The 288,358-nt window shown below is 40.1% G+C and overlaps 1 protein-coding gene and 1 long non-coding RNA gene across 7 annotated transcripts; one reads left to right on the top strand and one right to left on the bottom strand.

Annotated features, from left to right (window-relative positions):
• Nucleotides 1–49,703: 49,703 nt before the first annotated feature.
• On the bottom strand, nucleotides 49,704–182,796 carry NABP1 (nucleic acid binding protein 1). 6 transcript variants are annotated; one of them, XR_006058801.1, is made up of 8 exons: nucleotides 81,740–82,313; nucleotides 81,306–81,444; nucleotides 78,385–78,456; nucleotides 76,708–76,783; nucleotides 75,798–75,870; nucleotides 74,140–74,584; nucleotides 54,181–54,328; nucleotides 49,704–51,549 (listed from the first exon to the last, which is right to left on the bottom strand). XR_006058801.1 is itself a non-coding variant. In XM_060410147.1 (8 exons), the coding sequence occupies exons 5-8, from the start codon at nucleotides 78,444–78,446 to the stop codon at nucleotides 74,415–74,417; spliced, it is 381 nt and encodes a 126-aa protein (XP_060266130.1). In that variant the 5' UTR covers nucleotides 78,447–78,456; nucleotides 81,306–81,444; nucleotides 120,014–120,645; nucleotides 177,833–177,913; nucleotides 182,548–182,796; the 3' UTR covers nucleotides 73,231–74,414. The 6 variants fall into 6 exon arrangements, 2 of the variants coding, with proteins under 2 accessions (XP_060266130.1, XP_027820849.1); XM_060410147.1 differs by lacking the exons at nucleotides 49,704–51,549; nucleotides 54,181–54,328; nucleotides 81,740–82,313 and adding exons at nucleotides 120,014–120,645; nucleotides 177,833–177,913; nucleotides 182,548–182,796 and having other exon boundaries at nucleotides 73,231–74,584; XR_006058800.1 differs by lacking the exons at nucleotides 49,704–51,549; nucleotides 54,181–54,328 and adding an exon at nucleotides 70,318–72,228.
• LOC114112881 (uncharacterized) lies at nucleotides 82,598–87,713 on the top strand. Its single transcript, XR_003588030.3, has 2 exons — nucleotides 82,598–82,726; nucleotides 84,421–87,713. It is a non-coding gene; the product is annotated as an uncharacterized LOC114112881 (long non-coding RNA).
• Nucleotides 182,797–288,358: the final 105,562 nt, after the last annotated feature.

Here is a 288,358-nt window from a genome sequence, read left to right as displayed (position 1 = left end):
TAATAGCCCAAACTTTTTAAATAGTAGCAAGCCTTTCATGTTTCCTTCCAAGAATTCTGTCATTTGAAAATAAAGTTCCAACAAGCACAGTTTTTGAGGAAATATATTTTCATGTCACAAATCAGCTAGGATTTCTTAGGGCCCATTACATATACTACATTTCCATCATATCCATTAGAAAGAAAACATCTTTTTGTTTTCTTACTATAGCCTTCTAAAGAACTTTATTTTCAACCTAGTGCTACTTTTGGAGAAAATCTTTTCTCAGTTATGACACATAAGGGGGAAAAGCATGTTCTCAAGTCTCAGGTGACTAAGCCATGTAGACCCCAGAAAAAGGCAGGGAGAATAAATGACTCTGGCAAGGGAACCAAATGGTTTGGTGATGACAAAAATAATAAATACTATTCTATGGCAGCAAACACAATGAAGCAAATGGTTGCTGCTATAGAGCTTTCTCATCATTCATTTCCACTACAACTTTCTATCTTTCAGATATAATGAGCAACCCAGAATTTTTCATTTATGAATGCAGAAAATCTCTTTCTAGGGCACTGGAATGTGAAAGGCATGAATAAAGATGAAGAAATGGGCATTTTCATTTTGACTGGAGCTAAGTAGTTTAAAAAATGATAATAGGATTGAAAATGTATTTAATAAAAAATTATGCTGTGAATAATAAATCAGGTATTGTAATTCTGACAGTAAATCATTTTCTAAAATATCTCACTTTTTCACTAGAATATGCATTCAAAACTAAGAACTAGAAAATACTTTAGACATTTTTCTATCCTGAATGACATTTTTTTTCTTCTTCATAGAAAAAAATAAAAGACAAAACCATGCCCTAAATTGATATTTGTGGATAATATGTTACATGGTTTTAAAATTAAATGCATTGTGAAATATTTTACAAATATTAAATCATTAATCATTACTAAATCCCTTTGTAAATTATAGCAAAAGTGCTATTAAAAGAGGCCATACCCTATCCTGTCTTCCAAATGGCTTTTCCTGTACTGGGCTCTATGCTGCTGCTGCTGTTGCTGCTGAGTCACTTCAGTCATGTCCGACTCTGTGCGACCCCATAGACGGTAGCCCACCAGGCTCTATAATGAAAGACTATTTATTTCATGATTATTCAAGTTCCTAGGAAGAATTTGGTATTTTCCTGACTAACAATATCATTTGTTCCAAACATGATTTCCAAGCTACAGAATAAATGATTCACCGTATGGATTTATTCTAACATAACTTGCTCTCAAAACACATTTGCTGACAACTCATTGAAGTCTAACAATGTGGAAAGTTACTCATGTTACATTATTAAATAAAATAGCAATTTATCAAATAACTACATGGTACCAGAACATAAAAATATATACCTACAGCTACAGCTGTCAATATGTCTGAAAAGAATTATAGTTGCTTCATAGTTGTTTCCACAATGAATATGGCTTCCTAGTATAATTTAAATGTATTTACAGCATATATATATATATATATATATATGTGTGTGTGTGTGTATATATATATGAGATGTATATCTGTTGATATAAAAGATAAAGAAGGTAGCAGTCAAGATTATCACACTTAATTGTATTTAAACAAATTCTTAAATAAACGAAATATCAAAACCACAAAACTGGAGTTAGTTTTGTCATCAGAATTCCCAAGACCCTGATTAACTCTTTTCCTCTTCATTCACTCAGCACCAAGGCTTCTTCATCTCACAAACATTCCAGACCACCCAGGGCCCTCTGAATGTGTGCTAGTGTGCTGGATACCTGGGAATGCCCAAGGTTTACCACCTTTCTCACAACATGGGCAAAGCAAACTGGGATCCCAGCCTCAAGGGTTTGAGAAAAGAGAAGCAAAATAACAACTAGAGAAACAAAACAGGATAAGTTCTTTAAAGAGAATAAAACCATGGTGGTTTGAAACTTTAACATCTTCTGCCTGTGATTCCACTGCCCACCCCATCCCCCTTGAATTATTTTCACTCTCTTCTTTCTACCTTCAGTTTCTGTCAACTTCTGACCTCAACTGAGACACTCTGTCTAGTTATGTTTCACTTTTTCTCTCCTCTTTCTCGTCAACAAATATCTGTCTGTGCTTTCTCAAAATAAGCGAGCATTGTCTTTTCCTCTTTTTTACACCTAGTGACTAGAATACTAACACAAGAACCAGATAATGCTGCCTGGGGATTGTTTTCTTTATAGGGTTTTACACTCACTCACTCCCACCAACATCTAACTACTCTGAGAGTAACTTCAGAAATAAAACTCAATCATTGCTAAACCCAGGCTTCCCTTGTGGCTCAGCTAGTAAAGAATCCACCTACAATGCAGCAGACCTGGGTTTGATCCTTTGGTTGGGAAGATCCCCAGGAGAAGGGAAAGGCTACCCACTCCAGTATTCTGGTCTGGAGAATTCCACGGACTTTATAGTTCATGAGGTCACAAAGAGCTAGATGGGACTGAGTGACTTTCATTTTCACATCTTAACTGACCAGAATGTAGTCTTGTGATGTTTATATTCACAGACTCAAAATAATGAAAAACTCTGAGTCCTCTTTGCTGGGCAAGAGGTGAAGAAGAGAAATGGGAGAGGGCTAAGTAATGTTTTAAGAGAATAATATAAACTGACTGCTGTAAAAATACTGCGCCATGAAATTGTCCATTATGTAAGATTAATACATAAGGTTCTATTTGTTTTTGTATTTTACCATAAAAAACCTATAAAGAAATGAGTTTTTAATGGACATGATTTTGAGCAAGGTCCAGGAAATGGTGAAGGACAGGGAAGCCTGGCTTGCTGCAGTCCACCAGGTCACAGAGTCGGACACAACTGAGTCACTGAACAACAAAAGGAATGATCAGTGTTTAGATGAAGGGTCACAGGAAGAAAAGCATTAGAAGTTGAGATATAAAGAAGGAAAAAAAAAAAAGAATCAACATCAAGTAATTAGAAAAATAAAACATTGCAGCATTTCCACATTCATTTTTAATTAAAAAAAAAACTTTTATTTTTATTTTGTTAAAGTTTCAGAAGGCAGCAAAGGGTGAGTCTGGATTCAGCAGTTGTCCACTGGATGCCTTCTAGGTAATGGAAACAGAGGAGAGTTTATTATTTATAATTCATTATTATTTTGCTAGAAAAATCACTGAAAAGGTCAGATACACAGCTCTTGACCAATTCCCTGAATAACACTGCTGAACTAGACCACTAATGTAGCTTCTGATTCTGTGATGTTTTGGCTGCAACAGAATTCAAGAGAGAGAAGACATACATATATTTATGACTAATTCACGTTGTTGTACGGCAGAAACCAACACAATATTGTAAAGCAATTATCCTCCAATTAAAAATAAATGTTAAAATGGAAAAAAAAAAAAAAAAGGAAGAAAGAAATCCGTTTCCAGCAGGGCTTGGGTTTGCCCTCACAAATAAAGGCATCTCTACAGAGCTGTAGTCAACAGTATCCTCCTAGGCCCAGCCCCGTATCCCAGAGTCAAGGTAAGCCTCCTCCCTTTGAAGAGTCAGGGCCCTGCCTCCTGAATAAACACCGGCTCTTCTCTTTCCTTTACCCCACAGAAATTGCTTATAGCAAAGTATACAGAACAGGAGATATTGAGCAGAAAGTGGGAGGAAGTTACAGAGGTTGGTAAGATTGGAAACAACCAGTATTTCCCATGCAAGGTCTGAGTTCTAAATTCTTATTAGAATATGTCTATTTGATGGAGCTAAATGGACATGAGTTTGGGTAAACTCCGGGGGTTGGGGATGCACAGGGAGGCCTGGTGTGCAGTCCATGGGGTCACAAAGAGTCGAACATGACTGAGCAACTGAACTGAACTGAAATATATTGTGTTCACCACCTTTCTTGCTCTGCCAATTTCAGAAGATGACAATTGCTTCTTACTGCCAGGGCCTTCTTCATGTTGATATGGGATATTCGTTGAAGAGGAAACACCAAGAGGGCAGACAGCTGCAGGCCAAGGAACTGAATCCATCTGGAAAGCTGCAGGAGACAGTACAGGAAGGGCAAAGGACCTGGCAACCTTGGAGAAGGTTGAGTTCTGACTGTTCAGGAGAGCGAATAGAGAGTTGGGAGGGGAAGGTAATGCTGTAACCCGTGAATACTGGGAATGTTTGCCAGGTGCCCTACAATGTGGTCATCCCAGTTTGCTGTCTCTTCAAAATACTTCAGTAAATGCATCCAAAAACATTATGATTTATGTGGATTTCTTTCAGATTTGACAGAAACAGAGCTAGATCGAATTCAGGTTCTGGTACATGTGCCATTTCAGGGTTAGTGAGGGATGTGAGGAAGGAGAGTAGGCAAAAGAGAAAGATACAGAGAAACTAATGGTTTCAGTAAGACCCAACAGAATCCAGTCCTGTAATCTTCCAAGCTTTGAGAATACCCTATTTGGGAAACAGTCCCCTATATTTGCTAGACATTTATTGCTGCCAATTTTTCCCCACTAACAAGAAATGTTCTACAATGTCCCGCTAATCTATTTAAAAACCAGAGAACCATGAAAATTCTGCACAGGAATCCCAAACCCATGACGAAACAAACAGAAATGTGTGTGCTGCTGTATCTACAACCTTTAAAAGCTGTCAATGTCTATTATAAAATATTAAATGACTCAGTAAATATTAGCACATATTCTATGTGGCTTTTTTTTTTTTCCCCCAGTGGAGTTAGGGACTAAAGGGGCAGCAGAAATTGTTTCACTGCTATGAATGGCTCATTCTGTCCTAAGTACACACCTATGTAAGTTTAATATACTACTCTGTGTCATCTGTTTAGGGGAAAAACTTTTAATAAGCCACAAATCTGAAGTCTAAAAATTAATGTATAATTTTAAAATTATCATACTAAAAAAATGCATTCTGGGATTAAGAAATTATTAAAATTGAAATAAACCCAAGAAAGAGAAACAATTTTTTAGATATATACCATGAATCTTGATTCATTTTACTCACCAGAGAATTTTGTCCTACTGAATTTTACCTTGATCAGAGGCACTAGAGTTTGACTCAGGTGCAACTTATACTGTATCATCAGTCAGTAATAATACCCAGTGTTAATAGGACACATCATATATACATGCAGGTGAACTTTGCCTTTCTCTGATTCATTAAACTCATTTGTTACAAGATTTTAATTTCTTAAATCCAGAACTTTCAGTATCTCTTGCCAAAAGAATTCACATGGATCCCAATCTGTCCAGCACTTTCTCTGCAGGGTACATCTGCATAATACCCTCTGTTCACTGGAAAGTTTTATTCTGCTGGAAGTTGAAGATCTTCTGAATCATTATGAAGATATTTCTGCTGAACAACCTCTCCCTTAGGGATTTCTAGAAAAACTTCATAATGGCCCATCATTTCCAAAGGGGTGAGCCAAGGGAGTATGTACACACACACTGAGCGTCCTGAGGTTTTAACATTATAGTCCTAATCACTGCACCTAAATTCCTTCTATTCAGCTGGCTTTGATTCCTCCAACAATCATCTCCATCAGTCTTTCACTATAATTTCTAATCCTCTACTAATCCTAGGAAATGGAGAAATATGGTCAGGCCATATGTTTCTTTACTGGAAAAAAAATGTTTGATGAACTCAGCCTATATTCATTCTACTTAGTACAGTTGGAAAAAAATCATGATTGTATTATTTATTTTATTTTCACATATCCTGTTTAGCCTTGAAAAGACGAATATGAGAACTTCTTCCAAATTTTACCTATTCAGCCACTCACTTTCCAGGATCTTTCATCAGGAAATTGTAATGGGTAAAAGATTGGAATCAATGCTAGAAAAAGTAAAAGGCAAAATGAGGGCATAGATAAATAAACAGTCCTAGACAAGATAATCAGGGAGCTAGAGGAGGTGATTAGAGATGAAAAGCAGTTCAAAGCTAAAAAGTTTTGGGTACACAGACACCATACAATGTTCCAAAGCCAAGTGAATGTGATATAACCCATTAAGTTTCCTTCTTGCTTGGTTGTCCAGAAGCTGAGACTTATGTATTTATTGTTGACTCACCATAAACACCTTTGTATACTCTCCCTTCCCAGGTGGACAGGGTGTGTGGTGATAGCCATTGGTGGAAATTGTTGTGGGTCTGGGAGGCCTGAACTTATACTGGGATATGAAACTTCATGCTCATAATTGTAATTCAGGAAGCAATGAGGCAAAGGCAGCAATGTCTAGAGTTGTGATCTGAGTACTAGAAACTGAAATGTGAATGTTTATAAATACAGAACTAAAAAGGCCTCCTATATTGAGCAGGGCACAGCAGGCAGAAGAAATGTGAGTCCTCAAGAATTATATACGATGCCAGTAGCCTCTAGTCTGAGCATTCGTGAAGCAATTAAAGATGTTAATATGATAAAACCTCAGTTCTGAGATAGTAATAATTTTCCCCTATCTTACATGGGATTTTTGATCATCTCTGCTGTGCTCTGCTAGAAACCAAGGGGAACTTCCATGCAACACCACTGAAAACTTCCATGCACACAGTTGGCAACTGGCAGCACCTGGCATCTCCTGATGGCTCTTACACGGTGCTCCTGCAGATCTTTGCTCAGCTATTGTCGAAACAGTTCTTCCCTCCTAGTTAAGCTTCCTGAAAGTTCCAATATCTCCATTTTTCCTTTGTTTTTAAAACATTATTCAAATTACTTAATTTTTTTTTCTTTCAGGTTTCAGATATAATTAATGTGCAACACTATATAAGTTTAAGGTATACAGTGTAACATTTTGACTGACATACATCATGAAATGGTTGCCATGGTGAGTTTAGTGAATATCCATCATCTCATATATATACAAAATAAAAGAAAAAGAAAAAAAAGTTTCTTGTGAAGAAAGCTCAGGATTTACTCTAACTTTCATATATACAGAAGTGTTAATAATCATTTTGTACATTACATCTAATACTTATTTGTCTTATACCTGGAATTGTGTACCTTTTGATCACCTGCATACAATTCCCCCTGCCCCTACTCTCTTGCCTCTTTCCATAACTTTTTAAAACCTTTGATTATGAATCTTACCTAAAAGTCAATATTTTCACATTAATAGAAGACTTGGCTCTCCCCAGATGTCTTAACACTTTTCCTCTCCCCCACTTGTTTATGGATATCTATAGAAATGTATTTATAATTACTTTTAAGCTAAAGTCAGATGACTACTCTTGGGCTCTAGAATAAATCTTTACAGCTGATGAGGTTATGGGATGCTTCTAAATCCAGAACTTGCAGACTATGAAGCCATGACCTGGGCAGCACTATTCTGCACTGAATAAGGTTATAAATTAATAATTCAATAATAACAGCAAATATCTGTATGATGTTTTATATTTTATGAAATACTTTTATAATATTCAGTATGTCAAGTAAACCACAGAACTTACTAAAGTAGCAGAGCAGAAATTCTTATTTCCTCTTTACAGATGGGGAAACTGAGACTCTGGGAGATTATATGACTTGCTCAGGTAATTGTTTCAACAAGCTTTAATTGTCAGAGCAGTGACTCTGAACCAGGACATATGACTCCAAGCCAAGTATTCATTCCGCCTTTATACACTGGTGATCTCTTCCTGCCATGAGCCTACATCAGAATTAAAGTCACAAACAACAAGGCCCTAACCATTTTCTAGCCTAACTGAGCAGCTGAATGTCACTGTTGGTGCTTTCAGTCTTACATCTTTATAGTTGTTTCACAACTACCTAGTCTTCACATCTCCTACATGTTTTTCATATACAATAAATGTCAGAGACAGTGGCTGGCCATGGTCATTTCACTTCTTAGTGATTTGATGGAGAATGTATAAGTGGCCTGAGTATACTTGATTTAGAATTCAGCTTGACACAGTGAGTCACTACAAAAATAAGCATTTAGCCTTTATATTCATTCATTTTAGGCAAGGATGCTACTTTATCCTTTACCCTTTCTTCTTTGGAGCTGATAAAGTAATGGAAGACTCTTCTAACTACTAATCATCATGAAAGATGGAGATATTATTGCTTTTTACAGTAATCAGAGCTATGGTTATGTTGGCAGGAATGCAGATAAACTATCTACCCCAGAATCCCCAAACAGGTCACCAGGACTGTCTCCTTTTATGTTTGTTTAAGTTAAGAATGATGTTGGGTCACCCTTTGAGAAGGGCAGAATGCAAATCCTTTGTTTAACATCAACCTTGTGTGCTTAGAGCTCATATTAACTCCAGCTTTTTCCAGCGTAAGACAAAATGGAATATATTAAGTATATACTGAATAGTCCTCCACTGGTTCCCCTACTTTGATGCATGTCCTTCCCTCCTCCAGAACATCTTTTTCCAGACTAGATGAGATATAGTATCATTCTTTTAAAACATAATGACACCTTTTCAACATTAAAAATAAGTCCAGATGCAAATAAAATAATCTTAATTTTGTTATCTACTGAACAAGAAAATACAAAAGGCTTCAGTGAATTCAATAATAGGTTTAAAAACAAAACTTTATTTGCCACTATATTATGTATACATTTTTAAAAGTAGTATATATATATATATATATATACACACACACATATATGCAAGACATATTTATGTTTCATCACCACGCATGCTCCCACTCAGGCATCCCTTCCACAACTGACCTAGAATTTTTGTTCTTCAGGTTGTTCCATCATCTAAGCTATCTCCATACCTCAACTTCTCCAGGTAGAGAGATCAATCTTTATGCAAGAGCAAGGAGCATCTGTGTGGATCACAAAAAACTGTGGAATTCTTAAAGAGATGGGAATATCAGACCACCTTATCTGCCTCCTGAGAAATCTGTATGCAAGTCAAGAAACAACAGTTAGAACCAGACATGGAACAACAGACTGATTCCAAATTGGGCAATGAGTATGTCAAGGCTGTATATTGTTACCCTGCTTATTTAACTTATATGCAGAGTACATCATGTAAAATGCCAGGCTGGATGAAGCACAAGCTGGAATCAAGATTGCTGGGAGAAATATCAATAACCTCAGATATGCAGATGACACCATCATTATGGCACAAAGTGAAGAAGAACTAAAGAGTCTCTTGATGAAAGTGAGAGAGTTAAAAAACTGGCTTAAAACTCAACATTCAAAAAACAAAGATCATGGCCTCTGGTCCCATCATTTCATGGCAAAAAGATGGGGAAACAATGGAAACAGTGACAGATGTCGTTTTCTTGGGCTCCAAAATCACTGCAGATGGTGACTGCAGCCATGAAATTAAAAAGATGCTTGTTCCTTGGGAGAAAAGCTATGAGCAACGTAGACAGCACATTAAAAGGTAGAGACATTTTGTCAACAAAGGTCTGTCTAGTCAAAGCTATAGTTTTTCCAGTAGTCATGTATACATGTGAGAGCTGGACCATAAAGAAAGCTGACTGCCAAAGAATTGATGCTTTTGAACTGTGATGTTGGAGAAGACTCTTAGAGAGTCCCTTGGACTGCAAGGAGATCCAACCAGTCAATCCGAAAGGAAGTCAGTCCTGACTATTCATTGGAATAGTGAGCTTCATGCTGAAGCTGAAACTCCAATACTTTGGCCACCTGATGTGAAGAACTGACTCACTGGAAAAAACCCTGATGCAGTGAAAGATTGAAGACGGGAGAAGAGGACAACAGAGGATGAGATGGTTGGATGGCATCACTGATTCGATGGACATGAGTTTGAGCAAGCTCCGGGAGTTGGTGATGGACAGGGAAGCCTGGCATGCTGCAGTCCAAGGAATCACAAGTAGTCAGACATGACTGGGTGACTGGAATTCATTCATCCCTGCAGTAAATACTTCCTCTCTGAGTACCTCCTTTCTGAGTGCTGCTAAAGCTAGGTTGGTGTAAATTCTGGGGACCTTCCAACCCACTGATATCTGAAATTGAGCTAGTTAGAACAGCATTCCTTTCCTTTCAAGCTTTGATTTCTCAGTATTCAACTTTTCTTGAGAAAGATATATTTTTAAGTTGGTTGCTTCTCAATCCTAGCTACACAGTAAACCACCTAAGGGACTTTTTTTTTTTTTTTAATTTAAACTGCCAATGTCTGGGTCCAACCCCAATCCAGTTCAACTAAATCATATTGGGGAGAAGAACCCAGACCCGGTTTTTTGTTGCGTTTTTTAAATTATTTTGTTAAGTTTCCAGATGATAGAAAATATTACCAGGTAAGAACTACTGGTTTCTTAATGTTCCTAAAATGCCGAGAGGAAAAGAACAGATACAGTGATGATGAGATGAAACATCTCTGAATGTGAACCTACCCTGGAGTCTGGATCAGCAGGCAGGGTAGACAAGGATCCAGTACTGATGACAAATTTCTTCAACCTCATAACTCTGCCCTCAACCTGTCTTGACCATTTCCAGTGGAAAAGGTCAGTTTACATTCCAATCCCAAAGAAAGGCAATGCCAAAGAATGCTCAAACTACCACACAATTGCACTCATCTCACATGCTAGTAAAGTGATGCTCAAAATTCTCCAAGCCAGGCTTCACCAATACATGAACCATGAACTCCCAGATGTTCAAGCTGGTTTTAGAAAAGGCAGAAGAACCAGAGATCAAATTGCCAACATCTGCTGGATCATCAAAAAAGCAAGAGAGTTCCAGAAAAAAACCTATTTCTTTATTGACTATGCCAAAGCCTTTGTGTAGATCACAATAAACTCTGGAAAACGTGAAAGAGATGGGAATACCAGACCTCCTGACCTGCCTCTTGAGAAATCTGTATGCAGGTCAGGAAGCAACAGTTAGAACTGGACATGGAACAACAGACTGGTTCCAAATAGGAAAAGGAGTACGTCAAGGCTATATATTGTCACCCTGCTTGCTTAACTTATATGCAGAGTACATCATGAGAAATGCTGGGCTGGAGGAAGCACAGGCTGGAATCAAGATTGCTGGGAGAAATATCAATAACCTCAGATATGTAGATGACACCACCCTTATGGCACAAAGTGAAGAAAAACTAAAGAGCCTCTTGATGAAAGTGAAAGAGGAGAGTAAAAAAGTTGGCTTAAAACTCAGTATTCAGAAAACGAAGATCATGGCATCTGGTCCCATCACTTCATGGCAAATAGATGGAGAAACAATGGAAACAGAGGCTGACTGTATTTTTTTGGGCTCCAAAATCACTGCAGATGGTGACTGCAGCCATGAAATTAAAAGACGCTTGCTCCTTGGAAGGAAGGTTATGACCAACTTAGCATATTAAAAAGCAGAGACATTACTTTGCCAACAAAGTTCTGTCTAGTCAAGGCTATGGTTTTTCCAGTGGTCATGTATGGATGTGAGAGTTGGAATGAAGAAAACTGAGTGCAGAAGAACTGATGCTTTTGAACTGTGGTGTTGGAGAAGACTCTTGAGAGCCCCTTGGACTGCAAGGAGATCCAACCAGTCCATTCTGAAGGAGATCAGCCCTGGGTGTTCTTTGGAGGGAATGATGCTAAAGCTGAAACTCCAGTACTTTGGCCACCTGATGCAAAGAGCTGACTCATTGAAAAGACCCTGATGCTGGGAAAGATTGAGGGCAGGAGGAGAAGGGGACGACAGAGGATGAGATGGCTGGATGGCATCACTGACTCGATGGACGTGAGTCTGAGTGAACTCCGGGAGTTGGTGATGGACAGGGAGGCCTGGCGTGCTGCAGTTCATGGGGTCGCAAAGAGTGGGACACAACTGAGTGACTGAACTAAACTGTCTTGACCACCCTCTTATCCTGAGCATGTTACTTAGGATGTTTTCATTGAAAAAATTTTTCCTTTGGGTGAGCCCTATATCTTCATTTTTTTAACATATACTAAGATTTATTGAGCACCTGGTGAGTGCCAGACACAAAGCAAAGTTCTACCCTTGTAGAATTTGCATTCTAACTGGGGAGAAAAATAGAGCAATGAATTTAGCATTCATTTTATACCCCTAGTTCTTATCTCTCTTCTTCTGTTTTCTGGTATCTTGGATTCTTTACTGCTGGGCCACCAGGGAATACAGTTAACATGGATCCATAGGAAGTACTCACATTAGACCAGTGGCCAAGAGTGAACTGTCCCTGGGACCAAGATCACCTTTCATGAAAGGTGAAGATAGATCTCCAGAAACTTCCTCTTTCTTCACCACCAAACACATGTTCTCACCACCATTATCTGTCTTCACAATGATCTCATTTTTTTAATTTATCCTGATTTATGTCAGCCACCACAAACCCTCCCAGACTCCCTCTTATCTCCACACTCTAATCCTTTTAAAACTCTTTACAAAAAGAGATTCACAGACTTAGAAAACAAATTCATGGTTGCCAGGGTGAAGGGATAGTTAAGGACTTTGGGAAGATCATGTACACCCTGCTATATTTAAAATGGATAGCCAACAAAAACCTATTGTATAGCACATAGAACTCTGCTCAATGTTATGTGCCAGCCTGAATGGAGGGGGGTTTGGAGAGAATGGATACATGTTTATGTCTGTCTGAGTTCCTTCACTGTTCACCTGAAACTGTCACAATGCTGTTAATTGGCTGTGAAAGTGAAAGTTGTTTAGTCCTTTCCAACTCTTGGAGACCCCATGGTCTACACAGTCCATGGAATTCTCCAGGCCAGAATGCTGGAGTGGGTAGCAGTTCCCTTCTCCAGGGGATCTTCCCAACCCAGGGTTTGAACCCAGGTCTGCGGTATTACAGGAAGATTCTTAACCAGCTAAGCCACCAGGGAAGCCCATACAAAATGTTTCTGGTGTTAAAATGTTTCTAGGGTTAAAAAATAAATTAAAATAGAATTTAAAAAATAAAAATAAACTCTTTGCATACCCTATTCTTTCACCTCCTCTCTCCCTTCCACCAATCCTGAAACCTATCCACTGTGCTTTCTGAAATTCAGTACCACTATTTGAAAAATACACTTATGTTAATTATAAATAGATTTGCTGCATAGTAAATAACTTCAAAAATTAGTGACTTAAAATAAAAATAATCATTTACTATACAGCAGAGTTTTTGCAGATTAAAAGTTGGGTGATGTCTTGGTTAGACACTTTTAGCTTGGCATCTCTCGCAAGGCTGCAGTCATCTGAAAGTTTGAATGAAAAGATTTGCCTTTAATTGCTTTCAATGTAGCTCACTTGCATACTGGCAAGTTCGTGGTAGTTGTTGGGGGAAACCTCTCTTCCTCTCCACAAGGGCCTCTGGACAGGGCTTCCTGAGTGTCCTCATGGTCTGGTGGCTGGATTCACTAAGAACCAGGTATCTGAAAGAGCAAACAAAAGCTACAGTGCCTTCTATTACATGTCATCATTTCTGCAGTATTCTATGGTCACAGAGGGCAGCTGATTAAATAAGGGAAGGAACTGAAAAAAAGGCTTAAATACCAGGCAGTAAGGATCACTGGGTATCATCTTGATGGCTGGATGCCGCACCTCTATTTTCACAAACATGCTTTGAACACCCCTTCACCTTCTTACTTACATCAAAACCTGGCTTTCCTGAGAATACCCTATCAACCTTCCAATTGGAGACTGCTTTTTCTTTCGTAGCCTTCAGGTCTTCAAGCCTGGAGAGGAGTAGATGTCACCCTTGCTCCTCATGACTTACAGACACTGCTCCCTCTCTCTCCCCTGGAAGTGCCAGCTTGAATCTAACATCATCATATATCACTCATCGGTTAATGACTCTGCTTTCTTTTCATTTCTCTCAATTCTAGTTTCTGATTCATAGTTGTACCCTCCAGAGCTACTCCTGCCTTAATTCTTGAACCTATGAACACACAAGTAGATCATCATGCCCACACCCTGGCCTTTCAGTTCCTTGTACTTTTCTCTTCTCTTCTCCATTGATCATGTTGGCCATTCTACCACATCTGCCACAGCCTCTAATCACGATTATTGCCTTAAAACCACGTCATTACAAATAAATGCATCTCTTCCTAATGTCAAAGTCATGCATTCCACCCTCTGACCACCACCTCCAATCTTCCCAGATCACTGCCTGTACTATCCCATTCCCAATCATCATTCCAATTCACTGGGATCTCCAATCCACTGACCTACCACCATTCCACTACTGCTTATCATTCCCCTACTTGCCAAGCTTAAATTTCAAGACCAAACTTTATAACTGCTCCCTTATGTATACCCTTGACTCTTTTGCCTGTTTTCAGATTGATCATACTTACTTGGACAACTAGAATCTTGGTTAAAAAGTAACTCTCTGCCAATCCCAAACCTCCACCCTCCACTAACAGTAGCTGGAGAAAGATATAGAGTTATGCTGAATGGTCTCACTTCAAGCTTATGAATAGTTCCTCAAATATGTTCTTAATACTACTTACAGAAGTAAGTAAATCACAAGAAGTATTGTGCTTAGTTGTTCAGTTATGTCCAACTCTTTGAGACCCATCGACTTTTGTCTGCCAGGCTCCTCAGTCCATGGGATTTTTCAGGTGAGAATACTAGAGAGGGTTGCCATTTCCTCCTCCACGGGAATCTTCCTGATCCAGGGATCAAACCTGCATCTTCTGTGTCTCCTGCATTGCAGATGGATTATTTGCCCTGTAAGCCATAGGGGAAGCCCATAACAACAAGTGCATCACAACTTAGTTTCCCAAGATCATTCAGTTTCCCACTCTTCTAGACAATCATTTTCACTCTTCTCAAGTACTCAAACCTCCTTCCTATTTTCATTATCAATTGTCACTGAGAAAATTAAAGCAATCAGAAGAGAACTTCCACAGACTTCTATCTGCTGTATTTACCCACCTACCAGTATAGGTATCACATCTCTGTCTCTCTGCCTGCTACTATCCATAATCTTACCGAAAGTCCACACCTCTTCTTAGTCACTAAATCCCATCCTCTACAGCCCACTCAAAGATATCACTCTAGGACACACTGCTGGATCATTTACATTCAAATGCAAATAAGATGCTGATGTCATTCCTGTCTTTAAAAAACATTTTTAAAAATAATAAAACAATCACTTCTCTGTATTCCGCTTAACTCACTTGCTATTGGCTCATTTATTCCCTTTCTTTAAAGGAAAAGGAAGCGACGGAGGTGTTTGTTTTTATTTCTTGCCATTCTCCATTAAAACCAATTTAGTCAGATTTTTGCCTCCAGTGAAACTTCTCTTAACTGTTCACTCTAAATATGAACATCTACCATGTTGCTAAATCCAGCAGCCGAGTCCTTCACTTGCCTATCAGCAGCATTTGGCACAGTTGATTACTCCCTCTTTTTTCATAACACTTTTTCACTTAGCTTGCTGGACACCACATTCTCTGTTTTTTCTCCTATCTCACTGGCTGCTCCTTCTTAATCTCCTTGGTTGGTTCTTCCTCTTTTTCTCAGATCCTTGAATGTCGCAATGCCCCAGGGCTCAGTTTTTTCTCTCACTACATAACACTGATTCCCTTGGTAAAAAAAGCAGTATTATGGCTTTAAGTATCAGTGATATCCTGCTGACCTTCAAATGAATATCTCCAATTCAGACCACATTCATAGGCTCCAGATTTGTAAGTTATTGGACATAAAATAAACATCTAAAACACAACATGCCCAAAATCTGATCTGATCTTACTTCCAAAACCCTGTTCTACCCTCAGCCTTTTCTCAGTTAATAGCAACCACACCTTCCTTTTCAGCAGATGAAAAACCCTGGAGTCCTCTTTGACTTCTCTTTCTCTCACAGCTCATATCCATTCCAACCACAAATCTTACTTGCTGTACTTTCAAAATATATTCAGAATCTGAATGCTTGTCTCTACCTTCTCGGCTACCACCTGCTCTAAGTCATCATCTCTCATCTAGCTGTTGCTATAGCCTCGTAACAGTTCACCCACTTCCATCCTTGTCCCTTTACAAGACTCCTTGACATGGCAGTTAGTCATTCTTGTAACGATAACCCTGTATTCGAGACACAAAAGAGACACAGATGTAGAGAACAGTCTTTTGGACTCTGTGGGAGATGTATAATGGCATGGTGTCCAGGGTCATGCAGGGTTGGCATGATACTGGATGCTTGGGGCTGGTGCACTGGGACGACCCAGAGCGATGTTATGGGGAGGGAGGAGGGAGGGGGGTTCAGGATGGGGAACGCGTATATACCTGTGGCAGATTCATGTTGATGTATGGCAAAACCAATACAATATTGTAAAGTAATTAACCTCCAATTAAAATAAATAAATTTATATTTTTTAAAAAATACTCTTGTATCAATCTACTGCTCAGAATCCCCAACTGTGCCCTGAACTGGCACAGAGGAAGATGATGGCTTGTTAGATCTGACAGGATTGAAACCACTGTTACGCTTGGTAACCACCGTTACTCTTTTCCTGCATTGCTCAAATGCCACCACATCGTGGAGGTTTACCTTCACCATCTTATTACTGCAATGACACACACACTGCCACTTGCCACTAACCCTCTCCCATTTCTAAAATATTTTCTATGTTATTTGTCATTAAAGTGCAAGTTGCTCAGTTGTGTCCAACTCTTTGTGACCCCACGGACTATAACCTTCTAGGCTCCTCTGTCCATGGGATTTCCCTGGCCAGAATACTGGAGTGGGTTGCTGTTCGCTTTTCCAGGGGATCTTCCCAACCCAGGGATGGAACCCAGGTCTCCCACATTGCTGCCGGATTCTTTACCTTCTGAGCCACCAGGGAAGTTATTTGTCATATTCTAAGGTATTTGGTTATTTATTTTCTTCCCACTGTGTTTCTCCTCTCTCTTCCTTTCCCTTCTACAATGCAAAATGAAAGCTCTTTGAGGGCAGAGATCTTTATAATAGTCACTAATCTATCCCAAACTTAGAACTTCATGTAACCTAGTCAATAAATCAATAAAGCAAGGTCTTCCTAGAATTTATGACCAAGAGATTTTAGATATAGGTTCTACAGCTAATTAATAGAAGAACTACAACTTGAACTCAGGCATTAAGAATACAAGTTCACTGACTTTCTGCTGTCTTGCTCTACCTTCCAGATGAGAACAACCCTCTCTCAAACACTTGAAATACTAATATAATTTCATAAATTTTGACAGCTTGATGAGAGTAAAATATATTATTTTAAGGAAGTAGTAGATTATTAGGACAAACATTTTTCATGCTTTTTGCTGAATTAATCAAACTGATGGTGTATTTGGCACAGCCAAAACTGCTTTGTGCCCAAGAATGACTACTTTTTTAGACTTTTTTACTTTCTCTTTACTACTATCACAAACACTAGCAGATGATTTTCTTTTATAGCTGATTTTACACAAAGAAGTTAAGTTTTTATCATTTTAGGAGAGTTAGTGTGCATGCTGATGAGAAAGAACACAGCCAAGATGAAATTCAGAGGCTGTGGTGGATGCCTCCCTATTTTTGTGTCATTCCACCACATCAGTATTGCAAAGTTTACAACCAAAATCCATTCCTCAGCAAAACTGCAAATCCCTATATGTTATGTGGCTTGAAAATAGTCAAATGCACAAATTTTTAAAATTCAAATGCCAATGATGTGCTGTAATTGGATTCAATCATTACAACAGACACTATGAAGTAAGGGGTCACACACGGATAAGAAAGGATAAAGGACGGGAATCTAAACAGCTCCTATTATTTAGAATTGGAAATTTTTCGGCTTTGGGTAACCCTCTGCTCCTCCAGGTGGTGGCAGCAGGAAGGTAGCAAAAGCAACAACAAACTGTCAAAGTAAAAATATTTTCATGTTAACAACTCTGACTCATAAATATTAAGTATGTCAAAATTTATATAACCCATTAATGGGGAAACCAGCAGGATGATAAAGCTGGTTCAAAGAGCATTTGGAGAACTGAGTAGTTACAGAAACAGAAGGAAGAATGTTGGAATTGATTGCTAGGTTCCATGCAAAACTAGTTGATATTCTACAAAGCAATAAAGTCATCATCTTGAAAGTGAAAGCTCAGTCGTGTCTGACTCTTTGCGACCCCATGGACTGTAGCTTACCAGGCTCCTCCCTCCATGGGATTCTCCAGGCAAGAGTACTGGAGTGGGTTGCCATATCCTTCTCCAGGGGATCTTCCTGACCCAGGGATCGAACCCTGGTCTCCTGCATTCCAGGCAGACACTTTAACCTCTGAGCCACCAGGGAAGTCACATTTTATACTAGATAGAAATTATTTGTATATCTACCAGATAAAACTTTATTCATTAAGAGGTAATATCACAGAAAATGAATCCTAATCAATTAAAAAAAAAATGTCTAGCAAAAGGATATTCCCCCAAAAGAATTAAGTAATTCTTGGATGGGCCTGTGAGACAATGTTACAATATAATGCTGAAAAGACACATAGCCTTTCCCTTAGTTGCCAATTTTTTTAATGATTTTAAAACAATTTTTCTATTTTTTAAACAATTTCTAATTTTTAAATAATTTTGAAAAACAGAACTGAAGTAGAAGAGCATTCTCTTGGAGAAACACTCTGTTCTCCTACACTAGAAATGTGTCTGATCAGTTATAACCCAATACAAAATAAAAAGTTTCAAGTTTGGGGAAGGAAAAAAATGTGTCTGGTCTGTTTTCAAAGAGAAATCCTTCCTGCTTCCAAACTCTAAAAAGATCCCTTCAGACCACAGCTTGTCTTAGTAATAGAGCATTTTGAATATAATGTATTTGAATATAATATAATGTATTTCTCTTCTAAACCAGAATATAAGCTATTAGCTAATGACTGGATGAATCCCATATTTCAGTTTGACTTGTAAGTGCTCTGTATTCAGAGAATTTCAATTGTATTTCAGAAATGGGTAGCACCTTAACGAAGAGTCTTAGAGTAAAATGATGTCCAGAAAGGTTAAGCAATTTGTGCAAGGTCACCCTGTAAATCAGGAACTTAGCTCATAGAGAAACTTAAAGCAGAAAAACACTTGGGGTTATAACAGCTGTAAAAATTCCAGCTACCGTGGTTGGTCTCTTGATAACCATGATCTTTAACCCTGAAGTCTTGCTGCTAGGCCAGAAAACAGGTTTTATAGCAAGGAGCTCATGTTTAAGGACTGTGAGGACTTTTTGACTATTAGTGATTTTCTCCAGTGAGATACAGAGAAAGAAATAGGTTAACGCAACTGCAAAAAAAAGAAAAGATTAAAGCTTAGACACAGCATCATTTAAATTGGCTAGTCACATCATTTCATCTTTAACAACTTGATTTTCTTTTTCTATTTTTTTTTTCCAGAGAGAAACCTACCTCCCTGACAGACACTTTTGTTTTAGTAAATAAAGCCATATTTCTGAAATAATCAGGTTTTAGAAAGGATAGAGTATGTGATGAAACCGAAAAAGCAAGGGAATTTAACTAGTGAATAACCTTGATGGCAGATTGGAATGCACACTATTTCTCATCTTCTTTTTAATTCTCCTTATCTACAAATTGAATTTCGAATATAGGATGTACTGGTAGTGTTGAGAGTGAGTTTTATTACTTACTTTCAAGTATTTATATCAGTCATGATAATTAAGCTTAAGCAATAACAGTCTTTCATCACGAATTTGTGGAATACTGATTCTTCTCCTACCAAAATTATTCACTTAAAATCAAGGATTAGGTATTCCAAGATGAAGCTCAATGAGTGCTCAGAATTAGTTGCTAGTTGCTGCCTTGATTCTATGATACCTAATTCCTTTGAACAATAGACTTCATACAGCTTAAAGTTAATTCCAATCTACATTAGTTTAAAATACACGTGCATACCACATGGCACTTTAACATTTATGGAAACAGAGAAAACTAGTTGGATAACCAAAGAGGATAGCATAACCAAAATGGAATGTAAAAATTCCGTAAAGTTTAAGAATAGTTGTAATATCAAAAATACACCTTTTTAGTTATATTTCAAGTTTTAACTCCATATTATCTCATAATTATCTTAAATCCTAAGAGGAGACTTAGTACTTACTACCCAACCTAGACTATTTTATTAAATTCCTCCAAATAAACTATCCAAATGACTGAATAAAAATCTTTTAAAATGGAATCTGATGATTCTTATTCAGCTCTCTCAAGTGTGTTAGTAAATACTGGCCTTTTAAAATAAATGAATATATCCTACTTAGAACAAATGTTTCAAGAAAATGTGGATAGCTTAAGCTGCCCAAACTAGAATCTCCTAATAATGTTCTTGGTACGTTCAAATGATTTCATTGTCTCCTACTCAGACTAAAATGTGTACTAAAAAGAGGGTTTCCCGGGTGGTGCAGTGGTAAAGGAGAAGGCAATGGCACCCCTCTCCAGTACTCTTGCCTGGAAAATCCCATGGACAGAGCAGCCTGGAAGGCTGAAGTCCATGGGGTCACTGAGGGTCTGACACGACTGAGCAACTTCACTTTCACTTTTCACTTTCATGCATTGGAGAAAGAAATGGCAACCCACTCCAGTATTCTTGCCTGGAGAATCCCAGGGATGGGGAGCCTATTGTGCTGCCGTCTATGGGGTCGCACAGAGTCGGACACGACTGAAGTGACTTATCAGCAGCAGCAGTGGTAAAGAATCTGCCTGCCAATACAGGAGATGAAGGAGATACAGATTCCATCCCTGGGTCAGGAAGATCCCTTGGAGGAGGAAATAGCAACCCATTCCAGTATTCTTGGCTGAGAAATTCCATGGACAGAGGAGCCTGGTGGGCTACAGTCCAGTGAACCAGTGAAGTTGCTCAGTCGTGTTTGACTCTTTGCAATCCCATGGACTGTAGCTTACCAGGCTCCTCCATCCATGGAATTTTCCAGGCAAGAGTACTGGAGTGGGTTGCCATTTCCTTCTCCAGGGGATCTTCCTGACCGGGGGACTGAATCCAGGTCTCCTGCATTGCAGGCAGACGCTTTACCGTCTGAGCTACCAGGGAAGCCAAAGGTCTCAAAGAGTCAAACACCACTGACTGAGCACACACACACATTTACTAAAGAGAAGTGATATTAGTTTGTTGCAAGTGAGTGACCAGAATGGGGAGTTTCGATGGCAACAACCCCATGGTCTGATGTGACAAACAGGAGCCCTCAAAGGGCAGAGATCCTTTATGATTGAGAAATCAGCCCCTGAAGACTGGGGAAACTTTAGTATCTCCATTCTGCCAGAAAGAACACAAGTTTCTAATTGTTCTTTAAAATACGACATAAGGATAATTCTGGGGTTTTGTTTTGGGGTTTTTTGTTTGTTTTAGTATTTGAATTAAATGTATGTATAGGGGTATACCTTGAAGAAGCAAGTGGGCCTTAGGAAGCATAACTACAAAAAAGCTAGTGGAGGTGATGGATTTCCAGTTGAGCTATTTCAAATCCTAAAAGATGATGCTGTCAAAGTGCTACACTCAATATGCCAGCAAATTTGGAAAGCTCAGCAGGGATCACAGGAGTGGAGAAGGTCAGTTTTCATTCCAATCCCAAAGAAAGGCAAAGTCAAAGAATGTTCAAACTACCACACAATTGCACTCATCTCACACACTAGCAAAATAATACTCAAAATTCTCCAGGCCAGGCTTCAAGAGTTCATGAACCATGAACTTCCAGATGCTCAAGCTAGATTTTGAAAAGGCAGAGGAACCAGAGATCAAATTGCCAACGTCTGTTGGATCATCAAAAAAGCACAAGAGTTTCAGAAAACTATCTACTTCTGCTTTATTTACTACGCCAAAGCCTTTGACTGTGTAGATTACAACAAGCTGTGGAAAATTCTTAAAGAAATGGGAATATCAGACTACTTACCTGCCTCCTGAGAAATCTGTATGCAGGTCAAGAAGCAACAGTTAGAACTGGCCATGGAACAACAGACTGGTTCTAAATCACGAAAGGAGTACATCAAGGCTGTATATTGTCACCCTGCTTGTTTAACTTACATGCAGAGTACATCATGAGAAATGCTGGACTGCATGAAGCACAAGCTGGAATCAAGATTGCCGGGAGAAATATCAATAACCTCAGATATGCAGATGACACCACCCTTATTGCAGAAAGTAAAGAACTAAAGAGCCTCTTGATGAAAGTAAAAGAGGAAAATGAAAAAGTTGGCTTAAAACTCCGCATACAGAAAACTAAGATCATGGCATCCAGCCCCATCACTTCATGGCAAATAGATGGAGAAACAATGGTAACAGAGATTTTATTTGGGGAGAGGTGGCTCCAAAATCACCACAGATGGCGACTGCAGCCATGAAATTAAAAGACGCTTACTCCTTGGAAGAAAAGCTATGACCAACGTAGACAGCATATTAAAAGGCAGAGACATTACTTTGCCAACAAAGGTCTGTCTAGTCAAAGTTATGGTTTTTTCAGTAGTCATGTATGGATGTGAGAGTTGGACCATAAAGAAGGCTGAGTGCCCAAGAATTGATGCTTTTGAACTGTGATGTTGGAGAAGACTCTTGAGAGTCCCTTGGACTGCAAGGAGATCAACCCAGTCAATCTGAAAGGAAATCAGTCCTGAATATTCATGGGAAGGACTGATGCTGAAGCTGAAAGCCCAATACGTTGGTCATCTGATGTGAGGAACTGACTCATTGGCAAGGACCCTTATGTTGGGCAAAATTGAAGGCAGAAGGAGAAGGGACAACAGAAGATGAGATGGTTGGATGGCATCATCAGTTCAATGGACATGAATCTGAGCAAGCTCCAGGAGCTGAGGACAGACAGGGAAACCTGGGGAGCTGCAGCCCATGGAGCCGCAACGAATCGGACATGACTAAGCAACTGAACTGAACTGATGCTTTGGAGAAGGAAATAGCAACCTATTCCAGTATTCTTGCCTGGAAAATGTCACGGACAGAGGAGCCTGATGGGCTACAGTCCATGAGGTCTCAAGGGTAAGATACAACTTAGCGACTAAATCCATAGGGGTATGCCCAGGGGAAAGAGGAAATTCTCAGGTCCTAAAATCTATAAACTTAAGTAAAAGTCAGATTCAAAAATGTCCTTCGATCATTGAATCATGTTTGTATTCCAGCTGACCTTCCTTCCCCCTCTCCCTTTAGACCTCTTTAAAGTCACTAGAAATGAATATCTTGAGGGATACATAGATTTTAAAAACAAAATTTCTTACTTGAACTCAGATACAAAGTCAGTAAGTTCACAATTTTACTTATTCTAGGGAATTAATTGGGGATGATTTCAACATACTGCTTCCCTCTCATACTCCCTGAGTTTCCTATAGCAGGTGAGTATTCACACAGGTTGAAATGTGAAGGGAGTGGGAATTAACAATGATTTCTCTGCCTATGGCATGAAAGATGCTAGCAAAATGCTCTCTTAAAAGGTTTTGTCCCATATGTAAAATATATAGCCAACAGGAATTTGTTGTATGGCTCAGGAAACTCAAACAGGGGCTCTGTATCAACCTAGAGGGGTGGGATGGGGAGGGAGATGGAGGGAGGTTCAAAAGGGAAGGGATATATGTATACCTATGGCTGATTCATGTTGAGGTTTGACAGAAAACAACAAAATTCTATAAAGCAATTATCCTTCAATAAAAAAGTAAATTTTAAAAAAGGTTTTGTCTGTCCACCAGCTTCATGGGTGATCCATAAAAGTGTTTTTAAAAAAATTTTTGATAGATAAAGAGAAAAAGCCCCAAACTAGAATTGTCAACAATAATCTAAGCCAAAGGAGACATTCTAAGGTCTGTGGTGACATCATTGCTTTTCACCTGTCAACAGACACTGCATGTTTTTAAATGGAATTATTATGAAAGTATGCTTATGGAATTCTAAAAGAATGAAATATTGCTTTCTCAGGTGATAACATTTTCCCATGGTATACATGCCCTTAGGGATTTTAGATTAGAACAGAACAGAATATGTGCCTTCTATATCTGAGCAACGTAAAAAAAAATTGTGATTGAGCAAAAGCACATGACATGCCCTAAAGTTATCATGTATAATGAAAACAGAAATAATCTGAAAATAAAGACTTTGAAGAAATAAGAGAAATAAATTCACAATCATGTAAATGGTCAATGATGAAACCAGAAATTGAATTCACGAACATATGCTCCGCCCTCTTAGTAATATGTTTCAGAAGTCCCTAGTTTCCATCTTTTTGTTGTTGCTTTTAATTGTTGTTTTAATGAATGGAAACACTTTATATGTAAAAATAAATAAGTAAAAACTACTAGAACAATATTGGTAGCACATATACAAGATATATACATCCCTGGTAGCTCAGACGGTAAAGCGTCTGCCTACAATGTGGGAGACCCCGGTTCAATCCCTGGGTCAGGAAGATCCCCTGGAGAAGGAAATGGCAACCCACTCCAGTATTCTTGCCTGGAAAAATCCCATGAACTGAGGACACTGGTAGGCTACAGTCCATGAGGTCGCAAAGAGTCGGACATGACTAAGCGACTTCACTCACTCACTCATACAAGATGTAAAATAAATCCTTTAAAACATAATTAAATTAGTCAAATCCTAGTTCTGAAAAAATGGGCCAACGTCAAGGAAAGCACATAATCAAGCCAGGTATATGGAAATCAGTAGTAACTAACCTTAGCCAGCCATATGGATCTCCTTCTTCCCTTCCTAATCACCCAGGCTCAGCAGGCCTATCTACTGTAGTATTCCCTGGGAAGGACTGATGTTTTCCTTTTTATAGTTCACAGGTAACAAGGTCAAGCTTGAATCCACTTGACTTTTTCTCTTTGTAAGCAGGGAGTCTCCTGTAACCAAGGCAACTGATATTGGCTCTGGTTACCTATTCCATACTGTTGTGCTGTTCAGGGTTATTTTTGTAGCCATAATGAATCTCTTTGATAACTTTAGAGCTCCAGGTAATATAGACAATCTTGGGAGGGCTGTTTCTAAATGAGAGGAGATACTTGCATTCTCCTAGATACAGAGTCTACCCCTCACCCCGTCATTAATATCTTATACTACCATAATACATTTGCCAAAGCTAAACAAAAACAAACACCTCAGTACATTAACCTCCTAGGTTTCTTTGGATTTCCTCAGTTTTTCTATTAATATCCTTTTTCTACTCCAGGATCTAAGGGTACCACACTTCACTTACATGTCATACCTCCATAGTCTCCTCCAGTTTATCACAGTTTCCCAGTATTTCCTGAAACAACTTTCCAGTATTTTCTAGGTTCTTCTACTATAAAGCTACTATTTCTCTCTTCTTATAGACTTTTTCTTTTAAATTAAGTCACTAAATCTAGCCCACCCTCAAAGCAGAGAGGGATTCACCTCCTGAAGAGAATTTCAAAATATGTGCATGCTGTACATCCAAGTCGCTTCAGTTGTGTCCAGCTGTTTGTGATCCTATAGTCTAGCTCTTTGTGATCCTATAGTCTGTAGCCTCTGGGGCTCCTCTGTCCATGGGATTCTCCAGGCAAGAATACTGGAGTGTGTTGCCATGCCCTCCTCCAGGGGATATTCCCCACCCAGGGATCAAACCAGTGTCACATACATCTCCTGCATTGGCAGGTGGGTTCTTTATTACCAGCACCACCTGGGAAGCCCATATCAACATATGCAAAACAGAATTCTTTTTTAAGGAAGATTTGTATCTTCTCCAAACTCCATATGTGTCCTATCTCAGTATACACACACACACTCACGGTGTTACTCTCTAAGTTTTTCTCCTAACAGTCTCCCTTCTATACACGCTGCTGGCTGCACTGGTTTCTATGCTGTTTATCAACCCATCAGCCATGTCCCAGCCTTAGGGAGTTTGCACTCATTCTGCCTGAAATGCTTTTTCCCCACTTATTCACATAGCTCATTCCTTTACTCCCTTCAAGTCTTTATTCAAAAGTTATACTCGTAGTAGGAACTTTCTTGGCAACACTACTCAAAGTTATAATCTCTCCTCTGAATCGCTGCCTGTACCTTCCCACTCAACACTACTTATTCCATCTCCTTGATTTAATATTTTGGATAACATGTGCTCAAACAGGCTTTGTATTTTGTTTATTTATCTTTTGTTGTCTAGGCTCCCCCTTGAAAATACCAGCTCCTAAAAGCAAAGTTGTTATCTCCTGTGGTGACCACTGTTTCCTCAGTCCCTGAAACTATCTCTGCCCCTTTGTAGAAACTCAAAAATGCATGCTGAATGAAGTCATTTTTTTTTCAGGATCTTAGTCATGTCAAGCTTCCAGTCCACCCTGCTTTTCCTTGGGGGCAGTATCTTTGTACTTGGGCACATGTAGAGTCATAGCAGAAAGGGGAATGCCCCTGGCCCATCATTGTCAAAGATGATAGTAAATAAGGCAAGGAGAAGTAAATGACACGAAATCTGCATAATCATCAAGATTTCCAATTGCTGGTCCATGAATTCTGTATTCTCCGCACTTCCCCTGTGATGTCCATTCAGGTCCTCTCACCCTTCTGCCTAAACTAAAATCTGCTCAGAGATCAGGAATGTCCTGCTGTCTGACACCTATAAAGCTCCCTCCAGCCCTTCTGTCTATGCCCACCCTACCGACTGATTCACGATGCCAGCACCAAGCAAGCTAGTGGGTTCTTGGAGAAGCTGACAGTCTCTTTGGGCTACATCCTTATTAAAACAAGTCACAGATATTTTCCATCAGTTCAGTTCATTTCAGTCACTCAGTCGTGTCTGACTTTTTGCAACCCCATGAATCGCGGCACACCAGGCCTCCCTGTCCATCACCAACTCCCGGAGTTCACTCAGACTCACGTCCATCGAGTCAGTGATGCCATCCAGCCATCTCATCCTCAGTCATCCCCTGCTCCTCCTGACCCCAAATCCCTCCCAGCATCAAAGTCTTTTCCAATGAGTCAACTCTTCGCATGAGGTGGCCAAAGTACTGGAGTTTCAGCTTTAGCATCATTCCTTCCAAAGAAATCCCAGGGCTGAACTCCTTCAGAATGGACTGGTTGGCTCTTCTTGCAGTCCAAGGGACTCACAAGAGTCTTTTCCAACACCACAGTTCAAAAGCTTCAGTTCTTCGGCGCTCAGCTTTCTTCACAGTCCAACTCTCACATCCATTCATGACCACTGGAAAAACCATAGCCTTGCCTAGATGGAACTTTGTTGGCAAAGTAATGTCTCTGCTTTTGAATACCCTATCTAAGTTGGTCATAACTTTCCTTCCAAGGAGTACGTCTTTTAATTTTATGGCTGCAGTCACCATCTGCAGTGATTTTGGAGCCCCCCAAAATAAAGTCTGACACTGTTTCCACTGTTTCCCCATCTATTTGCCATGAAGTGATGGGACCAGATGCCATGATCTTCGTTTTCTGAATGTTGAGCTTTAGGCCAACTTTTCACTCTCCTCTTTCACTTTCATCAAGAGGCTTTTTAGTCCCTCTGCACTTTCTGCCATAAGGGTGGTGTCATCTGCATATCTGAGGTTATTGACATTTCTCCCAGCAATCTTGATTCCAGCTTGTGTTTCTTCCAGTCCAGCGTTTCTCATGATGTACTCTGCATAGAAGTTAAATAAGCAGGGTGACAATATACAGCCTTGATATACTCCTTTTCCTATTTGGAAACAGTCTGTTGTTCCATGTCCAGTTCAAACTGTTGCTTCCTGACCTGCATACAGATTTTTCAAGAGGCAGGTCCAGTGGTCTGCTATTCCCATCTCTTTCAGAATTCTTTACAGTTTATTGTGATCCACACAGTCAAAGGCTTTGGCATAATCAATAAAGCAGAAATAGATGTTTTTTCTGGAACTTTCTTGCTTTTTCCATGATCCAGCGGATGTTGGCAATTTGATCTCTGGTTCCTCTGCCTTTTCTAAAACCAGACTGAACATCTGGAAGTTCACGGTTCATGTATTGATGAAGCCTGGCTTGGAGAATTTTGAGCATCACTTTTCTAGCTTGTGAGATGAATGCAATTGTACAGTAGTTTGAACATTCTTTGGCATTGCCTTTCTTTGGGATTGGAATCAAAACTGACCTTTTCCAGTCCTGTGGCCACCGCTGAGTTTTCCCAATTTGCTGGCATATTGAGTGCAGCACTTTCACAGCATCATCTTTCAGGATTTCAAAGAGCTCAACTGGAATTCCATCACCTCCACTAGCTTTGTTCGTACTGATGCTTTCTAAGGCCCACTTGACTTCGCATTCCAAGATGTCTGGCTCTAGGTGAGTGATCACACCATCGTGATTATCTTGGTCATGAAGACCTTTTTTGTACAGTTCTTCTGTGTATTCTTGCCACATCTTCTTAATATCTTCTGCTTCTGTTAGGTCCATATCATTTCTGTCCTTTATCGAGCCCATCTTTGCATGAAATGTTCCCTTAGTGTCTCTAATTATCTTGAGAGATCTCTAGTCTTTCCCATTCTGTTGTTTTCCTCTATTTCTTTGCATTGATTGCTGAGGAAGGCTTTCTTATCTCTCCTTGCTATTCTTTGGAACTCTGCATTCAGATGCTTGTATCTTTCCTTTTCTCCTTTGCTTTTCACTTCTCTTCTTTTCATGCTATTTGTAAGGCCTCCCCAGATCGCCATTTTGCTTTTTTTCATTTCTTTTCCATGGGGATAGTCTTAATCCCTGTCTCTTGTAGTGTCATGAACCTCCGTCCATAGTTCATCAGGCACTTTATCTATCAGATCTAGTCCCTTAATTCTATTTTTCACTTCCACTGTATAATCATAACGGATTTGATTTAGGTCATACCTAAATGGTCTAGTGGTTTTCCCTACTTTCTTCAATTTGAGACTGAATTTGGCAATAAGGAGTTCATGATCTGAGCCACAGTCGGCTCCCAGTCTTGTTTTTGTTGTCTGTATAGAGCTTCTCCATCTTTGGCTGCAAAGAATATAATCAATCTGATGTCGGTGTTGACCATCTGGTGATGTCCATGGGTAGAGTCTTCTCTTGTGTTGTTGGAAGAGGGTGTTTGCTATGACAGTGCATTTTCTTGGCAAAACTCTATGAGTCTTTGCCCTGCTTCATCCCACATTCCAAGGCCAAATTTGCTGTTACTCCAGGTGTTTCTTGACTTCCTACTTTTGCATTCCAGCCCACTATAATGAAAAGGACATCTTTTATGGGTCTTAGTTCTAAAAGGTCTTGTAGGTCTTCATAGAACTATTCAACTTCAGCTTCTTCAGTGTTACTGGTTGGGGCATAGACTTGGATTACTGTGATATTGAATGGTTTACCTTGGAAACGAACAGAGATCATTCTGTCATTTTTGAGACTGCATCCAAGTACTGCATTTTGGACTCTTTTGTTGACCATGCTGGCTACTCCATTTCTTCTGAGGGATTCCTGCCCGCAGTAGTAGATATAATGGTCATCTGAGTTAAATTCACCATTCCAGTCCATTTTAGTTTGCTGATTCCTAGAATGTTGACATCCACTCTTGCCATCTCCTGTTTGACCACTTCCAATTTGCATTGATTCATGGACCTGACATTGCGGGTTCCTATGCAATATTGCTCTTTACAGCATCGGATCTTGCTTCTATCACCAGTCACATCCACAACTGGGTATTGTTTTTGCTTTGGCTCCATCCCTTCATTCTTTCTGGAATTGTTTCTCCACTGATCTCCAGTAGCATATTGGGCACCTACTGACCTGGGGAGTTCCTCTTTCAGTATCCTATCATTTTGCTTTTTCATACTGTTTATACTGATGTTTTCCATAGCATCTGCCAAACTTAATGTGGGGTTGCAGTCACCCTCTCTATCTTGGTGGATGGAAATGTTGAGGAAATAATTACCCCTTGAAAATTCTTGTCTTCATCTTCAGTGCAGAAAAGGTTTTAATATTGCTTCTCTGTATGTTGGAGGAGTAAGTAGAGGTGGTGGCACAATTCTCTCTTAACACTTAACAGTTAATGGATAAACTTTACATACAAATAAGTATTTGTTTAAAAAAACAGCAAAAAAAAAACCTTCTGCTCTGGTTTGCAGTAGCAGTCTCCAAAGAGAGGGAGTACAGTCCAAGAGTTCTATAAAAATTATTAGGACTATTATTTCTATTTTATCTAAAGAAAAATAATAAAGTAGTTAAGCTTTCCTGTTATATATCAGTTGACCCTGGCACCTTGTCTAGTGCTGGTTAAGTGGTCATGTACATGTGAAATTCCTAAACTGTCTTGAGGCAAGAGTGGGAGTTTTATGATGTTGACAGTGACACCCGCTCTTGTGCATCTGTCTTCAAAATATTATATAATTATACAGTAGTTAACCTGGGCCTGGTAGCGCAGCCATACTTATCTGAAACTAAATTTGGTGATATGGCCTTTCAATAAGGGAATTAGCTCCTGGAGTAATTCAGCATCACAAACAAGTTGTTAGAGAAAGCAAGTTAAAGTCTCAACAAACAGAAAGACTCTAATATTTTACTGGACTAGCACTGTGACCACTTCCAGCTCTATTATATTGTTCTTGTTTTAGCTAAATGAACCTTCACATTTTGGGACAGTAACTAAAAGAAGTTGCTATAATATTTGTTGTTCAGTCGCTAAGTCCTGTCAGACTCTTTTCTGACCCTATGAACTGTAGCCCACCAAGCTCATCTGTCCACAGGATTCTCCAGGCAAAAATACTGGAATGGATTGCCATTTCCTTCTCCAGGTTTCTTTCCCACCCAGGGATTGAACCCATTTCTCTTGCATCTCCTGCACTGCAGACAGATTCTTTACCACTGAGCCACCTGGGAAGCCCAAGGGGTTGTTAAGAGGCCTAAATGACATCATGCATGTCAAAGTTAGCATTCAGCTAAAGGATAGTATCTAACCACATGCTGCATACAGACAGAAACAAGGAGAGTTTAATCCAGAGCCTCCCAAACATTCTCTATTTCTAATGTCTTGATGTCTCAGTAGTTTTTTTCTTGGTACATGCGTGGGTGTGTGCTAAGTTGCTTCAGTAGTGTCTGACTCTTTGCTACCCCATGGACTGTACCCTGACAGGCTCCTCTGTCCATTGGATTCTCCAGGCAAGAATACTGGAGTGGGTTGCCATGCCCTCCTCCAGGGGAATTTTTTGGCCCTGGGATTAAACCTCTTATGTCTCCTGTATTGCCAGGCTGGTTCTTTACCACTAGCACCACCTAGAAGCCCTAGATTTTTTTTTTTAAGTTTAAAAATTCAATAATTTCATTCATTAAGTAGCTGTGTGTGTGCATGCTGAGTCATGTCTGATTCTTTGTGACCCCATGGACTGTAGCCTACCAGGCTCCTCTGTCTATGGGATTTTCCAGGCAAGAATACTGGTGGGTTGCCTTTTCCTACTCTGAGGCATCTTCCTGACCCAAGGACCAAACCCATGTCTCCTGATTCTCCTGTATTGGCAGGCAAATTCTTTACCATTGGGAATTATTAAGTAGTTAGGACCAAAGAATTTATTTATTTCCTAACAACTTAGTAGTCATTTGAAACAAAGTAATACACATAAATTGAAAAAAGAATTTATTTCTCTCTTTAACAGTGAAGATTACTAATAGGACTGATGCACCTGTTAGGGTCTGCACAGTATCTCAAACCTTGGAATCAGATTGGACACACCACTCTCATTTCCTGTTCCACACTGATTGTCAGAGCTCTTTCCTAGAACTGCAAATATAATATGCCATCGTTGAAAATATTGCAGCACAACATAATATTGAAAATGGAATCTTCCTGGTACTAGTAGTTCACATCCTATCCAAAAGATGTTGATTTTTGCTAAGCTTAAAGTTTAAGATATTCTGGTACATCTCTATGCAAAACCCTTGGGGAAAAAAGCCTGAGTTCAAGACTGAGGCAGAAGTATACAAGATAAGTCTAGAATATTTTCTCGTATTCAGAAGGGGAAGGAAAAAAAAACTCTTAAAAACTACTAGAGTTATTTCAGAAAGACTCTGGAGCCAGCTTAAACAGGAATTCATTAGTCAAAGACAGGATAATTTAAGCATGTTAAGAATATCTTTAATAGACTGAAACATATTATTTTGTTTAAATCTGTTTTAATAATGATGATAAAAAATCCTTGTAGATATATATTGTCATTATTTTGAAAACTGGTAAATAAATAGAAGTACTCTAGCATTTTTCCTTCTTTTTTTTTTTCTGTTTGCTTTATCTGATTACAATATTTTTAGTGTTTTTTGGTTTTTTTTAGGTAATTTATATTCAGTATCTGGTTTTCCAGGTGGCTAGTGCTAAAGATACTGCCTGCCAGTGCAGGAGATGGAAGAGATGCAGACTTGATCCCTGGGTTGGGATGATCCCCTGGAGGAGGACATGGCACCCATTCCAGTATTCTTGCCTGGAGAATCCCATGGACAAAGGAGCCTGGCGGGCTATATAGTCCATGGGGTTGCAAGGAGTTGGACATGACAGAACCAACTCCCACAGCACAGCAGACGCGTATACAATGTTATATTAGTTTCAGTTGTACAACATTGTGGTTCAACATTAATATACACTACTGATTGATCAGCATAAATCTAGTTACTATTTCCAAAGTTATTACAATATTATTGACAGTATTCCTTATGCTGTACATTACATCCTTATGACATTCATTTTATAACTGGAAGTTTGTACCTCTCAGTCTTCTGTACCTGTTTCATCCAACTCCCTCAGCCCTCTTTCTTCTGGCAACCACCAGTTTGCTCTCAGGATCTATGAATATGTTTTGGTTTCACTTTATTTGATTGGCAGTTTGTTTTTTAGAGTCCACATTTAACTGAAATCACATTGTATTTGTCTTTTTCTATATGACTTTTTTCACTTAGCATAATACCCCCAGGTTCATCCATTTTGTCACAAACAGCAAGATTTCATCATTTTTATGGCTGAGTAATATTCCGTTGTATAAATAAAATATACCACATCTTCTGTATTCATGCACTTGTCAATGGACACTAAGGTATCTTCCATGTCTTGACCACTGTGACTATGCTGCCATGAACACTGGGGTACATATGTCTTTTTGGATTAGTGTTTTCCTTTTTCAGTAGCGGAACTAATGGATTGTATGGTAGTTCTATTTTCAATTTTTTGAGAAATCTTCATACTTTTTATCCTACTGGCTCTACCAATATACATTCTTACCAATGGATAGGAAGGCTCGCTTTTCTCCACATCCTCACCAACATTTGTTATTTGTTGTCTTTTTGATAACAGGCATTCTGAAAGGTCCAAAGTGATGTCTCATGTTTTTGGTTTGCATTTCCCTGTTGATCAGTGATTTGAGCAATTTATCATGGTTTTTCTTTTTTCCCGTCTGTATGTCTTCCTTGGAAAAAGTTTACTCAGGTCTCTGCCCGTCTTTTTAATCAAATTATTTTTTATTTTGATATTGAGTTGTGTGAGTTCTTTATACATTTGGGATACGTAACCCTTTATTGGACATATAATTTACAAATATCTTCTCCCATTCAGTAGATTGCCTTTCTGTTGTGTTGATAATTTCCTCCACTGTGTAAAAACTTTTTACCTCGTTTTTCCTTTTTTTTTGTATTTGTTTACTTTTGCTTTTGTTACCCTTACCTTGGGAAATAGATTGGAAAAAAAAATATTGCTACAATGTCAAAGAATGTGGTTTCAAGTTCTACATTTAAGTCTTTATTTCTACTTTATTTTTGCAAATGGTATAAGAAAGAGATGCGGTTTCATTCTTTTGCATGCAGCTGCCCAGTTTTCCCAACACTGTTTATAGAAGAGACTGTCTTTCCCCCCACTATATATTCTGTCTTTCTCCCCACTATATATTCTGTCTTTCTTTCCAGCAGATTCATCAGCCAATTAAGCACTGGTTTATTTCTGGCCTCTCTAATCTATTCCATTGATATGTGGGTCTGCTTCTGTGCCAGTACCATAATTTTGATTACTATATATTTGTAATATAACTTAAAATCAGGAAGTGTGATATCTCCAACTTTGTTTTTCTTTCTCGAGTTTGTTCTGGCTATTTGGGATCTTTTTGGGCTCCTACACATTTTAAGATTATTTGTTCTAGTTCTATAAAAAATACCATTGGTATTTTGATAGGGATTGCATTGATTCTGTAGACTGCTTTTGATAATATGAATATTGTAATAATATTAATTTCCAATCTATGAACATGATATACTTTTCCATTTGTTTGTGTCATCTTCAATTTCTTTTATCAGTGCCTTATAGCTTTCAGAGGATAGGCCTTTTACTTCCTTAGTTAAATTTTTTCCTGGGTATTTTATTCTTTTTGACACAATTATAAATTGTATTGTTTTCCTAATTTCTCTTTCTTATTTTCTATTTCATTTCTGATTTTATTTAGTTGAACTTTCGTTTTTTTTCATGAATCCAGCTAAAGGCTTACAAACTTTACCTTTTCAAAGAACCAACTGTTAGTTTCAACTGTTGCTCTTTTCTATTGTTTTTCTGGTTTGCCTTTTTTTTTTTTTTTTTTTTGGTCTCTGTATCATTTATTTTCACTCTGAACTTTATTGTTTCCCTCTACTAACTTGGACTCTTCTCTTCTTCTTATCCTAGTTCTTTCAGATGTAAGATTAGATTGTTTGAGGTTTTTCTTGATTTCTCTCTTTCTTATATAAACCAAATCATTGGGTAACCCAATAATAGATGGATGTTTCTCTTTTGCAGCTAGCTAGTAAATAAAACAGGGATAAAACAGTAATAGAATATTACCATTTTGCAACATCTAATAAATTATAAAACTTAGAAATCAATTATAAATGGTTAGTGCCATCAGAGAAGAGTCGAGAGAAAGAGAGAGAGGCACCCAAACACTTGATAAATTTGACAACACATAAATTTTAAACTTTAAAACACCACAAAAGATGTCAAAATATAAACAAGAAGCTGGAAAAATTTTGTACAATATGTACTAAAAATAAGATAATTTCTGTAACACTCAAAGAACTCAAAAATCAGTTTGAACAAATAAAAATGCCAACAAAAAAACAGATGAAAACATGAAGCAACAGTTCCCAGAAAAATAAATACAAGGACATTTATTTCAGCTTTGATAGTAATAGATAAGTCTTGGAAATACATGTTCATCAGTGATAAAAAATAAAAAGATGTAGAGGAATGTATAAAATAAAATTAAAAGACATATCAACTAATCACAATATGTGGACATTATTCAAATGGTGACTCAAGTGAAAATCTTTTTAAAAGGGATGACATTTATGAAGTAATTGGAAATTTAAAAATGACTGAATATTTGACAAGGAATTAGTGTTAATTTTTTTTCCTGATAATGTTTATGTTTTTAAAAGTCCTTATCTTTTAGAGACTAAAATATTTATGGATTAAACGATATGACATCTGAAATTTCCTTCAAAGTAATTAAGGGAAAGAGAGGTGTAGATGAGCTATAAGTTTATAGATGGTGGAGTTGGGTACTGACTACATGTAGGTTCAGGAGAGTATTCTACTTTATTTTATATTCAAATTCTCATAATAAAATTAAGTTTTTAATTTTGTTTCAAAAAAAAAAAGAGAGAGAGAGAGCCAAAGAAGAGATAGTATAGTTTGATTTTTAAGAGCACAGTTTTCAGAGTCCACTGCATAAATTCAAATTTTAGCTCCATGGCACTCTCTCAGCTTTCTGATCTATAAACTGGAAGTAATAATAATACCCACCTCACCAGATTGTCCTAAATATGATCTTGAGATAACATCTTAAAACTGGTAAACAGAATATGTCTGACTTTGAGTTCAGAAAATCATGACATAGATTTTAATTCTTTCTAGTATGTACACTAGTTCTAAATTGTTCCCATAGCATCCTTATCAGTGTAAGTAATCAGAATCCCACAGTAAGAAAAATTTCACACCGAGACTATTATTCTTGCTACAGGGGGTCATGATTGTGCAGGCCATCACTCAAGTAGTTTCTTGGACAAGAAGCCAAGAAACTAGACAAGAAGCCAACAGCCAGTATCAACTTGCCAATCAGGTGAGTGAGCCAACCTGATTGGAGCATCTTGATTGCTCCAAGATTGGAGCCAGCTGCATCTTCCAGCCTCAGTTAGGTCTTCACATGGTTGCTACCCAGTTAACAACGGACTCAACTTCATTAGAATCCCTGAGCCAGAACCATCCAGCTGAAACACTTCTGAATTCCTGACTGGCAAAAATAACAAATGCTATGAGTGATAATAAATGTCATTTAAAGCCACTAAGGTCTAGAGTAATTTGTTATACAGTAATGGATAAATAATAGGCATATAAAGACATGTGAACATTATGATTCACTGGTAAATACAAATTCAGCTATAAATTTCTAGTTTGCATAATTCTCAAGGAAAAAAATGTTCTGGAGTACATAACAGAGAAGTTCCTTTACAAAATCAGCAGTCGTCATGATTAGTATGTGGACCAATTAACAGCAGATTAATTGTTGGCTCAAAAAAATTGTCGTCTTGGGACATATTACCTACTTGTTTTTACAAAGTAAATATTTGATTAAAACTTATCTAATGTAAAGCACAAGATGTAATATAGATTGTCAGCAACAAACTGCTCCTCATGGCATGTGTAATTTGGGTTTGTGGTCAATTTCGTTTTTTCTCAAGTGATCTTAGTATTCTTGTTGGGACCATCTGGCAATACTATTTCCAAACATGCATTAGAAGTTCCAGTATGGAACTTTGCATGGAGCTATGCAAATAAGGTCAGCGATAGTTAGAACTATAAACTATAATTGACAAAGACTTTGGTTGAACAGAAGGTCTTCTGTTTGCCAAGCATTTTGTTAGATGCTTGAGACAGAAAATTCAGTCAAGTGTGAATTTTTTTAAACTCAGAGTCTGAGAATTCTTCAGTAATAAAGTTACTGATACAAGGGACTAATCAGTTCAAATGGGAGAACCAAAATAAAAATCAGGGGCCACAAAGAGCTAAGAAGACAGGGGCCTGTCAAGAGTTATGTGACTTCCTTGCTGAAGAGAGATTAGAGGTTCAGTTAACACCATCATGATGTCTGTTTTAGACTTTTCTCTAATATAATTACAATATTCATTTTGAGTAACCTCTACTTTCAATTAATTCTCATTCCATGGGGTGGGTTCTATTATTCTTAGTATTTCCAATAACTATAGAAATTGTAATTGTAAAACATTTATACAGAAATATGTATGTCAAACTATTTTAGTTGCTTGAAGTGAAAGTGAAGTCTCTCAGTCATGCCCGGCTCTTAGCGACCCCATGGGCTGCAGCCTACCAGGCTCCTCCGTCCATGGGATTTTCCAGGCAAGAGCACTGGAGTGCGGTGCCATTGCCTTCTCTTTAGTTGCTTAGTTGTGTCCAACTCTGTAGCCCCACGAACTGTAGCCTGCCAGGCTCCTCTATCCACGAAATTCTCCAGGCAAGAACACTGGAGTGGGTACCCATTCCCTTCTCCAGGGGATCTTCCCAACCCAGGGATTGAACACGGGTCTCCTACATTACAGGCAGATTCTTTACCATCTGAGCCACCAGGGAAGCCCACTATAGTTAATTTTTTAAACCTTTAGAACTAAAAAAAAAAAAAATTTTAAGAACTAATTTAGTAAATGTGCATGCCCTGAACCTACTAATCTCTCTCCTAAGGAGATATCTTAAAGGAAGACTTTCCACATATGCACAAGAAGAAAATATATTTGGCTGTGTTGTTTATAATAGGCAATACTCGAAAGTTTAATGGGGTATTAAAGTATAATTTCTTTCATTGCTTTTCATTTTAGAGTTTGCCTAGTTGTTCTCACTTGTTTATTTTTCAAATTATCTTTAGATTCTATTTGTTTAGCTCTAGGGGAAAAGTTCATTGGCATCTTTATTTGGTTTTGCCTTAAATGTATATACTAACTTGAGAGAGCTGACATTTCTACGAGGTTAAGCTATTCCAGCCAAGAGCAAAGAATATCTTTCCATTTGTTTAAGTTATCTGGGTTTTTTTCTTTCATATAGTTTGTAGAGGCATCCCTCTCTTACTCTTAGATCATTGGCGTGGGTGGCATCAAGCCTAATCAGACTGAGGACACAGAGTGGGCACACGGCCCAAGTTCTATCCACCAGAGCAAATGTCAGGTTCAGGACCAGATATATGACCCGACCTGGACCCAAGAGCATCATCAACTGGAGAACTGTTTCTGTATCTGTAAGGAAAAAGAGACTCTGCTAGGTTTGCTGAGGTGATAGAATGTAAAGCTCCAGTTGTTTGGAAAGAGCCTAAGAACAAAGTCAAAACCAAGGAAAAAACAAGACAAGGGATGGAATGAATCAGGTGGCTGACAACAATCCTTGCACACCAGGATCCGTGTATCTTGGAGTCAATACATTTATTTTTCTTTAAAACAATTCAACTTTAATTTTTATTCCATGTAACTGAAAGAGACATCATGACTAATATAAGACATTTAAAAATTTTATTTTGGAAGTAAATGTAGAGCATGATTCCATTGTTATCAAATCATGTCTGTTTTCTCCCTTCTTCACCCTCATTTAACTTTATCTGGATCAAAGTCTTGAGGTAGGAGAAAGACATAGAGGGAGATGACCAAGCCCCTTTCTCCTTCGAGAGAGCTCAGATGAGCAGTCCACCCACATCATTTTCTCTGCAAACTCTTTTGTCTCTACAGCTGGACAAGAAAGTCTTTGCTTGTGTGTGTGTTCAGGCACTCAGTCATGTCTGACTCTTTGTGACCCCATGGACTGTAGCCCACCAGGGTCCTCTGCTCATAGAATTTTCTAGGCAAGAATACTGGAGTGGGTTGCCTTACCCTCCTCCAGGGGATCTTCCTGACCCAGAGATTAAACCCATGTCTCCTGCATTGCAGGCGGATTCTTTAACACTGAGCCACTGGGAAGCCCCTCTTTGCTTAGAGATATGTAGTTAAACTTGCAGTAAAGATTTCAGCTCTGGAAGAAACAGCCCGATCCTTTACAGCTATGGGACACTGTCACACACATAAGACACCTGATAACAATGTCTGCCACATCTTTTTTTTTTTTCTGAACATAAAAATCACTCTTCTGGTTATCATTTTATAAAGCAAAGATATGCTTTGTATTAAACACATACAAAGGACAGAAGGTATGAACCTGGAGCTACTGTGTCTAAGTAGTTTAAATGCATGCAACCCAAAGCTACAAGAGACCTTTAATATAACTGTCCTCGTTTCACATATTCTGCTGCTTCTGACTAATACCACAAAACACAAAAGAGCCCAGCAACATAAGAAATCCAGCAAATGTGCAGACAGCATTTCCCAGCAGGGGCCTCAGCCTCTCACAGCATGGGGCTCTGCCTCTCATTGATGTGGAAAGCCTGTCACAGACTAACTTTCCAGCTGATGCTGCAGCCTTCTTACATTCTGAATAAGCACTTTCAATACTCTTATTTTCTCACATGAATTTCACAAGCGGTTCATATGAATCTGGCATAACCTGAAATTTTCAAAGAAATAACATTTCTATCTCTGGAAATATGAAGTAAATGTGTAGATGTATTTGAGGATTTTGCCTTAAATATTATGCTACATATTCCAGTTACATTGTATCTTGTCAATCATAACCTTGTTTCTCTTTATAACTTCTAGATTATATAACATGTACTCTGAAAAATATTTAACTTATATGCAGAGTAAATCATGAGAAACACTGGGCTGGAAGAAGCACAAGCTGGAATCAAGATTGCTGGGAGAAATATCAATAACCTTATGCAGATGACACCACCCTTATGGCAGAAAGTGAAGAGGAACTAAAAAGCCTCCTGATGAAAGTGAAAGAGGAGAGTGAAAAAGTTGGCTAAAAGCTCAACATTCAGAAAATGAAGATCATGGCATCTGGTCTCATCACTTCATGAGAAATAGATGGGGAAACAGGGAAACAGTGTCAGACTATATTTTTGGGGGGCTCCAAAATCACTGCAGATGGTGACTGCAGCCATGAAATTAAAAGACGCTTACTCCATAGAAGGAAAGTTATGACCAACCTAGATAGCATATTAAAAAGCAGAGACATTACTTTTCCAACAAAGGTCCATCTAGTCAAGGCTATGGTTTTTCCAGTGGTCATGTATGGATGTTGGATTGTGAAGAAAGCTGAGCACCAAAGAATTGATGCTTTTGAACTGTGGTGTTGGAGAAGACTCTTGAGAGTCCCTTGGACTGCAAGAAGATCCAACCAGTCCATTCTAAAGGAGATTAGTCCTGGGTGTTCATTGGAAGGAATGATGCTAAAGCTAAAACTCCAATACTTTGGCCACCTCATGCGAAGAGCTGACTCATTGGAAAAGACTCTGATGCTGGGAGGGATTAGGGGCAGGAGAAGAAGGGGGCGACAGAGGATGAGATGGCTGGATGGCATCATCGACTCAATGGACGTGAGTCTGAGTGAACTCCGGGAGTTGGTGATGGACAGGGAGGCCGGGCGTGCTGCAATTCATGGGGTTGCAAAGAGTCAGACATGACTGAGTGACCGAATTGAACTGAACTCTAAAAAATGTATCAGAATCATTAAAATTTGCTTCCATCCATTCCTATTTTAAATTATTAAGGATTTATGATGTACTCAATTTCTTGAATCTGCACTAGAACTATCTGTATTCCATTCTTCCTTTTTTTTTTTCCTCCTCTTTGATTTTCCTCCCATTTTTATCCCCTCCATCTAGTAGTCCTTCCTTCTCATTATGCAAGTTCCTTCACTAGGCCCTGGATTACTGTTCCATATATGTGAGTGTGTGTGTGTGTGTGTGTATGTATGTACTTGTGTGTGTGTGTGTGTGTGTAGGTGATAGAGTTTAATCAATTTATCAAAGGTACATAATCTGTTTTATCAACCTACCCTAAGGTAGGTTTGCTTACTCAGAGATTTAGGGTGTCTTCATACATCTGGAGGGATTGTGGAATAGGCAAATCAGGAGTCTATTTGCAGCAGGAAAAAAAAAAAGAATTTGTTTAAGAAAAAACTCATTCTAAGGGGAGAGTAGCAGTAGCAGTGAAGTCGCTCAGTTGTGTCTGACTCTTTGCGACCCCGTGGACTGTAGCCCACCAGGCTCCTCTGTCCATGGGATTCTCCAGGCAAGAATACTGGAATGGGTTGCCATTTTAGTGGTAGGGGTGAGGGTGATGAGTCCTAGAAAAAAAAAAGGCTACAAGAAAAGAGTGAGAAAGCAGGTGAAGTCACCATCACAGTTGAGTAGGAGACTCAAGTTTCCACCCTCCCCCCAACAAAGATCAACAATTAAACAATGATCTATGAACAAAAATAGCCCTGGGGGAGCTTGGAAGTCCACTGAAGAAACTCCAGCAACACAGTGGGACAAAATATCTTCTGAGAACAACCACACACACAAGAGGAAGAAAGAATAGCTTCATTTTCCCTGTATCATCCCATTCTCTGGGCCTACACTTCAGAGTACCAAGAGGGAACTCCCTGGTTCAAAAGAGTGCCTCCCACCAGGAAAGCAGGAACAAGGTGAGTAACCAGCTTCTGCAGACTTCCCTCTTTTGTAAGAGGGTCATACAAGACCCTCTTAGGTCTCGCTTCAGCTAGAGCCTAACAAAGCTAAGATATCTAGAAAGTGAAAGTGAAAGTTACTCAGTCATGTCTGACTCTTTTGCAACTTCATGGACTATATAGTCCATGGAATTCTCCAGGCCAGAATACTGGAGTGGGTAGTGTTCTCTTCTCTGAGGGATCTTCCCGACCCAGGGATCAAACCCAGGTCTCCTACACTGCAGCCAGATTCTTTACCAGCTGAGCCACCAGGGAAGCCCAAGAATACTGGAGTGGATAGCCTATCCCTTCTCCAGTGGATCTTCCTGACCCAGGAATCACCCCAGGGTCTCCTGCATTGCAGCCGGATTCTTTACCAACTGAGCTCCTAGGGAAGACTGAGACAGCTAGGGACAGCTAGAAATAAGGAAGAAGAGCAGAGGCTAACAGAACCAGACATGCAGTAGCATCCATGAAGAAGGGGGCAACCATGCAGAGCAGGTTTCCAGCAGCTGGTTCTGCAGAAAACCCCAGCAGCTTTCACTGCTGAAGAAACCAGGGCCTTAAGACTGCACAGGCCCCCTACATATGTCATCACTGAGGTTCCCCAACAGGTTTTTCCACTTGCAGACACCAGCTTTTTCCCGGCTCCCTCCCCAGTCCTTCCCTCTCCCTTCCCCAACAGAGCTGGGACCTGTACAGGTGGCCACACTGGTCTCTGCTGCTGTGTGAGTGTGAGACACCAGCCTAGACACCAGCCATTGCCCCCTACTACAGGATTGCTTTGGGACTACCCTCCCCCGCCCCACTACAAGCTGTGCACCTGCAAGAGCCTGGTCCAACTCCTGTCACCAGTCTCCAGTGCCATACACATGCCCCTAGGAGACACCAAAGCCACAGGAGTTTACACACTGACCGCCAGGGCCCCCAACTCTGATTGTGGGCCCAGATCTGGCCACAGTCTCCTGTCGCTGGCCTGCACTGCTGGCTCACCTGTAGCTAACCCCTCCAGCTGTGCACCTGCATGCCCCGGCCCAACTCCCATCACAGGCCTTCACTACTGTATGCATACCCATGGGGATACCTACAGCCATATGGCCACCAGGGCCCTCACAGCTACTAGAATACCCACAGTTAGCACCAGTACTTACTATTGGCCCTGGCCCTGATTACTATGTATATGTCTGCATCCAGCCCCTACCACTATATGGGCTGAAATGAGCCCGCATGGTCAAATATATGCATACCACCAGCGCTGACCACCACTGATGCCCTGCCCTGATAACTGGAGGCCCTGCTAAAGACCCCAATGGGCCTTATAGCCACTGTAGAACTCCTGCAATGCTTGCCAGGGACCAAACAGTTGTCAATGCCATGGACCCCAGCATACTAAGCCAACAAGACATGATAGCCCCCACTGACCCAGAATCACCGCAAGCACCCACATGTGGTGATCTGTACCACGAGGCCCCGGTTTACAGCATGCTCCAGCATGCACCCACCCTGAGGTGAAGTTCTTTCCATACCAAAGTTAGTCTATAAAGTCCTAAAGAGATGACTGCTTCTTCAAATGTGCAAATACCTATGCAAGCCCTTGGGATCATGAAGAACTAGGTAAACATGGCCCCACCAAAGGAACCCAGCAAACTTCCGGTAACTGACCCCTCCCCCAGTGGAGATACATTAGTTTCCTGACAAAAGATTTTTTAAAAATGGCTGTAAAGATACTCAGAGACCTATAAATGAACAGAGGTAAACAATTTAACAATTGTCCATTTCAAATTATCATTTGAAAGTTGCCAGTCAGATGAGGCAAGAGGAAAAAGAGTCAAAAGAAATGAAAAAGTATATGGGACCTATGGAACACAATAAAAAGAAATAATCCATGCATTACAGGCATGTCTGTGGAAAAAGAGAGAGAAAGGACAGAAAGCTATTTTAAAAAATAATGGCTGAGAATTTCCCAAAACTGGGGTAAGATCTGGACATACAAGTTCATAAAGCTCATAAATTGTCCCAAAACGTAAACCCCAAATGATTTCCTCCAAGAAACATTATAATAAAACTGTCTAAAATAAAAGACAAAGAGAGAACTTTGAAACCAGCAAGAGAAAAGAAACTTGTCACTTATAAGAGAACCCCCATAAGTCTATGAACAAATTTCTCAGCAGAAACTTACAGGTCTGGAAAGAGTGAAATGATATATTTAAAGTGCTAGAAGAAAATAATTCCAACTAAGAACACTTTACCCAGCAGGCACTGTCCTTCAGAATGAGAGATAAAGCTTCCAAACAAAAGCTGAGGGAATTCATTACATTAGACTTGCCTTACAAGAAATGTTGAAAGGAGTTCTTCAAGTTGTAATGAAAGGATGCTGATTAGTAACATGAAAACATACGAACATATAAAACACACTGGTAATGGTAAATATATAGAATACTTTAGTATTGTAATATGGTGGTATGCTAATCACTTAACTCTAATATAGAGGACAGAAGTATTAAAAATAGCTTTAATGACAATAATTTCTCAATAGGTACACAACATAAGAACACATAAATTGTGACATCAAAAACATTAAACAGACTATCATACTTGTAAGATGTAAACCTCAGAGTAACCACAAAACAAAACCCTATAGTTGATACAAAGAAGATAAAGAGAAGGGAACCATAGTATACCACTCTGGAAAATATTCAATTCACATTGGAGACAGAAGGATAGGAAGAAAGGAACAGAGAAATTAAAAACGGTCAAAAAAAATTAACAAGATGTCATAAGCAACTCCTTACTTATCAAAAACTTAAAAGTAAACTAAAGTATCGAATCAAAAGGCATAGTGTGGCTATATGAATTAAAAACAAACTGCTGCCTACAAGAGGCTCAAGTCAGAACTTCGGCTTTAAGGACACACACAGGCTCAAAGTAAAGGGATGGAAAAAGATTTTCCATGCAAATAGAAACCAAAAGAGAGTGAATATAGCAAAAGCTATACTTAGATAAAACAGACTTTAAGTCAAAGACTGTAACAACAGAAGAGAGAGTTATTATTTATTGATAAGGGGTAATTTTATCAAAATGTATTATAATAAACTATATAAATGGTATGGACCTACAGGAGAAGATATTAAGAAGAAGTGGCAAGAATACACAGAAGAACTGTACAAAAAAGATCTCCATGACCCAGAAAATCACAGTGGTATGATCACTCACCTAGAGCTAGACATTCTGGAATGTGAACTCAAATGGGCCTTAGAAAAAATCACTATAAACAAAGCTAGTGGAGGTGATGGAATTCTAGTTGAGCTATTTGAAATCCTGAAAGATGATGCTGTGGAAGTGCTGCATTCAATATGCCAGCAAATTTAGAAAACTCAGCAGTGGCCACAGGACTGGGAAAGGTCAGTTTTCATTCCAATTCCAAAGAAAGGCAATGCCAAAGAATGCTCAAACTACCACACAATTGCACTCATCTCACAAGCTAGTAAAGTAATGCTCAAAATTCTCCAAGCCAGGCTTCATCAATACATGAACCGTGAACTTCCAGATGTTCAAGCTGGTTTTAGAAAAGGCAGAGGAACCAGAGATCAAATTGCCAACATCCTCTGGATCATGGAAAAAGCAAGAGAGTTCCAGAAAAACATCTATTTCTGCTTTATTGACTATGCCAAATCCTTTGACTGTGTGCATCACAATAAACTGTGGAAAATTCTGAAAGAGATGGGAATACAGACCACCTGACCTGCCTCTTGAGAAACCTATATGCATGTCAGGAAGCAACAGTTAGAACTGGACATGGAACAACAGACTGGTTCCAAATAGGAAAAGGAGTACATCAAGGCTGTATATTGTCACCCTGCTTATTTAACTTCTATGCAGAGTACATCATGAGAAATGCTGGGCAGGAAGAAGCACAGGCTGGAATCAAGATTGCTGGGAGAAATATCAATAACCTCAGATATGCAGATGACACCACCCTTATGGCAGAAAGTGAAGAGGAACTAAAAAGCCTCTTGATGAAAGTGAAAGAGAAGAATGAAAAAGTTGGCTTAAAGCTCAACATTCAGAAAACGAAGATCATGGCATCTGGTCCCATCACTTCATGGCAAATAGATGGGGATACAATGGAAACAGTGTCAGACTGTATTTTGGGGGGCTCCAAAATCACTGCAGATGGTGATTGAAGCCATGAAATTAAAAGATGCTTACTCCTTGAAAGGAAAGTTATGACCAACCTAGACAGCATATTGAAAAGCAGAGACATTACTTTGCCAGCAAAAGTCCATCTAGTCAAGGCTATGGTTTTTCCTGTGGTCATGTATGGATATGAGAGTTGGACTGTGAAGAAAGCTGAGCACCAAAGAATTGATGCATTTGAACTGTGGTGCTGGAGAAGACTCTTGAGCATCCCTTGGACTGCAAGGAGATCCAACCAGTCCATTCTGAAGGAGATCAGTCCTGGGTATTCTTTGGAAGGACTGATGCTAAAGCTGAAACTCCAATACTTTGGCCACCTTAGGTGAAGAGTTGACTCATTGGAAAAGACTCTGATGCTGGGAGGGATTGGGGGCAGGAGGAGAAGGGGACAACAGAGGATGAGATGGCTAGATGGCATCACTGACTCAATGGACATGAGTCTGAGTTAAATTCGGGAGTTGGTGATGGACAGGGAGGCCTGGCGTGCTGTGATTCATGGGGTCGCAAAGAGTCAGACACGACTGAGCAACTGATCTGAACTGAACTGAACTGATAGAAATATATATGTAACCAATGTCAGTTCAGTCAGTCAGTTCAGTCGCTCAATCATGTCCGACTCTTTGTGACCTCGTGAATCGCAGCACACCAGGCATCCCTGTCCCTGTCAGATTACCTAAATATATTGAGCAAATATCTAACATATCTAAAGGGAGTAATGGAAAACAATACAGTAAGAGTAGGGGACTCCCCTACCTCATTTTTAACTATGGATACATCATCCAGACAGAAAATCAGTAAGTAAATATTGCACATGAACTGTACTTTAAACCAAATGAACCTAACAGACAGGTACAGAACTTTCCATCCAACAGTATCAGAATACACACTCTTCTCAACCACACACTGAACATTCTCCATGACAGATCATATATTAGGATACTAAACAAACCTTAGCAAACTTACAAAGACTATCCTCATGCTGAGTATATTTTCTGACCACAATGATATGAAACTAAAAATCAATAATAAAAGAATTACTGAAAATTTTCAGAAATATGTAGAAATTAAACAGCATACCCCTAAACAACCAAGGTGTCAAAGAGAAAATTAAACAGATCTTGAAACAAAAGAAAATGGAAACATACATATCAGAACTTAAGGGACACAGCAAAAGCAGTTTTAGGTAGAACTCGTCAGAAGCTGAGAAAGGCCAAAGAGTGCCTGTATTATTATCCCAACATCCAACACAATACCTGACACATAGTAGGGGTACATTGAACATTTATGGAATGAATGAGTGAATAAATGGATGAGAAATGAATAAATGAACAAACTAGAAAATATCAAAGTCACTGAATACACATTTTCAACTATGGAATAAACTTCAAAGGCTGTCTTTAAAAATGTATGAAGGGAATGTTTGTGAACATTTAAAATGCCAATCAAGGTGAGAGAACAGTCTCAAGGAGGCAGAATTGGCATTTGATTGTAAGTAGAATTCTAATTAAGTATATCAGGCTCATGTTTGAAAGAAAACCACATGAATAGAAGTTGATCAACCACATGAGCAGGGGGAAAAAACAGGATCCCAGAGGAAGAAACATAGAGGAAAAGGAATTCTGACTGAACACTACAATTCTGAATTTCTGGCAACATCATCCCCAGTGTACCTCAATCTGTTCCAGCTGCGGTACATTTCTTGAACCAAATCACTCCTAATATTTTCAGTCCTTGCTCACCAATCTTCTGCCAATCCAGGCATTGTTTCTTGACAGTTACAATGCTTCCTAAAATTTGACAAATTCATGCATAGGAGACAAGATTCTCAGAGCCAGGTTAATGGCACTGTCTCAGGGTGCTGGCAAAATGAGATTTCTGAGCCCCAGGGTTGAGGAGCAGCAACACCCTGATAGTAGTGAAACCCACAGAGTGAACGCCACAAGCTGTGGAAAGTGGTTGGTGGTAGGCTAATCTTCTAGAAGTGTCTTCTCTTCCCTGCTAGTGCATTTGCCAATATCATCTGTCCCCTTAGAGAGCCAGAAGAGCACAAGAGGAAAATGGTGAACATTTAGCAACCAGTTGTTTGTAATAAACACACAAAAAACACCCTGGGGTCCCTTAGAAATGTACAAAGAATTAAATCTCTGGATTTTTCTTAAAAGAAAATAGACATAGAACCAAAGAAAATCCATTTTGTATCTATTCCTACGATATGACTCTATACTTTGTTGGGCCCGTGTCTCTGGGGAATTTTGTTTACACCATACTTAGCCCAAATCTAATAAAATTCAAAGTCACTTACTATTTGTTTCAGTGCATCTCACCAAGTCACCAATTACCTCCAAATCACCAAGGTCACCTTGCCCATTGATTATCTTGCTATCTCTGAAACATTTGACATTGTAGATTACCAGCTCTTCACGGCAATTTTTTTCTCATTAAGCGCAATGATAGGACAACATGCTGTCTCTCTCCCTAGCTCTTCAGGGGCTCTTTCACTAATTCCAGTTTTTCCTCCTTGTGCTCAGTGGAATTTGAGTCTTCCAGACCTCTACTCTATCTTTACTTCTGCTGAGCCCTGACCCATTCTGACTTACTCCACCACATTCAACCAATATCAAGCTATTGAGCAGTCCCTATGTGGTATGCTATCTTCTTCCTCACTGTGACTCAAGCTTCACCCTGACTGTCTGAAACATTAGATGCATGCCCTTAAACAGAATTTCTTGACCTTTCTGTGTCAATGGCCTACCTTCACCTCCAACAAGGCACAGTAGTGAATATGCAAATCAAAATAACTTAAATATAAATGAATAGCATTTGTTCAAGCCCAGGTGTAGAATGAATTTCAGAATTCTGGCTTCTCTTCTCTCTCTGCCTCAATTCTGGCTTGTATCATAGGCTACATTAATACTCAGACAGGCTATTGGCCTTACCACCCTCTTCTTTTAGAAACCTCCACACCATGAGAGCCAAGTGGAAGAAGCAAATGTGCAGGCTGAAGCCCAAAGGGGGAAAAAAAAAGATGAGTCAGAGGTCCCAGTAAATCACTATCTTGTACACCCATTGGGACTACAAGAGCAGAAATATTGAAGGCAGGAGGCTGGGCAAACTGGCACAAGCTGTGAGACCCCACGCTATGGCCTGAATCTTATTTCAGTGGATCTAGAACTTCCATAGCCATTCTGTTGTCAGCCACACTGACAGCCCCACTTGCTCATACCAAAACAGGCTCTCTTGGTCCTGTGATGTTCTGCACTAGCCCTGTTCTCAGTTGTGGCTGAGTGTATCACATGTACAACAAATCATCCCTCTTGCTGGAAAATCCTCAGGTGGACTTTCTCATGGTAACAAATGGTTGCAGCAGTCCCAGGACTCAAGTGTACATCTCAGATTACGGGAGAAGATAACCTCTCTTCCACAGCCACTAAACAGAAGTAAGGGCTTTATCCTGACTGAAGAACAGGGTCAGCATCTACCTCTGAATGGTCACTGTGGCCAGAGAAATGCTTTGGCTGTTGGTTAGGCCATAGCTCTAGGCTCCTTCCTGAATCAGTTAGTGGGGCAAAGGGAAGTGATTATCATGATTCTGTTCAGTTCAGCTAAGTCGCTCCATCATGTCTGACTCTGCGACCCCATGGAATGGAGCATGCCAGGCTTCCCTGTCCATCACCAACTCCCGGAGCCTGCGCAAACTCATGTCCATCAAGTCAGTGATGCCATCCAGCCATCTCATCCTCTGTTGTCCCCTTCTCCTCCTGCCTTCAATCTTTCCCAGCATCAGGGTTTTTTCTGATGATTATCATGATTAGCTTAGGTGAAGCAGAGCCTTTCTCTGAAGCAAGCAGTAAGTCAGTCCCTCCAAGAGAATGGCTGCCAACTGATGGGAGAAGGGTAGAATGGATGCCAGAGACCAGTCAAGAGTTTTAGCTACATCTTGTCTATCTGGAACCCATAGAAAAAGAAGAATTCCGTATAGTCACGTTTCCAGACAGCTACAGGTTTACTGTATGCCTTATACATATTAACTGACTTGAATGACATAGTTCAAAAGTATATTCTTTATATTTGCTACTATTAACAGAAGTATACTGAACATAAATTAACCATTTGATGATGATTTGAGGTACTGATGTTGAAAATTTATTGTTGTACCAATTACATACAGGGACTGATCCCAGGAATTATTGAACTGTGCATTACAGTCCATGAAATGATCCAGAGCACTACACACTTGAATAAGCTATATCTGCTTTTTACGACTTTTCTTTCTCTTCCTTTTCTTTCAATTGCTGCTTCTAATCTATAGTGGAATTGGGAACCACATAATGAAGGTTTTAAAATTGCATATAATTTAAAGTAAAAAGAAATCGCCCAGGTAGAACTGTGCCAGAATGCAAACCATGGTTGCCTGTGGGTAGGGGCATTAACTTGTTTTATGCATCTTTGTTTCCTCATTTTTTCCATAATGATTAAGCATGACTTTTATGATCTCTCTCTGTCACACACACACACAAACGCACATACCACATACACACCCCATACACAAGCAAAGCTAAAAGTAAATAGGATATAGATGTTGCCTTAAAATTCCCCAAGTGGAAAAATGTCCCAGCTACTAATTCTTCCAGCCTGTGACAGATCATCTAGTAGATTTCAGGCCTTGTTGTTGATTTTCTGTTGCCTGGTGTGTTCTGGGTCAGGGAATATATACGCTTGAGAAGAAGAGATTATAGAAATGTCAAAACATACCAAGGGGAAGGTCAGCTACCTACCCACTGTGAGGCTTTGACCCAGCAGCTCACCACCAGGCAGAGACTGGCCCTCAGCCTCAAAGACGGGGAAAACCAGTTTTCCCTGTGCCTCGGGGTTGCACAGTTCAAGAGGGTGATGACTCAACACTGTGGAGACTCATAATTGACATGTGTGCTTCTTGCCCAGAATATCAATTTAATGACAGACAATGAAAAAAGATCTGCTACTCAAAAGGAATTTTTCTCCTGGCATAGAAACCATATGGGGAGCCAAAGTATATTTAGAAAATTGATTTGGTGAGCATAAAATTAGAACAAATTATGAAGTGCCATAAGGTTAAAAAAGGCTGGTACATCCATCCACCAACAGGCTGGGATCACAGCTGCCAATCACACCAGACTGTCTAAGGCCTCAGACCATTCCAAACAATGCTTTTGGGACACTGCCAAATTTTGTCTTCATGGCTCACCATTTTATTTATTTCATTACCAAATAACCCCCTTTCTAATGAGCCATTCTTTCTTTAGATGAGCTAATAGAGTCACAAGCTATGGACAAAGATTATTGTTCTTAAAGTTACTCTTCATACTTCCCTCTAAATATAGCTCTGAGAGTAGTTTTCAACTTCCAGGGCTACCTCATAGTTATCCCCCACTCTACATACTACATTCAGCTTCTCAGAGAACTGAAATCCAAATCAAAAAGAATTCAAATAAACATAAAACCAAACTTACTGTCTTACCCATAGCTCCTCCACCAAACCAAATCAGTTCTCAAAACTAACTTATCTTTTTAAAAAATAAAAGCTCTTCTTTGACTCTTCTTTCCCCGTTACCCCTTATTCTTGAGGTGACAAGTCTTGTTTACTCCTCCTTCTCAATGTTTCCCCTGTCCATTGCTTATTACCATTCCCATCACCCCACTTTTTTTGAAAAAAAAAAAAACAAAAAAAACTCAACCTGAATTACTGGCAACAGTCCAGTAATTCCTTTCCTTGCTTCCTGTTTCCTCTCTTTTCCTCTCATCTGCATATTATCACCCTATTAATCTTCCAGAAACTGTCTCAAAATATTTAAGGGCTCTTCATGACACAAAGAATGAAGTGCAAATGCTCTGGACTGGTGGTCAAAGTTCTCCCAAGTTTGGTCTTTATGTTCTGTTTGGCTTCGCTTTCAAGAAGGGTTTCCATTTCAGCCTTTGTACACTCACTGTGGACAAATGAAAAAGTCAGATACACACAGTGCTTATGTTTTACAAGGCAAACCTATAGCAAAGAAGTCTTAGAAATAAACACCAGTAGATACGGTTTGCAGATTTTCATTTTAGCAACTTATTCAATTTTTTAAAAATATTTCCTGTGTTTATGTTCACAGACACATACACACTTTCATAGAACCATGGCAAGTTACCAGGTGATCAACGAGTGTCCATAGCTGCAGTCATGCTTTTGAAGGAAACCTAAACTTGTCCAGTGTAGGCCTTAATACAATGACAACTTCAGGCAAGAATTGCTTAACTCGTATTGTCTTGTGACCTACCATCATTCAGAAATATTGTGGAATGTAACTATTTCAGACATTTCACATGATAGAAATTCTGCTTATTTCTAATGTAGATGTGACCTTGAGGGACATGATACGATCTGTCAGGTTTGATCACCTTTCAATAAGAACCCAATACAAAGTAATTTGAGCAATAAAGGGGATATTTTGACTCATGTAACTCAAAACATGGCAGGGTTATACCCAAGTATTCCAATATGAACACAGCTCAACTCTGCATTTCTTCGTGCTTTATTCCCCCGTAGATCCTTTCCAGATAGAAGGAAAGATAGTCACCAGCAGCTCCAGCCTTCGCAACCCCAGCAAAAAGATGGTGTCACTTTCCCAACAGTGTCAATAAACATGCTAGGGTGGGTTCTTATCAGGCCAGCCTGTGTCCATTAATGAACCAGGCACTGTGGCAGGGGGATACATTGTCTTGATTACCCAGGACTGTCTCCCATACTTCCGCTTCCTGCTGAAGACACAGGCTAGAGTCAGCCCCACTGTACTACGTGGATTGAAAACAGAGGAAATGTGGTTCTCCCAAGGAAAATCAAGACGCTGTTGTCAGAAGAAGTGAGAACAGATATGAAACACACAGGTGAATACTAGGAGTAGATTCTTGCATTCATGGGCATGCTTATTATCTGCTACTATCATATATTCATTAATGAGTCCTGAAACCTTATAATCAGATTTTAAGATTAACTTTAGCAATTTGCATCAACATTTTTAATATACATACCCTTAATCTGGCAATTCTATTTCTAGGAATAATAGCTATGCTCGGAAGTGTTTTCCTACATGCCCTCCACTGGCCTGTATATATTACAAATGTTATTTCGTTTATTAATACAGAACTCTAAGATGGAGTGGTATTATCTCTGTCTTCGAGCTGAAGAAATTGGGCTGTTAAGGGACTTACACAAAGTTGCACAGCTAATAAGAGATAAAGCCAGAAGTCTGCCTTCAAATTCTTTACCACTATTAGTTATTTCTCAGCAGTCTCTGTGGCATATAGTCTCATGAATTTATTCTAAACAAAAATATGACAGGTGAGAAAAGATGACTATCCCAGGAGATTATTTATAAATATTTGTCCACAGAACTCAAATGTGAAATAAAGTTTCAATAAATTATATCAACCTACATGTGTCCCCTCATTATCTGTAAATATATACTAAGTTTCTACTCTATAAAATGATAAAAGATTGATGACTTTTGGGGGGATGGCTGTGAAATGACAATTTTGTTCAAACTAGCTATCTAAGCCATGGCAGCACTCACAGTCAAGGTTAATCAAACACAATAAGGCCTTATGCACTGTTCATATCTATCACCGTGTCAGTTTACCATTTAGGAAGAAGTTGGATACTTAATCTCTACAACAACTCAAAATATATCTTTATATATTATAGCTGTCTACTGTCAGGCCACAGAGAGTTTTAGGCTAAATTATTTAACCTTGATGACACTCAACACTGGAACGTTCCATCACATGGGAAAGTGAGTGGCTTGGAAACCCACAGAGCTACTGGTTTTATCTCTTGCACCAAAGAATGAGAAGCTTCTGTTAGCAGTCAGAAATGTTCACTCTGCCCTAGTCCTCAAATCAGGGCAAAAGATAGGGCAGGACAGCAATGACCCTGAAGCTCACAAAGAGCCTAGACCACTCTAAGGATGGCTGGAAATGTAGCCACACTGATCGAGGTTTCTGACAGCTGCCTGGACTAGCTGGCATGAGGGAGGAAACTGAATACTTAGAACTCTGTAACACACAGAAATTTCTGATGATCAATTAGCTTATAATGCCCCCTCTTCTTTTTACCGTGCCTCTTATTTCTCATTATCCTCAGGAATATATCCTCGGTAAATACAGCCCTAAAACACTCCGGAAAAGCACATGAAGGAGAAGCTCATTTGCACAAGAGTAATGATTTAGTCCTGTGAACTTTTAATTTGCATAATCCCCTTTCCTCCCCTCTTCCACCCTTTGTAAAGTTCTTTGATATTTTTTCCTCCAAATGATGTGGGTTGGGGAAAAGAATTAAGCAAGCATCAAAGTTCTCGCTCCCGTGTTCCCAGCTATTACATTAATCTTTAAGATTTTTCTCTCTCATTTATTAAAAATCAGTGACTCATCCAACTTTACACATAAATCCACATCAAAGTTAATTAGAATCTTGGTAAGGCTAATGTTTGTCTCTTCCTTTATTAATTCCTAGAAGCTTGAATCAAGGCTCTGTGTGTGACTGCGGAAGAAATGAAAAGAGAAGCCAGTGGAAGCAGACTGACCTGCCAGTGCTTCACAGGCAGTGTTCGCGTGGCTGAATTCAGAGTTGGGCCCAAGGTCACTTGCTGTGAAGGAGCACCAGGCCTCCACGTAGCCCAGCTGATGATCAGGCCAGCCTCCTCTGGAACTTGGGTGAGCTCTGAAACTAATCTGAAAGAGGGAAGATGGCGGTAAGAATTAAACAATGGAGGATAGAGCGTTGCCTGTTGATGAATTTTTCTCTCCCTCCTCTGTGATTAGGAAAAGCAGCCAATCATTCTTGTACATTGACCGTCTCTTCTTCCTTCCTATAAAGTTAAAATTATGTATATATATATCATGCAACTTTACAGAACTTCTACAGGAAGCAGGGGGAATAATTGCAAGAGGTAGGAGGGGTACAAGAGGAAAACTATTATACAGCAAGATATTTCCACATTTGGAAATGCATACCAAAAGCATTTCCATACCTGGAAACAGAATATAGGGAGAGGTACATGAGCAGGACAAGGGACTCAATCTAACATACTTATTAGTGAGAAACTGACAGTACCTGCTCTAGGATTTTTTTGCATATGGATTTTGCTTTTAGGAGGTTTGTATGAAAATCACATAAAACAAACTGAGAACACAAACTTTCTTCCCAAACCATTCTTGAAAATCTTCCAAAGCATTTTTTTATTTTAAAAACTTAGTTGCTTTATGTATTAACATTCCAAAGTCTAAAGAATATACAACAGGAAAGTTAAAATCTCATACTAGTGCCCCATAATAAGAGGCTTGAATCATCCACAGATAAGTTTGTGTTTTCAATCACTAAGTCATGTCCATCTCTGTGTGACCCTATGAACTGCAGCACACCAGGCTTCCCTGTCCTTCACTATCTTCTGGAGTTTGCCCAGATTCATGTCCATTGAGTTGGTGATGCTATCTAACCATCTTATCCTCCACTACCCCCTTCTCCTTTTGCCTCCAATCTTTCCCAACATCAGGGTTTTGTTTTGTTTTGTTTTGTTTTTTTCCCAATGAGTCAGCTAAAGTTTAGAGCATAATAAACTTATTTCACATTAATACATTTGGAACTACTCTTTATAAAGCCATATAATTCCATGCTATATGTAAAGAGATAATTTGAAGTCCTAGAAAAACTTATAAGCCAAAGAGTTAATATTGAGTTTAACCCCTCACTGGAAGGCTGATGCAGGCACTCCAGCTCCCATCTGAGAGTTCCAACAAACTCCATCCCCAACCCAGGGGCCACCACTTCTCTGGGTGTGCACCTGCTCACCCTCTAACCCCTGAGCCCAGCAATGAACACCCTACCAGTTGGCAGCCCCCTGAATCGTCAGGTGATTACTGAGGATAAAAAACTTCTCTGTCTTTTGGCCTGAGGACAGGCTAGAGGAATCTGTTTGACCCCTCGCTAGAGGAATCTGAGCAGTGCCTGGTGGTGATAACAATTTAGTGCAGCAGCAATTCCCCTTATCTCCTCAGCTCTCTCCTTCCCCAGGAACCTGCCAGCACTGAAGGCCACTTTCTGAGAACAATCATGGCACTGTACTCAGAGCTTCCTACCTTAACTCTGATGACTAAGACTTTCTTCCAGGTCACATTCCACGTGCTCAGATTCTTTCCTCCCAGGAAGTTTCTGACCCTTTTCCATCACCTTCCTCTCCCCTTCAAAACACAAGTGTCAGGCAGTCTCACCAGCTTGTCCAGAGCCGATGCTTCTGAGCCCCACTTAAGCTTACTTCCCAGGAGGCTCTTCTGCCTCCAATAAACAAGAAATCCAGGCAAGCTGAAACCCCAGAAGAACTGATAGTTCCATGGAAGAGTCCAGGAAGAGGACAGGGAAGGTAAGAAGAAGAATCAAGAGCACTTTCAGTCCTACAGAGAGACAGCCGCAAGATTGATTTGGATCAATGGGCACTGGGAAAAATTGAAGGCGGGAGAAGAAGGGGGCGACAAGAGGATGAGATGGTTGGACTGTATCACCGACTCAATGGACATGAGTTTGATTAGGCTCCGAGAGTTGGTGATGGACAGGGAAACCTGGCGTGCTGCAGTTCATGGGGTCGCAAAGAGTCAGACATGACTGACTGAAATGAACTGAATGGGTGCTTCACTCCATTACACAGTACGGCTAAAATGTAGGGCTGGGGGTGAGTACAAAAGGCTCACATATGATAAGTTTGTAATATTCACATTGTCACATAAGACAAGGTAAATCAGACTTGGGTTTGGAAATTTACATAGCCAAATTCAAGTCCTTGTGGCAATTCTGCCACTTTTCTGCTTGTGACTGTTTAGTCTCTTTGAGATACAAAAAGGTTGTTTTCTAGCATCCCTTGGGCCTTCCTTCCCTAGATGCTACATTTAAACTTCCTCTTCACTTTCCAATGCTGAACCCACCTGGTCTTAAGGATCTACTGTTGTTTTATATGAAACAAAATGATAAACATTAAATTTTGACACACCCTCTGTGCAACACTAATTCAACACCTACAAAATGAGACATTTGTTGTGATTCAATATATGTAATAGAAATCATCGAGAGGAGCCAAGTTTTATACAGGGGTAGGATCTGAAGAATTGATGCTTTTGAACTGTGGTGTTGGAGAAGACTCTTGAGAGTCCCTTGGACTGCAAGAAGATCCAACCAATCCATTCTGAAGGAGATCAGCCCTGGGATTTCTTTGGAAGGAATGATGCTAAAGCTGAAACTGCAGTACTTTGGCCACCTCATGCGAAGAGTTGACTCATTGGAAAAGACTCTGATGCTGGGAGGGATTGGGGGCAGGAGGAGAAGGGGACGACCGAGGATGAGATGGCTGGATGGCATCACTGACTCGATGCACGTGAGTCTGAGTGAACTCCAGGAGATGGTGATGGACAGGGAGGCCTGGCGTGCTGTGATTCATGGGGTTGCAAAGAGTCGGACACAACTGAGCGACTGAACTGAACTGAGGATCTAAAGTCAGCATGTAAAATCAAACCATGTAGCAGCTAAATTTGTTAACCCCTTAATTTCAAGTGCATAATGTTGTGTATACTTGCCCTACTTGGTAATATATATCACTTTCAAATGATTCCATTTAATATAAGTGACATGAAGAACATAATTTTCAATATTGTTTGATTTTGTAAGAAAAGAGAGTGAGAAGTTAGTATTCTTCATTGAGTTCTGAATGAGGCAGCTGGTTTGCATTTAGAGTACATGTTCTATTAAAAAACAAACAAAAAACGAAACCATGTCTTTAAGGGCTAGAATCCCACAGAGCAACAAGATGCTGCTCTCTGAGAATCACACAAGAGCTGAGACAGTGCAGGGGAGCAGCAGTTGGTGGTGTCATGGTAGATGCACTATTAAAATGAATACTTTTGTCTTTAGCTCACTTTTATCTTGTTTTTACTATTGTCGAGGCTGTTGGTTTGCTAAGCCAAGCACTTTTAGATAAATTCCAATAAATTTAATGTATATGTGTATGTGTATGAAATGCAACCCCACTGTAGAGGAAAAAACATATATCAGGTTGATTACCCAGTAGAGTTTACTTATTTGCCTATTTAATCGAAATATGAAGTTTGACTCATTTTTACTGGGCAACTAAACCTCCTATTGCCACTGCTGCATGCAAAAAGATGTCCATATATACACACGAACACATAGCATACTGCCACCACTGAGGGGGCAGACTATGAAACATCTCCATCCAAAATCTCAAGTTTTTATCAAATTTGTCCCGCTAGTCATCAAATGCCCTGGCATCTACAACCCTCATCCCACCCTTGCCATGTGGCCAGATGTCTCATCTACTTCCTGGAGCGCGTGAGATACTTACACGGTGCCGACGATGGCCCTGTGTGCACTGCACTCCTCTGGGGCCCCACCATCAGCCGGCCTGGCGCCTGGCCCTGCTCTGTGCCACAGTTGCTGCTGCCCTCACCATGACCAGCGCTATGGCCATCATCACCTTTCCGCCCCCAGCACTGTGCTCGTCTCAACTGCTGCTGCATTGCTGAGATAACAGTTCTGCTGGCTGCCTCTCCCCACAAAAAGCAAGAAACAGAGGAAAACAAAACCATTTTTGGCTACCAGTCAGCTCTCTCCTTCAAGAGTTCAAGGTCTGAATTCCTGGGTTATAAGGAATCAAAGACACCACCTCAGGAGCGAAGGAGGGACCTTGTCAGCAGAGGGCATATTTCAGGTTGGTTGATGATGAGAAAATCATTAACATGAGAAAATCATTGAGAAAATCAATGAGAAAATCAATAACACAAACACACTCATAGCACTTAGAACACTCTAGGCATTAAGTGCTTGACACACATGAACTCATTTCAAACAATTATTTTGGTCTCTTTCAATGCTAAGAACATGTTGGCACCTGTAATTTGGCCTCCTCACACACACAGAAGTTGCTCAGTCTTGACTGACTCTTTGTGACCCCATGGATTGTAGCCCACCAGGCTCCTCGGTCCATGGGATTTTCCAGGCATGAATACTGGAGTGGGTTGCCGTTTCCTTCTCCAGGGGATCTTCCTGACCCAGGGATCGAACCCGGTCTCCTGCATTGGAGGCAGACGCTTTACCGTCTGAGCTACCAGGGACGCCCATGAAAAACACAGAAGAGTAGTAGTAAGCTTCAAAAGGATGTCAGTTGAGATCTTTTATAGATGAAATCTACTTCCTAGAAGTCAACTCGCCAATTATATGCACAGCTGGAGACAAGAGGCTGCAAAAAAAGGTTCAACTGGAAAATATCCCGGGTACCCAATTGGATCCAGTTATTCTGCGTCTGTGGATTTAAAATGATCATCATCCATGGTGGAATAGATGTGTCCCTTGTTGCTTAGAAAATCCACAGCTAGCTTGACTGAGGCTATGGACATGTGTTGGAGTTGGTTCTTGAGATCCTGAAAGTTCAATCCTTCAGGTCTTGGGCAAGACTTGATCAAATTCAGCACCTGTTTCTGGGCCACAGTGAGGCCATTTGAACTTTCCAGTAGGAGGGAAAGCCCTGTCTCTGTAATCATCAGCAAGAGTGACAGTTCTGTCTCCACAGTCAGGGAACACCCAGACTGCAATAATCTTCATAGCTGGCTTCTCCCAAATTCTGAACAGCACTAGCAGTCCTAGATGGCTAGATTACAAAATAAAGTGTAGACTTCCCAGGGACAGATCATATGTTCACAGTCACCTTTTTAAACGTCTTTGATAATGAAAATGAGTAGGGAACATTTATACATACACACATACACGTATTTGTATTTATATGTCTATCTCATATACATGAGATATACATAAGAAAACAAATGTATCATATATATAAAAAACATATATAAAAAGTAGATAGACCTTTTATACACGTTTTTCTCATATATGTGTATATATAAAGCAGAAAACCATGTATAAAAAGTATTATTGTTGTTCAGTTGCTCAGTCGTGTCCGACTCTTTACGACCCCATGGACTGCAGCACGCCAGGCCTCCCTGTTCCTCACCATCTTCGGGAGTTTGCCCAAGTTCATATAAAAAATAAAATGAACACTCATATACCTGTCCTAACTTCAATAATTATCAACATGTGAATGATATTGTTTCATCTATACCTACAGGACTATTTTGAAGCAAATTGCACACATTATTATATCATCTATAAAAACCGCAGTATGTGCGCTAGTTATCAACTTAACACTGTGCAGCTCCAAACCCACCCTTCCTTGTTCCAGGATGTGATCCTAAAGATAGACCCTAGAAATATTTCTCTTTTTGCAAGATGTTAAGCTTTGTCATTAGAGGACATCAGAGAGACACTGGAAGAGGAAGGGGCATCTCTTCCAGCTTCTACTGTGCTCTCCGCTGCTTGTCTGTGGTCGAGGGCAACCAAGCTCAGGAGCTTCACAGGGGCACTCACCTCCCATTGAGTTTCAGCAGCACCCGAATGGGTGGCTTCCTGATGAGTTCTGCTGGCATATTGGCCAGCCTCCAGTGAGTCTCACAGGTGCCCAGCTGTGAGATCAAATATTCTCATGATTTCATGTGTGTGTGTGTGTGTGTATATACTACATATAAAACATTTCCATAATTCTAAAATTATAATCACAAAACAAAATATATTAGTGAAGTCTCATTTGTGTCCCCTTCCTTTTTCTTTAGCAAGTAATTTTTTATTGTCATTTCTTCAGTTTAAAAAAATAAAAGCAAAAATATTCACATTCCCCTTCCTTAAAAAAGTAGCACATATATGGACTATTTTGTACTTTGCTTTTTTTCCCACTCAAGAACATATCCTGAAAGTCACTTCATAAATGCAGAGATACTTCTAGTACAGTTGCTTTGTATCCCCTGAGTGAACACACTGTACTGTATCCAACCATCCGTGAACTGGTGGACATCTGAGTTGTCCCCAGTCTTTTGCTATTACAGGCAATGCTTCAGTGAACATGTCTTTTGGTTTGTCAGAGTATCTTTAGAATAGTATCGGTTAGCTTTTGCTATCTATAGCACATTACCTCAAAACTTGGTGGTGTAAAGCAACAATCTCATATATTAGCTCAGCATTCTGTAGGTCAGCAATTTTGGCAGCTTTCAACATGTGACTGACAGCTGACTTCAGTCCCATGTTCCCACTCATGTGACTCAAGTCAGCTGTCATCTCAGTTGGAACTGGATAATCCAAGGTAGAGCCATTCTCATGTCAGCAGGTTGGTTGGCTGTCAACCAAGACGCCATGTGTGGCCTCTTACCACCCAGTAGGCTAGCTAGGACTCGTTTATGCCTTCTTGTGTCAATCTCAGGGTTCCAAGCACATCAAGAGAAAACAAGCCCCAGTGCACAAGTACTTCTCAATCTTCTGCTTCCATTAACTTTGCTACCATCCCAGGGTACTCAGACAAACCCACTGTTTGGGGAAGAGGGTGACCACCCAAAGACATGCGTACAGGCAGAGGTATTCTAGAAGTCATTTACAATCCACCACAAGGATAGATTCCCCAGGGACTAGGATGTTGGGCCACAGGGCAAATTCCAATGTAAAACTTCCAATTCTCCCTACCCCTAACCCTAGGGATTAGGCCATTTGTATTCCCTCCCACTAGGAACACAAGTGCCTGTTTCTCAGTGTCACTAATAGAGTATATTTTCAAACTTTTATATGTTTTGATCTAAAAGCAAGTGATGAGTCTCAGTGACAATTTAATTTAATTTAATCTCCCAATATGAATGAGATTGAGCATTCTCCTCATATGCTTAAGAACCATTTGATTTTTTTGTGAACTGCCTATATTTCTTGTCCATTTCTTTCATAGTAATTGGTCTTCTCTACTTTTATAAGCTTTTTTATATTAGGACTTTAGCCCTTTATCAGTGATATAAATTACAAATATTATTTCTATTTTGTCATCATGGTTTTTTAAAAAAAAAAAAAAAAACATGTTTCTGGATGTTGAGCCATTGTTGGAATAACTTTTCTCCATTTCCAAACAATGAGGGAATTCACCCATGTTGTTCTATATCTGTGTGTTGAGAGGAGGGGATCTAATTATTCGTTTCCCTATCAAGATACCACCTTTGTTGTAGACTAAATTTCTTTAACTAATTGGGTGTGTATTCAGTTGACATTTAAAGTATGACTAATTCCAAGTGAAAATATGACTTATTCAAATTCTGTATTCTTGTTCTCCATCTCTGCCTCTATCTATAGCTGAATTTACACTCCCTTTTAAAACTAACTCAAACCCCAGCTCCTGTCCACACTGCCCAGTGAGTCAGCAGGAGCCTCCCAGTTTCCATATTACTGGGGCAGTTGAAAGTATAAATTCCTGATTGTGTGATCTCAGGCAATTTTATCTTTAATCTGTGAGGATAAGAAAACCTTCTTCACAGGGTCATTTAATAGGATCAATGAGATAATGTAGGGAAGTCATAAGTACAGTGCTGGACCATAGTAAGGGCTCAATAAATCATGGGTACCCATTAAAGAAGTGGAGAGACCAAGTAATAAAAAAAAAAAAAAAAAGGCAAGTACCTAAGACTGAGAAATGTGGGCTTAATGCAGAAAAAATTTTGTTGACAGTGATTAATATGTGTGTATACCTGTGTACATAAATTGGGAAAGCACACACAATAGTGTTTTCTTCAGTGTGTTTCATTTGAGGATGCTTCCCTATAGATTGAGAGTGGCAGGCCTCTGCTTGGCAAGGAACTTTCACACTCCTTGAGTATGCCAGCTTTGAAGCCAACTGATGGGAAGAAAAGGCAAAACCATAAGAAGCAGAAGACACTTCTGGTCAGCTCATGCCTTAAGAAATCAGTTTTAGACTCAAGATCTGCTAAACAGCTGAGCATCTGACCTGCAAACACTGAAGTTCCAGTGTGGCTCTTCTATTCCTGACACTCCATCCCAGAGGACTTCATATCATATCCTGCCAGAGGCTCCCCCTCTAATCCCTGACTCAGAGCTGCTCTTGGCAGTGGTGTGTTCCAGGTAACCAACTCCTTCCAGTCACATTCATAGGACTGCAATTCCTATTGCTCAGCTGGTCTTCATTCCAGCAGTTTCTGCCCCAAGAGTCTAGAGTGTCAGATGTAAATCTTGAGGGGGAAAAAAATAGATTTTAGTAAGGCCAGAGCTAAACAGAAACAAGGAGAGAGACTTAAAAATACCAAAGTCATGGAATTACACTTGTGAGGTGTGTGAGGGTGCTGGGCTTGGTTATATTCTGGCATGGTTGAAACTGGAATTATGTAACTCAGTAAGGCAATCTAGAGCTGACCTTGGTACATGGGACTGTTGGCTGTAAGCTGAGTGGTTTTTAAAATATCAGAAAAGTGACTGCCACTGGGTCTGTGGGGATGAGGAATTCACTTGGGAAGCTACATGAGAGAACATTCTGGAATAATGACAATGTTCCGTATCTCCACAGGGGTTGGAGTTACCCAGGTGGCACAGGCATTCATTAAAGCTCACAAATGTACACCTGAGATTTGTGCATTTCTTTGTAAATTTTACACTAAAAACCCACCTTAAACTCCATAATGAACAGGTATGCCAAAATAGCGAAATATTCAGTTCACTGATATCCGCAGTTAGTTGAAATGTATTTAACAGACTAATGAATAGAATAGGATGAATAGATGGATGGAATAAAAACAAGCAGAGTCAGATGGTAATATCTCACTGGCGAGTACACATGTCTACAATTCTTTCAACACGTTTGAAATTTTTCATAATAGAATGTTAGGGAGAGTTACCTAATGCTTTATCAGAAGCAAACCAGCAAACTCTGGGTATACAACAACACTGAGGGTGTCACTGGAAATACAGAATCCCTTCCAGTACCCTCTGTTTTCCCCTTGGCCACTGGCTTTCTCCCGGACACAAACCCTGGCCCACACATTCTTCTTCTTCCCCTGCACTTTCATAGTCATGCCTTCACCCTCTGGGAAAGGATGAATGGAAAAAAACAGTGCAAGGTACTCAGCTATTGGACAGATTTTGTGATGAAGACTCAACCCAACAACTGTCATGGTAAATTCTCAGCATAGTACTTTTCTGCATCCAGAAGACTCTAAAAGCTTTTTTTTTTTTAAGTAACCTAATTGCAATTATATAAACTGCTTAATATTCCAGATTTTATAGAAAAGGTTGTCTCCTAATAATGGCATGGAGAAATGACCAGTATTTGCCTCTTATTTCCATTCCTCATGGGGGAAAAAAAATAACACTTGTTGAGCTCAACATATGGAACACATGTTTTGCATACATTGGCTCACAGAGTTCTCATCGCTCTGCCAGTATGTAGATAGCCCCTGATTCCTCTTTTTAAAATGAAGCTCATGATCATAGAGCCAGTAAATAGATCTAGGTCTCAAACCAAGATCTCCTCAGCTCAAAATCATGTTCTTTTCACCAAAGCACATTGTCTCTGGCAATTAAAATAGGTTATGTTCTGCAAAGCTAACATAACTCCAGGAACAGCAGTCACTTGGCCAGGATTTGACAAAATATCACTAGTAAAGGAATAAAATTTATAAGAGCAGTTTCACGTTCTACTTCCAACTGTTTTTACCAAACCACTGCCTACCCAAAGGTATTTTTAACAATTTACACTTCCCACCAGTATTATTGAAATATATAACAAGAGTATAAAACTTGGCAACAATTTCCATATTTTCTGACCCTTCAGGGAGCTGTGCATGGTTTATTTAATAAAGCTGCTTAACTGAAAGGAATCTACTTTTAATGTCATTTCTGCTTGTTCATCAGTTATAAACATATAGCTCAACTCCTTATTGACCTTCCACACATGCTTAAACATCAAAAAAAATTCCCATCTGATGGAATAATGGCAACTTTTCCCCACATTAAACCAGATTCCTAAATTACTGAAACGATTTAGTAACCATCCAGTTCAGTTCAGTTCCGTTCAGTCGCTCAGTCATGTTCGACTCTGCGACCCCATGAATCCCAGCATGCCAGGCCTCCCTGCACTAATCATGCTGACTACAAGCAAAATGGCTGTCTGGGGAGGCCTGACAAATAGCTGTGAAAAGAAGAGAAGCGAAAAGCAAAGGAGAAAAGGAAAGATATAACATCTGAATGCAGAGATCCAAAGAATACCAAGAAGAGATAAGAAAGCCTTCCTCAGCGATCAATGCAAAGAAATAGAGATAAACAACAGAATGGGAAAGACTAGAGATCTCTTCAAGAAAATTAGAGATACCAAGGGAACATTTCTTTCAGGATTTGAAACAGCTCAACTGGTATTCCATCACCTCCACTAGCTTTGTTCGTACTGATGCTTTCTAAGGTCCATTTGACTTCACATTCCAAGATGTCTGGCTCTAGATTAGTGATCACATCATCATGATTATCTGGGTCGTGAAGACCTTTTTTGTACAGTTCTTCCGTGTATTCTTGCCACCTCTTCTTAATATCTTCTGCTTCTGTTAGGTCCATATCATTTCTGTCCTTTATTGAGCCCATCTTTGCATGAAATATTCCCTTGGTATCTCTAATTTTCTTGAAGAGATCTCTAGTCTTTCCCATTCTGTTGTTTTCCTCTATTTCTTTGCACTGATCGCTGAAGAAGGCTTTCTTATCTCTTCTTGCTATTCTTTGGAACTCTGCATTCAGATGCTTATATCTTTCCTTTTCTCTTTGCTTTTCGCCTCTCTTATTTTCACAGCTATTTGTAAGGCCTCCCCAGACAGCCATTTTGCTTTTTTGCATTTCTTTTCCATGGGGATGGTCTTGATCCCTGTCTCCTGTACAATGTCACGAACCTCATTCCATAGTTCATCAGGCACTGTATCTATCTGATCTAGACCCTTAAATATATTTCTCACTTCCACTGTATAATCATAAGGGATTTGATTTAGGTCATACCTGAATGATCTAGCGGTTTTCCCTACTTTCTTCAATTTGAGTCTGAATTTGGCAGTAAGGAGTTTATGATCTGAGCCACAATCAGCTCCCAGTCTTGTTTTTGTTGTCAGTATAGAGCTTCTCCATCTTTGGCTGATAAGAATAGAATCAATCTGATGTCGGTGTTGACCATCTGGTGATGTCCATGGGTAGAGTCTTCTCTTTTGTTGTTGGAAGAGGGTGTTTGCTATGACCAGTGCATTTTCTTGGCAAAACTCTATGAGTCTTTGCCCTGCTTCATCCCACATTCCAAGGCCAAATTTACCTGTTACTCCAGGTGTTTCTTGACTTTCTACTTTTGCATTCCAGTCCCCTATAATGAAAAGGACATCTTTTTTGGGTCTTAGTTCTAAAAGATCTTGCAGGTCTTCATAAAACCATTCAACTTCAGCTTCTTCAGCGTTACTGGTTGGGGCATAGACTTGGATAACTGTGATATTGAATGGTTTGCCTTGGAGACGAACAGAGATCATTCTGTCATTTTGAGACTGCATCCAAGTACTGCATTTTGGACTCTTTTGTTGACCATGATGGCTAGTCCATTTCTTCTGAGGGATTCCTGCCTGCAGTAGTAGATGTAATGGTCATCTGAGTTAAATTCACCTATTCCAGTCCATTTTAGTTTGCTGATTCCTAGAATGTCGACATTCACCCTTGCCATCTTTTGTTTGATCACTTCCAATTTGCATTGATTCATGGACCTAACATTCCAGGTTCCTATGCAATATTGCTCTTTACAGCATCGGATCTTCCTCCTATCAGTACGAACAAAGCTAGTGGAGGTGATGGAATTCCAGTGGAGCTATTTCAAATCCTGAAAGATGATGCTGTGAAAGTGCTGCACTCAATATGCTAGCAAGTTTGGAAAACTCAGCAGTGGCCACAGGACTGGAAAAGGTCAGTTTTCATTCCAATTCCAAAGAAAGGCAATGCCAAAGAATGCTCAAACTACCACACAATTGCACTCATCTCACATGCTAGTAAAGTGATGCTCAAAATTCTCCAAGCCAGAATTCAGGAATACATGAATCGTGAACTCCCTGATGTTCAAGCTGGTTTTAGAAGAGGCTGAGGAACCACAGATCAAATTGCCAACATCCACTGGATCATGGAAAAAGCAAGAGAGTTCCAGAAAAACATCTATTTCTGCTTTATTGACTATGCAAAGCCTTTGACTGTGTGGATAACAATAAACTGTGGAACATTCTGAAAGAGATGGGAATACCAGACCACCTGACCTGCCTCTTGAGAAATCTGTATGCAGGTAGGAAGCAACAGTTAGAACTGGACATGGAACAACAGACTGGTTCCAAATAGGAAAAGGAGTACGTCAAGGCTGTATATTGTCATCCTGCTTATTTAACTTATATGCAGAGTACATCATGAGAAACGCTGGACTGGAAGAAACACAAGTTGGAGTCAGGATTGCCAGGAGAAATATCAATAACCTCAGATATGTGGATGACAGCACCCTTATGGCAGAAAGGGAAGAGGAGCTAAAAAGCCTCTTGATGAAAGTGAAAGAGAGCAAAAAAGTTGGCTAAAAGCTCAACATTCAGAAAATGAAGAACATGGCATCTGGTCCCATCACTTCATGGGAAATAGATGGGGAACCAGTAGAAACAGTGTCAGACTTCATTTTGGGGGGCTCCAAAATCACTACAGATGGTGACTGCAGCCATGAAATTAAAAGACGCTTACTCCTTGGAAGAAAAGTTATGACCAACCTAGATAGTATATTCAAAAGCAGAGACATTACTTTGCTGACTAAGGCCAGTCTAGTCAAGGCTACGGTTTTTCCTATGGTCATGTATGGATGTGAGAGTTGGACTGTGAAGAAGGCTGAGCGCTGAAGAATGGATGTTTTTGAACTGCGGTGTTGGAGAAGACTCTTGAGGGTCCCTTGGACTGCAAGAAGATCCAACCAGTCCATTCTGAAGGAGATCAACCCTGGGATTTCTTTGGAAGGAATGATGCTGAAGCTGAAACTCCAGTACTTTGGCCACCTCATGCAAAGAGTTGACTCATTGGAAAAGACTCTGATGCTGGGATGGACTGGGGGCAGGAGAAGGGGATGACAGAGGATGAGATGGCTGGATGGTATCACTGACTCAATGGACGTGAGTCTGAGTGAACTCCAGGAGATGGTGATGGACAGGGAGGCCTGGCGTGCTGCGATTCATGGGGTCACAAAGAGTCAGACACGACTGAGCAACTGAACTGAACTGAACCGAAGGGACCATTTCATGCAAAGATGGGCTCAATAAAGGACAGAAATGGTATGGACCTAACAGAAAGAAGCAGAAGATAGTAAGAGGTGGCAAGAATACACATAAGAACTGTACAAAAAGATCTTCATGACCAAGATAACCATGATGGTGTGATCACTCATTTAGAGCCAGACATCCTGGAATGTAAAGTCAAGTGGGGCTTAGAAAGCATCATTATGTACAAAGCTACTGGAGGTGATGGAATTCCAGTCGAACTATTTCAAATCCTGATAGCTGATGCTGTGAAAGTGCTGCACTCAATATGCCAGCAAGTTTGGAAAACTCAGCAGTGGCCACAAGACTGGAAAAGGTCCGTTTTCATCCCAATCCCAAAGGAAGGCAATGCTAAAGAATGCTCAAACTACCACACAATTGCACTCATCTCACACGCTAGTAATAATCAAAATTCTCCAAGCCAGGCTTCAGCAATACATGAACCATGAAATTCCAGATGTTCAAGCTGGTTTTAGAAAATGCAGAGGAACCAGAGATCAAATTGCCAACATACGCTGGATCATGGAAAAAGCGAGAGTTCCAGGAAAACATCTATTTCTGCTCTACTGACTATGCCAAAGCCTTTGACTGTGTGGATAACAATAAACTGTGGAAAATTCTGAAAGAGATGGGAATACAGGACCACCTAACCTGCCTCTTGAAAAATCTGTATGCAGGTCAGGAAGCAACAGAACTGGACATGGAACAACAGACTGGCTCCAAATAGGAAAAGGAGTACGTCAACACTGTATATTGACACCCTGCTTATTTAACTTATATACAGAGTACATCATGAGAAACGCTGGGCTGGAAGAAGCACAGCTGGAATCAAGATTGCCGGGAGAAATATCAATAACCTCAGATATGCAGATGACACCACCCTTACGGCAGAAAGTGAAGAGGAACTAAAAAGCCTCTTGATGAAAGTGAGAGAGTGAAAAAGTTGGCTTAAAGTTCAACATTCAGAAAACGAAGATAATGGCATCTGGTCCCATCGCTTCATGTCAATAAACGGGGAAACAGTGGAAACAGTGGCTGACTGTATTTTTTTGGGCTCCAAAATCACTGCAGATGGTGATTGCAGCCATGAAATTAAGACGCTTACTCCTTGGAAGGAAAGTTATGACCAACCTAGATAGCATATTTAAAAGCAGAGACATTACTTTGCCAACTAAGGTCCGTCTAGTCAAGGCTATGGTTTTTCCAGTAGTCATGTTTGGATCTGAGTTGGACTGTGAAGAAAGCTGAGCGCTGAAGAATTGATGCTTTTTAACTGTGGTGTTGGAGAAGACTCTTGAGAGTCCCTTGGACTGCAAGGGGATCCAACCTGTCCATTCTAAAAATCAGACCTGGGTGTTCATTGGAAGGACTGATGCTGAAGCTGAAACTCCAATACTTTGGCCACCTCATGCAGAGTTGACTCACTGAAGACTCTGATGCTGGGAGAGATTGAGGGAAGAAGGGGACGACAGAGGATGATGGCTGGATGTCATAACCGATTTGATGGACATGAGTTTGAGTAAACTCTGGGAGTCAGTGATGGACAGGGAGCCTGGCGTGCTGCGATTCACAGGGTCACAGAGTCGGACACGACTGAGGCACTGAACTGAACTGACCATTTTCATTGGTTTTCTATCTTAGTCTTAGGTCAGATGTCTTACTCAGCTTCCTACTAGGCTTATAACTATTTGAATCAAGACTAGCCTCACCTGGCAGGCAAACTATGCCTTATTACTCATCTATGTAAAATATTTATGATACCTGCCCCTCTGAAGAACAGGATTGGTCAATGAGGTTAGGTTTGGAGGTATTCTCAGCAATGTTTATCAGGCCTCCAATTCCACTAATTTTCTATTTGGCCAGCCTCTCCACACAATAAAGGGAATTGAGGAATGCTTTGGGAGACAGAAAGGCAGATGCTGCTGCAAACAGGCTTGCTGAAATAAACAATGTTAAAATCTATTTTAATTCTTTTAAACAGAAAACTAGGGTTTGAAAAGGCATATTTTCACTTTGATCAATATAAGTGAAAGTGAAGTCACTCAGTCACGTCCAACTCTTTCTGACCCTGTGGACTGTAGCCCGCCAGGTTCCTCTGTCCATGGGATTCTCCAGGCAAGAATACTGGAGTGGGTTGCCATTTCCTTCTCCAGGGGATCTTCCCAACCCAGGGATCGAACCTGGGTCTCCCGCATTGCAGGTAGATGCTTTATCCTCTGAGCCACCAGGGAATCCCTTGATCAATATAGGTCCAGAGGAATCCAGGCAATTCCACTATGGATAACCTAAGATATTCTATTTGAACCTAGTTCAAAACTCGAGTGCTGACAGGCAGTACTCAAACTCTATCCTGCCTGGAATTACACTGCTTTACTCATTATGACTTTTGGAGGAGTATATGTGTAAGTACTATTTTTCATAATCTAGAACCTTGTACATTCTAACCTTACAAAAATAAACTGGTATGTGCATGTGTACATTTATTTCAAGATAAAGTTATTTCTGCATTAATATCAAGGACAGGAGACAAAAATCTTCAGGGACTTTAAGTACAGCTCTCTCCAACCTACACTTACACATTCTTCTGGTGGAGCACAGAAATTATCCATACACCTAACAAGTTCCTGGGGAAAATCTTATAGGTTTATAAACCATCCTTTGAGAGTTTTATTCAGTACCAGTATGTGGACAAAGAAACTGGACTCGCCATGTCCAGAAGTATAAATTTTGTTGGCATGAAACAAAAATGTACTCAAATTTTGGTTAAAGATCTGATTTTTAAAGACATGTATTACTTACCAAGGCCTTGAAAAAGATAAATGGAATGTCTACTAGTCAAAACTTGTTTAAATGCTCATTTTCATCATACTGATTATCTCAATGGTAAACAGGTCTTAGGAGTATCTTTGGACCTAATGTTCTTAATGAGGAAACACTACATGAATGGCTTGTCAGATGGTCTGGACTTGATTCTCTCATCTGTGATTAGTGCTTTAAGAAACATCATTATACACTTTTAGCTCAGAAACCTGGAGTACTGTGATCACAGCATTGGAACAAATTCTGGTGCATCCCTTATGAAGTAAACCTGAAGAGACCTGGAAAAAACTTGAACACACCTGGAAAGTTTTTCTAGTTTCTCCCCCTCAAGTCCTAACAACATACCATTCAGGTTAGTGCTGTTTTCCCAAGGTCACAATTAGATTTCCTCAAAAGCGTATCTCAACTGTTAGTCATTATGACTACTTTGTGAAATGTGGGACTGTTTACCCCAACATCTATTTAATAATTGGCTGGAACCTCAATACTCAGATTGTCACTATGGCCAAGTATATCAGCTTTTACTCATCATTAATCCTGTACCAGAAAAATGTGACTCTCTTCTACTAGAAATGTTCACTTCCATCGGACAGGGGACAAATTGGTGTGAAAGTCTTATGTTAACAACTGCTTTTCACGTGGTTTTCTTGTTTGTTGTTTCTAGAACCTTTGTGAATAAAGTCTCTTTAATTAAGAGTCACAGCAGCCTACAATTGCTTAGAGCAATCTGTCATTATGGTACATTATGATAATTATTAAGGTATAAGAAAAAGGAAGGCATGTCAGTAACTAAATTGGAATGTCTGATCCATATAAACTAAGAACTGCTACTATGTCTTAAGACTGATGTAAAATACTCTCAAATTTGTACCTTCTGAGAAAACTTTCTAGGGCCGGTTAACCACCTTCTGATTACTTTACATGTTCATACAGATCATTGATCTTACTAACCTTGCATCTATTTTAGTATCATTCCCTCAGCATTATTACTCAATCAAGCAAATTAAACATTCTCTTAAAATGTTAAGAGATAAAACTACAAGTGACAAATACTCAGTTCTCAGTGATAGGGGAGCCTCAAGTTAAACTGTCCTCAAATTTAAAATGCAATTACTAAAACTATAGGAACCAAACAAACGTAAGCTGGCAAAAATGTCCATGGGAAAGCATCCTGCAGGCTTCACTAATATGTAACACCACCTTGCTTTATGGGTTTCATGTTTCCAAGTCTGTATTATAGTAACCCCCCAATGAACCTACCCAGAGAGAAGGGGCCACCTGCCTAATGAGATTTCAATTCACTTCAATCCACTTCAGAACTGACTTAGAAATATAAAGTGGGACCCAAACCCAGTAGTGTGTATTTCTATAATCAAATGGCCTTTGTTTTCAGTAGGTGTTTAAACTTAGGAAGTTGTTAGCTGAAAGCGCCAGGAAGGGGGAAGGTGGGAAACTTTCTTCCTCTTAACTTCTTGATGAGTACTGTCCAAGCAGGCTGAGAAGGCAAATATTCAATATGAATTGTAACTCACTTTGCTTTGGTTTTGGAGGCTTCCCTTAAGAAAAAAGAAATTTGTTAATAAATGATTTTTTAAAAAACCCACAGAACAGCAAGGTTAAATTATTGAGGCAAACATCAATCACAAAAGTAAAATGTAAGGTCTTTCTCTAGTTAATCTCAACACATTAAAGGGTAACAATACCTCCACACCTAACTCCTGCATTTTTTCCTATTCTTGAGACATGATTAGACAATAAACATTTGACTGCTTATTAGGAGCTAGAAATCATTCTAATCATTCACTTGGAAAAATCTTAAATAACTCTAAAGGGGTAATATCACTTACTTATTTTTATAGTTCTGGAACCTAAGGTTTACAGAGATTTTAAGTGAACAGCTTGTCCAATATCACAGGTGAAGAGAATCAGGCCAGGATTAGCATCTCAGCAAGCCATTGCCTGATTATTTTTTTAAAAACTCTAAAATTCTTTCATTCAAAATCACCTTTAATACTAATCTCCCACAAATAACTCAGTCTTAGGGCTTCTACCCTTACGTAAAGATTTTAAAAAAAACTAATTTGCAATTTTTTTTACTTCAAACATCTGTAATTTTGTGAACATCCTGAAAAGGTACTAATCACAAAACCAAATGAACTATACTAATCAGTATGTGAATAAAGGGAAAACTTATTTCTATAACGTATCATCCCCAGTTACTTAAGTACCATAAAGAAACTTCTTGAGCTTATTCATTACTTGCTTTACCCCTTAACACTACCGACACAGTGCCTGACATGTGGCACACTGTTAGAAACTGGATTAGAGCAAATAAATATCTGGCACAGATTTTTATATTCAAATGCCATGGCACTTTCAGAAAACAAAGCCTACTTAAACTATTTTGCTATTTTAGGTGAGAGAAAAAAGACAAAGTGACAAATACAGAGCTGAGTAGTCACCCAGGCTAAAGTCATGACTACAGTTACAGTAAAAAAAAAAAAAAGTACTGGCTCTCCACTGTAAATCATGAAAAGAGCAAAAATAAGGTAGGTCTGTTAACATTAATGCAAATTTTATTCAAGAGATAATTTTGAAGAAGAGTTTAATTCTGACAAAGGAAAAATTTTCCAGTTATCCACACTACAGTGAAAAGTGGAACTGGACACCATTTAACATCACATGAGTAAATTTAACCTTTATATTTCTAAATAAAGCTGTATTTGCTTCTTTGAGAGAGCCATTTCTTAACTTCTGCTGATAAGGCTTTGTGAATTGTGTTCAGAAATTTTGACAATAAACACACATACACAGTCCCTTCAAATAAGTAAGAACCTAGGATTTTCACTCCAGGCTGATTTTCTGCAAGTACCCAGGACCCTATAAGATTGAATATTTCTACATAAATTCAATTTGAGTTGCCTTCACTATAATGTTTATCTACCATAATTTGTAAAAGTTAGATCAATGTTTATTATCACTTCATAACTCCCTCAAATTAAACTTCAATATTTGACACGGTAGTTTCAAAAAATAAACATTCAAGGCCTCAGGTTTAAATTTCCATTCAGTGTAATGCACAAAGCTGATAAATATTAATAGGACTACCCTAAAATAAATTTAGATTCCTTCTAAAAATTTGTCATAATACAGATCACATTCTATTCCATAATTCTGATAAAGAATATGCTTTTTGGTAACAAAACAAGAGTTTAGGATGATTCAGTCCTTGGAAAATCTTAATGGCAATCACTCAAGAAGTCAATCATTCCCTGGAGTCACACTCAAAAATTGCTGTTAACATTGACCAGATTTTTGTTTTTTTTTTGGTGGTTATTGCTTTAGTTGGCAATATCTGTATTTAAGACAAAAGAACATCTCCCACTAAGCCTTATTTTAAATATTACAAAATTTATATAGAAGACAGACTCATAGAGGCTAAAATGCTGATGGCGTAAGTAACTCACCCATGAAATGGGTGCAGGTTTTTTAGAGGATATCCAAAGATCCTTTTGCTCTAAAAATAAATGCCCCTATTCTTCAGAGTGTTCCCATTCTTCAATAGGAGACTCGAGCAGCTTAATAGTTCTTCTATAAAAAACAAACCACTCTTGTTAACAAACCAAAAACATAAAAAGAAACAGATAAAGGACAGTTTTCACAGTTAACAATAAATAAAAGTGCAATAAGTGTTCAAGTAGGGCATGTAGTTTAAAAACTACATGTGAGTATTTGGCATAGGTCATCTTTTAAAGGCTCTCCGAGGGTCCCTGCCATTACTTATTGTGGTCATGACTGTTTGATTATTAGCTGTTCCTGGTAGCTGTGGATTTATAGGTCCCCGGCCATTGCTTCTACCAGCATATGAAAACTGGCATCCCCTCGCTTCTGGGCCAGTCTGAACCCCATTTCCTGAAAAAGAATATAAAAAAATCACCATTTTCAGACAGAATTACATCTATTTGAAGTGGTAACACATGCTATTAATGCTTATATTATGGAAAACAAACACCTTTATTTGTAAACTACTGGAAAAAAATCAGTGTGAGTTCTAGGTTTTTCCAAATGTGTAATTACTTCAAATGTATTAACTTGATGCTTGTATCAATAAGGAGTGAGGGAAAAGAGCAACTTGGGCAACTGAATGAGATAATAACAAAGTAGGAAAAAAGCATAATGTACTACCTGTATTGAGGGCAAGAGTAAAAGAAAAATAGTATATGAGTATTGGCATTTGATTCAAATAAGGTTAGTAGTGTTTTAAGAGAGAGACTATAATTCTAACTTTTTAAAGGAAAAAACAGCAAAGTGTCCCACAACATAACAATCATCAGAGCTGTGCCAAAACATGTAGCCAACAGGTCAAGTAAATTCCAGCCACATTGTGCTGTGTGCTCAGCTGTGTCCAACTCTGCGGCCCTACAGACCTCAGTCCGCCAGGCTCTTCTGTCCATGGGGATTCTCTAGGCAGGAATAGTGGAATAGATTGCTATGCCCTTTCTCCAGGGGATCTTCCCAACCCAGGGATTGAACCCAGGTCGCCTACATTGCAGGTGGATTCTCTACAGTCTAAGCAGCCAGAGAAGTCCTCAGCCACCCTAATGAATTACAATCACAAAAGATTTTTCCCTAAGTCTTTAGAATAAAGGCTTCAAAAGACCTTTAACAAGGATATAAGAGCCACTGACCTTTGAGGGTATTTGAGGGGTAAAGGCCAGCTATTAGCATATGAAAAACTAAGGTGAGCTATTAATCTGAGGATAAAATGCTTTCAGTAAACAAAAATAACCAGTTATTCTGCATCTACTATAAATATTTACTAGATTATAGAAATTCTGTAAAAATCAACAAAAAACAGCATAATGCATCATCAAAACTTAATTTCTTAATCACTGTGTTCGCAGTAACTGGTCCAAATGTTTAAATACAGAATGTGCTCAATAAATTAGCTTAATAAGAGGGTATGTTTTTTTTCTAGAAAAAGTAGTTATTTGAGAATTCCCTCTTTCACAGTACTTTCCCTTTTAGTACTAATTTTTGCCTAAAGACAATTTTTTTTGCATAAGAGATTCCCTTAATTCTTATACCTGATTACAAATAGGCCAAAAAAAAAAAAAAATCTTACCCATTGGTCCAAATGTACCTGTACCCACATTGTTACTATTATTCATGGAATTATTCTTCTGTTCATTGTGTGCCTATAAAAATAAAAAGTTTTAACTTAATCAAATGGAGATTTCAAAATAAACATAGAACATGCATCCATCCTTTTTTTAACTTTCAAGGCTTTTTAAAACAATTTTTAAATTTTATTTTTCATTGGAGGAAATTGCTTTACAATGTTGATTTCTGCTGTACAACTCAAATCTGACATAACTAAGTGTATGTGTGTGTGTGTCCCTCCCTTTTGAACCTCCCTCCCACCAGTCACCCAGTCCCACCCCTCTAAGGCTGTCACAGAGCGCCAGGCTGGGCTTCTTGTGTCATACAGCAGCTTCCCATTAACTGTTTTACACACAGTATAGGCTTCCCTGGTGGCTCAGACGATAAAGCATCTACCTACAAGGCGGGAGACCTGGGTTCGATCCCTGGGTTGGGAAGATCCTCTCGAGAAGGAAATAGCAGCCCACTCCAGTACTCTTGCCTGGAAAATCCCATGTACAGAGGAGCCTGGTAGGCTATGGTCCATAGGGTTGCAAAGAGTCGGACACAACTGAGCGACCTCACTTCAGTGTATATATGTCAATACTACTTGCTCAATTCATCCCACCCTCTCCTTCCCCCAGTCTGTCCACCAGTCCATTTTCCACGTTTTTGTCTCCATTCCTTCCCTGCAAATAGGTTCATCAGCACCATTTCAGATCCTATACAGACTCACAAAACACATAAAATGAAAATAACCTTTAAAAGATTCTTTTTAAAACTGTCTCCATTACACTTAGGATATGAAAAGCTTGGCAACCTGGCCATAGAATTATACTACACAGTCAAATTAGCCTAATCATAAAAACAGACAATACATTTGGATTAATTACCCCTTTGTTCTGCTGTCCTCGATAATCTGGGTTAGGTTCACTGAAATTTGGCAATTCTGAATAAACCATACAAAATCTGAAAGACAATAAAGGACAATTTGAATGATTTCTGAAATAATCAACCTTTATATAATATGCATAACTGACAGGAATAAAGAACTTAGATGTCAATGAATTAACCAAACAGCAACATCCTAACTAACTATTCATTTACAGTAAAACTTCCTAAAAGCTTTGTTTCATTGAAAAAAAAAAACCTCAAATACTTGATTGTCTACAATGTTAAAAAACATTCTAGTCTGTATTTTAGTTCTAATTCTGTACTGCAAAAATTAAATGTCAAAGATCAAGGACACAGGAACATATCTTTGTCCTATTTTTCCACAGAGGCTGATTGATGCCTCTGAACCATGTACAGGGTTGCAGAGTGATTTTTCCAGCAGTGGTGATGGATTTGCACTGATCCACTCACACACTCATCCAGTCATAGTCATTCTTTGACCAATCACTGTGAATCTGCAAAAATAATCATTCAAGGTTAAAAGTGGATTTTATAGGCATTAATAAAAGACAACAGGCTATCAAGAAAACAGTTTATCCCAAGACTTATCAAATGACTATGGTGTATATTAATTAACATTACACATAAGCATTTTCTTAGCTCCTCAACCCACAAATTAAAATCAGTTTTGGTAACTCCTATACTGACCCCAACACAAAGTCACTATGCATTGAGTGACCTCCAGTGGTTCTTCATGTAACTGACCTCCATTATTATAAATACTGTACATGTATGTGAAGGCTGAGTCAGAATCCTGCATCTTTCTGTAAGACTGATGCTAAGATCTCTCACAGCACACTGCTCTAACATTACTCTAAATATGAACAGAAGTGAACTCTAATTTTCCTTCTAGCAGAAGCAGTGTTACCAATTTATTATCTTTAAAAGCTTAAAAAAGCTCAAACACTGCTTATTTTTCCCAAAGTATCTTATGCCTGCAGTGTAGAAAACATTCTTCCTTTGTTTTCTGGTCCCATTTGTGGCTTCTCCCTTTAGATATCCTCTATTTTTATAGATATTAAGTAGGTGTCTTAGGCATAAACCAAGTAGAATGGACTTAATGGTCTGGTTCACTGCCTACACCATACTTTATGAGTACATCCCAAATATCTAGGCCAGTGTGGAGACTGAACTACCTTTACACCCCTAGAGAGGATGGTTCCTCCAAGTCAAGGTGGAGATTACCAGGGTAGTGGTTTATGGAAGCTCACACTGTGGCAGCCTGTCCAGTACCTAGACTGGATAATTATAGGACTTCAATCGTCACTGCTTCAAGTCCTTTTACATATGGGTACATATTCACACATAAACAGAGAAAAAGAAAAATTAAACTTACTGCCTAAAACTAATACTCAGCTTCTTAACTGAAAACTCACTAGATGAGAGGTTACTTCAAATGGTACTTGTGACACCTGAAAGACACATGTTTCCAAAGCCGACAGAAATGGTCCCACCGGGGATCATCTCAAGTTCAGCTTCTTAATGCTCTTTGCCAGGAAAAACTGACAGTCTCAACCACAGGAAACAGTCCTGATAGCTGTTAAACTAGCACATACACAGAAAGTTAAGCTGCTGGAAGCATTATTTGGTTATATGAAACATATTTTAATACTTACTCCCCAATTTTCTGAAGTTCTCCACCCCTTCCAGTATAAAGTGTCAGACATCCTTTCCACATGGATGCATACCTAGAAAGAAAAGAAACACTTCTATGGAAATATGTATGTTTCCTTCAACTTTTTGTACTGGGGTGCAGGTGGGGGTTAAGCCCTGTCTCTGCCATTGATTAACTTGTTACCTACTAAATAATAATATGAAGAAAAATCTACTGCTAAATTTTGATACAATTAAACAATAACTAACCCTAGAAAATAGAAGTCTTTTTGCAAAGGAAGCATTATTATACTCCAAACATCTTTAGTGAATTAACAAAGGGAGAACTTTCAAACTGCAGAGACTTAACCTTATTCAATCACAGGACATATAAAATCAATATCCTAGTGTTTAATTTTACACTTATGTAATTGGTCTACCAGATATTGGTAAAGTAGTTTTTCTTTTGCCTCTATAAAACACAGGCTAGTATGTGTTATTCCTAAGTTACTAAAAATTAAGTAAATTTAATCAAGGAAGGGGCTAAAACACTAAGATCATAATCTTACACTGATTTGTTTTTCCAAATTCCCTATTTTTAGCAACAATGGCTGAACATTTAAACAATTTTGAATTCAGATAGTATCATTAGACAAAATAATCCTATACACAAATCTATGAAAAATATAATTTAGTATTATAAAATAAGCCCAAGGTTTGTTTCTTTGTACAACTAAGTTTCATGATTTAGAAAGATACATTATAACCAAGCATTATTTAATGAACTACAGTGATGGTTTATCTTTTAATACAAGTTAATAAAACTCTTCTAGTCTCACATTATGTATTTCTTTTCATTTAGTAAATGTTATTTATTAAAGATTCCATTCATCACTTTGTTACACAAAAAACTGACTGAGGAGACAGTGCACTAATATCTTCCCTTATTAAGGTAAAAATTAACACCTATTTTGAGAGAAAATTTGAACTTACTGCAACTAAAACATTTCAGTCCAGTCGCTCAGTCGTGTCCAACTCTTTGCGACCCCATGAATTGCAGCACTAAAACATTTAACTTTCACTTATTTCAGGAATGAGATCAATGTTTGCAAGATTTTCTGATATACATGTCACTATCCAAATTACCATTATTGAGATGTATACCTTTCTTCCAAAGCTTCTGTTGTTAGATTCAACAAGAATTTAAGGGCCTTACAAATAGGCCAGACTACACTGGGTATGTTACTTTAATAAGTAAGGTATGCGTGCTAAGTTGCTTTAGTTGTGTCCGTTCGTGATCCCACGGACCCACGGACCGTCGTAGTCCGCCAGGCTCCTCTGTTCATGGGATTCTCCAGGCAGGAATACTGGAGTGGGTTGCTATCTCCTTCTCTAGGGGATCTTCTCAACCCAGGGACTGAATCCATGTCTCTTAATGTCTCCTGCACTGGCAGGCAGGTTCTTACCACTAGCGCCACCTGGGATTCCCATTTTATAGAAAGTTGAGAAAACGTAGTAACTTCAAGATTAAACAGAAGTTAGAAAATATTATATTTCTTTGGGTTTGAATTTTACTTTACACTGTACTCCTCAGTAACTATACTCCTTAAGATCCTACAGATACTACTTGGCTACTGACTTAGTTTTTCCACAGGTTTTTTGATGGACACATCTAAGTATCTTCTGTGACTACAAAATAAGCGATAATCAAAATGAGAAGCTGTTTACAGTGTATAAAATAACTTCTAATCACTGGATGAGATACTTCAGCAGCCAAAAAACTTTAATTATGCTAATTTTCACCCTACTCTCCCTGGTAGAAATTCTCTTTTGTGCAAGTTAAAAATGTGGAAGTTTAAAAGACTTAACCAGTGTCATAATGAGTCACAGTGTATGAGAAAAAAATGTCTAAGTCGTGACTCTCACTTCCTCCTTTGATGATACTCTGCCTCACTTCCTGAAGGTGCTGTAAGACCTGTAAAATACTATCAAAGGGCTCTTAGGTTCCTACTTTCAGGGTGATCCAACACTTTTCAGAGATTCTATTCACTAAGCTAACATCAATCTCCACCTACTTTTCCTATAGTTATGACCAATGAATTATTATAATTCTGTAAATCAAAAAGCTTCCAAAATCTAAAGATCCTTCTCTAGCATTTTATCTTCCAAAGTTAAAAACTTGGTAAATCTTGGTAAATACAGTCTAACTTCTAACCTCCCCCACCAACCCTCCAGAAGAATGTACTTATTTTTAAAAATCAATCTGCCAACTAACTCTTGGACAGAGGTATCATAGATATCTGTCAAACATTTTCTGCACAACATTATGGGTTTTGCGCAACACTGACTTACAACAGTAGGCAAAAGGAATCATTTTCAAGAATGCACCTTCCAGATATTGTAAACTTCCTTTCAATTTTTAACATCTGTGTATAAATTTGACACACTACAAAACTGGCTAAATTCTCCAGCTACAATCTCAATTTAAGTACACACGGTCTAAATGTGTATACAAATAAAATATGGGTAGGACTTCAAAAGTTATTAAAAGGGGTAAAGGTTGGGGAAATAAACTAAGTGACAACTACATTATATAGTTAATGAAAAAAGATGAAGTATTAACTATGTCAGTTTTAATAATCTACTAAAAAGACTGGGTAATTCTAGAACGATATTTAAAAATCTACCTAATTTGTAAACAAGGTGTGGCTATTTAGATTCCCAGCTGAAACTGGGAAACTTTTAAAAGCAAAGGTGTTACACCCCAACGCCGCCTACCATCTCAGGTAAACATGGATGGGGCTCAAAAATCCTTGGAGTGGCCCACAGAAAACACTAAACTTTATCCAGAACTTGCCAAGGTGCCGGGCGTCCGCCAATTCGGATTCTGCAGACTCCTACTTTGGAGGCGCACTCATTCCCCAACCCTTTTAAGCACACCTACCCTCTGGTCAACCGAATAATATCCCCTGGTTGTATAAGACCTCCGATTTCATCCCACACGGAAATAGTGATGCTGCCAGTTTTATCTGCTACTTTGCATGATCTCACTTCATGGCCGTCTTTGGTTTTGGTCACGCGTCCTGTGAAGATTTAAAAATCAAAAGGGGGAGGGGTGTATTAGATAATGAGGACTTCCAAAAAGCTAACTCCTCCTCCGGGATCAAAATGCACCTGAAAGGTGGGAAGAGGCAGAGCCCCTGGTTCTCGCCGCAGGCGGGCTACCAAGGCTGCGGGGGCCAACGGGGCCACGTGGATGGGGGAGGGGAGAAGCGAGGGAGGAGAGGGGGAGGGGAGCCCCCGGCTCGCAGCGGCGGTGCCCTTCCCTCCTGTCCCGGGACGCACAGGGCGGCGGGGCGGGCTGCGGACCCCACTTACCTATCTCCAGGACAATAAAGACGACATTTAAGTTTTTCAGTCCGGGCTTAATATCTTTTATAAAAAGAGGGGGGTCCCTGACCCCGTTCATATTGAGGCAGGTGCGGCTACGCTGCGGAGACTCGGGTGGGGAGGGAGCCGGACAAAGCTTCCCACCCACCCCGGGCCAGGGGCGAGGGCGGAGGGGCGACCTTGGGCGGGGGTGGCGAGAGAAGGGGCAGAAAGCGGTTAGTCAGGGACCGAGGAAACCAGTCCAGACGGCACTAAGCCTAAAAAAGGGGGAGGGAAAAAAAAAAAAAGCGCTCACAAGTTTAAAAGAAAAAAAGACGAACCACTCCGCACACCAACCCCGCTCCCAACGGGGCGACAGGAAGGCAAGCGTGAGAGCTGCCCCCTTCTTTGGATAAAAGGAAGAAAAAAAGGCAGCGAGAGGACGCTTCTGTCCTGAGTCCCGCTGACACACAGACACGGGCGCGTGCCCTGTCCGTCCCGGACTCCGGGGAGGGTTGGGCTGTGATCCCAAACCCGGAGCAGAGACCGAGCCTCCGAACACCCAGCGTCCCAAACACCGACTGCGGAACGCGCCCGCGCGCCGGCAGGACCCTCGGGTCGCTCCTCCCCTTGTGACGTCACACGGCGTCGGCACGCCCTACGACCCGCCCTCCCCGCTCCGGAGAAGGGAAGCCAGGGTGCAGAAACCAGCGAGCGACGCGCGCGCAGCTTCCCTGGTTCCTCCCTCGTTCTTCCTAGCGCTGTGAGCGCGGGCCCCGCCTCCTCAGCCATCCAATCGGCTCTCGGCCTCACCCCACCCTCCTCCCGCTTCCGCCGTCGCTACGTGCGTCAGTTTTACCCATCCGTGTCTTTTTCAGGTTACTGCCGCTGGCTGTGGAACTCCTAGCCTTACGCACATTTTTTTCCCCCTCAGAATTCAGTCTTCCACCCCCTCTGTGTCACGGGGACCAGTTGCTGTGTTTTAAGATCCAGCGGGTACGTCACAAAGTACGCAGTTGAGTAAGAACAAGGTTTAGGCGAGGGTGGTGGTTCTGGGTTGAAAGAAAAAGTAGGGATGGGTTCTTAGGCATAAAGCTGTGATTTTAGGGCCGGAAGAGAAGTTCGAGATAGTTTAACCGACACATTTTAAAGCATTTTGAAACGGAGATCCAGTAAGGTGGGGGCTTCCCCGTGGCTCATCGGTAAAGAATCCGCCTGCAGTACAAGAGACACCGGTTCTATCGCTGGGTCGGGAAGATCCCCTGGAGGAGGGCATGGCAACCCACTCCATTATTCTTGCCCGGAAAATCCCATGGACAGAGAAATCTGGTGGGCTATAGTCCATAGGGTCGCAAAGAGTCAGACATGACTGAACGACTGAGCACGCAGACACGCCAGAAAGGTGAAGTAGGTTGCTGAAGGTCACCTAGTAACTTTGTGAGCAAGCAGGGCGTCCGCATAAGTTGTCCGACTTAGACTTAGTGTTTTTCACTCTATAGCGCTAGGCAGATAAGTTCTTTTGCAGATTTATTTTTCCTTACTCTTCTCTCAGGTTACACCGTTTCACTATTTTGCTTTTCTTTATGCTTGTTTTTTAGTAGACTTTTTTTTGGCACAGTTTTGTGTTCACAGCAAACGTTACGAAGGTACATAGATTTCCCTTACACTCTACACCTGCACATGCATAACCTCTCCCCATTATCAGTATCCCCCCCAGAGTGGTACCTTTGTTGCAGTTGATGAATCTATATTAATACGTCACCCAAAGTCCATAATTTACCTTAGGGTCAGCTCTTAGTGTTGTACATTGTCTAAATGTATAATAATACATTTATAATATTATACATTGGATAAATGTATAATGTGTATTCACCATTATAGTATCATACTGAGTAGTTTTACCACCCTAAAAATATTATGTGCCACTTATTCATCCTTCCCTCTCCCCTAATCCCTGACAACTACTGGTATTTAAAGGTCTTCATTTCCCAGTATGTCATGTAGTTGAAATCATACAGTATGACGTTTTTTCATATTGTCTCTTTCACTTCTTCCACATTTAAATTTCCTCCATGTCATGACCTACCAAGTCACGCATTTGTTTTCTACATGCAAAACAACTGTAATAGCAGTGGGAAACCCTGAAACATTATCACCTGGGGAGGGCAAAGAGTACATTTTTCTTCATGTTATGTAGTGAAAGGGACATATGCTTTAGAAACAAACCTGAGCTTAAAGTAGTTACCAGCTGTGTGACCTTTAGGACAATTGACTAAGCTTTCTGGTCATAATTGAATCATCCAAAAATAAAAGGATGCCTACTTCACAGAGCATCACATGGGCTCATAAATTTATCCGACGTGTGTGTGTGCAAGCTAAATCACTTCAGGTGTGTCCGACTCTGCGACCCTATGGACTGTAGCCTGCCAGGCTCCTCTGTCCATTGGATTCTCCAGGCAAGAATACTGGCATGGGTTACCATACCCTCCTGCAGGTAATCTTCCGACCCAGAGATCAAACCTGCATCTCTCATGTCTCCTGCATAGACAGGCGAGTTCTTCACCACTCTGCCACCTGGGAAGCCCCAAATTGTCCAACAGTGCCTAACAGATGGTAGATACTCAAGGAATATTTTCCCCCTTGCTATCCTATAATTCTGTGATTGCTAATTTTTAATCCCCATTTTACAGATGATGAAATTCACCTGAGACCACATAGCCAGGGAAGGCCAAAAAGAAAGAAAGTGAAGTCACTCAGTCATGTCCAACTCTGGGAGCCCGTGGACTGTCTCTTCTGTTCATGAGATTCTCCAGGCAAGAGTACTGGAGTGGATTGCCGTTTACTTCTCCAGAGGATCTTCCCAATCCAGGGATCAAACCCTGGTCTCCCACATTGCAGGCAGATGCTTTACCCTCTGACCCACCAGGGAAGTCCGGAGAAGGCCAAACTGAATTTTGAATCTAGTCAGTCTTGACCCCAGAGCCCTCCAGCCTGAAGGTAATTTTTAGAGTTCAATTGCAATGGTGGAATTATGAGTCAAAAAGCAGACTAAAGAAATGAAAGTATTAGCAGTGAGATAGCACTTTAGAGAATTATCTCATTAACTATCTGAGATGGTAACATGTTAAGAAGAATATCAGAGAATTTAGTTGGCAGAAGACTTAATTTTTCCTTGAATCTTTCTGAATATTTTTATCTCAACCACACCATTTCCCAAACATCTACAAACAAGCAGCATAGATCTATTACAGCACAAGAAATGAGTTTCAACAATAATCACAACATTAGCAGGAGAGTCAACACATTCTTAAGAAACTTTCAGTTCATGGACAGATAAGGTCCAGTGTGCCAAAGACACTGATGTAATGTTGGAAAATGGTATAAAATAATATAAGCATAATTTCAATATCAAATAAATAATGAAACATGTCAGTTAATGGCAGAACTACATCCAACATTAGGGCTCCCATAGACTACCAGTCTGGATCAGAAGCTCTCATTCTATCATTATTATCTGATGTGACTTGATGCTTCAACTAGGTTTTTCTCAAGTTATATTCTTCAACACAGACCAAAAAAAAAAAAAATTCTCACAGAAGCAACATTTAAATTAGACCCTCTTTCCCACCCACCCCCCCTTTAGGTTTGACCAAATCTTTAAAGTTTTTATGGATAGGAAACCAATTAAGAATATTCCTCTGAGTTATGGCCCTGAGTTTGGGGCAAAGAAAGTTAGCCACTCCCTAAACGCGGGGTCATTTGTAGGACTCCTCAAACCAATTTTACAGACATTTATAAATTGGAACCAGCTACTTGGGAAGCCAGCCCCGCAAAAGCAGAAGCTGGTGCTCAGAGGCACAGCCCAGCCCTGTCCTTCCCCCACAAGACAGAATTGAATTGAACATCTCTCACTTCCTTCCCTACTAACTCAGCAGTTCTCAGAAAGGAAATGGCAACAAGTGCTTTCTCATTCACCAAAACTAAAGGCAGTCTTAAGAAATAAACTGAAGTGGGTATTTCAGTAATTCTCCAACCTAGGTCAGTTTTAAATTATTGATCACTCCTCAAGGGTGATGTTTAATTTTTTTTTTTTTTAAAGAGGTATCTGGAAGAGTGACTATTGCCACACCCAGATAATTTTTCTTAATATTTCCATTCAGTGAAATAAAGATTCATCACTCTGCCAAGCCAGTTAGATCATAAGGACTATATTGCTAATTCTTTACTGTAGTTACAAGATTACTTCAAGGTGTTGCTTCTAAGACTAGTTTTCTGTGGGGTTTTCTCATTTTCATAGCCCAAACACAGACTTATTCTGAGATGAAATAAGTTTATGCCCAGAACCTCAACACTACTACTCTGCATAAAGAAGATATTGCTTAGTGAGATCCAGAACAATACAGAAATGCATCCATTAAGATCTTGTGCCTAAGTTTGGCCAGGACCCACTACCCATGCTCACTACTAGGTTCTGGTTTCTGGGACCCGAGTGGTCATTTTCACTTTCCTTGTACTATCCATCTCCTTGAAACTATTACAACATGAAGAGAACACCTGGCTGTGGCCTGTTTGGTACTAGACATATTGTGTGGTGAGGTTAACAATTAAAAAACTAACAAGAACTAAAGTGTTCTCACACATTACAGAGATAATCCACTTTGTAGCATGATTGGCAAGGTCCAAAGAAAGGCCTTGTGTGCTCCGTTGTGTCTGACTCTTTGTGACCCCATGGATTGTAGCCCACCAGGCTTCTCTGTCCATTGGATTTTCCAGGCAAGAATACTAGAATGAGCTGCCATTTCCTACTCCAAGGCATCTTATCAACCCAGGAACCAAACCCTTGTCTCTTGTGTCTCCTGTATTAGCAGACAGATTCTTTACCACTGTACAACCTGGGAAGCCCAGTAAGTGCAGTGACATTTTATCTGATCTCTAATGTCTAATTGTGTGGGGGCAGTGAGGTTAGTTTGTGATGAATAACTTTGTAGTTTCCCTTGGGAAGAAATGCATCCCTGAATGAGTTACTTCAGCTCAGCTTCATGATCTTTTTAATGACAGTGAATGACTTTCACTTTTGTGTTCTAAACTTTCAAGTGTACCACACAGGTAAATGTCTGCCTGAATTTATTATTTATTCAGCTGCAAAAACAAAATATTGGCAACTGACTGAACTCAAAACTAATAAAATTATTTCTTTATTGGTGGAAGGTTTATCTAACTGGAGTATATACCATACTCCTTATCCTTAAAAGGATGTTGTAGAAAATGCTACAAATCATGCGTACAAATTGAGCATAAGAAGGCTTCTGTAAAATCAAAAGTCCTTTCATACTATATACCTAGACACTTTAGAAAGAATTACTTGTTGTTTTCTCAGCATCCTATGTTGCTGTAGACTTCATGTTTGTGTCCTTAGTGTTTGTGTTAAAATCTAGTCACCAATGTTTTAGTATTTGGAGGTGAGATCTTTGAAAGATGCTTAGGTATAGAAGACAGAGCCCTTATAGGTGTAATTAATCCTCTAATTAAAAAAAGACACCAAGGAGCTTCCCTGCTCCTCTTACCATGTAAGGTCACAACAAAAAGACAGATGTCTGTGAGCCAGGAGGCAGTTTCTCACCAGATACCAAATCTGCCAATACCTTGATCGCGGACTTTCCAGCCAACAGAATTGTGAAATATTTATATTTCTCAATGACTATTGTTTAGAAATTAAGCCACCAGTTTATGGTATTCTGTTACAGCGGCCCCTACAGACTACGACATTTATAAAAAATAATAAATGACAATTAACACAGCTCTCCTGGTTTCAGAGACCTGTTTCTTGCTCTAGCTGGCCCTACAATAAGCATGTAACAGTTTACTCTAACATCATGCCTGACACCTATGGGAGTGGAAGACTTGATGACTCTTTATGAAGTTTTGATTTATTATCTCAGTTTCTCTATAATAAAAATAAATGTTTTCTTCTTTCCGAGCATTATGACGTTGCTTCGTGTGCTCTTCTTTCACACACATGTGCACACACACACCAATAAACCAGTAGGAAGAGATGGCAAATATTCCTATAAATAAGAGATTTTCCTGTATGAACATAAAGTATTCCAGTTGCAAAGATGCTTATAGATAATGTACTCTAACCCCTTAATTTTGTTTGTGAAAAAATACAGGCCCAAAGATTTGAGCAGAATTACCATCTACAGCCCCTAATGAATTAATGGATCTCAGTACTAATCATCAAAGGCTGCTAATCTATAACAAAAGAGACAACTAAGCCAATTAAATCAGAATCTCTGAAGGTGGGATTCAGGCATAAATATATTTTTAAACCCCTCAGATAATTAATATGTTCTCAAACCAAGTTTGAGAACCAAAACAGGTTAGATTTCTGTCACTGTTCAGAATATTTCCTTTCTTTTTCATATACCTATTAAAAGTCTGGAACAGTACATATTTTATTTATATCAGCTTGGAAAATCCAAGATAAACTGAGATAAATTTCTAAAAGTGAAGTTACTCAATGTATAGTTAAGTCATAGTCTTCCATATCTGCAGGTTTTCTATCTAGAGATTCAACCAACCTGGGAGGCACATAGGTTATATAGAACAGGGAAGCCTGGTGTGCTGCAGTCCATAGGGTCACAAAGAGTCCAATACAGCTTAGCAACTGAGCAACAACAAATGTGACAAGGACACTTAAGGGGAAAAAAGCTGCTGGGTAGGTGGGTTGATTGGCTTTTAAATACTATGTAACAAAGAAAAACCAAGGAGAAACAAAGAAAGGAGAACAACAACAACTATGTGCCAGCAGTGGAACTGCATCAGTAAAACTAATACAAACAAAATCCCTGTCTTTGTAGAGCTTACATTCTAAGGTAAATAACAGGCAATAGACCAAATCATGCATGCATGCATTGGAGAAGGAAATGGCAACCCACTCCAGTATTTGTGCCTGGAGAATCCCAGGGACAGAGGAGCCTGGTGGGCTGCCATCCATGGGGTCACACAGAGTCGGACACAACTGAAGTGGCTTAGCAGCAGCAGCAGCAAACCCAATAAATCAGTAAAATTTTATTTGTGGTTCAGATGCTCAGTCATGTCCGACTGCAGTCGCATGCACTGCAGCAAGCCAGGCTTCCCTGTCCTTTGCCAACTCCCAGAGCTTGTTCAAACTCAAGTCCGTTGAGTTGGTGATGCCATCCAACCATCTCATCCTCTGTCGTCCCCTTCTTCTGCCTTCAGTATTTCCCAGCATCAGGGTCTTTTCAAATGACTCAGTTCTTCAAATCAGGTGGCCCAAAGTATTGGAGCTTCACCTTCAGCATCGGTCCTTCCAATGAATATTCAGGGTTGATTTCCTTTAGGATTGACTGGTTGGATCTCCTTGCAGTCCAAGGGACTTTCAAGAGGCTTCTCGAATATCACAGTTCAAAAGCATCAATTCTCTGGCACTCAGCCTTTTTTGTGGTCCAACTCTCAACGTCCAGACATGACTGCTGAAAAAACCATAGCTTTGATTATATGGACCTTTCTTGGCAAAGTGATGTCTCTGCTTTGTAATAGGCTATTTAGGTTTGTCATAGCTTTTATTCCAAGGAGCAAGTGTCTTTTAAGTTCATTGCTATAGTCACCATCTCCAGTGATTTTGGAGCCCAGGAATATAAAGTAGCTCACCTTTCCATTGTTTTCCAATCTATTCGCCATGAACTGATGGGACTGGATGTCGTGATTTTAGTTTTTTGCATGTTGAGTTTTAATCTAGCCTTTTCACTCTCCTTTTTCACCTTCATTAAGAGGCTTATTAGTTCCTCTTCACTTTCTGCCATAAGCGTGGTGTCATCTGCATATCTGAGGTTATTGATATTTCTCCCAGCAATATTGATTCCAGCTTCTGCTTCATCCAGCCCAGCGTTTCTCATGATGTACTCTGCATATAAGTTAAATAAGCAGGGTGACAATATACAACCTTGATGTACTCCTTTCCCAATTTGGAACCAGTCTGTTGATCCATGTCCAGTTCTAACTGTTGCTTCTTGACCTCCATACAGGTTTCCCAGGAGACAGATAAGGTGGTGTGGTATTCCCATCTCTTGAAGAATTTTGTTGTGATCTACACAAAGGCTTTAGTGTAGTCAGTGAAGCAGATATAGCTGTTTTTTCTGTAATTCTCTTGCTTTTTCTATGATCCAACAGATGTTGGTAATTTGATCTCTGGTTCCTCTGCCTTTTCTGAATTCAGCTGAAACATCTGGAAGTTCTTGGTTCACATACTATTGAAGCCTAGCTTGGAGGATTTTGGGGCATTACTTTGCTAGCATGTGAAATGAGTGCAATTGTGTGGTGGTTTGAACATTCTTTGGCATTGCCCTTCTTTGGGATTGGAATGAAAACTGACTGTTCCAGTCCTGTGGCCACTGGTCAGTTTTCCAAATTTGCTGGCAGCACTTTCACAGCATCATCTTTTAGGATTTGAAACAGCTAGTTGGGATTCCACCACCTCCACTATATTTGTTCACAGTGATGCTTCCTAAGGCCCACTTCGCATTCCAGGATGTCTGGCTCTAGATGAGTGATCACATCATCATGGCTATCCGGGTCATTAAGATCTTTTTTGTATAGTTCTTCTGTGTATCCTTGCCACATCTTCTTAATATCTTCTGCTTCTGTTTACATAGTGCATTAGAAAGTAATGAGAACCAAGGTGAAAAATGAAGCAAAGAAGGGGGTAGGGATTTATCAGAAATGGCTAAAGTGAGTGAGTGAGGAAGAAGATATTTGAAGATACAAAAAAGGGAAGGGAGCCACTGAAAAGGCTCAAGCTGCCTAGCTTTTTTCCAGGAACAGTAAGCCATCTGCTGGGATTGAAGCAGAGTGAGCTAGGAGAGAGTGTAAAAGATGAGGATGAGGAGGGGGCGATATCATACATGAAGACTTCAGGATGTGTCAGCAAAAACCTGGCATGCTAATCTGACTTAACAGCATCACTCTGACTGCTGGGTGGAGAATAAGAGGAGCAAGTGTGGATGCAGGGAAATCAGTTAGATTATGTATTAATCCCTGGAGATGTGCCCTGGCTTGCACCAGAGTGGGAGCAGTGATGATGGTAAAATATGATCAGCACCTGGATCTATTTTGAAGATACAGCCAACAGGTTCAGTCTGGATGGAAGTGGAATATGAGAAAATGAGAGGAGTTAAATTTGGCTTTCAAATGTATGGCCCCTGGAAAGATAGAGTTGTTACTCACTGAAATGGAGAAGACTACACTGGAAACAGCTTAGGGGGTTGTGAAAGATCAGGTGGGCCATTTAGACATGAAAAACAGGGAGGCAGGAAGAACACGGCCAGGAGAGTGGTGTTCTGGATGCCAGATGAATCACATATTTCTGGGAAGGGGTGATTGTTGCATCTAGTGCTGCTGATCTTGTGAGAGAAAACTCAGTTGATCATTGGGTTCAGCGATAATGAAAGTCATTAGTGACGTGGACAAGAACAGTTGCAGAGGAGTTTGTGGGGATGGAAACCTCAGTGGATTACGTTCAAGAGAGAACAGAAGTTAAGGAATTGAAAATGTTAAATCAAGTGTATGTAACTCCTTCTGGAGGGATTGTTCCAAAGCAAAGGGAAATGACACAATAACTTGAGGGAAAAGTGGGATAAGAGATCTTTTTTTAAGATGTGAAAAAATATGTGACTGGGGCTGAAGGGAGTGTTTCACCAGAGAAAAGGAGAAATGGAAATTTCTGGAGGTAGGTTTTTGTCCGTGAATAGTTGAGAGGGGTAGAAATCAGTGCCTTTGTGAAGGTGTTAATGGGAGCACAGAAGATTCTTCTCCAACACAAGAGATGCTACTGGGTGGGATGATATGGTGGTGTAAATATATGTAAATCCTCTTCTGATTGCCACTATAAGCAAGATCATCAAATTAGAGTGAAGATGCAGAGACGATGCTGGATGAGAAAGTGCTACTAAATAGTTGTCAGGGAACATGGCAGAGTGATTGACCTAGGGAAATGTGTTACAATTTTAGAACAGGACTAAAGTCTCCCTTGAAAGCAATTAACAGTAAACCAGTGCACACAGTTTTCTATTTCTCTGCAGACACACTCATCTATAAAGGTTTAGGCATAAACTAGGTTCCAAATAGGAAAAGGAGTACGTCAACACTGTATATTGTCACCCTGCTTATTTAACTTATATGCAGAGTACATCATGAGAAACGCTGGACTGGAAGAAACACAAGCTGGAATCAAGATTGCCAGAAGAAATATCAATAACCTCAGATATGCAGATGATACCACCCTTATGAAAGTGAAGAGGAACTAAAAAGCCTCTTGATGAAAGTGAAAGAGGAGAGTGAAAAAGTTGGCTTAAAGCTCAACATTCAGAAAACAAAGATCATGGCATCTGGTCCCATCACTTCATGGGAAATAGATGGGAAACCGTGGAAACAGTGTCAGACTTTATTTTGGGGGGCTCCAAAATCACTGCAGATGGTGATTGCAGCCATGAAATTAAAAAATGCTTACTCCTTGGAAGAAAAGTTATGACCAACCTAGATAGCATGTTGAAAAGCAGAGACATTACTTTGCCAACAAAGGTCTGCCTAGTCAAGGCTATGGTTTTTCCAGTGGTCATGTATGGATGTGAGAGTTGGACTGTGAAGAAAGCTGAGTGCCGAAGAATTGATGCTTTTGAACTGTGGTGTTGGAGAAGACTCTTGAGAGTCCCTTGGACTGCAAGGAGATCCAACCAGTCCATTCTGAAGGAGACCAGCCCTGGGATTTCTTTGGAAGGAATGATGCTAAAGCTGAACCTCCAGTACTTTGGCCACCTCATGTGAAGAGTTGACTCATTGGAAAAGACTCTGATGCTGGGAGGGATTGGGGGCAGGAGGAGAAGGGGATGACAGAGGATGAGATGGCTGGATGGCATCACGGACTCGATGGATGTAAGTCTGAGTGAACTCCGGGAGTTGGTGATGGACAGCCTGGAGTGCTGCGATTCATGGGGTTGCAAAGAGTCGGACACGACTGAGTGACTGAACTGAACTGAGGCTAAGAATTGGGTTTAACCAATTCTTTTGACAAGCAATAGCAACCCAGGTTTTTGCAAAAATGTATATTGTACAAATATTTCCCAGTTTGGGATTTGCCTTTTCCTTTTACCTATGTATTTTTTAGATCCACAGAAATTTTATATTTTTATATGGTAAAATCTATTATCTGTTCCTGTGGTTTCTTCCATTGCTTTCTGGCTTGAGGGAGTCCTTCTTCATAAAGGGATGATATACCATCTGAGCCACCAGGGAAGGCCATGAACTTCTATACCTACCCTAATTTTTTAGGGTTGAATTTTTCTCTTTAATCTATTCATATGTATTCTGTGATGCAAAATTTTAATAAAGTAGTCATCAAAAAGTTCCCTTTTCTCTTAGGTTTGTAATTTCTTTAAAATATGTTCTTATATTGTTTTATACTTTATAAACTCTAATTCCACAGTATCACTTCTGAGTCACTGATTTGACTATTCTCAGTACTTAACATGCTTTAACTCTTATATATTTATAATTCTTCAGCATCTGATAAGGTAAATACCAACCTCCAGTCCCCTTTTGATAAGCATTCTTTAACCATTCTTATTTACTTATTTTTCTAGAAAAATTTGTTATGATTCAAAAATAGGCCCCTCTCAGGGTTTGTTTGGAATTGGAAGAAGCCTAAACATTAGTTTGGGAAATAGAAATTTCTTTATAGTATCCAAGTTCCCCATTCAGGAACCATGCTATGATCTTCTACACTAGTCTTTTAAATTTTGCCAGATTAACCACTCATTCATGAGTTTATACATTGTAAATCCCCCTGAGATATAGTTTTGTTTTGCTTTTGATTTTGCTAGAATGATTTCTCAAGTAAAATTCCCCAGAAAGAGAAACAGTACTTTACAGATCCAAAAATGTCTAATTTTTTTCTCATACACATATCACATCTTCTGTGTGTGGACATGGTCAGTGATGTCTAACTCTTTGGGACCCCACTGCCAGGCTCCTCTGTCCATGGGATTTTCCCAGCAAGAATACTAGAGTGGGTTGCCATTTCCTCCTCTAGGGGATCTTCCCAACTCAGGAATCGAACCCACATCTCCTGCATCTCCTGCACTGGCTGGCAGATTCTTTACCAATGAGCCACCTATCATATCTTGGGCAAGTGTAGAATCTTGAGATTGTAATCCTTTTCTCAGTATTTGTTACCAAGTCCAATGGATAGAATGTTCTTTGAAATACTACTATTAGAAGGGAAAAGAATGGAAAACAACCTAAGTGTTCAAAGGGAAGAGATTTAGGCTTCCCTGGTAGGTCAGTGGTAAAGAGTCCACCTGCCAATGCAGGAGATATGGATTTGATCTCTGGTCCAGGAAGATCCCACATGCCGCAGAGCAATGAAGCCTGTGTGCCAGAGCTACTGAGCCTGTGCTCCAGAGCCAGGGAACTGAAACCACTGAGCCCATGCAGAGCAACTACTGAAGCCCATGGGCCTAGAGCCCATGCTCAGCAACAAGAGAAGGCACTGCAATAAAAAGCCTGTGCATCCCAGTGAAGAGTAGCCCCCACTCTTTGCAACTAGAGAAAAGTCCAAGCAGCAACAAAGACCCAGCACAACTAAAAATAAATAAATAAAATTATAGTAAATGGAAGACATTTATTAAGGGAGTTAATGTATCCTTAGTAGAGAAGTCTATAAACTATTTTTAAGTTAGGTAAATCTTTATGCATAATAAGGAAAAAAGTCCATATGGAAAAAAGGAGGCTGCATGACAATACATATACTGTGAGTAGATTTTTTGAAAAGTAAAATGGATACATTCATTACATGGATATATATTCAAATTTATTTTCCTATCTATACACCTGGAAGAACATGAACTAAAAATTAATGAAATAGATGGGGAAACAGTGGAAACAGTGTCAGACTTTATTTTGGGGGGCTCCAAAATCACTGCAGATGGTGATTGCAGCCATGAAATTAAAAGATGCTTACTCCTTGGAAGGAAAGTTATGACCAACCTAGATAGCATACTGAAAAGCAGACATTACTTTGCCGACTAAGGTCTGTTTAGTCAAGGCTATAGTTTTCCAGTAGTCATGTATGGATGTGAGAGTTGGACTGTGAAGAAGGCTGAGTGCTGAAGAATTGATGCTTTTGAACTGTGGTGTTGGAGAAGACTCTTGAGAGTCCCTTGGACTGCAAGGAGATCCAACCAGTCCATTCTAAAGGAGATCAGTCCTGGGTGTTCTTTGGAAGGAATGCTGCTAAAGCTGAACCTCCAGTACTTTGGCCACCTCATGCAAAGAGCTGACTCATTGGAAAAGACTCTGATGCTGGGAGGGATTGGGGGCAGGAGGAGAAGGGGACGACCGAGGATGAGATGACTGGATGGCATCACTGTCTCGATGGACGTGAGTCTGAGTGAACTCCGGGAGTTGGTGATGGACAGGGAGGCCTGGCATGCTGCGATTCATGGGGTCGCAAAGAGTTGGACATGACTGAGCGATTGAACTGAACTGAACTGATGGGTATTAAAATTAGTATGTGTAGAAGTAAGAACTTCCACTTTTTATTTCACAAACTCTAAATTATTTGAAGTTTTAAAATGATGTCTTACTAACAGGGTAGAGATTTATGCAGCCAATGTACCCATTTACTTGGCCTTTTCTATGCCTTTATTTCACTTGGCCACACTCCTGTACAAATGCTGGGTTAGGTGCCTCTTCTGAGTCTTCCCACGACATACTGTATTTATTCCAATTTTAGAACTTTGCATTTTAATTTAGGATTGCCAACTTAGTCACCTACTTTCTCCAAGTAGACTGAAAAGTCAAACACTTTCCCTGTTTCATCACTGTACACATTATAGAGTGCCATTTCAATGGCTATTTGTTGAAAGTGTCTTGCAATTTGAAAGGGAATGTGTATTATCTGGTTCTGTGGAAGGTAAAAGAGGCAGTGCTCAGAAGGTAAAAAGGGAAGTGATAGAGGCAGGATGGAAAGTCCTGACGATGGGCTGTGTCCATTGGCTGAGCAGTTGAACTACCAGGCGAAAGGTTCCCTTCACTGCAGTCTAAGTAGATCAAAGGAACAAGGTAGAGATGTGTGGGAGAAACTATGCAAAAGGGGAAGGGAGGCAACTAGCGTTCTCCTTTGGGGGAATTCCACACTTAGGTAGGAAACTCTTCTGCAAATGTCTGTCTCTGGTGACCTAGTAGTATATGCATCTCATGTGGGTGGGATACATAGCAGCAGCAGGGGACTTCTGAAGGGGAAGTTGGAAGGCAAATATGACCATAAAAGCAAGATAAAGCAGGACTTGCTTAATAGGGTAAAGATTAAGCTGTCCCAAGAAAGAAACACCAAAAAGAATACATCTATAGGCAGAGGCTTAAATAACTTGTTTTCTTATGTTATAATAAGGTGAACCGTGCAGCCTGTCAAGGAATCTCTACTCTACAGAGTCATTCAAGGACCAGATTCCTTTCATTTATTGCTTCACTGGCAAAGTTCATGTGGGCACATTCAGGGTTCCAACCTGTGGAAAGGGAAAAGAGGAACTCCAAGGCAAGTTACTTATAGAGATGGTCCAGAAATTACATATAACATCAGTTTACATATTACTTCCACTTACATTCCATCAACCAAAACTTAGCCACATAATCACATCTAACTGTGAAAAGAGGATGGAGGTATAAAGTCTTTAGCTGAGTAGTCATATACCTAGTGTAATCTCTTTCTATGGAAGAAAGCAAGTATGGATTTTGGAGAATAACTAGTTTCTGTCATATAAAGAAATAAAATATTGTTTTCCTAACCTAACTAATAAAAGTTGCCTTGAAACCCTAGCGGCCAACAAATGCTAGTCAAATGCTACTAATGCATGTGCAGTGCAAAAACCAAGGACAAGGAAGAAACTTAAAGCTAAACATATTCAGTGTAAGAGACTATCTATTATGAGAAAATGTTAAAATATCTTTAATGATATGCACAGCATTTCAAATGTCCTTTTTAAAAACAGGTAAAATATAACATTAGCAAAGCTGCTATCAATATACCCATGTCTCAAATTCTCTGTGTTTGTTTGTTGAGATTTTACTGATTCTTGAAATCCTTATCTGAGACCAGTACGACAACCAAGCACAGAGGTTCAGCAGAAAGGCCAGTATTTAGGAGTGTGATCATCTCTATTTCTCCTTCGATACTGAAGGTGGCATCTCAACACAGGACAAGTTTCTTAAACTCTCCGCTCTGGATCTGCCATCATCTCCCTCTCCACAGCCAGTCAGGTCCCCTTTCTCTGGACTCCAATAGTATTTTTTATATGGTCCCACCACAGCATTTATCACATTCAGTTCAGTTCAGTTCAGTTCAATTCAGTTCAGTCGCTCAGTCGTGTCCGACTCTTTGTGACCCCATGAATCACAGCACGCCAGGCCTCCCTGTCCATCACCATCTCCCGGAGTTCACTCAGACTCACGCCCATCGAGTCCGTGATGCCATCCAGCCATCTCATCCTCTGTCGTCCCCTTCTCCTCCTGCCCCCAATCCCTCCCAGCATCAGAGTCTTTTCCAATGAGTCAACTCTTCACATGAGGTGGCCAAAGTACTGGAGGTTCAGCTTTAGCAGCATTCCTTCCAAAGAACACCCAGGACTGATCTCCTTTAGAATGGACTGGTTGGATCTCCTTGCAGTCCAAGGGACTCTCAAGAGTCTTCTCCAACACCACAGTTCAAAAGCATCAATTCTTCGGCACTCAGCTTTCTTCACAGTCCAATTCTCACATCCATACATGACCACTGGAAAACCATAGCCTTGACTAGATGGGCCTTTGCTGGCAAAGTAATGTCTCTGCTTTTCAACATGCTATCTAGGTTGGTCATAACTTTCCTTCCAAGGAGTAAGCATCTTTTAATTTCATGGCTGCAATCACCATCTGCAGTGATTTTGGAGCCCCCCAAAATACAGTCTGACACTGTTTCCCCATCTATTTCCTATGAAGTGATGGAACCAGATGCCATAATCTTCGTTTTCTGAATGTTGAGCTTTAAGCCAACCTTTTCACTCTCCTCTTTCACTTTCATCAGGAGGCTTTTTAGTTCCTCTTCACTTTCTGCCATATCAAAAGTTACTGTCTCTCTCTAGCTTGAACATGGTCACCTCAAGAATCAGGATCATGTGCTCACTGAAGGTGCTAGTGTTTTGTCAGGATGAAAATATCTGTATTTGGCAGGGCTACTCTAACAAAATACTACAGATTGGGTGGGTTGATCAAGTTGTCAGCAGGATTGGTTTCTTCTGAGGCCTCTCTCCTTGGCTTCCAGATGGCCACCTTCTCACTGTGTCCTCACATGGTCCTTTCTCTGGGCACATGGATCCTCGGTGTCTATGCATCCAAATTTCCTTTTCTTAGAAGGACACTGGTCAGACTGGCTTACTATCATTCTTTGTACCAGTCAGATTGGATTAGGACCCTAATGACTTCATTTTAACTTGTCCCTTTAAAGTCTCTATTTTCAAAAACAGTCACATTCTTAGTTACTGGAAGTTAGGACTTCAACATACCAATTTTGGGGGACAAAATTCAGCCCATAACATGTTTATGTTTACTTTGTTGATTATAAAAGTAACCTATTTTTTTTTTTAAGTCAAATCATATAGAAATCAGAGAAGGCAATGGCACTCCACTCCAGTACTCTTGCCTGGAAAATCCCATGGACAGAGGAGCCTGGTAGGCTGCAGTCCATGGGGTTGCGAAGAGTCGAACCTGACTGAGCCACTTCACTGTCACTTTTCACTTTCATGCATTGGAGAAGGAAATGGCAACCCACTCCAGTGTTCTTGCCTGGAGACTCCCAGGGACGGCAGAGCCTGGTGGGCTGCCCTCTGTGGGGTTGCACAGAGTTGGACATGACTGAAGTGACTTAGCAGCAGCAGCAGCATATAAAAATGTATAAATAAAGTCAGTCTCCTATCATCTCACCCCTCACGACAGTGTCTCCTAACAGTTAAGGATAATCAGTGTTTTTCTTAAATGAATGAGTGAGTGAGCAAGGGGTGGGCTTCATTTTGTTGTTTAGTTGTTCATTCGTGGCCTACTCTTTGCGACCCCATGGACTACAGCATGCTTCATATTGAAAAAACATTATGCACCAAGAGGCTAAGCAGATTTTTCTAGGCTATAAAGCTAGTTAATGAAAAGAGAACCATACCCAATTCTACCAATTTCTCACTCAACATTCCATCTACTATCTTATGCTACTCTCTTTAAAAATTTATAATTTTTTAAATAAAGATGTGTTCCTCATTTTTAATGTTAAAGTCAATAAGCTGAAGATTTTATATTTCTCTTTAAAAGTTGCCAAACTTGGGAGTTCCCTGGCAGTCCATTGGTTAGGATACGGAGCTTTCACTGCTGGGGCCCAGGTTTCAGATCCTATTTGGGGAACTAAGATCCTACAAGCCAAAAAAAGAGAAAAGTTGCCAAGCTTAGGTACTTTTCACTTATATTTGCCTTTGTCATAAGATCTTTCTGCAGCAAGAAATAGATATTCACTTAGATTAATTTTCATGCTCCTATTGCTGAAAAGCAAACCTTGCCAAAATTTAGTGACTTAAAACAGCAGCCATTTCATTTTCATGATTCTGTCGACTGGCCATCTGAGAGTGACTTCTGACTGCCTGGCCTGCCATCATTTATGTGGCCTCATTCACATGTCTGCCAGGTGGTGCTGGCCCTGCACTGGGGTGATTCTGTTCCCATCCACAGGGTTTCACATCCTCTTATGAGCTACACCAGGCTTCAGAGCTTGGTGATCTCAGGATTTCAGATGGCAACAGTGGAAACTACAATGTCTTGTACAGACTAGACTTTGGAACAGTCATTATGTTACTTTTGCCACATTCTGTTGGTCCAAGTCAGTCACAAGGCCAAGCCAGATGCAAAGGGGGTGGAGAGATAGGCTCCTTTTCTTGATGGAAGTTGCAAAAAAGTATGTGGACTCAGGAAGGTGTGAATCACTGGGGGACATTAGTATAATGCTTTCCCACAGCTGCCATTTCCTACAGGATAACATTCCGCTTGCTGGCCTTCCTATCATGCCCACAACTTCCCTTTAAACAAGTGAGTGAATAGTGTGTATGTTATCATGCTCTGTACTTTATAACTCTCTACCTGGCTCTAAGAAGTCAAACTGGAGATGCGTGCTTGTATTATTAGGATTAGAGCAAATTTCAAGTGAGAGAAAACCATTCATGGCTTAAAGAAGATAAAAGTTTATTTCTGATTCTTGTCAAAGAGGTAGGTTCTTCAGAATTGGCATTGGACTCCACATTATTTGGTCTCTTCTTTCTTGTTTTGCTCCATTGACTGTACCTTATACCACCAAGGTTGCTCATGATCCAAATGGCTCCCAAAACCCCAACTATTACAGTCTGTTTCACCCAGCAGGAAGGAAAAAAGGTAGGTAAAATAGAATCCACTCTTATAAGGATACTTCCTAGGTATTGTACATTCAACTTCCATTCATACCCCATTGGCCTGCACTTATACCGCTACACCTATCAGCATAGGGGATTGAGTACTACACTCTCTATTTCTGATAGCTATGTGCCAAGCCAAAACTTAGGGGCCCTATTATTACAGAATAAGGAAAGAGCAGAAATTGATGGATCATCAGCAGTCTGCCACAATGCTCAGCCTACAGGCAGACATCAGTACAATGTCCATGGGCATATAATGTGGCCTGGTATGAGACATATGCCCAACAGAGATGTGGTATCAAGTATTCCTTCTTCAAACAGTATTTACTGAGTCTTTTCTATGTGCCAAGCGCCTTTCTAGCTACTAAAAATTGAGCAGTGAATAAAACAAAGTCGCTGCCTTCATTTAGTTATACTCTAGTTTGGAAAGACAGGCAATAAACAAACAATATAAAGTTAAAAAAATTGATAATTGCTATGAAGAATTCATCTAGAGGAAGGAGTTAAGAAATATGAGTGGGACGGGACAGCTATTTTAGGTAGGTGGGACATGAATGAACACAACCATGCAGATAGCTGGAAGAAAAGGCATAGGCAGAAGGAACAGTAAGTACAAAGGCCTTGGAGCAGGAGCCTGCCTGGAATGTTTGAGAAACAGCAGGCAATCTGGCATATCTAGAATAAGGGGTGAGGGAGGGATAAGAGATGAGGATGAAGAGATAGCCAGAGTCCAGATCATAATGAGGACCAAGTAGTAGACTGGGAATAAGGTATTCTTTCTTCAGGAGCTTGAAAGCCAAGTTGTGTCCGATTTCCTCAAGATCACCCCCAGTTTCAACAATTTGCCTGGAGGACTCACAAGCTTAGGACTTAGCTTATAGTCATACGTAAGTCTATGATATCGACAGAAATAGAGAAAAATCAGCAAAGGCAACAGGCATATAGGGCAAAGATTGGAGGAAGCAAGGTGCAAGCTTCCAAGAGTCCTCTTCCAGTAGACTCATACAGGAGATTTTAATCCCTCTAGCAACAGATTGTGAAAGCAGGTATGAAATGCTCTCTATCAGGGAGCTCATTAAAGACTCAGTGCCCAAAGTTTTTATTGAGAATTGGTCACACAGGTAACCCTCTTCCTAGCATATACCAATTTCTGACTGCCAAAAGGAAAGCAGATGCCTAGCATAAACCATATTGTTTGTACAAACTGTTTAGGCACAGTGAATCATGCTTATCGTTTAGCAAATGGTCAGAACTCTGCAGAAACCTAAATTCTCAGATGCCAGTCAAGGACCACCCTTGCAAACAGATCTTTCTAAGAACGGTAGTCTTGGACTTGTTATTAACTCTTTTCTACATAAAAGCACAGAGAGAGAGAGATCTCTTTGAAGCGAAGCAGAATATGAGCCAGGAAATAAACAGAGACTAAGCAGACTCTATGAGTTAGTTCAGTTCGGTCGCTCAGAAGCCATGAGATAAATGGCGGAGTAGCCAGAAGGCAGAAAAACAACAGCAGGAGGAAGAACCAGAGAACAAAGAAGGCAGATTAAATGAATGGCAGGACATCTTGTGCAGGGAGAATAAGCTCACTTACATGATGACCACCCCAGTGTTCCTTTGCGGAAATGGGAATTACAAGGTGATAAACAGTCCTCTTCAAGAGCCCTAATCGTTTCATCAAAAATGACCTCCCATATATTTGCTTCCTAGTTTCCTCTTGTGCGTGTGTGTGCTTAAGTTGTGTTCGACTCTGCGACGCTATGGACCATGGCCTGCCAGGCTCCTCATACAGTAAATGCCCGTCACCCAAGATCAGCATCATGTCTGTGCTCCTCATAACCTGAAAGTGCCTCATTAATACACCTTTTTTAGCCATTCAGAGGACAGATGTTAGAGAGAAAATCAACATAGTGATCAAGGGATCACTGGCCAACAGGTGGAAGGACTCAGATTTGTAATATAGCATGAACTACCCTACACCACCATGAAACTATGTTCCAGTTTTATTAAACTACAAAGGTGCTAAGTACACTTTTATCCTTTTAAAATTTTGATCATGTACTTCACTATGCCCAGAATTCCTGTTTTTTTCCCCCTCAGAAAATACCTAGCCTGGATGCTGTTCATATCCTCTATGAAGTGTCTCTGACCACTTCTCTACCCATATTCTTGTCTGCCATCTTTTAAAAGAATTCTCCCCTTTGCACTCCTCTTTTAGCTATGGCTGTATATTTCTGCAGTAACACTTGTAAAACATCCTGTAATTAATTCTTTATGCATCTATCTCTGAAATGAATTAAGTTCCTAGTACCTAGTACTTTGGCCACCTGATGTGAAGAGCCAACTTATTGGAAAAGATCCTGATCCTGGGAAAGATTGAGGGCAGGAGGAGAATGAGGCAACAGAGAATGAGATGGTTGAATGGTGTCACTGACTCCATAGACATGAGTTTGAGCAAACTCTGGGAGATGTTGAAGGACAGGGAAGCCTGGCATGCTTCTGTCCATGGGGTTGCAAAGAGTCAGACACAACTTAGAGACTGACAACAACCTAGCATAATGCATCACAAATGGTAATTTTAAAAATAAATGTGTATTTGGTAAATGAATGAATGAATGAACCAAGAAACAGATGTATTGAGTCACTTATTGAAGAGTTCTGATTCTAGAAGTAATGGACAAGACCCCTTGACCAAGACACTCAATTCTCAGTTCTCATGCTTGAAACAATAAATATCTCTTGGGATGTTTTATTATTTTTCAAAGTTATATTGCTTTTGTGGTACATTATTTCTTTGAAGATGTTATTGTTTTATTGATGTTAAATAGCCATATTAACATTGATTCACGTTATTGCCTAGTGAGGAAGCTTTGAAGTTTTATTTTTTTTAATTATGGGAGGACTTACATACTTCCCAACTTAAAAAGCATGTGATAAATATACTCAATGTTGTGGTAACAGTATGTTTATACAAGTAAATAAACACACAGAATTGCTCTCCTGCTATGGAAGTACTTCTTATTACTAGTACCTCATATATGCATGTATATTTTTAAATTAAACTTATCAAAGGGGGGTATTTTAAAGTAGTACTAAGTCTCAAAGGGGAATAATTTCAAGCTGATAAAATCCACCACTTATGGCACTGACAGTGATTTCCCTAAGAAGTTTTACAATAAAATCAGTTCTAAAACGCTGAGTCATGGTCATAGCAAACATCAAATAGAATCTAAACTGTTACTCTTCTCTCAAAAACTCTTTTGAGTATTGGACTTTTAAAATCCAGTCGTATGTTTTTATAGCTTTTCTTTACTTCCCTAGAGAGTTAATCAGAATTATCAGAATTAAAGCCTTTGCTTGAATGCTTTGATGACATGTCCTAGCTGGCTGTTAACATGCAGGAGTTAGAAAGAGCTAACAAAAAAAAAAAAAAAAAAAAAAGGATTCCCAGAAACTGAAAACAGATTTTTAAAAATAGCGTAATCTGAAATTAAAGGTAATTAGATTTAATTTTTAATTTCCAACATTAGCCACCTAAGAGAGGGTTTGAAAAATGTGTGTGAATAAGGTAGGGTATCGGGAAAGGCAATGGCACCCCACCCCAGTACTCTTGCCTAGAAAATCCAATGGACGGAGGAGCCTGGTTAGGCTGCAGTCCATGGGGTTGCTAAGAGTTGAACACTTCATTTTCACTTTTCGCTTCCATGCATTGGAGAAGGAAATGGCAACCCACTCCAGTATTCTTGCCTGGAGAATCCCAGGGATGGGGGAGCCCAGTGGGCTGCTGTCTATAGGGTCGCGCAGAGTCGGACACGACTGAAGGGACTTAGCAGCAGCAGCAAGGTAGGGTATTGCCCAATTTGCATGTGTTTTTGTGGGGGAGGAGAGGAAACTAAAATGTTTTGATCATTTTCTTTGTGTCAGATATTTAACATACACTTTAATGTAATCGTTACACACCCGTCTAAAACAGGACCCTGATCCACATTCCACAGATGGGAATATAAAGCTAGGAGAGAGGAACTCCAGGCCACATAGCCACTGCAGAGCAGAGCTGAAATTTCAACCTAGTTTCTCTGACTCCAGAGTTTGTGTCTCTACCACCCAATATAGGAGGCCAGGTTATCAGATCACAAGATATAAATAGCTCTAATTAAATGTAGCCTATGCTGGATATCATCCCCCAAATGGAATTTTCTGCTTAGAAATTGAATTTAAAAAATAAAATAGAACAGAGGTCAGCAAACTATGACCCCAAACTTTTTTAGTACATGAAGATGTGCTGGAATGGTGCCATACCCATTGCCAAAGGCTGCTTCTAAGCAAGGACAGAGTTGAGTAGTAGTTGTGACAGAGACTACTCAGAGCCCAAAATATTTACTATCTGACTTTTTACAGAAAAACTGTAGCAACCTCTGGAATAGAACCTTTGTCAATCAATATCCAGTGCTGTGTCACGAGTGAGGTTCAATGTCCGACAGACACTTGGAAAGCTGTACTGCTAGGGAGGTGCTGGGGAATCTGTGGACTCTTCCCCATTCTGGAGGAAGCATTTTATAAAATGAGTCAGTTCTTCTTGCCCTGACCTATTGTCCATCAAGGAATTTCATTACAAAGACTATTCTCTAGGTAATGTGATAGCTAAAAATATGTATGAAGAAAAACATTAAATAATATCATTGCTATAAAAGTGTAACCTTACCAATAAATTAGTAGAATTGAAATAGAAAACTAATACATACAGAAAAACTTTTCAAGTTTGGTTTAGGCTGCCCATTCCTGAACCAATTAAATATTTGTAAGGAAGATGACATTACAGCGATTGTTTTTTGTTTTGTTTTTCAGCCATGTCAGGAAGGATCTTAGTTCCTCAACCTAGGATTGAACCTGTGCCCCCTGCATTGGGAGCAAAGAGTCTTAACCACTGAACCATCAAGGAAGTCCCTGGTAATTGTTTTATACTACTCTTGGCCACCACTGGCCACCCAACAATAGGACAACTAATCTTAAAGGTGGAATCAAATGGATGTTGACAGACCATCACCATATTCACTATAATAAACACAATTTTGTAATGGAGGGTCTGCTAAGATATAGCATAAAAAAAATACAATCCTAATTAAGCGTATTTGTTTGTCATTATTACTCTCTCATTTGACATTCACAGATTTAACTGATCATAAATGACCAAAAATGTTCATCATACAAGTTCAGCGTCATTGCTTAACATTTCTAAAGGGTATTTCTAAAAACGTTTGAAATTTACAAAATTGAGAAAAACAGAAAAATTTCATGTATATTTTTGGCTTCTGCCTGTTCCTCAGGTAAACATGTCATTTCCTATACACAAAATCACATCCTACAAATCTACTGCCTTTTCTTTAATTCCATCTTTAATAAAAAATTTAATCTAGTTTATTTTTGAGACAATAATATGCTCACATGATTAAAAAATTTTAAGGTAAATTGTCTCTAGTGAGTTGCCTTTCCTATCTCTGTCCCCAGTCACCAAGTTTCCCATTCCCCTCTACCGCCAAAGTTACCAGTGTCTTCTGTGTCATTACAGAAATAACCTGTGCCTTTATAAGTAAATATGTATATATATTTTTTCCCTCCACCTCTTTTTTACAATATTTGCCCCTTGCTTTTTGTCCTTTATAATATGGCTTAGTGATCTTTTTCTCTGATATATAGCTTGCTTATTCTTTTATAGGTCTTAATAATATTCCATTGATGGATATACTATAATTTATTTGATTAATCCCACGTTGATGGATATTTGATGGGCTTCCCTGGTGGCTTAGATGGTAAAAAGTTTGCCTGCAATCTAGTTTAGGAGACTCAGGTTCAATCCCTAGGTCAGGAAGATCCCCTGGAGAAGGGAATGGCTACCCACTCCAGTATTCTTGCCTGGAGAATTTCATGGACAAAGGAGCCTAGTGGGCTACAGTACATGTGATTGCAGAGTCAGATGGATATTTGAGTTATTTTTTCCAATTTTTAGATATTACAAACAATGCTGTAATGTGTAAGCTGAGACATATGTCATTTTGGGAAGATATCTATTGAATAAACTACTGCCTTTTCATTTCACCAAAATTTTATTTTCACCTGATGAACAATTTTTGAACTGGGAATACTCACTAAAACACTTTAATCTCATTTGTTTGGTATAAAAGACTCATTCATGTCTATCATAGACTGAAAATACCTCCAAATTATACATTCTACATACTCATCTACACCAAAACTCTGCTGCCTGGCTAAGAACAATCATTTTCTTAGAACTTCAAGTGCATTACCAGAACTAGCAATTGGGAGACACACAAAATAATAACACCATTGACTGCCTGTTAAATGAGTTGAGAACAATACCAGAAAGTTGAGACACACATGCCAGGCAGTTTTCTGGCCTTGTTCATCAGCATAACAACTTATTTACTGGCCTCAGAAAACTCCTTTCAGTTTAAGTTGACATCTCAGCAGAGTCTCTTGGTTTGTGGTCCTTCGGGGAAGTGTGTATATGTCCAAAACTTTGAAAGTTTTTCTTGTCAGAGTTTGTAAACTTATAAGCCCCTGGATTATAAGGATCTCATTATCAAGGGTCAAGAAAACTAAATGTGTTGCTTTCTAGTTACCAGCCCAGAAGCCAGTAGACTCTGAGCAAGCCCCAAGCAGTTTATTTAAGGTGGATTATACCACCTTCTTATCAGCGAATGTTCAGTTGGTACCCTCAGGAGCTAAGTGATAGGATCCATAATGATAAAATTACAATAAAAATACTAGCTAACATTTGCTAATTTTCCACAAAAACTAGAAAATTCTTAAAGAGATGGGAAGACCTCACTACCTTACCTGCCTCCTGAGAAACCTGCATGCAGGTCAAGAAGCAACAGTTAGAACCAGACGTAGAACAACAGACTGGTTCCAAATTGGATAAGAAGTAAGTCAAGGCTGAGCATTGTCACCCTATTTATTTAACTTATATGCAGAGTACATTATGCAAAATGCCAGGCTGGATAAAGCACAAGCTGGAATCAAGACTGCCAGGAGAAACATTAATAACCTCAGATATGCAGGTGACATTACCCTTATGGCAGAAAGCAAAGAGAAATTAAAGAGTCTCTTGATGAAAGTGAGAGTGAAAATGCTGGCTTAAAACTCAACATTCAAAAAAGAAAGATCATGGCACCCAGTCTCATCACTTCATGGCAAAAAGATGGGGAAACAATGGAAACAGTGACAGACTTTATTTTCTTGGGCTCCAAAATCACTGTGGATGATGACTGCAGCCATGAAATTAAGAGAGGCTTGCTCCTTGGAAGAAAAGCTATTACCAACCTAGACAGCATATTAAAAAGAGACATCACTTTGCCAACAAAGATCCATATAGTCAAAGCTGTGGTTTTACCAGTAGTCATGTATGGATGTGAGAGTTGGACTATAAAGAAGGCTGAGTGCTGAAGAATTGATGCTTTTGAACTGTGATATTGGAGAAGACTCTTGAGAGTCCCTTGGACTTCAAGGAGATCCAACCAGTCTATCCTAAAGGAAATAAGTCCTGAATATTCATTGGAAGGGCTAATGCTGAAGCTGAAACTCCAGTACTTTGGCCACCTGATGTGAAGAGCTGACTCATTGGAAAATACCCTGATGCTAGGAAAGATTGAAGGCAGGAGGAGAAGGGGATGACAGAGGATGAGATGGTTGGATGGCATCATTGACTCAACTGACATGAGTTTGAGCAAGCTCCAGGAGTTGATGATGGACAGGGAAGCCTAGCGTGCTGCAGTACATGGTATTGCAGAGCTGGACATGACTGAGCGATTGAACAAAAACATTTATTAAGCATTCATTATGTGCCTACCACTATGCTAAGAGCTTTACAGCATTCTTGTTTTTGAGTTCAGTTCAGTCACTAAGTAGTGTCCAACTCTTTGTGACTCCATGGACTGCAGCACATCTGGCTTCCTTGTCATCACCAACTGTCAGAGCTTGTTCACTTTCTGTCCATGAGATTTCCCAGGAAAGAATACTGAGTGGGTAGCCATTCCCTTCGGCAGGGGATCTTCCTAATCCAGGGATCAAACCTAGGTCTCCTGAATTGCAGGCAGATTATTTACCATCTGAGCCACCAGGGAAGCTCTCTGAAAGAGAGAACACTGTAAATGGAACCAGTTATAAATCATTTTGCTTGATGTTATCATATTCTTTACAGGACACCATTTTAATGGGGGAGCCCTATGGATGCATTGTAAATGTGGGGATAGACTGCCACCAACAAGGAAGCACTGACACACAGTAAAAGTTCAGTTTGCCTCAGAGTAGTCTCTGGAATATGATCACCACCATCATCCCTCTCCCAATTTTATGCCCCAACCTGCCCGCACACTGCCCCCCGCCCCCCCCCCCCACCCCACCCTGAGCCTTATAAGGCATGGGAAAAGCAAAGGCCAGGATAGATTTTTTGACTCTGCATTATTATCATAATTAACTTTACTTAGCTGTTCATGAATTATTGACATGCTCAAGGATGAGTAATTTCTAATCAATGCATCAGAACAACTTTAGTTGCTTATGGATTTTTATGAAGGGTGTTTAGTACTATGCCTTTATTCCCAAGCAGCTCTAAAAAGAAGTTTCATAGCAATTCCTTTTTCAAAATAATCTTCTTAAGAGTTGATCATGGGTCTTTAAGCATAGACTGATGGCTATCTCTCACAGAGGTATAAGTTATCAAGGCCTAAAACCACTCAGACTAAGGAAGACTCCTGACTAATTATTGTAAGGGATGAGCAAGTGAAGTGGAATGCCTAAAAAAGTGGGTCAAACAGTTAATTACACACAGTTTCGCCAAGAGTTAAACAAAAAGCAATCTCACTCTCTTTGATCTGTATCCAGTTTGAAACTGTCAATGGCATTAACTTGATTTTTGTACCTTTGAGTTCCCACAGGGGACAGGGCTGGGCTGTATCATTTTATGGCCTCTCCTAGCTCCAAGTGGAGCTTGCTGAGTGAAAGTCTCGGGCAGAGGGAAAAGAAAAGCCTGTGGGTGTTCCACTGCTTACAAGCCCTAGCTGAAAGCAGAAAACTGGGCAGCAATTACCTTGCCTTTGCCATTATTTCCAGAGAATTACCCAGGAACATTATTGTAAATGAGCTGTCTTGTCCAGTCAGCTCCCACTCTCTCAGGAAGGCTAGAGCACCGTGAATTTCACAACCTTTGCAGCTTCTTGGGAAATGCATTATGAGTTTCCAAATCTCTTGCTCAGCCTTGATAAAATTCCCGAGTGATTGTGAATGTGAAAATAAGACCCAAAGCTATTTTGTACCTTGGTATTTATGAATAAGACAGGGATTGAAAATTGCACGTTAAGTAACTTGGACTTCACAATCATACAGATTTTTGGCACTTGGTAGAAACCACAGTCCCTATATGGAAGAAATAAATATGGTTAATAATACAGGCTAACTCTTGTGAGTCAGAAACTACTGAAATACCTCAGTAATTCATGGAATATTAGGGCTAGTAGAAACTTATATGTTATCGACTTTATTCCTTCATGTCATGAATTTGAGACCAGAGATTAAGTCATTTATTGATGGGCACTCAGCTCATATAGCAGAAAGAATACTTAGCTTAGAATGAGAAAACCTAAACTGGAGTCTTCACCTGCTCCTTTCTGGTGGTGATTTTCAAACAAGCCAGAGAACCTCAGTTTCTATATTGGCACACTAGAGTAATTTATGCCCCGAACAGGCTGTGAATATTGCTTTGGTGGACAGGAACAATGAGGTGCCCGTAGGAACTTGGGAATAATTTGGCTCTCACAGAGTCAAACTAGTAAAATTCACACATAATAGATGAGAAAGACAGATGAAATTAAACATTTTATGACAGAAGAGTTGTTTTTAAAATGTCTATTATTCCCCTGATTTTATAGAAGGGGAATGTGTCCACTGTACTGGTGGGGAGAAAGACAATAAATGAGAAAATATGGATTGCTCATAACTCATGGTAAATGCATGCCAGATATTGTGGAAGAATTTCTCATGTACATGTAACGATACAGGATATGCTTTTGGCACTTAGCGAGATACTGGTATAATCATTCAATGTGTTTGAGAGCACTCAGAATTCCAAGTAAAATAAAGTGGATTTAACATCTGGGAAGCCAATCTGATCTGAAATGTGACAGTAATATGATAACCCAAGGAAAAACTGAGTGAATAAAATAAAGATGATTGGCAAGAAGTAAAGCAAAAGGAACCCTCCAAATGCCAGAACGTAGACAAGGCATGGTGCTAGATAAAGTTTTATAGACTTTATTTAATTTAATCATCTCAGCTGCCCTACAGAATAGGTACCATTGCTATTCCCAATTTTCATATGAAGAAACTGACAGGCAAAGAAATGAAATAACCTACCCAACACCATGCAATTAACATGTTAGGAATTGGACCCTTGGGCACTTCCAGGGTCTGATTTATCGAATTCATATTTTATTTTTACTAACGTTATACATACACATAATTTAAAGAATCAGAGTTCTTTGAGGTTTATCTGAAAACAACAGTCCCTGGTCCTTACCTCCCTATCCTGTTTCTCACAGTCTAGAGTCATTCCCTACCTAAAAAACTGATTCTTAAGGAATTTGCCTCCGTATTGCTAAATAACATGTTTGAATTCTTACTTTGTGGCCTTCACATTTTAGACATTCTTTATTGTCATTCCACCCTAGAAAATGAGGATTTAGTCCTCTGTCTCCCACATCCCCCACTCCCATGCTGTGGCCTGAATGTGGCTATCCAAAATTCATTTGTTGAAATTTAATGCCCAATGTGATAATATTTGGAATTAGGCCTGTTCCATGGTGGTTAGGTCTTGAGGGTAGAGCCCTCATGACTGGAATTAGTGCCCTTATAAAAGAGACCCCAGAGAGATTCCCTTGCCCCTTCTGCCATGTAAAGTGAAAGTGAAAGTCACTCAGTCATGTCTCTTTGCCACTCCATGAACTATACAGCCCATGGAATTCTCCAGACCAGAATATTGAAGTGGATAGCCTTTCCCTTCTCCAGGGAATCTTCCCAACCCAGGGATCAAACTCACGTCTCCCACATTGCAGGAAGATTCTTTACCAGCTGAGCCTCAAAGGAAGCCCAAGAATACTGGAGTGGGTGGCCTATCCCTTCTCCAGCAGATCTTCCCAACCCAGGAACTGAACTGGGGTCTCCTGCATTGCAGGCAGATTCTGTACCAACTGAGCTATCAGGGAAGCCCTTCTGGCATGTAAGGTTAGACCAATAAGGCATCTTCTATGAACCAGGAAGTGGGCACACACCAGATATCAAATCTCCCAGTGCCTTCATCATGGACTTTCCAGCCTCCAGAACAGTGAGATATAAATTTGTTATTTACAAACCACCTAGTCTGTGGTATTTTCTCATGGTGGCCTGAACAGACTTAAGACAGTCGTACTGTGATTTTCACTACATCTAATATTCTCTGTCAGATGTCCTTGTTCCTCTTGTTTTGGATTTTTTGTTTATTCCTCAGTACAAGTTTATTGTGTTCCTTCTATGGGCTAGACAACATTATCGGTGCCATCCTATGTCAATGAAAATTTATCATGATATTTTCAGGTGGGCATCTTTTTTACCCATTGTTATGGGTAGTTGATGGATTCTTCACCTTGGAAACTGGGATTGTAGGATATTTACATTAATATTTTTGTTATGATTTACTATCCTCTGTTCTTTTCAGTTCAATTCAGTCACTTAGTCATATCCAACTGGTTGCGATCCCATGGCCTGCAGCACACCAGGCTACCCTGTCCATCACCAACTCCCAGAACTAACTCAAACTCAGGTCCATCGAGTCAGTGATGCCACCCAACCATCTCATCCTCTGTCATCCCTTTCTCCTCCTGCCTTCAATCTTTCCCAGCATCAGGGTCTTTTCAAATTACTCAGTTCTTTGCATCAGGTGGCCAAAAGATTCAGAACTGATTTCCTTTAGGATGAACTGGTTGGATCTCCTTGCAGTCCAAGGGACTCTCAAGAGTCTTCTCCAACACCACAGTTCAAAAGCATCAATTCTTCGGCATTCAGCTTTCTTCATAGTCCAACCCTTGCATCCATACATGACTACTTGAAAAACCACAGCTTTGATAGACAGACCTTTGTTGGCAAAGCAATGTCTCTGGTTTTTAATATACTGTCTAGGTTGGTCATTACTTTCCTTCTAAGGCGCAAACATCTTTTAATTTCATGGCTGCAATCACCACTTACAGTATTTTGGAACCCCCAAAAATAAAGTCTGACACTGTTTCCATTGTTTCCCCATCTATTTGCCAGGAAGTGATGGGACCAGATGCCATGATCTTAGTTTTCTGAATGTTGAGTCTTAAGCCAACTTTTTCACTCTTTCACTTTCATCAAGAGGCCCTTTAGTTCTTCTTCACTTTCTGCCATAAGGGTGGTGTCATCTGCATATCTGAGCTTATTGATATTTCTGCCGGCAATCTTGATTCCAGCTTGTTCTTCATCCAGCCCAGCATTTTGCATGATGTACTCTGCATATAATTTACACAAGCAGGGTTACAGCATACAGCCTTGACACTCCTTTCCCGATTTGAAACCAGTCTGTTGTTCCATGTCCACTTCTAGCTGTTGCTTCTTGACCTGCATACAGATTTCTCAGGAGGCAGGTCAGGTCGTTTAGTATTTCCATCTCTTTAAGAATTTTCCATAGTTTGTTGTGATCCATACAGTCAAAGTCTTTGGCATAGTCAATAAAGCAGAAGCAGATGTTTTTCTGGAACTCTCTTGCTTTTCCCAAGATCCATCAGATGTTAGAAATTTGACCTCTGGTTCCTCTGCCTTTTCTAAATCCAGCTTGAACATCTGAAAGTTCACAGTTCACATACTGTTGAAGCCTGGCTTAGAGAATTTTGAGCATTACTTTGCTAGCGTGTGAGATGAGTGCTACTGAGCAGCAGTTTGAGCATTCTTTGGCATTGCCTTTCTTTGGGACTGGAATGAAAATTAATCTTTTCCAGTCCTGTGGCCACTGTTGAGTATTCCAAATTTGCTGGCATATTGAATGAAGCACTTTAACAGCGTCATCTTTTAGGATTTGAAGTAGCTCCACTGGAATTCCATCACCTCCACTAGCTTTGTTCATAGTGACACTTCCTAAGGCCCACTTGACTTCACATTCCAGGATGTCCTGCTCTAGGTGAGTGATCACACCATCACGGTTATCTGGGTCATGAAGATCTTTTTTGTATAATTCTTCTGTGTATTCTTGCCATCTCTTCTTAATATTTCTGCTTCTATTAGGTCCATACCATTTCTGTCCTTTATTGTGCACATCTTTGCAGGAGATGTATCTCTAAGTTTCTTGAAGAGATCTCTGAGTGAGTGAAGTCGCTCAGTCATGTCCGACTCTTTGCGACCCCATGGATACCAGGTTTTTCCATCCATGGGATTTTCTAGGCAAAAGTACTGGAGTGGGTTGCCTTTTCCTTCTCCAGGGAACTTCCCGATCCAGGGATCAAACTCAGGTCTCCTGCATTGTAGACAGACACTTTACCATCTGAGCCACCAGAGAAGAGATCTCTAGTCTTTCCTATCCTATTGTTTTCCTCTATTTCTTTTCATTGATCACTGAGGAAGACTTTCTTATCTCTCCTTGCTATTCTTTGGAACTCTGCATTCAAATGGGTATATCTATCCTTTTCTCCTTTGCCTTTTGCATCTTTTCTTTTCTCAACTATTTGTAAGGCCTCCTCAGACAGCCACTTTGCCTTTTTGCATTTCTTTTTCTTGGGGATGGTCTTGATCACTGCCTCCTGTATAGTATCACAAACTTCCACCCATAGTTCTTCAGGCACTCTGTCTATCAGATCTAATGCCTTCAATCTATTTCTCACTTCTACTGTAAAATCATAAGGGATTTTATTTAGGTCATACCTGAATGGTCTAGTGGTTTTCCCTACTTTCTTCAATTTAAGTCTGAATTTGGCAATAAGGAGTTCATGACCTGAGCCACAGTCAGCTCCTGGTCTTGTTTTTGCTGACTGTATAGAGCTTTTCCATCTTTGGCTGCAAAGAATATGATCAATCTGATTTTGGTATTGACCATCTGGTGATGTCCATGTGTAGAGTCTTCTCTTGTGTTGTTGGAAGAGGAGTTTGCTATGACCAGTGCATTCTCTTTGCAAAACTCTGTCAGCCTTTGACCTCCTTCGTTTTGTGCTCTAAGGCCAAATTTGCCTGTTACTCCACGTATCTCTGGACTTCCTACTTTTGCATTCCAGTCCCCTATCATGAAAAGAACATCTCTTTTGGGTGTTAGTTCTAGAAGGTCTTTTAGGTCTTCATAGGACTGTTCAACTTCAGTTTCTTCTGTATTACTCTTTCGGGCATAGACTTGGATTACCGTGACATTGAATGGTTTGCTTTGGAAACGAATATAGATCATTGTGTTGTTTTTGAGATTACATCCAAATACTGCATTTCGACTGTTTTGTTGACTATGATGGCTACTCCATTTCTTCTAAGGGACTTTTGCCCACAGTAGTAGATATAATTGTCATCTGAGTTAAATTCACCTATTCCAGTCCATTTTAGTTCACTGATTCCTAAAATGTCGATGTTCACCCTTGCCATCTCCTGTTTGACCACTTCCAATTTGCCCTGATTCATGGACCTAACATTCCAGGTTCCTATGCAATATTGCTCTTTACAACATCAGACTTTACTTCCATCACCAGTCACATCCACAACTGGGTGCTGTTTTACCTTTGGCTCCATCTCTTCATTCTTTCTGGAGTTATTTCTCCAGTGATCTCCAGTAGCATATTGGGCACCTACTGACCTGGGGAGTTCATCTGTCAGTATCCTATCTTTTTGCCTTTTCATACTGTTCATGGGGTTCTCAAGGCAGGAATGCTGAAGTGGTTTGCCATTCCCTTCTCCAGTGGACCATGTTTTGTCAGAACTCTCCACCATGACCTGTCCATCTTGGGTGGCCCTACACTGCATGGCTCATTGTTTCATTGAGTTAGACAAGGCTGTGGTCCATGTGATCAAATTGGTCAGTTTTCTGTGATTGTGATTTTCATTCTGTCTGCCCGCTGATGGAGAAGGATGAGAGGTTCATAGAAGCTTCCTGATGGCAGAGCATGACTGAAGGGGAAATGGTCTTGTTCTGTAGATGGGGCCATGCTCAGTAAATCGTTAATCCAATTTTCTGTTGATGGGCAGGGCTGTGCTCCCTCTCTGTTGTTTGACCTGAGGCCAAACTGCGGTGGAGGTAATGGAAATAATGGGGACCTCCTTCAAAAGGTCCCATTCTTGCACTACTGCACACAGTGTGCCCTACCCTGCAGTAGGCCACCACTGACCCACACCTCTGCTGAAGACTCCTGGACTCTCATGGGCAAGTCTGGGTCAGTCTCATGCGGGGTCACTGCTCCTTTCTCCTGGATCCTGGTGCAAATAAGCTTTTGTTTGTGTCCTCCAAGAGTCACTTCCCCTGTCCTGTGTAAGTTCTGGCGGCTCTAGGGTGGGGTTGATGATGACCTCCTCCAAGAGGCCTTATGCCATACCCAGGTCTACTGCACCCAGAGCCCCTGCCCCTGCAGCAGTCCACAGCTGACCCATACCTCCACAGGAGACACACAAACACAGTTCTGGCTCAGTCCCCATGGGGTTCTTTCAGTAACCCTATTACTAGATATTGGACCTCCTATACTTCTCCTTAATTTTCATGTTTTCTCTCCTACTATCTGTATGTTAGTCTTTTCTTCTTTTCTACTTCTTGGGAGAATACCTTAACTTTATCTTTTAGCCCTTATATTGAATTTCTCATTTCTAATGTCATATTTTTTAATATCTAAGTTCCTTTTGAGTTTATTGACTGTTCCTTTTATAGACAACCCTGTTATTGTTTCATATCTTCTCTTATCTCTCTGAAGACAAGATAGTTCATTTTCTAAATTTTCTATTGACAGAGTTTGTTTCCTTCAAGTTGCTTTCTTCTGTTTGTTTTGGTCTGTAGCTTGCATTAATAGGCATTCCTCAAATATATGGTGATCACTGGCTGTCAAGTTTTATTTTAAGTACAGGGCACTGAAAAGAGGATGTACTGCATGTGAAAGGGGATTCTCTATTGAATTTACTACAGGATGATGTAACATAGGTCAACATACAGGACCCATGTCAATATTTTTTCTCTTAGGCTGATTAGATTACCCAGAGGATTCTTCCAGCCTTTTGCCAGGAAAACATGCCTGGCTAACAGTGTTCTTGGAACCAAGTGGAGGAAGAAGATTGAGGAAGTCTCAACACACAGTTTAATTATTTACACTTAATTCCCCAGTCTCCAATATAGTAGTCCTCTTCCTTTCCTGGTAATCTCAGTCTAGAGTACCCCTGTTAGTTCTTGGCATGGGAATAAGCCTTCAGTTTCGTACTGAATGAGAAGAATCAGTCTCTTGCCTGCAAGGAATAGGAGGAGGGAATTAGGAATCTGATCTACCAGCTTCTTAAAAAGACTTTCCACCAAATCCCCTGTGTAATCACCACTCTCATTCTCACTTATTAAAGTATCTGTTACTCCAATTTTTTAGGGCTCTATATTGTAAATTGGATTGGTTATCATTAAGTTTAAGATTCAGCTTTCTTGACAGTCCTAATTCAGTTAGTACTTGTTTCTCTGCTTCCTAGTGTTTTTTTTTTTAATTTTATTGCTGCTGTCTCCTATCCTATTCTCTTTGTCCTTGTACATTTATGTTTTGTTAAAAATCATTCTGTTGTTTTCTTAACTGGGCAAAAGAAGGAAGGGATTTAAATGTTTATGTTCAATCTGACATCTTTAACTGGACTGACCCAGATCCTAAGCCATTATCAATGAGTTACAGAAAAATTTGCAAGATTTGTTCTAACTACTCTAGAAAGACAGATGCTAAACCCAGGAAACAAAAACACAGCCACCAAAGAGCTATGTTAGATAAAAATAGCTAGACTCAATGTCCATCAGGACTTCCCATCTTTTGTTTGAATTCCATGCTCATTGGAAATCTTCTAATTATATAAAATTCAACATGTCTAAGGCAAAATTCATAATAATCTAACACCCAAACTAGGTTCTCTTACAGCGTTCATCATCTTAGTAAGTGGTACCTCATTCTTTCAGTTACTCATGTCAGAAACACAGGAGTCGTTTTAACTCTTTTTTCCTCCTCAGCCCCCATGGTAACTATCAACAAGTCCTGCCTATTAAATATTTATAACATGAGTCCATTTCTTCCCATCTGTCCTGTGAAAACACCCATTCAAATCACCAGTACATCTCACACTTCTCCTGTTGCCTCCTTACTGATCTCCCTGCAACATTTTCAGCCCCCTTTCCTGTCCATTTCCCACACTGAAGTCATAGTCACCTTTGCAAAAGGCAGGTCAGATCTTGTTCTACACAATCTGCTTAGAATCTTCAGTGACTTCCCACTACTCTGTAGATAAGAACAGCGATCCTTAGCAAGGCCTGAGAGGGCCTGCAGGAACTGGCCTGTCTCTTCCGGCCTTGTCTAGTGGTACTCCTCTCCTTGCTATCAGCACCCCAGCCACACTTTCTTTCTTTCTGATCCTCATTTTTCCCCCCATCCTCTCCCCACCACCCACCCTCACCACAGGCCCCTTCAAGCAAAGCAACTCCCTCCCACAGCTGCTTCAAATAGCCTAACTGCCCCCTTCACTTGGCTCCAGGCTCTTACTGACTGCTTTGGTCTTGGTTCTAGAGTTAACCTCCTCAGGGAAACTTGGTGCGGTTAGGCTTCTATTTAATATAGTCACACAGAAACATGCTTCATATCTTTATAGTACTTATCTCACTTATTAATTACATCCTCATTCTTTATTACTGCTTTATTAATATCTGCCTCTCCTGCCAGAGCACTATAAGAGCAAAGAGCATGTCTATTACTTTTCATCACTTTTTTCAGAATGTGGCTGATTCTTTTAAGGATTGGTTTAAAAAAGAAAAAGTAATATGGATCTTGCTTGACGCCTTCAAATTAAGAATTTCAAAGTGCTGAATATCATATGATATTTCCTTTAAAGATTCAAAGTCACCATTATAAAAACATATGATGCAATATAGTAAATTTCTTAGTTTTTTGAGGGTATAGGGGAATCGACCATGATGTTAAATAGCCTCAGATTGATTGTCCAGAAAAAAAAAGTGAGGCAATTTTGAAGCTGTCAAAAGGGAAACTGAATTTTTTCATGCTTAGAAGATGAATGGATTGGTTCAATTGCCATCTTCAAATATAAGAAGCATTTAATAACAGTTATCATTATTATTGAATACTTTGCATATACCAGTAGTAGTCAAGTACTTTAAAAACATTATTTCATTTAATCCTCATAGCTAATTGTTAGCATTTTCATTTTTCTAATGAAGAAACTCAGGTAGTTTAAGAAAGAGGCAGAGAAGCTGTGGGCCCAAGACAACCTGACTCTAGAGTCTGTAAGTTTAATCCCTTTAATGACAAATATGATAAGCAATTACTTCAAGAGGCCAGAAATTTGACCAAAGAAAACATCTGAAATGAGGGAGAACCTTCATCTGGACACAAGGAAGAACCATTTACAATATTAGCCATTTTTAAGAAATAAGTTTCTTGTATATTCTGATTAACTTTGAAAACTAGAGTTGGCAGGAACATAGCCCAGTTCAGTTCAGTTCACTCAGCCATGTCCAACTCTTTTCGACCCCACGGGCTGCAGCATGCCAGGCTTCCCTGTCCATCACCAACTCCCGGAGCTTACTCAAACTCATGTCCATCAAGTCAGTGATGCCATCAAACCAATATAGCCCAGAGGAGTCAGTTAATCATATATGTAAGAACAGGGCTTGGACCTGATGATCTTTTGAGATCTTCTGATCTCCAGTTCTCCAACTCTGAAAAGTTGTTTAGTGCCAGATTATCTTTTGTCTTTAACCTTTTCACTGGTTGAAAGTTTGCCTAATGCAGTCCACTCATTTATCATATTATCCCAGGTTAGCTTATCCAAGGCACATCTTCTTTTATTGAGTTTAGCAGTCACTTTGCTTAATGACTTGCTGTGCTAACAACTTGGCATACGCTTCATCCACAGTCAGCACCTACTCAGTTTAATTACTTGCTTTGTTGATCTTATACTGTCTTTAGGGAAACACTTTGAAATTTAAATCTTAACCAACTCTGTACCACCCCACACACACCCCAAATGAGATCATAAATAATACCAAAAAGGAAGAAAAACGAGAAGAATTTAAAGAAATTGACATGATTGTCAGGAAGAATTTGATGAATTCAGCATGAAAAAAAGAGACAATTTGACAATCAGAACAGCAAAGGTCTATAAGAATAGAGTTAGGAAGACTAAATCATTCTTTAAAATAATCTTGAGGCTTGCTAAATGTATGCTAAGGATACACTGCAGAAATAGGTTATATTTTTAAACACCAATAGAGCTCAACTCTATGGGGCAAATTTATGTCTTGTCAGCTGCTGTGTAGAGGAAAGCATGCCAGAGTCAAGTCCCCTCATCTCTTCCCTGAACTTTCCATGGAGCTGCCCTGATCCAGGAAAAGCCTTTATTCTCCAGTCCTCATGCAAGAGGAATTCCATTCCATTGCCCTCACCATGTTCTCTGCTACAGGATTCAGACAAATGGCCCACACTTGCTTTGGGAGAATGCTTACCTGTTGTTGTTCAGTCGCTCAGTCATGGCCAACTCTTTGTGACCTGAGGGACTGCAGCATGCCAGGCTTTCCTGTCCTTCACCAGCTCCTGGAGTTTAATCAAACTCATGTCCATTGAGTTGGTGATGCCATCCAACCATCTCATCCTATGCTGCCCTCTTCCTTTCCCTTCAGTCTTTCCACGCATCAGGGTCTTTTCCAATGAGTCAACTCTTCACATCAGGTGGCCAAAGTATTGGAGCTTCAGCTTCAGCGTTAGTCCTTCCAATGGATATTCAGGATTGATTTTCTTTAGGATTGACTGGTTTGACCTCCTTGTAGTCCAAGGGACTCTCAAGAGTCTTCTCTAACACCAAAGTTCAAAAGCATCAATTCTTTGGCACTCAGCCTTCTTTATGGTCCAACTCTCACATCCATACATGTGAGATGGATGGAAACTTGTTTAAAGAACTTAAAACCTTAAAGTCTGTGGTTCAACTTCACCAAGTGCCATTTGTTTACCTGTCTTATCTTTGAGAAAGTCCTCTAGTCCTCTACTGAATCATTAGAAGACGATGGGAAATAAAAGATGAATTGTATATCTCTTTGGACTCTTGGCAAGTTCTCTATAGGACTGTCTTTGGCTTAGTTAACTGAAAAACAAAAAAACACAATATGGAGTTTAATCTGGTTTGTGGAATTTGAGATCAAATGGTCAGGGTCACCTCTGTGCAGCAGCCAACCCGTAGCTTCTGTAATATTTTAATGAAAGAGAGCAATTGATATAAATATATAGCCAGTTAGCAGTTTTGATTGTCTTCACAGGAAAGTGCCAGTGCCCCCAAATGACCAAAGATATACCTATAGGTGAAGATGATTGACATTATTATTCCCTAAATACACTAAAGCTCTAATTTATAAGGTTTATCATATTTGGAATTCTTAGTTCAGTGTCTATCTCATTCCCAAGTTCATTGCAGGCTTTGTCTGCCCAACTTTGAATGGCCTCCAGGGAACTGTGTGCTATAATACCCAACTGCTCCTACTTTATACTCTAAGCCCTTCCCCAGATCATGATCTTTTATGAGGCCAAGGGGATTATAACTGTCTTCACTGATGCAATATTTAGCAGAATGCTTGTCATAAATTGAAATGCTCAGTAAATAGGTGGGTGGATGATTAAGAAATAAATTATTGGCCTGGATGTGTTTTCTTACTTTCCTCAGGAACCTGGGAAGGTCACTTAATCTCAGTGTTCTCACATCTGGCTGTACTTTAGGATCACCTTGGGATGTTTTTATAAAAACAGGGATCACTCTCCACCTCCAGGCATGCCAAGCAACAGTTTACATAACTCTCATGAGTGACTGTGATATGCTGTTAAATTTGAGAAAGAAAGGGTCTAACTTCACTTTGCTCATTTCGGAAACAATTGGCCCTGCTGCCTTACAGGATGTCATTAACGTAAAATATCTTAAGTGCAACATATTCTAGCAAAGAAGGGGGCTATGTATGACTGTACAAGGTAGGGCAGGAGTGGAGGCTGACCAAATAGACCTGCCAGAGAAAACAAACACACAGTTTTATAACCCAAGTGGCACATAAACATGACTTGTCAAATTCTAAGATTTCAATAGAATCTGAAGTTTCCTGAACAAATCAGCTCCTCACCTGTTTGCCTATAAATCACCTATATTTCCCTTTGGCTAATCTTGGCAATAAAGCAACTGTTTTATATAAAAAGTATAAGAAGTTTATTGGAAAGAGTAGTTTGAGGAAAGAAGATTTATTCATTCCTGGCTGTATTTATCTACTTGCTTAACTGATCATAATTGGTCATTTCTATCTCATGCAAGATGATACCTCAGGCTATTAAACCCCTAACATCATGTCAAGACAATTGTTGCAGATACCATCAAAACTCCACCTAGATTCCCTGGATTCCCTTGTTGTATCTGTCCACTCCCCTACCCACCCCCACCCCCACCCCCTGTCCTAACTTCTGCACAATTAACTTTAGCATAACTTCTGGACCTTCTACAGAGAACTGTCCTTGAGCTACAATAACCTCCTAGGCAGGATGCACTGGGAGCCAGAAATGGGGAATGGGATGGGAGGAAGTTGATGTTCTTCCCTGTCTCCCCAGGGCAACAGGTAGTCAACTTCTGACCGATAGAGGAGGAGGAGTATGAAAGCCCAGATCACGTGACTTGAGACAGAATAAACTATGCAATGTCATTTACACACCTGAGTTCCTCTCCTTATTCTATGGCCTCCACTCCCTAACTGGTTTCTTATTTAAGAACTTCCTTGATAATCATTTGCATGTGAACCTTGATCTTAGCATCTTCCTCATAACTTCCTATCTTGCTCAGCTATAGGTATTTTAACTTAAAAATAACTTTCATTTGCATTTCTATGCTTACTCAGATGGAATGTGCCTTTATGTGTCATAAGAGTCAGTTGATTCCTTCTTTTGCGATCTCAAGTCCTTTGACCATTTCATTAATTCAGATTAGATCCTTTTGTTTTTTGAGGTGTGGTTTACATACAGACAAGTAAACAAACCTTAGTGTATAATCCAATGAATTTTTACTTATGTACACACCCATGTAACCACCATCCAGATCGATATAGAACATTTTTGTTCTATATGTGTGATATGTGTTGATTTATAATATTATGTTTCAGGTTGTACAACAACTCCCAAAGAAAGGAAATGCCAAAGAATGCTCAAACTACTGCATAACTGCACTCATTCCACACGCTAGTAAGGTAATGCTCAAAATTCTTCAAGCCAAGCTTCAACAGTACATGAACCATGAACTTCCAAATGCTCAAGATGGACTTAGTAAAGGCAGAGGAACCAGAGATCAAATTGCCAACATCTGTTGGATCATCAAAAAAGCACAAGAGTTCCAGAAAAACATCTACTTCTGCTTTATTGACTATGCCAAAGCCTTTGATAGAGAAGGAATGGCAACCCACTCCAGTACTCTTGCCTGGAAAATCCCATGGACAGAGGAGCCTGGTAGGCTGCAGTCCATGGGGTCGCTTGGAGTCGGACACGACTGAGCGACTTCACTTTCACTTTTCACTTTCATGCATTGGAAAAGGAAATGGCAACCCACTCCAGTGTTCTTGCCTGGAGACTCCCAGGGACGGGGGAGCCTGGTGGGCTGCCGTCTATGGGGTTGCACAGAGTCGGACACGATTGAAGTGACTTAGCAGCAGTAGCAGCAGCAGCAAAGCCTTTGACTGTGTGAATCGCAACAAACTGTGCAAAATTCTTAAAGAAATGGGAATATACCAGACCACCTGATCTGCCTCTTGAGAAATCTGTATACAGGGCAGGAAGCAACAGTTAGAACTGGACATGAAATAACAGACTGGTTCCAAATCAGGAAAGGAGTACATCAAGGCTGTATATTGTCACCCTGCTTATTTAACTTAAATGCAGAGTACATCATGCAAAACGCTGGGCTGGATGAAGCACAAGCTGGAATCAAGATTGCTGCCAGAAATATCAATAACCTCAGATATGCAGATGACACCACCCTTATGGCACAAAGTGAAGAGGAACTATAGGGCCTCTTGATGAAACTGAAAGAGGAGACTGAAAAAGTTTGCTTAAAACTCAACATTCAGAAAACTAAGATCATGGTATCTGATCCCATCACTTCATGGCAAATAGATGGGGAAACAATAGAAACAGTGAGAAACTTTATTTTGGGGGGACTCCAGAATCACTGCAGATGGTGACTGCAGCCATGAAGTTAAAAGATACTTGCTCCTTGGAAGAAAAGCTATGACCAACCTAGACAGCATATTGAAAAACAGAGACATTACTTTGCCAACAAAGGTCCGTCTAGTCAAGGCTGTGGTTTTTCCAGTGGTCATGTATGGATGTGAGAGTTGGAATATAAAGAAAACTGAGCGCCAAAGAATTGATGCTTTTGACCTGTGGTGTTGGAGAAGACTCTTGAGAGTCCCTTAGACTGCGAGGAGATCCAACCAGTCCATTCTAAAGGAAATCAGTCCTGAATAGTCATTGGACAGACTGATGTTGAAGCTGAAACTCCAATATTTTGGCCACCTGATGCAAAGAACTGACTCATTGGAAAAGATCCTGATGCTTGGAGACTGAAGGTGGGAGGAGAAGGGAATCACAGTGAATCACAATTTTTAAAGGTTATAATCCATTTATAGTTATTATAAAATATAGACTATATTCTCTGTGCTCTACAATATATCCTTATAGCTTATTTAAACACAGTAGTTTGTGTCTCTTAAACCACTACCCCTATCTTGTCTCTCCCCCCTTTCCTCTCTCCACTGAGAACCACTATCTGTGAGTTTGTTTTGTTTTTAATATTTACTAGTTTTATTTTTTTAGATTCCATGTTATATGTTATAACATATTTGTCTTCCTCTGTATGATTTATTTCACTAAGCATTATACCCTCCAAGTCCATCCATATTGCTGTAAATGGCAAAATTTCCTTCTTTTTAATGTCTGAGTAGTATTTTATCACACATACACACTCCACATCTTCTTTATTGATTCATCTGTTGATAGAAACTTGGGTTTCTTCCATATCTTAGCTGTTTAAATAGTGCTGCTGTGAACATTTGGGTGGATAAGGATATAGAATACTTTTAGCACCCAGAACTCCTCCATACCTACTCCCAGTCAGTAGTCACCACTCCCAAATATTCTAATCTCTGTCATCATAAATAAGTTTACCCTGTATTATACATGTTTCAAATGGAAACATCCTGTATGTAATCTTATATCAGGCTTCTTTCATTCACCATTGTGTTTGGGAGATTCATTCATGTTGCATATATCATTTATTTCTTTTCATTGCTATGTTATTATTTTACTGTACGGATATACCACAATTCATTTACTCATCCTATTGTTGATAGAAATTTGGGTTGTTTGCAGTTTGGGACTATTACAAAGAAGGCTGCTATAAACATTGTTTACATATCTTTTGGCAGATATAATCACACACTTATGGATTTATACACAGGACTGGAATTGCTGTATCACAGGATATATGATTGACTAGCTTTGGTGGGTGCTATAGCAAGCTTATTAACTCTGTTATATTTACGTAAATTTCTCCCCTACTTGATTGCTTATCTTTTTAACTATGGTTAGCTTCTTTTTTCGGAGAAAGCAATGGCACTCCACTCCAGTACTCTTGCCTGGAAAATCCCATGGACGGAGGAGCCTGGTAGGCTGCAGTCCATGGGATCGCCAAGAGTCGGACATGACTGAGCGACTTCACTTTCACTTTTCACTTTCATGCATTGGAGAAGGAAATGGCAACCCACTCCAGTGTTCTTGCCTGGAGAATCCCAGGGATGGGGGAGCCTGGTGGGCTGCTGTTTATGGGGTCGCACAGAGTCGGACACGACTGAAGCGACTTAGCAGCAGCAGCAGCAGCAGCTTCTTTTTTCCCCAAGTTTTTTTGCAGAAAATTCTCAAACATAAAATTCACCCCTTGTAAGTGTAAATTTGAAGAGTTTTAGCTAGGATTATTGCTGGGAAGGGCTTCCCTGGTGTCTCAGATGGTAAAGAATCCGCCTGCAATGCAGGAGACCTGTGTTCAGTCCCTGGGTTGGGAAGATCCCCTGGAGGAGGGTATAGCAACCCATTCCAGTATTCTTGCCTCGAGGATCCCCATGGACAGAGGAGCCTGGTGGACTACAGTCCACGGGGTTGCAAAGAGCTGGACATGACTGAGCAACTAAGCACATTGTTGTGTAACTACTGCTACCATGAAGATAGAGAACAGGTCCATCACCCTAATTATCTTTGATTTTAACATAGAACTATTTATAATTTTGATGCAATTATTTATGACTAATCTCCCATTGCTTCTTTATTTTTAAAATACTCTATGTTAATTTTTTCAGATGAACTCTAGAATTACTCTACAAAGTATCAAATACCACTGCCTTCTCATCTAGAAACACAAACATATAAGTACAGAGTTCTAGCTCTTGAGTTGGACAAGCCAGCATAGGAATCCCAGTCATTTACTTACTGGATGACATTAGACAAGCTCCTTGCCTCCCTGATAATCAGTTCCTGGGTGGCTCAATGGTAAAGAATCCACCTGCCAATGCAGGAGAAAACAGGAGATGTGCATTCAATCCCTGGATCAGGAAGATTCGCTGGAGGAAGAAATGGCAACTCCAGTATTCTTGCCTGGGAAATCCCACAGACAGTGGTGGCTGACGGGTTACAGTCCATAGCGTTGCAAAAGAGTCTGATGTGATTCAGCAACTAAACAACAACAACAACTGATTATAAGGATGGGACTTATGTCATGAGATTGTTTTCAGAAGTGGTGAGAATAACTAATACATAACAATTGCTTGCTATTTGCCAGGGACCATTCTGAGCACCTTATTTGCAGTGACATTTAAATCTTATTACATTTGTATGAGATACATATTGTACCTCTCCTGGTTTTTCAGGTGGAGAAACTGCAGCACAGAGAAGTTAAGGAAACTGAGTCAGGCTCAGGAATGTGCTGGCTACTGCAGTGTTTCGCAGTGCTTCACAGATAAGACGGTGACACAGGGAAATAGAGCCTAGCACAAAGTACAGAGAAATGTTAACTTTTATTATTATTATTCATCTTCTTTATACACTCAATAAAATTATATAATTGTCTTCATATAGGTCATGCACATTTCTTGTTAAAGCTACTTATAAATATTTTATGCTCTTTCATACTGTTGTGCATAGGATATGTCTTTTCTCCCTTATGTTTTCTCATTGGTTATTTTGAAATGTGGTGAAAGATATTGACTTGTTTATACTGTGTAGCTAAAAGAACTTTAGTAACACTTCAATACCATTTAAAATACCCATTCAAAAAGTAATTTTAATTATGTATAGTGCTCTTTCAATAATAAATGAAGTTAGTAGATAGGAAATGAGAAAAAACGAAGATTAGAAAAAACATTTTTGATTCTTTCTTCCTTGGTTAAAGAGAAAAGAGAGGAGAAAAGCTAGAAAGAAATAATTCACTCATCTGAGAATACTACATAAAAAGCCACAGCACATTATCCCTCCCCCACAAAAAAACACTTTATTCTTAAGTTCTTTTTTTTAATGTGATACTTTAAACCAATATTTACAATTTAAATTAACTAAGTGAATTTTTAAATGTCTTCTCACCACTTGGAGAATTCTGAGATGAGCATACTTTTCCTATCTGGATTTTTGTCTGTTTTATTCTTGATAATCTGATCATGGAAAAAAGGAGGGGAATATTTCTTTTGAAAAACTCATTTTTCTTCAGTAGATAGACAAATATTATCCTTATTTGCCAGACGGGGGAGTGGGTGGGGTGGGAAAAAAGTTTCTCTTAGGTGAAACATTCAAAGGTTTTGACCTTTGTATAGTAACTGAATATAAAAGTGACTATGTCAGCTCTTCTGCGGAACTTGTAGTGCCTGTGAAGGTATGTCTGTGTCACAGTAACATAATAACTGATCTACTATCAGGCTGGAGGCCAATGGGGAAAGGTGACAGTCAAAGAACAAGTGGAATAACTCCAGGAGGCTAAATAAAGGACTGTTTACAAAAGGTGTAGGCAGGTAAGAACTCTAAATGGTGCAGTATGCTCGGACCAGTAATACTGAAACTCATCACCCCAGACCGGAAGGCAAAGGATGAAGGAATAGTGATGGGAACTTGGAAAGTCTATCGATAAGGCCATGTTACAAAAATTCCAAAAGCACAATCATATACAAATCCAATACCAAACCTAATATGTATGCCCTCAAAGAAGGCCCATTGGTGGCACTAGAAAAAATGGTATTTCCCTACAGCCACTCATTACATATTTCTTGAAACTGATTTTATTAAACATAAGAAAATTAGGTGACATATTCATCAAAACTTCGTTTCTAAATGACAAAGACCTATGTCAAGCTGACTTAAAGAAAGAGAATTTGTTTGACCACAGTCAGGAAATTCAGGAGTGCAAGTGGCTTTATACGTAGCAGAATCCAGGAACTCAAGCAGTTGTGACTCGCTCAGGATGAACAAGCATGAGAAGAACTCCAGTATTCTCATTCTATTCATTCATTTCTCCTGAGAGTAGGAGGAATGATCGGGGTCTGAAGGTGCATTGATGTAGTAGGAGCAAGTAGGGGCCAAAATTTAGCAGAAACTCAGGTCACCACACCATGGGCCATGGCCCTTGAGAGTTATTCAGCTGAGGAACTGGGGAAAGGATCTCGCATGTGGACATGGTTCTGCTCTCCCAGTACCCTTCAATTTCTCTGGTCAGAGAGTCCATCTTCCAGTCTGCCCTCCTACCTTATGCAACTTGCAATGGAGGACAAAGTCTAAAGATCTCAGCCTTGCCAGTGACTGGTTGTAAATCAGATTAACTAAGGAGCAGAGTGTTAGAATATTCTTTTGGGCAGCAATACAAAGCCATGACCTCAGTCAGCTTCTCAGGAACAAAATTATTTCATCTCCATTTACCTAACCTCTGCATCTATCTCTCAATTTATCCTGAATTTAGGCAAAGAGGGGCATTATATTTTGGACCCCTAAAAACTACATCAATACCATTACCAAGATTCTGTCTACTCTTTCCATCTCTCAACAGTGCTTTCCTCTCTATGCTTGAGTCTCAGGCAGATTTTCCTCATTTGGAGTAATGATAGCCTCAGAAAGTTCAAGGTTTCAGTAATCTTGCAATTTATAATTTCCAGGAAAAGAAAGTACTTCTTTTATGACAACTCAAGCAAATATCGTGGGAAATTTTTTTCACTGGTTCACCTTGGGTCATGTGTCTTTCCCCTGGACAGGAATAGAGCACCATGATTGGCTACACCTGGGTAACTTGACTACTCCAGTGGCTAGAGTATGGGCCAGCCTAGCCTGAACCACATGCAATAAAGACCTTGCTGGGCTTTGAAAATTGTTTTTCTTATTTCTTACTATTACTGGTTGTCAAACTTGGCTCTGCACTGGAATCACCTGGGGAGCAAACCATCCCAGACCAATTAAGTTTCGGGAATGGGACCCTGGCATCAGGCACTTTTATAGCTTCCAAGGTGTGCTGATGTGAGCTAAAGTTGACAAACATATCCTATGTAGAACATCATGTCTAAGACTGGGTCCCATTAAAGATGCATTGATCTTTCTCTGTAGCTAGTTTAACTTGTTATAAAATAGAAAATCTGAGAGTAGAGGGAGATTCTGGGAAGATGGAAGTAGTAGCACCATGGGTTTTTAATCTTTCTGTATTTCTGCATAAAAACAAATGACTAAAATACAACAATACCCAAAACCCATGAACAATATATGCTATCGCACTGTGTGCAAGGTGCGTACATAGACCATGAAGTAAAAGCTGGTGACAGTAAACCACAGACAATGTCTGTGCAGATGGATGCAGAGGAGCAACTGGGGGTCTGGAGAATCTTAGACAAGGAGATCCACAAAGTAGTAGATTTGAGGACAGCAGCTCCCTTCCTGGACAGGGCGCCACCCAGAGGAGAAACTGCTGGAAGTGAGATCAAATTGAGTAAAATCAGTCAGTCAGTTCAGTCGCTTATGTCTGGTTCTTTGCAACCCCGTGGACAGCAGCACGCCAGCCTTCCCTGTTCATCACCAACTCTCGGAGCTTGCTCAACTCATGTCCATTGAGTCAGTGATGTCATCCAACCATCTCATCCTCTGTCATACCCTTCTCCTCCTGCCCTCAATCTTTCCCAGCATCAGGGTCATTTCCAATGAGTCAGTTCTTCGCATCAGGTGGTCAAAGTATTGGAGTTTCAGCTTCAGTATCAGTCATTCCAATGAACATTCAGAACTGATTTCCTTTAGGATTGACTGGTTTGATCTCCTTGCAGTCCAACAGATTCTCAAGAGTCTTCTCCAACACCACAGGTCAAAAGCATCGATTCTTTGGCGCTCAGCTTTCTTTATAGTCTAACTCTCACATCCATACATGACTACTGGAAAAACCATAGCTTTGAATATATTGACCTTTGTTGGCAAAGAAATGTCTCTGCTTTTTACTATGCTGTCTAGGTTGATCATAGCTTTTCTTCCAAGGAGCAAGCATCTTTTAATTTCATGGCTGCAGTCACCACCTGCAGTGATTTTGGAGCCCCCCAAAATAAAGTCTCTCACAGTTTCCATTGTTTCCCCATCTATTTGACATGAAGTGATGGGACCTGATGCCATGATCTTTGTTTTTTGAATGTTGAGTTTTAAGCCAACTTTTTAACTTTCTTCTTTCACTTTCATCAAGAGGCTCAAATTAAGTAGAATAGGGTCAGTTTAAAAAATGAAGGGAAAAGAATTTGCCACCAAAGTGGTGGAGAGTTGGGAATTTTCACAAGGTAGTTAACTCCAAAACATGGAAGGTAAAGCCCTAAACTTCATAAAAGGTTTATCTTTAGCAGTAAAATATCTAAGTTTTTCACTTCAACTTCATATGCTTCTTGTTATTTAATACTTTATTCCAGTGAGCATATACTACTGGAACAGCAAGCATGTATTTGTAACACATATGCATATGTCTATGCACATATGTATATATACATAAGGACTTCTCCAATAGCTCAGCAGGTAAAGAATCCTCTTGTAATGCAGGGGACACAGGAGATGTGGATTTGATCCCTGCGTGGAGAAGATCCCCTGGAGGAGGAAATGGCAACCCACTCCAGTATTCTTGACTGAAAAATCCATGGACAGAGGAGCTTGGCAGGTTGTAGTCCAAAGAGCTGCAAAGATCTGGACACAACAGAGTGAATAAGCATGCATATATACACGGGGCTTCCCTGCTAGCTCAGAGGTTAAAGCGTCTGCCTGCAATGCGGGAGACCCGGGTTCAATCATACATATATATAAATTATCGTTTAACTTAACTATGATATGTATATATCTATATATATGGGATTCCCTGGTATCTCAGATGGTAAAGCGTCTGCCTGCAATGTGGGAGATCCGGGTTTGATCCCTGGGTCAGGAAGATCCCCTGGAGAAGGAAATGGTATATAATACATGTGTGTGTATATATATATGCACTTAATATTGAAAAGCAGTACACTAAAATACAGATACCTGAACTAGCCTATATATCCCAAGGGCAGTTTAAGTAGAAGCCACTTGGAGATCACCAAGATGAAACCCTGTCTATCTTGTGAACCCAAACCAGGTAATCAAGGAAGAAAGTGGGACCTTCCAAGAAAGCCTGTGAAACAAGCCACTAGTGCCATACCTTTTTCTGCAGGCTTGGAATTGTTTAGACATTATGAAGGCAGTAAATAATGACTATTTGAAAGAATAAGTCTAAAATATGAATGAATGTAGAGTGTAAAAAAACTTTAAAATCAGGTTCTTTTAATGAAACTTAAAAATCAAGCAAGCATTTCAGAATGAAAAAACTAGAAGGAAGAGTATTTAGAACCTTGAATTGGAGAGTACTGTAATGTTGGACTAAACTCAGTTTCAAAAATTAGAATTCCCTGTAAAAGAAACTCTAAAATTAGGTCTCAGTCTTTTCTCCCTGTGACAAATGTACAAGAGATTTCATGAGCATACATAGCTTCTCACTATTTTCCACACATTAGCCATGATTCTAGCCTTATCCCTGCCTCAAAGCAACATATTAGAATGCAAGTGAGACATTCTTAGGTCCTTTTAAATAAAAAACTAGAAAATCTTGGAAACCTTCAGTACAACTATTGTCAGTAACTATGTAGTGGTTAGGACTTCAGTGTTGGAATGGACCTGTTTGGTAATCCAACCATTTCGTCAATGTGTCCAGGCCAATTACATCTCAAAGTTTCATATTCTTCATCCATGAAATGGGTTTAATAATTGTACACATGCTATCGTGATAACAGAATGAAACAATGAATGCAGAGCATATAGGAAATACCAAAATATTGGCTAACAACCACAGCTTACCACTAACATTCTCAGTATGGATGGTAATATACTGGTGTGAAGGGGAAAAAAATGCCATTGAAAACCATTAACTGAAATAATCTTAAGCTTCATTCTTAATAAAATTCTTTAATTGTTTTTCTCATATTCATGTTAATAAATCATTTGTTATTTATGTAAGGCACATGAAGATTTGTTAGTAATTAGATAGAAAGATGTTAGGTTTTCTTCCATTTTATTAACGTTTTGTTGTTTAGTTGCTAAGTCGTGTCCGACTCTTTTGTGACTTCATAGACTGTAGTCCACCAGGCTCCTTTGTCCATGGGACTTCCCAGGCAAGAATACTGGAGTGAGTTGCCATTTCCTCTTCCAAGGCATCTTCCGACCCAGGGTTTGAACCCGCATCTCCTGCCTTAGCAGGCAGATTCTTTACCACTGAGCCTTTGCATTTTTTTTAAGTTTTAGGAAACTCTTCAAAAGAAGGAGGGTTTTAAAACCAAAGGGTGGGTGGAGACCTGTGCAGACAGCTCATCTTACACCTCCAGCCTCAGCAGTGGGCAGGCTTGTGGGGGTCTGGGCTGAGCCTACATCTGTGGGGCCAGGAGCAGCTCTTCCAATCAGAGAGTGAAGGTGTGTGGGCCCGCAAATGCACCAGCTGATTGCAGAAAGGCCCTGAATTCATTGTAACACTTGTGTTCTGAGTTGTCCACGCGCTGGGAACTTGATAAACAAGCTTCCCTCAACTTGAGTCCCTGGCGTCAGCAGTGTACAGCAACCAGCTGGTTTCCTCTTCATGCTTGCAAATGACTCGGTTAGCATGATTTCTCACCAAGGTGACTGAAGCAACTGGTGGGCATAGCATTTGTGTAGACAAAGACTTGAGGACCTGTTTTGCGTGCAGTTTCGGTTATGATCTTTCCAGATATTTTTGTCTACAAGCTGTTGGCCCTGAGAATTATTTACATTTTAATTACAATTGTTCAACCCCCTCTAGGAGAAGAGTCAAGCAGCTTATTTACTTCCTACAGGCAGGCTTCTGAGGAAACAGCTTAGCCAGGCTTGCCGAGCCATTCAACCAAAATAGAGAAACTTGCAGAAGAGCAGCACCACATCCTCATCCGTCAGCTTTGCTTCTGCTCTGCTGGGGCTCCACGTGGGGATCAAAACTGAAATGAGCCTCTCAGTGTAGCAATCAAAATACTACTTTATTTCCCCCCCTCCCTTTTCTTTTAATGAAGCAAACTAACAGATTCTATTTGCATATATGTAGAGCACTCATTTATTGGAAGGGAGAGAGTTGTTATCTGTGTGTCTTTTTCAGATAATCTTATCCCTTTAATCATTTTTCCTTGTTTACAAAGGAAACCTTTTCCTTGTTTACAAAGAAATATTTTTTAAATATTAATCAGCCTTGATCCCCTTCTAAAACAGAATACACTAAACAGAAAGCAAACTTCCATTGATGATATGTGGCCTTCATTATGGATTAGTCATGGAGATGCACTCTGATACCCACAAAGGCTATGGAGGTGGGTGGACTTGTTTGTTCCAACATTAAATAAGCCCCTACTGTTTCAGCCTCAGTTCTTGTTTCTTCCTTTGCCTCTCTTCCCTCTCTCTCTGGCCGCCTGTCTCTAACAGTCTTTCTTTCTGCACGTGCTGTTGTTTCTAATCGGCCATGAACTGGGAAATTGGATAAGCCTGTTTCCTAGAACTAAACGCCTGACATAATGCTCTATAAACAGAGTGCACAAACTTTGGTGTGTACTTGGCTACTAGTTAGGGTGTTTTGGCTGCAAATAATTGAAAACCTTGACTCATCATGGCTCAAACAGCAAGGCTGTTTATTGTTTCCTAGAACTAAGACAGCCCAAGGAAGATGGAGTCCAGGCAGGATACTTCAGGCTGTTTCACTCCCGGGTGATTCTTCTAGCTCTGCCTTTGTCCATGCCTGGCTTTATCCTCCCGTTGGAGGCAATATGGTCACAGTGGTTCTAGAGGCACATCTGGACCCAGCAGTGTTCCAGAAGGAAAGAGAGCACCTCCTCCTGTGTCTCTCTCTTAGGAGAAGGAAACCTTTTCCTGAACTCCCCCGCCCCTCCACTCCAGGTGATTTCCCTTTCCTAAACCAACCACTAACGAAGGGGGTAGAATCCTCAGGATTGATTTGGGCTAAATAGCATCTACCCTGGGCCAAACTGGAATTCCCTTAGGAAAAAGAAGAGGGAAAAGTAGACTTTGGGAAAGGAACCAACAGTGTATGCTAGGAACTGAAATGATTTGCTTATGATTTTTTAAAAGTTTTTTTAGATTTGCAACTGTGTCTAAAATTAGTTCAGATTTGGAGCAGATAATTTTCAGAAAAGGGAGGTATGATGTATTGGGAGATTAGGATTGACATATACACCACCATATGTAAAATGGATAGCTAGTGGAACCTGCTGTAAAGCATAGGAAGCTCAGCTCGGTGCTCTGGGATGACCTAGATGGGTGGGATCAAAGAGGGCAGAGGGAGGTCCAAAAGGGAAGGAATATATGTATATATACGGCTGATTCACTTCATTGTACAGCAGGAACTAATACAATATTTATAAAGCATTTATAATTTAATTAAAAAAATTTAAAATGGTAACCAGAGATATTTAGCAGAAAACTAATATTGGGGCTATGTGTGCCCATAAATGGAAACAAAGTTTGGGGGTTGCTTCTCTGTCCATATTATAGCACTTGGATTAACCTAGAGAAAAAGGCTACACAGTTTACCACAAGGAAATGTTTGGAGGACAGACCTGTTGGACAGGGGCTATAGAGGTGATTGCTTTTATGAAGGTCAGATACCCTTCAAATGACTACTTATAAATACACCAAATGACAGGAAGATCCAACAGATGAATATTTTCTTCTTGGGGCACATTAGGAAAAAGAGATTAAGACCTAGACCACTCTTTAGGGTATAGGCGGCCATGGATAAACTAGGCAAATTCATGTATATCTTTTGTTTCTTTCTTGAAGCTCTGCAAAGCTTCTTCATGGGGAGCTCACATGAGCATTTCTTCAATTAACATAGGAGTATAGATGTAAGACATTTCTTTTAGATCAGCTAGTGAATCTCTCCCATTTAATAGAGTTCAACTTTCCATGAAGGCATCATCTTTTCTTCACAGTGGTCTGGAGCTCCCCTCTACATCTCTAAGTGTGACTTGATGTTCTTTCTCATTGCTCTTTTAGCACTCTTTGCACACTTTCAATATCACACTTGCCACACTGAATTATAATCTTTGATTTTTTGCTTGTCTTTTCCCCTAAATTCCAAGTATCTTGACAAGGGAATCAGGTTCTACTGATTTTTCTTTCCACAGGGTCATGGTGCTTAATGATTATCTGTCAGAAGGATGGATGAATAGATGGATGGGGAAACTAAGGAGCAAAGTCATCAATGATTTATCACAGCGCTCTCAGGAAGTTAGCTGCATAGTTAGGAGGAAAACCATAGATTTTAGGGCTGTTTTCAAATCCACAGATTCGCTTGGTCTATGCAGACTTTTTTTTTTAATTTTTAATTTTTTGATCACATTGTTTGGCATATGGTATCTTAGTTCCCTAACTAGGAATCAAACCCAAGCTCCCTGCAGTGGAAGCATGGAGGCTTAACCATTCAACAGCCAGGGAAATTCCTGTATTTTTATTTTAAAATAAATGCTGTAAAACTATCCTAGAACAAGTAGATACTAGTGGGGATACTAGAGGCAAAACAAAACAAAAAAATCCCTGAAATCACAGCCTCAGACTGTGCATGGTCTTAAGAATGGTGATGTGGCACCCAAAAAAATAAATAAACAAATAAAGAGTTCTTATGAAAAACTTAAACTCATGATTCTCTTCTCCAAGTCACCTTTGGTTACCAACCATCCAGGAGACTGATTCCTAAGCCTGTCTCTGACTCCCCTTTCCAGATTCCAATGTGTACAAAAGGCAAAGTGCTATGAACATGGGGACAATAGCCACTAGATGTCTTCATTCAGTTTAGCTTTGTGACAATTGCCTGGAAAGTCAACATCTGGAAAGATAAAATGTTTTTTATGGTAAAATTCCAATGTAATTTCAGATTTTAGTAAAATCATAGCATACTGTCTGGTTGTTAAAATGGTTTCTTTGGGTGTTGCTCTTGTTGCCAATTATTTATGCTCTTTGTTTCCTACCATACTGAAAAGTTGAAAAAAAGAATTGTTCAATAACAGTGGAATAGCCTAAATGGCTGACAAAAGTAGATTGGTTAAAACAATTTAATATCCTTTTCTAGGGGAATTCATTAAAACAGAATTTTATGTTTTCTTCCATGCTTTATTAAAGTTTTTCATTAGCTTTCTTTTGGTATAAAAGCAAAGTTACTCAATACAAAAAGAGTTAGAAAATATAGACATGCAAAAAGGGATATTATGAACACATAAATTCAGTCTATCTAGTTGAAACTTTGAAATCTTGAGTTATTTCCTTCCAACACATACACACACACGTGAGCACAAACATCTACTTCTTAAAAGTAGGTTCATGCTGTTTCATAACCTCTAATATAACCTATTATAAGGCCACAAATTGCTAGATCGCTGAAAAAATTACTAATTTTCTATTGATGAAAAACTAATTATGAATTATTTTAAGTCCAAATAGTACAGGGGAAATATGATAAGTGGATGCAAATGCTTATAGACAGTTATATAGATATGAAACCACCTATGATTAATAGTGATTATGAACATTGTAAAAATTCAGTTTCTACAAATACAGAATTTTAAACTGATAGTCCTAATGGCCATTTTTCTGAATCATATTCTTTAGTTCCTATTTCCTTGTGGCCAAGTCACTTTTTAGCAAATTATTAGAAGGTATTGATGCTTTTGAACTGTGATGTTGGAGAAGACTCTTGAGAGTCCCTTGGATTGCAAGGAGATCCAACCAGTCCATTCTGAAGGAGATCAGCCCTGGGATTTCTTTGGAAGGAATGATGCTAAAGCTGAAACTCCAGTACTTTGGCCACCTCATGCGAAGAGTTGACTCATTGGAAAAGACTCTGATGCCGGGAGGGATTGGGAGCAGGAGGAGAAGGGGATGACCGAGGATGAGATGGCTGGATGGCATCACTGACTCGATGGACGTGAGTCTGAGTGGACTCTGGGAGATGCTGATGGACAGGGAGGCCTGGCGTGCTGCAATTCATGGGGTCGCAAAGAGTTGGACACGACTGAGCGACTGAACTGAACTGAACTGGTAGTTCATTTTTAAGCTAGGCATCCTTCCTATGTCAGAGCTGCCAGAGATGTATGCATAAGTCATTTCCAACCTGTTTGACCAGAGGCTCAGGGTTTCAGATGGCCAAACTAGTGACACACATGTGGGTCTGCTTGAAAAGGAATTGTCAGTGACTTCTACAAATACATACAATAGAACAAAATTAAAAGTAAGAGGAGATGGGTTAAAAGTACATAGGACCTCTCTGTTCTATGTTTGCAGGTTTTTTATAAACCTAAAATTTGCTCAAAATAAAAAGTTTAAAAATAGTTTGAAATATAAACAGATTGGAGAGAAATCTTCTTCCAGAATTAAGAAAAAAATCAATACCAACCACAGAAAGTTGGGTAATGATGAGACACAATATGAAAATTAGTATACAGGAGACATGCTATAGCATTTTGCACAATTACTATAGTAGAACTGTGCCAAAGTAAAAATAAACATGATTATTATAAGAATCACAAGACTATCTATGAACATGTACTGATTAAAGAGAAGAAGCAAAAGGTTTCTTGCCCTTAGATCCAGGAGAAATTTTTCTGCAGATTTTCCAAACTGAAGATAAAGTGATGAAGGAGTTAAGATTTTCAACACCCTGTTGTTGATCAGTCATTCAGTTGTGTCCAACTCTGCAACCTCATGGAATTCAGCACATCAGGCTTCCCTGTCCCTCACCATCTTCCAAAGTTTGCCCAAGTTCATATCCATGCATACCCTAACTCTAAATAAAACAATGTCCTGTAGAATCTGGATTGAAAGGCAGAGAGGGCAAAGCAGTTAGATTTCTTTAATAGTCATTTGAGATATTAAACTCTATATACAGTCTTCTTTAAAAGAAAAAAAAAAATTTAAAAAGCTTAATTATGGGGAGGACTGAAGTAATGAATGCTTTCAGGAAACATTAGTATACCTGTCCTGTCAGGAAAGTTTCAAAATAAATTAAATCCTAGACAAGACAGGCAGACATGATATACAAGTCAAGAGTCACAATTATCAGCCAAGGCAGAAAGGCACGACTCACAACCATCAGCCAAGGTGGAAAGGCATGACTCATGGCAGAAGGGTTTAAGAAGAAATGGAGAGCAGTATGTTTCCTTAAAGTACATGAGGTGCTCCATGAAACCAGATGCTGCCTGCACTGTTTGTTTGCTGGCTTCTTTACTTTAATCTGTTTAAAAACATCTCTTTGTTGGGAGGCTCAGCCATCTCAAGCAAAATTAGAAAGTAACACAAGCTGTGACTCCTGTTTGTGTCCTCCTTATAACTCCTCCACCAGTTTAAAAGAAGGTTTCAGATAGGCCTAAAGAGAGGAATCGGAGAAGGCAATGGCACCCCACTCCAGTACTCTTGCCTGGAAAATCCGATGGACGGAGGAGCCTGGTGGGCTGCAGTCCATGGGGTCACTAAGAGTTGGACACGACTGAGCGACTTCACTTTCACTTTTCACTTTCATGCATTGGAGAAGGAAATGGCAACCCACTGCAGTGTTCTTGCCTGGAGAATCCCAGTGACGGGGGAGCCTGGTGGGCTGCTGTCTCTGGGGTCGCACAGAGTCAGACACGACTGAAGTGACTTAGCAGCGGTAGCAGCAGCAAAGAGAGGAATGGAAGCATTTAGCCCTGCATTCCTGAGGTCCAGCCCTGGCCACAGGAGGGACTCATAGACTACAATCCTGAAGAACAATGAGAACAGTGGGAAGCATGGAGCCCAGGAGCAGAGGTAAACCTTCAAGGAGGCTGAGTCCAATGCGGCACTGGTGGGCTTATGTGAGATCCAACTGGGAAAGAGAAAGAAGATCCCAAGGGCTTCCTTTATTCATAGGACCTTCCCCTGTGAGCCAATGGAGAGAAGTCCTGGTTTCACTTTAGACTCACAATCTTCTCATGCCCTTTGGCTTGATATCTTATCGTCACTTGGTATTTTGATGTACTTATCTTATAATGAAGAAGGTTTTAAACCAGAATTGGCCCTTAATGAGGCTGCTAGAAGTCTGTCCAGGAGTTTATGGGGATTGGAAGGGAGAGGGTACTGTTTAAGGACCCAGGCTTCCTGGTGACAACCTTAGGACTTGGAGTGTAGTCCACCTGAGCACAGGTCTCCCAGCCCAGCTGGTGCCCTCTGTCCTCACCCCTTGTCTTCTCTTCCCCAAGATGCTACACGTGCAGGATCCATTCTTCTCCAGCCTTTGTCCTGTCTATGCTTAGGCTTAGTCACGTTGTCCCACCTCACCACATATCTATCCCAAGGGTGTCAACATAGCATTTCTATCCTGGACAGGTCATCTGTCACTCAGCCTCCTGACCCATGAATCTGGTTCTTTGGACAATGATTGGGTGCAGCAGGATGGGGGAGAAAAGGAAGTGAACTAAAGATCCTCAGTGTTGAGGGGACAGGAAATCCTAAGCTATAGATGGCAAATCCTGATGTCCACTTCCCTCATGATTCAGATTCAGATAAGAACGTTGAGATCCCAAGAGACTTATTCCAGATTACTCAGTTATTCATTGCCAAAGTCAAAGCTAGAATCCAGCTCACATAAATATCACCCAATTAATATGGCTTCCTTCATGCCACATAGAGACAGAAAGGAAAATTGGGGTCTTTCTAGAAATGCCCATGCTAATAAGAGAATGGGAAAGATATCAGAAATGTTGTACATTAGAAATATTTACAGATATTACGCAGCTCCAAAAGTCTAAACTGATTTCTTTTTTGAAGCTTGCCTTGTCCAAATTGCCAACATCTGCTGGATCATCGAAAAAGCAAAAGAGTTCCAGAAAAACATCTATTTCTGCTTTATTGACTGTGCCAAAGCCTTTGACTGTGTGGATCACAATAAACTGTGGAAAATTCTGAAAGAGATGGGAATACAGACCACCTGACCTGCCTTTGGAGAAACCGGTATGCAGGTCAGGAAGCAACAGTTAGAACTGGACATGAAACAACAGACTGGTTCCAAATAAGAAAAGGAGTATGTCAAGGCTGTATATTGTCACTCTGCTTATTTAACTTATATGCACAGTACACCATGAGAAATGCTGGGCTGGAGGAAGCACAGGCTGGAATCAAGATTGCTGGGAGAAATATCAATAACCTCAGATATGTAGATGACACCACCCTTATGGCACAAAGTGAAGAAGAACTAAAGAGCCTCTTGATGAAAGTAAAAGAGGAGAGTGAAAAAGTTTGCTTAAAACTCAACATTCAGAAAACGAAGATCATGGCATCTGGTCCCATCACTTCATGGCAAATAGATGGGGAAACAGTGGAAACAGTGTCAGACTTTATTTTTGGGGGCTCCAAAATTACTGCAGATGGTGACTGCAGCCATGAAATTAAAAGATGCTTACTCCTTGGAAGGGAGGTTATGACCAACCTAGACAGCATATTCAAAAGCAGAGACATTACTTTGCCAAGAAAGGTCCATCTAGTGAAGGCTATGGTTTTTCCAGTGGTCATGTATGGATGTGAGAGTTGGACTATAAAGAAGGCTGAGTGACGAAGAATTGATGCTTTTGAACTGTAGTATTGGAGAAGATTCTTGAGAGTCCCTTGGACTGCAAGAAGATCCAACCAGTCCATTCTGAAGGAGATCAGCCCTGGGATTTCTTTGGAAGGACTGATGTTGAAGCCGAAACTCCAATACTTTGGCCACCTGATGCAAAGAGCTGACTCATTTGAAAAGACCCTGATGCTGGGAAAGATTGAGGGCAGGAGGAGAAGGGGACAACAGAGCATGAGATGGTTGGATGGCATCACCGACTTGACGGACATGGGTTTGGAGAGACTCTGGGAGTTGGTGATGGACAGGGAGGCCTGGTGTGCTGCAGTTCATGGGGTCACAAAGAGTAGGACACGACTGAGTGACTGAACTGAACTGTCATATAAAAAAAATATCAATTAGGGGCATATCTACACAGCGAAAAACATTTCATAATTACTGTTTACTAGTGTGAAAAGAGATGACTCATTGGAAAAGACTCTGATGCTGTGAGGGATTGGGGGCAGGAGGAGAAGAGGACGACCCAGGATGAGATGGCTGGATGGCATCACCGACACGATGGACATGAGTCTGAGTGAACTTCGGGAGTTGGTGACGGACAGGGAGGCCTGGCGTGCTGCGATTCATGGGGTCGCAAGGAGTCAGACATGACTGAGCGACTGAACTGAACTGAAGTGTGAAATATTGATTATGTATTTTCATAGCAACAATCAAACATAGCAATGGAATTTCACCCCAGTTCTTCCTTCCTTCATGAAATTAGGCATTGTTTTGATAAACTTGAGCAACTGAAAGTATTTCCTTTATACCTTCAAGTCGGTAAATGTTTTTAGGGAAAAAAAAATGTTTTTCTATTTAAAAATTGGATCATAACACCTATGTATAGACATCAGTTTCTAGAAGATGAGCTATTAATATTTTAAAGTACGTGGGGTCTATAAGCCACGTCTTCAGAGCTGTATCCCTTGCCTAAGAAAATAATCTGATACCAACCAAATGATTAATAAGTCCAATCAAACAAATGTTTAGTACCTTAGAGTTTATGTATGGGACACAAAGAGCTGCTGCTGTCACGACAGAGCTTGCCTTCAAGAGGGAAGAATTAGATAAGAACTGAGAACTGTCACAAGAGACAGAGGTGGGGAGAGTGAGTGGGCAAGAAGAGTGTTGCAAAGGATATGGGGGTTCAAAGGAAGGTAGGACACAAATATTTGTTGAAAAATTTTTTTGAAAGTTTCAGGAAAAGCATCTGTGGGGATAGATGCTTTAAGGCAAGTCTTGAAGGATAGGAGAGATTGAAAAAAAAAATAAATTTCTGGGGTTTGCTCCAGAGCACAAACATTCAGAAAATGTAAATATTTAAGATAATGATTTTTAAAAGATTGTGCAAAACATCTAAATTTTGCTCCTTCTAAAAATACTCATCTCTTTCCATTGTGGTGAAATTTTCAAGTCCTCAGGCCCCAGCTGTTTTGGTAGCCTTCTAATATGAAACCAGAAGGAACCCCAATCAGCCTGCAGACTTTTTGCTTTTGTGTCCTAGACACTACTTACTGCCCCCTCACCCTCCACCCCCCCAGTTGAATCTTCATTTGTGCATGTACTGAGTATGACTTTACTTTTAAATAATTCACTTCTTGGACAAATATTTATTGAACATCTGCTGTGTTGCAGGCATTGCCAAGCACTAGTAATAGAAGGGTAAGTACAAATCATCAGAGGTATGCAAATCAAAACCACAGTGAGGTTTCACCTCACACCTGTTAAGATGGCCATTATCAAGAAAACAAAAGTTAACTGTTGGTGAGGATGTGGAGAAGAGAACACGTGTGCACTGATGGTGGGAATGCATAATTATGCAGCTGTCATAAAAAACAATATGAATATTCCTCAAAAAATTAAAACTAGAACTACTGTATAGTCCAGCAACCCCAGTACTGAGTATTTGTCCAAAATAATTGAAATCAGGCTTTCAGAGAGGTTTCTGCCCTCCCATGTTTACTGCAGTGTTATGTTATTCAAAATAGCCAAGTTATAGAAAAAACTTAAATGTCCAGGTGACAGATGAATGGATAAAGAAAATGTGGTATAAACCTATGATGTAATATTATTCAGCTTTAAATGAGAAGGAAGTCCTGCTATTTTTATGCATGGCAATATGGATGAACCTGGTGGGAATTATGCTAAGTGGTATATCACTGACACAGATGGATAAATACTCACTTACATGAGGTACATAGAATAGTAAGTTCATAGAAATAAAATAGAATGGTTGTTGCCAGGATCTTGGGGGAGGGAGAAATGAGGAGTTACTATTCAATGGTTATAAAGGTTCAGTTGTGCAAAAAGAAAACGTTCTAGCAATCTGCTGTACAACATCAGCCAATAGTTAACAATACTGTATTTTGTGTACTTAAAACTTGTCAGGAAAGTAGAACTCATGTTAAGGTTTTTTTAGCATAACAAAATACTTTTAAAGTTTTTTTTTCAAGGGTGAATACACCTTAAAAATCATTTACATACAAGAAAATAAAAGAACATCAAGATGAAAAGGTAGGTGGGGCCACAGGGCAGAGGAACCAGACCACCAGTGTGAAACATTCCTTAGAGGTATTTCTGGAAGCAAATTAAGTCACCCAGACTATACTCTCAAGTCCATTATTTTCTAAGAACTCCAAATTAAAACAGTATGCATGTCCTAATTTTCCAGTTTGCTAGTTTTATGGACAAAAAATAACGTATTGTTTTCCCCCTGGGCCTGGAATAATATCACAGACTCCTTGCCAAAGTTCCTGCTCTCCCAACTCCTGGACAGTCCCTTTATGGGAACTGCCATCTTACATATGGCTGTTCTGGAACAAGCTCCAGGATATTCACCACTGGCAACAGCAAAAGCCCAAGTTAAAACCAGAAGGTTCCCTGTGAGCTTCCTATTCTGCTATGTCCCAAAGAGAGGACATTTGGTAAGAAAGAGGTTGGTGGTAAAAGAAACCATCCCAAGAACTATCTTTGTCTCCTGGGATCAAGATAGTGCAATACCCTACATCTAATACAGCTCCCCCAGTATGCAGATGACAGCAGGGACACGCATTCCTCAACAGAACCTCATTCCCTCCCAGGGCCAGCTGTGGTTACTCAATGAATAAGCCATGTCCTTCCCTGCAGACAACCTGATCAGTGAGGAAAAAAAAAATCTGCCAGTGCATCTGTGGGTTTTCTGGGCCTGATCTAACCACTGCCTCCTCTAGGAACATGTTTACCACTCTCCTCATCTACTAAGGAAAAGATGTGCCAAGGTGACTCATAGCCATGTTGGGATTTGTCATCAGGCAAGGAAAATCAATGGCCAAGTGGAATTAACAAAGGCCTTTATTTGTTGTGTTGGGTTTTTAAAATTTTCATTGAATTATAATTCACACACCATAAAATTCACTCATTTTTAGGCATAAAATTTAATGATTTTTACTACATTTACAGCAGTGCAAAATGTGTAAACTTTCTGCCACCCCAGAAAGACCCTTTGTCTATTTGTTCCTAGTCCCTGCCCCCAAACAACCACCACTCTGCTTGCTGTCTCTCGTTGATAGGCCTTTACAAAAAAATTCACATAAACGGAATCATACCATATATAGGTTTTTTGTTTGTTTGTTTTCACTTAGCATAATGTTACCATTACTGAGGCTTTTCAACCTTCTGTGTTGTATGTTCAGTCACTCAGAGTCCCACTCTTTGCAGCCCCTATGGAATATAGTCCGCCAAGCTCCCGTATCCATGGAATTTTCCAGGCAAGAATACTGGAGAGGGTTGCCATTTCCCTTCTTCAGGGGATCTTCCCAACCCAGGGATAGAACCTGCATCTCTTGTATCCCCTGCATTGGCAGATGGGTTCTTTACAACTAGTGCCACCTGGGAGGCCCCTCAACCTTACAGCATGTATCAGTACTTCTTTACTTTTTATCATTGCAGAGTATTTCACTGTATGGATATACTACATTTTGGTTTTTTTCATTTATCCGTTGATAGACATTTGGATCTTTTTCAGTGTAGCGCTGTATTATGAATAACCTACTATGAATATTCGCATACATGTTATCATATAGACAGGCATTTTCAATTCTCTTGGGTAAATACCTAGGACTGGGATTGCTGTGTCATACGGCAAGTTTATGGTTAACTTTTTAGAAACTGCCAAACTATTTTCCAAAGTGGCTTAACCATTTCACATTCTTATCTGCAATATATAAGGCACCCGATCTCCTTACATCCTCACTAATAGTTGTTATTGTCTGTCTTTTTCACTATAGTCTTTTCAGTGAGTTTGTTCTTAAGGCTCAGAACTTTCTTACCATTCAAGTCCCAGAAACCAGCATAGCTAAGCATAAGATTTCAGTTATAACTTGCCAATGTTTTTGAGACTTGGAAGTTTAAGAAAGAGTCTGGCTGTGGGAGATAGACAACTAAATGCCTTTATTTTAACAAAGGAGAAGTAGAGTAAGGGTAGATACTTTTGTCCAACCTTTATTGGCTCGGGTGGGAAAACTAGTTCTTCTAAGAATGGAAAGTTTCCTTTAGATTAGAAATAATCTCAGCTTGTTCATGTAAGAATTAATGAACATTTATGAGTACCTGTAGAGTGGAAAAAAGGGTATTTCTCATATACTACATAAAATGAGAGTTGTTGTTTTTCAGTAGCTAAGTTATGTCTGACTCTTTGAGACCCTGCTGACTGTAGCCCACCAGACTCTTCTGTCTATGGGGTTCTCCAGGCAAGAATACTGGCGTGAGTCACCATGCCCTCCTCCAGAGGATCTTCCCAACCCAGGGAGCAAACCCACATCTCCTGTATGGACAGGTGGGTTCTTTACCCCGAGCCACCATGGAAGCCCAAAATGAGAGTTAATTTAACTTAAATATTCTGACTACCTGTCAAAATATAAGAACAAACATTATATTGAGAGATAGAAGAGTAAAGCCCCAAATCCCTGATTAAAGAAATTTGAAATCTGCTCACTCTGGTGTATGCAAGTAGGGCAGAGGCGGTTGAATGGAAAAGGAGTGATATTGCCTCTCATTGATACAAATTGCTGAATCACAGACATATTTAGCATTTATCTAAGAAATGCATGTGTTTACATGCAAAGGGGGCTAGGAAGTTGAACAAATACTTGAAAAAATTAATTTGGAGAGTTAATGACTATAACCCCAAAATCAGTCTGTATGCACACATTACTAATTCTGAGAGTTGTGAACTGCCTTCATATTAGTGACCCTTAAAAAACCTCTGAGTGGATCTATTTTATGACTCATTGCTCATGACTTTAAAGCTTTCTCAGTGTTTGTCAAGATCTTGTGCAGTTGGTTGGGAAGGTGAGAGAGGAGTCAACATATCAGTGTGAGACATATGGAAAGCGAGACAATCATATGAATATATACCACAGGTTTGCCTTCTGTGGGTGAAGAAAGGATTCAGTGGGCTTATCCATTCCTTACAGAATAGCATTTCTCACTGTCCCTAAAGTGTGAGCCAGAGATGTGCTAGAACTTTCTGAAGTCCAATTGGCCAGAAAGGGCCAGTTTTGTACATTTCTCAGCTATACCGTCAGTGAGGTCTAGACCCAGTAAACACTAGGAATCAGGCCTTCCCTCTCACCACCTACCTCAGAGCCTCTTGGTAAACATTTACCAGCACACCACTGTGGCAAGCTACACTAACTCTCTAGTAAAACATTCTGGTGATATTCCTTTGAGCTCAGGGAGGGGGCTGAGGGTTGCTTTGGAAGGTATCTGCAACAAACACTACAAAAGATCCAAATGGTTTACCAAGTGAAAAACAAAGACTAGGTACTTGTACCATGGGGTGGAGGTGGGGGAATGGCTGTTAGAAATTAAGCTCACATCTTGTAAGATGGATAAAACACTTTTATAAATAACTATGATATGAGACAGGAGGTGGTCAGAAACACAAAGTGTAAAATGGAGATGATTCAGAGGAGGGTGGGGTCGAGCACACCCCACGTTCCAATGCAGGCCCTTAGAGCAGAGAATATCTGGATTGCTCCCAGCTTTGAGGCTCCTGGTATGCCAAAACATGAAGAAATATCAAAACAAGTTTATCAAAATTGTGTGTACATGTGTGCTTAGTCACTCAGTCATGTCCAACTCCTTGTGACCCCATGGACTGTAGCCCACCAGGTTCCTCTATCCATGGAATTCTCCAGGCAAGAATGCTGGAGTGGGTAGCCATTCCCTTCTCCAGGGGATCTTCCCAACCCAGGGATTGAACCCAGGTCTCCTGCATTGCAGGCAGATTATTCCTTGTCTGAGCCACAAAGGAAGCCCATAGTAGTATATTTTATATGTTTCCACTAAGCGTCTTACAATGTCACAAAATTAGAGTATTCATAAAAACATTATAGAAGTTATTAAAATATTGATTCACTGCACACTACAGGGGGATGGCTTAAATTAAAAATTGTCTGATAACATCTTCATTGAAAACTGTTAGCTAAAGTCACTGACTGCCTCACTGGGAAGTGAAGCCTCACTAGGAAGTGAAGGACCTAAATATTAAGGACCCCTTGGACAGGAAAGCCCTTTTTTCATATGTCATGTTCAGGATTATAGAAAAATCTTCATGGATTCCAAGCAGGACCTTTTCTGTAGATAGAAGTATTTATCTAGTAGAACTAGGAAATTTTTATTTTGCATAGGTGAATTACTTTAATAACTGAAGTTTATGTCCTTCAAACACCCGAACAATTTTCACTGTATTTTATGAGAAAACTTCCACAGCCTCTACTACAGGCTTTTAAAATTAACATTGCCTACTCTCGACAATTCAGGAATATTGTTATTATCTGCTTTCATGGTACTACATGGCAACTGACAAGAGTTTTGCCTCTCAAGGTTCTGCTGCTACCCTTTCAATGCTGAAGTCACTTCCTGCTATGGTTGACACATCTGCCCCTCATGGTGAGGGTGGGGCTTTCTTCTGGTTGGTGGTTCCTCTACCCTCTGGACTGCTGCAGTTTGGGGAATCAGATAAGCACTTTCTTATGAAAGTGAAAAGTCTGTAAGGTGTGAGAGGAGCCTACAACACCTGAACCTAATGGGGCTCCATAATCCGACTTTTGCACAGACTTTGAGGTTTGGAGACTATGTTTTAGAACTAATTGTTGTTGCTGGAAATATGGCATCTATGCAAGGCATCGTTAATGCACTGTTATGGTCTGAATTGTATCTCTTTCCAAATTTATATTTCATAATCTTAATCTCCAGTACCTCAGAATATGATTGTGTTTTGAGACAGATTCTCTAAAGAGATAATTAAATTAAAATGAGGCATTAGAGTGGGGCCTAATGCAATGACCAGTGTCTTTCTAAAATTTTTATTTATTTTTAATTAAAAGATAATTGCTTTACAGAATTTTGTTGTTTTCTGTCAAAACTCAACATGAGTCAGCCATAGGTATACATATGTCCCCTCCCTCTAGTTCAGCCGGTAAATAATCCGCCTGCAATGTGGGAGACCTGGGTCTATCCCTAGCTTGGGAAGATCCCCTGGAGAAGGGAAAGGCTACCCACTCCAGTATTTTGGTCTGGAAAATTCCCTGGACTGCATAGTCCATCAGGTCACAAAGAGTTGAACACGACTAAGCAACTTTCATTTTCATAAGAAGAGATTAGGACACAGACACACACAGGGAGAGGAGGGCTATGGATAAGCTAAAGAAAGAGGCCTCAAAGTAAACTGACCCTGCTGACAGCTTGATCAAGGTTGAGAATTTTTGGAAAATAAATTTCTGTTGGTGAAGCCATCCAGTCAACTGTACTTTGTATGGCAGCCCTAGCAAACTAAGACAGTAACCAAGCAGCTTCTGGCCCTGTGGTGTAGAGTCCTGATAGTACCCCTAGCATGGAGAGCAGCCAGGGCTCTCCTGAAGGCACCCCCTGCTGAGCCCATGTCTCCGGACATCTCTTTACACTGTTGGTAAGTTTTTGCTAACACTGATTGTCCGGGTAGTGCAGCATCAACTCCAGCAGTAAGAAAAGATAACTGGACACTGCAAGCAGAAAGAGAAATGAACTTTTATGTGTGTGTGTTATTCAGTAGTGTCCGAATCTTTGTGACCCCATAGACTATAGCCCACCAGGCTCCTCTGTCCGTGGAATCCTCCAGGCAAGAATACCGGAGTAGGTTGCCATTCCCTTCTCCAGGGATCTTCCCGACGCAGGGACTGAACCCAGGTCCCCTGCACTGCAAGTAAATTCTTTACCAGCTGAGCCATCAGGGAAGCACGATGAACTTCTATGCATACTCTGCCAAATACTTCCATGTATTTTGCATACATAGAAGCCCATGAACTTCTATGTATGCAAAAATAATAAAGAGTTTAAAGGGGAAAAAAAAGTTTCTCATACAGGAAGATAAATTCCAAGCTATCAGTTAAAATCTAAGCAAAGCACCAGGAATTATTGTCACCTCTTTTCTAAACAAACATATTCCAAATAGTTAATTGAGATCAACCTCCCCCAAAACAAACAAACAAAAAAAAAACAAAAAACCCACTTATAAACTGGGAAAAAATTATTTTAAAAGCATAAAGGTAAATCGTTGGGTATTGTCAGACAAAAAACACTGTGGAAGATGGATGAATGTGTGAAATTCTGATTTCAGTTTAAGAAAGAGAAAAGGACCAGAGAAAGACAATGAAAATCTAAAGGCAAAGAAATGACTGAGAAATGAGGACAGGTGGGACCAGGAAAAGGGGAGTGAGATGGTCTGGTATCATATATGTTTTGAAATTGTGAATGTGAAATCTGGGTGCACAGGGGCTGGTTCACCATACCCCAGGCTACCTGACCTAGTGAAAACCATTGGAATTTAAGAAGCGTTGCTTTAGGATAAATGAAAGGCAATCACTCTTTGCCTGAGAAGTGAAAAATAGTATGCTCCTTTCTCCCAGTTGTTGGCACCAATAAAAAGATACCTAGATTTGAAGCGATGTGTATCAACATATGTGTTCCTGGCAATGTCAATGGAAAATGTGGATCTTTGGGAAATTGCTGATCAGTTAATTTGCTGACAGTTTGCTCACAATTAAATCCAGGGTGAGCCAACCCACTTACCATAGACTGCCTGCGACAGAACTGCTCTGTCCTCTGAGGCACAGAGCTGGGATACCCCGGAAGTCGGAGTGGGTAGGGGACACACAATACCAGAAGTTCCAAGTCTTCACATATCTTCAAGGGGATTTTTTATTTCTTTACCAGCCCTAAAAATTCCCCCATCTGCTTAGAAGTGGTAGCAGTTTCTGTGAAAGTGTGGTTTAAAACTGTTCCTAAATATTAAAGTAGAAAAAACTTAAACCACCTTGGAGCCAGTTGCAGTCATTTATCTTCTATTGAAAAGCACTGTCCTTATTTGTCCATCATGCCTGCCAGGTGCTCAAACAGAATCTACCTGGCTTCAGGACTGGTTATTCCTGGGCTCAGAGATGTCCCTTATAGACTTAATTAAAAAAAAAAAAAATGCAAACAGGTCCAGACTCAGTGTGGCTGAGCCCCAGGACAACGAGCTGACGTTACTAACACGTAAGCGCTGACGCCAAGCACCTACAAGCAAGGGCGCAGGGCTGGGCAGCACTGCTAACAAGTCAGATTCCAAAAAACCTGACAGACTGGAAGAGCAATCACAGATGAGCATGACCAAGCGTCCAAAACTTGACCACTTAGCCTCACCTGAGTTTACTTCTCTGGTGACCAGAATGGCAGGAACTTTAGCCACGCAATTCTTCCTACTTCTGAGCTCTAATTAAAGTTTGCTAAGAGCTTTATGATCTGCCCAGACAACTACCCTGGGAATGCAGAAGGGCTCAATCTCAGTGCTGTTGTTATTATTTCATTGTTGTTGTTAGTCTTATTCCTGCTTTATGATAACGATTCAGAGCATAACTGACGAAAAAAGGGTTCTGATTTTTGTTTTTGTTCATTTGAAGAGTGGTGGGCTGAGGTTTTATTTGTAATGTGCTTCCTTCTTTCCTGACAACATATGTAGCAGGAATGATGGACACACATTAGACCATCCCTCTCCTCTTCTCAAGCCTCCACTGACCAGGGTGTGGGACATGTAGCGGGGGTGGAGGCTGGTGGTGCTATCTCTGGGCCATCCCTGGTGTGTTCTCTGTGTACACTTGTTGGTTAGTAGGGCAATCAAACCCAGGCTGTTATTCTGAAGACTTTCTTAGCTCAGATTCTGTGGTTTGAGATTTGAGAGCTAGAACAAAACAACTGTCTAGGGCTTGAAGGTAGACATTTAACTTTCAGATTCCTTTGAGAACCAGAAAGATAAACAGCCACACCCATGTCTACCCACTTTCCCAAACACCACATCATTGTTTGATTATCACAGAATTCATTTGATAAACCAGCTTGGGGTGAAGATTACAGTCAAACTTTGACCTATTCAATTCTCAAACTTAAGCCGAGTAAACACACAATCTTTGAATTTGGAGGAGAGTGGTCTGAAATACACAACATCAGAATCCCCATGGTAACATTACCAATAAATGGTCATGAACCTTTTGTTTAAATACCTCAAGGCGGATGGTAGACTTATTTACTAATGAAGCATCAGTGTCAAAGCTTCTCATCTGCAAAAGCCTCTTCTAAGTCCTATACTTAACTTTGTATCCATTATTAGTATTTTTTTTTACTTAAAGTGGGCTCCACCCCACCAAAATGTATGTTTTAGGCCCTAGAAAAGCTGAAGTGAGTACAAGAACCTTCTGAATCCTTACACTGGAGTAAAATTTGCCTCCTTATAAGTATGCCCAAAATATCAGAAAACTGTTTTCCATTTACTGTTCAGTCACTAAATTATGTCCAACTCTTTGTGACCTCATGAACTGCAGCACACCAGGCTTTCCTGTCCTTCACTATCTCCCTGAGCTTGCTCAAACTCATATCCTTTGAGTTGGTGGTACCATCCAACCATCGCATCCTGTTAACCCCTTCTCCTCTTGCCCTCAATCTTTTCCAGCATCAGGGTCTTTTCCAATGAATTGGCTCTTTGTATCAGGTGGTCAACGTATTGGAGTTTCAGCTCTAGCATCAGTCCTTCCAATGAATATTCAGGATTAATTTCTTTTAGGATGGACTGGTTTGATCTCCTTGCAGTCCAAGGGACTCTCAAGAGTCTTCTCCGGCACCATAGTCCAAAAGCATCAATTCTTCAGTACTCAGCCTTCTTTATGGTACAACTCTCACATCCATACATGACTACTGGAAAACCATAACTTTAACTATACGAACCTTTGTTGGCCAAGTAATGTCTCTGCTTTTCAATGCACTGTCTAGGTTTGTCATAGCTTTCCGTCCAAGGAGCAAGCATCTTTTAATTTCATGGCTGTAGTCACCATCCACAGTGATTTTTGAGCCCCCCAAAATAAAATCTGCCACTGTTTACACTGTTTCCCCATCTATTTGCCATGAAGTGATGGGACCAGATGCCATAATCTTTGTTTTCTGAATGTTGAGCTTTAAGCCAGTTTTTTCACTCTCCTCTTTCACCCTCATTAAGAGGCTCGTTAGTTTCTTTTTGCTTTCTGCCATAAGGGTGGTGTCATCTGCATATCAGAGGTTATTGATATTTCTCCTGGCAATCTTGATTTCAGCTTGGGCTTCATCCAGCCTGGCATTTCTCATGATGTACTCTGCATAGAAGTTAAATAAGCAGGGTGACAATATATAGCCTTTCCCAACTTTGAACCAGTCTGTTGTTCCATGTCCAGTGAAAACGTGTTGCTTCTTGACCTGTATATCGGTTTGTCAGGAGGCAGGTAAGGTGATCTGGTATTCTCTTTTCAAGAATTTTCCAGTTTGCTGTGATCCACACAGTTAAAGGCTTTAGTATAGTCAATGAAGGAGAAGTAGATGTTTTTTCGGAATTCTCTTGCGTTTTCTATGATCCAACAGATGTTGTCAATCCAGCAGATCTGGGTCCTCTGCCTTTTCTAAATCCATATTATGTTTTCCATAATATAGTGCTATTTGTGAGACTGGGTATAATCATTTGAATGAGTAGGGATTCCCAAGTGGTGCTAGTGGTAAAGAATCTACCTGCCAAGCAGGAGACGCAAGAGATGTGGGTTTGATCCCTGGGTCAGGAAGATCCCCTGGAAGAGGAAATGGCAACCCAGTCCAGTATTCTTGCCTGGAAAATTCGACGGACAGAGGATCCTGGTGGACTACAGTCCATGGGGTTGCAAAGAATCATCCACAACTGTGCACATGCACAGTTGGATGAGTAGAGTATTGAAGAGGGTTATCTGAGAGCCCTATATTTAGACTGAATACCACTTGCTCTCTTTGTGCCCCAGGACCCCAAGCCAGGTTGTTTCCTATTCCTGCAAACTCTTACCCCTTTTGACTGATTGTCTCCTACTTTGCTTTCAGATCTCAACTCACATGTCCACAAGAATGTCCCCCCTGGGACTTCCCTGGTGGCTAAGACTCCCAGTGGCTAAGACTACATGCTCCTGATGCTAGGGGCCAGGATTCAATTCCTGGTCAGGGAACCAAATCCCACATGCCTCAGCTGAGACCTAGCACAGCCAAATAAAGAAATATTAAAAAAAAAAAAAAATGAATGCCCTCCCTAACTTCCCTCATCATGTCACATCCTGCCACATATGACACTGTAATTTGTAATGAGGCAAACACTCATGTTTGCCCCTTTGTTCTTTTAATTGTGCTGTAACTCCCCCACCGAACTGAACCATGCCTGAGCCCTGGACATGACCTTTTTTGTTTTAACCCCTGCAACCCAAAACTCAGCACAAGCCATCGTACAGTACCTGTTTGGAGATTAAATCAATAATGCACAAGAAAGATTAAAAGGAGTTCTAAGAAAAGATCCTCTGAATCTAGATTAAACACAAACTTAATAAGAACTAAAAAGTCAACATTATAAGGAATTACATTTTAGCTCAATATAATGGACATTTTTTGACAATAATTATTTGATGTCTAAGAATTTACCAAGCTATCTTAAAAAGGAGAGTATGTCCCTTGAAAGTATATGTTTATTACTAAGGATATTGAAGAGGAAAACTCTATAAAGAGTTAGACAAAGATCAATTCCATCATTTAAGATTTGTCTCAACTAGAAACCTATGGTCACTGAAGTACAGTTTTTATTAATGGCACTTATGATGATCTATCAGGCTTCCCACGTGGCACCAGTGGTAAAGAACCCACCCGCCCCGCCAATGCAGGAGACATAAGAGATGTGGGTTCGATGCCTGGGTTGGGAAGATCCTCTGAAGAAGGAAAAGGCAACCCACTCCAGTATTCTTGCCTGGACAATCTCACGGACAGAGGAGTTTGGCAGGCTACAGTCCATAAGGTCACACAGAGTCAGACAGGACTGAAGCGACTTAACACGCAGGCACATATGATGATCTATGTGCGTGAGGATGTTGTTCAGTATTTAACAATTAAGATATTAAATAGAACTAAAAAAATTATTCTAGAAATGTATGTTCAGTATAAGTCAAAACCAACATTTGGGACTAAATATATGTAAGGAGATAAAAGCATTACCATTGATAATAAGTTAATTCAAGAATAAATATCCTTTTCAAGAAAGAATAAAGGGATAAATTTAAACTCTCATCTGAAATAAGTGGAACACAAAACAAAACATATGAAACAATGGTTCTGAAAATATTGAAAAAGAAACAGCACAGGACTGTGATCCCTGAAAGGAGTGAAACAAGGAAAGGTGACTCCTGCGACTAAATCAGCTTATTTATTAGAGGCCGTTTCCAGGCTGTGGCACAGGAAAGGGAACCCACACACAGCCTGCAGTCTAGCTGAATGGAAGAGAGGAAGACTGGAGTTCAGAGAGGCCACGATAGCTAGGATTTCTAGAAGAGTGACAGAGAAGAGGGAGCGACACTGAAATTTGAAGAAAGGTCCCTTCAAGTCTTTGGCCAAGTACTAATCTACACATGAATGAGAAGAAACCACCCAGGGCTGGGGAAGAATCCTGAGGATGAAGTTTCTGGAACTCACGTCCAGCTGGAAATAGTTTATATTCCTTTCAGCCAGAGTGGAAAGACCTCTTCATGCAAAGAACATCAGATAGGGTAGGGGTGGCAAACACAGCCCACAGGCCAAGTCCATCCCACAGACTGGGTTTTGAACAGCTTGTAAACCAAGAACGATTTTATATTTTTAAAGGACTATAAAAACACAAGAAGAAAAACATACAACAGAGAATATATTTGGCCTGCAGAGCCTACAATATTTACTATGCATCCCTTTACCAAAACAGTTTGTCAATCCCTGACATAGTCATGTTAATAGTGGAGACAAATTAGCCCCAAGCTAAAGACTGCTCTGGACCCACCCTAGCAATCCTTAAAAGGATCCTACAAACTCCTGGTAATTTAGCTAACGGTGAACAAAATCTAGCACTATTTTATGAAATACAACAAAACTCAGTGCCCCCAAACACAAAACTCATCCAAAAAGAATTGCTGAGGTGGTAAGAAACAAGAAAATATTACCCTGAATTATATTTTTACTGCTGTATCACAAACTACCCCCAAAACTTCGTGGCTTCAAACCATGATCATTTATCCTTTCTTATCATTTCACTGAGCCAGGAATTCTGACAGAGGCCATAGAGAATGCCTCTTTCTGCTTCACAGTGTTTGAGGCCTAAACTGCAAGATTTGAAATCTGGGGGCTGGAATTTTCTGAAATCTCATTCAGCTACATATTTGGCAGTTATGGTATTAGCCACCTTTTGCAAAGGAAGAGTTAACAGAGCAGGTCTGGTGGCTTATTCCTTGCATATATCCAAGAGAACCTGGAGTCATGAATGACCCTTGGGCAACCACTGGGAATATGTCCCTTGGATGTCAGAGATTGTTGATTTGGTTATGTACACCGAGAGCAATGAGCTGTGCCATATCAGCTGTCAAGTTGCTCTGCGTAGATATCAAGATGAACGAGGTGCACCTGGTTTCATTGCTGGGGTCCCGGGTTTCAGCTGCCATGGCTGGTTGCATAGCAAGATACGCTTATGTGGGCAGCACAGAAAAGCCTTGGAGCCTAGGACTCCAACAAGACTCACTGGGTAGCGACATTTCACACGTTCCTACAGTTCTCTGCTAGAGAGAAAGCACATTCTATGCGGCCTCTGAAGAAGGACTCTGAAGCCTGTACTGAGCCTCTCAGGACTCTACCCAATGAAAATATCTTTTCTGCTGCTTTATTCTGGGCTTCCCAGGTGGCTCAGTGGTAAAGAATCCACCAGCCAATGCAGGAGATACAGGAGACGCAGGTTCCATCCCTGGGTCAGGAAGGTTCTTTGGAGAAGGAAATGGCAACCCACTCCAGTATTCTTACCTGGGAAATCCCATGGACAGAGGAGCCTTGTGGGCTACAGTCCATGGGGTTGCAAAGTGTTGGACAGGACTGAGCACATACATGCTGCTTTACTCTGTATTTCCTGCCATAATAAACTTTAAGTATGTATATAACCTTCTCTGAGTCTTGTGAGTACTTCTAACCAATCACTGAAACTGGGGTGCCTTGGGACCCTCAAAACACTGTGAAAATATCACCCTAAAGAAAGTTAGAAGATGTAGAAGTTATTCATTGCTATATCACAAATTACCTCAGATGTAGTAGTTTAAAGCAACAAACATTGACTATCTCATCACTTCTGTGCATCAGGATTCTGGGGTTGTTCAGATGGGCATTCTTGGGGTCTCACACAGTCTAGCTGCCAGGCTTGGCTGGGTGTGCAGGATCTGCTCTACATCCAGGCCCACGTACCTGGTGCTTGGCAGGAGGCTTCATCTCCTTGCCACTTGGACTCTCCATAGGGCTGCTCATGACCCAGAGGAAGTGATCCCAGAAAGAGATAGGGCCCAAGACAGAAGTCACAATTTTTTATCATCTCATCTCAGAAGTAAAATAACTTCCCTTTGCCAAGTTTATTAGTTACACAGACCAATTTTGGTCCCATATGAGAAATGACTACACATGGGGTGTGTACTATGAGGTGGGGATCGTTGGGAACCATTCTGAGGGCTACTAGAATGGCTATATTAACATCAGACAAGGTAGATTCCAGAAGAAAGGATATTATCAGAGATAAAGAACATTTCTTAACAGTAAAGGGGTCTGTTCCTCAAGATAACGAAAAATTCTAAACATGTATATTGAGTTTCATGACTAATTCTAAAACCCAAATAGAAGTTTTCTCCATTTGTGTTTATTGTTATAAGCATTTTCTTAGGAAATATTTGGCATGTTTCTAAGTTTCATGCTTCATCATCATTTTCCTCATAGTTGTCCTCAGCAATATCAGGGAAATCCAAAAAGCAATATATTTTTTCTTTTATGAAATAATTACAGAAATGCTGTAAAAAAAATAAAATAAAGTTCATTTGTAAATAGCTTTGCTTTAAATAACACTCAGTAGCAAAATCACCTAGGTGTTAAGAAAGGACAGGGGGATTTCAAGAAATCAGAGTTCAGCAAGCAAACAGGAAATCATAACCACAAATGAGAAACTATGCCAAGCAGCAGAATGTGATGTTGAGGTGACTGATAACTTTTGATGTTAACAGGCCAGCAAAATTTGACACTGATGGTGTCTCAAAAGTGGGGAAAGGCACTGGAAATTTTAGTAACTAGGCCATGAGTACATGAGGTTGAGACTGTCTTATTCACCACTGACATCTTGGTATCTAGCACAATGCTGGGCCATGTGAGTCAACTAATATGAAATGTTTATGTCTATTTTAGGGGGAAAAAAAAAAAGACCAACCTGTAATGGAAAGTGAAAGTGTTAGATGCTCAGTCGTGTACATCTCTTTGCAACCCCATGGACTCTAGCCCACCAGGGTACTCTGTTCATAGAATTCTCTAGGCAAGAGTGGGGAGCCATTCCCTTCTCCAGGAGACCTTCCCTACCCAGGGATAGAACTTGGGTCTCCTGCACGGCAGGCAGATTCTTTACCATCTGAGCCAGCAGGAAAGCTCTGTCTATAATGGAAGAGCCTGCCAAAATGGACCAATAGCTTTAAAGATATTTGAATAAGGACTACAGAATATAGACGTTTATGCTTCAAGATTAGTTATCTGGTCTCTTCTTAAATTCTAACAGCTTGTGATAAGAAGAAAAGAGAGATCTGGAAGAGAATTCTATGCTAGAGTCAAATAGGCAGATTTTAGATGTCCCTTGACATTCAAGACTCTCCATGATCTGGCTTCTACTTACTTTTTTAGACTTTTCTTTTTATCAGTTCTACCTTCTGGAAATTTGCCATTCCAGCCAAATTGACCAAATGCCTTGTTTGCTTGATTTAAGTTGTACATTTCTTCCCACTTTTTAAAAAAATTAGCTTTATTCCTTTAAACTGAAAAAAAAAACCCCTCTCCCACCTCCCTCCCCATCCCATCCCATCCCTCTGGGTCATCCCACCCCTCTGGGTCATCCCACTTTTTATTGTTGTTCAATTGCTCAGTCGTGTCCGGACATGTGCCACCCTGTGAACTGCAGCATGCCAGGGTTCCCTGTCTTTCACTATCTCCCAGAGCTTGTTCAAACTCAAGTCCATTGAGTCAGTGATGCCATCCAACTTCTTTTAATATCTTTGTAAGGAAGAAATGTTTTATTAATACATCAGCACATTTGGATAATGGCCCTCGTTTAAACACATACTCTATTTTCTTCTCTCAGACATTTGACTAAAGGTATTTTTTCCCTCTTTTACATCAGTTGAAATCTAATCAGTATTTCCAATTTAAATTCAAAATCTTTCAAAAACCTTCCTGATCAGCCTCCATAGGAATTAACTTTCTTATGACCAACAGTGATATTAAAATCTAAGTTTACATATTCGGTACTGCTTGATATTGTAGTTGTATATGTCCCTGTTTCATTTCTCTTTCCAGATTATAATAAGTAGCCAGAGAGTGAAAACTTTATCTTTTACTAAGTTGCACCTTTTTTTGTATAGCAATTTGCACATATTTTCCTCATTTTGATGATGAATAAATATTACTGTGGTGAATAAAGGAATAAGATAATAAGTATACAAATTATGCTTAAGGAATACAACTTATTATAAAATAATGGGAACAATAACAATATGAGATGATGTCCATGGTATATGGTTAAACAGGGAAAAAGCAAGCTGCAGAATAGTATGTATAGAATGATTTTATTTTTGCTAAATCAGCCACAGTAAATTCCTCCCTTTTACATGCAGAATGTAAATGTTTGCATATACTTCAAAAGTTGTTTGGAAGGACATAGGCCTAATGGCTAACATCAGTTACCTTTGTAAAGTGAGATAGGTGATGAAATTATGGAAGTTCAAGATACATTTCCCCTTTTTACTTTTTTCTTGACGCACATACAACCCTATGTTACTCGCCTTTGGATTTTTTAAAAAATCAAAAAAGTATGTGAATACATTTTGCAGTGAAATTTAAGGGAGAAGAAAAGGAAAATTCTGGCTGTCTTTCAGATATGTAGCTTTCTGGTGAAAAAGAAGAGAAAGCCCCAGCTTCAATGCATAGAAAGCTGTGAGTTATGAGACATGACAACCAAGAAATAAGACTAATTCAGAAAACTGGAGAACAGAATAGTTTTTGAGCCCAGGTATAACAGAACTCTAGGGCTTGGTATTGGTTGATTTAAAACCCACTATCCTACAGAACAAAGCGGAAAGGTCAGGGCAAAGGAAAAGCAAGTTATTTTAACAAAAAGCCTCTTGCTTATGTTAAGGTATAACTGAAACAGGATTCCTATGCCAGGGACATCTCTCAAATGTTTTTCTTCGTAAGAGTGCCCCTACCAGAGGCATACTGCAAGTAGAGAAAATTGTGTCTGTATATGTAATCTTGTGACACTATCAATATTAGAACTAAATACCCTACATGAGATATTTGTATCTTTACCTTTAGTAACAAGTTTTTAACATTTCAGCAGTTTTTAACATTTTATTTTATTTAACTGCTATCAATATACCTGGCACTGCACTAAGTGTTTTACCAGTTTTATTTTATTGGTGCCTTCTGACAATTCTGTGTTATTATTCTCCCCATTTCACAGATGGGGAAACTGGGGCTTAGATGAGTTAAGCAAGCAATGGTGTCAAGTTTGAATTCAGAACGCGTTCTAAGTGATGCCAAATCCTTTGCCCTTCCACAAAGGTGTCTGTTTTATACCTATTATTGCTAGACATCCCCTTATTCCTTATTTCACTTTCTTGCCTCACTATTGTGTGAAGATATGTCCTCATTGCCCATGTTTGTACTGACATAACACAGAGAATCACTGTAACTCAGATCAGTTCTTCCATCTACTCAGCTTACTGTTTTTATTAGAAACATAATAAGAATGTTCTGCTGGAAGGCAGATGTTCCCAAATATCATTTTCCTCTATTAACTTGTTGTAGCTCTGCTGCTCGTAAATTTGCCTATTTTCTTTTTTGAACGGGACCTATTTCCAGCTTTATTCAGTGTAGAGAAAACGAGAAGTATGTTAATCATTGCATAAAGCAGTCTAGTTTCACCATCCCTTATCCACCAACTCTGAAGTTCAAAGAGGCTTGAAAAATGAGACTTTTCATAACTCAGCATTAAAGCCTGACCAGACCTGAACTTATTTAGCAACAAAACCCACCCTGAACTGACTTGAGGCTATTTGTAATCTTCACTGATCACAATCAATGGGAACTACACATTTCACCAGTGAAATGTCAATTTGTTTTAGTACAGGGTGTTGCCCAGACCTCACCAGAGTTTTATATATGTGTATGATATGGTATACATCCATTTTTACCTAGCCAAGATCCAAAAAGGACTCAAGGGTCTCAGATAAGTGATTTCAGATGTGGTTTTTCTTTTTGACCCCCCAACCCCCACCCCAAACTTTTTTTTTAAGAGTAAATTGTCAAGTATTTTCTGATGTCTCATACTTTGACTCCGTGAACATCTGCGGCCGTGTTATACAAACACTCTGTGACTTTAGAAAATTCCAGTGTCACAGTGCAGTTTTTAAAACCTTTATTCTAAGCCATCACAGTTGCTTCTCACCCCTCATACAGAAGCCATTATAGTTGCTCCTCACCCCCACCCAACAGTGTCATTGTTCATTGATTTGGAGCCACTGGAACATTTTCCCCCAATGGACATTTTTTTCCCTCCTTAGATAATGTCTAAATATGGGAGACATTTTTATTGGGCTTGATATCTGTCTTATAAGATATCAGTCTTATCAAGACTTCTTTATCAGATATTTGATTACTTTTTGAAAGGTGTGAAACAGTTTATAACACAAATTTATCATTTGCAGGATCAAATTGAAGATTTTAAGGTGGCTCAGATGGTAAAGAATCTGTCTGCAATGTGGCAGACCAGGGTTCAATTCCTGGGTTGGGAAGACCCCCTGGAGGAGGAAATGGCAACCCATTCCAGTATTATTGCCTGGAGAATCTCATGGGCTGAGGAACCTGGCTGGCTATAGCCCATGGAGTCAGAAAGAGTATGACATGACTGAGCTGCTAACACTTTTACTGTAGGATCAGATTTATCATAATGTGATTAAAATTAAGGAGATCCAGATGAGCCTTAAATTCCTGACCAGGGTTTATAAATCTGAATTTTTCTGGATATATTTACACAAAACTCGCAGTGTTTATCTTCCCACTCATCTGTCACATGATTTTTCTGGTATTCTGGTATCCTGCTCTCCCAACCTTTGGTGCTAAAGCATAGCATCTAAGTGACCCTTAAATCTGGCACTTCAGAAATTTTTAAACTGTCACAGAACTATCATTCATTAAGTGAAAATTTTCATGATAGGTGCCTGAGTCATTAAACTTAATTTCTAAGAGCCTAGAAAAGATTCCCAAATGAAGGGGAAGGAAAAGCACTTAAGGCAATTCCTTGCTTTTCTGTGGTCAATCAGTTGCTATGACAGTAGACTCGCTCAGAGAACACGTACCTAAGTGCTTAAATAGCAAAGAGTACTTCTCTCTAATGAATCAGATTCTGCAAGAAATTACTAAGTCTTATAGTATTTATATGAGCTCTATTTCAATAATTAGGTCAATAACTAGAGCTGCATGCTGGGGTTGAAAATATTCTATTGCTTACAGTTTTTATAAAAGGAAATTCCTTAGTGATTAACATGTATACATATATATGCCTGCTGTAACTTTAAAAGCCTTCCATATGGTTTAAGCTGCAATAATTTGGAAGTCCACACTCTAAGCCATTAATTAATCCTTCTAGCATCAGTGTGGTATACATGAATGCAATGATGGCCATTTTAAAGACACTGACTAAAAATGTCAACTGTATTTCCACCTTAAAGTAACTTTTCATTCAGAAATAAAACTCAGGCTCTCTGCTTCCTGAGTAATCGCTATGTGATGACTGCTTTTCTCCACAAACCAGGCTCTTCATGATGATTCTCAAATCTCCCCTTTGTCTTTACAGAATCCTTGTTGGGCAGTCAGTGGGGCTGAGGACCTACAAAACATGAGGAGGGTGATGGTGCCCTCAGAAAACATGGGAGGCAATGTGCCAGCGGGGTCCTGCAGGTTGGCAGTGGCTCTGAGCTGCCATCCTTGTTAGCAAGCACCCAGGGCACCAGCCCCTTCCACTGCCCTTTTCCAGCCAATCCCAGCCGCTTCCACTCCTGAAACCCTCCGTGGAGGTTCTCTCAGCCATTCTTGTGCACAGATCTCATTCTGCTGCCAAAAGCAATAAACGGTCTGTCAGGCTTGATGTGCACAGGGCTGTTAGCAAATAGGAACTGAAAGCCAGAGAACTTCATCTCCATGTGGTACCAGGGCTATTTCAGAAAGCACAAGTGCCAGCTTCATCCTTTAGTGATGAGTCCTCAAAGGATAATTGGAGAGTGTGAGAAAAGCCCTTAAGAAAATCTGAAATATATACTGTAGTTGGAGAATTCTGAAAAGGGAAAACATGCTACAGATTTTTTGCTTCTTTTTTTTCTTTTTAAACAGCCACACATCTTGTTGATGTGCTAAGCACATGTTTCACTAAATGGGAACTTTATTCAAGTTCTCTCATCTTATAACATGTATTTATTATTCTACTTCCACTTAACCTTTTTCTCTCTTCTTCTCAGTAAGTGTAGCTATAAAGATACAGGAAATCCATTAGCACTTCTCATCCATTGAGCCAGCTCTGGTGCTTTTCAAGCCTGAGGAGAAGCCAGTGAATGTTACAGGTGTGGCCTGCCCTCAGGGAGGTTACATTTTGGGGGCCTGAGAGAGGCTGGGAGCAAAGCCTGTATAGACAAGTCACTTATGTGGTGCTGCTGTGACAGCCTGGGAGTTGTCGGAAAAGAACAGGGATTTGTTGGCCTGCATTAGATATTCAGGACCAAGTATCAAAATGAAATCCTATAATAGGCTTTGGCATAACCCCAGAGTTGAATTATCAGGGGATAAATGTTCTTGGCATCATACTTGAGTTTTTTGGAAGAAAAGTTCTATAAAAAAAAAAAAAAAGATTAAAATAATACAAAAACCACTGGTTGAAAATTAAAATGTTTTTTGAAATTCATAATAAAAAGATACATTGTTATTTCTCTGCATTCTTTGAAAAGAATGTAGCCAAATATACATGTTAAATAATTACTTATTTCAGTCACAGTGATTGCACCAGTTATTCATTCATTGATCATGTAAGGGTTCTGGGTAGAGACTGCCTTTTGTCTAACGGTCAGAAGGAAGGGGCCTAATTTTTATTGGTGGTCCTCATCCTTTCCTCCACTTCCTGGGAACTACAGATCCTCTCACTTTTAAGTCGGCCTACATGCCCATCATCTTGGAAGAAATACCATAGCCTCTCCCTGTGAGTTTCTACCCAACCAACTTCACTGTTAGGAGATTTCTTACTCGGTTTCTTCTGAAGAGCTAGCACCAGCTTTTGTTCTCTGCTCCTAAGTTACTAATATACCTACTTACAGTCCTACTACATAGTATCACTTTGTCTAGAGCCAGCCCACACTCTGCCACAGAAGGATTCCCTAATTTAAGAAATCAGATCCATTAAACAAGCTATCCAGGTCTACTTTTAATGGCTCTGTGGACACAAGTTAAATGCTTTTGCTGATAGAGTTGTCAAGAAATTCTGTTTGGAACCCGGACTGAGAAACAGGAGTCAAGATCTACAGCTGTGGCCTTGTACCTCCAGACCAAGATCAGCAGAGCCAAAAAGTTCAACGTCTAATCGAGGGTCCACCAGGCTTCCAGCTTTTCAATGAGATGGAGGAAGATAAATCGATTTGAAGAACTGCCTGGACACTACTCTTGAGTAACTATATCAGCCCCTTTTAATTATTTATAGAAGATAGATATACATATAAATGAATCGCAAGCAAGGGAAATATCTCAGGCTCATGGGAAAGTTCTCAAACTGCAGAGTTTCGGGGATACTGGACAAGAGATGAGGATCCTTAGAGGCCAGTGAGCATGCCAGAAGAGTCATCTGACCCATGTAGGGCATCACACAGGTTCTTGGAGAACACTTTCAGCATAACCTCCTCAGCGGATACTGGCCAGTCAGATTTACATGAGCCAGTGGAGGACCTCAACAGAAGAAAATAATTGGTGTTGCCTACAATTTTTACTGATAGTTCTCACTAGCACTTACTTCTGACTTGTTATTTCTTTTTTTTTTTTTTGACTTGTTATTTCTAATATGCTTACAAGTCTCCCCAGCCTGCTAGCTTCCACCTACGAGTTATTATCTTCTGAATCTTAACCAACTATTCCAAATTAGGATTCTTTATCTAGCAAGAATTTCAAGATGTTTATGCCTTTTTTTTTTTTTTTTACTTCGCACAATAACACTATATATACACACATGGATATCTAGAACAGTGACATGCAGAAGGCAGAGCCCATTCCTGCCTAATTCTGTGAGTTTCATCACCTAATGGTCCAGAGGGCACAGAAGCCTAATCAAAAGTATCCACTGGCTTAATGCTTTATGTGTATCTTTCCCATTTTTCTCCATGCACACATATTTCTGTATGTGTGGTACTGTTATCTATAAAGTAAAGACTGGAAGCAACCTAAATATCCAAGATTAGAGAAACTTTCATCTATACTATATTATAACCAATTGCTGGGTTATTTTTCAGCTATTCCAATGATCTTTTAAATAAAATGTAACAACGTGAGAAGAGAATTCAAATGTACATTTAAGTGAAAAGGTAAGAGTACTAAATGATTTGTATGCTTTAAAACAACCCATATAAAAATAAAAGCACATGGGGGAATGAGGACTAAAGAACACATACAAACCTGATTAATAGTTCATATTCTAGGGAGTATGATTATGGGTAATTTCCTTATTTTCAAAAATGTCATAGTCTTGATAAATTATTTTTAGACAAAATGAAGTACATTACACACATGCACATTTATACTTCTTCCAAGACAAAGGTTAGGACTTTAATAGTTCTTGGATTTTATATTATCAGTTAGAAATGCAAATAATAAAAGTTCTTATTCAAACAGGTTTAAGGGAATTTGTTGGGATGTATCATTGGAAAGTTTGGAGGTGGACTACCTCAGAATCAGCTGTTCCAGAGATTCATGAGGTCCTCGTTTCTGGGGTTCCACTTCTCTTGACTCTGCCTTGGTACATATTTCAGTCTTTTTGTCACACTTCTTCCCTTGTGACAGAAAAAAAGGCTGCAGCAGTTCCATATTAGAGAAAGAGCAAAGTCAACTCTTCCCCAAACCGTCAATCAACAGTCTTTGCCTCATTGTGACTGGACCAATGTAGACCAATCACTGAAACCAGGGGACTGCTTCACTGGCTTAAAGTCAAATGATGCCCTCTGTACACCAGTCTGTAGTAAGCTGGCTACAGTTCACAGATATTTGCTGCCTCTACCTGTGAGAGGATTATACTTGCCCCACCTCACTGACATCAGCTTTGGCTGTAACTTGCTCTGGACATTGACACTGAAATACAAATTATCAACGTTCAAGCTCAGACGGTGACATAGCTATTTAATGCTGTATCTGGCTGCGCTGAAACCATTTTGTTCCTCTGCCAAGTAGAAGGGTTCAGAGCCACAATACTCTATTTCCCTTTGCTACAGCTCCTGGCAAAATTCCAAACAGAGGTTTCACTGTCAGCAGGGTTAGAGAATGGAGATGAAACTCAGGAGAGCTGCAGAAAAATCTGATCTGCACCTTTGTTATTAATATTATAAGCTGCTGAGATTTGGGGCTGTTTGTTATTGAACATAAATCAGTCTATCCTTTCTGGGTTTGGGTCCTGGCTTGACCATTTATAAGTTACATGATCTTGGATAAGTTATTTCATTTATCTTTACCTATTTTCCTTATGGTAAAATAGAGATGATATGTAAAATTCATGATGCAAACTCAAAAATGACAACTATTATTATTTGTTGATAATAAGAACCATAATTCTTACTCCCATGGGGGATTTTCTTCTAATTTACCTCGATTTTTGGTAGGTAAAAAGGTGTCACAACCTAAAAGAGGAAGTATATTGTATTCTTTTTTTACAAGGCAAAGTTTACAGACCCAAAGTTGAATATACTGATCATCTGTAGATAATAAGAAATTCTTCCTCAAATATATGTGTTAGTTACTTAGAATGCTCTTATTTTTTTAAGGGGTAAAAAAAGATGAACCCAAAATTTCATATGGCAAAAATGCTTTATCACATTCAATACCCAAAATGTGATAAAACTATTCAACAGTACAGTTGGCTTCACTGAAGTAATTTTGTTCCTTCTCTGAGGTATCTATTATTGAAGATAGTCAGGCAACGGATATTGAAATAAATGATGTTTCTATTCCATTGTGAAAACTCTTGTGTTCCCTGCACCCCTTCCCACAAAGTGATATATTCTTTTGTGTGTATGAGACAGAGAGAGATTATACTCAGAGGAATGCAATTTAAAAATAAAATTTCTGCTTTCTTTTTAAATTCAGATTATAATTACATCTAGACTCGAATCTTAGTCGACTTAATTTTGTAATCAATAATTATTTTACATGGAACACATTTTTCCTTCTCAGACATCCATCACTGACATCTGGTATCTAGCATGGTTTTTCAGGTAGTGTAGGTTTTATCTTGCTTAGTTTTCTGGTATCCAGTAATTAAGATATGAAACAATTATTTGTCTTTTTAGATTTAAAAAAAATGTGCTCTGAAAAATTTAGTATGAACTAAATCATGGTTTAACTTCATTAGAATGATAATTCCCACACACTGCTATGCAACAAAGCTACTAGAAACTTTACATGTACACATATATACACAGAAACAAATACTCAGACACACACACACACATTTCTGGACTTTACTCAAGGATTTGAGAATTACAATCTTTGAAAGTGGGGCTTAAATATATTTATTTAAAAAAGCTTCTCAGACACCCAAATCTTGGTTTTTAAATATTATTCCCCACCAAAAGAAACCAAGGATAAGGCCAAGGTAGAAAAAATATAAGATGAGCTTAGAACATTTTCTTGTGACAGGAATAAAATTGCTCAAAGAATAGTGGGAATCATGTCCAAGAACACAGAAGGCTACTTGATGGGACTCTTGCTGTCCACATTTGGGAATTTTTGCACATGAAAATAAAATAACAATATATTATAACCCATTAAACAAAATAAGTCTATATTGAAATTAAAAAGGAAGAGGGAGGGAAGGAAGGACAGACTCTTATAATAGAATGCCAACTAATAAATGTAGAAAGAACAATGCAGCTAGAAAATCTCTAGTTGGGTAAGAATCATCAATAGAAGCTAAAACAAATGGGTGAGAGTTTGATGAGGAATAAAATATTTACATTGTTTCAAAGTATCTCCTTATTAATTACTTTTCTATGAAAAAAGAAAAATGGTTACTTTATAGTGAAAAAGTCTGGCAGGTGCCCCCCGTACTGACTTAAAGGTAGCCCCCTCCCAAGTTAGATCCACATACTAACCTCTCAGGATTAGGAAGTTAGGTGAATGTAACCTTATTGGAGAAAAGGATCTCTGCACATGCAATTAAGTTAAAGATCTCAAGATGAAATCACTGTGGATTACTTGGGCCCTAAATCCGATGAGAAGGGTCTTTATGAGACCAGAAGCGAAGGCATGGAGGAGAGAAGGAGAAGAAAGCCATGTGAAGTTAGAGGCAGAGACTGGCATGAGGCAGCCACGAGAAACACTGACAGCCACCAGAAGTCAGAATACTCAAGGAAGGATTATACACTAGAGCCTCCAGAAGGAGTACAGCCCTGATAACACCTTGACTTTGAACTCTGGCCTCCATTCTGTGAGAGAAGACTTGATTTAAGACATTGTGATCATTTGTTATGGTGGCCCTAGGAAACTAAAACAGCACCTTAACCAAATGATTAATCACCAGTGAAGGGATGAATGTGCACCAGCAAAGGGATGAATCTTGTGGTTTTTGATGAGATGCACTGAGAAGTTCACAGCATTACTTTCAAAATGTTTCTGCTGAAATTGCACAGTCCGAATCTAATCATGAGGACATATCAGACATATCCAAATTGAGAACCATTCTACCAAGAAAAAGTAGTCTGTACTTTTGAACAACATTGAGGTTATAAAAACCAATGAAAGTCTGAGAAACTGCCCTAGATTAAAGGAGATTAAGATATATGATAACAAAATACTATGTGTGTCCTTCATTGAAGCCTGGACTGTAAAAATAAAAAAAATTGTCATTGGGGAGATAATGGAAAAAACTTGGATACGGACACTGAATTGAATAATATTGTATTAAAGTTCCTGTTTTTATTACTCATACTGTGATTATGTAACAGAATATCCTTATTCCTAGGAAATAGAAACTTAATATTAAAGGCTAAGAGGGCATCTTGCCTGCAACTTATTCCCAAATGATTCAGAAAAAACAAGTATCTATGCATATGGATAGAAAAAAGAATGAAAAAGTACATCTGGTAAATATTAACAAGTGGGATGTGAGAATTCTTTGTCCTATAATTGCAAATTTTCAGTAATTTTGAAATTATTTCAAAACAAGGTGTTTAAAAAAGCTTACTATGTTATTATAATGTGTAACTAGGTGTGAAAACCACTGTATTAAAACTCACTCTTTAAGACAGTAGTTCTCATCTGTGTGGTTTTACCTCCAGACAACAAATAGAAATGTCTGAAGACACTGATATTTGACTATCAGTGCACAGGGTGGGGATGAGGAGTGGATGTGGAGAGGCACTACTGGCATCTAGCGTGTGTAGAGGTCAGGGATGCTGCTGAAGTGTTAAAGTGCACAGGACAGTCACTTACAAGTAATTTTCTAGCCTAAAATGTCAATAGTGCCACTGTTCAGAAACCTTGCTTTAAGGAAAATTATACTCTTCACTAATACAACATGGTTCTAAATACTTCAGGAAAATAGCACCTAATTTGCATGGGTTTAGAATAGGGCAAAATTTTATATCAACAAAAGATTCCCATTACAGGTAAAAATATATTTCTATGTCAAGACTTGGAAACCACCTACAGAAGTGCATACAGCTGCATGTCACATTACACCAACAAGAGTAGCAGGGGAATGAAGAATCACAGAAGTTCAGTTCATTTTAACATCATATAATATTAGACAATAAGTCTATTGCAAATTATTTCAAGGCATTAGAATAGCTTGGTGAAAAAGGATACATAGACTTTTCTCAAACTTATGACTGTGGAAAACTCTTCATCCAGCCCAGCATAATGGAAACAGTGACAGAGCAAGGGCAGGAGGAGACGGGGATGACAGAGGATGAGATGGTTGGATGTCCATCACTGACTCAATGTACGTGAATTTAAGCAAGCTCCTGGAGATGGTAAAGGATAGGGAAGGCTAGCATGTTGCAATCCATGGGGTCGCAGAGCTCGACACGATTGAGCAACTGAACAACAAGAACATACTCATAAAGCAGTATAAATGTATCTAAATCTGATGAGATTTTCAGTTTCTATATGTTCAGCATGGGAGAACTACATAAATATCACTGTACTTAACAAATGATGAATCTCTCAGTATTTGTCAGGTTTTTACACAATAAACCATCCACAAAACTCAATGACTCTTAGCAGCAAACATTCATTTCTCACTCACGGGTGTGTGCACTGACTGAGATGACTCTGCTTCAGGTGTGTTCAGGTGTGTCCCGTGGGCCTCTCACTCTGGGACCAAGAGCCGCCTAGACGTATGGCTGCTACCTCATGGCAGACCACAGATACTCACAAATACAGGCCAAGCTCTGCAAGCACAGACAAAACCTCACTCACATCACAGCTGCTAATATACTGTTGGCCAAAGCATTCCATGACCAAGCCTAAAGCGTGTCTGTGTTTCAATAAAACTTTGTCTGTGGATACAAATTTGAATTTTTCCATTAACTGTCACACATCATGAAATGTTACTCTTTTTTCCCCCAATTATTTAAAAAGTAAAAGCTATTTTTAGTGCATGGGCTGTACAAAAACAGGTAGTTGGTCAGATGTGACCCATATGTCATTGTTTGATGACCCCTGCATTTACCAGCAAAGTCCTTAGCATGTACTGGTCATAGAAGCTTGTACAAAAGAAAGAGAAGGCAATAACCAAGGAGTTTATACAGTTGAGAATGCAAAATGCACATTAAATACATGCAAAAACTATTTAGGAACGTTAGAAAAATAATATATAGGAATCAAAGTCCGAAGTCATGAATGTTAGGAGACATGGTACCAAGGAGAAGTTATTAAGGTTTAATATTTTAGGACAGAATTCCTGAAAAAATTTTATGGTTGAATACATGGATTCACTGAATCCGTGTATTCATGGATTCACCCCCATTCTTTCCTTATACACTGAGAAAGGAAACTTTTAGAAATAATAAATGAGGGGTTGCAGTCTGCAGTCTGTTTTATTTTTTTATGATTTTTTCCTTATATACCATTAAAATTAAACATTATTTTTTAAAACTGTTAGTATTGCAAAGTAATTTATACAATACAAAAATGTTGAAAACTTTTGATGAGCACTTTGGTTGTTTTCAATTTTCCCCTTATAATACATAATATTATGATATACAACCTAAATCTTTACCTAAATTAATCATTTATTTTTAAGGAAAAAATATCTACAAGTGGAATTTCTGGATCAAAGCATAGAAACAACTGTTTTCAAAACATTTTTCTTCTCAGTGTCATCTGATATTAAATCTGGTATTAAAATCAAGAATGTTAACAGAAGACAGTTGATTGGGGATATGACGATTTGAGATATTGATCACATATAACATGAGAATACAGTAATATGTATGTTTTTTGTATGTATATAACAGGGTGGGTAAGAGAACGAGAAGGGAGAAAAAATTTAATGTGAGAATCATCAAAATTCAATGTAAAATGATACCATATATTGTACAAGAATTACTGGTTGTACTAGGAAAACTCTCTCTGAATAGCCAGGTATACTCATACTGATTAGTAAATAAAAAAAAAAAACTGCTCAAGTCTGAACATATCTAAATGCTGTAAAAACATAGGAGGTAAAATTTTTACAAGATATACTAATGTACTGCTAGTAAATTGTTAGACTTAAGAATTTTTAACTATATTCTATTAACTTCATTTCCTTTTCTCAATAAATCATTAATAGTGATTCTCAGTAAGGGTCCTTAGGTCTATGGATGTGTAAGAGATCACTCCAAACTTTGTAGTTTGGAACAACAATACTTTGTTACTATGACTCATAGTTCTGTGGGTCAGCTGGCTCAAGTGGGCAGTTCCCTCCGGGCGTCTCTCATGCAACTGCAGTCTGATGTTGGCTGGGGCTGACTCATCTGATGGCTCAACTGGGCTGAGTGTCCAAGATGGCTCTCTCCCAGGACTGGCAATTGGCAGTAGTGGTTGGCTATGAGCTCAGTAGAATGTGCTAACCTGAGTGGCCACATTTGACCTCTCCTTGGAGTCTGTGACCCTCACAGCATGGTAGCTATGCTCAGGGATGGAGTGTCCTGAGAGTGAGTGAACACTACCAACAGTGAGTGTTACAAAAGTTCCTGGGAAAAGCTGCAAGAATCCTTATGATCTAACCTTGGAAATCCCAGAATATTTCCTCTACTAGATTCTTTTGTTTCAGCACATCACTTAGGCCTTCCCAGAAGCAAGAGAAGAAGCTTTAGACTCTACTTTCTTATAGGAGAGCAGCAAGTTACACTGTAGAAGTGCATATGGATGGAAACTGTTATTGTGGCCATCTCTGGAAAATGCAGTCCACCACAGTGGGGAGTTGGCAGGAACTCTCAGAAATTGTAGGCTAATTTTTCACATATTTACATCTTTCTCTGAATAGAAATCTAGAATATTTTTAAGATTCTCAAAGGAATCTGACCAAAAAAATTAAAAGGAGAAATAATCACTGATCTGAGATTAGATTATAATCTATTACATAATGAAGTTTATTCTATCCCCAAATGTCCCCTTTAAGGATATTTAATCTCTACGACTATCTTGGAACTGTTCAGCATCTAGCTGTGACTGACTAAGAAACTCATCCAATTAAAAGTTTAAAAACCAGTAAGGATAATTCCATGACTGTAAGTTCAATGAAACTGGATAAATACATACACACTCATGTACATGTATAAAACATGTTCTGAATTTTAAACAGAGGGACCTGATCAAATGGTATTTGTATTTTGGACTACTGTTCCCACTGTATCTGACTATATTTGACACTTAGAGAACTCTAATCAACTATTAATACTCTACAGACAGTTCAGAGGAAATTTCTTTTTAGATGCCTGCAGCACAGTCCTGCACAGTGTACAATAATTTCCACCATAGAGCATGAGATTTGATTACTTTTACCTCAGCATATATAATTGTAACTTCGTATTGATCACAAAATTATCTGGTTTTTGTTACAGCATTTGATTCTGTGGAAACCTTCCCTACCCACCCCAGAATCCATGACAGCCTCAGAGAAATTCCATTTGAGTAAGAACTATTTGTGCCCCTCTATTTGCTATTAGTTTCATGAACTTGTCCCCACTGGATTTGGATAGAAGTAGGAAGGGGAGGGCAGAGGATGCAGAAATCAAATGCCAGCCATATTCTTCACTAGAGGTTAGCAGATACATAACATCAGTCTAAAAACCAATCCCAGTTCTTTGTTAAATACACATTTAAATTCAAGACACAGAATTAACTAACATAAGGGAATTTTGTTGCTTCTGCTATTGAAGTTAATATGTTTCTTAAATCTCTTGTTGTCTGGCACATTCATCTCCCACATCACCCTTTTCTCAAGCAGTGACCTGGGTCAGTTGTTCCATAACAGTTCATAACTTGCTGATATTTTTTTTTTCCAATTTGTTTTCTATCGTCTATGTTTCCGTAACTAGAGTTTAGTTATAAAGACTTGATTAAATACAGAGCTAACATTTTTGACATGGATACTTCACAGGTGGTTCTATGTATTTCATGTGATATGGGCTTCCGTGGTAGCTCAGAGGTTAAAGCATCTGCCTGCAATGCGTGAGATCCAGGTTCAATCCCTCAGTTGGGAAGATTCCCCTGGAGAAGGAAATGGCAACCCACTCTGGTATTCTTGCCTGGAGAATCCCATGGACAGAGGAGCCTGGTGGGCTACAGTCCGCGGGGTCGCAAAGAGTCGGACATGACTGAGCGACTTCACTTTCACTTTCACATAAGGAAGTACACAATACCTATTTGCCCTTCATAGATGGGCAAAGATGCTGATTGATAAGTAGTTGTAGAGTTATAAGGTGACCTTTTACCTTCCTTGGAATATCCAGTTCCTCATTGGTTTCTTAGTTTTAGCATCCATAAATATTTACTGCCTGAATCAGTTATTTCATTAGATGTTATAGAATGGTGAATTATTCTATCATTGCTTCTACATGTGTTCATTCAAATACTTCTGTAAGAAAACATTCCCTCATGCGCTAGTGCTATTTTATAACTTGAAAATAGATTTTCACAGGAAAGGCGGATCAAGACAGTGTTTTCCCTTTAAATACTGATTTTCAGAGTACAGAGTTGACTAACTCTAATAATGACAAATGAGTTGTGTTTGGTGCTTTGGCTTTCTCTTCTGAGTATCATTATAGATTCATGCATATTTATTTAATCAGTGTATTTCAATCAATCGCTGTCATCTTTCCTCTGATGGCAAAATTGCCCACTGTTAGCCAATGGGCAGTTGCCTTGCTTTCTAGCACAACAAGATGATCTCATCTCAGCTTGTCATTTGCCACTCTGTATCTGGAACCAGCAATCTCTCTATGAATTACTGGTTCCTTTCAGGAAGAAACAGTATTCAGAGACCACAGTTTGGGTGTGTCAACTACAAATTGGCATTTACCAAAAGCATTGCCAACAACTGAAAAACAATGGTATTTGCCATGCCCCTACAGAGACTGAACCCTGTTGACTTTCAATAGCCCCTAAGGGAATGCAGGGTGGAGTAAGGCACCCTGTGCTCCAGGGAATCTGGTGGGACAGGTCTTTAGATAGATGTTTTTAGGAACAGATTTTATGATCTCAATCCTTGCATTTCCTCACACCTGTTACTGCTGCTAAGTCACCTCAGTCCGACTCTGTGCGACCCCATAGATGGCAGCCCACGAGGCTCCCCTGTCCCTGGGATTCTCCAGGCAAGAACACTGGAGTGGGTTGCCATTTCCTTCTCCAATGCATGAAAGTGAAAAGTGAAAGGGAAGTCGCTCAGGCATGTCCGACTCTTTGCGACTCCATGGCCTGCAGCCTACCAGGTTCCTCCGCCCATGGGATTTTCCAGGCAAGAGTACTGGAGTGGGGTGCTGTTGCCTTCTAGAGTTACACTATTACAATTATTGATCATATATCGAACTATACATTTGATCAACTGCATCAAGTCTAGTCATTTCCATTGAAGGCTCAGTCACATACTTGGTAATACAAGAAATAATAATCTTGTGAAACAAGCAAAACATAAATTGTTATGCACCGAGCCCGTATCTCCAAACCAACCGAGAGAGTGAACAAGTCCACCGTGGTAATGCAAAGGCAAGAAGGGAATTTTTATTTCTAGCGCGCTAGGGCTCAAGCCTCATCCAATGCAGCGGAATCAGACGAGAGCCTCAAACAAAGCAGTATGGCGGTTTATATACAGTCAGTTCTTTGTCTCAGTTACAGGGTACTTGGCTATACCTGATTGGACAGGCAGAATGAGCTCATGCAACGCCTTCCTTATGCTATCGCATATAGAAAATTTTCCTTATTTGGTTAAGGAATGTTCTTCAAGAAAACAGGAAACATGACTCAGGTCCCCGGCGCTGTTATGCACCTCATTAAGCCGACCACCCTGCCTAACATAAATGGCATAGTTAACAACATTAGTGGAATTAAAAGTAAATATTTTAGGCGTGAGCCTCCCACACCAGTTTTTTTTTAAAGCTTGTCAAGACTAGGCAATGGGTTACTTAGAGCAGAAATCTGATATTTCATGTAGTTCAAATGTGTTACATTAAAGGATTTATCAGGTACAAAAATACAGCATTCAGTTTGAATTATAGCACAGATATCTCCCTGAGATGCTGTAAGGTGTCAAGGGTCTTACAGTTGTGTAGCACTGCCTTTCTCATCATAGAGATCTCAGAATTCAATAGGCTAATAGCCTGGTTACTATCATTTAAAGCTTATGAAATCTGTCAAGGCTTAGATATGGTCAATTACATCCTCCAACCCCATTGAAGGCCCACACACACACACACACACATACACACACACACACACACACAAGCTGCTAAATGGTCATACGAGTAGAACACAGATTTTTGACCCATTGGGATCATACCGATGGTAGATTGGCTGGGGTAACCTGTAATTTGTTAACATGTATGACCTTAAATTCATGGGAACCCCAGGCTACACCTTCGTATCATCCCTGTAGATGTCAAGGCCATAAATTAGTGCACTAATCCACTGAGTTCCATACCAATCACTCTCTCTAAGGGTAGAGATCCTCATACCTAGAGAAGCATTAAATCCCTTCATGGTGACATCAGATCCTCAAAACTAACAAAAAACCTTTTGTAAAATAAATGCTTCTGTATACAATAGCCCGGACATGGAAGCAACCTAGATGTCCTTCGGCAGATGAATGGATAAGAAAGCTGTGGTATATATACACAATGGAATATTACTCAGCTATTCAAAAAAATGCATTGGAATCAGTTCTAATGAGGTGGATGAAACTGGAGCCTATTATACAGAGTGAAGTCAGTCAGAAAGAAAAACACCAATACAGTTTATTAATGCATATATCTGGAATTTAGAAAGATGGTAACGATGACCCTATATGCGAGACAGCAAAAGAGACACAGATGAAAAGAACAGACGTTTGGACTCTGTGGGAGAAGGCGAGGGTGAGATGATTTGAGAGAATAGCATTGAAACATGTATATTATCAAATGTGAAATAGATCACCAGTCCAGGTTTGATGCATAAGACAGGGTGCTCAGGGTTGGTGCACTAGGATGACCCTGGGGGATAGGATGGGGAGGCAAGTGGGAGGGAAGTTCAGGATGGGGAACACATGTGCACCCATGGTTGATTCATGTGAATGTATGACAAAACCCACCACAATATTGTAAAGTAATTAGCCTCCAATTAAAATAAATTTTAAAAAAGGAAAAAAAAAGAGTGCTTAATGCTATTGAACTCCCCCTTTACCAAAACCTTATATATTCACCTTCCCCTGCTACTGCTTTTAGTCAATAGCTGCCAACATTCTCGTGATTACTGAGAAGTCATTGTTACTGGGTCTGTTCAGTAGACAGAGCTGGGATATTTCAACATTTTTAATTTTAAAGCATTTCAAGTTTTTTAACATTTAAAAAATATAATCACTTATTCATAAGTATAATATATAATAACTTCAAAATAATACCAGTAAAATATAGTGTAATGAAATATGGGGCTTCCTTGGTGGCTCCAATGATAAAAGAATCTGCCTGCAATGTGGGAGACCTGGGTTCTATCCTGGGGTCAGGAAGATCCCTAGAGAAGGGAATGGCTACCCACTTTAGTATTCTTGCCTGGAGAATTTCATGGACAGAGGAACCTGGCGGGCTACGGTCCATGGGGCCACAAAGAGTCAAACACCATGGAGCTACTAACACTTTTTTTCACATTTTCACAATGAAATATATCAATATTACTACTAACAACAGACACTAAATGAAAGTGAAGATCACTCTGTATTTTTGTTAGACTATATTCCACTAGCAAATGATGTGTAACCACCTTATGTTCTAAAATACCTAATGGGCCTATAAGTATAGGCAAAAGCTTTTCCCTTGAGGAAGAGGGAAGTTGTGGCTAGGATAAAGATCAGGATGACTTCAGTTATCCCATCGTCTCTCTGATTTCTGAGAAGAAAGGAGGAAAGACCTAAGGTGAGTAGAGGGTGGGGATGCACTAGCCTGTTGATACAACATAGCCAGAGACACTCTGAGCCCCTTCCTCCAGGACTGCTGGGTGATGCTGGCAGCCAAGGAGATATGCCTGAGCAGCATCGAACAAAGACAGATGAAATACGAGACATATGTTTATCTGTGCACAGTGTCTGTGCCAAGACTGCAAGACTGAGATAGCCAGACACTTCACGGCAGTGATAGAAACATTTCACAGCAGTTTATCACTTTAAAAGAATAAATTGTATGAATGAAAAGTATACACCATCCCCCTCCCAACCCCTAGATCATCCAGAACATTTCATTGGACAGCATGTAACACCAGTCTGACATTTTGGGGTGTATCACAGGGCTTGTTGCTATTATTTATCCTGTTCTTATCATGTTGGCATTTAAGCACCTTATCACTGCACTTGAGAGAAAAGATCCCATTTCTTTGGGCTGTGTTTTCAAACGAGTGATTCAGGAGCACTGATATACTTGCTCTTTTAATTCTGAACTGTACTCACATTTCTGCTGGGAGGAAACAACAAGGAAAAACAGGTGAGGTTGGCAGCCCTCAGGGAGGCAGCAGATGGGAGAAGAGTGATCTGGAAGGAAAGCAAGGGAAGCGTTGGTTCTTTAGGTAAACTGAAATCTGCTTTTTCTCCCTGTAAGATCCCACAGGCTGTCTTACTTTCTTCGCTTCTCACCTTTGCCTTTGTTTTGCCCCCAGCCATCTTATCAAGCACAGAAAGGAGCCACTTGCTCAAGTCCCATTCTCCACTTCCCCTCTAATTAATTACATTTCTCCCACCTTTGCGGAAAGATTCTTGCCCCTGTCACCCCCCCACAATCTTCTTATAATCTTGGAAATTTGCTTAGTCCAGTCCATCACCATGAATTATTGGAAGAAATTTGGTTACTCTTTTTTACTCTTCTAGCCCTTTCCTCAGTCCTTTATATTTGCAAAATATTTGCTTAAAGCAAGAGTGTCAGTCATTAACGTTCATACGGGATGTTCAGCACCCCATGGAGAGCTTGCTAGAAATGCTGGTCCTCTACCCTGTATTTAAATTCTGATCGAATCGTGGGACCCTAGTGATACTGATGAAGGAAGTGAAAGGTTTCAACTCTCAGGAAAAATGGCCTAAATGTATGAGGAGTGGAGAAAACTTAGGGTAGCCCTCATATCCTATCAACATTCTCATTCCATTGGGGAAGATTCAGCATGTGGGAAATTTGCCTATGCCGCCTGCAATGGAATATTAGTCAGCCATTAAAAGGAACTAATTGCTGATACACATAACGAGGATGAATCTCAAAGTACTGTACTTAGTGAAAGAAGACAGACACAGAGTGCATTGACAGAAATTGGATCAGTGGTTATTTATGGGAGGGAGGGGTTGATTGGGAAATGATTTGAGGCAATTTTCTTAGTGAGTGATGAAAATGTCTTGATTGACAAGGGTTGCAATTCAGGAGTATACGCCTTGTCAAAATCTATGTGTACATTTATGATCTGTCATTTTCATTGTATGCAAATTATATCTTAAATTTTTTACCTTGAGTATTTTGGGTAATAAAATTTTTTACCAATTTATATGCAAAAGACAAACTTTTAAGATAGAAGATGATTTAACACAGTGCTGGAGTCATGGCATGCACTTAATAAAAATGTATTGATGACTAATGTCCTTGCAAGAGTGGTTTGCTGCAAGAGTTTGTTTACAAGATGCCTGCCTTCAACTCAGCAATATGCTCAGATTCAGCACTGTACACACAATTCAAATTTCCTAACCCTATACAATATTTTTAGTAATCCTCCATCCCACCAATCTGGCTATACAGCCTTTTCATGAGAGTATAATAAATAAAATCAATACCTTTTATTACTTCACCATCAGAAACTCTTAGTACACCCAGATTCAAAGGCATAAGGCTGCAAAGCTGATCCAATCTTTAGGGAATATTTTACAAAGAAAGCATACTGTTACAATTTTGTATGAATAAGGAAGCTATCCTTAAGTCCTACAAAGGATTTCTTAGGTTGAAAACTACATATAAGGGCTATCAATCCCCATGTATAATCTCTAGCTAGATAAATATAGGGGGAAAAAATCATGTATTCGTTCAAAGAAATACAATTTCCTGAAAATATATGCTGAATGAATTTATAGTTATCTCTATAATAAAAAGTATGCACTGTCAAGTCTCAGGAAAATCAGACAAATCACTCAGTAGTACTCATCTTTCTTAATTGCGCTGTGCATTTCCAGTGGTAACTGGTCTCATAATGCATATATGACTAACTTCGTATTTTCACCCACTTTATTTTTTTTGTTAAAAAATTATTTTAAAAAAACTACTAACCAAACAAGCAAAAGTGTAAATTAAACTAAAGCCTTAGATTAAAAGATAATTTACTTTTAGATTATGCATCTGCAATGCTAATGACACATATGAAAAAATTATCAGTAAGAACTCCTCCATTATTTCCAAGTGTTTTGTTTCAAGAGAATTCACATATAGAGGAGAAATAAACAATAAAATATCACAGGAAAGCTGTTACTGGAGAAATACGGTTTTCTTTTTCAATTTCAAGAGGATAAAATTTTTAAAGGGGAAAAAAAATACAAGGGATGAAAAATGTTAAGGCCAATTCAAAAACTGGAAAAGTTTTAAATCTTTCAACCATCTATAAAAATTTTTCATTTTGTAATAAAAGAATTAGAGCTTTACCAATTCAAACTCTATGTATTCCAGCTATCTCAAAGTGTGGTACTCAGACTAGCAGCACCAGCAGCACCCAGGAACTTGTTAGAAATGCACACTCTTGGACCCCACCCAGGCCTACTGAGTTGGAAACTCTGGGGATGGGTGCAACCACCTGTGTTTTAACAAGAGCTACAGGCGATACGACTGAGTGACTCTCATTTTCACACTATCACTATCCAGGTGATTATCACACAGGGTGAAACCTGAGAATCACTGACTTATTCCAAAAACATTTATTGAGTATCCACTGTGTGCCAGGCTCTGGGGACACAAAAATAAAAACTTAACATGACTCGTCGTTTAATCAGTCATAAAGAAAAAGAATATTAGCCAGGAAGATTGTTTTCAAATACGAGAAAATAGGATATTCCTCTGGGTAAGGCTGGATCAGGTAGAACTGCTGAGAACAACTGAGGAATTCTATTAAGATGGGGCAATGGTTCTCAGTCAGAATTATCTGAAAGATTTTTCAAAAACACAGGTCCTGGCCCTTCCCAGACCTCTGGAATCACAGCCTCCTGGAGTGGGGCTCAAGAAAACTATTTAACAGTTCCCTCAGTAATTCTGATGTTAACCCAGAGTTAATGCTGCCGCTGCTGTAGAGTCGTCTTGGATTCTGTGTCTTCACCCCTCCCTCCTGGCAGCTTCTCCCCTCATTCTGCAATTGCACGTGTGCTAAGTCGCTTCAGTTGCTTCAGTCGTGTCCTACTCTTTGGGACCCCGAGGACTGCAGCCCACCAGACTCCTCTGTCCATGGGGATTCTCCAGGGAAGAATACTGGAGTGGGTTGCCGTACCCTTCTCCAGAGATTCTTCCCAATTCAGGGATCAATCTTTGTCTCATGTCTCCTGCACTGGAAGGCAGGTTCTTTACCACCAGCACTGCCAACGAAGTTGCTGGATCATATGGTAGCTGTATTTTGAGTTTTTTAAGGAACCTCCAGACTCTTCTCCATAGTGGCTATACTGGTTTGCATTTCAACCAATGAAATTGCCTCTGGGAGCACTGCTGGTGAGGGGGGATGTGAACGTGCCTAGGGTAAAGTGCAGTTCCCCAGGCTTAACCTCTGAAGCAGAATCTTTGGGGACAGGGCTCAGGAATATTCTTTTCTTTTCTTTATTTTTTTACATATCCCCAAGTGATTTTCAAGTACACAACAATCTGAAATGAGATCCTTGTGGATCTCTCTAAGAAGTTACTTTTCTACTCTCCACTACAGTCTAGTCTCCAAGGGCAACTTATCAAGACATGTTCGCTACCTTTTTCTGTCTCTTGACATGTGTGTTGAATAAGTAATGGCCCCTTAAAGATGTTCACATCCTAATCCCTAGAATCTGTGAATCCTACATGGCAAAAAGAACTTTATAGTTATGATGAAGTTAAAGACCTTGAGATGAGTGGTTATCCTGGATGAGATAGGTGAGTTCAATATAATCACAGAGATCTTTATTAGCAGGAGGCTTATGGATCAGGGGAAAAAAAGATGTTACAATGGGAAAAAGAGAGTATTCTAAAGATGATACACTGCTCATTTTGAAGAAAGAGGAGGATGTCATAAACCAGGGAATGCAAGAAGGCTTTAGAACCTGAAAAAGGCAAGGAAACATTCTCTGCAAGACCCTCCTAAAGCAGGGGAACACATGTATACCCTGGCTGATCCATGTCAATGTATGGCAAAAACCACCACAATATTGTAAAGTAATTAGCCTCCAATTAAAACAAATAAATAAAAAATTTTTAAAAAGAAAAACAAAAGAGCTTCAAAGGAATGGAGTCCTTCCAGCACCTTGATTTTGGCCCAGCATAAACTCATATCAAGATTCTGACCCAAATTTGTGGTCATTTGGTATAGTAGCAATAGAAGACTAATACAATGTGTGAAATACATAGGAGGGAAAGTAATTCGAGACAAGCAGTGCTAATACAAATGAAGGTTATTGCATTTAGAGATTCTTCCTTAAAAAAGATGACCTATTTAGTATTCCCTTAGCATTTATATTTTATCAAACAATTTCTTTGATTCGGGGTCTTAATTAGACATACAGTTACAATGATCAAAGAAAATAATTTAAGGATCTTAAAAAAGAAGCCCCAGTTGCTTGACAGCAGTAAGATTTTCTCTTTAGATTCAGTCCTCACAGTTTATCAGAAGATATGTAAGGTCACTATTGTGTACAGCTAAAGACATCGGTCACTATTGTGTACAGCTAAAGACATCATTCACTATTTTCTACACCCAGATAGCTGACAAGCGTAAAAATACTCAATTTGGAAGAAAAGTCACGGAAAATATTCATAACAGACATACTCAGTGTGATGTCATCAGCTACACAATCAAACTTGTGAAGGAATAGAACCCGGGAAAAGCCTTCAAAATCCTCTTAAATTATCAGCCACTTTTAAAGATTAAAAAAAGATAGGTGAACAACGATCACGTTGCCCCAGTCTTTGCTTACTTCAGTCTTACCAATGGAAGTTTCATTTCTTTAAGCCGGGATTCTCAAAGTTGAGTGTACATCATTAGATCACCTGGAAGGCTTGGTAAAACACACATAGCTGGGATCCAGTTTCAGGGCTTCTCACTCAGGAGGTCTAGGGTGAAGCCCAGGACTTTGCATTCCTCACACATTTCCCTGGTGCCGCTTTGCTGTCCGTCAGTCCTGGGATCACATTCTGAAAACTGCTGCCTGCAGCCCTGGCTGTCAATACTGCCTGCAAGTCAGCATCACCTGGGATTTGTTCAAGCCTCATGCCCCAGCCACACCCCAGGCCAGTTAAGTCTGATTTCCTGGAGGTGAGACCAGGCATCATGATTTTCAAACACCCCAGAAAATTGCAATATGCAGCCAAAGCTGTGAACCACTGCCCTAGAGGCTAAAATAGCAATGAAGAAGCTGGGCAAGTGAATGTTAAGGAGATGGGGCAGTAACACTGATGTGAGCTGCCCTGTCCTTTTGCTGCCTCTGCACCCCAGGATTTCCTCTCAAGCAAATGCTTCTCCTGCTTAAGAGCTGAAGTTTAAAAACAGCATCTAGGGGACTTCCCTGGCAGTCCAGTGGTTAAGACTCTGCACTGCCAATGCAAGGGGCACAGGTTCCATCCCTGAGTGGGTAACTATTAATAAGATCCCACATGGACTTCCCTGGTAGCTCAGATAATAAAGCGTTTGTCTACAATGCGGGAGGCCTGGGTTCGATCCCTGGGTAAGGAAGATTCCCTGGGGAAGGAAACGGCAACCCACTCCAGTACTCTTGCCTAGAAAATCCCATGGATGGAGGAGCGTGGTGCAGGCTACTGTCCATGGGGTCGCAAAGAGTTGGGCACGACTGAGCCACTTCACTTCACTTCACGTGAAGCCAGTGCGGACACACAAAAAAATTTTTTAACAGCATCTGATCTAAAAGGATAAGAATATGATACTACGCACAGTACCCAGTCAAAATATATGATGTTCCTACGACATTCCTATTCCATGTTAAAGCTAGGAGAAAATGGTAATTGTCCTAAAGCTAGGACAATTCTAAATACCATCTGTTTAAAAATTTATAATAGTTCTGTATTATATTGCAAGAAAAGCCCTTAATTCAAAGGAATAGTTTCTTTTATTAAGTAAACCAAAAGTTCAGTGCTTTATTTCTCAAGAAGCCCCAATATTTTCTATTGGGTTGGCCAGAAAGATCATTCAGATTTTTCCATAAGATGGCATGGGAAAATTCAAACAAACTTTTTTGGCCAACTCAATGTTTTTCAGGCAATTAATGTCCTGTGAGTTGTATCTAAATATTTCTCTCTTCCACTCATACACACACCCTATTTTTATTGTCATAAATATTCATTGGTTTCAAACAAACTTTAATTACTCATTTGTCACTTCTCAATTAAAGTTTTATTGTTTTACATTCATAGTTTCTATCAATAACCTGGAACTTAAAATATCTACCAACTTATCAACATACCTGTCATTATACACAGAAGAACTATACAAAAAAAGATCTTAATGACCCAGATAACCACTATGGTGTGATCACTCACCTAGAGCCAGACATCCTGGAATGCCAAGTCAAGTGGGCTTTAGGAAGCATCACTACAAACAAAGACAGTGGAGTGATGGAATTCCAACGGAGCTATGTCAAATCCTAAATGATGATGCTGTTAAAGTGCTGCACTCAATATGCCAGCAAATTTGGAAAACTCAGCAGTGGCCACTGGACTGGAAAAGTCAGTTTTCATTCCAATCCCAAAGAAGGATGATGCCAGAGAATTTTCAAACTACCCCAAAATTGCACTCGTTTCACATGCTAGCAAAGTAATGCTCAAAATTCTCCAAGCTAGGCTTCAACAGTACGTGAACCAAGAACTTCCAGATGTTCAAGCTGGATTTAGAAAAGGCAGATGTACCAGAGATCAAATTGCCAACATCCATTGGATCATCGAAAAAGCAAGAGAATTCCAGAAAAACATCTACTTCTGCTTCATTGACTATGCTAAAGACTTTGACTGTGTAGATCACAATAAACTGTGGAAAATTCTTAAAGAGGTGGGAATACCAAGACCACCTTACCTGCCTCCTGAGAAATCTGTATGCAGGTCAAGAAGCAACAGTTAAAACTGGACATGGAACAATCGACTGGTTCAAAATTGGGAAAGGAGTACATCAAGGCTGTATATCGTTACCCTACTTATTTAATTTATGTGAGAGTACATCATGCGAAATTCTGGGCTGAATGAAGCACACCCTGGAATCAAGATTGCCGGGAGAAACATCAATAACCTCAGATATGCAGATGACACCACCCTTATGGCAGAAAACAAAGAGGAACTAAAGAGACTTTTGATGAAGGTGAAAGAAGAGTAAAAAAAGCTGGCTTAAAACTCAGCATTCAGAAAACTAAGATCATGGTATCTGGTCCCATCACTTCATGGCTAACAGGGAAACAATGAAAACAGAGACAGACTTTATTTTCTTGGGCTCCAAAATCACTGCAGATGGCGACTGCAGCCATGAAATTAAAAGACACTTGCTCTTTGAAAGAAAAGCTATGACAAACCTGGACAAGGTATTAAAAAGCAGGACAGCACTTTGCCAACAAAGGTCCATCTAGTCAAAGCTATGATTTTTCCAGTAGTCATGTATAGATGTGAGAGTTAGACCATAAAGAAGGCTGAGCGCTGAAGAACTGATGCTTTTGAACTGTGGAGTTGAAGAAGACTATTGAAAGATCCTTGGATTGCAAGATCAAACAGTCAATCCTAAAGAAAATCAATCCTGAATATTCATTAGAAGGACTGATGCTAAAGCTGAAGCTCCAATACTTTGGCCACCTGATGCAAAGAACTGACTCATTGGAAAAGACTCTGATGTTGGGAGGTTTGGGGGGCAAGAGGAGAAGGGGACGACAGAGGATGAGATGACTGAATGACATCACTGACTTGATGGACATGGATTTGGGTGAACTCCAGGAGTTGGTGATGGACAGAGAGGCCTGGCATGCTGCAATTCAGGGGGTCGCAAAGAGTTGGACATGACTGAGCGACTGAAATGAACTGAACTGAACTGAATTGATGCTGGGAAAGATTGAAAGCAGGAGGAGAAGGGGTCAACAGAATACTAGATGGTAGGATGGCATCAACAACTCAATAGACATGAGTTTGAGCAAGCTCTGGGAGATGGTGAAGGACAGGGAAGCCTGGTGTGCTGCAGTCCATGGGGTCGCAAAGAGTCGGACATGACTGAGTGTGACTGAACAACAACAATATTAATTTTGCTCCATTTTGAAATAAACTGCAAGGCAGCACTACTTTCTAACACACAGCTTTCTACCTGCTGCTTAATGTCAGAGACGCTGTGAAAATAAATGGGAATTTTTTTTTTTTTTGTAGTATGCCCCAACTACCAGTTCTAATCTATTCAGAAAATTCTAATACATAATCTGACATGTATGCATATGCACTCAGTCACTCAGTCGTGTCCAGCCCTTTGTAACCCCATGGACTATAGCCTGCTAGGCTCCTCTGTCCATGGAATTTTCCAGTTAAGAATACTGGAGTGGGTTACCATTTCCTACTCCAGGGGATCTTCCCAACCCAGGGATCAAACTCATGTCTCCTGAACTTCCTGCATTGGCAGGCAGATTCTTTACCATTGCACCACATGGGAAGCCCACATTATCTGACATATTTACTCAATTCTATCCTAGATTTGTACAGGATATACAGAAAGGTACTTTAATTTGGAGTTTAGCACCAATAAACAAATGTCATAAATCCTCTAAGCAAATATGTTTGCAACATACTATAAGAAAGAGCTATTAGAGTCACATTTATTTTTCCCAGGTAATTTGATGTAAAAACTCCTTAAATATTTACTTTCTTCAATAAAGGAAATACACAAATTCTTTACTTCCTGATAGGAATTTAACCTCTAAATATTTCCTTTTCAGGTTTGTTTGCTGCTGCTGCTGCTGCTGCTGCTGCTAAGTCGCTTCAGTCGGGTCAGACTCTGTGCAACCCCATAGACGGCAGCCCACCAGGCTCCCCCGTCCCTGGGATTCTCCAGGCAAGAACACTGGAGTGGGTGTCATTTCCTTCTCCAATGCATGAAAGTGAAAAGTGAAAGTGAAGTCGCTCAGTCGTGTCTGACTCTTCGCGATCCCATGGACTGCAGCCTACCAGGCTCCTCCATCCATTGGGTTTTCCAGGCAAGAGTACTGGAGTGGGGTGCCTTAGGTGATTGTAAAGGATTAGACCTGGAAGAGTGACCCTATTCAAACCACATCTGACTATTTTAGTTAATTTTTTTTTAAATGATCCTATGTATTATATTGCAGAGTCGAATCTTCTCCGGAACCCAGATCAAATTTTATTTATGGTACTTTTAATTAGAATCAGCCCATAGGAAAAATTAAATAAATGTGAATTATAAGATTTACTTCATCACTGTCAAAGAAATTAAAATATGAAAATGTATGTCAAATGGGTTGTTGAACATCAAATGAGTTATACATTTGCACGTAAATTGAACTATTTTCAAACTGGAGGGGGGATATCCCTGAATTTAGTCAAACTGAGTTTGTAGCACAAACATATCAAAGACATGAAATTTTAATCTGATTTCTATTTTGCTTTAACATAAGCTTATTTCTGAAGTATGTATGTTTTGTTGCTATTTCTCTGATAATGTATGGTGGCTGAAAAAAATTCATGTTATTTCAGGAACAGTAAAAACCTACACCCTTATCCCCCTGTGTTTTAGCAAACATAAATGGGGCCATACCATAAGTAGCATCCTTTAACTGCATTTTTCTTGTTGAATAGTTTTCTACAAAAATACATTAAGATTTCCATGTAAAAACTACACTTGTAGGTCATTTCAACATTTGGATATATTCTAATGTTTTAACCAATCCCCTGTTGATGGACATTTAATTATTTAACTTATAATTAAATGTATTTCAATTATTCAATATTGTAGACAATTTCACACACACAGAAAAAGAACCGATCTTACAGCATGTATCCAAATATTTCCTTTGAATAAATTCCTAGGAACGGAATTGTTGGATAAGAGAAAACAAACATTTGAATTTTTCAAGTTTTTACATATAGTACCATATGACTCTCCACAGATTATTCCAAATTTCTTTCTTTGTGCTCAGTCACTAAGTTGCGTCTGATTTTTTGCAGCCCCAAAGATTGTAGCCCACCAGGCTCCTTCTGTCATGGGATTTTCCAGGCAAGAATACTGTTCTGGGCAGCCATTTCCTTCTCCATGGGATCTTCCTGGCCCAGGGATCAAATCCCCATCTCTTATGTCTCCTGCATTGGCAGGTGGGTTCTTCATGACTGGGCAATCTGGGAAGACTTTTCCTCCTTATATTCCTCCACATTCACCAGCAAGTGGAAAAAAAAAAAAAAAAAGTTTACAGAGGTGAATTCTCACATCTTAAAATGTACGTGTTTTAAGTACACAATTAAACGATTTTTACGTAAATTAACAGTTGTGCAACCGTCTCCACAATCCAGTTTTAGAATATTTCCAGCACCCCCAACAGCCCACTCAGGCCCCTTTGTAATCATTCCTCACTCCCACCTCAATACCAGGCAACCACTACTTTCCTTTCTGACTCAGTAGACCTGCATTTTTTCCATACGTCATAGGAATGAAATCATACAATATGTGGTCTTTTGTGTCTGGCTTCCTTCACTTAGCTGAATGTTTCTGAAGTTCATCCATTCTGTGACGCTATCAGTACTTCATTTCTTTGTATTGCCAAACAGCATTTTTTATCATTACAAAAAATAAATAAATAAATCCTCTCATTCAAAACAGGGAAGATTCTGGACGTGGGAGTCACTGCTCTAATAGCATTTACGCTGACTGAAAGTTCCTTCCTCCAGGGTGCAGACGTGCTTTGCCTTGACCTTGATTCTACTTTCTGTAGGCGGCTTCTCTTCTCAATTTTTCCTCCATGGTTTTTGGATTTTCCCTCTGGGAGATGGTTCCTTGTCCATTTCCATCTTGGTCATAATTTCAGTGAAGTGCGAGGCCTCCTTCCATGAGACCAAATAGCTTTTTCAGCCCACTTCTTGCTTAGGCAAGTTTAGGGGTCCAAGAATGATTTGAAGGCTCAAGCAGCCAAAGGCTTTTTTACTCCAGGTTTATGATTTCTTTGGCAATGTTTTTACCACTCAGTCTCACATGCCAGGAATACCACTCAAATCTCTTTCTTAAATAAAATTATTAGCTCTGATATCTTTCCTTGCTTCCTCACCCCTATGCCTCTCTCACATACATACGACTTAATGCTAGCATCATTGAGGTCATACAGAGCATGGGAGTCTTGGGAGAGAATGCTATGCCCTGAATATTATAAACTGGTCTTTGTCATGGGGTCCTTGATTAAAAGGATTTTCAATCTTGTTTTCTATTGTTTAGGGTCTAGAAATGTTAGCTTTTCCGACACTTTGATGCCCCACATTTCTTTTCTCTCCATATTTTCTTATTTCTGCTTGAAAATCATCCAGCTATCTTCTGAGCCATTTTTTCTTCTAATATCTTTCTAACAGAACCTAGTAACAATTGATAAACATCACATAATTCTGCTTTCTAGTCTCTTTCCCTAGAATTACCAGCTTAGAGAGTGCTTGATCTGCTTTCAAACTATCTTCAGTGACAATTTTAACACATATTTTTCCATTGTATTGCATGGGTCTCCATCTCGCCATCCTCTGATTTTAGTTTCCTTACTACCCAATGCTGAGTCCACATCTCTTAGATTTATATTAGAGAGTTGTAGCTCATTTCCAAAGCCAACATCCTTATTAGTTAAGATTACGCTGGTAGTAAAATGAATAAAACCCCCAAATTTAATAGCTTACCATAATAGAATTTTATTTCTCACCCATATAATATCAATTAGAGGCAGTGCAAACTAGGGCTATTTCGCTTCATGGACCTTCAGAAACAGCCTGACAGATGTTCTGCTGTCTTCAACAAAGGCCATACAAGCTCCCTCTGCACTGACATACAGCCAGCAGGCAAAGGAGAGAGAGGCTGAGCACTGTGTGAGGTGACTAGAGGCCATACTTGGAAGCACTGTACATCATTTCATCACTCCTCCCCATGTTCCTCTGGAAATAATTCCTTCTTGAGTGCACACCTTACAGCAAAGAAGGCTGAGAAATGCACTCTATCTCTGTACCCAGGAGGAAAATCAAACAAGTCTGGCAAACAGTTAGTCATTGTCTGCCGTAACAGTGTATAATACATTTAGCTTTTGGTTCTATAATTACAGTCATAAGGTTCTTTGCTAAGAAAATATTCTGAAATGCAAAAAGGTTTGTCCATTCTGAGGTCATTGAAAATAGCAAATATAAATATACAAATAAACAGAACATTAAAGGTAGAGCCCATTTACATAATGGAATATTATACAACATTTAAAATGATTCTTACCAAATGTTTAATCACATACAAAAATGTTTCTGATGAACTATTTAAAAAATTAGGACACAAATTTGTATATGTTTATTTTTTTGTTGTTAGACCATTCAAATTTATTTTATTTTTATTTTTATTTTTTTTGTTGGAGGCTAATTACTTTACAATATTGTATTGGTTTTGCCATACATCAACATGAATCTGCCACGGGTGTACACGTGTTATGTATATTTTTTAAAGAGAGAAGTAAAATGACTGAAAGAAAATGTGCCAAAGTGATAACACCTATAAACAGTGTGAAAGAATTATAGGTTTGTCAATTTTTTCCTTGTATAATTCTAATTATTCATACTGTCCACAATGTAAAACATTATAATCAGGAATAAAATACACGTTCTTCTAAAATACAATAAAGTCACACTCATATCTAGGTCTTCTAGTACTCTAACCACTTTAAGTGTCAATATTTTTAGTAATTCATGAAAGTAACATTATAATAAATAACATATCTTGATTTAGGAGGGGGTCTTCCCTAGTGGCTCAGATGGTAAAGAATTTGCCTGCAATGCAGGAGACCCAGGTTTGATCCCTGGGTTGGGAACATCCCCCAGAGAAGTGAATGGCTACCTACTCCAGTTTTCTTGCCTGGAGAATTCCATGGATAGAAGAACCTGGCCAGACTGTGTCCATAGGGTCACAAAGAGTCAGACACAACTGAGCAATTAACAAACTTTTCACTTTCCATCCTTTTTAAAATATAAGAAGTCAATATTATTATTTAATTACATATTCTAGAAGAATACTTCAAAATGGATAAAGATAATTTCTTCAGAGATGACATTACTGTAGGAATTCAATTTTTACTTATATTTCCCCACCTACAATGTCTTTTGGCTTCTGATTTTCTAGACAGCATATTAAAAAGCAGAGATATTATTTTGCCAACAAAGGTCCATATAGTCAAAGCTATAGTTTTTCCAGTAGTCAGGTATGGATGTGAGAGTTGGATAATAAAGAAAGCTAAGCACCAAAGAATTGATGCTTTTGAAGTGTGCTGTTGGAGAAGACTCTTGAGAGTCCCTTGGACTGCAAGGAGATCCAACCAATCCATCCTAAAGGAGATCAGTCCTAAAAAATTCGTTAGAAAGACTGATGCTGAAGCTGAAACTCCAATACTTTGGCCACCTGCTGTGAAGAACTGACTCATTTGAAAAGACTTTGATGCTGGGAAAGATTGAGGGCAGGAGGAAAAGGGGACAATAGAGGATGAGATGGTTGGATGGCATCACTGACTCAATGGACATGAGTTTGAGTAAACTCCAGGAGTTGGTGATGAACAGGGAGACCTGGTGTGCTGCAGTCCATGGGGTCACAAAGAGTCGGACATGACTGAGTGACTGAACTGAACTGAAATTTCATTTCTAAAAATGTCTAAATTGATTTTTAAAAAGAATATATTCTAATTCCTTTTCTCTCCCTTCCTCCATCCCTTTTATTCTCCTCACCCTCATTATCCTCTTCCTCCCCTTCCTCCTCCTCCTTCTTCCCCCACTACTCTTAGAATGTACAACCCCTAAAAGTATGTTTGATCTTGCATTGATAAATGGCCTTCATCACCCATTCAGATTTTTAGCAGTTTATTTTGTGTATCTCCACTTCCTTCTGTATTGCAGGTAGACAAAAAAGACACTCAAATCACTAAACTTATTACCACACTGTTGGTTTCTGAAAGTTTAAAATGGATGGTAACCACACTTCATGGTAAGCTTCTATCAACACTTAATTGGCCAGTCTCAGACTCTTCATAATCATATGTTCCCAAATCTCAGATACTCACCTAAAATAAAGCTATAACTCTCACCTATGTGCAGTACAGCAAATCTATCAGTTGTCAGCATTTAAGTTAAGGGATGTCGACTTTCCTGTTCACAACTGAGGGTTATTTTATCTTAGAATGAATGATGCGCATTTTTCTTAGCCTTTGTGGAACAAAGACCACTAGTCTGATTGCTTGGCCAGTTAATCTCCATGACTCATTATCTGTGTTCCCATCCATGGGAATTTATATATCAAAAGATATTGTGAAAAAAAATCAAAGGATAATGTAAAGCATGCTGTGTTCATGATTTCTTCATAGGAAAAGTGATTTGCATGTAATTGTTTTTTCTACTGACAAATGAATTCATAGTGTTCTGTCTCCCCACTCTTACTCTTGTATTTATACAGATTATTTTCTATTATAAATTGTATTTATGATTTTTTTTCTATTTCAGAAGGAGGAAGGCAAAACTTTAAATCCAGATATCTTATTTAATACCTTTATGATTATTTCTATCTATGAATATATTTTTACCTATTTTATGACGATGCTTAATGTACAGTGGGTGACTGTGAATGGTAAAATCTTATGGAGCTACTAATACAATTCTGGAATCTAATCTTTAATATTTTTTCCAGGGATTATGCAGAAACTTATAATTATGTTTTACTTTGGATTTATCCCATCTTTACTTTATCTCATATTAAAGTGTAATCAAAATCAGCCTGTTTCCATTCAGTTGCAAATCCCCTTCTTAAAGCACCTATTCAAAAGTTTCCCCAATTTTCATTTTCTCTGTCTTTTCTTATTATATTAAATCCTGATATCTAAAAATTGAACCATATAGTAGTATTACCATGTTCTTTTAAAAATACAGATCATATCTACTCTCCCTGTATTTTTACATTATAACTTTTTTTTTAATCCTTGGCAGGTTGCAATTAGATTTCTTGTATGCCATTGTATTATAGCAAATACCATTATGATGGTAGAAATAATTTACATTGTTTGGTGCACTCTTCAGATAGTCTGCTGAGATGCCTCTGATAACAAATGTCATTCCTGTTCTTTAATTACACTTTTTAATCTTTTCTGGTTTAGCATCATTTCAGTAGATTAATTATTTTATTTTAAAATTCATCAATTGTCTAAGCTTAATAATGTTTATTAATAAGAATTATAATATCCCATTGCTTTTTGTCCCCCTCTCCTGGTGGATCAGTATGAGTAACTCTGTTTTTCCAAACTCTGACTTGTGATGTCTGAGAGAACTCTGTGGAGCAACAATTCAGGTTTATCATTAGTAACAGTACATTTCTGAGAGTGGTTGTTATGCGCATTCCACTATTAATTATTAGTGATCACCACACTAAAAGTCAGACTGTCAAAGATAGGGAGTTTCTTTGAACTAGGGCAGCTGTTTACAGACACAGTATATAATGAGGCCATAATCTTTACACCGTAAAAAAAAAAAAAAAAAAAAAAAACCCTTAAGCATGTATTTAGCTAACACAGCTATAATAAGATGAGAATGTGTGCCCTCTGAGGGCAAGGACTAAATCCCCAGGACACAACAGTGCATTGGCAATAGTAGGTTCTCACCAAACAAGTATTAAATGGCTGACTGCGCACATGAATGACCCTCACTGGTGCATGGGTTCACTCTTTGTCTCTCTTGCCATGTGTGGGGATATAGTTTTACTTAAGGTTTCAGTTCAACCTAATCAAGTTGGTAAGAGTGAGCAATGAAATATAGGGGGAGATAATGGACTCTATCTACAGTCGGGATTGAGGCTAACTTCCTAGTTGTATGATTTGGACCAAGGTGTTTTAACTCTCTTAGTCATGATTACTTTATCTGTATCATATGAAAAATAATGTCCACCTCCAAGATTTGTTATGAGAATTATATGAAGCAATATTTTCAAGTGCTTAGACCCTACTCTGATTTGGATGCTGATGACTATTAGTTTTTCTTGGGGAAAGTGAAAGTGAAAGTCACTCAGTCATGCCTGACTCTTTGCGACCCAACAGACTATACACTCCATGGAATTCTCCAGGCCAGAAAACTGGACTGGGTAGCCTTTCCCATCTCCAGGGGATCTTCCCAACCCAGGGATCAAACCCAGGTCTCCTGCATTATAGGTGGATTCTTTACAAGCTGAGCCACAAGGGAAGAGGGACTTAAATATTTGTAGCCTTGTATGCCAGTCAGCAATTGCCACATAGCAACCCACCAGAGTCTCAATGGTATGCAACAACAAACATTGATGTTTCTCTGCAGGTCTGCAGCCATAGCTTTGCTGATGACTGGGCATATCTATGCTGCAGTTCAGGACCAGGTCGGCCCCCTGTGTTTCTCAGCTTCCTTGTCCCTAGTGCCGCCTAGAGCATGTTCCTCTACGGTCTTGGCAAAGAAGTGCGAAAACATTGGCTAAGATGTCCTGTGAACACTGTCCTGTGGCCATCCCAGTGTCAAAGGGTGGCAAAGTGTATTCCTTGCATGTTAGGAGAGAAGATCAAAAGGAGAGAGTGAGGTTTCTGAGCAATAATAGTCAAGTCTAACACATCTGCAATAACTAGAGGTGAGTGAAAGTTTTCGGTCTTTCCTCCCATATCCTCACTTCCAGCTAGAATGATAGAATGTATCAGATAGAATGTATCTGTCCTACATACAGGCAAGCAGTAACAAAAGCAGTCACAGAAGCTGTTGTGAGCTTGACAAAGTCCCAAATCTCTACTCTTTCAGGTGCTGCAATAGCTCTTGAATGAAAAGTTTATTATAGTGGCAGGATTTATCTAAATTTTTAATAGGAGTCAAGTAGCCAAAACCTTTCTAAACCTGAACCTACTGGTCAGAGTCAGAAATCCCAAGTACCTTTCTGAAGGCTACAGTTATTGGGGTCTTAAGATTCTTACACCTCATGCCTGCAAGAGCCGGACTGCCTATATATTTTCCACAGATTTGTATTTCTTTATCATGACTAATTTTATCAACAAATAAATCATTTCTAATAAACATTCACATATTTTTAGTAATATAACCTTTAAAAAATCTCTGGTGTTGACGAAAAATCAGGAAAAAAATTAGCTGAAGTGTTGGAGTAGCTCCTGGGGGGTGAGGGTGCAGACTTCTGAGTTCTGTCGTTTCAATGTTGGATAACCATTCATGTCATGTATTTGTAATTAGGGTACTTCAAGCGGTAACTAACAATCACTTGGATGTACTCTAAAACTGCTACCATACACTGAAACTGAATCATTGACCCTGTTAAAGTGTTCTAAACTATGGACAATACAACACTAATCAGTGTCCAAAAGAATGTTGATTGGATGGTTTCTATACCTGCCATCTTACATTCCAATGCAAGTCCCTGTTAGACTGTGTCTCTGGGTTTCTTAAAGAAAAAAAATTAAATCTAAAATAATCACTGTTTGGTCTAAGCATTACCAAAACATCATGTTAATTTTTTATTTGCACTGAATTTTTTGTTTGCATCATAAAACCAAGGACGTAACACTGGGCTGATAATAAATGATAATGGCAATTTAAAAACAATGTCACAATTTATGACTCCCAGACTTTATTCAACCTTCACTTAATAGCAAAACACTCAATACAGCATTAGAATTCTTATTCCTGACTTTTGACTAAACAAGCTGAGCTGAGGACGACTTAGTCTGTCTCAGGGACTCCTCTATAGGCTGTCAGGCTGTTCCCTTCAGATCAGCTGGAGAAGGGTCGTGTGACATTCCCTGGAATGTCCCTGCCATCCCAAACCTCAGACTTCATAACTGTCCCTGCTTACCCATTTATTTTCAGACAGAGAAGAAAGACAGCAGCTGTCTTTGAATATTTGAAAAGGTGTTATGTAAAACAGAGAGAAAAGTTATCCCATGTATCCCAGGGGACAAAACCAGGAACCACTGAATCTAGAGTTGGACTCAACATGAGGGAAAGCAATGCAGCAGACAGTTACAGCAGTGTGAACTATGAATACTGCCTTAATGGTCAGGGTGACTGCTGCCTGCAATGCAGGTGAGGGCACAGAATTAGGTGACTCTTAGGTCATCTTTGCTACTAAGATTTTATGAATCAATCATTACTAGAAATAAATCAGATTTTCTCACTGGGGTTCTAGCTTCCCTTTGGCCATTTCCTTTTCCTTATTGTCCTTTCTCCCCTTTTCCCATCAGAGTAAGACTTTCTGGCCAAAACCTTCTTGGATTGTTTACTTTCAGTATCAGTACCTGGGTAGCTCTGTGACGCTTACTAGCTGTACTTCAGGAGACGTGTTAACTCCAAATGATTACCCTGAAGTTATAGCATACATTTCTTTAGGAAGTTAATTTCAATAAAAAGTTGCAGTTTGTTTGCTTTCTACCTAGTCTTTAATTTCTTCACCAAAACTGGAGAGAAAAGATATCACTATAAATTATAAGTAGGTAGCTAGTATTTCACAATTTGTTGCTTGCATTCTTCTCTAAAACTGACATATTTTCCTCATTTATTAAAGTTATTTTCTCCCCACATGCAAATTTTACTCATGGAAACATAAAATGTTTTAGTTAGAGAATTTTACCCTTACTTTACATTTATAGTATTTCCACAGTCTCTCTTCAATAAATCCTTTTTGTTTATGGCAATTATGCGCACTTTCAGAAGTATAAACTCAGGGGTAATTTTATTATGTACAGAACTAGCAGCATTATTAAGTTACTAGAGCTGTCCCCTTTTATAGTTTTTAAACTGATGAAAAATTATTGGAACTCTTTCAAATCACATGGGTTTAACAAATGGAGTTGTATAGATTATTGTTTTTCTGGTAATAATTATTACTTGAATCATTAAGAATACTACTCATTTATAGAAGCAAATATCAAGTAGCAATCACTCATTAGTCCTCCAGTTTTGAATAATCAGTTATAAAGTATCAGAAAGACTATCTCCTCTCATTCAGGCGTGTATGCATTTGTGTGTGTACATACGGAAGATCTTGCTAAGGCTAAACAACCTCTAAGATGGTCCCCAGCTCTTCTATTTGTGAATGCAAGTACACACACATACACACAGATATTTATCAAACCCTGAGCCTACTGCGTAAATAGCACTGTAGTCCATCGTTAGTCAGTACACTGTAAATTCTAGGAAATTCTCCCTGAGAATCCAACCTGTTCAAACAGAGAAGTCATTGAGTTCCATGTTTTATGCAGTAACTATAGAACACTTGGGCTTCCCCGGTAGCTCAGCTGGTAGAGAATCTGCCTACAATGCAGGTGACCTTGGTTTGATTCCTGAGTCAGGAAAATCCCCTGGAGAAGGCATAGGCTACCCACTCGTGTATTCTTGGGCTTCCCTGGTGGCCCAGATGGTAAAGAATCCCCCTGCAATGTGGGAGACCTGGGTTCCATCCCTGGGTTGGGAAGATATGCTGGAGGACGGCATGGCAACTCACTCCAGTATTCTTGCCTGGAGAATCCCCATGGGCAGAGCAGCCTGGCTGGCTACAGTACATGGGGTCACAAAGAATCGGACATGACTGAGCAACTAAGCACATAGAACAGTTGGTTTTAGGTAGACCCCTGCCGTCAGATTATGGATGAAGAGATCACTCAGTTGGTCACATTACCCAGGTATGAAGGCATCCTTTCTTTCCTTGGATATCCAGAAAATGTATTGTCAACAGTTCTTGCAGGGAACTGTGCTCAAAGGTCAAGAGATTCTGTTGCAAAATTATCCAAACTAATGTGTACAGTTAACAAACACCTGAGGCTGTTGGTAAATAGAACTTTTGGTCAATAGCTTCTGGGGATTAGAGGTAGGTGAGGCCACCTCAGTTTCCCCGTATCTTCCTCAACAAGTAGCAGGCTAACATGAAAGTGAGTCTTTAGCCAAAAATCTTCCAAAATGCTCACTTTTTTTTTCAGTTGTTCGTTACTTTATTTTTGTATTTTATTATTTTTAATATAAATTTATTTATTTTAATTGGAGGTTAATTGCTTTACAATATTGTATTGGTTTTGCCATACATTATCATGAATCCGCTACAGGTATACACGTGTTCCCCATCCTGAACCCCCCTCCCTCCTTCCTCCCTGTACCATCCCTCTGGGTCATCCCAGTGCACCAGCCCTAAACATCCAGTATCATGCATCAAACCTGGACTGACGATTCATTTCATATATGATATTATACATGTTTCAATGCCATTCTCCCAAATCATCCCACCCTCTCCCTCTCCCAAGCGGACACAAAGACACTCAACCTGAAGTGGTGAGTTTGGGGAAGTTCCACTCTGTCCTCAGACTTGCCAACAGACCCTTGGCATGAAAGGTTCACTCCAAGGTGCACGCCATGATGTTCTAATGGTGAGAATGGGAACACTCTGATCACGTGCGGGTGCTCCGTGAAATGTGGGACCCAAGACTAAAGGGCTTCTCCTTTAGTCTCCTTTGAGGGTTCTCCAAAGGAATTGGACAGCTGGGCCAGCCAGATTCCTGTAAGTTTTCATGCAAGTGTGCTTGGAATTGAGAGTCAACATGTACTCTGAGCACCACCCATTTCAGCAGTGAAAAGTTATTCCTTACGTTTCTTATACTAATGAGAAAATCCGCATGTGCAGATTTCCATAGCAATATTTGCAAGTGCCTGATAATCATTGCTAGAGTATGGACTCCTGAGCAGGATCCTTCAAATGATAGCTAACTGCTGCCAGATTAAAAATGAAAAATTAATTTCATCCCTATATCATACTGTTTATGTTGAAGTATTTTTCAAGTAAAGTTTTACAATGATGATATAATAATCTAATATAGTCAGAAACACTGTAGCTTTTTATCTATTTTCTTGACTACTAATTGAATAACGTTGACAGCATTATTGGAAATCTCAAGACTAGGTGAATATAAGGCAAATGGTGAAGTTAAGTTTCCACTTTCTCTATCCCTCATCTTATACTTGTGTCTAAAACTAATTGACAAAAATGGCATCTCTTCTAATCTTTCCTCTTTGGCTATTTGCCACGACAGTCTTCCCACTTAGCCAGACCAGGGGCTTTGGATTTACCCTTACTGAACCTGCACAATCAAACATATTCAGGTTGGCCACTGTGGTGAGTCAAATGGTGACCTCCAAAAAGACATGTACATGTTCTAATCCCCAAACATATGAGTGTGGCCTTATTGAAGAAAGTGAGTTTGCAGATATAATTAAGGATTTTGAGATGTGATCATATTGGATTATCTTGGCAGTCCCTATATTCAAAGTCATATGTTTTTCTAAGGGCAAGGCAGAAGGAGATTTATCATAGAAAGAAGACAGAGAAGGAAGAAAGGGCCACAGGAAGACAAGGCAGAGGTTGGAGTTATTCAGCCACAAGTCAAAGAATGCCTAGAGTCACCAGAAACTGAGAGGCAAGGGAGGATTCTTGCCTAAAGCCTTTGGAGGGAATGCAGTCTTACCATCACCATGGTTCCAAACTTCTGGCTTCAGATATGTGAAAGAATACATTTCATTGTTTTAAGCCATCAGGTTTGTGGCAGCAGCCCCACCAGCCTCATACAGTCACACGGTCTTCAGTCTTCTTGAGTCTACCTTTTGGATATCTTTGAAACCACCCCTTTACTTCTAGCTCTTGTCACCAGTTTAATTCAGACCACCATTACTTTCCACAAATATTTTTAATTGATCAGAAAAGAAGTTACCAGGTAGTAGTAAAGCCAACCTTCTAATCTGAGGTTTCCTGGGGCATGGTCTTACAAACCCTAAGCTTTGTACCCATGATCTGCCCGACCAAGGACTTCGGAGGTAGGAAAATGCCAACATACTGGATTGTCATCATTGACAGACTTAACATGCCTGATAATTAAGTTGTGCAGGAGAAACATACACAACTTAACTGTACCTGAGTTCAAGAAACTACAAATATTTCTCATCAGGAGGAGGAGAAGGGGGCGACAGAGGATGAGATGGTTGGATGGCATCACTGACTCCATGGACATGAGTTTGAGCAAGCTCCGGGAGACAGTGAAGGACAGGGAAGCCTGCTGAAGTGCATGGGGTCTCAAAGAGTTGGACACGGCTAAGCAACTGAACAACAAAACCATAGAAGAAGAAAAATAGTTTGCTTTTTTTTTTTTTGCTACATATGTCTGATACTGCTGCAGTGTGCTAGAAAACACAGGTCTCTTATGAATCTAAACATGTATTCCTTCTCCTTGGACTGGAAAAATTACAACAGAAAAACGATTCCAGTGCTTAAAGGGATTAGCCAGATTAAACCCTGAACTGACTGATTGGAAGGAGACTTCAACAAAAGCTTCAGGGCAGGGACAGCAATGAGCCCAACTGTAATATCGATAAGTAGGTGTTCAGTACCTGGAGAGCTGTTTTCCAAAATCTTCTGAGCTTTAAAGCCTGAAAAGAAAACATCTTTCCTCTAAGGTGCATAGCCATAGGCAGATGTTCCAGCAACTATGCCAGTCTACTAAATCTAGAGATCCCAGTCTCCTGGGCCTAACTGGGTTATTGATTCCCAAGAACTATTTGACTTCAGGAGGCTACCTACTGCTAGAGACTGAAATCTATTCTAGAAGGAATATTTCAGTATGTTTTCCCACTGGCTTAATGCAATCTCAATAGTCTTTATCTAAAATGTAGGTATTTAACAAATATCATTTCAATGGGTTACTAATTACTGATTATAGGAAATAGTGCCAAGAATAAATTCTTTAAACCTTCTCCAAGCTTTAGAACACATCTTCAGAATTTCTCTTGACAGCTGTTTACCCATTTTTAGATTCCAGCACTTCATCTTTTCTTTCCTGACATCTCCACCCAGACACTAGAATAATAAGACTAAAAACATCGCAGCATATCAAATTTGGAGGGAGGCGGTGAGAAAATCTGGGAGAACTTTCCACTTGAAGACTCTTCTGTTAATGTCTATCACAGCTTCTCATTACCCGAGAACAGAAATCACAGTGAAAATGTTTCTGTCACAACACATGCAAGAAATAACTAACTGGATTGTAAGGAGACAGTTTTCATTGTATTTATTTTGGGTTGGGTATAGAAATAGACCATCAAGGAGCATGTATATATGCATAAACACAGATATACATTTTGGCAAAATAGAACTGTTCTGTCATAGAAGTGTGACCATAAAGTAATGATATTCATTTCCTTGTCAGACTCATGGAATAATGCATTTGTCATTCTGTATAAGCTTGTATTCAATAATTGTGTTTCAAATGCAACACTGAAATAGCTAAACTCATTTAAGTATATTGGAGCCCCTTCTCAATTCAACACTCACCTAGTTTGCTTTATGACTCTCATTCAAGCTTCATGGTCACAGTGAACATGTAGACAAATTAGGTGGAAATAAAACAGTAGGCCACAACACACAAAGCACCCTCGTTGAATCAGTGGCCATCACTCTCCATCCTGGTAATCCAGTTTCAGTTGTTCTTGAAAAGTCCTCTTGTCAAAAGGAAAAGTCCAGAAGTCTTCATCTCCTGCATGCCTGATACTTGTATATCTGACATTCCTTTAAATACCATTTGTGGCCCAGGCACTTGAGAGAGAGAGATACATATACATACATACATATACATACATACATACATATATACACATATACATAATCTCTAATCTCTAAAACCACTCACAAATGTGCAGATTATGAGCATCATTACCATTTTACAGATGAGAAAACAGACTCATAAAGGTTAAATGACTTGCCTACAGGCTTATAAGTGATAAATAGATGAACACAGATTAGAACTTCTAATTACCAATCTTCCATCTTATTACCAAACTTTGTGACTCAAAGACAAAGCTCTTTATGCCCACAATTAATGTTAAAATGCAAATGTAGTCAGCATAGGATACATAAGACTGTAACTCATACTAAGGCTCTAATAAGGAAACAGTGGAATATCCATACCTGACAAAGATGGGGTAGGAAGAGGTCCTCACAGAAAAGGAACAGAGTCTGGGAGCCCTGGGAACACAGTGTGTCTTCTCACAATTCTGCCCAAGAAAGGGTTTGAGTTCTTATAGCCTTTTCTTGCTTTATCTCATTGACTGAAGAAAAGCCCACTTTCATCTGAGAGCTTCAAAAGTAGCAAGCACATCTTAACTACCCAATTCACCATAAAAGAATTGTTAGGAAAATGCTAACACCATCAAAGATGAATTACTTTAAAGGAAGAAAAGATAAATTACATTTTTCTGAAAGACTGAGTCATGCTCCCCTTTTCAACTGATAATGTTATTGCTGTTCGTTTTTCACAATTTTGATATCTTTGCTTAGCCAGCTGTGTTATAGAAGCAACATTCTCAGCCACTATCAAGTCAGGGTTCAGGCCTGAGTTCAAATTTTCAGAGTTTAGAGGAAGGCAGTTCACAAGTAACAGAAATTATAGTAACCAACAAGTGAGGCTTTATGGCTTATGCCTTAACAAACCCAAGAGAAAGTTGTAAGGAGCAAGGCTGCTTATATGACAATGTTAACTGTTGTTCCTAAAGTTCAAAGTTTCTTCAGCTCTGGTTAAGTTTTCAGCATTCTTGACTCAGTCCTGTGTATCTCTACAGTTTTGAGATAGTCACTTAGAGAAAGTGCTGAGTCATAAAATTAGACACCGGAAGCAAATAAGTGAAAACATCAATGGGTGAGATTGTATTAAAATGCAGTGAAAGGAGTTCCCTAGTGGTTAGAATTCTGGGCTTTCACTGCTGCGGCCCAGGTTCAATCCCTGGTCGGGGAATTAACCATATAGCACTGCCAAAAAGAAGGGCAATGAAGTCAGGAAATTTCTACAGGGGCCTTGTCTTTTTACTGAAACAAAATAATCTCCCATACCATGGTTGTCTCACTTGCATTGCTTTTCATGTTTGCAACTTTGGTGATGAAAACAGAGGAGAGGAGAGAAAAGAAGAAGGAAGGGAGAAAGGAAAGGAAGAAAGGACAGAGGCAGGCAGGCAGGCAGACGTAAAATAAAAGATTTGCTATCAGTGCCCTCTTCTGGAAGCAGATGAGAGCAGCTCAGAGTGCCAGAGCCGTTGGCCTTATCTTTCATGAGAAAGCAATGATTCATGCCAGCACACAGTGTCAGCATCCATGTGTCGGATGTGATTTGGTGCTGGCATGATCTAAGATCAGAGACTGGATTTAAATCCAGCCTTTGTTCTTAATTGTCTATGACCTGGAACAAATTATTTAAACCATTTGGTTCATCGTCTGAAGTATTATTAGCCACATATCTGGATTAGAATAACCAGAAGATACAGTTTAAAATGCAGAACACTGGGTCCACCTCATCTTTGGGATTGAAGGGCAGGAAGAGGTATTTTCAATTCCTCCAAGGAAATTCTCAAGTAGTGTTCTGGCTCCAGCTATCTTTACAAAAATTTCGGTCGATTAAGGGAACTGTAGATTAAGGGCTTCCCAGGAGGCACTAGTGGTGAAGAACCCACCTACCAATGCAGCAGATGTAAGAAACATGGGCTCAGCCCTCCTCCGGGAAGATCCCCTGGAAGAGGGAATGGCAACCCATTTCAGTATTCTTGCCTGGAGAATCCCATGGATAGAGGAGACTGGCGAGCTACAGTCCATGGGGTCACAAAGAGTCGGGCACAATTTAAGCAACTTAGCACACACACAAGGGAACTGTAAAGCCCCTTCTAGCTCTAATACTTAATGATTTTATAAAACAAAAAGAATGATTGCTCAACGGGTTAACAAATTACAGTACGTCCATACAATGGACACTCAGCAATAAAGGGGGATAATTATACTTGTGATGTCATGAACTAATCTCAGAATAATTATGCTAAGTGAAAGAAACCACTTTGCGACCCCATGGACTGTAGCCTACCAAGCTCCTCTGTCCATGGGATTTTCCAGGCAATAGTACTGGAGTGGATTGCCATTTCCTTCTCCAGGGGATCTTCCCAACCCAGGGATCAAACCCAGGTCTCCCGCATTGTAGACAGACGCTTTACCATCTGAGCCACCAGGGAAGTCTAAAGAAACCAGACCTCCCCACAAAAAAAAAAAGAGTCCACTTACATAAAATCCTAGAAATGCAAAGTAATCTATACTCATGGTGCTTGACTAGGGATGGGAACAAAAAGGAAGGATTACCAAGAGGAACTATGAAACATCTATAGTGGAAGATACGTGTATTATCTTGATTGAAGTGACAGTTTCCTAGATAAACATAAGTTAAATTTTATGAACTTGTACTCTTTGAGTCTGCAGTTCATTGTATATCAGTTGTCTCAATAAAGCTGTTTAAAATAAAAAGAAAGAAACAGACCATGAGCTTGGTGAAGGAGGTTCCAGCTCCCATTTTCATCTAGACTGACACCAACAATAAAGTCTGTGTCCACACATTCCATCCTATCACCTTCCCAACTGGCTTTCCCACCCCTCCAACATGGGGATCCACAAAAGCAAATGGCCTCATTTTGAGCGGAGCATATGGGCTGGCACAGTGAGTGCAAGCGAACTGCCTGCCCTGAGCTCTGAGCTCTGCTTTCTGCAGCCTTAAAAGAACTTTACTGGGAGCTCTGGCAGAAAGTTAAATTGAATAAAGATCAAAGTTGATAAAATTCCTGGTAAACCCACAGATGGTCCACTTCAAAGGCAATAGTCCCATTCACTTCTGATTAAAATGGAAATTGTCTATAAGGAAGCTCCTTGGAACAAAGTTGAATGATGGCACTTTATGAAGAGAGCAGTTCATCACCCTTAAGTGAAAAATGCACAAAGCCATCATTCAGAGGCAGTAATGGGGTACTGATGGGAAAACGATAATTAAAGGAATGACCTAAATTGAGCTGAACAGTTTTTGAGATCCTTCAGGGCACTGCAAATGGAACAGGGACTCCCCCAAATCCGAACTGTCCTCAGACAACCTAGCTGATCAGATGAGTGTCACATTTTAGATGTCAATCCCGCTACCTTTGACTATCACAGTTCAAACATTAGGAACAAGTTCTGCTCATGGCCTCTAGTCTGGTTTTCTGTTTTTATTGTTCTTCCTTTTTTTTTTTTTTCCCCCCTCTGGCTGCACCATGCTGCACGTGGGATCTAGTTCCCTGACCAGGGACTGAACCTGTGCCTTCTGCATTGAAAGACAGTCTTAATCACTGGACCACCAGGGAAATCCCTGGTTTTCCTGTTTTTGAAGAAGGCATTTACTTCTGTTTCCTCAATTCTTAATATTTATCTCAAGCTGCTAGATGAACATTCTATGACCCAGCCATTGTGGGGAGGCCTGTATTTGCATCAACACCCTTCTTTCCCCTCCACGCATTACCACCACACCCCATTTCCTGACTCCAGAAACAGTTGACTTGGTTGGAATCGTACCACCTTTCATAAAGAATAGAAATTCACTGCTATTTACACAGAGATCTGTGGCCACATTAACGTAGACTCTAGATCTGTCCTTCTCATTCCTTCCCCTTTCCCTTCATTTCAACAGAACCTGCAGACCAGTAATGATGACATTCTGAATTCCAAAAGTTGGCCACAGATTGTTCTGTAAGTTTTGGTGGGTTGTTTGGTAAAGAACATGAGAATCAGAGTAATTGGAAGTTTGTGGACCCACTTCGGCACAGCTATCCTGTCCTCTGTGCATTTTAGAGATAAGCACCAGCTGTAGGGTTGAAGTATATCCTGTACACATCCAGACACACACTGTATATACACAGACACAGCATGTCCCGCTTACAGAGCTAAGGACCAGTTAAGCCTACATATGACAGACAATATGGTTTAGATGTTTTGGTCAAAGTTCATCTTAACTAAGCAACCAGGACAGTTGAGTCTCCAAATTCTTATCCCAATTTCTGGTGACTTAGAATGACCTTGGGAGGTCAATTACCATTATTGTAACACTATTTTCTTCTAAATCACTACCAACTCCTTTTGAAAAAGTGCAAGTGTTAGTCGCTCAGTTGTGTCTGACTCTTTGCCACCCCACGGACTGTAGCCCACCAGGCTCCTCTGTCCATGGAATTCTCCAGGCAAGAATACTGGAGTGGGTTGCCATTCTCTTATCCAGGGGATCTTCGCAACCCAGGGACCAAACTCAGGTCTCCTGCATTACAGGCAGATTCTTACCCTCTGAGCCACCAGAGAATCCCACCAAATCCCTCTAGGTAAACTGAAAATCATTAACAAGAAACACTTTTATTTCCTCGGAGGAAAAGGAATCCAGGAAGATTAACGAAACAGAGTACAAAACAAAGTAATTCTTAATCATTGAGATTTCTGAAGGCCAGTGGGTGTAATTAAATTGTCATCAGCAAACAAACTGTAGGGTAAGAGTTCAGTGTGATGCCTCAGATTGGACACAGTTAAGCAGAAGGTTCACCTAAGGAATGAGCCTGGTAGACAGTCACTCAAGCTTTCAAGCACCCCATAAGAATCGAGCAGTAATTATAAAACAGGATTCATGGAGAGCTCGTTCAAATCACAGTGAAGAGCTCATTTCTGAAACCATTCGTTAAGTCACTGCCTCTGACTATTGCCATGGCTGCAATCCCTTTTGCAGAGTCAAAGAAGAAACTAATTTTAGCTACATTTTCTTTAACCTCTTACCTTTCCTAGGAAAGAATTTTCTTCAGAGAATCTGAAAGTTGAATCTTCTAGTAATAAACACTTTAGAAGACAGAAAGAAAAATCTCAGTTGAGAATCTTCTTCACAAGCTAACTTGAGTCATTATTAACAACAAGTGGAAAGGAATGCCAAGCTGGTCACAGCTGTGGCTACCTACTCTTCAAAGCACACATGTGACAGAAAGAAAATTCTTGTGGAGAAGTTAGTAGTACTGTTTCCGCCAGAGATGTGGTTTTCACTCATGAGTCTGGGAGTTATCAGCCCCTTGTCTTTAACCAGCATAAAATTCGAGGGAACAACACATACGTCCAGTCCCACCAAAAAAAAGGCATTTCCCATCTGGGTGCATGATGGTGCCATGGAGAAGCTCCTTCATTACTTAGAAACACAGTGAATGATTTAAATTTACTCCCGTAAACTTAAATTTGCTGAGCAAGTAATTACAGTTAACCACCAGACACGATTTTTTTGGTTTATTTTAATGATCTTAAAATTAAGGCCTCTTACTATTGGTCTGGGGCTTCCGCAGTGGATCAGAGGGTAAAGAAACCACCTGCAATGCAGGATACACAAGAGGCATGGGTTCAATCCCCAGTAGGGAAGATTCTCTGGATCAGGGCGGGGCAACCCACTCCAGTATTCTTGCCTGGAGGATCCCCATGGACAGAGGAGCCTGGTGGGCTACAGTCCGTAGGGTCACAAAGAGTTGGGCATGACTTGAAGTCACTTAGTACATATGCATGCACTTTGGTCTGGAGGCCTGTGGCCCAGGGAAAGGTGGTGAAAGAGAACTGGGTTCCAAAGTGATCCGCAGAAACTCAACTCGGGAAGAAGTGGAGTCTGCAATTCTGGCTAGAAATTCTCTCCCTCAGGGTAGAAAACCTAACTAGACCGAGGCACCATAGGCAGATTGTAGAAATGAGTGTGCGGTCCCCACAAGGACAAAATGCTTCTCTTCACAGCTCTGCTCCTTAGACTCCTGCGGGTCAGAGGGTTCAGTTATAGTGGTGCATACACTAGGATCTGTTGGAACCAGGAACAAATACTGCTTTAATGCTCGCATCACACAAGACTGGTTTGGCCACAAAACCCTGGACCTGGTGGCATTCTGCAGGCATCTTTCATTCCTCCCTTCATGGAGCATGTTTGTTGAGAGCTGGACCAAGATAAGACATCAGGATGATGAAATGCCTGAGAAGTAGTCCTTGATCCACAAGGAGACAAGATAACTTTCAAACATCTATGAATGCAACCTGATAAGGCTACAAAAAGAAGGGGGAGCAAAGTTCTGTGAGCACATGAGAAGAAGGAGTGTTTTATTCTTCCTGAGGAAGGTCAAAGAAAACTTCAGGAAGAGATAGCCTTTGGACCTTGTCTTGAAACAGGAGGATGTTGCCACATGGGGTAATAGGAGAAAAGCACTGTGAGGAGAGGGAACAACATACACCAAGACAGAGACTTCACCCTTCTCAGGCAACATCCAATAACACACGTGGTTGAAATGAGAGTGACTGGGTAAAGGGCAAAGGCAAGGTAAGAAACTGTGAAAGGAGGTTATAAACAAAATAGGAAGGGTCTTCCAAATGATCTAGGCTTTATCTGTAGACAATGAGGAGCCATTGAAGTCTTTTACAGCAGGTTAGATGAGATCAAATTTGTATTTTTAAATAGGCACTCTGGCAGCATTGTGGACGATAAATTTGGGGTTGATGCAGAACTTGGAGAAAAGGGAAGCAAAAGATTCTGTAGTGTTAATATTTTCCAAGTGTGAAATGAGGAGGTAGACCAAGCAGTGAAGAAATGACAGGTATTCAAGCAACCTCTGTTAAACAAGTGATGGACTTGGAAATTTATTGGATGTGGAGGTTGAAAGAGAGGGATGTAGGGTTACTCACAGGTTTCCGGTGTGTCTGTAGGAGAGGAATGTTTCTGCCATTTAGCGTGGGAAGGACCAGGGGGGAAGCAATGAGGGAGGAGTTTTGAGTTGTTTGCTTTCGGTCTTCAACTGGGGATCCACAGTTGAGAGCTGGAAATGAAGGTCTGGATCTCAAGTACTGACGACATCTGGAAATAGAGGCTATGAGAGGTTAATATGTCAAAGTATTCCTAATAGGTGGTGATGTTTTAGTCATCTTGCATTCCTGCCTTTTATCGCAATACCTGAAATGAATAAACATCATTTTATTATCCCAAAGCCAGGTGGCACTAGTGGTAAAGAACCCACCTACCAATTCAGGGAGACACAAGAGACATGGGTTTCATCCCTGGGTTGGGAAGATCTCCTGGAGAAGGAAATGGCAACCCACTCAGTATTCTTGCCTGTGAAATCCCATGGACAGAAGAGCCTGGAGGGTTACAGTCTATTGGGCCACAAAGAATCAGACACAACTGAATGACTTAGCATGCACACAACCAGAGAAGAGAGAGAAGGGCAGAACCTGAGAAATACCAGGTTCTAAGGACAAGAATGAGATGGAGCCCACAAGAGCTGAGGAAGAACAATGGGATTGGGATTGAAAAAGCCAAGGAAGAAGAATTTTAAGAAAGAAAAAGGGACAGAAAGGTTGAGTGCTCTAGAGCCCCGGGAGGAAGAGAACTTGTTAATCTAGGGTCACTTTTACCTTCCATAAGGAGAGGAATATGAATACTAGTCTGGAAATGAGTAACGGGAGTGTGTGTGTTAGCTGCTCAGTCATATTCAATTCCAGGGACTGTAACCCATCAGGCCCCTCTGCCCATAGGATTTTCTAGGCAAGAATACTGGAGTGGGTTGCCATTGCCTTCTCCAGGGGATCTTCCCAACCCAGTGATCGAACATGAGTCCCCTGCATGGCAGGCGGATTCTTCCCTGAGTCACCAGTGAGTGATGGGAGAATGAGAGATAAAACAGTAGGAAAGGAAATTTCATACTGCTCTTCTAGTGACTTTGGACTTAGACAGGAGGTCAAAAGGATTGGAGATTGAAGGAAGGCTTTGGGGGGGGTGGGTGGACGATTAGTTTTAAAGGATGAAGTAGACTAGAGTGTGTTTATGGACAAAGAGAAAGCCCCTGGTGGACAGAGAGAGGCCAGAGATAAAAGTCAGTGGACTACAAGAGGATGAGCTGAAGGAGAAGAGGTGGGGAGTGACTTTTGTAGGAATATTCACATCTAAGCCTCCAAATAGGAGGGAAGGAGTAAGCATAAACAAGGACTTGCTCCTTACAAATCAGCTTCTAGGATTATAATTATTTCTTGATTGCATGTCATAAATTTCTCCAGAAATGCCTAATTAGAAACATCTTCCATAACACTTGTTCTAATTGATGTTGAAAAGCCATAAGTCTGGGTTTCGGTTTACTTGGCATGGGGCAAACAGAGGTTTTTACTTGAAGCTCTTATTTTCAGGTTTTTATTTAGGTCTATTTCAACCTTGAGTTAACAACTAAAAATACTGTATCAGACAAAAAGGGACATGAAAAGGCATTCCATTTCACCATTACCAGGAAACACTACCTCTCAACAGCTGCAATAAACAGCATATAGCCCCAAACTAAAACCCATTACCTGGTTATGCTGGAACAATTAGGGACCATTGACATTCCCCACAACAATGGGTTCAAAACTGTGCAACTGGGATCACAGACAGTAAAAAAATAAATTGCCATCTATTCCTCCTTTCACATGACAGTCCTCTTCCTGAATGAGATCCCTGTAGAAAAACCAGAATTCTGGTCTTTTGCCTTTCACAGCTTCAGTTTTATGATCCAGTCTGCTCAATGAAGGTTTGCTTCAACCACAGTTGTAAGTGACAAAGAAGCTTAGGATTTTTAATCGTCATTAAATTTCTATCTCTGCTGCTGCTGCTGCTAAATCACTTCAGTCGTGTCCGACTCTTCGCGATCCCATGGACTGCAGCCCACCAGGCTCCTCCGTCCATGGGATTTTCCAGGCAAGAGTACTGGAGTGGGGTGCCATTGCCTTCTCCTTTCTATCTCTAATTACATAATATTTTTCTGCTTCCTTTTCTTCACGTGCTAACCTTATCCTGAGACGATACCAGAGCTGAGGTTCTGCATCACTAAAGCTTTGGTTTGAATATTACCTAGATGAGGAAGAAATAAAAAGAATTTTTTTCCTAAAATACCTCCCTCCTAATTCTGTGAGGGTTTGATAAATGTTGTATATAGTCTCCCCGGCTGCCCCCACAAAAGTACCTTACAAAGTTCTGCAGATGGCAAGTGATGAATGGCACAAATACCATGTGCCTTTGGCTGAAAAAGTTAAGTCCAATTCTTAACACAAAATGCATTTTTGTTCTCAATGGATATTTCCATGGCTTTATGGCTACATGCACTAAGCCCTAGGGCACCCTGCAGCAGGATTGCTCTGAAATCAAGTGGTCCACTTCCCCTTCTGCACTCCTCGTATGTCCTGTGTCCCCAAGCCTGCCTAGATCCATCTTTGTTTCTCATTAAACTTCTATTCCAAATTACTTTTTTTCCTTAATCCAAATTCTTTATCTCCCCCCTTCTAGATAAAAGACAATTTTGTATAAGCCAGAGCATTTTAGATAGAAAATATTGCCAAAGGAAATCTTAAAATTGGGCTTCCCCCTAATCTTTGTGGGTCATGTATTGTGAACAAGATTACTAGCTAATGACACAGAAGCTGTCGCCCTCTAATGGAGAAGACATTTTCAAACCCTGAACTGTTCAAAGGTACATTCAACTTCTTGCTCTGACTCCATTTACCAATCACCCTCTTAAAAAAATTTCTCTTGAAATTCAATTCTTAAGTCTATCTTTCTTTACAAACCAGTTTCTCATTTTATTTCTAGCACAGTTTTTTTCCTTATATAATTAATATTCAGAAAACATGGACAGATCTAAGATAATAAAAATCCCACGAGTCAGAAATAATTCCTTTTAATATTTTGTATTCTATAATCTTTTCAGTCTTTTTCTCAGCACTCACATAAACAAACACATATGTCTTTCATATAATCTAATATTCTTTTTTCTTAAATAAAAAATTTCTAAATATAACTGCTTTCTGCAGCCAATGAAATAGTCCAAAGATTCATAAACACACACACACCCCCACACACATTTATGCTACCCACCAAGACAGCCAAAGTTAATATCCTGATTTGTAACTATCCACACTTTTTTCCACTCTCATACAAACTTTCATACACACATGGATTTTTGTTTTCACAAAATGGGATTTTGCTTTACACATTATTGTGAAAGCAACTTTTATTTTCACAGTATATCATGGACATTCCTCTAGGTCAATAAACCAAGATCCAATTCATTATTTAAAGAGCTGGATTAATATAACATAGCATGAATGTACCATAATTAGTCAATCATTGTCTCATTGACATTCAATTATTTCTAGGTTTTTGCCTTATGTACATGCTTTATCTTCAATAATGAAGACTCCCATTAATATTATTATTGGCCAAAGATTTCACACTTTTCTAATTTTTAAGCATTTTCGAAGTTCTGGTCAAATTCCTTTGCAAAGATATACTAACCATTTCCACCCTCATCAGTAGTTAAGGAATGTGCCTGTTCCTGCATCCTTGCCAGCACTGAACATTACATCTCCTTTTCATGTTTTTTCCCACTCTGGTGGGTTAAAAATGGTATCTGATCTTATTTTCATTTGCATTTCCCTGACTACTGGTACAGTTTTGCATTTTTATGTGTGAATATTCCTCTAAAATATGTGTTTAAAGGATTTGGGTTTATATTAATATATTTATTTAATCAATCTCCTACTATCAAACACAAAAGTGGTATCCAGTTTTGTCAAGTTATTAGGGATATTTCAATTAAGATCCAGCTGTGTTATTTTGTGTGTCTATTTCCTGAGGCTAAATTCCTAGAACTAGAATTCTTGTGTTCATGAGCACTACTAAGTGAAGAAATCAAGAACATGGATTCTGGAGTCAGACTGTTGGATGGAATTTATCATTTTATGACTTGAGGCATGTAGTCTTTCTCTGCCTCAGTTTCTTTCCTGCCAAATGGAGATAATTATAATCCATAACACAAGATTGTCGAGAAACTGAACTTAACAGATCAACCTCGTGGAATAGTCTCTGCTATCTAGCAGGTGCTAAATAAGCATTTGCTACTATTATGCACATCTTTAAGTCTTTCAATGCATATGTTACAACACATTAAAAAGTGAAGTTTGGCCTTGGAAACAGTAGACTCCAGAACCCTCGCTCCTACCCACCATGTTAGTAACACCCACGAAAACAACTTTTTCGGTTCTAGACATTCAGTCTGAGAAAATAGACCCGCATAAACCAAAAGTACAAGGATCTGAATTGCAATGATGCTCTACACCAAAGTTAAATGCCTGAACAAAATATCAAGGATGAAAATAAAGGCAATTCCTCTTCCCTTGGATCACTCAGGCAAAAAGGGCTGAGAGTTTGGAAGAAGTGGATTTTTGACAAGAGTGTCTTTAGCTGATGGAGAAGACAATGGCAACCCACTCCAGTACTCTTGCCTGGAAAATCTCATGGATGGAGGAGCCTGATAGGCTGCAGTCCATGGGGTCGCTAAGAGTCGGACACGACTGAGCAACTTCACTTTCACTTTTCACTTTCATGCATTTGAAAAGGAAATGGCAACCCACTCCAGTGTTCTTGCCTGGAGAATCCCAGGGACAGCACAGCCTGGCAGGCTGCCATCTATGGGGTTGCACAGAGTTGGACACAACTGAAACAACTTAGCAGCAGCGGCAGTAGTCTTTAACTGAGCGAGACCCCATCAGAGGGGCAGGACTAGGGTTAGGGAAGCATGGTGACCCTCACCATGCCTGACAGCCTCTTCCTTCACCCTGCTCCATCCTCTGGGACCAGAAGATGCAATCAGTAACTAGACAGAAGGAAAGAGAGGAGTTCAATGAAGTGACCAAAACCATCATCCTAAAGATAGGTGGCCCCATCAACCAGAGGCCCCAGCTGGGAGAAGGGGAGGAGAAGTCTGACCTCTGAATGAAGACTGAAGTTTGATTAACAGGTTGCATTGTATACTTTTCGTTTCTGAATTGAGCCAGTGTTTATGACTTTGATCGTAGGCCAATCTATTCCATATGAGCAAGTGGAAAAGTCAGGGGGCCGGCCAAGTTTTCAGACAGTGACATGGGAGCTCCACCACTGAATAAATTTTCAAGGGGTGATAGGAGACACAAATAAAGAACTCATCATGCTTGTTCAATGTAAATGTGGCACATAGTAAAACACTGCCTTCCAGAAAACGTGACTCCATTTACACACCAACAAGCAGCGTTCAAGAGTCTGTTTTCCCCCTCACCAAGAAACCTTGTGATCTAGAATTTGGTTTGCCCAACAGACTTTAATTGTGTGAAAAGAACAAGCTGAGTGGCTGATGCAGATTTATTGCTTGGCAAGTATATTTCTAATAGTAAATACATATATTGGCATTTTAATTTATCAGCAACCCTTTGTGAGATGAGTTAGCATGAATCAGGCAGGTAACATGAAATCTCTTTTGGAGTTGACAGCTGGGATTTCCATATACCGGCTGAAACCCAGACCAGGGTCTCGGAGGCCCAGCAGCACCGGGGGCCCCTGGGAAGCCAGCTGGCAGCCAGGCTGCTCTCTTTAGCACCATTTAAACGGCAACAAGCAGAACAGCAGGCTTTGAGGAGGGAAGACATGAAATGGCCTCCGGGGACCAAGAAACTGGATGTTCACAGACTGAGAGATCCGGTGTCTAATTGCGAAGCAGCTAATCGTAGAGTATCTAATTGAGAGGGAGCATTGGAACAAGAAGCAGAAATAACCCTGACTCCATTCAGCACAGAATGAGACAAGGGTCTCACAATGAACAGCTCCTGCCGACAAAAATAGCAGGTCTGGGGGGGCTATGTAAAGGTGCTGGCAATGGGGCGTGTGCACATTACCGTGACAGGCAAACACAACATCAGGAAAACACTTAATCTTCCTGCTTATCCCAGAAGGACTCACAGCCAAGAGCGAGAGGGAGAGCTGCATTCTTCTTCATTTCGAAACGAGCCACGGCTAATTCTGTGCTCTCCCAGTTTATAGACCAAGCACCTCCTTGCGCTAAAACTGCCACATATTATAAACCTCACCGAGAAGTGAATCCATCACGTTCCTGCTCCCTTAAGGATAGTTTTCCCCGGAGTATATAGCCCATTACTGCATATCTTGTAGAAATCAAATGCAGACTCTGTCTTCCACCACAGAACAAATCAGTTTGCAGAAAAAATGCACATATCATGACATTTTTGTTTTTCTTTAGCTTTAAGGCTTTTATTTCATGATGGTTATTGTTTTGTTCTTTTTCTTCGTTTTAAAGCAGCAATTCTGGCATTACTGCCTTTGGATGTGAGCCAGAGCTAACGAAGGGAAGTCATACTCACCTTGGTCTTTGGTGCAGAGTCAAGGGTGGGGTGGTATTGAAGCCAGCACTGAACCATAGTGAGAAATAGCTTGAGGGACCTAAAAATTCCTTTTGCTTATCTAGGACACTTTCCTGACCCTTTCCCCTGCTTTCCTCCAGGTTCCTGGCTTCATTCCTCTTATGGGAAGAATAATCTCTGCTCTATCACTAACACTAGACTTGTTGCTCTGTGGGGTCAGGGGTTTATTATTCAGTACTGTTTCCCCATATCCAACACAGGTGGTGGCACACAGGGAGTCATGATGAATACTAGGCAGAAGAATCTAGGTGTGAATGAAAGGATGAACTGAGTATATTTAAAGAGGATTGAAAAAAGAGAATTCAAAGATTGATGCTAATGCTGGACTCTGAAGAAATTAATATTTGTGAAAGGCCTTCTGTGTATAAGTGATGGGCAAGGCACTTGAAATTTCACTTAATTTGCATACTCCTCAAATCATACCACAGTTACTGTATATCAGGCTTGCCTCTACCAGCACAAGCTGCTGCTGGAAACGGAGTTATTTTCAAAAGAAGTTTAGGAAAAAAGTAGTGATGACTTTAAGGAAGAATGATCCCTCTGGTTTCTTGAGTCAACCTTTTTTCTTTGCGTGCATGCTAAGTTCGTTCAATTAAGTCTGGCTCTTTGTGATCCTGTGGACTGTAACCCACCAGGCTCCTCTGTCTATGGGATTCTCCAGGCAAGAATACCGGAGTGAGTTGCCATGCCCTCCTTCAGGGGGTCTTCCTGACTCAGATATCGAACCTGTATCTCTTCTGTCTCTTGCCTTGGCAGGCAGTTTCTTTACCATTTATGCCACCTGGGAAGCCTAACCTTTTTCTTGCATTATATCTTATCAATATGCACAGCCAGATTGTTTGATTCATCCATTTATCTGTTTATCTATCAATTTTTAAAGGTAAGTTGTGTAGGGAAGGTGGGAAGAGTCAAAAGTCATTTTATCAGGGAAAACTTTTACACTCAAAGATTATTTTAAACATATATATAGGGTCTCGGCTCACCACATCTGTGTCTGGCTTTAGATTTATTTGAAATGATTAGAGATGGTTGGAAGTAGAAAACCAGTACAATACAACTAGGAAACTGACAATGTACAATTTAATCTCTGAGAGGCACAGGTACCCCAAGTTTCTGCATTGCTTTAGGGGTACCACCAGGAATATCACACAAAGCTGACATCATCTGAAGAATGGGCTTAAATTAAGGTGATCCTGTTGTGTTGATATAGCCCTAAAGTCACACAACCTTAATTATTGCTTTCTCTAAAAGATGGAGTCTGGGGAGAAAGGATTGTGTTAGCTTTCTGACTGGTAAAATTGTGGGTAAAAAAGAGTTTGTAGTGCTTTACATCAGGGAAGAAATAGTGCCTGATGCATTTGGAGGCCCTGTTGGCCTGATTCAGCCCTTTGTCAGGCCAAGTTTTGTCAGATGGACATCTTGAGATCATTTGCACTTTTCCAACCTCTGGAAAGACATATTTACTTTCAAGAAAAGTCATTTTTTCTTCTAAGGTGCCTTTTGTTTTGCATCCAGGATGCAACAATATTCAGCAGAGCTGACTATTTACAGTCTCAACTGGAGAACTCCATGTGTCTATGGTTGAGAGGTCAAGACTTGAAATTATAGCTGGAATTTCATTCATGATAAACCATTAGCCTTAATTTTTGTGATTCTAGGCTGAAGTACAGCTGGTTTTTCTCATTTCAGCTCTAGAAAGGGAATGCAAAGGACATAAGAACTCTTTTTGAATATTTGTTTTTGAGAAAGTGACTCAAGACCTACCTACTATATGCAGTCTATGAGCAATTAGCAAGCCATGCTAATGATATCAAAAATACATAGTTGAGTGAAGTTTAGATAATCCCAAAGTAATTGTTGAAACACAATGTCATGTTTTAAATTTAATAGAGCTTAGGCGTCCATGTGAGCAGAACTCTTAATCTTGTCCGTTCCTATAAAAATAGAGCAATGAGGACTTTCTTCCTTGAAACAGACATCATCCTTCTTAACATTATTGCACAGACACCCAGATATTCATTGAACACTATTCAAAATTTGCCTCAAATCCCAGGGAAGAATCTTGACCATCCCCACAGCTTTTGTGAATTTTTTTTCCTTTTTTAATGCTAGATTTGATCTCCATTTAAATTTTTATCCCCTCTTCCATCTAGTCTTTAAAACATGGAATCACAGGAACATAGCTTTTTATGGACTAATCTTCCTGGGGTTTCCCACGATGTCTATCTTTGTATATTTTTGTTGTTGTTCAGTAGCTAAGTTGTGTCCGACTCTTTGTGACCCCATGGACAGCAGCCTGCTAGATTCTTCTGTCCGTGGGATATCCCAGGCAAGAATACTGGACCGGGGTTGCCATTTCCTTCTCCAGGAATCAAACTTGCATCTCTTGCATTGTCAGGAGGACTCTTTACCACTGAGCCACCAGGGAAGCCCCTTGTGTGTTTTACACACGTTCAATAGCAGAGGAGATGGCCCCACTTTTCCCCAGGGGTTCAGATGTTTACACTGTAAAGTTCCTTAGACTTCATTAAACACAATCCTCTGTTTCCTTTAGTCCAAGAAATAATTATATATCCACTTAGGTATTATTGAGGTCACTAGAAAGAAAAATGCAGCAAATATTTTGGTTTGGGCATTTTTTGACTGTTACCATTTAAAAGCAACTTTTGTTCCATTGGCAAGAGAATTACAGATTTCTATGCTACAGAAAGCAATGGATTGGGGCATAAATAAAGATGTTTAATTATTTTCTCTCTTTTGTGGAGGGAAAAGGGAGTTTTCAGAAACCCATAAGCATTTCTTGGTGGACTAAGAGGACTTTCTTTATGCATATGGGCTTTCTAGCTTTAAATCTACAGGAAGCTTCTATTTTCTAAATCTTGCCTGACAACCAGTGGTTCACTTGTTCTGGGCCCCACACCACTTCTCATGAAATATTTTGCTTCTAAGTGAGTTGGGAAAATAAGACTCAAAAAATAATGACAGAAATACTGCTTTTAAAACCCCGCTAAAGAATTTCACAATTTGTATGGAAATACAAAAAACCTCAAATAGCCAAAGCAATCTTGAGAAAGAAGAATGGAACTGGAGGAATCAACCTGCCTGACTTCAGACTCTACTACAAAGCTAGAGTCATCAAGACAGTATAGTACTGGCACAAAGACAGAAATATAGATCAATGGAACAAAATAGAGATAAATCCACACACCAATGGACACCTTACCTTTGACAAAGGAGGCAAGAATATTCAATGAAGAAAAGACAATCTCTTTAACAAGCGGTGCTGGGAAAACTGGTCAACCACTTGTAAAAGAGTGAAACTCGAACACTTTCTAACACCATAAACAAAAATAAACTCAAAATGGATTAAAGATCTAAACATAAGACCAGAAACTATAAAACTCCTAGAAGAAAACATAGGCAAAACACTCTCTGACAAATCACAGCAGGATCCTCTATGACCTACCTCCCAGAGTAATGGAAATAAAAGTAAAAATAAACAAATGGGACCTAATTAAACTTAAAAGCTTTTGCACAATGAAGGAAACTATAAGCAAGGTGAAAAGACAGCCTTCAGAATGGGAGAAAATAATAGCAAATAAAGCAACTGACAAAGAATTAATCTCAAAAATACACAAGCAACTCCTGCAGCTCAATTCTAGAAAAATAAACGACCCAATCAAAAAATGGGCCAAAAAACTAAACAGACATTTCTCCAAAGACATACAGATGGTTAACAAACACATGAAAAGATGCTCAGCATCACTCATTATCAAAGAAATGCAAATAAAAACCACAATGAGGTACCATCTCATGCCGGTCAGAATGGCTGCTATCAAAAAGTCTACAAACAATAAATGCTGGAAAGGGTGCAGAGAAAAGCGAACCCTCTTACACTGTTGGTGGGAATGCAAACTAGTACAGCCACTATGGAGAACAGTGTGGAGATTCCTTAAAAAACTGGAAATAGAACTGCCATATGTTCCAGCGATCCCACTGCTGGGCATACACACCGAGGAAACCAGAATGGAAAGAGACACGTATACCCCAATGTTCATCGCAGCACTGTTTACAATAGCCAGGACATGGAAGCAACCTAGATATCCATCAGCACGAATGGATAAGAAAGCTGTGGTACACATACACAATGGAACACTACTCAGCCATTAAAAAGAATGCATTTGAATCAGTTCTAATAAGTGAATGAAACTGGAGCCTATTTTACAGAGTGAAGTAAGTAAGAAAGAAAAACACCAATACAGTATACTAACGCATATATATGGAATTTAGAAAGATGGTAATGATAACCATATATCTGAGACAGCAAAAGAGACACAGATGTAAAGAATAGTCTTTTGGACTTTGTGCAAGAAGGCAAGGATGGGATGATTTGAGAGGGTAGCATTGAAATGTGTATATTATCATATGTGAAGTGGATCACTGGTCCAGGTTCGATGCATGAGACAGGGTGCTCAGGGCTGGTGCACTGGGATGACCCTGGGGGATGGGATGGTGAGGGAGGTGGGAGGGGGGTTCTGGATGGGGAACACATATGCACTTGTGGTTGATTCACGTCAATGTATGGCAAAACCCACTACATATTGTAAAGTAATTAGCCTCCAATTAAAATAAATTAATTAATTAAAAAATAAAATAAAATAAAACCCCTCTAGAAGGCTTTATGGTAACAAAATAGAATGTATGAGAAAAAAAGATGCCTAGTTGGTGTTGTAAAGGTGTAAAAGAAATAGGAGGTGGTTTCTTATTACTGGATGCAGCCTAAAAGACTCATCAAAGATCAAAATTTACTCATAGTATCTCCCTTGTTAAAATAATATTAATATACTAATTAAAATGATACTAAGATAGTACTGAATTCCAGCAGAAATTATGAGACATGACATTAATTTCAGTGACTTAGTATTAGATACAAATAAAGACATACTAAAAACTTTAAGAGGGAAATCAAAGAACATTTTTTTCTTATGAAATTTGAATCAAGAGTGGCAGGGAGATATCCCAGATATGCAAACCCTTGGAAAATAGATTCCTCATGCACTATTTCTGAAATAATTATTAAGGATGTGTTTTAGCAAAACACAAAAGCAAATCCAATTAAGAAGGAAACCTGAGATCTAACAAACAGGGAAACCAGCCAAGCAGTACACTACAAAGAAAGCCCACAGTGACACATGTGGGGCAAACCCATAAAAGAACTTTCCTGCATCATACAGCTGATAGCAAGGTCAAGGGGCCATGTACCAGAGATATGGCAAATGAGTTCTGTTTTCTTCTAACAATCAGAATAAGAAATGGCAAACAGAACTTTTAAGAAAAACAAAGTATCTACGTGAAATTTGTGGTCCAGATGTAATTAAACCAGATATGGTGTGATTTTGAGCTCGTTAGAGAGGAGAATCCATGTGACCCTGATGATCACAGAATTCCCCTCTCAAGACTTGAGGTTCAGTTGTAGAGAATTCCCTACTGACCATACACTGCTCAGTTTTGTGATAAATACTCTTTATGTAATTATACCACAATTGTTTTTATTTACAGCTGCAGGACAAAATGTAAATTACTATCCTTGAGGACATAAAAATAAGGGTTTAACTAGCAAAAACTGAGAAATTTATAGGAAGGAGAGGTATAGGAACACAAAGGGAAATTATTTCTTCACTCACCTAACGGGAGTCAGACATACGAAGGAGAGATTGAAGTGTACTATTTCATTATAACGGCAACAAGTATAGCAGAACCTCCCACACTAATAAACATTTCCACTTGACATGAAATCTGTCATTTACTTCAGGTTCACCCTGTCCTGGGGCAAAAAGCATTCTATCCCCTCTTTAGAACATAATTCTCTGTCTAGGTCAGGACTCTACAGATTCCACGAAGATTCTCCTGTTTATACTGACAGCTCAGATTTAGAGAGCATTGTTGACCTCCTACTTCTTACAACAAGCACAAGTACTGAGACATAAAACAGAGGGGACACAAACAATAATCACATTCTCTCACTATCAAAATCCTGCTATTTGGCTGGTAAATCCACCCCCTCCCCAAGCATACAGTGGCCCAACACTAAGCCATGCTTCAAAGGCCATTTTAACCAGTTTCTGATAGTCACAATCACAGAAGATGGTCTAACGTAACAGGAAAATCATGGATTTATCTGATCAAACTGAGTTCACACCTTGTCTCTGTCTTAATTCTCTGAAACTTCAGGCAAGTTACTTCATCTATCCCCACTTTAGTTTCTCCATCTGTGAAATAGAGACATTGGCACCCACTCAACAAGTCTGTATTGATGATCAAATGAAATAGCATACCAGGCATTTAGTAAAGTGCTTGGCACATAGTAGGTGTCTGGAATACTTCCTTCCCTTCACAGATGAAATCTGTTGTGTTGAATATTGTGTTCCTAACATATATATTTGTTCTTCTGTTTCCCTTCACTTAAACATATGTGGTCATTAGTAGAACATTTAAGAAATGTTCTTTCACATCTCAATTTCTATAATTCTATAATCAGAATACTAATTAAACAACGTACATCAGAGCCATGCTGGTTAAGCCTCTCCTGGCCTAGACCAGAAGCTGGATTGCTGCTGCCACCTGGTGGCTAAAAGGGAAATTTGCGGTAGCTTTTCATAGAAGGTTGTGTGCTACGGTACAAAAGGAAAAAGGGCGGCCCTGCCCCCAACGCCCACTTTGGAAGAGCTTGGTGAAGGCAAAAAGTTTCTATTTTCCAAACAAAGTGTCTGAAGAGGGAGATACTTGCTAGGTTGCTTCCATCTTTTGGATTAGAAATTAAGGTCAAGGGGCTTTCCTGGTGGCTCAGTGGTAAAGAATCCGCCTGCCAGTCCCTGGTCTGGAAAGAGCCCACATGTCTTGGAACAACTAAGCCCGTGAGCCACAACTATTGAGCCCGTGCTCTAGAGCCCGGGACTCACAGCTACTGAAGCTTACGCACCGTACTTCCTGTGCTGCGCAACAAGAGAAGCCACCGCAATGAAAACCCGTGCACAGCAACTAGAGAAAAACCCTCTCAGCAACAAAGACAAACCACAACACAAATAATAATAATAAAGGGAAAAAATTAAGATCAAGACTGATCACGGGCAAATGAGTAAAGCTGGCAAAGACAGGACTGGAAAAGGTCAGTTTTCATTCCAATCCCAAAGAAAGGCAATACCAAAGAATGCTCAAACTACCGCACAATTGCACTCATCTCACACATTAGTAAAGTGATGCTCAAAATTCTCCAAGCCAGGCTTCAGCAGTACATGAACCGTGAACTTCCAGATGTTCAACCTGGTTTTAGAAAAGGCAGAGGAACCAGAGATCAAATTGCCAACATCTGCTGGATCATGGAAAAAGCAAGAGTGTTCCAGAAAAACATCTATTTCTGCTTTCTTGACTATGCCAACGCCTTTGACTGTGTGCATCACAGTAAACTGTGGAAAATTCTGAAAGAGTTGGGAATACCAGACCACCTGACCTGCCTCTTGAGAAATCTGTATGCAGGTCAGGAAGCAACAGTTAGAACTGGGCATGGAACAACAGACTGGTTCCAAATAGAAAAAGGAGTATGTCAATATGCTATATATTGTCACCCTGCTTATTTAACTTATATGCAGAGTAACGCTGCAGAGTAACTTATATGCATGAGAAACGCTGGTCTGGAAGAAGCACAAGCTGGAATCAAGATTGCTGAGAGAAATATCAATAACCTCAGATATGCAGATGACACCATCCTTATGGCAGAAAGTGAAGAGGAACTAAAGAGCCTCTTGATGAAGGTGAAAGAGGAGAGTGAAAAATTTGGCCTAAAGCTCAACATTCAGAAAACTAAGATCATGGCATCTGGCCCCATCTCTTCATGGCAAATAGATGGAGAAACAGTGGAAACGGTGTCAGACTTTATTTTTCTGGGCTCCAAAATCACTGCAGCTGGTGACTGCAGCCATGAAATTAAAAGACGCTTACTCCTTGGAAGAAAAGATATGACTAACCTAGACAGCATATTGAAAAGCAGAGACATTACTTTGCCAACAAAGGTCCGTCTAGTCAAGGCTATGGTTTTTCCAGTGGTCATGTATGGATGTTGGACTGTGAAGAAAGATGAGTGCTGAAGAATTGATGCTTTTGAACTGTGGTATTGGAGAAGACTCTTGAGAGTCTCTTGGACTGCAAGAAGATCCAACCAGTCCATTCTAAAGGAGATCAGTGCTGAGTGTTCATTGGAGGGACTGATGCTAAAGCTGAAACTCCAGTACTTTGGCCACCTCATGCAAAGAGTTGACTCATTTGAAAAGACCCTGATGCTGGGAGGGATTGGGGGCAGAGGAGAAGGGGATGACAGAGGATGAGATGGTTGGATGGCATCACCAACTCGATGGACATGAGTCTGAGTAAACTCTGGGAGTTGGTGAACAGGGAGGCCTGGCATGCTGCGATACATGGGGTCGCAAAGAGTTGGACATGACTGAGCAACTGAACTGAACTGATCAGAGGCATTTTCTTGATTCCTTTGGGTGACAATAATTTGATAATGTTTTCATTGGAGGAAACTTCTCTGGAACTTTTCACCGATGTTGTTGTCCAGTCACTCAGTCATGTCCGACTCTTTTGCTACCCCATGGACTTCCGCACACCAGGCTCCCTGTCCTCCACTATCTCCCAGAGTTTGCTCAAAGTCATGTCCATGGAGTCAATGATGCTATCTAACCATCTCATCCTCTGCAGCCCCCTTTTTTTTGCCTTCAATCTTTCCCAGCATCAGGATCTTTTCCAATGAGTCAGCTCTTCAGTCAGGTGGCCAAAGTATTGGAGCTTCAGCTTCAGCATCAGTCCTTCCAATGAACATTCAGGGTTGATTTCCTTTTGGATTGACTGCTTTGATCTCTTTGCTGCCCAGGGACCCTCAAGAGTCTTCTCTAGCACCATAGTTTGAAGGGATTCTCCAGTATTCTTCAGTTCTCAGTCTTTTTTATTATCCAGCTCTCACATCCATATATGACTACTGGGAAAACCATAGCTTTGACTAGATGGATCTTTGTGACTGAAGTAATGTCTTTGCTTTTTAATACACTGTCTAGGTTGGTCATAGCTTTTCTTCCAAGGAGCACGTGTTTTTTAATTTCATGGCTGCAGTCATCATCCACAGTGATTTTGGAGCCCAAGAAAATAAAGTCTGTCACTGTTTTCATTGTATCCCCCTCTATTTGCCATAAAATGATGAGACAGGAGGCCATGATCTTCGTTTTTGAATGTTGAAGACCACTTTCAACATGGTCTTCATGGTGGTCTTCATTTAGCCAGTTTTCTATTTCCAACTTCAAAAATAATTTGAGAGTTTTCTAACAACCTCTCTGGATGACAAACAGATTACTTCTTTGTTTTTAACTTGATCAAGCATAAGAACAAGGAGAGAATTGTTAACATTTCTCTGGCTCTGCATTTTGGCAACACACCAGCTTCAGCTATTTAATTTACAGCAATTTGGCTGTGGGCAAGTCAGGCTAATGAGGGAAACTAAAGATTGAGAGTTAAATATTAAATTTATCTTAGTTTTTATTTCTTGCTGTTCCAACCAATAAAAAACATGCCTCTGGGATGTTCTAGTATGAATGTATCTAGCCTGTGGTGCCTTATGTACAGCCAGAAAGACATGGAACTCTAAATTGCATGAGGATTGGCCACAGCATTTGTTTTCTCTTTATTTTACATTGATGGTATAACCTCTACTGGTTGGGAATGTGATACATTGATAAAGTTTATGCTGGAAGTAGCTTGGCCGAGGGTTTTCAGTGTAGGATAATAGTAAGCTTTTCTCTTTGGGGAACTTAATGCAAGCCAGTGCCCTGGGTGGGCTTCCCTGATAGCTCAGTTGGCAAAGAATCCACCTGCACTGCAGGAGACCCTGGTTCGATTCCTGGGTCTGGAAGATCCGCTGGAGAAGGGATAGGATACCCACTCCAGTATTCTTGGGCTTCCCTCGTGGCTAATCTGGTAATGAATCTGCCTGCAATGTGGGAGACCTGGGTTCCATCCCTGGGTTGGGAAAATCTCCTGGAGAAGGAAAAGACTACCCACTCCAATATTCTGGCCTGGAGAATTCCATGAGCTGTATAGTCCATGGGCTCACAAAGAGTTGGACATGACTGAGGGACTTTCGCTTACTTATTTACTAGTGCCCTGGGTAAGTAGAGTAGCAAGGATGAAGGTAAAGCTATGGTGAAGGCTTGTCCTGATTTGTGAATCTTGCTATTTAAATCTGATTTCATGCATGAAGAGTACAATAGACCCCCCTCTCAACGGTGATTTCACTTTGGGAGGTTTTCAGTTACCCAGGGTCAACCATAGCCTGAAAATATTAAATAGAAAATTACAGAAGCAAACTATTTGTAAGTTTTAAATTGTACGCCCTTCCAAGTAACATGATGAAATCTCCTGCTCTACAGCGCTGTCCCTCCCAGTCATGAATCATCCTGCTGTCCATCACATCTTGTTAGTCATTTAGGAGCCACTTAGGCTGTCAGATCTATTGTCACAGTACTGCTGGGCTTGTGTTCAGGAAATGTGTAAATGTTAATCGCTCAGTCATGTCCAACTCTTCACGACCGGATGGACGGTAGACCGCCAGGCTCTTCTGTTAATGGAATTGTCTGGGCAAGAATACTGGAATGGGTTGCCATGCCCTTCCCTAGGATACCTTCCTGAACCAGGGTTCATGTAACCCTCAGTTCAGTTGCTCACTTGTATCAGACTCTTTGCAACCCCATGAATCACAGCATGCCAGGCCTCTCTGTCCATCACCAATTCCCAGAGTTTACCCAAACTCATATCCATTGAGTTGGTGATGCCATCCAACCATCTAATCCTCTGTTATCCCCTTCTCCTCCTGCCCTCAAGCTTTCCCAGCATCAGGGTCTTTTCAAATGAGTCAGCTCTTCGCATCAGGTGGCCAAATTATTGGAGTTTCAGCTTCAACATCAGTCCTTCCAATGAACACCCAGGATTGATCTCCTATAGGATGGACGAATTGGATCTCCTTGCAGTCCAAGGGACTCTCAAGAGTCTTCTCCAACACCACAGTTCACAAGCATCAATTCTTCGGCGCTCAGCTTTCTTTATAGTTCAACTCTCAGATCTAAACATGACGACTGGAAAAACTATAGCCTTGACTAGACAGACCTTTGCTGGCAAAATAATGTCTCTGCTTTTTAATATGCTATCTAGGTTGGTCATAACTTTCCTTCTAAAGAGTAAGCTTCTTTTAATGTCATGGCTGCAATCACCATCTGCAGTGATTTTGAAGCCCCAAAAAATAAAGTCAGCCACTGTTTCCACTGTTTCCCCATGTATTTCCCATGAAGTGATGGGACCAGATGCCATGATCTTCGTTTTCTGAATGTTGAGCTTTAAGCCAACTTTTTCACTCTCGTCTTTCACTTTCATCAAGATGCTCTTTATTTCTTCACTTTCTGCCATAAGGGTGGTGTCATCTGCATATCTGAGGTTATTGATATTTCTCCCAGCAATCTTGATTCCAGCTTGGGCTTCTTCCAGCCCAGTGTTTCTCATGAAGTACTCTGCGTATAAGTTAAATAAGCAGGATGACAATATACAGCCTTGACGTACTCTTTTTCCTATTTGGAACCAGTCTCCTTGTTCCATGTCCAGTTCTAACTGTTGCTTCCTAACCTGTATACAGGTTTCTCAAGAGGCAGGTCAGGTGGTCTGGTATTCCCATCTCTTTCAGAATTTTCCACAGTTTATTGTGAAACAGAGTCAAAGGTTTTGGCATAGTCAATAAAGCAGAAATATATATTTTTCTGGCACTCTCTTGCTTTTTTGATGATCCAGCAGATGTTGACAATTTGATTTCTCGTATATCTGCCTTTTCTAAAACCAGCTTGCACATCTGGAAGTTCATGGTTAACATATTTGCTGAAGCCTGGCTTGGAGAATTTTGAGCAATTGTGCAGTGGTTTGAGCATTCTTTGGCGTTGCCTTTCTTTGGGATTGGAATGAAAACTGACCTTTTCAGTCCTGTGGCCACTGCTGAGTTTTCCACATATGCTGGCATATTGAGTGCAGCACTTTTACAGATTCATCTTTTAGGGTTTGAAATAGCTCAAATGGATTCCATCACCTCCACTAGCTTTGTTCGTAGTGATGCTTTCTAAGGCCCACTTGACTTCACATACTCGAATGTCTGGCTCTAGGTGAGTGATCACACCATCGTGATTATCTGGGTCATGAAGATCTTTTTTGTACAGTTCTTCTGTGTATTCTTGCCACCTCTTCTTAATATCTTCTGCTTCTGTTAGGTTCATAACATTTCTGTCCTTTATTGAGTGCATCTTTGCATGAAATATTCCCTTGGTATCTCTAATGTTCTTAAGAGATCTCTAGTCTTTCCCATTCTGTTGTTTTCCTCTATTTCTTTGCATTGATCACTGAGGAAGGCTTTCTTATCTCTCCTTGCTATTCTTTGGAACTCTGCATTTAAATGGGTATATCTTTCCTTTTCTCCTTTGCTTTTTACTTCTGTTCTTTTCACAGCAATTTGTAAGCCCTCCTCAAACAGCCATTTTGCATTTTTGCATTTCTTTTTCTTGGGGAAGGTCTTGATCCCTGTCTCCTGTACAATGTCATGAACCTCCATCCATAGTTCATCAGACACTCTGTCTATCAGATCTTGTCCCTTGAATCTCTTTCTCACTTCCATTGTATAATCATAAGGGATTTGATTTAGGTCATACCTGAATGGTCTAGTGGTTTTCCCACTTTCTTCAATTTAAGTCTGAATTTGGCAATAAGGAGTTCATGATCTGAGCCACAATCAGCTTCCTGTCTTGTTTTTGCTGACTGTATAGAGCTTCTCCATCTTTGGCTGCAAAGAATATAATCAATCTGATTTTGGTGTTGGCCATCTGGTGATGTTCATCTGTAGAATCTTCTCTTGTGTTGTTGGAAGAGGGTGTTTGCTATGACCAGCGTGTTCTCTTGGCAAAACTCTATTAGCCTTTGCCCTGCTTCATTCTGTACTCCAAGGCCAAATTTGCCTGTTACTTCAGGTGTTTCTTGACTTCCTACTTTTGTATTCCAGTCCCCTATAATGAAAAGGACACCTTTTTGGGGTGCTAGTTCTAAAAGATCTGTAGGTTTTCATAGAACCGTTCAGCTTCTTCAGCATTACTGTTCAGGGCATAGACCTGGATTACCATGATATTGAATGGTTTGCCTTGGAAACAAACAGAGATCATTCTTTTGTACTTGATTGCATCCAAGTACTGCATTTTGGACTCTTTTGTTCACCATGATGGCTACTCCATTTCTTCTGAGGGATTCCTGCCCGCAGTAGTAGATATAATGGTCATCTGAGTTAAATTACCCATTCCAGTCCATCTTAGTTTGCTGATTCCTAGAATGTCAACATTCACTCTTGCCATCTCCTGTTTGACCACTTCCAATTTGCCTTGATTCATGGACCTAACATTCCAGGTTCCTATGCAATATTGCTCTTTACAGCATTATACCTTGCTTCTATCACCAGTCCCATCTACAACTGGGTGTTTTGTTTTTTTTGTTTGTTTGTTTGGTTTTTTTTTTTGCTTCGGCTCCATCCCTTCATTCTTTCTGGAGTTATTTCTCCACTGATCTCCAGTAGCATATTGGGCACATACCAACCTGGGGCGTTCATCTTTCAGAGTCCTATCTTTTTGCCTTTTCATACTGTTCATGGGGTTCTCAAGGCAAGAATACTGAAGTGGTTTGCTATTCCCTTCTCCAGTGGACCACTTTCTGTCAGACCCCTCCGCCATAACCCGTCCGACTTGGGTGACCCCACATGACATGGCTTTGTTTCATTGAGTTAGTCATGGTTGTGGTCTGTGTGATCAGATTGGCTAGTTGTCTGTGATTATGGTTTCAGTCTGTCTGCCCTTTTATGTCCTCTCTCAGCACCTACCATCTCACTTGGGCTTCTCTTACCATGGACATGGCGTATCTCTTCACGGCTGCTCCAGCAAAGTGCAGCCAGTGCTCCTTACCTTGGACGTGGAGTATCTCCTCATGGCCACCGCTCCTGACCTTGAATGTGGGGTAAGTGACAAATAGATTCAAGGGATAATATCTGATAGACTGAGTGCCTGAAGAACTATGGATGGAGATCAGTGACATTGTGCAGGAGACAATCATCAAGACCATATCCAAGAAAAAGAAATGCAAAAACACAAAATGGTTGTCTGAGGAGGCCTTACAAATAGTTGAGAAAAGAAGAGAAGCTAAAGGCAAAGGAGAAAAGGAAAGATATACCCATATGAATACAGAGTTCCAAAGAATAGCAAGGAGAGATAAGAAAGCCTTCCTCAGCAATCAATGCAAAGAAATAGAGAACAATAGAATGGGAAAGACTAGAGATCTCTTTAGGAAAATTAGAGACACCAAGGGAACATTTCACGCAAAGATGGGCTCGATAAAGGACAGAAATGGTATGGACCTAACAGAAGCAGAAGATATTAAGAAGAGGTGGCAAGAATACACAGAAGAACTGTACAAAAAAGATCTTCACGACCAAGATAATCACAATGGTGTGATCACTCATCTAGAGCCAGACATCTTGGAATGTGAAGTTAAATGGGCCTTAGGAAGCATCACTATGAACAAAGCTAGTGGAAGCGATGGAATTCCAGTTGAGCTATTTCAAATTGTAAAAGATGATGCTGTGAAAGTGCTGCACTCAATATGCCAGCAAATGTGGAAAACTCAGCAGTGGCCACAGGACTGGAAAAGGTCAGTTTTCATTCCAGTCCCAAAGTGGGGAAAGGCCAAAAATTGTTCAGGCTACCGCACAATTGCACACATCTCACACACTAGCAAAGTAATGCTCAAAATTCTCTAAGCCAGGCTTCAACAGTACGTGAACCATGAACTTCCAGATGTTCAAGCTGGATTTAGAAATGGCAGATGTACCAGAGATTAAATTGCCAACATCTGTTGGATGATCAAAAAAGCAAGAGAATTCCAGAAAAACATCTACTTCTGCTTTATTGATTATGTCAAAGCCTTTGACTGTGTAGATCACAACAAACTGTGGAAAATTCTGAAGAGATGGGAATACCAGACCACCTGACCTGTCTCTTGAGAAACCTGTATGCAGGTCAAAAAGCAACAGTTAGAACTGGACATGAAACAAAAGACTGGTTCCAAATCAGGAAAGGAGTATGTCAAGGCTGTATGTTGTCACCCTGTTTATTTAACTTATATGCAGAGTACTTCATGATAAATGCTAGGCTTTGTGAAGCACAAGCTGGAATCAAGATTGCCGGGAGAAATATAAATATCCTCAGATATGCAGATGACACCACCCTTATGGGAGAAAGTGAAGAGGAACTAAAAAGCCTCTTGATGAAAGTGAAAGAGGAGAGTGAAAAAGCTGCTTTAAAACTCAACATTCAAACAACGAAGATCATGGCATCTGGTCCCATCACTTCATGTCAAATAGATGGGGAGACAATGGAAACAGTGAGAAACATTTTTTGTTTTTTGCTCCAAAACCACTGTAGATGGTGACTGCAGCTATGAAATTAAAAGATGCTTGCTTCTTGGAAGTAAAGCTATGACCAACCTAGAGAGCATATTAAAAAGCATAGACATCACTTTGCCAAGAAAAGTCAAAGCTATGGTTTTTCCAGTGGTCATATATGGATGTGAGAGTTGGACTATAAAGAAAACTGAGCACCGAAAAATTGATGCTTTTGAACTGTGGTGTTAGAGAAGATTCTTAAGACTCCCTTGGACTGCAAGGAGATCCAACAGATCACTTTTAACGGAAATCAGTCCTGAATATTCATTGGAAGAACTGATGCTGAACCTGAAACTCCAATACTTTGGCCACCTGATTTGAAGAACTGACTCATTGGAAAAGATCCTGATGCTGGGAAAGATTAAAGGAAGGAGGAGTAGGGGATGACAGAGGATGAGATGGTTGGATTTCATCACTGACTTGATGGACATGAATCTGAGCAAGTTCCGGGAGTTGGTGATGGACCTGGAAGCCTGTCATGCTGCAGTCCATGGGACTGCAAAAAGTCAGACACAACTGAGAGACTGAAGTGAACTGAGATATGGCTCCCTTCCATTATCTGATCGATACTCTCTCTTTCTCTTTCCTGTACTCCTTCTTCACTAGTTTCCATCCTTTCAATGTCCCCCTAAATGTGGACATTAACAAGGTCTTTCCTGTGCCTCTCCTGTTCTCACCATCCTCACAGGAGTGGTGGCGTGACCTGAGAAGTTTCGGCTCAAAAGAGTTTCCACTCCTTCCCGCATGCTGGTGATTCTCAGCATCTCCAACTCCAACCTTTCCCAAGTCCCATGTCCACAAGTGCAACTTGATCCACATCCCACAGTAACCCAAACTCAACCAGACTAATAGTCCGCTACTCAGACTATTTAGCACGTCAATGCCCCAAGACACCCCTACTGAAACCCAAACTGAAGAGTCTGTTAGAGATGCCCTACTCAACAGCATGGGGCAGCCTGCTAAGTCTGACACTAAGTTTTGGTTTTTCATTCATCAACAAAGTTAGTAGTTTATCTCTTAGGGAGAGGAGTTGAAAGGTTTGAGATTAGGGTTGCTGCTTAAAATTGGGAGGGATGGGCAGACCCTGAGCAGTTATCTAGGAAGCAGGCAGACATGTGCAATCAGGAAGGGAGCACGATCCATCAAAGTGCCCTGATCGACATGTGACATATGTGCCAGATAGCTTTTGATCTGTTACAAATAAAGAAAGTTAAAATTCCCAAACAAAGCAGAACTCCAGAGGATAGTGCCAAGCTAATGGGATTATAGCACTGGAAAACAGGTCAATGGAAAGACATCTGCCTTTTAAACTGACACAAATAGCTCAGAAGTGCAGGGCTGCTGCTTCTCTTAACCTAGAAGCATTTCTGAAGGTTGGTACAGGGCCACTCTTTACATAAGCTCATCTTTCCCTTAGAAAACAGGCATTTGTTTCCTCTTGGTTATCTCTCAGAGAGGGCACTAGGGGGATTTGTCAGACTTCAAAGCAGGGAAAAGAAAAACACTTCAAGATAACACTCTCTGGTGTATGTATACACATGTCAACTGCCCATATCTCCAGGATTCCTCTCACAATCACTGGAGTCCTGAGAAGCTGAAGAAAGTGGACACTAGCATTTTAGGAGAGTTAAGCACATGGTGTACCGGCCACAGCTAAGTGCCAGCAGCTTCATTGCGGGAAAGGCTTTGACTTCTTGGTGCCTTAGTGTATCCACCTGTGATATGAAGTAGCTGCATGAGGCTGTAAGGGTCTCTGCTGCTTTGTGGTTTTGGGATCATAGCATATATTCCTATTCATGTGTAACCTGAATTTCACCACATTGCACCAATGTCTGGATGTGAAAAGAACAGGATATTACTTATGTAGTAATCTGGTTCAATTTTCATTCCAATTCCAAAGAAAGGCTATGCAAAAAGAATGCACAAACTACCGCACAATTGCACTCATCTCACATGCTAGTAAAGCAATGGTCAAAATTCTCCAAGCCAGGCTTCAGCAATACATGAACCGTGAACTCCCTGATGTTCAAGCTAGTTTTAGAAAAGGCAGAAGAACCAGAGATCAAATTGCCAAAATCCACTGGATCATGGAAAAGCAAGAGTGTTCCAGAAAAACATCTATTTCTGCTTTATTGACTATGCCAAAGCCTTTGACTGTGTGGATCACAATAAACTGTGGAAAATTCTGAAAGAGATGGGAATACAGACCACCTGACCTGCCTCTTGAGAAATCTATATGCAGGTCAGGAAGCAACAGTTAGAACTGAACATGGAACAACAGACTGGTTCCAAATAGGAAAAGGAGTACGTCAAGGCTATATATTGTCACCTTGCTTGTTTAACTTATATGCAGAGTACATCATGAGAAATGCTGGACTGGAAGAAGCACAAGCTGGAATCAAGATTGCTGGGAGAAATATCAATAACCTCAGATATGCAGATGACACCACACTTATGGCAGAAAGTGAAGAGGAACTAAAAAGCCTCTTGAGGAAAGTGAAAGAGAAGAGTGAAAAAGTTGGCTTAAAGCTCAACATTCAGAAAACGAAGATCATGGCATCTGGTCCCATCACTTCATGGGAAATGGATGGGGAAACAGTGGAAACAGTGGCTGACTTTATTTTTGGGGGCTCCAAAATCACTGCAGATGGTGACTGCAGCCATGAAATTAAAAGACACTTACTCCTTGGAAGAAAAGTTATGACCAACCTAGATAGTATATTCAAAAGCAGAGACATTACTTTGCCGACTAAGGTCCGTCTAGTCAAGGCTATGGTTTTTCCAGTGGTCATGTATGGATGTGAGAGTTGGACTGTGAAGAAGGCTGAGAGCCAAAGAATTGATGCTTTTGAACTGTGGTGTTGGAGAAAACTCTTGAGAGTCCCTTGGACTGCAAGGAGATCCAACCAGTCCATTCTGAAGGAGATCAGCCCTGGGATTTCTATGGAAGGAATGATGCTAAAGCTGAAACTCCAGTACTTTGGCCACCTCATGTGAAGAGTTGACTCATTGGAAAAAAACTCTGATGCTGGGAGGGATTGGGGGCAGGAGGAGAAGGGGACGACCCAGGATGAGATGGCTGGATGGCATCACTGACTCGATGGACGCAAGTCTGAGTGAACTCCAGGAGATGGTGATGGACAGGGAAGCCTGGCGTGCTGCAATTCATGAGGTCGCAAAGAGTCAGACACGACTGAGCGACTGAACTGAACTGAACTGAATCTGGTTCAAAAACTTTTAACCTGGATCAAATTATGAGGAAACAATCAGATCCCAGTTGTGAAACAATCTGCAAAATAACTGGCCTGTGCTCTTCCAAAATGCCACCATATGGAAAAGTTCAAAAACAATTCTAAATAAGTCATGCAAATTGTTCCAGACTCAAAAAAACTAAAGAGACATGATGACATAAAATTATTAGGATACTTGGAGTAGACTAAGGACTGTTTATATTAGTTAAAATATATGCATATAATATAATTACATATATTCAGTTCAGTTCAGTTCAGTCACTCAGTCATGTCTGACTCTTTGCAATGCCATGAATCGCAGCATGCCAGGCCTCCCTGTGCATCACCAACTCCCAGAGTCTACCCAAACTCATGTCCATTGAGTCGGTGATGCCATCCAACCATCTCATCCTCTGTCGTCCCCTTCTCCTCCTGCCCTCAATCTTTCCCAGCATCAGGGTCTTTTCAAATGAGTCACCTCTTCGCATCAAGTGGCCAAAGTACTGGAGTTTCAGCTTCACCATCAGTCCTTCCAATGAACACTCAGGACTGATTTCCTTTAGGATGGACTGGTTGGACCTCCTTGCAGTCCAAGGGACACTCAAGAGTCTTCTCCAACACCACACTTCAAAAGCATCAGTTTTTCAGTGCTCAGCTTTCTTTAAAGTCCAACTCTCACATCCATACATGACCACTGGAAAAACCATAGCTTTCACTAGATGAACCTTTGTTGACAAAGTAGTGTCTCTGCTTTTCAATATGCTCTCTAGGTTGGTCATAGCTTTTCTTTCAAGGAGTAAGTGTCTTTTAATTTCATGGCTGCAGTCACCATCTGCAGTTTTTTTGGAGCCCCAAAAAATAAAGTCAGCCACTGTTTCCACTGTTTCCCATCTATTTCCAGTGAAGTGATGGGACCAGATGCCATGATCTTCGTTTTCTGAATGTTGACCTTTAAGCCAACTTTTTCACTCTTCTCTTTCACTTTCCTCAAGAGGCTTTTTAGTTCCTCTTCACTTTCTGCCATAAGGGTGGTGTCATCTGCATATCTGAGGTTATTGATATTTCTCCCAGCAATCTTGATTCCAGCTTGTGCTTCTTCCAGTCCAGCATTTCTCATGATGTACTCTGCATATAAGTTAAACAAGCAAGGTGACAATATATAGCCTTGACGTACTCCTTTTCCTATTTGGAACCAGTCTGTTGTTCCATGTTCAGTTTTAACTGTTGCTTCCTGTCCCGCATATAGGTTTCTCAAGAGGCAGGTCAGGTGGTCTGGTATTCCCATCTCTTTCAGAATTTTCCACAGTTTATTGTGATCCACACAGTCAAAGGCTTTGGCATAGTCAATAAAGCAGAAATAGATGTTTTTCTGGAACACTCTTGCTTTTCCATGATCCAGTGGATTTTGGCAATTTGATCTCTGGTTCCTCTGCTTTTTCTAAAACCAGCTTGAACATCTGGAAGTTCACGGTTCATGTAGTGCTGAAGCTTGGCTTGGAGAATTTTAAGCATTACTTTACTAGCAGGTGAGGTGAGTGCAATTGTGTGGTAGTTTGAGCATTCTTTGTCATTGCCTTTCTTTGGGATTAGAATTACATAGTATACAATAATGATATTGTGGTTATACAAGAGAATGTCCTTGCTTTAGAAAATACAAGCCAAAATATTTAAGGGGGAAATGTCATGATGTCTGTAATGGTTCAGGGACAAAAAGTATGTGTGTGTGTGTGTGTGTGTGTGTGTGTGTGTGTGTGTGTGTGTATGCATGTGTGGAGAGAGAGAGAAAGGCCAAGGTAAATGTGGCAAAATGTCTGTAGCTGGTGAATCCAGTGGAGAGTATGAAAACTTTCATTGTACTATTCTGTCCACTTTTCTTTAGTTCTGAAATTTTCTACAATTAAAAGATGGGATCAAAAAAAAATATATGTCAGACTTTCCTACCAGGGCCAGTGCCCAGGAAGAAGGGAAGAAACAGAGAAGACAGGCAAGCCAGGGGATGTTTGGGGGGGAATAAGCACTGATTTCTTTGGGGGCGACAGACATCTTGAGCATACACAATCAGAAAGGAGAATGAGAGCTTGGAGGCTAGGCTGGACAGATAAGACAGCCAGAGAGGGACTTACTTCCCTGGTGGTCCAGTGTTTAGGACCAAGCACTTCCAATGCAGAGGGCATGGGTTCTATCCATGGTTGGGGAACCAAGATGCCACATACCATGCAGTGTGGCAAAAAAAAAAAAAAAAAAAAAAGGCCAGAGAAAGATGCTCCCAGGATCCACTCATTAGAGACAGGACTGAAAAAGAGGGCTCCCTGGGACCTGAAAACTCTAACAGAGAAAGAGAAGCCGCAGTACCAGTGCAGACCAGAGCAATACCTGTGGAGCAAAGGACACCGTACAGGAAAATAACATTAAGAACCTCTTAAAGCTTCAGGTGGTCTCCATAATTGGAGCACTTGGGATCTCACCTTAAAGACTGGGGAAATCATGGTACAAACTTCCAGGTACAAGATAATAAGTACTAAGGATAAAATGTACAACACAATGACTAGCTAGCGCTGCTGCAGGGTATGTTTGAAAGTCCCTGGGTTTAGATCCTAAAAGTTCTCATCACAAGGTAAAAATATTTTGTTAACTATCCAAGGTAATGGATGTTAACTAAACTTACTATGGTAGCCACTTAGCAATATATGTATGTCAGGTCATTATGCTGTATGCCTTAAACATACAGTGTTCTCTGCCAGTTATATGTCAATAAAACTAGAGGAAAAAATGACTGGGGTATGTGTTCCAAGTATGCAGAATAAACCTGGACAGATTTGATCAGGAAAGTCCATCAAGTTCCTTGCAGCACATTTGAAGCATCAGTGGGTTCATTCTGAGAAGAGAGAGGTACTGAGAGTGGGGTTTGGGGAGAATGCAGGTGAGTAGGATGCAGAGGGAGGACATGAAGCCAGTTAGGGCAGAAATAAGTAGAGTCCAGGCCAACTTAGGGGCTTCCCTGGTAGCTCAGCTGGTAAAGAATTTACCTGCAATGCAGGAGACCCCAGTTCAATTCCTGGGTTGGGAAGATCTACTGGAGAAGGGATAGGCTACCCACTCCAATATTCTTGGGCTTCCCTGGTGGCTCACATGGTAAAGAATCTCCCTGCAATGCGGGACACCTGAGTTCGATCCCTGGGTTGGGAAGATCCCCTGGAGAAGGGAATAGCTACTCTCTCCAGTATTCTGGCCTGGAGAATTCCATGGACAGAGGAGCCTGGCAGATTACAGTCTGTGGGGTCACAAAGAGTCGGACATGACTGAGTGACTTTCACTTTCAGGCCAGCTTAGACAGTGCCCCAGTGGTAATCCACATCAGATGGGATTGTCCGCCTCAGCTTAGTCAGTGCAAGAATGGATGCTTTCGGCAGACACAGCAGTCCTTGACTATAATACCCATCACTCTGGAGGCTTCCCTGAGAAGCGTGTTAGAGACAAAGTCTGCATCCAAAAGTGTAGACCAGTGATTCTCTTACCTTAAAGGAGCACTGGAATCACCTGGAGAGCTTGTTCAAGCCCAGAGTGACAGGCCCCACCCAAGGGTTTCTGACCCACAAGGTGTGGGGTGGGGCCCAAGGATTTGAACTTCTAACACATTCCCAAGGTATGCTGATGCTGCTGATCCTGGCACCACACTTTGAGAATGACTGACATGACATAGAGCCAGAGAAAAGAGATGGGGGCGTCTCCTGCAGCCAGCTGCGCTAGCCATATGCAAGATGGAGAAAGGAAAAGGGACCAACTTTCCCCTGAGCAGCCGAAGGACAGGTTCAATATTTGAAAACTCAGCTGGATGTTTTTAAAAGTCATGGGGAAGTAGTGGAGCAACAAGGGAGGACGTGCCCTTGCTGCAGGAGGGGAAAGGAACATTGCTCGCGGGATGGGATTGAAAAGTGAAGGAGGACAGCACAGCGAGTAGCAGCCACTGAAGGACCAAGGCCCCTGGAGACACAGGCTCCAGCTCAGGGATCTGCAGCGGGGCAATTCTAGGAAAGGAGACAGGATTCCCAGGCCTGACCTATGCCTGCCTCCCTCAGCCAGTGAGGCCCACCCCCTGAAGCCCCATGGCCTGCTTCCTAAGACCTTTCCTGACACCTAGGTAAATAGCAGCTAAACATCAGGCAAGTAAATTGGCTTATCACACTCTTTTCATCAAAATAAGAGCCACCATTTATTCAGTGTTTAATGAGATCTTCATGGTCACACCAGGAATTGCATTATGACACTGGTACCACAGATAAGAAATCTGACACTTGGACGGGTTGAGTATCTTGCCCAAGGTCACACAGCAAGAATGAACTTAGAATGGGTGCTTCCTCACTTTCCTCCTGGAAAGGAAGTTCCCCCTAGGAAACGTTTGCATAAGTGTGTGCTAAGTTGATTCAGTCGTGTCCGACTTTTTGCAACCCCATGGACTGTAGCTTGCCAGGCTCCTCTGTCCATGGGATTTTCCCAGGCAAGAATACTGGAGTGGGTTGCCATGCCCTCTTACAGGGAATCTTCCCAACTCAGGCATCAAAGCTGAGTCTCTTATGTCTTCTGTATTGACAGGTGATTCTTTACCACTAGCGCCACCTGGTAAGCCCCAGGAAACGTTTATGGGAGCATAAACCTAGAGAGGGGGCTTCCCCAGTGGCACTAGTGGTAAAGAACCCACCTGCCAATTCAGGAGACCTAAGAGTCTCGGGTTCAATCTCTGGGTTGGGAAGGTTCCCTGGAGGAGGGCATGGCAACCCACTCCAGTATTCTTGCCTGGGAAAATCCCATGGACAGATGAGCCTGGTGGCCTATAGTCCATGGAGTCATGAAGAGTAGGACACGACTGAAGCAACTTAGCATGCATGCATGCAAACCTTCAGAAGAGAAGGAATGAGGGGCAGGAAGGAAAATACCACCTGCCACTGCAAAAGGAGGCTTTAGCATTCATGCAAACCTGGCTGCTCCTTCAGAAATCATCCTATGAGAAAATCTTACATCCATGAACTGACCTACTTTCTTGTTGCTCATCTGAATTAGAAAGCCCTCATAATGTAAAGGAAATAAAGAAAAATGCCTGACTCATACTCCTCTTAAAACCTGCTGCCTAACCCAGGAGACAGCTTTCAGCTCAAACCTGTTTTCAGCACACAATGCCCACAGCTGGACCCGCGGCACATCACCAGCTGGTGACACCATGAAGGAGCGAACCCAAGTATCATTTGTGGATCTCACCGAGGGGCTGAGAGGTGTGTTTCACTTGGGAAAGGCAGTCAGGCAGGCATCATGAACCTGAATGCAAGCCTGCAGCATGAGCTTAAAGAGCTTTGATCTGTTTGTAAAGCTGGTAAAAAACGTCTCCATGGGCGCCAAAGCCAAATCCAATACTGTAAAGTAGGTTTGCTAGAGAGCATCTTCCCTCCCGGGGACATATTTGCATGAGGTGTAAAATTGCTAAACATCTGACAAAGATAAAAGCTGGGAATCTCATGACTTAACTGCAGTCACACGAATGCCCCAAGCCAAGTTTAAAACAGAAATGATGTCTTTAGCCTCAACCACTGCCCAAGAATTGCCACTAGGAGAAACTGTCTTCTCTAGACCCTTGGTCACTATGAGCACAAACAGAAACATAGCTACAGATGGACTCTGGAAGGAAATTTTACTTCTTTCATGTTGTTTTTTGCTGAGAGAAAATCAAGCAGAAATGCATTCCAACTTTCTACAAGTCAATGATAATATTTTATCTTGAATTCGTACCTTCTAAATGATTGGTTTGGGTAATTCCCTGGTGGTCCAGTGGTTAGGACTCTGCACTTTCACTTCTGAGGGTCCAGTTTCAATTCCTGGTCAGGGAACTAAGATCCCATGAGCTGCGTGGCATGGCTGGAAAAAAAAAGAAAAGAAAAGATTGATTTCTTTTCAGAGTACTGTTGCTCCTGAAAATAAAGGGAAAATACTGAATAACAGTAAAGGGTTAGTATCAACTGAGCTAACATCACTGGGTGCTTTCCCAGGAGTAGGGCTCTTTAACTCTCCTGGTGCTTTCTCAAAAAAATGGATGTCATGAAAAGTGTCTCATCCATCATACTGACTTTCTGGGATAGCATATCATCTCAAGAGAACCAGAAAGACACTGCTGGCCACCAACCTTCAATGAAAAGCAATAGATAATGGGCTCAAAATGAAAAGCATGCTTGATATTTTCTGTTCTATTTCAGCACCCTCTACTATATTTAGTTTCATGCTTAAGACCTACGTGATAGGTCCATATAGCTTTATTTTGGTAATTTCTGTTTAGTCTATCAGTTGTCATATACTATGAGAGCAGGAAGCAGGTGGTGGGCCCCAAATTGCTGCAAAAAACGACATCAAGCCCATGAGGTAAGAGGCAGAAGGAGAATGTCCTGAAAAAAAGGATCTAAAATTGTATTAATAAGGAGCACAACTCATTAGAAAGAAATTGTTGCTTCTTAAGTATTTTGATTGCAGTTGCAGAGCAAAAATTGGCAGGCTGAGCTACATAAGGTTCTTAAAGCCATTAGTTAACTCATTGCATTCAAATAATCTTCCAATTCATTCAGTTGAGATATAACTTAGATATATCTGGAATATCACTGGAATTTCCCTTGGGGTGAGCTGGGAACTGCTCATTTCCCAGCAATGCCAGACCAGCCTGCCCTTCAATTACTGCTCCCCCAGAGGCGACAGATCTCCTGTGAGCACCTGGGAGGAGAAACTGACCACGCCCAGCACTGTATTCTGCCTTTCAGGAGCAGCCCATTCTCTGCTGTCTCCAACTTGGCCCTTCTGTGTGCCTCCAGCCTACCAGAGCAGGTAGGAATTATAATTCAAGTGAGAAAATGATAGGAAACCTGTTAGGCAATAGATCTACGCTTGTTTACTGATCCGCATTACCTGTAAAAGAGGTAGATAGTTTTTATCAAAGGATCTCCCAAGGAGGACAGGTTGTCCTCTTCCACAACAGCTAGGAAATGCAAACACACTTTTCTTTATAGGCAAAAGGGCACAATGTGATAGAACTGCTCTTGCTACAGATGGGCCCAGATGCACCTTACCCTTTGCTAAGAGAGTATAGCCCCCTTGCTGAGGACGACATGTTAGTTGACATCCTCTACCCAGGCATGTGTCTTCCTGGGTCAATTTAAAACATCGCTTTGGCCCAGGCTCCTTGCCTTCACCCACTTTTGTTTGCTGTTCAGCACAGAGTTGGATATTGTGTGCTCCTCCATCTGTGTCCCATGCAGATGAGCACTAAGCTGCCCTTCCCACGAGAGGGTTCAGCTGCATTTCAGGAACATAGCATGGGTGAACCCCTTTACAAGCCTAACTTGCCACACTACTCTACAGACTAGAAATGACATCGTTAACAGGCCCAAGTCTTATGTATGCCTGCTTCTTGGACACCTCAGTCTATTAACTTACTTGGTCTTTATATCACATTACCTCCTGGACTTTTAAAAACATAATTAATATTAACCACATGAGAAACTAATGTGTATTTAATGATGTTTATGGATTACCTACAATGCATCAGGTAGAAACATGGACCCTACACACAAAGAATCCATAGGGGAAAAAATAGTGAACAAAACACAGTAATGTTCATTAAATGTCCTAGTATAGGACAGGAACATGAGCTGTGTGGCATTATTCCAGCTCTCTGAGACAAGGTAGGTTTAATGATCCCTCATCTGTTAGATTTATTGAGGGGATAAAAGAAGAACATGGCAAAGTGCCAGTATATATTTAATGGATCACTTTTTCTTAGTCCCCTTATTGTTCCTATTGCCTCTCCCACCCCATAATTGTGATAGAACTGGGGTGATTAGAGCATACCCAGCTAGGATTAAACATTTTAAATCCCCAAGAGAAGACTGATTACATGGTCTTCCCACTTTAGGTGCCAGACTGTGTACTGCCATTGTGAACTGGAGTTCATCTGCCCAAGTCATTGATTCAAGGAGGTGAGATAAAGTGTAAATTATTGAACCCACACTATGGATGAGAACCATATACAGGTAACTAATGAACAACCATGTATACCAATTTATAAATAGCATAGCTTAGAGTACTATTATTGCATGAAACTCCATTTTCCCTTCACCAGGAACTGCTGGAGCCACACCAGCAATTCCTGGTGTGACTAAGGTAATTGTCCCTACTCTTACCTGGCAGGCATCCTTCTTGTTCTTTCATCACCTGGATGATGATGAAAGATCATCTTCTTCTTTTTTTTTTTTTTTACTTTATTTTACTTTACAATACTGTATTGGTTTTGCCATACATTGACATGAATTCTCCACGGGTGTATACAAGCTCCCAATCCTGAATCCCCCTCCCACCTCCCACCCCATATCATCTCTCTGGATCATCCCCATGCACCAGCCCCAAGTGGCTATGCTGCCTCAGACTCAGGTAAGAGGGCCCTGCCTTGGTCTCAGCACTTTAGAAAAGCCCATCCTGTCCTCCCCATAGGTCACATCTAGAGCCCAGGTTCCCTTCTAGGTCCCTCTGTCAGTATCCAGGATCTTGGAATCCCCTGCCAATAGCCCTGAGCCCGCTTCCAAGCTGCACATACTTCTTTCTTGGGCTGTCTACTCCAGTATAGGACCTTGATAATGGTGTGTGTACAATCCCAAAGCCAGTGGTGTGGTCAAGTGGTACCTGTTGCCAAGCAATACCGCTGGAGCTCATATAGACATGCAACTGGTCATAGGTGTACAGGTGGTCTCTTGTTATGTGGTTGGAGCCTGGGTGATAAGAAAAGGAGATAGATCAGAGGAGATAGGCCAGAGGACAATGCAGAATCTCTACTTGAACCTGCTTCCAGGTCTTTATGCAATTACATTTATCAAAGTAGAGGGGGGTTACACCATGTTTTATTTACCAGTTTTTAAACCTGATTAATAGTTTTTAAATATTTAGACTTATATTATGTGAGCTTCCTGTTGTACTCTTGTCCTGAACCCTAGAAATGTTAGGAGGGGGCCTGCTGTTCTGTCCCCTTACCAATATGTACTTTGTGACTATTTCCTTGTATCAGATCCCTCTTTACTAACTGCATAATATTCTCTGTTTCTGCAGCTGCTCACAGTTCAGATTTTATATATAGTCTTTATCAACTGCATTTGCTTCCTCTAATACCCTAATAAACATCTGCTACTTATCACTTATTGTGGCTTTTTATATATTCAGGGGTTTAGAGCTTAGAGTTTAGTCTTTTTCTTGGTCCCTTCTATTTTCTACTCAGTCTTTTTAGTGGGAAATGCAGTTTCCAAATTGAGTCTGAGCGTCCAGAGTGATGGGTACATATTCTGGTCTCTTTACGCAATGCCAGTGTTAGCTGACAGAGTTAAACCATTTCATAACCCATCCCTCACCTTCATTTGCCTACATGGTTGGATGCTAAAGGAGGCCCTGTCCACCTGGGGATCCAGAAAAGAGGGAGAATTTCAGCTGAGACGTATAGGAATTTGTCTGCTGGGGAGTGCTAAGATTATACCTCAAATCTATGATGCGTCTCCTGCATCTCCTGCAATGCAGGCAGATTCTTTACCGCTGAGCCATCAGGGAAGCCACGATGCACTAGGTAAATTAATTATAAGCATGAAAGCAAAAAAGTCATGTACATACCTACTGGGAAACCCTCCGATATAGCCAAAGATTTTAATCCATGATACAGAGTTGAAAGCCCTCTCTGAGTGCTAATTTCTACATAGCAGAGAGTGTGGGGATACTAATCAATAAAACAATGGGGAAAAAAATGAGAAAAGATTTGATCTAGCAAGCCCCCTGTGGCCCTGCCATACTCTTGGTAATAAAGATAATTCACTAAGACATTACATTAGAGAGAAGACTATTGTGGAACAGGATTATTGTGGCATTCACAAGTTTTACATCCCCCAGTCCCTGCATAACCCAAAAAGATGATAGTCATTTCCAAATTTATATGCAAATTTTCCCTCTGGTAGAAGTATCTGAAAGCAAAATTGGTCCATTGAGTTAATCACTGAACAGGGCACTTCAGTGTGCTCCAGTTCTGACATCTAATCAGCAATACAGCTGCATTTAAATACTGAAGACTTAAAGGATTTGGCTTCTGAAGCAAGGGATTTTCTAGATAATCTTGCCTATAAGATCCTTGACTTGTGCAGGCAAATGCTGCTGACGATGAACCACAGGAAATTACAGTGCAGTAGTTATATATCTGCTTTTCTCCTGTGTATATTGTTAGGAGTTTTTCATTATAATTAACATTTGCTTGTGAAATGCTCCATTTCTCAATTTTGCTGTTGAGTTAATAGAAACCAAATTTGCAAGTACACATTCATGCCTTGTCCTCCCCTCTGCAATTAACACCAAGCCAGGCACACAGTTAGAATGCAGCACAGTGGTGCTTAAAGTGAGTCAAGATGTTCTGCTCAAAAATTTCCCAGGCTGGAGCTCAGGCCAAGATTTTGCTTCTTCTATGAATGGAAAGAATCTAACAGAACAGAAAGCAAAATTTAAAATTATGTTGAAATAAAAATGCTTCTAGGTGACTGTGGTGCAGCTTATGCAAAAAAAAAAAAAAAAAGGAATCATTACAATAGGGCAATCAGCTTCCATTAAATAAGTCTAAAATAAGGAGCTGGGGGGAGTTAAAGGATGAAAAGAAATTTTTAATTAAAAAAAAAGAAGGAGAAGAAGAGAAAAAAAACAAAAAAGGAAAGGAAAAAAAACACACACACTGAAATGTTGCTTCCAGTGCCCCCTGCCGGAATGCTCATAATTATGCTTGTTGGAACATTTAGCATAATTAGTCTTCAGCTGCCTATTTCAGGTTTGCTCAAGACATAAATGTCAAGTCAAAGCTATTAAAAAGCATGTTCTTGAGAAACAGATACTCAGAAGGAGAATTGCCCAGGTAGCAAAGGTACTGCTGGAAATCACAAATGCCACTGAATATTTGTATTGTTGTGCTGGCTGAATGCACTAATTACCATAATTCTCTTATAGCATATAAACTCTGGGCTGGTTTATGGCCACATAAAATTAATTTTTATGTTAATTAGTCTCTCATTCAAGTGAAAGCTAACCAAAGTCACAAAGTCTGCCCCGCCCATCTTTTGTGTGGGTTGTTTCCTCTCCAAAGATTGGCCCTGTGTGCCCTAGGTTAGAATTGCCTATTAAGGGGTAAGGGCGGCTCTTGGCCTTGAGCTACTGTAAACTAGGCATATGATTTACTGTCCATCATCTCAGATAAAAATAGATTTTTTTTTCTCCCCCGCAGGCAGCTTGAGTATCACTGGCTAGAGTCAACAGAAAACACAGACCTGTGTCACCGACTGAGCAGAGGGCGCTGGTGCTATTTTGCATTTATCACAGGCACTTCCCTAGGGGAAATGAGAAATTTCCATGGGTGACAGGAAAGCAAATTTCTTCTCCTCCAGGAGGAGGCTGTGGCTGCATCAGCAGCTTCCAGAGCAGCTTTTATCTGAGCCCAGAGCTGGGGATGGAAGACAGGACGCCTGATGTGGAGAGCAGCCTGGAGACTGGAGACCCATCTCCCCGACTGGCAAGGGGCCAGAAGGGGCTTCTGGGAGCAGGAAGTAAGCCATAGTAGGGCTCTGGAGTTTATAGACTCCCAGAAGGGCCTCTCCTGGCTCCACATTTTATAGGTAGGAAGCTGAAATAAAGGAGGCATGGACTTCGCAAGAGCATGCACAGAGTTAGTGACAAAGCTGATGTCATGTGTATGTGTAGGGCTTTTTATCAAGTCCCAGTTCATAAAAGTAAGATGCAGTCTCCTCTGACCAAGCTGACAATTAAGGAAACATGCTTATTTTTAAAAAAAAACAAAAACAGTATTTTGAAACATTTGTAAATGGGAGCACTGGGATAGGATGCAAATGTGAGCTTGAATAACTGCAGCTCCATAAGTCAGTCAGTTCAGTTCAGTTGCTCAGTCATGTCCGACTCTTTGTGACCCCATGAATCGCAGCACACCAGGCCTCCCTGTCCATCACCGACTCCCGGAGTTCACTCAGACTCACGTCCATCGAGTCCGTGATGCCATCCAGCCATCTCATCCTCGGTCGACCCCTTCTCCTCCTGCCCCCAATCCCTCCCAGCATCAGTCTTTTCCAATGACTCATCTCTTTGCATGAGGTGGCCAAAGTACTGGAGTTTCAGCTTTAGCATCATTCCTTCCTAAGAAATCCCAGGGCTGATCTCCTTCAGAATGGATTGGTTGTATCTCCTTGCAGTCCAAGGGACTCTCAAGAGTCTTCTTCAACACCACAGCTCAAAAGCATCAATTCTTCGGTGCTCAGCCTTCTTCACAGTCCAACTCTCACATCCATACATGACCACAGGAAAAACCATAGCCTTGACTAGATGGACCTTAGTCAGCAAAGTAATGTCTCTGCTTTTGAATATACTATCTAGGTTGGTCATAACTTTTCTTCCAAGGAGTAAGCGTCTTTTAATTTCATGGCTGCAGTCACCATCTGCAGTGATTTTGGAGCCCCCAAAAATAAAGTCAACCACTGTTTCCACTGTTTCCCCATCTACTTCCCATGAAGTGATGGGACCGGATGCCATGATCTTCGTTTTCTCAATGTTGAGCTTTAAGCCAACTTTTTCGCTCTCCTTTTTCACTTTCGTCAAGAGGCTTTTTAGCTCCTCTTCACTTTCTGCAATAAGGGTGGTGTCATCTGCATATCTGAGGTTATTGATATTTCTCCTGGCAATCTTGATTTCAGCTTGTGCTTCTTCCAGTTCCACGTTTCTCATGATGTACTCTGCATATAAGTTAAATAAGCAGGGTGACAATATACAGCCTTGATGTACTCCTTTTCCTATTTGGAACCAGTCTGTTGTTCCATGTCCAGTTCTAACTGTTGCTTCCTGACCTGCATACAGATTTCTCAAGAGACAGGCTAAGTGGTCTGGTATTCCCATCTCTTTCAGAATTTTCCACAGTTTATTGTGATCCACACAGTCAAAGGCTTTGGCATAGTCAAGAAAGCAGAAATAGATGTTTTTCTGGAACTCTCTTGCTTTTTCCATGATCCAGCGGATGTTGGCAATTTGATCTTTGGCTCCTCTGTCTTTTCTAAAACCAGCTTGAACATCAGGGAGTTCATGGTCCATGTATTGCTAAAGCCTGGCTTGGAGAATTTTGAGCATTACTTTACTAGCATGTGAGATGAGTGCAATTGTGCGGTAGTTTGAGCATTCTTTTGCATTGCCTTTCTTTGGAATTAGAATGAAAACTGACCTTTTCCAGTCCTGTGGCCACCGCTGAGTTTTCCAAATTTGCTGGCATATTGAGTGCAGCACTTTCACAGCATCATCTTTCAGTATTTGAAACAGCTCAACTGGAATTCCATCACCTCCACTAGCTTTGTTCATAGTGATGCTTTCTAAGGCCCTCTTAACTTCACATTCCAAGATGTCTGGCTCTAGATGAGTGATCACATCATCATGATTATCTGGGTCGTGAAGATCCTTTTGTACAGTTCTTCTGTGTATTCTTGCCACCTCTTCTTAATATCTTCTGCTTCTGTTAGATCCATACCATTTCTGTCCTTTATCAAGACCATCTTTGCATGAAATATTCCCTTGGTATCTCTAATTTTCTTAAGAGATCGCTAGTCTTTCCCATTCTGTTCTTTTCTTCTATTTCTTTGCATTGATTGCTGAAGAAGGCTTTCTTATCTCTTCTTGCTAGTCTTTGGAATTCTGCATTCAGATGCTTATATCTTTCCTTTTCTCCTTTGCTTTTTGCCTCTCTTTTTTTTCACAGCTATTTTTAAGGACTCCCCAGACCGCCATCTTGCTTTTTTGCATTTCTTTTCCATGGGGATGGTCTTGATCCCTGTCTCCTGTACAGTGTAATGAACCTCCATCCATAGTTCATCAGGCACCCTATCTATCAGATCTAGGCCCTTAAATCTATTTCTCACTTCCACTGTATAATCATAAGGGATTTGATTTAGGTCATACCTGAATGGTCTAGCGGTTTTCCCTGTTTTCTTCAATTTGAGTCTGAATTTGGTAATAAGGAGTTCATGATCTGAGCCACAGTCAGCTCCTGGTCTTGTTTTTGTTGCCAGTATAGAGCTTCTCCATCTTTGGCTGCAAAGAATATAATCAATCTGATTTCGGTGTTGACCATCTGGTGATGTCCATGTGTAGAGTCTTCTCTTGTGTTGTTGGAAGAGGGTGTTTGCTATGACCAGTGCATTTTCTTGGCAAAACTCTATTAGTCTTTGCCCTGCTTCATTCCGCATTCCAAGGCCAAATTTGCCTGTTACTCCAGGTGTTTCTTGACTTCCTACTTTTGCATTCCAGTCCCCTATAATGAAAAGGACATCTTTTTTGGGTGTTAGTTCTAAAAGGTCTTGTAGGTCTTCATAAAACCATTCAACTTCAGCTTCTTCAGCATTACTGGTTGGGGCATAGACTTGGATAACTGTGATATTGAATGGTTTGCCTTGGAAACAAACAGAGATCATTCTGTTATTTTTGAGATTGCATCCAAGTACTGCATTTCAGACTCTTTTGTCGACCATGCTGGCTACTCCATTTCTTCTGAGGGATTCCTGCCCGCAGTAGTAGATATAATGGTCATCTGAGTTAAATTCACCCATTCCGGTCCATTTTAGTTCGCTGATTCCTAGAATGTCGATGTTTACCCTTGCCATCTCTTGTTTGACCACTTCCATTTTGCCTTGATTCATGGATCTGACATTCCAGGTTCCCATGCAATATTGCTCTTTACAGCATCGGATCTTGCTTGTATCACCAGTCACATCCACAGCTGGGTATTGTTTTTGCTTTGGCTCCATCCCTTCATTCTTTCTGGAGTTATTTCTCCACTGATCTCCAGTAGCATATTGGGCACCTAATGACCTGGGGAGTTTCTCTTTCATTATCCTATCATTTTGCCTTTTCATACTGTTCATGGGGTTCTCAAGGCAAGAATACTGAAGCGGTTTGCCATTCCCTTCTCCAGTGGACCACATTCTGTCAGACCTTTCCACCATGACCTGCCTGTCTTGGGTTGCCCCGCAGGCATGGCTTGGTTCCATTGAGTTAGACAAGGCTGGGGTCCTAGTGTGGTTAGATTGACTAGTTTTCTGTGAGGATGGTTTCAGTGTGTCTGCCCTCTGATGCCCTCTTGCAACACCTACCATCTTACTTGGGTTTCTCTTACCTTGGGCGTGGGGTATCTCTTCACCGCTGCTCTAGCAAAGCACAGCCGCTGCTCCTTACCTTGGACGAGGGGTATCTCCTTACCACTGCCGTTCCTGACCTTCAACGTTGGATAGCTCCTCTAGGCCCTCCTGCGCCTGCGTAGCCACCGCTCCTCAGGTTGCTCCTCCCGGCCGCCAGCCCTGGGGCACGAGGTGGCTCCTCCCAGCTGCCGCCCCTGGCATCGGGCTCAGGGTGGCTCCTCAGAGCCACCGCCCCTGACCCCGGCCGCGGGGTGTCTCCTTCTGGCCACCACTGGCCTCGGACGCAGGGTAGCTCCTCTCGGCCGTTCCTGCGCCATCGCAGCCTGGCACTCTAGGCAGCTGCCCCTGACCTCGGACATGGGGTAGCTCCTTGGGAGTTAAAATATGAAAAGAGGCAGGTCAGACGGGAAATCTGGTAACTTTTTGAAACAGAGCTCAACCTTTATTTTGTCCAAAATTTCTTTCAGTGGTTTTCTAGATTATGTTCCACAAACCTTGTTTAACACGTAGAGAATTTGTCCACCTTCAGGCTCAGAAGTAATGAGTGACTGAAGGTGATGACTGAATATACGGGACATGTGCTTTCCAGGGGACCCAAGGTCCTTGTCCTGGTCACAAACCAATTAAGCTAAGTGCTACTGAAATTGCTTTTTATCATCTAGATATGAAGCAATTCACAAGTGAGATACAATACTTGATGCATAAAAGCTTAATTCATCAACCTGGGCCTGGTGACTTAATAGTCGCACTAAGACCCACATAACATATTTGTGAGTGGGAAATGAGTTGTTAAAAAATGGTGAGGGCTCAGGGGCATGCCTGGTATTAGAATTAGCTTCTCATTCTCCATAAAATTGTTTGGAATCACCAACTGCAGCTCTCTAATAATTCTTTTGACAACCATGTCTGCTTATATCAAGGAACTGAATGGCTGGGCTGGTGGGAAAGGTGTTGGGCTACCTCCCATGGCAAGGTTCAACCTTAGCTAAACTGAACCACACTATTGCCTCCAACCTGGGGCAACTGCTGAATTTTTTCTAAGATCTCCACTTCCCCTGGGAAGCTACTCCTACGACCCTAATCTATGTATGGAACCATTCAGGATGGTTCCTTCAATGTAGCATGGGACCATGCTACCTTGGTGATGCAAATAGGTTTTTATTCATTTTCCCAGCATTTGTGGAGCATGTCATTTGTAGAAAACGGCTTGGCTGTGGTTAGTGGAACAGCCTCCAGCTTCACTAGGGACCATCAAGCCTTCAGACTGAGACATACTCTTTTCAGGTGGCATCAGTCAGTGACTGAGCAGGGTAGTGATAGCCATGCTCACATCCTTCTTGATGTCCCAAGGTACAACAGCCTAGCCCAGAAGTCCTCAAGCCTTATCAGTTCATGGCACCCTCAGAGTCTCTGTCATTTTTTCAAAGCGCTGCCTAAACTGAAAGAAATTGCCTCCCAGTTCCTTTTGTTAAATAGTTAGATCCAAACAAGGAGTAATAGTTTGTAGGGTATCTGACAGATGTTACTGTTTCCCTGGAAGTTTAAAAATATCCTACAGTGCCCCTGTATGCCCATGGCATCTTGGAGAATCTGAGTGGACAGTTCTGGAACCTTTAGCGTAACCATTTCTACCCAATGCAGGGCTCCTCCAATGTGCAGTCTGTGCTCCAGAGCTCCTGGTTGAGCTAGAGAGGCTTGGTCAGATCTGTACTGCAGACTGAAGTCTCTCCCACACAAGCTACCTTCCTCCCTTTTCCTTTCACAGGCGTTATCACCCAATAAGACTCTGCCCTCTTGATGCCATCTGTGTCTGCTTCTGGGAGAAACCAAACTGCAATGTATCTCTCATCTTTCAAAAGGCTGACAGTTATCTGGGACACTTTAAGGGAACTTCACGAAATCTATTCTTGAAGTCACATTTAATGAATGTATTCTAAAAACAACAGAACTGATAAACCTACCAGATCTAATGTCCTATTACAAACTCATTAGGGTAATCTCACTCACCTTTGTATTGCCAGCATCCAGAGCACATCTGGTCACAGAGAAAGTACTCAATAATTGTTGACTGTATGTATATTTGTGAATGAATAAACCATGTATAAAAATACATGTTATATATCAGCATTTTAATCAGAGTCTTTAGTAAGACAGTTACAATATGTTCCATATTTCTCTCTTAGAACTCACCTGAATTTTCAAAAAGTTCTACCTATCAATTATATTTTTCTCTCCAAAACTGCATCATAAATTAGTAGCAAAATTTCTGACAGAAAATAAAAATGGAAGGAAAAGCATAGCTTCTCTGTTAGTTGAGTGTTTCATCATTGACCTAGAATGCAGTTATTCTCATCAGTAAAATTGATAATAAGTAGATTAGATTTTTTTTTAATGTGTAGGAAACCCTAGTAAATTTCATCACCCAATCATTAGTGGATGAAACCAAGCTTGAAAACACAACTAGACAAGAAGCTATTTCTGTGCTCTGTAGAATCTGTCCCCAGGCATCTTGTTGCCATATTTACTACACATTATAATAAGCACATTAAAAGTCTAAGAGAAAGAACATTTAATGAAGGTAAGCCCATCTTCCAACAGAATTTCCAAAGAGAGAAAAGTGTTTAATTCTGTTTACCAGAGAAAGTTCTTGAAGCATTTTTCCAAATGTGTTTTATTGTATGAGCAATCACTCAATCAGATTAGAAATAAGAAAGGGATCAACTTATCAACCCAATGAGTTGGGTTTCCATGTATACCAGTTTGCCCTCACCTTCCTGGTATTCCCTGTATCGTCTAGAAGGAGCATGCATCTGAGAGTCCTCCTGATAAGTCAACCCAAACTGCACTTCTGTGAATGCTAAATGCTTTTTTAAAATGAAGAGCAATGCAATAAGCAAAACTCCAGGAGATTCAGTCCTCTGTCTCCCTTCCCTCCAGAGCCCTCCCAGAAGGCAGCAGGGATGAACTACCAGTACCATCATGGCCTTATTTTATGCGTCAGTCATTTTTCACACTCTTCTAGAAGCAGCTCTGGCTTTCAGCTCAGGTGTATCCGCAGATGCCCTGGGACTTCACACCTGCCGTGATGGAAGACATAAACACAAGTTAATTAAGTCTATTGTTCAAACAATTTGTTTCTCACTGAGGCTGACTCACTTGCAACCACTTCAGCACAATTTGATTTCCAGAGGTAGATTGCCACCTTCGCTCTGGTGTGTGGACCTCCTTCTTTAGAAATTCATTTCATTTCAGAGACTTCCAGGTCACAGGCAGAATAACACTTAAAAAAAAAAAAAAAACCTACTGCTAATGGATGACAAGATGTTAAAAAAAAAAAAAACAAAAACGAGTAAGTGGTGCTGGTATTTTTTTTTCATAGCCATACAGTTTTTCAGAGTAACATTACGAAGGTGAAACTGGAGTGAGTCGAATGTTAGAGATTTAGTATTGTGTAGCATTCTTACTCAAAGTCAAGACTGCAAACTGCTTTTGAAAGGCTTTCAGAGTCTTTCTGGCAGACTGTAGCATGGAAAATGAATGGAAGATTTAGTCCAAGGAGAAAAATGTAGGCAAGAGACACACGGAGGGAGGTTTTAAAGCATGCTGTTTTTTGTTTTTGTTTTTTTTTTTAAATTTTAAAATCTTTAATTCTTACATGCATTCCCAAACATGAACCCCCCTCCCACCTCCCTCCCCATAACATCTTTCTGGGTCATCCCCATGCACCAGCCCCAAGCATGCTGCATACAAAGGGATCAGAGGACATTTCTCACACTGATTGCTTCTGTCTTTGCTATGCACTCATATCGTGCTTCCATTCCTCTTCTCTAGCTGATGTTCTAGAGATGTGTTCTGTCCTTCCCACCTGGTCACATGCCCCATCATTTCTACCTGCGATCACCTGCCCTTGCTCTCTCATTAGGGCCTCCGTGACGTGCAACAGCCACGCTCATGCTGCCCTTCCATGGCAGAGAGATGCTCCTGGGAGGCAGCTACGTGGCCAGGGACGTCATTTCCCAGCCTCCCTGGGAGTAAGTTGAAGACAAGTGACTGAGTTCTTCCGGTCTTGAGCCTGGGAAGGATGCGTTCTACTTCCAGACCTGGTTTATTACACACAACTTCTATGCTCTTACCTTCTGTTTCACCTGGCTGGATGTTGATGCCCTGGGCCTCTCAGTGGTTCCTCGCTCTGGCATCCCTCCTGCCCCCCAACCCAGCCCTTACCATTCTTTCTCTCATCATTGACTTTTCCATAAGCAAAACTAAATTTTTTTGTGCTGTGCCATTGAGATTTGGGGGATTAATCTTGAAACAACTAGTGGTATTTTAACTAAAGCATTAGATCAATGAAAATAAATAAAGTCTGCTACATGTAATTTTTCAGGCTGCAAATATTTATTGAGCACTTATATATACCAGACCTGGTGCTAAATTTGGGGGCTATAAGACAAAGAAGAATTGATGCTTTTGAACTGTGGTGTTGGAGAAGACTCTTGAGTGTCACTTGGACTGCAAGGAGATCCAACTAGTCCATTCTGAAGGAGATCAACCTTGGGATTTCTTTGGAAGGAATGATGCTAAAGCCGAAACTCCAGTACTTTGGCCACCTCATGCGAAGAGTTGATTCATTGGAAAAGACTTTGATGCTGGGAGGGATTGGGGGCAGGAGAAGAAGGGGATGACCGAGGATGAGATGGCTGGATGGCATCACTGACTCGATGGACGTGAGCCTGAGTGAACTGCGGGAATTGGTGATGGACAGGGAGGCCTGGCATGCTGCGATTCATGGGGTCGCAAAGAGTCGGACACGACTGAGCGACTGAACTGAACTGAACTGAACTGAAGACAAAGAAAAGAGGTTTAGTCCATCCCTTCCAGGGCTTACAGAGAAGTCTTTTAGTTTTCAAATCATCTGGTTTTCCTTTAAAAAAAAAATATCTTTTTTTTTGGTTATGCTGGGTCTTTGTTGCTGCTCATGGGCTTTCTTGAGTTGGAGAGAGCAGGGGCTACTCTCTAGTTACAGTGCATTGCAGTGGCTTCTCTTGTTGCTGATCACAGACTCTAGGCTCACGGGCTCAGTAGTTGTGGCACAGGGCTTAGTTGCTCTGCAGCATATGGGATTTTCCTGGACCAGGGAACAAACCCATGTCCCCTACATTGGCAAGTGGATTCTTATCTCTTGTACCACTAGGGAAGTCCTCTTATCTTAATAGCATGAGTTTATTGAATTTCACCTGAAATCTCTGAAGTAGGAAAGCCATTTATGCCTATTTCATATATATAAAAACTACAACCCAGTCATGACATGGCATTTGGGTAAGACAAATCTAGATCTCTCTAACTGAGCCTCCCATATAGCAGGTTTGTGGAGCCACAAAGAAAAGTAGAACTGGCTTTTCCGCAATCACTACCAAGTCGAGAATAAAACCAAACTTTCCAGCCACCAAACACATTAGACCTCAGCAGTTCACTCAGTGATACATTGTGGTGTGAAGCAAAAGATAATAAAAGTCAATGGATAAAATAGAGATACTTTTTTAAGATATAAGAGTCTGGGGTTTTCCCCTTTGCCATCTCTTGGTATAACTTGAAGAAATAATTCATTTTAGGAATCACCTGCACTTAACCATTTGTTTTTGCAATCTAAAAAACACCCTGTATAAAGAAAGGAGCCATAGCTAAGTCAGACAAGGGGGAATCCAGATTTATAAGACCTGAAATAAACATTTTGCAGACTCCTTTTAAAGAAAAGAATATGAAACTCTGCATGCAAATTTGGTATAGGGCCTATATAGGGCACTGGCAAATGAATGGCTGTAAAACTTAAGGTTCATTAGTTTTATGGCAAATGCACATGCAAGGTACATTTTTAAAATCAGATGATGAAAGAAAGACTGAGAATTTTTAAGGTATATTTCCATGTTGATCTGTAGCTCAGTTAATCACAAATTGGTTGTCTATAACCAGATGGACAACCCATCAACTGTTTTCTTGAGTTCCTATTTTCTGAACCTTACGTCATATTGCATGCTTATGTTTTTAATGTCTATTTATATCTTCTTATATAAGAGAAGAAAACATGATTTTTTTTTAATGTGAACACTAGTATGGATCAGTTCAGTTCAGTTGCTCAGTCGATATTGGAGCATAAAATAATGATGATGGAAGGTTTTCATAAATTTAGGAAACTTCCTTTAATCTAGTTGAAGAAAACTGTTATTCTCAGTGATCCTCATACCTACGGCAAAACCACAGTACCATTGCATATGTAAATCAGTCAAGTAAAGTACAGTAATTAGAAAATAAATTAACTTGGCCCCTGAATACTACATGCTCTCAACAAATAAGATTTCATTTTGAAAAAGTCCCTTTCCTATCCTCGAAGAATTAATGACCTTATGCTTTGTTGACTTGGGAAAACTCAACTGCCAAATGAGAACTGTCTACCATGAACTGTTGGCTTCTAGCTCTTTAGTTTGTAGCCCAGGGAGCAATTAACAGGAACACGTGGCTCATCTTCACTCTTGGGAAGCGCAGACCTGAAAGCCTTCACCAGCTAATTATAAACCATGAGTTCACCTCAGGAGTAAATGTGTAACCTAGTTAGAAAGCAGACATATTTCCATAAGTGCCAAGGTAAATGTCCTGTTAAGCCCCTAACTATTAGCCATAAGCTTGAATTGACATTAAGAAAAAATTTTCTTCTAAGATCCTAAAAAGTAAAGTGCTACCAAAATGTTTATTTTGATTTTCAACTGAATTCAGAAAAGCTATATATTTTACTAAATTAAAAACTCTAAGGGCAAGAGAAGATGGGGGCGACAGAGAATGAGACGGTTGGATGGCATCACTGACTCAATGAACATAAGTTTGAGCAAACTCTGGGAGATAGTGAAGAACAGGAAAGCCTGGCATGTTGCAGTTCATGGGGTGCAAAGAGTCAAATATGACTTAGCAACTGAACAACAACAACCATGACCAAAAGTTTAGAACAATCTATTCTGAGTGGTCATGTGTAAATGTGAGAGTTGGACTGTGAAGAAAGCTGAGCGCAGAAGAATTGATGCTTTTGAACTGTGGTGTTGGAGAAGACTCTTGAGAATCCCTTGGACTGCAAGGAGATCCAACCAGTCTATTCTAAAGATCAGTCCTGGGTGTTCATTTGAAGGACTGATGTTGAAGCTGAAACTCCAATACTTTGGCCACCTGATGCGAAGAGCTGACTCATTTGAAAAGACCCTGATGCTGGGAAAGATTAAGGGCAGGAGGAGAAGGGGACGAGAGAGGATGAGATGGTTGGATGGCATCACCGACTCGATGGACGTGGGTTTGGGTAGACTCCGGGAGCTGGTGATGGACAGGGTGGCCTGGTGTTTTGTGGTTCATGGGGTCGCAGAGTCGGACATGACTGAGCAACTGAACTGAACTGAACTGATTCTGTGTGGTCAACATAAGAAGCCACTGTTAGATGAGCCCACCCCAAAGAATCTGACCAAAAGTTTCTCTCAGAGTCAACACATGGTGAACATGGTTGCAAATCTACAAAAGTCACTTTAAAAGAAAAGAAGCCTCTCTGGTCAACATACTAGGAGAGCAAGTCTCAAAAATCAAATAATCTTGGCTTGGTAAAAAACATTTGCATCCTTCTCAATATCTGAAGAAAGGTCATGTGCACTATAAAGAATGGTCTTCTATGAGCCTAGAAGATTCAAAAAGAAAAGAATTCCATCGGTTAAACCACTTCTGTTCATATTATATATAAATATTCATTTAAAATCAATCATAGATCTAAAAGTATGAGATAAAACTATAAAACTCTTTGTAGAAAACGAGTGTAAGTTTTCATGACCTTGGATTAGGCCATTGTTTCTTAGATATAATACCAAAAGTGTAAGCAACAAAAGAAAAACTTGATAAATTGGACATTATCAAAATATAAAATTATTGTGCTTCAAAGGATAATGCCACAAAGTGAAAAGATTATGTACTAAATGGGGAAAAATGTTTATAAGTCATATATCTGATAAGGAATTTATTTTCTTGAGCTATATTAAAAACATAGCTCAACAATAGAGACAAATGGATAAAGGACTTCATAGATAGTCCTCCAAAAAAGACATACAAATAACCAGTGAGGACATGAATGATGAGGCCGTTAACATCATTAGTCTTTAGAGTCATTCAGGAAATGTAAATTAAAATGTAAATTAAAATTTTAGCTACAATGGGATGGCTAAAATTTTAAAGATAGACAATAACAAGTTTTAGTATGCTGAGAAATTGGGAGCTTTATACATTGCTGGTGGAACTGTAGGAATTTGCAGTCATTTTGAAAAATAGTCTGGTAGTTCCTCGAAAAGTAAAATGTAGTTACCCTATGATCCATTCATTCTCCTTCAGATATACACTCAAGAGAAATGCAAATATCTGTTCAGATAAAAACTCATACAGGAATATTCATCTTTATCTATGTGGGGCTTCCCAACTGGCACTAATGGTAAAGAACCCTCCTGTCAATGCAGGAGACATAAAGAGACGCAGATTCAATCCCTGGGTCAGGGAGTGTCCCTGGAGAAGGAAATGGCAACCCACTCCATTATTCTTGCCTGGGGAATCCTTTGGACAGAGGATCCTGGTAGACAACAGCCCCTGGGGTCACAAAGAGTCAGACACAACTGGAAAATAGTCTGGTAGTTCCTCAAAAAGTAAAACATAGTTAACCTATGATCCATTCATTCTCCTTCAAATATACACCCAAGAGAAACGCAAATGTCTGTTGATACAAAAACTCATATATGAATGTTCATAGCAGCGCCATTTACAATATTTGGAAAGTGAAAACAGCTTAAGTCCATCAAAGAGTGGATATGTTCATGCAATATATTCATACAATGGAATATCATACGGAAATAAAAATGAATGAAATATTGATTCATGCTATGACATGGGTGAACCTTGAACACTGAGTGAAACAAGCCAGACAAAAAGTTCACATGTATTAATTCATTTATATGAAATATCTAAAATAGGCACATCCATAGAAACAGAAAGACTAGTAATTACTAGATGTGCAGGGGACTAAAGAGTGACTGCTGGTGAGTATGGGATTTCTTTTCTGAGTGATGAAATATTCTAAAATGAAATAATGATGTTGGCTGCATAACTTTGTGAATATACTAAAATTCTTCACTTTCAAGGGGTGAATTTTATAGCATGTAAGTTATATCTCAATAAAACTGCTATTTAAAAAACTCACTTCTATTCAAGGAGAAGGGTCATGATCCCTCTTAGCCAGAATAATCTAGGGAATGGAGACCATCATAGTGTGATACCACTGGTCAACAATGCCTTCCAAATAACTCTTTGCTTTAAATTTGAATGTAATTTAACTTCACACTTTCTCACAGAAAATAAACTTTTTAACAGTAGAAGTGAGCATTTCACTGCTTTTTCATTCATGCATTTGACTAATATTTTTGAGCCTCCTATGCTCTGTGCACTAAAATATGCACAAGGCACCGAACAGTGAGCAAGACAGACAGGCTCCCTGCCCCGACAGTTCTCAAAGTCAGAGGGGCAGGGCCGTGAAGTAAAGAAGAAAACAAATAAGCCAATCGTATTTTGTTTCATTATTTATTGGGCTTCCCTGGTGGCTCAGCTGGTAAAGAATCTGCCTGCAATGTGGGACACCTGGGTTTGATCCCTGCGTTGGGAAGATCCCCTGGAGAAGGAAATGGCTACCCACTCCAGTGTTCTGGCCTGAAGAATTCCATGGAGTCTATAGTCCATGGGGTTGCATTATTTATTATCTAGCAACAATTTCTCTCCCTGTTCAAGACTATAGACTGTCCAGTACTATTATGTAGTTGAATCTGGACCAGCCCTTATCCTCTTATTAAACCCTGCCCCTCAGGAGTACCCCCAAGTATACTCACCCCAGACCTACTACATTAGGTAGGACCCATTAAGACAGTGTCTATAAGTACTTAGTTGTGCCAAACACACAGTACCTGCTCAACGACCACTGTTGCCTCCTGAAGCAAAGTTTGTGTTGATGGTATTGTACCAAATGAGCCTGGGAGGTCTGGTCTCATATGTCTCAGGAAACCAGGTGGAGATTTCAGAGGAAACCTTTGCTCTCTTGACCTCATTCTTTCAGGCTTGGATATCAAGGACTTTAACTGGTATTTGCACAATTGAGTTGATCTGAATACTTTGGGGATTTTTTTTTTTTTTTAAGATTCTGGACCCAAACTTGGGGAGATCCTGATGCAGTAGGCCTGGGGCAAGTGTGCCTGGGATACTCCTGAGTGGTAGGAGACAGAGAGGACAGAGGCAGGCCCAGATTTAAGACATTCCACATTCCTACTGGGGATGCCAAGCTCAGGCTTGCACACAATATCTGGTAAGTTGCATCATCCGAATTATCCAACTCATATTCTTCTCCACAGCATTGCTAAAGGACAGGCTCCCCACTCGCTCTGCCCAGAGGTACTGGGTGGGAAGTTACAGCAGCTGCAGAGAAGAAGCCAGAGACTGTCCAGTAGAGAAGGAAGATTTAGGCTTTGTCAGGCCTGACCTTCACAGACAGAGATTTATATCCCATGGCCTACCAAGGGGCATGGGGAGTAAGGGAGTTGCTGAACCAGGGTTCCCCATTCACAATGGAGACTATGGCTGTGTGAGTTAGAGCAAATTTCTTAACCACTCTAAATGTCTGTTTCTTCTTCTATGAAAATGGAAACAATGATAGTACTGACCTCAGGAAGTCATTATGAGGATTAAATGAAGCGTTTAAGACTATGAGCCTGGCACGATTGACTTCTAATAAATGATAGTTAACAGTAATAGCAACAGCAGTAGCAATAGTAGTATTAGTAATTTTTGAGATAGCAGTAACATCAGTGATTGAGCAACATTATCTAGATTCTGCATCTGTCAAGCTTAGGGCCAGACCTCAAACCATAGTGACCTCACCATGCCATGCCAGTCAGCAGACTTCTTTCTTAAACATCTTTGATGTTGTGTCTCTCACTAAAGCAATTCCTTACTTATAAAAATTAAACCATTAATATTAGTTCCTTACAGATCTCAAGGTAATCTTTTTCCTGGATGTAACATATAGATAGATCAGATACATGAGAAATTAGATACATAGATAGGGAGGTAGATAGGCCAACAGGTAGATATAGATAATCAATGGTAGAGTGTTAAAAATATTACCATTTGGATGCTTTAGATTTTACCATGCCAACTTTCACTTGTTCATTGCCTCCAACAAATATTTATTGAAGGCTTATTAGATGCAAAGTATTTTATTAGATACACAAGATTTGATAGTTAGAGAAGCCAAGTATGCTCCCTACCCTCATGAAGCTCCAGAAAGGGAGGGTTCTAGATATACCCAGCAGGGCTGTGATACATCTAAGGTGATCCATAAGATATATTCCTTTCTAAATGTATAAATAATTTTATTTTACTGCTAGAAATAGCATCCAATGATTGTTATCCTAATTCTCCAGAATATAAATCACTCTCTAAGAGAAAACATCTCATTTCTTTGGGATCAGGTTTTGCTGGGTATCATCCATCACTACCCTGTAGTGGGAAATTTACAAAAGGATATTCTCAGTCACAGGTTCTTCATGTCAGCAATCACCTAAGAGGTCATCTGGCCCCCCTTTGCTTCTGAGGAGGGACTGCTCCCATTGATATGTCTGAGAAGTATTCTTCCAGCTTCAGGAAAATAGATTTACCTGCAAAAACACATCACTCCCAGAAAGTAGCTTCTCCCTCATGGCATCATGCTGATTACTTGGAGTGACTAGCTTCTCATGAACATAACTGTAATAAAAAGATAAATTCCCTCAGGCAGACATTTATCATTTCCCATTATCTTGGTCATGGCCCTCACGGAGCTTCCTCAGTCAACTCTACCAAACAAATAAAATTAAATTCATGACATTTGAAAAAGCAACATGATGATAGTTGTCATTCAAGAAAATGGGGAGAAACACTGCTCAAAAAATTAAATGCAACAATAAAAAAATTAAATCCATAAGTCCAGCCTCCAGCCAATTAAAAAGATACTTAAACTGAAACAAAGAGACAGATTTTAGAGTTTTAACACTGGTTTCACTTCAAATCAAGGGACAGAAGATGTTGAGGGGGAAAGTGTTCAATTAAAGCAATTGGGGGATATTTATTAGTATTACATAATTCCTAAATAAGCACAAAGCCCTGACTGAGGGCTGAATTGCTCCTCATGTCTGCACTAGATCATCACTAAATTCTCCTTTGTCAAAACCTCTAGGGAAAACACTAGTGTCTTAAAGAAAACAAATCTAGGAGAGGGAGAAGAAATGAAGCATACTGCTTAGTACTGATTGATTTTACTTTTAAAGAAATCTCCATGTGTACCCTTAAAAAGACAGCCTGTATCCTATTGACACAAATGTGCATTCTCTAAGACGTTAGTTTGTGTTTTTAGAAAGAGCTTAATTTTTTCATGTTATTTGAATTTTTCATCCATTTACGTACAATCTCAATAAGGCAGATAGTTTATTAGACCAAACATAAAGACAAATGTACCTTCCCAAGTGCAAGAAGCGATTAACTTTTGCATTTGATGTTGGGTTTTCCTTTTTAACATGCAATGCAGACATTTAAACACCAGAGGACAGTGTGTGAATGAAAACAAAGTTCAATTACTATTCATCTAATTCAATTCATTTACTTAGTATATAAAATCTTAATTTTAAGTGATTTTCCCCCAAAGACATTTTATGTCATTTCATGCTTCAGAAATTAAAAGTAGAGGTTGATAGAAATGTGAATCATGAGACCAACTAATCAAGTTAATTTGAATCATAATGGAAATTAGAAAGACTAATTTCATAAGCAATCATTAATAATGGAAGCTCTCATGTACGAATAATCAAAGCTTTAAGTATTATATGGTAATTAATTCATTACTACGGGTTGCATATTTTAAAATAGCTCAAACCTCCCTTGTTTTTGGTGTGCTTATTAATAGCAATCCTGAGGGAAGAAAAGCTAAAAGGTTTCCTTAGGAAAGTTTTCTGTATGTGTCTTTAAAGGGGCAAAAGAGAAAGTTAAATGAAAAACAGGTTTGTTCACAGGTAATTTGCCTTCAACCATGGAGGAAGTCAATTGTCAGCCATTTCTGGAAGGGGAAAATTGTGTTCTTGATGAAAAAGAAGGCCCAAAATGAAGGATTAATTGTATTATTTTATTGTCTGATATTGAAACTAACATTTTGTATATATTTCATTTCATTTAAAAATGCATTTGCTTTGGGGCTTGATTTGGAAAATGGTCTGGTGTGAACTCACTTTTAACACAGCATATGTTAAAAAATTAGCTAGACAGTTACATTTCTCATTTGTAAGGCCCTGTAGTATTTCCATAATCAAATTCATATGCAAAACACTTGCTATATGAGTTATTCATGCAAAAATCAAGGTATAAATATACTTGGAATATACTTTTGCACCTTATCTCCTTTTATCTTTAGGAATACTGTATTTTAGCGTTGTTGTAAACGAACTGTGAAAACTTACACAGATTCTTAGGAATAATGTAATATCTGAAGTATAACATGTTTCTATGTATATGTTAAGGTGATTCATTATGTATGATAACTTTCTTATAGATAAATAGACCTGAGCTTGTTTTCCACATATCCTTCCTCCATTTTTCAAAGTTTTCTAGGTAATCTGGATTTGCCCTGGTCTTGATGATACCTTGACTATAATATTTGACTTCTGTAATTCTAACTGTATTCATTCTTTCAGCCAACAATTACTGAGTGTCCACTACATCCTAGTCACCCTTTCTGGTACCAGAGATATTAAGGCAAATAAGACAGATTGGATCTGGGGAAAGAGTTCTAGGCAGAAGCTTGCAAATCTCTGTTTTTCTAAGAGTCTAAAAGAAGATCTTTATGACTGACTCACTGAATAGTGAGTAGAGGAGAAATTGATAAATACTGCCAGGTGCCATAGGGTCTTGGTGGGCTAGACAAGGGGCTTGGAATTCATTCTAATTGCAAAGAGCAGCCTCTGGAGGGTTTTAAGCTGGGAAATGATTCAACCTGATTTACCCTTTTAAAGTATCATGCTGTCAAGAAGGCAAGCTCAGAGGCCATTACAAAGATAGGATGGTGGTTGGACTAGGATTGTAGCGGTGGGAATGAAGGGAAGCAGACAGACTATGAACATACTTGAGAGTTACAGGTGACAGGGAGTCAGTGGATTGGCCACAGTATGTGAGGGAGGGAACGAAGTCAAGAATGGCTCCTCAGTTTTTGGCTGAGAAATCTAGTGATGGAGAAGCTTGAGTGAGAAGCAGGCTTTCTTGGAAGGGAGGGATATTGTTTTGGCCTTGATAAATTTGAGGTAATTATTAAATATTAAAATAGAAAAATTGAATTGACAACTGGATATAGGTAAGTGAAGCTCAAAAAGGTGATCAGGACTACAATGTTCATCATAGCACTGTTTACAATAGCTAGGACATGGAAGCAACCTAGATGTCCATCGGCAGACAAACGGATAAGAAAGCTGTGGTACATATACACAATGGAATATTACTCAACTATTAAAAAGAATGCAATTGAATCAGTTCTAATGAGATGGATGAAACTGGAGCCTATTATGCAGAATGAAGTAAGTCAGAAAGAAAGCACCAATACAGTATATTAACACATATATATGGAATTTAGAAAGATGGTGACGATGACCGTACATGTGAGACAGCAAAAGAGACACAGATGTAAAGAACAGACTTTTAGATCCTGTGGGAAAAGGCAAGGGTGGGATGATCTGAGAGAATAGCATTGAAACATGTATATCACCACATGTGAAATAGATCGCCCGTACAGGTTTGAGGCATGAGACAGGATGCTCAGGGCTGGTGCACTGGGATGACCCTGAAGGATGGGATGGGGAGGGTGGTGGGAGGGGGGTTCAGGATGGGGGACACATGTGCACCCATGGCTGATTCATGTCAACGTATGGCAAAAACCACCACAGTATTGTAAAGTAATTAGCCTCCAATTAAAATAGATTAATTAAAAAAAAAGAAGTGGTCAGGACTAGGTGGCTAGATATAGATACCCCTGAAACTTAACCAATGGGAGGAGAGAAATATTGAGCAAATAGTATAAATAAGAGGCCTTCTGAAAAATAATGGAACAGGAAGAGAATCATATGTAAAAGAAAGATTCAAGACAGCCTCTTTGAGAGCTGAAGGCTCTGACTTCTTCAACAGTATCATATTAAAGGGTTAAAGATCTTCAATTACAAACAGGACCTATACCTATAAAATGGTTATTGCTTAGGGAAATAGAACCATAGTTATATGCACTTTCCAATTCATAACAGCACCAGAGACTGCTTTCCTACCAATTACAAAGATCATCCCTCGTAAATATTACATGGAGCATATGCTTCCACAATGGATTTTTACCTAGAACCTAAGCCCCTATTGTCAATTCTTTTCTTTTTTCTCGCTTACAGTTTGTTTGCTTTTTTAATAGGAGAAAGAGGGGGAGAAAATAGCTTCTAGGAAAAATGAATACTATTTATTGACAAAAGCTATATCATATACATGCTCAACCCTCCCTCCCGCACCTCTCAAAATTACAAGCTTTTTTCCCCCTATTTTGAGTACCATTATCATAAATTGAGGCCAACATCAAACCTTATTTTCCAATTTCTCTTTCTTTCTTTGGGAGCCTTAAGCAATGCTCTTACTCTAGTGGATGTCATCTTGGTGCCAGGGAACACGGCTCTTGTGCGGCAGGGATTACAAAAGAACAAATAGCTAAGTCTCATCTACCACATGATCCATTATCAAAATTTTTATCTTTTTCTTCTGGAATATGAAGTTGTACTTCAGGGGAAAAAAAGAAGAATATTCCAAATAGTGATTCATATTTTCCCTTTAAACCATAACTTTTGTGAGGCCCAAACTGTTGTTTTCAAAATCAACTTGCTTTACAAATAGCTGCCCCCCACCCAGAAATTAAGGCATGAACACGCACAAAAATGCATAAACTTACATACAAACAGACTGGACAGTATGTGTGTATCTTTAAGTTTTAGTTTATGTTGTTTCTGTTACAAAGCTGCTACAAAGGACCTAGTTGAACAATAAAAATATTTAGCATATAGTTATATTTACTGAATGGGCTTCCCTGGTGGCTCAGAGGTTAAAGAGTCTGCCTGAAATGCGGGAGACCCAGGTTCGCTCCCTGGGTCAGGAAGATCCCCTGGAGAAGGAAATGGCAACCCACTCCAGTATTCTTGCCTTGAGGATCCCATGGACTGAGGAGTCTGGTGGGCTACAGTCCACAGTGTCGCAAAGAGTCGGACATGCCCGAGCGATTTCACTTCACTATATTTACTGAGTTGATTGAAGCAATCAGTTTTTTGCCTCAGACTCTAGCAAAGCTATTTCGATGCTTTCTAGATGGTACTCAAACACTTTTTTCACTACGACTTTTCACATATTTCTTTTCTTTTCTGTGCCTTTGGATTATACCCTCGTGCTGGACTGGATCCCTTCCCACTTAGCCTCTTTCTTACACCCTTCTGCTTATCTTGCAGCCTCCAGACCCTTCCTGATGCAATCTTTGCGCTCCCCTCCATCAGATTATGGTTTCTTAATTACCATTTTATGTCACTTCTTTGCGCAAACACATCAATGGTTCACCACTTCTCCATGAAGTCCAGACTCAAATATGACAGCAGCTGACACCTCACTTTTCTTATACACAGACCCTGCGAAGCCCAGCTAAGCCAAGCTCCTATGTCCAAGTCAAATGCATCTTCAAATGCTCTTCCTAATCACCAATTCTTGAAAAATATCTTATGTTCTCTTTAGCTATTAGTAAACACCCCACAAAGTGACAGCTGTTACATATCATATACCCTTGCATTATAGATCCTGTGTTTACATAAGTTTTCTATTTTTCATCTTTCCCACTAAAGTCTTTGAAGGCAGCTTCTTTTTCTTGTTCATCATGCTATATCCAAATATATGGCAGGTGCTCAATAAATATTTGTTAACGGGAATTATCAAGATCGTCCAAAACTTTAGTAGTGACATTAATTTTATCCTGATTCAAAGAGCAACTGTTTCAGACTATTCACATGAAAGAATGATCCTACTTCCTCTCTCTATATTTCTCTTATTAACTAAAAGATTTCTTGTGACTGCGCATTTTCATATGTGCTTACTGTTCTTGACATTCTTCAAAAACCAGTAGGTTACTGTTTTAATAAAAAGAGAACTGTGCTTGGGAGGTTTTTAGATAGGTCACTAGTCTGCTCCTTGATAAATCAATGGTGTTTCTCAGGCTGTAAGCATTCTATTTCTACCCGCTCCAGGACTTCACCTAAGCCTCAAGAGGAATTTACCTGTTTACTTAAGAGTCTCTAGCTAATAATGTTATCTATGATGTCTTTTTAAAGCCTTAAAATGTAAGAGACACAAGTTAGCATCCAATAATTTCAGTTTTGCAGTGAAGTGAGTGGCAGCCAAGCTTGTAATGTTTCCACCAGAGATTTTTCTCACCAGAGTGTTTTTGGGGCTTCCCAAAACACTGAGCTGATGGCACTAGTGGTAAAGAATAGACAGGGTTTGATCCCTGGGTCGGGAAGATCCCTTGGAGAAGGAGGGCATGGCAACCCACTTTAGTATTCTTGCCTGGAGAATCCCATGGACAAAGGAGCCTGGTGGGCTTTGGTCCATAGGGTCGCAGAAAGTCAGACACAACTTAGCACACATGCACCAGTGCTTTGTAGAGCTCCCCGCGAGGGGCTGGGTTCATTTATCTATCTGGGTTCATCTATTTCTCTGTATCTCTCACCCATGAGTACCACATTGCCCCCACTCTGATTGCCATTTAACCATAAATTATACTAATGCCTGGTAGGAAGAAAGGTTCACACAGTTTTCCTGTGTTTATTCTTCTACAAACACTACAGGATGCATGTGGCAACAAAGGATGCTGAACCGGGCACCAGTTTCAAATTCGAAAACCAGAGAATAAAACACAGTGTCACCAGAGGGGGAAAAGTATTACAACTATTTCCAGCCTTGAAAAAGAAGTGGCCATCACTGTGGGGATTGTTGGGTAGCTCAACTCAAAGCAGGAAACAGGACCTGTATGAATATGGTAAGCTTTTAATCAAGTGAGTACGATTTTTACATTTTCAGATCTTTTTTTTTTTTAAGCATGTCCATTAGCTTCTGAAAGATCAGCTCTTACTGACTGAGCTGATGCTTTGCTGTTGACACAGCTGCCAGGCTCTCCCTGCAGAAAGACTGAAGGGAGTCTTGAAGCTCACTCCAGGCCCTCCACCTACACACCTTCATAAAGCATTCAGGTATTTCTCTGCCCGATTACTGCGCATACACCACTGTGTAACTATCACTCTCCTAACCAGATGTTATCTCAAATAACGTCAATAGCACTATTATGAAAAACTAGGAATAAGGTATGGGGTTCAGCCAGGATTGCACAAGAAGCTTTTGGCTACAGACCCTATCTTGAAGCCAGGAGTGATTATTATTTACTAATATTTACTATCATTTATTAAATTCCCACCAGGTGCCAAGTGCTTTATATCTGAAATATTGATGAGAAATAATATTATTAAGCTGCTTGCTATGTGCCAAGTACTGTTACAGATTCTTTACATGTATTTACATGTAGAGATTCTTTACATGTAAATAATGCAATTTGCATAAGAAAATGCACGCATAAAGTAGAGAGATCTTTTTAATACGTAATTTGACTTGTTTGTTTTTGGCTGTGCTGGGTCTTCATTGCTGTGCGGGCTTTTCTCTGGTTTGTGGTGCTCAGGTTTCTCCTCATGGTGGCTTCTCTTGCTGTGGAGGACAGCTTCTAGAGCATGTAGGCTTCAGTAGTTGTGGCACACGCGCTCAGTTGCTCTGGGCACTCAAGATCCTCCCAGATCAGAATCAAACCCATGTCTCCTGCATTGGCAGATGGATCCTTCACCACTGGATCACCAGGGAAGACCCGGTGAAACAACATGTGGGAGCTCGTTGTTGTTGTTTAGTTGCTAAGTCATGTCTGTCTTTGCAACGCCATGGACTGTAGCCCCCCAGGCTCCTCTGTCCATGGAATTTTCCAGGCAAGAATACTGGACTGGGTTGCCATTTCTTTCTCCAGGGAATTTTCCTGACCCAGGAATTGAACCTGCATCTCCTGCCTTGGCAGGTAGGTTCTTTACCACTGAGCCACCTGGGTAGCCTGATAGATGTTTAACAGCAGTGGATGTTTGAGAAAACTGAGATTCAGACAGATTATAGTAAACAACCTGCTGAGGTCACACAAAGAGTAAAAGCTGGAGCTGGGTCACGATGTCTGGAAGCTCCAACAGTCATGTCACTGGCCGTCTTGTAATTGTATCTTCCCTGTTCAGCAACTTTTCTTCATGGTAAACATTCCACTTTCATGTGGTGGTGGTGGTTTAGTCACTAAGTCATGTTCGACTCTTGCAGCCCCATAGACAGTAGCCTGCCAGGCTCCTCTGTCCATGGGATTCTCCAGGCAAGAGTACTGGAGTGGGCTGCCATTTCCTTCTCCAGGGGATATTCCCAACCCAGGAATTGAACCCAGGTCTCCTGCATTGCAGGCAGATTCTTTACCAGCTGAGCTACGAGGGCAGCCCACTTTTATACCTAGTTATTAGATGAGGCACCTGAGGTCCAGAGATATCACTTAATGCAGGTAGTAACTAGGGTCCTCCTCAGATCCCTTGGAATCCAAAGCCTTGGCAACTGGGCACAGAGCTCTATTTCCCCAGAAATCTCAGAGGATGTCTGGCCTTCTGTGTCTGTCTTGAAGTGATGTCTGAGGTTTTCTCAAAGAGCTGCCACCTCTCTCTTTTCGATTCTCTATCCTCTTTCTGTCTCTGAACTCTCACTGGAGTCCACCTTCCCACCACCCACCAAAGCCCCAGGGCATCATCTTAAAACTGCTCCCTCCTTTGTCTTCTTGGGGGAGGGGCTCTATACAAAAACTAATACTTTATTATCCCATCCTAATTTTCACAGTCTGAGGTAGTTCTATAGAGTGCTGAGTCTGCTGAAAATGCAAACTTCAGGTTGTGTAGGGGTAGAACTGAGTGTGGCCCAGGTATCCACCTTTCTTTAAGAATCAGCCCCTGATTCAGACCCAGGCAGCCCCCCTCATTTACTCTAATCCAATATTTCACTATTTTCTGGCAACAGATTTGCATAGCAGAGAGGGATTTTCCAGTGGGAATTCCAGGCCAGAGTGGGTGAGATATTTTATAGATGAAAGGCCTTTGTTTTTTCTCCTACTATCATATAGGTCATTCTTGGGTATAGATTTGATTCATAGAGATTTAAAGCAAGCACCTTTTAAATATTCATCTCATGTCAAATTCAAAAAATAGGTCTTTTAAAAAAACAAAAATGAAACCTCAGGTTTATTATCATGAAACGTACTAAATAACCATGTTTTTCCTTTTTGATCATTAAATATATACATATATCACATATATGAAATAAACAGTGTTGAATCAGGCTTCTTTCCCCACTGCTCCAAAGGATCCTGAGGAATAATGCAGAGTTTTTAAAGACTCCCTTTCTTTATCAATATTCTATAAGCTATGTCTTGAGAGATCTGAGCATTTTTCTCTCAATTTCAATGTACTTTCTTCCAATAATAATCAACATGAAAGAACTAAAACATTGATGATAAGACAAAAACATAGATAGTGGAGAAAATAAAGGATTAATTCTTACTGCTAATAGAAGTTTGAACATTAAGTATTTTGGACTGTTAGGCATCACTTAAAGGATGAAGAGACCCACCCCAAGAAGATTTAACAGTTAACAAGGACAACCATAATATCATAAATAAATTAAGCTTGAATAAATACTGATGCATGCCCTACCTCTTTTATTTTGAGTGTAGAGCTTTCGCACAAAATTCTCATTAGTAATAAATTCCCTTTGCTGTGATGGTGACCTCATAGTTTAAAATGCACAGTTTTTTTTTTTTTTTCTTTCCCGGTCAACTTTGGATGTGTTCTGAAGGATTTATCTGAACTTTTTTTTTTTTCCCAGATACTCCTCTGCTTATATTTGCATAGTCATTTGCATAATGTTATCCCTGATAAAGCCCTGGTTCTCTGAAGAAGAAAATTAGCAATTATTATTTTGCCGCAAAATGAATGATAGCAAAGGATGTTAGCTACCAACCTCATTTAAAAACTTTTGAAACAGGGCATAAAATAATATAAAGACATGTACTATTAAAAAAATTACCATCCCATCACACATGGCAAAGACTTCTCTTTCAGTGATTAAAGGTGTCCACTGAAGGTCTGGTGGAGAGGGGGGAGGAGCAGAGTTGTCAGTTGCTAGAAAGGCAGGGAGAGCAGGCAAATTATTCCGAGCAAACCGTTTAATGAGGGCTTTGTTAGCGTGGAGGGCTGCCACGCTGTATGACAGCTGGCACTTAAGAGTCACGTTATTAAGGCAACATAATTCTGTCCATCTGCAGTTCAGCAAAAGGGCCAGTAATGGCCCACAATAGCCCAGAGCAACACTTGGTTTTAATTACATTTTCCCTTATTGCAAAATACTATATACATATATGTTATATACACCAATATACACACACACATTTGTTTAGAATAAAGAGGATTTTTTAATCTTCTCAACACAACCTAAAATGACTCTTCTTCTCATGGTCGTCAGGGAAGGCCTCTGACCTCTCCTGTTCTCTGAGGAAGAAGTGCCCAGCTGTGCTTCCTCCCCAAGTAATGGCGACAGGCATCAAGTCACATCATTAGCAGGACTGCCACAGATGGGGTGAGGGAGAGGGCTGCCAGCAAAAGCTAGTCAACACTATCTCACACACCCCCAAATTAAACAGCTTTAGTATTTCTAATGTATTGAAAAGCCAATGGTCACCAATACTATTTCTTTGAGGGACAATAGCAAGCTCTTTTAAAAAAGGAAACTTAAAAATAAATGTAAATTTTCCCTTATAACTGAAGTTATAGAACATTTTTGGGAAAAAGCTATAATTTCATTATCCAGAGATAAAAAATAATAAGCTTATAGTGATGTCTTCTTTCTTCTATATTTTATCTGTCTGTAACTTGTTAAATAGTAATGTTATACCATTATATTGATTTATAACTTTCTTTTTTCCATATAATAATATTCTGCTAACATCTCTTCCTTATCACTCAATATTTTATTCTACAACATGATTTTTAATGACAGCCTAATAGTTCAATTACAAGAATCCACCATTGTTATTTAACCCTCCCCCTAAGTTGGCCACAACTCTGTGACTAAACAACAAAAATGTTGGGCATTTAGGTTGTTTACTTTTTTGTTGTTGTTGCCCCTTTACAAACACTTTTTCAAACATAAAGAGAAATTATCAGATAGACACATGAAATAGTCATAGTATTTCCTGAAGAAATTTCCAGAAACAAAAGGCAACTATTTGTTGCACCATATGGGTTGCAGGATCTTAGTTCCCTGACCAGAGATTGAACTCATGCCACCTGTAGTGGAAGAGCAGAATCCTAACTAATGGACTGTCAGGGAATTTCCACAAAAGGCAACTATTAATCGAGGAGTACTTTTCAGTGAGTTTGTATTTTCTTAATCACAGTAGTGTCTATGCACATTTTACAAGGAGTCATACACATACACAGGTTAAAAAACTATTCAACTCCTGTATGAGTTCCTAATATTCTATAAAATTACACAAGTGCAGTGGGGGTCTCTTGTGCACAGGTGGGAAAGAATTGATTATAGCACAGATGTAGGAAGGATGCTCCAGAAATAGGCACAGAAAAGTGGCATTAATATTTCCTCAGATTGTAAAACTCCAGTGTTATTAAGGCCCCTTAAAATGAAAAGTAGGCACTAATTTGCTGTCAGTGATCTGTATCTGTTTTATATAATAGTTAAGGAAACTTCTTAAACAGCACGGTTAGAAATCATAACATAGCTTTCATGCACATTATTACAGGTCCACTCATGTGTTTGTGTCAGCAGCTAATATTCAAGATCAGTATTTTGCTTTAAAAAAAACTAAAGAGTTTCTATCTACCAGGAAAATTTGTCTATATCCAGTAAGGAGAATGAAATGGCAACCCACTCCAGTATTCTTGCCTGGAGAATCCCAGGGACGGAGGGGCCTGGTGGGCTGCCGTCTATGGGGTCGCAGAGTCGGACATGACTGAAGCGGCTTAGTGGCAGCAGCCGTAAGGAAATAAAAGGGTAAACTAGTTTTCCTGCGTGAGACAGACTTTTAACACATTTCCTAACTCTTACAGCCAAAAGGTAAAGAATAATGTAGAAGTGAGAGAAAAATAGATATTGAGGCAAGAACAACCACAATAAATCTGTTTTAAGAGTTCACACTAATTAAAGTCAGCTCAATACATCTATTTTGATGTTTCAGCACATTTGATGCAATTTCACTATTTAAAATTCAAGGGGGCAAGTCATTTGCTATTTCAGCATTTAGTTATTTGTAGGTACACAACAACAATTTTAAAATTCTTGTCCAAATCTATAAAAAGGTATTTACAAGGACTGTACAAATATCTTCCACTATCATCTGTAATGGCAGGCCTATAAATTTTTCTCTATTTTTGAATTGGAATAGGCTATAACTTGTAATAAAATTTTTAAGAATCCTGATTTAGATAGAATATTTTTTTAAAAAACACAGAATGCCTATGAAATGTGGGTTGGGGGGAGGACGTAAAATTATGCCCTGTGTCTTTGCAAATTTTTTTGATTATATTGATGCAAGCCAAGTGTCAGTTGACACTATCCTTCCTTAAATATTTAAACAAAATTTTGCTTCCTTTCTAAATCCCAGTTGGAGTTTGTGACCATCTCCAAAATCTCTGTGCATTTCGGGGTTTACTTTCTGAGTCACTGTGGTGCCAGGCTTCTATGAAACTCTGGATCTCATGCAAACATCATGATGTTTCTCTGCCTTGCCCTGCACTGATATGGATATGGGATGCAGCCATTTTGATTTCCCCTAAACCACTCACACTTGCATCAGGACATGAAGCAAGATGACATAGATTAGGGTGACCAAAGAGGATCATATATCACACAAGTTCAAATGAAGTCTCAGATATCCTTTGTTCATAAAAGTCCCTTGATCATGCTGGTATAGAAATTTCTCGTTTTTAATTCAGCCATAGCTCCCAACTTGCTGCACAGCTCACTTCTTGTTTCCTCTTTCCTCCTCTCTCTCCTTTTCTCATAACTACACTTCTGATTGTTGCACATGCAAGGCAATTTCACTGTCTCTTTGCTATTTCCTTCTAAACATGCCCTGGAGCCTCATTTTCTGTATACAAGAGACTTATTAAAGCACTTATCCTAAACAACTACAACTACAGTTTCATTCTACCCCCCTCTCTCTCCCCTTCCAACACACACACACACATACACACACACATTCATACACAGGTAGCATGATAAATACTAAGAATGGTTATCATATAAAATTACTTTTATAGTTACAAAACATGAAATAATGACTTCATGGGTTTTCTTCTCTGTGTTGGTATGGAAACTGCCTGCAGAGGTACTTGAGGATTGCCCATTGTCAGACTGAAATATAAAGTGACAGTACTCGGCACTGTTTTTTCTTTATAATCCCCTCCTGCCAAGAGAATTGAACTCAGAAGCTTTCTTTCTGTCTTTCTTTCCCTCTTTCTCTTTCTATCCCTTTGTTCCTTCCTTTTTTCTTTTATAACTAAGAGGTGTTTTTATTCACAGTTCCTACAGGTGTTGGCTGTGGTTATTTCTGCCAAGTTACATTCCAAGTAGTTGAGATGGGGTCTGGACTATAAGTAGGATCTTTAAATAATGTTCAAAAAAGAAAACACATGTATACATACTCACATATTCTAAACCATATGTAGCCAACATTTGTTGCTAACACAACAACCATTTTCCTTTCCTTTTCTTTATAATAACCTGCTAAGTCACTTCAGTCGTGTCTGACTCTGCAACACTATGGACTGTAGTCTGCCAGGCTCCTCTGTTCATGGGATTCTCCAGGCAAGAATACTGGAGTGGGTTGTCATGCCCTCCGCCAGGGGATCTTCTTGACCCAGGGATCCAACCCACATCTCTTGTGTCTCCTGCATTCACAGGGGAGATTTTTTTTACCACTAGTGCCACAAGGCAGAGCCCCTATTTCACTCCTGAGGTGATTCCTCTCCCATGTGACTCAAGGATGAATCATAATTGGTCTAAGCTAATTCTGATGATATAATTCTCTTGCCAGTGACTGTTTTAAACATGGACATGTGATCTAGTCCTGGACAACATATAATAATGAGCAAATACCAACTGGGGAATGTTGGGAAGCATCCTCTTTGTTCTTAAAAGAAAAAAAAATCCCAAGGAGGGGATAATCTCTTCTTCTACTGAATGTTTTCATAAACACATGGAGCTGTAGTCGCAGTCTTGTGACTATTACAGTAAGCTAGAGGATGAGTCTGACAAGATGAGATGGCAGAGTGAAAATATGGAAAGAACCTAAATCCTTGATGATATCATTTTACTTTTGAATTAATCAACCCTGCAGCTGCCTCAACATTTATTTTTTTCCTGAGGGGAAAAAAAATTGCCCCTTATTTAGCCAGTTGATTTTGGGTTTTCTGGCTTCTAGTGTGGAGAGCATCTCAGTACCTTATATTCAAGTCCATTGACTAAAATCAATGGGTTGGGAAGATCCCCTGGAGAAGGGCATGGCAATCCACTCCAGTATTCCTGCTTGGAGAATCCCATGGACAGAGGAACCTTGTGGGATACAGTTCATAGGGTCACAAAGAGTTGGACATGACTGAAGCAACTTAGCACACAGGCATGACTAAAATCAAACCCCTTTGAACACAATATTTTCTCTAAGTCAGTTGGAGCTGCTATCTGAAGGGCTGCCGCTTTCATCTTCATGTTTAAAGATGCTTGATCTCATTCACCAGCCATTCTAGAATTGCTCTGTGTTTATGTTGCTTTCTTGGCAATTAATACCAGCTGTTTCTGCTCAGAAACATGACTATTAGACTCCCTGGGCTTCTTTTTTTTCCCCCCTTATGCCATATGGTCTCAGGAAGAAGAAGGGTGCTGACATGGTGATAGGTTAGCCGCATTACAAGAATGGCTCCTTTTGACTCACAGCCAAATTTATGAGAAAAGGAATCACCAAGGCCATCGAGTTTCCATAATTTGATAAGAGGTCGCTAATAGCATCCATTCGTCCTGTCTCTTGTATGTAGACCTAAATGTGGTTCAAAGATAGCAGAATGACATTTCATAGACAAAGACACCATAGTGAATATTTAAAAGACTGACTTGTTTCGAAAGAGCCTCTGTTACCCTACCCTTTCTTGCCATCCAGCCCCACGGTTTCCGGATCAGCAGGGCAGTCTTGTCCTGTCACGTTCTTGCTAGTTTGTAATCTCTGTCTCACCAAATCAATGGGGTGGGTGTGGCTGAAAGTGTTAATGGAGCAATAACAACAGGACGCAGCCATCTCCATCTCCAGACATCTGGGTCTCAACCCCTCTTTGTGGCAGGAGTGATGTCTATTATTAATCATAAGTATTTCATGTTTTAAAGTTTAACTTTGCAAACATTATAAAATATGATCAAACTACACTATTTACAAACCATTATCCTTGAAAATATTTCAGAGGGGGGAAAAAATCCCTATCGATTATTCATATATCTTTCCGCTCATCTCCCAAAGGCCAAAATGTGGGAGAGGATTTAATGGGCACTTCTGTTATTCTTCAGTCCTCTGTCTCCATTTAGGATTACTGATATTAATCCAACTTAAACCCCAGCAAGGGCTGTGTGATTTTAAGCACGTATTTAACCACTTTACGCCTCAGTTTCTCAGCAAAATTAGACTAATAATTTCATTGCCAAGAGTAAGTAATATAATTTAGGTGAAGTGCTTCGCCCAATGCTTGGCAAGAAACAAATGATCAATAAAATATCAAGTACTGTCGTACTGTGTCATCATTGCTAACAATTCTGCAAGGAATTGAGAGGCACAAAGTTAGTTTTGTCATGGTTTTTCTCAACTATAAAATGGAAAATAAAGTCAGTCTAATATTTAAGGATTAAATAGTTTTAATCTAATGTTAAATCTATAAGCATTAGATTTTACAGGCAGAATTTTGGCATTATAACGTGTTAGAATAAGTATTTCAAAATACTAATTATATTCAGAAAAGTAAACTTTTTCTTTGATAATTATAATGCTTCCTTTTTTTTTTTGCAAAGAAAGGCAAGGCAGCAGAAGTTTGCAATAAATTTTGCTCTGATTTTAGACACATAGTACAACCAAGAGATAAGATTAAATCCACAAGAGGGAGACAGGTTCATGCTAAATTTCCTCAGGGAAAGTTAGAGAAAAAAAAGTACAGCTCTAATTGTGTTCAAGGACTTTTTGAAATTTCCAAAAACATTTTAGGTTTAGCCATTTTTTAATGAGTGTACTTTTAAAGTCTAAAAGTAAAGTAGTATCTTAAAACAAGTTGGCAAACCTTTGAATGTATGTACTTGCCTACACGCTAAAATGTCTGCTGGGTGATTCATTTACAAAAGAAAAGAGGGTGAAAGGAGGAAAAAAAAAAAGAAAAAAAGAAAGGGGGGCTGGAGGTGTCGGGGGGCTGTTAAGAAGGAGAAGGTAAAAGTACTTTAACACACTCAGCCTACAGGGTTGAAGAGCTGCAGTCTGAGGGTGCCTCCACTCACTGCCCTGTCAACTCGGGCATTGGGCCCATTCCTGGCCCCATCTGGCAGTGAGCTATGCAAGTGCCTCCGTTTAACTGGCTTAGCACTCAGGAGGTCTAGCACCCTCGAGTCTTCCCTTCCTCCACCACATTTCCCTGGGCTGCTCTGCAGGGTCTCTTCTGCCTCCAGAACCGTCTCTGTGAGTGGCCTGCCACCATCTCTGTCTACTCACCAAAGGTGGAGACAGTTTCTCAGGGTCTGAGATAGATAGCTCCCATTTTTCTTTCTGATCCTACCCTTGAGAGCCCTTTGTGGGCTTTTCCTTATATAGCTCACCTTTCAACCGGCCCTTAGAGAAAAAGGTCTTGTCTAGGGATGGAGCAGGAGCTTATGGGGCCTTCTCCACATCCTCTGCTGTAGCTCCTCTCTGAAGTCCCAGATAATAATATCTCTTGCGTATTTCCTGAGTTTTTCAGATGCCAAAACCCATCACTAAATGGAAGAATTAACTATTTGATGATTATGAGTGCAGAACCCCCAGACCTACTGGTGCCTAAGGATTGATAATGTTAACCACCCTGTTATCTCAACATCAGCCAATCACAGTATTGTGCATGAGCTGATCCCTTATCCTGGGATGCCCCTCCCTCACCCTGCCTTTTAAAATGCTTTGCTGAGGGAGTTTCCTGATTCCTAGTGGTTAGGACTTGCTGCTTTCACTGCCATGGCCTAGCTCAACCCCTGGTCAGGGATTCTGCAAGCTGTATGGTGCAGCACCCCCAGAAAGAATGCTTTGCTGAAACCCTTTAGGGAGTTTAGGGGTTCTGGGGATACAAGCTACCCTTTCTTCTCGCTGGGCACTGCAATAAACCTTTCTCTGTTCCAAACTCTGACATTTCGGTTTGTTTGGCCTTACTGTCCATCAGGCATGTGGACTTGCATTTGGTAACAGAGAGACTTAAACTGAAACCCAGTTCCTAAGCAGAGCTTTTAACAAAGGCCACAACCATCTCCCAATGTGGCCTTTGCTCCTCCAACTGGGGATAAGGTACCCTTATCCCACCACCCCACCCCCATAGACAGCTCCCACATCTGCTCTCCAGAGCTCTCCGGATCTCTCCCCTGTCCCTTGCCGGCCCCTCCCCTTCCCCTTAGACAAGAGCAGACTTGGGCACCTGGAGGGCCAGGCCGTCTGGGAGGAAGGAAGCCACTGCTGCTTTGCCATGTGTCATATGTTTTCTACCAGACACCTGGCAGCTTGGGTCCCTTTCTGGAAGGGGGTGAGCAGCCTGGGAATCAGGAGCTAGAGGAAGAGAGACCTGAATGCAGGGGACTTCCCCAGGAGATGAGCAGCAATCCCAGTCCTGGTTTCACCTCACTGAGCTTGGCCCTTGTCCCCTCAACCCCACCCTGCCCAGCTAGAATTTGCTTGATTCTGCATGCCAGAGTGGGCTTCCCCTAAATGAGGGATGGTTCATTTGGAGGCAGAACCCTCAGTTCCCAGAAGCCTTCTCTCTTGAAGCTGCTGCAGTGTGTGTGTGCCTCCACTGAAAGACAGGCAGTTCAGGCCTCAGAAGGAGCTTCCCTGGCTCCATCACTTCCAGCCTGTGGGGTTTTCACCCTGTTAGGTGGGGATGATGACACATGGTCTGCAGAGCATCATAAGGGTTAAGTGAGGTTAGACGAGTCAGAGATTTTCAAATCACTCCCTGAGGAACCCTAAGTGTCTGGAAGGCATATTTAAGAGACCACACTGGCAATATGGAGGGGGCTCTGGCAATCACACACACACACACACACACACACACACACACACACACACACTTCAACCAGAATATCTGCTTACATACAAGAGTTTGCCCCTCTCTGGATTAGAATCTTCTTCCTTCCTGTGTCCCCATATACCAGTGGACTTTCAGACTAGTGGTCAGTAGCCTTGAGCATGGCTTCCTTGCAGTTCCACTGGGGTTTGGATCCTCAAAGTTCACACCCACCCCACTCCCACCCCTTAACCAGAGCAGCTCCATTTTCATCTGCCCTGTGTCATTTACAGCAATTCTGAAGAACCCTAGTGAGGAGAACCTGGTCCAGTGCTCTCAGTCTGAGAACCCCTGGTGGCAGGCGTCTGGAACCACTCAGATGAGCAGTAGTGATGGGGTGTGATGCATGCTGCTGTGAGCCAGAATTGGGTGCGTCCCGGTCTGCCTCAGCTGCAATTGTCGTGCTGGCACCAGGGGCTCAGAATACTTCTCAGCCCAAACACTTACCACGTGCCAACTGACCGGGATTGTTTTCTTTCTTGACTTGTACCAGCTTTACCGAGAAGGAAACTTTGGCTTGAGCCAGGGCACCATCTGTGGTGGGAGAAGTGGCTCCTGGAGGGCAGATGCAGAAGCTGGGATTGCAGAGCACAGCTGCCCCTCACAGCCAGCGCCACCTCCAACAGAGTGGATGGCCTGCTAGTGTGGATTGTCTGTGCCATGGTGCCGCATGAAGGAAAAAGATTCCTCATCAGCTTAAAACACCACACACACACACACACACACACACACACACACACATTCACATGTGCCCCCTGTTCCCATGAGCATACCTAGATCAGTGGGTACAGACTTAGTGTGATAAAAGCTTATCTCTGGCTATTCTTATTGAGTAAAAAACTGTTCTATTTTTACTTTATCTAACTATAACTTTCCTGTTATCTATTTTTATTTGAATGGTTTAATTATATCACAATCAAAAGGTGAAAGCAACCCAAGCATCTATCGAGGGATGACTGGAGAAACAAAATGTGGAATATACCCAGAGTGGAATAGTATTCAGTCCTAAAAACGAAGGGTATTCTGACACACACTACAGTGTGAATGAACCTTGAGGATATTACTTTAAGCCAGTCTATACAGAAGTATAGATAGCATATGATTCTACCTCTATGAGGTACCTAGAGTAGTCAAATTCATAGAGACAAAAAGCAGAACGGTGACTGCCAGGAGCTGAGGGGAGGATGAATGAGAAGTTAGTGTTTAATGCCCACAGAGTGTGGGTTGGGAAGATGAGAAAAGTTCTGGAGATGGATGGTAGTGATGGCTGTACAACAATGAGAAGGTGCTTACTACCATTGACTGTACATGCAAAAATGGTTAAAATGGTAACTTTCATGTTATGTATATTTCACCACAATAACATTTTTAAATGCTTATGAAATATTTCAAACAGAAAAGTATATATAACAACAGCCCATTTATAAGTTCCCAGATTTAATAATTTTGCCTTGTTCACTTCTTTTTTATTTCTAAGCAAGAAATCATCACAGAAGCAGCTAAGTCTCTCCTTCTCATCCCATCCATTTCATTCCTCTTTCTCCTCCACAGAGGTAACCACCCTTGCGTGTATCTTCCTATCTATACTTTAACATTTTACTACATAAGAACATATGATATTGTTTTGTGTGGTGTTTAAATAGGGCAAAGGGTAGTGTCTTTTGCAGCTTGCATTTTTACCCATCTTTTGGGGGGAGCTTTATGCACATTGACCTATGGATTTCATTGAAAATCCTGAATAATATCACATTGTTTGAATCCCACTGATAGACATTTAGGTTGCTTCCACTTTTTGCTGTCACAAGTGCTGCAGTGAATATCCTGAGCATGTTGCCTTGAGCACACATATACGAGTTTCCCAGGTGCCCATTCCCAGCAGTGGAGCTCTGGGGTTGGAGGGGATGTGCATTTCCACTTTATTAGATACTGTCAAGTTCATCTTCAAGGTGGCGGTACAATTGAACTCCCACCTTCATCAAAAAAAGAGAATTTCTGTTTCCCCAACTGCCTCACCAAATTTGGATACTCTTACTTTTTTCCCTCTTAATCTAATGAGTATGAAGTGATATTTCATTGAGTTTAATTTGCCTTTCCCCATCAGTGAGTTTGAGCAGGTTTTCACAAGTTTCTTAACATTCTAGTTTCTTCTTTAATAAACTGCTTGCTTCCAATACTGAACATCTCATAAGGGTGAAGACAGTCTATTATTTATAGCAGAATATTCATCACCTAGCACAAAATAGGTCATAATTATTTGCTGAATGAATAAATGACTAAGCACTCTGATAGATGCTGGTAAAAAATTTTTTTTCTAATTTCAATGACAGTTAGTGCTGTAATTACTCCTGATGGAGTGATTTCAACTTCATGGAGGCTAAATAATTTGCCACTTCACATAGCTAATAAACTGTGGAACCTAGACACAAACCTTGATCTCATATCAAGAGAGTCCACAGCCTTCATATTTCAACATCCTGCTTCCCTTCAAAATTCAGCCAGGAAAACAGAAGAATAATGAATTAATGGATTAGGGATCTTTAATTCTGTTAACAATCCTTTGTTTTAATTAAGCTACTTTACCTTGATTAAATCCCTCCACAAAATGTGGTTTAATGTGTGAAAGTACATTAGACTTTGAAATCATCAAAGGATTTTATTAATTTGGAACCCTTACACCAGTAGGAGGGAAAAATCCCCTATTTAAAACAAAAGTTGTTGCCAGCTGCTGTTTTCCTCTGCTGCTGCTGCTGCTAAGTCACTTCAGTCGCATCTGACTCTGTGCAACCCCATAGATGGCACCCCACTAGGCTCCTCCGTCCCTGGGATTCTCCAGGCTAGAGACCATTTATATCTGTTGCTCATAATTTTCACGCAAATTGTAGGCTTACACACCCAACTGCCTAGGAGATAACACTTCCTGATGTCTAAAAGACATCTCAGACTTTCCTCTCCAAAGATGAACTTCTGATCCTCATGCTCTGGCCCCCAATCCATTCCACCCACAGCCTTCCCACCCCAGTTGACGATAGCCCCATCCTTCCAGAAGCTCAGAACAAAAACCTTGGAGTCATTTTTAATGTGCTCCTTCTTTCCCACTTCACATTGCTCTTCTCATCAAATCACACTGACTGGGCCTTTCATACATGTCAGGCTGCATCACTGCTACGACCCTCAGCATAACACCCTGGTCCTATCGCCCCATCTCTGCATTAATCTAATAGGTCCTCCTCCTTCTTCCTGGCCTCCAACAGTCTGTTCTCCACACAGCAGTCAGTGATGCTCTGACAGCTCAGATCATGTTCCTCTTCTACTCAATGGCTCTCTTTTTCACTTGGTCTAGAAATCAGTCCTCAAAATGGCCATAGGCCCCACATGATTTATTTCCCCATTCCTTCTCCAAGCTCATCTCCTCCACTGCCCACTCTCTGGTCCCCTTGCACAGGCGAGAGGCACCCCTTGCCTCAGGGCCTTTGCACTTGTCCTTCCCTGCATCTGAAGAGCTGCTCCCCATAGTCACAAGACTCACTTCCTCTCCTCCTCGAGGTCTTTGCTGAAATCTCACCTTTTCAAGAAATTTAAGTTCTGCTCCACCTCAAACTCCTATATTCCTAGTCCCCTGGTCTAATTTCTCTCCTTTCCATGTCATTTATCACATTCTAGCATGACATATATTAATACTATGTACTTAATAAATAATGCTCATCTCCCCTCAACTAGAACGTAAGCTCCTCAAAGTCAGGGATACTTTCTGTCTTGTTCACTGAGACAGCTACATAGCTAGAACAGTGTCAGCATATCCAGTAGTGAGTGCCCAACATCTCACATAGATATGGAACATGGATGTAAAAAAATCCTCATAACAATTGTTCAGTCGTTCAGTTGTGTCTGACTCTTTGTGACCCCATGGATTGCAGCACACCAGGCTTCCCATGGAGCTTGCTCAAACTCATGTCTACTGAGTCGCTGATGCCATCCAACCATCTCATCCTCTGTCATCCCCTTCTCCTCTGCCTTCAATCTTTTCCAGCATCAGGGTCTTTTCTAATGAGTCAGCTCTTCTCAGGTGGCTAAAGTATTGGAGTTTCAGCTTCAGTATCAGTCCATCCAATGTATATTCAAAATTCCTTTAGGACTGACTGGTTTGATCTCCTTGCAGTCCAAGGAACTCTCAAGTCTCAAACACCCATAGCAATAAATACAAATAAAAAAATTGATTCCAGTAATAAAAATAATACATCATACCAAATGGAGTTAATCCCAGAAATACAATCTTGGCTCAATATTTGAAAACCAATCATATTATTCACTGTATCAAAAGACTGAGGGAGAAAAACCATATGATTGTTTCAATAGATTCAGAATAAAACCTCTGACAAAATTACTATTCATGCTAGAATTCTCAGCAAGCCAGGAGTAGAGGGGAATTTTTTAAATATGATGAAAGACATCATTTAAAAACCTACAGCTAACATAATACTTAATGGTATCAGACTGATTACTTTCCCCCTAAGATTGGAAATAAGGCAAGGATATTTACTCTCAACACTCCTACCAACATCCTTCTGAAGATTCCAGCCACTGTAATAAGACAAGGGAAAAAGTGGCATGCAGACTGGAAAGGAGGAAATAAGACTATCTCTATTAGCAGATATGATTGTCTACATAGAAAACACCCTAGTTTCCAAATATGAACTAGAAGTATTGGATGAGTTTAGCAAGGTCACATTTTATAAAAAGTCAATATAAAAAAAAATTAATGTGTTTGTATATACTAAGAATGAGCAATTGAAAACTGAGGTTTTTTTAATGCTCCATTTATAATAGCATTGAAAAACAAATACTTAAGTATTAACAAAATTTGTGGAATATTTATTTGTAGAGTGAAAACTATAGAACATTGATGAAAGAAACCAAAGAAGACCTAAATAAATGGAGAGATTATTGTGCTCATAGATTCAGAGACTTGATATTGTTATATTGTACTTGATACTCTCCCCAAATTTATCTGAAGATTCAACCTACAACCTAAACAAAAGTAATAGCATGATATTATGGAGAAATAGACAAGCTGATATTAAAGTTTATGTGGAAAAGCCAAAACAGCTTTGCAAAAGAACAAGATTGTAAGATCTTATGTGCTGTGTGCGTGCTCAGTCACTAAGTCATGTCTGACTCTTTCCAACCCTGTAGGCTGTAACCTGCCAGGCTCCTCTCTCCATGGCATTTCCCAGGCAAGAATACTACAGTGGGTTGCCATTTCCTTCTCCAGAAGATCTTCCCAACCCAAGGATGAAACCCCTGTCTCTTGCATTGCAGGCAGATTCTTTACCATTGAGCCACCTGGGAAGTACATAAGACTTTATTCTCTCTAGCTTTAAGAATCATTATAAAGCAACATGGATCCAGACTATGTGGTATTAATGAAAGGAGAGATCAATGGAACAGAATAGAGAGTTCAGAAATGGAGCCACACATACATGGTCAATTGATTACTGACAAAGGTTCCAAGGTAATTGGTATGATGAATGTTTTGTGTTACTTTAGAGGTTACAGAATGTCCAGAAATCTGGATAAACATTATTTCTAGGTGTGTCTGTGAGAGTATTTCTGGGAGAGATCAGCATTTGTATCAGCAGACTGAGTAGGGCAGATGGCTGTCCCCAGTGTAGGCAAGTATCTTCAAGTCCATTGAAGGCCTGAATAAAACAAAAGGCAGAGGAATAGAGAACTTTCTCTCCTTTTGCCTGACTGCTTGAATGAAAATAATGATCTTTTGCACTTGGACTGGAGCTTAAAACATCTGTGCTCCTGGTTCTCAGACCTTTGAATTTGGACTGGAATTATACCAAAGCTTCCCAGCTTGCAGACGGTAGTACTTTTTAGCCTACATAATTAAATTAGTCAATTCCTCATAATAAATAATCGTATATATTTTGTATATAATATAAACATAATATAAAGTACATATAACAGAAATATAAATATATATCCTATTGGTTTTGTGTCTCTGTGCTGTGCTTAGTCACTCAGTTGTGTCTGACTCTTTGCAACCCCATGGACTGCAGTCCACCAGGCTCCTCTGTCCATGTGGATTCTCCAGGCAAGAATACTGGAGAGGGTTGCCATGCCTCCTCCAGGGGATCTTCCCAATCCAGGGATCGAACCTAGGCCTCCCACATTGCAGAGGGATTCTTTACCAACAGACTCACCAGGAAAGTCCCTTGCGTCTCTGGAGAAACTTAATATAGTCATTTGTTTAGAAAGAATAATATTTTCAACAAATTGTGGTGGACAATTGGACATTTATATAAAAAAACTTTGACCCATGTCTTATACCATATACAAAAATGAATTAAATCTAATTTTAATTTTAAAACAATAAATTTCTTAGAAGAAAACATAAGAGAAAATCTTTTTGACTTTGAGTTAGGCAAAACATCTTTATATACCACACTAAAAGTATTATCCATAAAAGAAAAAATTGGTAGAATTAATCAAAATTTGAAACTTTTGCTCTTTGAGGGACAATTAAGAAACTTTACAGACATAAATCACTGACTGGGAAAAATATTTGTAAAATATGTCTAATGAAGCACTTATAACAAAAATGTATAAAGAACCTTCAAAATGCAATATTAAGAAAACAAACTATCTGATTTTTTAAGATGGGCCCAAGTTTTGAATAGACACTTTACCAAAAATGGTATATGGGTGGCACACAAGGACATGAAAAGATATGCACCACTGTTAGTCACCAAGCAAATTAAAACCACAATGAGATATCACTATACAAGTATCTATTAGAACTGCTAAAAGAAAAAAAACACCAAGTGCTGATGAAGATGTGGATCAACTGGAAATTTATGCACTGCTGGTGGGAATACAATATGACGTAACAGCCACCTTTGAAAGCTGTCAGTTTCCTATTAAGTTAAACACACATTTACCCCATGATTCAGCTATCTCATTTCCCAGGAGAAGTGAAGACTTATATTCACATGAAAACCTACAAGTATATGTTTAGAGTGATTTTATTAATAAATACCAAAAAATGGGAAACAACTTAAATGTCTTTCAACTGGCAAATTGGTTAAAAAAAAGAAAAGTATACCCATACAATGGGGTACAACTCACCAGTAAGAACAAACAAACCGATGATTCACGGAAAAACTATCAAATGTGTTAATGCTAAGTAAATAAAGCTATATATGGTGTGATTCCTCTTTAATTCCTTTTTTAAAGTTAAATTTTATTGAAGTAGAGTTGCTTTACAATGTTGTATTAGTTTCTGCTGAATATAAATGTGTATCAGCCATACATACACATATATACCTTGTTTTTAAGATTTCCTTCCCATTTAGGTCACCAGAGAACATTGAGAAGGGTTTCCTGTGCTATACAGTAGGTTATCTCATTAGTTATCTATTTCACACATAGGAGAGTCTATATGTCAATCCCAATCACCAAATTCAACTTGAAAAGGCAAAGATATTGAGAGAAAACCGATTGGTGGGGGCAAGGGCTAGTGGTAAGGGGAGGGTGACTAGAAAGAACAAGGGAACTTCAGGGGGTGATGCACATGTTCTATATCTTGATTAAGGTGGTGGTCATACAACTGTGGGCTTCCCGGGCGGCACAGTGGTAAAGAATCCACCTGCAGGTTTGATCCCTGGTTTGGGAAGCTCCCCTGGAGAAGAAAATGGCAACCCACTTCAGTATTCTTGCCTGGAAAACTCCATGAACAGAGGAGACTGGTGGGCTATTGACCATGGAGTCACAAAGAAACAGACACGACCGAGCATACACACACACACACACACACACACAGATACAACTGTCCCACTTGTCAGAAGTCAGATAACTGCTGTCCATTTAAACAGGGTGAACTTTACATGGTATTGATCATATGTAAATTATACCTCCATATGCTCAACTCTTAAAAGAATGAGAGAGGGAGAAAGAGAGACTGTGAAAGCAAACAAAAGAGACATAATCCAGGGCTCCAAGGAGGTTAGAAATTCACCAGGATGAAATGGCTAAAATCTCATTCCTTTTATTTGAAAAAAAGAAGTCTTTTACCACCAATATCATGGTAGGAAGTTCAGGAACAGAATGATGTAGGCAAATGAGCCTGCAGGATGGCTCAGCCTGCGAGGCCAGCAGCATGTATCACAAAAGGATCATACCAAGGGAGGCAACAGAATCCAGGGGACCAGGATTCAGGTGAATGGAGGTCCAAACAGGAGCTGCAGCCAGGACATAACAGAGAACTGGGCTGGTTTGGACTAGCCCTGGAGGAGAAGTGAGACAAGCTCCCCTTTCCTCTAAAAGTTACCAGAGAAGATAGTCCTTGAATGGACACAAGCAGACACTTGGACTATAGCTCAAAAAACAATTCCGTCTCAGATTTTTTCTTCTACTATATATCAAGTTATACTGAATTCATCTTTTACAACAGAAGTATAAACACAGCCCAAAGTCAAGAATTTGCTTGCTTGTTTTTCTGCTTTGTGAATTATCACCACTCTAGCAGATACATTAAACATTTGCTCCACTTAAAGCTGCAAAAAAATTAAGATCCATCTTTGCATTGCTAACAAATATGATGACAATACTGTTAGTTCATAGTATAAAAAAATGGATAGCATCTTCTCTTTTTTTTTTTTTAATGATGCAGGGTTCGACTTGGATAAGAGTTCAATGGTGTTCTTTAAAAATACTCTTTTTACAAATGAGTTAGGCTCAGGATTTTATTTGATTTAGGTCAGCTATTCACAAACAAGTATCTTAAGGAAAACTATTTCTACTGTGTAAGCTTTAGAAAAGAGAGAAGAGGAAGAAGGGTGGTCAGATCAGTTGGAAAATGTGGCACAGTGTTTCCCCTTGGAATTCATGATGCACATTGGTGCTAAAGAACCTTCCAGGAAGCAAGCTGGTTTAACTGTACTGGGACCACGTACATTTTGCCAGGTGTCCAGCACAGCTCCTAAGACAACGAGGCACTCTGTCTCTTGTTTTGAATGAAGTCAGTATTTCCCAGGCTTTAACCAGAGAATCCTTTCTTCTAGAATATCTGTTTTAACAACCTGCTATCAGTGTTTTCAGGAACTTCTGAGTCAGCTGTTTTTTTTTCTTTTTAATCAATGTGGAAATTTAAAAGGAAAATTTACATTGCTCAACAAAGAAGAAAAGAGAAAAAAAATTTACTAAAAAGTTCACCTGATCTCCTTCTGTCAGATATAGTCACGTCCTTCCTCTGCCATTTAGAGTTCAGCTAAAATCTGGTGAGTTTAGCAGTTTTCTAATTTGGGGCTTTTTTCCTTAGGCCTCAGGAAGTTAATTCAAATGATATTCTGACTTTTTTTTTTACCACTATCATGTCATGTTTTTAAATGACAGGGTGAAAACAATAATGTGAAGAGCTACAAATTATGCATTTTATAGGGGTTGGAAAAGTTCAGTTAATCATAGTCCTTTTAAGATTGATTTTCACAACTTATCTCATTCCAGAAGGGTCTGGAAATAGGAACTGTCAAAATAGATTAAGGAAGCCAGGCTTCAGCTCTGTAGATCCATTAGATAATGAGGGTATCAAAAATCTTGTAAAACAGCTCAGTTCTTTAGGGGGAAGCA

Source organism: Ovis aries, chromosome 2 (assembly GCF_016772045.2).
Source record: "Ovis aries strain OAR_USU_Benz2616 breed Rambouillet chromosome 2, ARS-UI_Ramb_v3.0, whole genome shotgun sequence".
NCBI classification, from domain to species: domain Eukaryota; kingdom Metazoa; phylum Chordata; class Mammalia; order Artiodactyla; family Bovidae; genus Ovis; species Ovis aries.
This window is presented reverse-complemented; position numbering and strand designations above follow the sequence as displayed.

Coding starts and splice junctions, on each gene's coding strand:
- NABP1 (XM_027965048.3), bottom strand. CDS start 81,830: ATGAACGGGGTCAGGGACCCCCCTCTTTTTATAAAAGATATTAAGCCC. Junction 78,457..81,305: donor ATTATTCGGTTGACCAGAGG/GTAGGTGTGCTT, acceptor TTTTCTTTCTAG/GTATGCATCCATGTGGAAAG. Junction 76,784..78,384: donor GAACTTCAGAAAATTGGGGA/GTAAGTATTAAA, acceptor ATTGTCTTTCAG/ATTTTGTATGGTTTATTCAG.